Below are 287,266 nucleotides of genomic sequence, written 5' to 3'. Positions count from 1 at the left end.
TTTCACCAAGACATTCTTATCATGGAACGCTGTTACCAAGGCCATTGGAACCCTTCAATGATGGGCGACTACGGCTCAGTCGTCGCGTTTTTTAAAAACTAAAGACGATTAAAGGTGAAAATATCTTCTGAACTAATTTGGACCTTTTATTGGAATCATGCTTATATACACATACAAATTAGTATTGATTTCAGATGTTCTGAATGTGTATTTTTGTTTGACTTAATTGTGTCAATTTTCGCTATTACCATTTTTTATTTTGCTGTGTATCTACGAAATGTGACATCATAGAGAAAAACTGATTTTACCAGTGTATTCAGAACCCCAAAATTAAGTAAATTCACCCATTTACAAACCAGATGCAAAAAAAGTTTAAATTTGCTGACTAGTGTTATTTGATTTTTATAAAGATAGATTAGAGAATCTGTATTTAATTTTGTTATAAGAATGGAATAAAGTGTATCAAATTTTTAGAAACGTTAAATATTACTTTTAGTGAGTCTATTATGAGTAAACCAAGGGCATAAAGTGGTGTAAACATTTCAAAGCAGACCTTAAAGGATAACGGTTTTACAAGCATGGATGAGATTAAAAATGCAGAGTTAAGAGACCTATAAACTGTCCTGAGGAAACAGTTCCTAAAGTGTTTTGGGAATTGGAAAAAGCACTGGAATATGTGTATAATACGTAATTGGGAATATTTTAAAGAGGAAAAAATTGCTGTAGATTAACAAATAAAGTCCTTACCAAAAATTTAATTTGTGAACACACTTCGTACATCAAGCTTCTTATATAGAAGTCCAGAATCGGTGTACATGTTTCGAAGGAAATTTCAGCAATGTTTAGAACAGCTATTGGGCACATGTTTTATGCAAAATGTCTTAGAATTGGGTGAATAGTAATCGAGATAGAGATTTAGTGATAGAATACATTCAAATGTTACTGTTCCATAAGCATCAAAGGTTTTACGTTATTGAATCACATTCTACTAGTGATAAGTTAACTAATTTTACCATGAAGTTCTTAAATTATTATTGATTTTGTACAACTTGTGATAAAGGTATTCATTGCTTTGGACCACATTTGACTGCATTTATCTTGGAAAACTGTTTAACACTTTTACTACCATGTAGTACATTTCTTCCGAAAGAAACTTTATCATGTATGAGCAGAGTCATGGTTGAAAGAACACACAAATTATTTTTAAGAAATTATGCATTGTCTGTTTACATACATCGTATTTTAGGAGTCATCATCAACAGTATTATCGTCGTCGTCGTCATTTTCTAAATTAATAACTATGGTGTCTAGTCTCTATTCAATACTCCCATCCTTAACCCAGTATTATCTTTCAAGTTTCTCCACATGGAGGCAGTATGCTCTCTAGTCATCTTGAGTAATCGTTTCAAAACCTGTAACAATTGGGACAAGTGTTTGTAAATGCTTTTTTTCGGTTACTGCAAAATTTAGTTTGGAATAAAAGATTGAAGCTCAGAAAATGGCTACATACCTTCTTTCACCAACTGCAGTAACTTTGTTGTGCAAATATCTCCAAGAATATTTCTTCCTCTGACGAAATATTTGAGTTTTGCCCACGCCACTTCAATTGGATTTAAGTCACAGTTGTATGGTGGAAGTCGCAACACGGTGTGTCCATGAGCTTCAAATATTTTATTAATTTCAAATACTTTGTCTTCCAGCTTATGTTGTTTAATTAAATCAAATAATTTTGTTTTTCTCATTGACAAATTAGCTTTCACATTAATTTTTAATAACCATTCAATCATTTCCCTTTTACATGAGGACCTAGTTGGAGCTTTGTTATGCTCCTTGTTGTGATATGAAGCGTTCTCCATAACGATAACACAGGATCATTTGCGCATGGTAGTTTCCTGTGGTTGGGTAAGAACCCATCTTTTGATCCAGTATTGACCACTATAATCCTATTGCTTCCGCTAACATTGTCCATAACACCATCAACGCCAGGGCGCTGCCAACATTTTCTGCAGGTAATGTTGTTGTCCACCCATGTTTTATCAATATTAAAGATTTTCTGCCTAACTCCCTTAATTACCTCACTTGGATCAGGTACTTACATCGTCAGTCATTATATCTGTTCTCTCTACCAGAATTTTTCTTTTACTTATACATCTCTTCCAGGTAAATCCCATTTCACGCAGTGTCTTGTTTAAAACATCTTTCTGCCAAGGAAAATGTATTTTTTGTTTCACAAAAATGGTTCAAATGGCTCTGAGCACTATGGGACTTAACTGCTGAGGTCATCAGTCCCCTAGAACTTATAACTACTTAAACCTAACTAACCTAAGGACATCACACACATCCATGTCCGAGGCAGGATTCGAACCTGCGACCGTAGCGGTCGCGCGGTTCCAGACTGTGGCGCCTAGAACCGCTCGGCCACGCCGGCCGGCTTTGTTTCACAGCAGTAAGTAATTTCCGTAATGTCAGCACTATTTTTTGGCTTATGTAAAAGTCCTCCATCGTTCGTCGAATGTTCCATTTTGTAAAACTGTCTGTAACGATGGGTTTCCTCCCAAAATTACTAGTTTTCCTTTGTGGCGATTCTAGTAAACCATGATGCTTATTTTCGCGTTCCTTCCTGATGCATCCTGTTGTGGCACAGCAGAAGTTTGAATAAACTGCAGCTCTTTCATTGGGACTGGAAACATTAGTCAACAGTTCTTTTTTGTGTTGCCTACTAAACACACGCTTAATAACATTAGAGACGATCAAACGCTTGTTACTCCGCAAATACCTCTTGTTCTTCGTATTCTGCTCATTTTCTTGCTGTGCAGGGCGATTATTCATCAGAAGGTACACACATCGAAAACGAAATGATGTTTATGTTGATCTCTATTCTGTACAGGTTCCAGAACTCTCGGAACCTGTACAGGTTCCGAGAGTTCCGGAACCTGTACAGAAAGTTGGAATAGAGATCAACATAAACATCATTTCCGTCCTTTTTATTGATCATGAATATCACACATTGCATGTAGTACAACCATACAGCGAGACCGTCAGATGTGGTGCTCCCGATTGCTGTACACGCCGCTACCTCTAATACCCAGCAGCACGTCTTCTTGCATTGATGCATTCCTGTATTCGTCGTGGCATACTATCCACAAGTTCATCAAGGCACTGTTGGTCCAGATTGTCCTACTCCTCAACGACGATTCGGCGTAGATCCCTCAGAGTGGTTGGTGCGTCACATCATCCATAAACAGCCCTTTTCAATCTATCCCAGGCATGTTCGATAGTGTTCATGTCTGGAGGACGTGCTGGCCACTCTAGTCAAGCAATGTCGTTATCCTGAACGAAGTCAGTCACAAGATGTGCACGATGGAGGCGCGAATTGTCTACAATGAAGACGAATGCATCATCAATATGCTGTCAATATGGTTGCACTATCGGTCGGAGGATGTCATTCACGTATCGTACAGCCGTTCTGGCGCCTTCCATGACCACCAGCGGCGTACATCGGATCCGCATAATGCCACCCCAAAACAGCAGGGAACTTCCACCTTGCTGCACGCGCTGGACAGTGTGTCTAAGGCGTTCAGACTGACCAGGCTGCCTGCAAACACGTCTCTGATGATTGTCTGATTGATGGCATATGTGACACTCATCGGTGAAGAGAACGTGATGCCAATCCTGAGCGGTCCGTTCGACATATTGTTAGGCCCATTGTACCGCACTGCGTGGTATCGTGGTTGCAAAGATGGACCACGCCATGGACGTCGGGAGTGGAGTTGTGCATCATGCAGCCTCTTGCACACAGTTTAAGTCGTAACACGACGTCCTGTGGCTGCACGAAAAGCATTATTCAACAGGGTGGCGTTGCTGTCAGAGGTCCTACGAGCCATAATCCGTAGGTAGCGGTCATCCTTTGCAGTAATAGCCCTTGAGCAGCCTGAGCGAGGCATGTCATCGACAGTTCCTGTCTCTTTGTATCACCCCTCCATGTCCGAACAACATCGCTTTGGTTCACTCCAAGACGCCCGAACACTTCCATTGTTGAAAGCCCTTCCTCACACAAAGTAACAATGCGGACGCAATCGAACATCGGCATAGACCGTCTAGGCATGTTTGAACTACAGACAACATGGGCCGTGTACCTCCTTCCTGGTGGAATGACTGGAACTGATCGGCTCTCGAACCCCCTCCGTCTAATAGGCGCTGCTCATGCACGGTTGTTTACACCTCTGGGCGGGTTTAGTGACATCTCTGAACAGTCAGAGGGACTGTGTCTGTGATATGGTATCCACAGTCAACGTCTATCTTCATGAGTTCTGGGAACTGGGGTGATGCAAAACTTTTTTTGATGTGTACATCAGTGAGCACACAAAATTAACTGACTGACACTGGGTACTAACATCCCACGAACATAAAGGACGTACATCACTGCACGCCGATCTACACTGCTAAACAGGTAACAGGCAACTGATTTTGAGTGCCACTACCACCACCAAAGCGCTGCTCGCTTTTGAGTTTACAGACGGACTATAGCTTGCTTAAAGAATTTCATGAACTGTTTTCAGAAGGAATGGGAAAAGCTAATAACTTAGTAGTGCATGTTACATTGAAAGACAATGCAGAGCCTAAGTTTTTCTGGGCACGCCCCATTCCAATTGCTTTAAGGGGACCACACCCTGCCTATCTAACCCATGTTAATTTAGGCAAGTATTTGACCCATTTCTGAAGAAAACTACTTGATGCAGGACCTTAATATTTTTACTGTATGTTACATGATGCTAATAGAGTCAACTGAACTAAAATCTACTTTATCCATTTTATAGTTTTTAAGAAATACTTTTTTAAATTTATTAACAAAAAATATTAAGGTGTTTCCGCAGAAAATATTTTTTGTGAACTTCCTAACGGAGGAATATTAATGAATGTAGTACCAGAGGTGGCTTTTTATGTTGCGCAGAGTCTCTGAAAATTTCATTCATTTATCTATGATAGTTTCTGATATAATGGGGCATATGTACTGAAAATTTTAGTTTGCGGGAAATTGACTTTAAAGAAAAAACTTCTGAAATTTGTTACTTACAGTTACAGTTTTTCTGCATATGATGGCCCTTCTTTGGCCTCTAGCAGGTCTTCCAGCTTCTTTTTCGCCTTCCTGGATGTTTGTCTTACTTTCTTGGCCATATTATATGCAAACCTGTCTGCATTGGCTATCCTCATTTTACCGCAATGTTGCAGCCCAGTGATCATATTTTCAGCAGGATTCAAATGGTTCAAATGGCTCTGAGCACAATGGAACTTAACATCTGAGGTCATCAGCCCCCTAGAACTTAGAACTACTTGAACCTAACTAACCTAAGGACATCACACACATCCATGCCCAAGGCAGGATTCAAACCTGCGACTGTAGCGGTCGCGCGGTTTCCGACTGATGCGCCTAGAACCACTTGGCCACACCGGCCAGCAGTCACAGGATTAATTACCAGATTTCTCAATATCCAACACTTTCCAATATTACCTCAAATGAATGTAATAACAGCTAGTTTCATTGGAGGCATGCCTACAGATACAGTTTTAGGAAGGCGGTTCGAAATTATGCTGTTGAAACATTCATTTGTGTTCTGTGTCTGCCCATGCAGACATTTCCTTAGAATGTCAGGATGAGCCAAGTCTCTGAAAATAGGTTTAATTGCTGTAATAACAGCAGCAGGTAGAGAATGCTGGTGAGAATAAGATGCCTGAGCCCTATTGTACTTGCACCACGAGTTTTCTCCTGATGGAGACAATCCATGACATGGCTTATCATCAGTAGAGGACTTATGGAAGATTATGGCCAAAACATCTCTCTTCATTTCTTCCAGATTCTCTTTCTGTCTCCTAACTGCCTGCCAATAGTATACCTGCAAGTTTTCTATTTCAGTTTTAGTTAACTGACCCTGTCTGGTCAACAATATTCCATCTTCTAATTTTTTTTCCTCTCATATCAACAGTTAGTTTTCTCAGCCTTGTTCCCAAACGTTTCTGAACATGGCCTACACATTCTATTTTGCTAATAATGGCCTCTCCATGTGGCTTAGAACTCACAACAATGTTGTTTGCCTCCACCACTTGCTCCTCTAAAATTAGCCACACAGTTGTGTTCTTTATGTTCATTGATTTTATAACATTTGCAATATTTAGACATCTCCACACCTAATACTTTACCGGTATCTACACTCGTGGCAGTCACTACTCCATTCAGGGAAGTATGTCCTCTTTTCTGCCAGCTTCCAAGTGTAACTGCAATATCCGAACACCTATCACTTTTTTCCACTGCTTCGCTAGCAGCCAGTTTCATGATTTCCTCACTGACCTCACATACAGCTTTCTCCAATATTGCAGGCAGTTTTTCAAATTTATTTGGTGGTTGATGTAAGTTCGTCACTGAACAAAATGTTCTCCCTGCACCCACGCCCTTGCCAATGGATCGTAAGGCATAAACTAATCTAGTATTGATTTCATAATGGCTACTTGCACCTGGTTTTGAAGAACTCATAAATAAAATCACAGCTGAGCATTTAGTGCAAATCAAATCCAAAGCAATTGCTAGGCCTTTTCTCCCACTGGAACTCTCACAAATTGTCACACTCTGTGACTCACTACACCGTCTACATTGTACAAATTTAGAAATTACATCTGATAATATTCTCAAATTTATAATAATGTTACTGCACCCCTTGTCACTTACAGTAAATTCGTTGTAACTCTCTTGAAATAGTTAGAGCTTCTTTGATGATGCACTTGTTGAAGAACTACAATTAGAAACATCGTTGCCAGGCGACATAACCCCTTGTACAGTAAGCTTTCTAAATTTGTTTCCTCTAAATTGTCGTTTCTTGAAAATGCCTTTACGTTTCGTCATATTCAATAAACACAACAAAACCGTAAACAAGCACTGCAAACATAAGAATAACAACTACTCGCAGTCATACTTAGTCAAAACTAACCGCGTGTTTGAAAGCGTGTTGTTTACAAACAGCAGAAACAAAAGAATACCGACCGTTGCACTCCAAGGATAGCCAACACCTTCGGGAGTAAAATAGTCCCTAACGTGCAATGTAGGGGATATAATGATCTAAAATATATGCAGAAAATTGGGTGACAGAAAAGTGGGCGTGGCGCATAAACACATGTGGTAGGAAAATGCTCTTTAAATGCTCGATAAACTTTTTTCAGCAAAATCTTTTTCAGGGTACTTAAGTAAAACCTTAATCTATCGAAATATGATGAAAAACGAAAATCGATTTTTTTTTGCAGCTGAACTATGGTGTGGTCCTCTTAAGAGACAAAGAAGCCAGTGAATTGAAAGAATTGCAAGATAATGGTGTAATTCCTTCCATTCCACGTAGTCAGTGGGCAAGTCCACTGGTTTTGTTGCATAAGCCTTTTGGTCGCATTCGCATTTATGTTGACTTCAAGTCTACAGTCAACCCACAGACAGTAGTTGACACTTATCCATTACCTCGCCCACAGGAACTCATGGTTAGGCTTACTTTCCTAAGATGGATTAGCCTGATGCCTACTTGCAGGTTCCATTGGATGAAAAATAACAGAAAGTGTCTGTTGTAAATAAACACTTAGGACTGTTGAAGTATTTGCGTCTGCCCTTCGCCAGTGCTTCCTCACCCGCCATTTTTCAACGTTACTTGGAAAAGCTGACTGCACAAGTGCCATTCTCTTCAAACTACCTTGACGATATCGTCGTCCCAGGTCGTACACTGGAAGAAAACATTGCCAATTTCCATACTCTTTTTCGAGTGCTGTCAGAAGCAGGACTCAAGTGTCATCTCGATAAGTGTGACTTTTTTCAAACTGAAGTAAAGTACTTAGGTCATGTGATAAACAGTCATGGTGTACAACCCCTCCAATCTTATTTGCTTGCAATCCGTGACCTGCCTGTTCCTCGCAATGTCAGAACTAGGCGAGATGACATACTACATACATTCGGTTCATACCGAATGCCGCTCAGATCGCTGCTCCATTGCATCGCTTGCGTCGGAAAAATGTGCCTTTTGTGTGGACTTAAGACTGTTAAGACGTATTTCAGAAACTCAGAATGCTTTGGTCAGTGACAGATGTTTAGTGCATTTTGACTCTGCCAAGTTGGTAGTTTTGCAAGTCGACGCTTCTTCCTACAGAATAGACGCTGTGCTTTCACACAGAATTGGTGCACAAGACAGAACTATTGCTCGTGTCTCAAACCCATTTCTCAAATTTAAAAAGAAGCCCCTGCAATTGTGTATGGTGTGACAAAATTCCAGCACTATCTGTTTGGTCGGAAGTTCTTTTTAGTGACAAATCAGAAACATTTGCAATCTTTGTTTCATGCGTTAAAGTCGGTTCCTACACGCACTACTCAAAAATTGCAACACTGGGGTTTTTTGCTTTCGCAGTATGGTTCAAATGGTTCAAATGGCTCTGAGCACTATGGGACTTAACATCTGTGGTCATCAGTCCCCTAGAACTTAGAACTACTTAAACCTAACTAACCTAAGGACATCACACACATCCATGCCCGAGGCAGGATTCGAACCTGCGACCGTAGCAGTCGCGCAGTTCCGGACTGAGCGCCTAGAACCGCTAGACCACCGCGGCCGGCCTTTCGCAGTATCAGACTGAAGTTGTGTTCATATGTACGACAAAGCATGGCAATGCAGACGTCCTATCGCGCCTACCGATTGGCCCAGACTCAGACTATGATGCATCTTCCCCCTCTTGTAGCCAAATTGATGGCCAGGACTCTGAATTTCCGGAATCTTTTCCCTTCCACTACAGAAAAATCGCACGGACCACGGAAGCAGACCCCGATCTCTCGATTTTGTTGCATTACATTCGCAGGTCTTGGCCACGGTCATTGAACAGTATCGAGAATTCCGTTGTGCGCCGATATTTTGAACGTCGGCATAACCTGTCAGTTCAACAGAGCGTGATTCTAGTTCAAAATGGCAGTAGACAATCGCTTGTGCTTATCCCCAAAGTGTTGCAAAAGAAATTGTTGCGATTGATCCGCCAAGAGCATTGAGGAATTGTTCCCACTAAACAGTTAGCGCGCTGGCACTGTACTTGGCAGGGCATGGACGCTCATACTGAACAGATAATATCACAGTGTTGCGCATGCACAGAAAACCAACCCGATCCGCCACAGACATCCTGAGCTTGGCCTAAGACTCAATCGCCATGGCAAAGAGTGCATATAGACGTCGCAGAACCATTCTGGAACACTCATTGCCTCATAATGGTAGAATCTTTTAGCAAGTTCCCATTCGCGGCGCCTATGACCTCTACCAAATCATGTGGCACCATTCAAGAGTTGTCCTCCATATTTTGCATAGAAGGTTTGCCAGAAGTGCCAGAAAGCGGACCACAGATCACTTCAAGTAATTTTGAACAGTTTTGTGAACGAAATGGTATTCATCATCTAAAAAGTGCCCCATTTCACCCACAATCCAATGGAGAAGCACAACACTTTGTACACACTTATAAGCTATAGATGGCCAAGCTTCGCATCAACCACACACGGGAATAGACGCTGCAATTCTTTCTCGCCTCCTATCTCTCCCACCCACGATGCGGACCATCATCGACAGAAGTTCTGCATGGCCACCACCCTCAGATGCTGCTACATTTGCTAAGCCCACCGCAGCAACGAGCGCCCCCAATGGTCTGCAGGTATGGCCTTGTGCCTTGTGATATTGTTCATTTCAGGGTTTATGGCGCCGGCCAGGGTGGCCGAGCAGTTCTAGGCGCTACAGTCTGGGACTGCACGACTGCTACGGTAGCAGGTTCGAATACTGCCTCGGGCATGGATGTGTGTGATGTCCTTAGGTTAGTTAGGTTTAAGTAGTTCTATGGGACTGATGACCTTAGAAGTTAAGTCCCATAGTGCTCAGAGCCATTTGAACCATATTAAGGGTTTATGGCAACTATGGGCGCTGGGTGGCGTGATCCAGGAACGCCCTGACTCTTTTATGTACATGATTGCAGGTCCCGATGGTTTACAGCGTCACCACCAGAACCAAATTCGTGCATGTCGATTGCCCCATGATTCTGCTGCTTTTCTTCCTCCAGATTCACCGCCTGATGGGACCACATGGTCTTCACTGCCGCCCACTGGTGCCACTAAGTCATTGCAGGAGGATGGATGTACGATGCGCCTTCGTCCCCACCGTCCCTGCTCTCTGACTCAGTGCACTTGGTCAAACCAATCGCTGTCGCCGTCATCGCCCCAGGACACGCCCTCAGGCCTGGACGTTTGCCCTGGCAATAGTTTACTGGAGGATTTTCCTGTTGCCTCGCAACCCAGATGGCGTGGTACAGTTGGGAGTATGCCATCTTCCACAGTCACGGCTTCCAGCTCATCTCAATGTCCAGCTTCCTGCCTCCCTCCCTGTTGTCGCTCGCATCCTCGTGTGGAGGAATGCGCTGGTATGAGTTGTCGCCAGCACACCATTCGGCAAAGATATAGCAAGGAGGTCGATAGTAGGAGCTGGATCAAGTGTTCCAATCAGAAGAAAGGCCAAAAACGCTCGCAAGCAATACGCCACCAATGCCCTCTCGACCTCAGGTATCTAGATCGCTGCCAGTGGCTGGAGGGCTCACTCACTCACTTGTCAGTCTCTCAGTCACTACCTCAGTCTCAGTCTGTCATTCAGTCTCTCAGTCACTAGCTCAGTCCCAGACTCAAGCACTAGCGCAGTCGCTCAGTCAGTGATACAACTCCCACGCCAGTTTGGCGCCTGTCATTCATCGCATAGTGGGACTTGTACTTCCCCAGCAGTGAGACTAATATGAACTATTAGGGAAGAGCTTGTACCACAACATATCGACTCTCTTAAAGGTAAGTAGCTTCCTGTTCATGTATGCAACGAACCCTGTTAATCCATGTGTGCAGTTATGTTGTAAAAAGAGGATACAGCCCACCTTGCTCCCTTGGTATAGGACACTCTACTAACCTTCGACATGGATCTTCTTAGGTGACAAACAACTAATTCTTACCCTCCTTGATAACACTGTCCACTATTGGCTGAGTAGGAATGCCGGAATAACAATCCAAATTCCACAGGAGAAGTGAAGTTCAACTTATACACATACATCTTCTACTAGATTTTACCCTACCATTAATGCACAGAAAAAGAGTATTGATAGCGATGATGGCTCGATCAACAAGTCACATTGTAAACGGACTCATACAGGTGGAAGGATACGGGTACAGTTATAGATAAGGTTAACGTCCACTTACTTTTCGTCAACTTTATGATGAAGCTCCCAGTCCTGCAGTGTCAGGCTGTATCCTACGTGTAACAAGCCACATTGGAAACGGACTCATACAGGTGAAAGGATAAGGATACAGTTATAGGTAAGGTTAATGTCCATTTACTTTTCGTCAACTTGAAGATGAAGCTGTCAGTGGTGAAATGTCAGGCTGTAGCCTACATGCTCCTATCTTGTGCCTCAAGCAAAGTTACACAAGAAAATATTCAAGTTCAGTGTTAGGATCATTGAAGGCATCAGTGAGATAAAATTCAGCAGCTCAAGTTACCAATTCTGAACACTATTAATTAACACAATTAATTAACAAAACAGTCTGTACCATTGTGTCACTCTGTTACTGGCTGCTGTTAGTTGATGGCCCAGAAAGTCTCTGAAGTTACTGCCCTTTCCCATTAACAGGAATTTATGCTGCAATAAATAGCTGACAGCTTTATGGACCTTTCTTGTGTATCCTGTATGTCATGAGTCGATTTCTGGCCAGATCCCCTCAACCTGATAGCTGACGTTTTGCCATTGACGGTGTTTGATGATCGCATGTGGAACAAAGTTCCTGGATGCCGAGGTGAATGTTTGTAGCCCTCTGAAGTGTCCTCCACCACCCCAGATTGCTCGCCTTGTAAGAGGCAGTTATGGTGTCAACATTCCACTGGTGTCTCCCCACTGGGTCTGCCCTTAGTGATGAATGAAGTGTCGCTTCCTCGAAGGCTTCCCACGTCGAGGCCGCTCCCAATGGATAGTTTCGTTAATATATTTAGCTTTAGCTTGGATCAGAGTATGAATTAAATTCCATATTTACAATTTTAGATTAGTCTTTACCCCTCTGCTCTTTGTCAGTATCAATTTTGACATTATAAGTTCGCATTAGTTACTTTAGAAACATGCTATTCGAGACTCCCTCGTTACCCTGCCACAAATGATAGGATCCTTGCTCATTGCCAGCGCCACTCCCCTCCATCCCCCCCCCCCCCCTCCCACGCTCATCTCCTTAGTTCACAACGTCATAGCAACTAAGGTGTGCATTTTTGGTCATTTGATGCCTTATTGCACAAAAGAATTAAAATTTTCAAAAAAATCTTTTGGTCACAAAACATAGCTGTTAAAACTATAATGTATGCAACACACTTCCAATATCAGTGAGTTCGCACTCACAGCCGCTGTCAGTGACAGTTGTCACACAACTCTCCCGTCAAGCTGCTGTGGATTCCCTTTCTTTTGGCTTTTGACCAATCAGAGCTAAGGAAAGCAATGCTACGGTATAAGGCCATGTTACAGTCTACCAATGAGACGTTGGGACTCTGTCTTCTTTTGGTTATGCACATCATAGCTTGCGACCACGATGTATGTGTACAGTAGAAGGGCTTAAGATATACTGCACATCATTACAAATTGCACCAGGCCAATGAGCCACATATATTATACTGTTTCTCTGGCAGTATTTGGATTGTTTCTGTCTCCTTAAAACCTAGTCCACCTCTTACATTTCACGTTATTAATTGATGGGTGACCCTTATTCCATTTTGATGTCTTTTCTGTTGCTTGCTCATCCATGTTTTGATCCATCCACTTTTTCCTGCATTTAGTTGTCAATAATATAGGTGACAGGGAAACCATCTCAAACGTTCCAATATAGTTCCTCTTTTCATTGACCCCACTGTGAAAATAGTTGAACGTGCTCGGTAAGCAGCAGGTGTTGGCAGCTGAGCTCACGACGACGAGACTCTGTGGGCGTGCCCATACTGGGGCGCCGGGCGGCGACGAGTTCATCTCAACCACAGGGCAGCGACGACGAGGGAGAATTGTAAAGAAAGTTCAATAAATAATTGTAAAACTCCACGCCGTCTCAGTCTGAGGCGCAGCCACTGTGTCTGCTGCATCCCTGTAGACTTATTGCAGTTTCGTGGTAATTATAGTCACGTTACCATCTAAACGTGTAGTGTGTGGATTAACAGGTCACGTCGCTCCTTGTGATAAATTTGTACCAAGCACTTGTGATGCGTGTGGCTTCTACGGTCATGTAACGGGGCAATGTGGTAAGTCTAGATGGCTTACCATTAAACGTGCTAGGAATTAACTTGCTTCTGGGTAATACCATTTTGTTTTTGTGAGGTGAGGTATACAACATGGAAAATGCCAGAGACACGTGCAACCAGGACAAGTGACGCCGTAGTCGCATTGACAGAGCAAGTTAAGAAACTTATTGAAGAAAATAAGTTGCAAAGCCAGCACATGCAGAGGATGAAGCAACAATTGTTGCAAAATACTCAATCAGGCTCGGGAAGCGATAGTGTAGAATGCAAGGGTACTGTCTTTTCCGGTGTGGCAGATTGTTCAGCGGCTAATTTGATACCCTCCTTCTCGGGTAAAACATCAGAGAATGTGAATGTTTTCATTGGTGACGTACGTAGTACGGCTAGTCTGTGTGGCTGGTCAGATCAAATGTGTTTGCAAATGGCGAGGTTACGGTTAGTAGGTGATGCAAAGACTTATGTGGCATACCACGAAGGGTTAAAGGATGCTACTACGTTCACAGAGTTGGCTGAGGGATTATTGCAAAGGTTTAGGAAACAAAACAGTGCCAGATTTTTTAGAGAGAAATTGAGGAGGATGATGCAAAAACCGGGTGAAATGGTAGAAGAATTTTCAGACAGAATTAGGAGAACGAACGTGCACACGTATGAGTTAACGCAAGATGTGAGTGCAAATGAAGTTCTATTGAAAGAAGCAGAGAATAGAGCTTTACATGCATTTTTGCGAGGGGTCTCGCCGGATTGTTCACTCCGGATACAGATGGAAAATCCAAGTGACCTAGCAGCAGCATTGCCTGTAGCTACACATTTGCAGGAAGTGGATCATTCCATCCGCAAGCAAACGGACGAACGGAGAGAGTGCATCACACGATCACTAAGATGTTGAGTCACTATGTAAATAGTCAACACACCGACTGGGATGTGTACTTGCAATTCGTAACCAGTGCAAATAATAGTAAGGTACATATGTCGACAGGATTGTCGCCATACGAAGTGGTGTATGGGCGGAAGATGCCAACAACTTTTTACATGCTTCGTGCAAGCCTGGGAGCGGAGGGCGAGCATGTAAGACAATTTGCGAAAACCGTTAAGGAAGTATGGCAGAGAGTTAGACGAGCTAACAGGGAAGCGTTGGAACAACAAGAACGGATGGGAGGAACAACGAGGAAGTTGTCACAGTACAGAGTAGGCCAATGGGTGCTACTAGCCAATCCATATGTTCCAAAAGGGAGAACCAAGAAGTTCACAAACAAGTTCCATGGACCGTACCAGTTAGTGGAAATGACGTCACCTGTCAATGTAAAATTACAGTTGCCTACCAAGACAGCGGTGGTTCACGTTAGTAGAGTTAAGACATTCCAGGGGGTAGTAGATCCGTGTAAATGTACTTCTCCTTCTGGCAGAAAGCGAAAAGAAGCGCCAGAAGCAGACAGTAAACCGGGTATTAAGTATAAGTTGCTTTCGAGGGATGTATAGTTAGCAGTAATTATCATGTGTGTATTATTTTTGTGCACGGACTAGGGTTATTTTATTGGTATTAAGTGGTAGTGAGGGGAGTTTTTTCCTTCTGTAGGTGACGCAGGATAGGGTACAAGTGGATAGTATGGGGCATAGTCCTCTGGCAGCTGACACAAGCTGGCTAGGTACAGGATATGCTGTTGCAAAGTGGGGTGTTGTTCAGGAAACAACCGGATGTGGTTCTCAACATCCTGCAGGTAAGGAACGAGATGCGGCAGCTACAGAAGGTGGTATTGAGTGTGGAAACGGTTGCATCTAAGAACAGAATATTACGGGACGTGCAAGAAGAGTACCAGGCTTGAGGGTTTGGTTAAATGGAGGTGGGAAGTTGCTGAAAACAATTTTTGGAACTGCGGGTAGAGACGATATTGAGGGTTTGGACAATTCTTTAACAGTTATTCGCGACAGGGAGGAAAGCATAGGGAAGTTAATGGATATGCACACTACAGAGATACGGGAATTAGGTACAGAGTTGTTGAATGTGACACGCGTGGTGCGTGGGATGGCTACAGGGTTACGAGCATATATGGAACAAACACAGAAATTATTGAATACAGATCTGGAACAGGTACAAACGCGATTGGATATAGTGGAAAGGAAGCTGGAAATGGCTACATTGCTGTGGGAACTGGTTAACAGCATTGGTGATGCACGAGTGAGGATGGATGAATTGCAAGAGGCAGTACCTCAGCCCGCATCTCGTGGTCGTGCGGTAGCGTTCTCGCTTCCCACGCCCAGGTTCCCGGGTTCGATTCCCGGCGGGGTCAGGGATTTTCTCTGCCTCGTGATGGCTGGGTGTTGTGTGCTGTCCTTAGGTTAGTTAGGTTTAAGTAGTTCTAAGTTCTAGGGGACTGATGACCATAGATGTTGAGTCCCATAGTGCTCAGAGCCATTTTTTTTTTTTTTTTTTTTTTGCAGTACCTCACATATTGCACGGGCAGGTGAGTGTGACGTTGATGTCACCAGAAAAATTCAGATGGAGTCTGAAGCAGGCAGAGGGAGAGTTTCCAGAGGGGGTAGAGCACGTAGTGCCGATAATTGAAGCGAGTGTGTCACTTTTTTTTATCATATGTCTAGGATTAAGGTAACAACGGATCTAGTTAAGATGTATATAGAGATTAGATTTCCAGTAACTAGTGTGGGGAGACAGTATCACTGTTACACAGTGCATCCTTATCCAGTCAGATGGGAGCGCATGGGGAAGGGCGTACAGTTCAGGACACAGGAGGTTTTATTAATTTCTAAGGAGGGGGATACTCATGCTACTATGTCGAGTTTAGAGTTGAGCAGGTGTCTAACGGAGTCAATTTCCATTTGTCCATCACGGGTTGTTTTCACAGGCAAGGAGTCCTGTGAGATCCAGTTATTTAGGCCAGAAGCAGAAGCTTTGGAGTGTCGGAGAATAATAGTGAAGCCTTTGCACATTTTCAGCAAGTTGGGAGGCATTGGTTGTATTCAGTATTCGCTACAGAGAGGATATCAGCCAAGTGTTATGACAATGGGAACTGGACAGCAACCACAGAGATGGAATTACGGGACAGTGATTTGCTAATCAATGGGACAAATTGTGGAATAGTAGGGGATCGTTTCAGCTTACCAGTGACAGTCACGGGAGTCACCAAAGTTGCAGATACTCATCTGACGTTGTACTGGCCAGATGAGGCATTCAGCATCGCTCCAGGGGAAAATTTGACGTATATTAACAACACCTTGGATGCTACACTATTGCAAACGATAGATAAACTAGTAGATTCGGAGAAAGGTCAAATTTCAATGCAGCAATTATTAAGGCATGTGGAGGAGTAAGATACCAGGTGGAAACGTAGCATAGTGAGCAATGGTATTTCAACCAGTACTATTATCATGTTGATTGTATTTATCGGTGTGGTATATGTATTATTAAAACGGAGGATTCAGCATATTAATGCAAGACCGCTCCATAAGATTCCTGTAGAATGGATTACCAGTAGGGCATGAGTCAGGGCAACCTGGATGTATATAGGGAAGAAGTAGAATATAGCATAGAACTAGAGTTAACGTATGGGGTAAATTCGGGGACGAATTGCAGCCATATGTAGTAAGCGTTGCTTCATGCAGAGGAGAATGTCAAAACAGAGGCACGCCGGCGACCAAGGCGTTGCAAAGTAGGCAGGCACAGATAGCCTTGCTGACAGCAGCAGTCTACCAACAGGCTGTCGCAAGGACTCACAAAGACTGAGCGCAGAGCAAAGCCAGGAGAGTGCTGAGTAAGGGGAAGTGAGGCCAGCACACTAAGTTACTCTGCAATATATTGTGGGAATAATAACAAAAAGCTACCACTGAGGGTAAAAAACGTCCTCCTGCCGGATATAAATAGTGGAGTGCAGGCAGCAACAGACAGAAGCCATTAGGAAGCAGTTCGGATCTGAGGACGGACGTGGTCCGTGTCCGAATGTTCAATCTTCGTGGGTGATGATCCCGGAAGTCTGTTCCAGCTCTCAGGAGTCATCCCTTCGCCGCCAGATATCAACTTCAGCTCTGGAGGTCGGCCCGAGTTCAATCGGCACCATGGCTGACTAACCACAGCCAGAACTTCCAGCAGGACCGGCCGCAGCGCGGTCTTGGTCGCAGGCGCCGCCGGGTACTGACGCCCGGACATCACGGCAACCCGGCCCCAAGGCGTGTGGTCCATCCATGACGGGACCTCGTGGACATCACGACTGACGGCTTCCCAGACGCCGATGAGCAGGCATCGGCAGCTGACCTCACGGCGACGAGGCTCTGTGGGCGTGCCCGTACTGGGGCGCCGGGCAGCGACGAGTTCATCTCAACTACAGGGCATCCTGGCTTCAACGGAGCACTGGTGGCCTGAGGCTCCTGAGTGCGATCAGCAGCGCGCGTTGCGCGCATTGTTGGAGAATCTACACAGCGGCAGCCAGGCGGAGGGATCCGCAGGGCTGGGCAGCGACGATGAGGGAGAAATTGTAAAGAAAGTTCAATAAATAATTGTAAAACTCCACGCCATCTCAGTCTTTGGCGCAGCCACTGTGTCTGCTGCTAACACAGGGTACTGTCACCCTGGTTAGTTGAAACAAATTATTTTAATGAGGTGTTAATCCTCCCCATACTCCTTTCACAACTGAACTTGAGGCACTATGATGGAGTAGTCTACATAATATTTTTGACTTTAAATATATATATATATATATATATATATATATATATATATATTGTTACATTGTATCAGTTATTGAGTGTGAAAAAATTAAGAACTAGTCCCCTTCATCCTCAGTCAAATGTTAGGATGGAGTGGGCTCTTCAGAATCGGGAAGATGCTTAATTGCTATGTTAACTCCCACCATACAGACTGGGACACAGGTTTATCTATTGTGGTGAGCATGTATAATACGGAAGTGCACAAAACCACAGCATTGTCGCCTTTAGAGGTGGTGTATGGTACAAAGAAGCCATCGCCATTTGATATGGTTCCGCAGATAGGGAGTAGGAGCAATCAGTCTGTTTGAGAGTTCGCCAGAAGTGTCAGAGAAGTTTGGGAGAGGGTCCAACAAATGAACACCAAGGCATTGTAGAGGCAAGAGGAGGCAGTAAAGCAAACAGAAACTTTACCTCAAACACAGGGTGTCCCAGTGGGTTATGTTGTCAAGCCCATATACACTGAAAGGGAAGATAAAGAAGTTTGTAATACAGTACCTGAGCCATGCCAAGTGACAGAAATCATGTCACCTGTGAATGTGAAGCTACAGTTGCCAACAAGATCAAAGGTTACGTGTCACATACTTACGACCATTGAAGTGTGCACCAGAGTCGATCCCATGGGCAATAATGGTAGATGCAAAGAAAAGAGCAAAACCTGAGGAGTGGAGGATTGAGCAACACGAGAAGGAGCACCATGCAGCTTGTATACCATATTCGTTAAGGCCAAGAAGGTCATCAATGTGTCATACGTTTTTTATGATTGTTGTGATTTTGCTTATTTTGTTTTTTGTATGTTGTGTAGATTGTTAACACAATGACAGGTAGGATCACATATGTTAGGGTAGGAATTATCTTTCGTAATTGGGTGAGAGATGCTGATTGGAGACAACTTTCTTTTGGAGGAAGGAGAGATGATAATGGTTCCTATCCTCAGAGTGCTGTTCAGTGAGGGAGAGGAAGGAAGAATACCAATTTTACTGGTGCTATATGTCTCTGCTTAGGGCAGAGTATTGGCGCTGCATAATCATCATCTGGACAGGGGAGTTCTGTTTTGTGGGCAGCAGGACCTGGTATTTTCTAGTCACAAATGGAGGAGGAGGAGGAGATTAGTGTTTAACGTCCCGTCGACAACGAGGTCATTAGAGATGGAGCGCAAGCTCGGGTTAGGGAAGGACGGGGAAGGAAATCAGCAGTGCCCTTTCAAAGGAACCATCCCGGCATTTGCCTGAAAGGATTTAGGGAAATCACGGAAAACCTAAATCAGGATGGCCAGAGACGGGAGTGAACCGTCGTCCTCCCGAATGCGAGTCCAGTGTGCTAACCACTGCGCCACCCCGCTCGGTACAAATGGACTTAACGTCCACTGATGTTTAATGTATGGGGACTTCTGAACGAAGTAAGGACGTTGGAAGGGATATTTTTGGGTTTGCCAGAGTTAGCGAGTAGGAATGGAGCACTCAGGGTGGTGGCAGAGGAGCACAAGAAGTTGCTTGTAGTTCGTGTGTGGTTGAAGGTGCAAATGTAAAAAGTGCTGGGAGTGGTATCAAACTAATTGTGGGAAGAAGTACAACTGGAACTACAGTTAGTAGCAGAGCCTAGCAGTCAGAACCTACCTTTTTACTGCCATGAAACAACTGTGGAACTAAAAACGGACAGTGTACTGTTGCATGTGTCAGTGACAGTACAGTGGAGGACAAGTATGCATCGTGCAGGTGCTACACTGTGCACACCTTGAAACTTCCCCTTTGTATGTAAAGAATGACAGTGCTGGAAAAACTCTTACGTTATTTTATTTTCAAACAGTTGAGCAAAACTGAACGTACTCAGACAGTTCTCTCTTTACTTATTCTGATCATCACTAAACTGACACACAATATTTTTAGCGCAACGCAATCTGTCTTGCAACAATCCCTACAAAAGAATGGCCCTGACTAGCAATAACCTATACCTTTCATGAATCACTTACCTCACAAAAATCTTCGTTACTCAAACTACTGCAATGCAGCGAGCGCCAATACCACCAGCTAAATAAAAGATTCTAACTACTGAAGGCACTAACTACTGATAGGCATAGTTAGCAAATGAAAGAGTTTGATAGAGAACAAACAATGTTTTTACCTTAAAAGCGTTCAAAAGTCATAACATATATATAATTTTGTGACATCCAATTAAACAAATTTCCTTTTTCTGACGGACACACGTCCAGATCGTCTGGTCGTAGTAACCTCTCAAAACAATGGCATCTCTCTTCCCACATTCACAACGCTACGCGCTGTTCACATCCAACTGCCCAACACTACACAAGCGAATATTTCAACTATGAGTCCAACCAGCCACAGACTGAACACAGCGCAGTCAGCGATTTTCATACAGGGCACCACGTGGCGTTACCAACATAAAAATCCTAAACAGCCTACTTACAACCTATCCACTACGACTGGGAACGGTAGGGGAAGTTTGTGAAGATAAAAGAGGATGGTGTGTTACTGGTAGTGGAAGACAAAGATCGGCACGTATTGCTGATCGAGAGAGACCTACAGCAATATTAAAGAAGGGTGGTCACGCTGTTTCCCTCTTGTGAGATCCAGACAAGACGAAGAGAATGCACCATATAGTTGATCAGGAGCAAGGCAGTGGGTCGACCATACCGAGAAGATACAATATTACAGTGCCTGTGTTATTCGAAATACGATGCAAAACTCCTTTGGAGACGCATGCATGTCCAAAGGAAGAGGCACTGCACCGACCACAGCTTTTATGAAATATATTAAATGTATTCACAATTGCAAATATGGACAACCATCAGCTGCAGAATGGAATGACGACAATGAAAATTTTTGTCAGACCAGGTCTCGAACCCAAATTCCCCGCTTATAGCGAGCAGTCGCCTTACCATTTGGCTGTCAGTGCACGATTCATGGCCATACCCAAAATTTCCATATGTTGTCACCTATGTGCCAGCAACCTGTACTTGTACATTCATTAAGTGTATTTCTGTACAGGCGAGACATTTTACTTGAATGGGCCCCATTTCAGCAGATAAATACGAAATTGCAGTGCACATGTTATTCTGAATATGATGTAAAGTTCTTTTAGACATGCATATATGTCTGAAGGAACATTGCCTGGGTAATAGTGCAACAGGCCGCGGGATTAGCCAAGTGGTCTAAGGTACTGCAGTCATGATCTGTGCGGCTGGTCCCGGTGGAGGTTCGAGTCCTCCCTCGGGAATGGGTGTGTGTGTTAGTCCATAGGTTAATTTAGGTTAAGTAGTGTGTAAGCTTAGGGACTGATGACCTTAGCAGTTAAGTCCCATAAGATTACACACACATTTTTTGAATAGTGCAACAAATGCGCCATAGGGCCATATAAATGACTGTATATTTTGAGGCAGATTCATTCAGAGTCCAGGAGCACCACCATGATGCCAGGGCAATGCTTGATAACAAGACGACTAGGCGCTGCCAGCTGCAGCCATGTGTTTGAGTGCAGGTGGGGACAGCTACCTCCTGCACTAAAATCACCCTGCAGGCCTTGGTGCCTCCATACTGCCCACCTACTGCCACCAGACTCCTTATCAGGAAGCAGAGGGCTGTGAACCATGTATGGTCTTCTTTCATCAATGCAGTGGACGTGAGCTGGATCATAGTCGCCTGGACCTGGGTGTTCTGCAGTGGAATTCAGTCACAGCAGAAGAAGGGGAGTGCTGCTGACGTCAGAGCCTCAGCTGACTGATGGGCCACTGGATTGCTGCTGGCCTGATGTCAGCATTGCAGAGTGCTGACGTATGTACCTCTTTGCAAGGACAGAAATCAGCAGTCCACTGGCCATCGTTGGCCTGCTCTGTCACAGAGGGGGGGCATGTCTGACTCACTTTGTCAATAATGAGATGTGTAACTGAAACCCAACAAAATATTTCTCTTAAGCACATGGTCAATGATGGATGTGCAATTGAAGCATAATAAAATATTTCTCTCAGCCGCCAGTCTGCCACTGGATTCCACTGGCCCTTTTCTCCATCTCACCCAACGGTGACCTGAAATCTGTGTCAACCCCACAGTGCTACCTGGCAACAGCGTAGTGGTGCCAACAACCGTGTGCCCTCTACACATTGAAGCTACTAGGTCTGTTAACAAAAATTAGCTGCAAACGGTCCTCCGCCTGCATACGTCAGTTATATTGCCAGAAAATACACTTTTGCTGAACTCAGCATGGAATGCTATAGCCCACATCTCGTAGGACAGCCCTTCTGTGCACAGAGGCAGACCAGTAAGCAAGCGTGGGCGGATGAGAACTGTGCTTGCGCGGCAGCAGAGAGTAGGGAAAGTCCATGTTGTGAACGGCGTTGCTGCAGACAGTAGTCAGGCCCATTTGCCTATGGTACAAGGTATTATATGTCCAGATGTATGAGGGGAATAGTAAATATTAAAACCAATTTTGACCAATCGTCATGAGAGAAATATTAATTCATGCCTTGACGATGTTGAGTCCTCTGCTCCACAGATTTACTCTGCGTGACGTTGGGAGTCTAGAACAGCTGACACAGGTTTGTGAAAACGTAAAGTACAATTTTTCTCAAAATGACAGTTGTCTAAAGACAAGATAATTGAAACTGCTTGCAATAATTATCATTCATTGCGATCTGAGCTATTATTATGAGTAAAAATTTAATACACAACGAAATTAACTTTAAGTATAAACCGAAATCATTTCATTTGCTTGACAACTGCTTCTACTTAATAGAACTCTTAAAAATGTATATAAGGTGTATGCGTGTGGATGTGGATGACTGTAGTTAAGTGTAATCACGGCGCGTAAAAAAGAATTAGTGGTAGAAAAGAATAATGTAAAGAACTGGCGTAAAAATAGTCAGTAAGTCGTCATATTTTTCGCTGTTAATGGGCATCATGAGTGTAAACTAACTCGTTCCACATTACAGTGAGAGACAGCATTTATAATCTATTGAACAAGCAGACAATTAACCATCATCTGCGAATAATTCCAGGGAATGCTGACTGATAACATCGGAAACCGCCGATATGTCGACAAGTAGCAGTTACTGTCATTTTAGGACCTTATCCAGTTCATGCCTTCAAAATGACAGGGGTTTGCAAGTGTAAATATCGGACTTTTGACGAATTTATTCAGCAGAATTCTCGCGTGTTGTTAGAGGATACAACATGGTGAGAGAAGCTTAACTTCTCCTTGGGTAATATGTTAACATTATAGTCTGCATAATTCAAAGGATTCTAAGTCATAATCAAAAAGGCTAGGAAGTTCTCATTTTATGTATGCAACTGATATGTTGACAAACACATTTTTTAAACTATGAATCTTTAAAACTAAGAAATATTATTACTTTGTTCCAAAGTCTACATCCTAGTACCATCGTAACTTCTATTTGAGACTTTTTCTGAACAATCCGATTGTAAATTTACGAAGAGATGTTCAAGGCTTATATCCTTCATCACTTCCCTGTCAAATTCTTCTTTCTGAGGCTTTTCGGCGTGTCACACAGACTGTGTCCACGCTCCAGGTGGGATGTTTTCTATTGCCTCATGCACAAACGATTTAGTGTGTGTTACCTTGAAGGTTTTGTTTTTCCTCCCACATAGCCTTAACCTTTTGCCCGAATTAATTCCATGGGGATACACTGACAGTAACACGTAGCTAAACGCAAAGCTGTGTAAGGAAGTCAAGTTTGTATGTTCTGTCGCGTGACTTGTATGAATTAATGGGAGATCGGCACGAGTCTGGTTTATATTGTGCTTAATAGTTTTATGTTTAAACCAGGGAAAAATATCCGCTCTTCTGGTGTTTGTACTTGGTGTTTCCTATGTAAGAGTTGAATTACAACTGGCAATGACCGACAAGGTGACAAGAATTGTGATTCACGTCACGAAACTGACAGCGTTCATTTCCGAATAGTAAGCACTGCTTTTACTCTCACAAACAAAACCAGAAGAAGAGTCAGCTTGCAGAATAATTATCCAGGAACCTATACCTATGAGAACTTTAAAACCGCCAGTGCCATCACTCATTTTCCAGCAGATTTCCGTGAATAATTCTAATTGACCCATGTTTAATAAAGGTAATACACTGTTGAACTACCTCCTCTTCTATTGTGAAACTTTATATGAGATGGAGTTTGTGCTGCACCTATGTCACATCTTTGAACTAAAAAGTCTCTTCTTAACATATGTGGAACCCACGTCTTTTAAAATTCTGTACATCGACAAAGCACTTACCACTGAAGACAATTGTCTCTTGCATAACTGTAACACGTTTTTGTGATGTCGAGCATTGATCATTCACATGGAGCCCTTTAAAACGTCATTGTTAAAACCATCCATTTGTGTTACAGGTTACTTGCAACTTCGATGCTTTCCAGGCAACACGAAACCAACTTTTTCTACGCTTTCTACAGCTCTGACATTATCGTTTACAATTCTCTTAACACTTCTCTTGTCGACGCCACATTGCTCTGGAGACGGTTCTTGTGTCTTCAAATGTAAACAGTAGAAGCCCTGCTTTCAAATTCACGTTTAAAAAAGTTATAAATGCGGTAAATAATCCCCCTCGTCTGTTTTTTTTAATAGCACTTAAACATTTACAGATACACATTCACAGCTATATTGATACAAGGAAAAAAAGAAAACAAAAAATGACAGTTGAACAAATAATTCGGATGTCACGAAGGACGGCAACAGTGCAGCATGTAAGAGCCCAAGTCTCGTCTAGCTGTAACTCCCTGATAGCCGCTCGGAAAGAGAATGAATATTATTGGCTGTCAGTGGCTAGTGGAGGGGGATACGCAGAACGGCTGAAAACACTACATGATGCATTGTTCATATGTAATAATTTCAACGTAATTCACAATGGTTTCTTGTTGACCTTTGGCCCAGATATAATACCTGCTAATCAACAGGTTTCTCGATCTATCTGACAACCTTTGGTTAACAATTCTGCCACACAAACCACTCAAGGAATCCCTCTCTTGAATAACCTGACCGCTAAGCCTAGCCGACCTATCGCTGGTTAGTGGTAAGTAATCTGAAGAACTTCAAGATCAGGAACCTACAGTGCAGTAGCCTGTTGTTGTAACATGATAAATACAAAAAAATTCTACAATCTCTTCACTAGACTCCATTTGCAACTTACTAATCCCTTGTATAATAGCCATAATAGGTTACGGTAAATGGATAAAATGTCTCTGTATCTCCTCACCCTCACCATTCCATAAACTATTATTAGACTCAGGATTATTCCTTTCCTTACCTGCTCATCAGAATTTAATTCTCACTGCGACAGATTAGCGCAGTTTGGAAGTTACTTAACCCTTAGAAATGAAATTTTCCCTCAGCAGCAGAGTTTGTGCTGAAATGAAACTTCCTGGCAGATTAAAACTGTGTGCTGGACCATGATTCAAACTTGGGACCTTCGCCTCTCATTTGCAAATGCTCTACTAACTGAGCTAGCCAAGCATGAGTCACGCACGACCCATCCTCGTAGCTATATTCCCCCAGTACCTCATCTCCTACCTTCCAAACTTCGCAGGAATTCTCCTGCAAATCTTGAAGGACTAGCACTCCTGGAAGGAAGGATATTGCAGAGACGTGGCTTCACCACAAACTGGAGGATGTTTCTAGAATGAAATTTTCACTCTGTAGTGGCGTGTGGTTGATATGAATATTCATGGCAGATTAAAACTGTGTGCTGGACTGAGACTCAAGTTAGGGAGCTTTACCTTTTGCAAGTTAAGTGATCTACTGACTGAGCTACCCAAGCATGACTCACCAAACATCCACATAGTTTTTATCTGGCAGTAAGTTTCATATCAGCTCATACTCCACTACAGAGTGAAAATTTTGCTCTGGAAACATCCCCCAAACCATGCCTAAGGCATGTCTCTGCAGTATTCTTTCATTTAGGAGTGCTAGTCCTGAAGTTTCACAGGGGAAGTTCTGTGACGTTTGGAAGGTAGGAGATGAGGTGCTGGAGAAGTGCATCCGTGATGGCGGGTTATGACTCATGGATGGGTAATTCAGTCAGTAGAACACTTGCTTGTGAGATGCAAAGGACACAGTCCAGCACACAGTTTTAATCTTCCAGGAAGATTCATATCAACACACACTGCGCTGCAGAGCGACAATTTCACTCTGGAAACATTCCCTAGCTTCTGGCTAGGCCATGTCTCTGCAGTATCCTTTCTTCCAGGGGTGCTAGTCTTGCAAGTGTGCCAGCCGCGGTGGCCGAGTGGTTCTAGGTACTTCAGTCCGGAACCGCGCGACTGCTATGGTCGTAGGTTCGAATCCTGCCTTGGGCATGGATGTGTGATGTCCTTAGGTTAGTCAGGTTTAAGTAGTTCTAAGTTCTAGGGGACTCATGACCTCAGATGTTAAGTCCCATAGTGCTCAGAGCCATTTGAACCATATTGCAAGTTTTTCAGGAGACCTTCTGTGAAGTTTGGAAGGTAGGGGATGCAGTATTGGTGGAAGTAAAGCTTTGAGGGTGGGTCGTGACTTATGCTTATGTAGTTCAGTCAGTAGAGCTTTTGCCCAAAAAAGGCAAAGGTTCTGTCTACAAGCCTCAGTCTACACTCAGTTCAAATCTCCCAGGAAGTTTTTTTTACCTAACTGTTTCTTGCAGCTCTTCTATTTCTGCTGCCTGATTAACAATGAAGTAGATTATACATAACTCCTGTACCCAAGGGATATTGGTAAGGGGAGAGGGACTGGTTACATGAAAAACCACTTAGTAGAACAATAGGTTAAGTCATAAAGCAATTAACTGTCACAATTTAATTAATTTGCATATCAGTTTGATACCAGAAACATCCATGAGAACTCGCATTTCCCAACTACTTGTCTTTTTCCACAACTGTCTGATTCACATAGGAAGCAGGGATCCTCCCACACAACTTAACACACTCAGCATGGAACACATTACTTGTCCTGTTCCCCAACTTTTATGCTAAAGTATTCAAAATAGACATCTTTGGCAAAGTATGAGATTGTCTGCTGCAGCTTTTTCATTACAAGTTCGTGACAAATGTATTAGAAGTCGCCAGGAGAATTAATATAACCTCTTAAACCCATGAAGTTTCCAAACGCAGGCATCATCCAAGTTATCACTCATTGCAGAACTTTGTACATAATGATAAGTAAAACAAACATATGGGATTCAACGATACAACATTGCTGAGCTATACAGGGAGTGTGCTATAGAGTATAAAATTAAATATCTTTTTCTAGCAAGTTACATTGTGAACTTCCACAAATCAACACAGGCATTAATGAGAGGATTAAGTAGCTACACTTTGCATACCTCACAGAAATTACAAAATTGTGTCAAAACTGGATGTGATTGAACATTATAAATACCTGAAATCACCACCCAAAAATATACCAGAATAAACCTCTACCTCTAAGGAAAAACTTTCATTGTCAGTAGTGTTATCTGAGATTAGCGTGCAGTGCGAGTTCCTCCCAAGCATCAACAGAGACACGTCTGCAGTAAAGTCGCACAGAGAACAATTCCCGCAGAAAGCGTGTTGTAAGGTGCATGTCAACCTGACAGACTTTGTGAAGGCCAATTCGCTTTGACCATCACGTCAAGTCCCACAAGCACTTCAAATGGCAGAATCTACACTGGCCGTCAGTGCACGTCCTGACATGGCACAGCACCATCAAGGTTTCTGGGTAAGAAAGTTTTGATGGCTGACATCATCGTCCGTTGCTGATCACGTGACCCTGAAGCCCATTTTCTCCCAACACACAGCCATACGATCATCTCCATACTTCATTACATTGCCTTTTCGTGGTTAATATTTGTTATTTTAAGTCTTAGTTATTCATTATTTTTGTTATTTGTTATTAAGTGTTTCGTCTCATTATTTCTTTTGTTAAAATGTACAATTCTACAATGAATGATGAAAGATTAACTAAAACAGTGAGGCCAACAGTCTGAACTGTACGACGTGAGTGTACTAAAATACTTTCCCTCTATTACATTTATAAAGTGGATTTTTATACATAATATCACCATATTTAATATTTGACAATGAATACACTGCCATGTGGCTGCAGGTTGAAGTGGGAAAAGTACTATGGGTAGAGTCAGATTCATTATTAAGTGCAATTTATTTGTATGTTGTCAGACATTTGTAATATTTGATAAAGAAATGGACTGAAACCTTCAGACACAACACCAGGGGCAAAATACTTTTTATTTGTGATGTATACATCAAATAATGTATTAGAGTTGTTTGTTTAAATATGTGTTTGTGGCAGGCTTGTCTATTGTTAAGTAGCTCTCTAGGTTGTGTTTGCAACAGTTTTGCAAACATCAGTGGTCAGTATTCATGTGGCTTCACTAGCTAACCTCAGTACAAATAAAGTACTTGAACTATTGAAAGCCAAATACAAGATGTAAAGAAAACCTCTAAATCTCGAAGAGATAGGTATTGAGGGAGATATGACAATTGCACAAATATTTACACTGAAGTGGCAAATAAACTTAATCTTAAATAAACAAATTTATCATAGGCTGTGATGGCAGCTCGTGACACTGTATTCATTTTAGTAATTATAGGCGCAATTTGACACAACAAATGATGAAACTGGTAAATTTTTCCTAGGTACCAGTAACATCAAGTGGTTTGAAATCCATGAGCTTTCAGCCGATTACTCCTCGGGCATTGTCGAGTGGTGACTGTCTCATTGTTGCTGCTAATGTCCTTATATTTCCATGTTACTTCTGTGATGATGCTGGTGCTCACTCCAAGCCATCCTTAGTTGCACGCCACCGCCGTTATTGAGGCTGTTGTCACAAATATTTTATCTCAATCGCTTCTTTTATGACGCTGTCCCAGAAATTATTAGTCCATGTAACAACAGATACCTCGTTGAATGTTATACAGTGTTCGTTTTCTAGAGAACGCTCTGCTACCGCTGAGTTCTCAGGGTACCAAAGATTAAAACGTCTCTCATGTTCTACACAGCACTTTTCAATAGTATAGACCGTCTGTCCAACTTCAAATTATCCACACCCATACGGTATTTTACGCCGCTGACGTTTTGAAGCCTATGTCGCCTTTCACAGATCTCACTAGTCGTCGAATTTTTGCCGGAGACCTGAAGACTGAATCGATTTCATGCCTCTTTAGGAGCCAGATATTCTTTCCTGGTACTGAGTCACAGAATAGCAAAACCACAAGCATCTTCGATTCCTCCTTGGGGTCCTTCTTCTTACATGGTTACAGAAATATGGCTTGCGATATATGGCGGTCGTTGTAGCCGTTTTTTTTAATGTTTTCCATAAGTGGTTCAGTTTCTTTGGCAGGTTTTCATTGTCTGAGATGGCTACTACCACTCAGTACACCAAGGTCCTCAGAACAGAAAGATTCTGCTATGTCATCCATTACTACACTCCTGGAAATGGAAAAAAGAACACATTGACACCGGTGTGTCAGACCCACCATACTTGCTCCGGACACTGCGAGAGGGCTGTACAAGCAATGATCACACGCACAGCACAGCGGACATACCAGGAACCGCGGTGTTGGCCGTCGAGTGGCGCTAGCTGTGCAGCATTTGTGCACCGCCGCCGTCAGTGTCAGCCAGTTTGCCGTGGCATACGGAGCTCCATCGCAGTCTTTAACACTGGTAGCATGCCGCGACAGCGTGGACGTGAACCGTATGTGCAGTTGACGGACTTTGAGCGAGGGCGTATAGTGGGCATGCGGGAGGCCGGGTGGACGTACCGCCGAATTGCTCAACACGTGGGGCGTGAGGTCTCCACAGTACATCGATGTTGTCGCCAGTGGTCGGCGGAAGGTGCACGTGCCCATCGACCTGGGACCGGACCGCAGCGACGCACGGATGCACGCCAAGACCGTAGGATCCTACGCAGTGCCGTAGGGGACCGCACCGCCACTTCCCAGCAAATTAGGGACACTGTTGTTCCTGGGGTATCGGCGAGGACCATTCGCAACCGTCTCCATGAAGCTGGGCTACGGTCCCGCACACCGTTAGGCCGTCTTCCGCTCACGCCCCAACATCGTGCAGCCCGCCTCCAGTGGTGTCGCGACAGGCGTGAATGGAGGGACGAATGGAGACGTGTCGTCTTCAGCGATGAGAGTCGCTTCTGCCTTGGTGCCAATGATGGTCGTATGCGTGTTTGGCGCCGTGCAGGTGAGCGCCACAATCAGGACTGCATACGACCGAGGCACACAGGGCCAACACCCGGTATCATGGTGTGGGGAGCGATCTCCTACACTGGCCGTACACCACTGGTGATCGTCGAGGGGACACCGAATAGTGCACGGTACATCCAAACCGTTATCGAACCCATCGTTCTACCATTCCTAGACCGGCAAGGGAACTTGCTGTTCCAACAGGACAATGCACGTCCGCATGTATCCCGTGCCACCCAACGTGCTCTAGAAGGTGTAAGTCAACTACCCTGGCCAGCAAGATCTCCGGATCTGTCCCCCATTGAGCATGTTTGGGACTGGATGAAGCGTCGTCTCACGCGGTCTGCACGTCCAGCACGAACACTGGTCCAACTGAGGCGCCAGGTGGAAATGGCATGGCAAGCCGTTCCACAGGACTACATCCAGCATTTCTACGATCGTCTCCATGGGAGAATAGCAGCCTGCATTGCTGCAAAAGGTGGATATACACTGTACTAGTGCCGACATTGTGCATGCTCTGTTGCCTGTGTCTATGTGCCTGTGGTTCTGTCAGTGTGATCATGTGATGTATCTGACCCCAGGAATGTGTCAATAAAGTTTCCCCTTCCTGGGACAATGAATTCACAGTGTTCTTATTTCAATTTCCAGGAGTGTAGTAGTGGAGCAAAGGGGGTGTCATCCTACTCTACATTGTTGCCAAATTTATTCAAGATGGCGGATCCAAGACGGCAGCCATAGATGTGGTAACATCCACTGACATCATGCCACGAATTTCAAATTTTGGTGGTACAATAGGTCAATGGAGATACCTCCACTAACCTAACTCCATCTTGTCCCCTCCCCTTCCACTTTCCCCCTCCCCTTGCCTCCCCTCCCCTCCCCTCCCCTATCTGGAAAGGGACTCAGTCTGTGCTGGGCTGCTGGATAGGGTGGATGTAAGTATTTTGTATGCATTGTGGTATATTGTTTCTTTCAACAATTTGAGCTGCCATAGATAGCCGCTCCATCCAGTGTGCTCAGCTTGTGGTCCAGAGTCCAAATGATCTAGTTCACAACACCACTACCAGAGGGAGCTGTTGACCCTAACCCTCCCCACCCCCTCCCTCTCCCTCTCCCTCCACTACCCCTCCCATCCCATGACATAATCCAAGATAGCGGTTCAGGGAAAAATCGGCGCGAAATTCGCTCAATCTGTGCTGAGCTTCCCAAGAGGACAGACGTAATTGTTTACTGTGTACTATATGTTCAATGGATGAGATGTCTGTGCTGGAGAAGGAGGAGCTTAATGGGTATATTAGCTGTTATCATACAGCTGTGGACTGTGTCCATAGTCACCTGCACAACGCTTGGAAAGCAATGGTATTTGGTGAATGTATGAAGATAAATACACTTCAACCAATAACGAAGATGCAGCAGGATGAGGCTAAGTTACACTCTGCAAGTAAGGCTGAGAAATGCATGTGCTGTAACTGTAGATCGTTTGATAAAAGTCCAGTTAGTTTTCCGAAGCGCAAGGGACAAGACGTTCACCCACTCCACCGAGCGTGCTACCTGCCCCAGATTCTCCATACCTGCTGGAAGAGACCTCGTGTTGGGCTCACAGTGCTGGCACTCAGTAGCTGCAGTGCGGCTGCACAGAGCACTTCCTGAGAGCTGCAGCCTCTCACCTCACCCTTGGCGAACAGGTACCCTTTGTCATAGAACACGAACTGTTTCAGGCGTTATTTCATCTAGTGTTTAAGCAATGTGCCGAATATTGTTACATACATAAGTTGAAAATGTCACATGAGCTAAGTGTACCACTGCACAAATAGAGAGAGAGAGAGAAAGAGAAAGAGAGAGAGAGAGAGATAAAGAGAGAGAGAGAGAGAGACTTTGCAGATGATTCAAGAATATTTACCTAATTTGTGATGTAACTGCACATTTTATTCTGAGGAATACCACCACCGCACTTGAAGATAGCTTTTGTTGGATACACCAACACCTTATCTTTGAGCTCGAGCTGCTTCAGGAGTTATTAAATTAAATTGAATATGTCTTTACATACAGTTTCCACCTCAATTGAACACAGACTCTAAAAAGATTGTGGCACACTCGTGAAACCCATCAGTCTTCCTCCACTGTTATGGAATATTTAAGTGCACAAACAAATAAGGTAAAGTGTTTAACGCCTCAATACATTTATTTGCAAATGTTGTTTTAAACAATTTGTTTCAAATACACTCGGACACAAAAAAAACCTGCAGTCTTTCCAGGTGTGCATGGAATGGAAATATATTACGACAAATACACTCGAAAATATTTGGCGATGGAATATTGTTTATAAATTGAAACTAAAATAAATGAGTGCAAACACTCTAAGTCGAAACTCTGAAAACAACCCTACATCACGTAAAAAAATTGTTAAATACACTATCATAGTAGTTTGCTACACAAGGCACGGTCGTAACACGGGACCCATGAACCAGGGGCGCATCCGCCAGCGGTCGCAGCTCGCCACAAGTGAAGCGGCGACCGGAAGCAGAGGCACTTCAGCATACATAGAACACATCAGCAGAACAAGTTGGTATTTCCAGAGTCCCACATGCAAAAGTGCGTGTAATCCATGGTAGCACCAGCTTGTCCTGCATGCTCAAACCAGCATTCATCAGTAGGTGGGGTGGAATGCTGCATTCCTATTGGCTCCTGAAAATACTGTTCAGGTTTTACCATCGAAAGCCTTTCCTGATTACTTCCCTTCAAATGAGTGCATCTATATAAACCCTAACCCATCAACTCCCGGTGTGATTGTTCTTTTAGTTGTGTGTGCATCCGTTTGTTGTTGAAAATGAAGCATTAGGCAACACCAAACACCATCATCGTTTGTGTAAAACGACGTGCAATTGTAGGATAGGAAAAATATGAAACGCCATGTAAATAAATAATTCATTTTTGTAAATATGTGGTTATGGAGTTGAAAAAATCTCGTCATTAATTCTGTTCCTTTTCCTTGTTTTTACAATGCAACGCCAGGATTTTATCCTGGATTGCGAGGGTAAACAGGAGGAGGAATGGGGGACGCTGGACCACAGCAAACTTCCTCTGTTAAGGTCCAGCCTCCTACGGAAGGCCTGCAACAGAGCTGCCACGTGAGTATTAAAAAATTCATGGTAGTGATATTGGTTTATTTCTTATTTGATACTCGTTCTTGATGTAACTCACATGGTGACAACACAGCTCGAGTTGGAGGCTGAAAAAATACAGCAGCCAGATGCTGTGAAACAGCCTCCAGCAGAGAATGCACAACGCCAGCAGTCACATAAGCATAGAAAAAAATGTCTATGTAGTAAAAATTATGCTTCATCTTGTTACAACAATTGTAGGGAGACTTGACGTCCTAGGCAGGCAGCTGGAGGCTATTCATCGACTGCATCAGCAGTCTGTGACAACCAGTGAGACAGCAGAGCAGTAGTGTAAGTGGAAAACAAAGAATTCTAATTCTTGTGGTGTGTTTGTGTCTGTAGCGTAGAAGGTTTTTCTTATTCTTTAACAAATCTGTACGTATATCTTTATGTTGTTTTAGACGAGATGGATCCAGGGCACCATATTGGTTCCGATGATGAAGTCATCCCTGAATGAGTGAGGAAAATGGCCATAGATGAAGAGCTGCAAAGGCAGCGTGACTTGGCCCTTTCAGACGATGAGTTTCCTGAAGGAATGGTAGCGATACTTGGCAATGTCAATGAAATATTCATGCTGTGGACCTAGAGTGTGAAAGGTAATTACTAGAGACCAGATTATATGCATCATAAAAACCTTAAAATATGCATCAAAATGCTTAAAATGCATGAGAAGTAAAGAAATAATACAGAAACATGGTAGTTACTGTGTCTATTATATCTCAGAATCGAACCTGTGCACATCAATTACGAGGAAGAGCGGCGGCCACGCGAAAAATCGGTACATTTAGAACGCTGATACCATTTTCTGAACAGTTTCTGGTAGAGGTTAGGAAGGGAGCCTTTCTGGGATTATTTTCTAAAAATTTGCAATATTGGGACGCATATCGTGTTCCAAGAATTGTAACATCTTTACTATTGTTGTCGGTAACAAGCGAATGCAATGCGAGTGAATCGCAGCGAAACAATCGATATGTACAGGACCAACTTCGAGATATATCGCACGCAGAGGGGCACACTCAAAAAATCCCTAATATTTTAATTAACAAACAACACGCATTCATAAATGTTTTTGAACAGCATTAACTTTTTTCTACAGTTGTAAACATAAAATAGTGTTCAAAATGTTTGGTAGTAAGATTATGCCTTCGATCACTCAGAACATTTTTATAAGCAAAAAAGGACCGTGCTACATCAACTGAGGAAACTGGGCAGTATTTGAATTTGCGTGCTATGTTAGCACTTATTGTTTCTGGTAAAAGTTCACCAGCCCCATTAATAAAACTACCAATTTGGCACAAGGGTTCAAGGTGTGTTATTGTTTAAAATGTTTTCAAACTTTTCTTCAAGTTTTCTTGGGAATGCCTCCAGTAATGAGGAGTTCACTAGAATAACTTTATTCATTAAGTCAATAGATTCATTCATCGCCAAACCTTGAGTTTCAAGCTTTTTAATACTTGCAGGTATATGGCAAAAAGAAGTGCTAATCACAGCAATGTATTTTTTAATACCGGAATCATTAAAAGCTTCCTTGCGCTAACAAACTGCCAAAGCCTCTGCACTATCGAAGTCGTTTACCATCCCTGTAATGGCCTTCAAATGTTCATTGTAAAACAACACTGTGACGACCCACATATTCCAAAGAGGTACCCCAGCGAGTAACCAGTGGTTCGAGAGATAAAGGCACATCTGGTAGTTTTTCTTTGTAGGTCTTTATGTGAGCAGGAGCCTTTAGAAACACTTTCTTTGTGGATGAAATCAACTGATTTAATTCACAAACTTGGAACGTACTTCTTTAGCAAGGCGATGTACTCCATGAGCAAAGAACGTCACATGAACCAAATAGGCATAAAATACTCAGAGGACTTTTCCTGCTTTGGACATATAGGGAGCAGTAACTCAAATAAACACAAACATCCTTTAATGTGCAGAATGGCTCTGAGCACTATGGGACTTAACATCTGAGGTCATGAGTCCCCTAGAACTTAGAACTACTTAAACCTAACTAACCTAATGACATCACACACATCCATGCCCAAGGCAGGATTCGAACCTGCGACCGTAGAAGTTGCGCGGTTCCAGACTGAAGCGCCTAAAAACCGCTCGGTCACTGCAGTCGGCTTTCATCTGCAGAAGATTCTGGAAATATTTTCTAATACCCTTATTCGCAAATCTGGCGATCGTAGAAAGATTTACTTTTTCTTTTAAAGCACCAACAATTAAATTTGCAATGTAACAGTCACAACTGTCTGTAGTTTCGTTGACTGAAATCCAGATAATGTTGTCCTTGAGTTCACTGCGTATTTCTTTCAGAACATTTACGTAATTATCGCTATGTAATTTTCACGCAATGTTGATTCATCTGATGTATTTTGATTTAAGCAATATTTGCGCAGGAAGGCTTAGAGTTTGTAAGTTTCTGAAGAGGAATATTGCTTGCAATGGATGCTTTACATAGATTCATGTCAAACAGACTTTTTTGGTTACCTTTGGACGAATTCCTGCTATTGGAACTTGCTGTTGTCAGAAGTTATTGTTGTGGGTCCTTTCGTCTGCATTCCTGCGATATGAAGACTTGTCTTGACATGCTGATCTATTTGATTTTTTTTTTTTTTGCACGAAACGTTTTTCTCGCAATCTCGACAGTATAAAACAATTCTGTCATATGAAAATGTCCCAGGATGGTCAGCTATCCACGAAATGACGTTTCTTTTTCCTGGTGGCATGGCGCACTACACGTCATAAACACGTTCAACTACGTGCGAGTAAATAGAAAGCTAAACTGAAACAAGAGCGAGCGACTAAAAGCTTGCGTAGTTTAATTTCATTGTTGCCGACGTGTACGGTGTGACAGCAGAGGGGATTAACCGGGTGCGTGGGCGCAGGAGCATTGACTCTGTCTGCCTGTTCCTGTTCCTCTTCTGTAGTAATTTCGCTAGACAGTGGTCTCTCGATTAGCGACTGCACGGAGTTCTAGGTCGCGGTCAATCTGTGAGACATCAAAACTAGAACGAACTACACACCACCCGTCTAAATTTTTAAAATTTTGTAAATGCGAAATAGGCGAATATATGCATCGTCACTAGTTTTTAGTTAAAGTATGCTAAAACCAGTGAAAAGGATCCAACTATGCAAATGCATAAGCAACATGCAAATGCATATAATCCGGTCTCTAGTAACTACTCACTCTACTTACAGACAATCAATGTCCTTTCTCTCCTTCCAGCAGCAGCAAGCAGTGCCTAGAACGTTGAACTTAGTAGTGTTCGTTATTTTTTTCCTTTTCTTCACAGCAGCTACATCCTCACAACCACAGGACACTGTGATGTGAGTACCGGTGACGGCGAGGCCTGTAGCATGGAGGCGAGGTCCTGTGTGGCGGCATGCTTCGCCAGCAAGGGCACCGCTAGTCGCCGCACAAGAGGTCGCAGCCGCCACTAAAGCCGCCACAGCCGCCCCAGCATCGCGTCTCTGGACTGAGCAACGAACTACCACCAATCAGGCTAGCGCATCAGGCCTACAGCAGCAGCAAAAGGAGCACTAGGAACCGTCGCCACAGCCTGACTGTTATCACTGGCCTGACCCAGTAGTGCCACTTCATCCTCCCTCTCAGCCTTATCAGAACCATCGCCGGCAACGAAAGCTATGTGTGCCTTGGCACAAACCCAAGGTCTATATCGCCGACTTAGTCATCAACAGGATGGATCTCATCATCCTCTAGCAGTAATATTATTGGTAATAGAGGTGATCCTGCGGTTAGCAGTAGTTTCCTCTCCCATTCTTTTAGTGAAGGACATCAGGTCACAGACACCATACTGCAGTTGGAATACTTGGTGATAGCAGATGCCTTTGAGGAGTGAATCTCATTCACAAGGCTCGAGAATCCGGCAGGAGGGTATCACAACCCTGCTGGGTTTCTAAGAGCGTGCCTTCCTGTCATGAAAAAGGAGTTCCTCAAAGTAGTCAATGACCCGCGGAATCACGCCATTAAATGCAGTATGGTGCTCTGCGTCGAACTATTGCACTCATACAAAATTGCGTGTGGCATTGAAAAGACAAGTCTTCATTATGTTTGGGGGAATATGACGTGACAATGTGGAGCACGTCAGTCACTGAGGGGTTTAGTGACTCCATCTTGAGAGCTATACTGGCCCAGTTTTCTGAGATGGAAGTGAGAGGAACAGCTAAAGCACTCAGCTGGATACTACACCTGAACATCCATACACATGTCTAGGATTCAGTAAGTGGAGGGTCTAGCTACATCAAGCTTCCTAAGGATAGAGATAATAAGCAGCCAAGCTTTAATGTTGAAAACAAAAAGGATCAGGCTAGTTTTACATAGTCAGTACTAGCTTGCGAGAGAAATTACAATTACAGAGATCATTTTGAGTGTCGCAGTACATACCATATAGGTGATAATATTCGTGGGTGTTATAACTTTGATGGTATCGAGTTCCCATCAACATCCAGGAATACTTAAATTTGAGGTGCAGAATACTGGAATATTAGTTCATGTTTATGGTCTGGAGAAAAAAAAAGCAAGTTAGATGAACAGGACAAGCATATAGTCGTCAGCCTTCTCCATTTCTCAAACTTTACCAGTGAGCATTAGACACATGTACACACGTTACTCTTCTCTGAAGATGATAATTAACATTATGTTTGGATAGAAGACAAGTCGTGATTCCTTTCCGCCCATTTGAGTAAACTTGAGTGTAAAAAGCATATTTGCTTAAGATGCCTCAATGTATTTTCCTTACTAAGTTCTTAGCAGTGCATCTAATAGATTTGTTTACCTCAGCAAGCTTGATAACAAGTACCAAGTCCTAGGACCTGGTACTTGTTATGAAGCCTGCTGAGGTAAACAAATTCACAAAGTTTAAAAATGCTCACCACCAGGAGGGATGCCCATTAGGAGTGTATGCCGACCTTGAATGCCTCCATGCTCCCATGATCCATGTGAAGGTGACACCACGACCTCAGTTTACAGAAAAGCACGTATCATATGCGGCAACATACCAAACTGTATCGTCGTATGATTCGAGTCTTAACCACTACAAATCTTATGTTGGGAGTAATCTTGAAGTTTGGCTGCTCACTGAGCTCGAAAACCTTACTTGAAAGGTTGATAAGCTTTACAGTGACAACAATCTCATGAGCAAATCGAAGGAGAATAAAGATTTGTACAATAACGTGGCTGACTGTAACATTTGTCGGCTGCCATCATATAGAAAAGCAGAAACTCCTTGTAGGTAGCACTGTCATCTTACGGGGACGTTCGCTGGAGCAGCTCACAATATGTGCAATTTGAAGTACCAGCTACCAAGGCACATACCTGTTTTCTTCCATAGTCTAAGTGGGTCCGATGCTCACATTCTTGTTGAGGACTTGACTGATTACAGCATGGAGAACGATTTGCGTCCTACATGAAAACTTCGAGAAATACATATCATACTCCAAACGAATGACTCCGAGAATAACGATCTGCTACCTTGAAGCGCTACGTTTTACGCAGGTGTCACTCCAGAAACTCGTTGAAACTCTACCTAAGGGGATATACATATCCCTCAAACTTCATTTCCCGATGAGCAAAAGTTTCAACTTGTGACTAGGAAGAGGATTTTCCCATATGAATATGTGGATAGTATGGAAAAACACAACGAAACCACACTATCTGACATACTGCATTCTCCAGTAACCTTGCAGACGATGCCATAATGGATGCAAGGCCTGAGCACGCTGTGAATGTCTGGCGGGAATTCAACATCTTCCTTTTAGGAGAGTACGCACAACTCTACATGGAAAGAGATGTGTGCTTGCTTGAAGACATTTTCCAGAAATTCTGGAGTCTATGCATGAACTTATATTCTCTGGATCCTGCCTTTCGTTACACAGCGCCTGGCCTCTCTTGGGATGCAATGCTCAGGAAAACGAAGTGCGGCAACGAATTATTGACTGATGCTGACATGTTTATTTTCTTTGAGCAAGGAATCTGTGGCGGACTTCGCAAATGTGTCCATAGGCACGTGAAGGCAAGTAACCCACAGATGGGTGATAGGTTCACGATTCACTTGATTTGAGTTACATAATGTACTTGGATGTAAATAACTTATACGGGTACGCCATGCAAGGATCATTGCTGACTGGTGAGTTTCGATAGATGCCTGAAGACGAATGCACAGGATTAGTTGGAAAAATCATAGGTGATATGGTGGCTGATTCTGATGTAGGGTATGTGGTAAAGGCAAAACGCACATACCCTATTAGTTTGTATGACGTGCACACTGTGTCCAGAGCAACTAGTTCTGTGAGGAAGCTCCATCCCAAAACAGATGAGAATGCTGGCGAATAAGTGGAGATACATTACTCAGTATCATAATCTCCAGCAGTATGTCAGCTTGGAGCTGGAGGTGGTTAGAATGACCCAGGCTATCTTCTCCAAGCAGTCCCCCTGGTTGAAGGAGCATATTGATTTCAATATGAGTTAGAATCACTCAGGTTATCACCTTCAAGCAGTCCTCCTGGCTGAAGGATTGTATTGATTTGAAAACGAAACATAGAGCTTCTGGGACGTTGTACTTTGAAAAATATTTGTGTAAGTTAATGAATACTTTCGTTTTCGGCAAAACAATGGAGAATTTGAGGGAACGACGTGAAATTTTGATTAGAACCGAATGGGATGGACGTTATGGCGTAAGAAATTGCATTGTCAGGCCAAATTTTAAGCTATTTACCATATTCAGTAACAGGTTTGCTGCTGTGGAGATGGCGAAGAGTGAAGTAGAGTTTATGAAACCTATTTGTGTAGCGATGTGCATACTAGAGCATCCCAAACTCCACATCTACCGCTATCAATATGAGTTTGCGAAAACTTATTTCACTCATCCTAAATTACTTTATATGGATGTAGATAGGTTAATCTATTTGGCGGAGGACTGCAATCCATATGAAGTGATGAGGTACCACAGAATGAATTCGTTATGTCCTCATACATAGCCGATAGTCTTTACGGTATTGTTCCACAGAACTGCGATTGTGGAGTTTGTAGATTGGCTATCAAAAATGAATGCATATTGCACATTGGAAGGTGCCACCTACAGGCACACTAAGGGAGAGCATCGTAAGGCATCGAGAGTCCTCTCTATCAAAACTGTTTGAAATTCCTGTACAGAGATGTTCATGTTGCTGCACCACAGCTGCCACATATAGTACAGCAAACTAGTATTCGATCAAGAGGATATGAGGTGTACACTGTGCTGCAATGTAATATTGGACTGTCACGGCATGACCATAAAAGGGTAATTTGTGATGACAGGATTGAAACTCATACTATTCATTTTGTCCAGAGCTCATGGTCTACTGGCTAGCGTTGCTGCCTCTGGATCACAGGGCCCTGGGTTCGATGCTTGGCTGTATTGGGGTTTTTCTCTGCCTGCAGACTGTTTGTGTTGTTCCCACCGTTTCATCATCATCATCATCATCATCATCATCATCATCATTTGTGGCAGTGGGTAGAGTAGACTGCGAAAAGACTGGATTGTGTAACAATTAGGACTTTGTACGGGCGCTGATAGTGGCGCAGTTGAGCGCCACACAAACCAGACATCATCATCATCACTACTCACTCGTAGTGAGAGAATGGGTGGGACACTCTGATTGAGTGAGAGGAGGAGAATGAATGAGAGAGAAATAGACAGACAGACACAGGGACAGAAAGTGTCTACAGAGCAGTTGTATGACCCTTTAATCATAGTGTTAATTAATTTTGTGTGTGTGAGGTGTAAATATGTATTTATTTACGTATTCTAAAACAAAAGCATATGGGTTTTTTAACACAAACTTATGTTTTTTTTAAATCGACCTCCTACATTTTTTCTTCAGCAATCCATAGCATGACAAAGCACATACACAATGGCGTTGATTGCATCGCAATATTCCCATTACATCCCGAGATATTAAGACGCGAAGTTGACGCTTGAAACACCCGACATGCGCTGCTAGCGCACGTCCTGCGGCTCAGGCGTGAACCCCATGCTGCCCGTAATCGCGATGTGATTGACATGTGTAATCACACCTCCATACTTACCGAGAGGTCCGAAACGAATAATATGGTCTGCTGCCATCAGCTCTCATAAGCACATAATGGTTTCCCTCTTGCACGTTTTACGTATCTATGTACACAATATGAACCAGTACCGATCGGTGTACACCTTTCAGGTTGTCTTATTTATCCTGCACACCCAAAATAAGGTTTATCTAAGGCGTTATATGACCCATTGTGCCTGTCGCGCAGGGCCTGGCTCTACCTAGTCAAGTGTCCAACGTAGTTCCCACTACTGCCACAGTTACCACTTCGCCTTGTTTATGATTTGCGACCCATGCAAGCTCCTGTACTCCACCACCCTCCAAGCATCCCATTTGTTGTTGCTTTGGCGTGCAGTACACCGCTTGCCAGTGTAGTCGTGCATCAGAGTAATCTACTGACAGCACAGAGGTAGTACACATTGTGAATAAATGTTGTGTTGTGGAACTTATACTGTACAGTATAAAGTACATACATTAGGATATGGTAGAAATGCTGCTGATCTATGGAGAATGTACGTTGACGGGAAATATGTTACGAGATTGCTTGTTTGTTGATAGTACTGTTAGCGAACATTATCTCCACATAAGTTTTTAGTGCATGTTTTTATATCTGGAAAAGTTGTAAATATTCTCATCCAGAGCTACTGGAAAGAAGTTGTAAGAAAATATTCTCAACCAGTGTTACTGTTCTAGCATGTAAGTTAAAAGCATCTCTGCATTCAAATAGCAGATTCAAATTGTACCTCAAGAATTATGTTGTATCTCAAGAACTGAATTGTATGTTTGTGAAATGAATAAACAAAACAGTTCATTACCATATGACTTTGTTGTTTTTATTTTTATTTACAAATACCTAGCCCCTATCGCATTATGTACGTGTATACGAAGGCAGCGCAGAACACAAATGACATTAGTTTTTCTGAAGATGAGTGGTATTAAGGAGGTGAAGTTTAAGACAGATAATAACAAAATATGTCGAATGGTTGGATGGAATTACGCCTATTGTGCATCAGGTACTGGATTATGGGAGCAGGAGCCACGTGACCATGTACACTTCCAAATACATATAGCAAACATGTCTAAAATCATATCTCGTTTGTTTGAAGAAAAACACAGACGTAGTATCTGGATGATACTGGATACTATCAGAATGGGAACATGGTGAAGAGAAATCATACACATGTTATGAGGTAAAAATTCATTTATTTCTCATCCAAATTGAAAGTAATTTTACATTTTCATAAGCATACACAGGAGGAATATTTTCGCACATCTTCTTCTCGAGTTGACGAAGAGCAGGACAGCTGTAAAATTCCAGGTCTTGAATGGCAGATTCGACGCATCTATAAGATCTTCTCCTTTCCCTTCATGTAGATGATAGTATCTGTGTGGTCGAATAGTCGAAGCAACGTCACCATATCTTTATAGGGTACGCCAGCATCATCTCAGTGAATTCTATGGTAGAAATGTGTTAACCACTTTACACTCTGAAGTATTTTAGCACATTTCACATCCTTGAAACACCTCAGTTATGCGAGGTTTGCTGGGGATGTCTCTATTATTCCAGCATCTTCTGTGTATGCAACATTTTTAAATATGAACTGCCTACACTCATCATCATAGAAACCCAGAGCATCTGCATTGATGTTCACACCCTGAGATACCACAGTGGAATGCCCAGGTATGGTGCAGCACCTGTTCATTTATACAGCTCGTTGCACAACACTGGTGAGCAGGCAGTAGTTAATCACACAGTCATGTAGAACTAGAGCATATGCTGCAGTGCATTTCAGAAAATTTTCTGAAGATTCAAATACAATTTGTACGTCCACAGGTCCAGCCTTAATTATCTCTTTTTGTTTTGAACAGTCTATTACGATGATCAGTGATAGCTCCCTGAATTTCCATGGAGTGAATAAACACCTTCCTCCTTCTTCTTCTTCAGCGCTTTCATTGTAAGAAGCACGAAACCTCGCATACATGTTATATGCTAGACTGTATACATTTTCATCCCATTGCAGATGTAAATTGTATTATGGGCAGAATTCTGAATTCAGGTAGACTATGGCATTAGTTAACTTGCAGTTGTCGAATACAATGGAATAATTTGCCATATCCCTCTTCTATTGGTCTGAAACGCAACTATGATGAATCTAGGTGTCCCTGTCATGAAGATGTTTTAATAGCCCCTATTTGTCTGCTTGCAGTTGGTAGCACTGTGTACTCGAAAGCCTCCCAAGAGTGGAATGTTAGTGATAGACATATACCGGAATTCAGAACTTCTAAAAGCTTCAAACACACCTCATCTGATACATTTGTAACGCCGGAAATGCATATCCTTCTATTTCCATCTATTGTACTACACATTTTTTCCTTATTTTGTTACCTGAAGATATGACATTTCTGTGTCTTTATATATTGTAATTGTTTTACTGTTTGTATGTATATATTTATGCACTTATGTCGATGTATAATTGGTTTGTTTTGTAAATACTAATTGTATTTTTACGCTGGGTCTTGCCTAGGGAAAACTATGCTATCGAACGATTACATCGATAGGTCGTGTGGAGAACCAAAGTGTTTAGGAAGCATAAGCTGGCGCACATCAAGAGCTCATTTCGCCTGGTGACAGTGTCGAGAAGAAGACGCCCCAACATCCAGCTTCTGCAACAACGACAGCCGACAATGAGTGACTGTCACCACCTCCTCGACCAACGACTTCAAACCTTCAATCAACCAACAAGGAAGACTGGAAGCACGTGAAGTTTTAGAACTGTATGGCAGACCTCAGCTTTTAAAATTGTTCCATTTGCCTCACAAAATTACAGCAACTTAGCATTAACCTTAGTTGCTCATTGTCCCAATTGCATTACCAAGCAGGGTCCCTTCCTTTTCCGGAATGAACCCTAGTGTCGTTGAAATTCAAACGCCAGCATTAAAGTTGGTTGGTTTGTGGGATGAAAGGGAGCATACAGCTACGGTCATCGGTCCCAGCATTAAAGTAATATCATTCGATTTCACTGCTTTAATTTCGAAGTTCAGTTAAGGTATTCATAGCTGGCTACAATATTTAGATTACACAAGCACAAATTAAGAGTGCGAGTTTTGTTACCATATTTCAGCTTACCTATGACTGCAGCTGAGCTTGGTAAGTACTGAATTTTACTATTGTTAATTGTTCAGAATCATTTAATTCAAGTTCAAAGTTAAATCTCTTATTTCTAAATTGCGTAGATTCAAGTAGCTTTTGAAATGATTGTTGAGGTAGCCCAAGACTAACCTTATTTTACTGAATTTCGCAGTGCTTCAGAAACAAAGCTCACTATTAATTTCAGTCACTAAATTAACTTTCAGTTTTCCAGTTTTATTAATTTTTTGCTAAATTAAGTCATAGTGTAGCGAAATTTATTACTTCTGACAAACATTCAGTTTTCACACAACACGTGTCAACCTTCAGTTGCCATGCTTTTAGTGCTAATTATATGTGCAATAACCTATCTGTTTCAGTTATTATAGTAATTGTCCATAGGACTGGCGACCATAATTTTCCCCAAATCTCAAATATCTAATTAATGCCAGTTAATTGTTAATGTAATGACCGCACATTTACTTTCTTTATTAACTTTACCCCTTTTCAAAATTAATTTCCACCAATTTCATTTGCATTTTTCCTTTCATTTAGATGTAACCCTTTCCTTCCTCTTTATCGACAGATTAACTTTGGTGATGATTGCTTTTCCTAAATTTCCATTAGGTACACGCGGTTTAATTTTTCACTGTCATTAAGGTTACTAAGTGAGGGGGAGGCTACACATTGATCTGAGGGATTTTCCATGTTATCTTTCTGATTGTGATCATATTCTCCTCTTGAGCTCCTTGAATGTATATTACCCATCGCATTCTTACCAGAATCAATTCCTGATTACCATTTATAGTAATCTGCTTCATGTCCTCAAAGTAGCCCATAAGAATTTTTAGAAGTATATATGCAGTAAATCCTTTGTGCTATGCAACTGTACTATCCACTGATTGTCTAAGAACCATCCCGCATTTTCTTATCCATTCAAATTCGTGGGTGGTGCAGAGACATATGTTTTATGGGTTGATGTTATGCTGACATTGGGTGTATGGCCGATCTCAGGCCCACCGAGTTCATAGTGTACAGGAATGCTAAAGCACTGCATCTAAGCTTGTATCCCACTGTAGTGCTGCCATCGCTTTTCTTGAATGATCCCTCCAAATATATGAAACTCTTGCATGGATGCATCAGTTTTATGCAAGAAGTATTCCTGATGTTTAATTCGCTTTTCATGTTCTACTGGACTGGTTAGATTAAGTGCAGACATCATGGCAAGGTTTCAAGCCAACTGATTTAAGAAACTCACAGGTCACACACGTTGTCACTTTGCTGTTTGACAGTGAAGTGATGTGCTTTAGATTGCGTCCATTGGTGTAGAAGCAACCTGCAATTTCTTCACATTTACAGCCCTTCAAGAAATAAGTTCTAGGGTTCGTTCTTTGCACCTTTGAAACTGTAAATCTCTCTTTTGACCAGTTTGGTTGGTATGATTTCTCAAATCCTGTTTTGTGTTTTGAGATACATATCAAATCACCTACATTAAATTTCAGTTTGCGTGGATCCAGCATTTTAATGCGATAGTACACAGCATTCATAAGTCTATCACCTCATTTTTATTGTGCTATGTTTGGTTCGATTATGCTGAGAAATTATTCCACACTGCTGCATCACAGTCTTGAAACACCTATTGTAAAACTCTGCACCATGATCGGTTTGGAGGTTGTCTGGGCATCGATCCATCCCTGTCTGCAGCAAACGCTGAAACACATCTGCAACACTTCTCCCCATATTTGTTTTAACAGGTAATGCCCAGGCAAATTTTGAGTATGTATCAATAACCATAAAATACATTTGAATCCATTATATCCATTATTCTCATGTGAATATTCCCTCACCTCAATAAGATTAGCCAGCCATAAGTCACCCAAATCTCTAATCATAACATGTATGTGACGGTACGTTTTGCGTGCAGGTTTGTGCAGTTCTCGAACTACTGTCTCCATACTTATTTGATGATACCTCTCTCTTTAAGCTCAGACGTTATTGAAACAGCCTCATTCGAATGAGCTGTATTATCTGCAGCGTCTGATGCCATGAGCAGATGTAGTCGATCTATTAGCTCGTTGGGGTCGTCATAATACACGGAAACGCTAATACACGGAAACGCCAAATAAACTGGTATAGACATGCATATTCAATTACAGAGATATGGCAGAATACAGCACTGCAGTCGTCAACGCCTATATAAGACAACCAGTGTATGGCGCAGTTGTTAGACTGGTTACTGCTGCGACAATGGCAAGTTAACAAGATTTAAGTGAGTTTGAACGTGGTGTTATATTCGGCGCACGAGCGATGAGACACAGCATCTCCGACGTAGTGATAAAGTGCGAATTTTTCCATATGACCATTTCACGAGTGAATATCAGGAATCTGGTAAAACATCAAATCTCTGTCAGAGCTGAGGTGGAAAAAGATCCTGCAGGATCGGGACCATTGACGACCGAAGAGACTCGTTCAACTTGACAGGGATGCAGCCCATCCGCAAATTACTGTAGATTTCAACAAGTGTCAGCGTGCGACCTACTCAATGAAACATCATTGATATCTACTTTCAGAGCCAAAGACCCACTCGTGTAGCCTTGATAATTGCATGATACAAAGTTTTTCACCTCTACTGGGCCCATCAGCATCGACGTTGGACTGTTGACGACTGGAAACATGTTGCGTGGTTGGACGAGTCTCGTTTCAAATTTTATCGAGCAGATGGACGTATACGGGTATGGAGACAATCTCATGAATCCATGGACAGTGTTGGGTGTGTGCAGTTGGAGGATATGGGACCTCTGATACTTTTATATACGACTCTGACAGGTGACATGTATGTAAGCATCCTGTCTGATCAGTTGCATCCATTCATGTCCATTGAGCATTCCGATGGACTTGGAAAATTCCAGCACGACAATGCGACACCCCACACGTCCAGGATTCCTACAGAGTGGCTCAAGGAACACTCTTTTGAGTTTAAACACTTCCGTTGGCGACCAAACTCCTCAGACATGAATACTATTGAGCATATCTGGGGTGCCTTGGATCGCACTGTTCAGAAGAGATCTCCACCTGCTCGTACTCTTACGGGTTTATGGACAGCCTTGCAGGATCCATGGAGTGAGTTCCTTCCAGCACTAATGCAGACATTAGTTGAGCCAATGACATGTCGTGCTGTGGCACTTCTGCGTGCTCGTGGGGGCCCTACACAATATTAGACCATGTACCAGTTTCTTTAGCTCCTTGATTATATACTGTGGGATCCGATGGTTCATTGTTTTAGGATCAATGTCAATACCATCACCGCTGTTGCTGTTGTTGTTGTTTTCGCCATCAAGTTTGGGTTTTATGTGGATTTATTTTTCTTGCTGTTCTGGCTTTTGGTGGTATTATGTACATCAGTCAAATGGAGTATTTCACAACACATTTCACTCTCATTAACTGAATAATTTATGTTTTTTCGTGAGTTTTAGGAAAATAAGATTCATTAAGCCAGGTGTTCCCTCAAACAGCCTATCATCAATCTGTATTGTGCATCAGTTACATTTATAGGCTGCATACCCAGCGTTTACAGTCTTCCCCTGCTGACACTGAATGTTCTTTCTGGCCAGGGGCGTGAAGGATGATGCATTCATCAGTTTCAAAACCATCGTTATCGTGTGGTTTTGCTTTTGCTGGGAGCTGACTGAGAGATTCAGTAACCAGCTTAAAGGTCTCTCTTAGTGTTGCTGTCGTTCCGTATGCCCTAACTGTAGCAGCCCTAATTTCTCTCAATCGGCTTTCTGTGACTGAATGACTTTCTGCTTCGTTGACAATTCGATGTATACTAATCAGACGTCTCTGCAGTGTGAGGCTTCATATAGCTGCTCTTTGTCCTTTTATTATGTACCTGCTCCTCCTTCTCTACAACAAGGGCATCTACATCCATTTTCCTCCCAATAGCCTCAGTCTTTTCAGTTAAATCGGTTACTTACCGGTTTCATTAACTAACTCATTTAATGTGTTGATCATTGTCAGAAGAGTCCAGTAATATGTCTCCATATGCATACCTCCAACTTTATGCACGATAGTCTGAAGTTTCTCATCTGTGTTCAAGCGGATGTTCTGTCTATGTAAACTCTTTCTCTCGGATTGAGAGCCAAACATGTGCATGAATATGTCCATGATGCAGCGTAAATTGATGTACTTACCTCTCTTACTGGACTATACGTACAGAAACTCTTGGAAGTTTCGCCTTTAACTACCATCATTCAGTTCTCTTGTTTTATCAATAGCGAGAAACTCATACTGTGAATGATTCCAGCAATAGGCACCCACATTTACAAAGTCATTGAACGACATGTGATTTCCTACATGTGCTTGGTAAATGTGTTTTAAATTCAGATTGTCCTGTTTGACGGCTATAATGAGGTTTGCATTATCCCTAACCAACTGTTTCAGGATTCTGGAATATGTTTGACTGAGGTAAAATACATCAGCACCCATATGACGACCGAAACAGAAATATTTTCGAATTTGGTTTTGGTTTTCCACCGCAACATCGTCAAATATGAACACAGTGTTTGGCTTTACTTTTTCAGTTGGGGGGATATCACCACTTTCACTGAATGTCGTGTACGTGACCCCTTTTATGGTGTGCAGTATCTCCTGTAATATGTGTGTTAGCAGCGTCATGAGGACATATGTCTTGCCACAACTGGAAGGACCTACAGTAACTGCTCATGTATTATCAGAAGGAGTATTTCATTTTTCTTCTTCTTCTTCAGTTCTTCTTTGGTATCTTCATAGGACCTGTCACCAACAAAAAACCCTTATGATGAGGGTATTTCACCCACACTGCTACAATACCAACTACATCAGGTACCAACAAGTAGTGCGCATATATAGAAAGACGCCCTTCTAAGGATGGCAATAGTATGTGTATCCACTATAGCCCTGTCTATATGGTATTATATGAATGTGTGGTGTCTGTTCTTTCGGACATGTCCATTGAGCACCACCTATCTGCAGCCATTGTCCATTTCCTCCATATTTTTTGTTCCGAGATTCCCACAGGAGGTCAGACATATTTGTGCATTCCCACTGAAGAAGGTGGACTCATTGCCCAGCTAGGCAATGCCCCCATGCAGCTGACAGCTGTGACCCCTCCCATTCCCTTTCCTTTCCTCCTCTCTCCACCTTCAATTTACTTACAATGAGCTATACAGGCTACACAGAGAATTCAGCTATACAGGGTGTTCCATTGGTCGTGACTGGGCCAGTTATCTCACGAAATAAGCATCAAACGAAAAAACTGCAAAGAACAAAACTTGTCTAGCTTGAAGGGAGAAACCAGATGGCGCTGTGGTTGGCCTGCTACATGGCGCTGGCATAGATTAGACGGATATCAACCGCGTTTTTTAAATAGGAACCCCCATTTTTATTACATATTCCTGTAGTACGTAAAGAAATATGAATATTTTAGTTGGACCACTTGTTTCGCTTTGTGATAGATGGCGCTGTAATAGTCACAAACATATGGCTCATAATTTTAGACTAACAGTTGGTAACAGGTAGGTTTTTTAAATTAAAATACAGAACATAGGTATACATGTACCTTTGTGAACTTATCATTTCTGAGAACGCATGTTGTTACAGCATGATTACCTGGAAATACCATATTATTGCAATAAATGTTCAAAATGATGTCCGTCAACCTCAATGCATTTGCCAATAAGTGTAACGACATTCCTCTTAACAGCGAGTAGTTCGCCTCCCTCAATGTTTGCACATGCACTGACAATGCCCTGACGCATGTTGTCAGGCATTGTCGGTGGATCACAATAGCAAATATCCTTCAACTTCCACCACAGAAAGAAATCCGGGGACGTCAGATACAGTGAACGTGCTTCGATGACCAATCCACTTGACATGAAATATGCTATTCAATACCGCTTCAACTGCACGTGAGCTATGTGCCAGAGATCCATTATGCTGGAAGTACATCGCCATTCTGTCATGCAGTGAAACATCTTGTAGTAACATTGGTAGAACATTATGTAGGAAATCAACATACATTGCACCATTTAGATTGCCATCGATAAAATGGGGGCCAATTATTCTTCCTCCCATAATGCCACACCATACATTAACCCACTAAGGTCGCTGATGTTCCACTTGTCGCAGCCATCGTCGATTTTTCGTTGCCCAGTAATGCATATTATGCCGGTTTACGTTACTGCTGTTAGTGAATGACGCTTCGTCGCTACATAGAACGCGTGCAAAAAATCTGTCATCGTCCCGTAATTTCTCTTGTGCCCAGTGGCAGAACTGTACACGACGTTCAAAGTCGTCGCCATGCAATTCCTGGTGCATAGAAATATGGTACGGGTGCAATCGATGTTAATGTAGCATTCTCAACACCGACGTTTTTGAGATTCCTGATTCTCGCGCAATTTGACTGCTACCGATGTGCGGATTAGCAGCGACAGTAGCTAAAACACATACTTGAGCATAATCATTTTTGCAGGTCGTGGTTGACGTTTCACACATGGCTGAACACTTCCTGTTTCCTTAAATAACGTAACTATCCGGCGAACGGTCTGGGCACTTGGATGATGTCGTCCAGGATACCGAGCAGCATACATAGCACACGCCTGTGGGGCATTTAGATCACAATAGCCATACATCAACACGATATCGACCTTTTCCGCAATTGGTAAATGGTCCATTTTAACACAGGCAATGTATCACGAAGCAAATCTCTTCCGCACTGGCATAATGTTGCGTGATACCACATACTTATACGTTTGCAACTATTACAGCGCCATCTGTCACCAAGCGAAAAAAGTGGTCCAACTGAAACATTCGCATTTCTCTACGTAATACACGAATAAGTAATAAAAAACGAGGGATCCTATTTTTCAAAAACGCAGTTGATATCTGTTTGACCTATGGCAGCGCCATCTAGCGGGCCAATTATAGCGCCATCTGGTTTCTCCCTTCAAGCTAGACGAGTTTCGTTCTTCATAGTTATTTCGTTTGATGCTTATTTCATGAGAAATTTGGCCCGGACACTATCAGTGGACCACCTTATTATATATTTCAATTTTCAATACTGCACCTATAATCATGCAGCAGTAGATAATTTCCTCGAACACCTCCTCACCAATTGTTGCTGAAGTTAATGAAGAAGTTACTTTTCATACAACTTTTCATATACAACTTCATAATTTATTTTGACAATGACTGGTGAGGAGGAGTTTGCGGCAGTTGTTTAATACTGCATGATTATAGGTGCAGCATTGAAAATAGTGATATTAGTAAGCATAATACTTGAACTACAATGAGAGACTTATGGAATAAAGCACAAACACAGTCTGAGATTATACATACATATTATTTATTTAAATATCATGCATTGGATGCAGATAGGCCTAGTAGTAACAGTTGTGAAGTAATCAGAATTTTGGACCCATGCACTTGGCCTAATACGTTAACATTCTCCATGATAAATGAATTTGTACAGAAAGGCCCTACTAAAATTGTAAATTTTGAGTATCTCTTAAATAAGAACAGAAGAAAATTTTCAACTCATTCTTACATGAGAACTTTAGCACATGGAGAAAAAAGAGTTCGCAAATGGCTTGTATATTCGAAATCTACCAACAAAATTTTTTGTTTTTGTTGTAAACTTTTTGAATCTCATTCAAACAAGCTATCAAGTGATGGACTCTGTGATTGGCTTCATTGAGGAAATCGGCTTCAAGAGCATGAATCATCATTTAACCTCATAGACTGTGCAAAAAAAATAATATAAATAAATAAATAAAATAATGGATAGTATGTGAGATACATTTGAAGGAAAAAAGTATTATTGACTAAATTGACTTTGAACTACTGGAAAAAGAGATGGAACATTGGTGTCAGGTTCTAAAAAGAATTATACTCACCATCAGGTACACATCTCAACACATTATGGCTTTAGGGAGAACTATTGGGACGTAGCTAGCAGAAGAAATCTCTTTTCTGTCCTCCATTTATTTACTGTGTTTGAATTGGCATCCTTTTTCTTGCCTGGATTGACACTCAGCATAAAAAGTTCATGGTTTCAATATTAGTGACAAGTCCTTCAACATATAAAAAGCTGTGTGGAAACTAGTAAATGGAATTGCCAAAAACTCAAGAAACAACATCAAAAATTCAGTGTTTTTTATTATGTCGATGGATGAATTACGCAGTATTATCATCAGGCCAGCAAACAGTTATTCCCAAAATCGTTGTTGTGTATCAACTAATATGATTATGTTTATTTTCTCTGAGGTTTAATTCAGTTTTGTTCCAGAGTTAGAAAAGAACTTAAATCATAAGATATGGTACACCTTGCAACCGACTTAAAAGTTCAATAGAGTGTTTTATTTACCCTTAATATATACCACAAATAAGAGTATATGTGAGGGATACTTTCCAAGAGAATTTAACTTTCTGGGGTGGTTCTGTTTTATATAAAATGAGATAAACATTCTCTTTTGAGGTTCACACAAGATTCTGTTGTTCCAGTTTTCTCTAAAATGTTGTAAGGCCTCGTCTACAGTCAATTATGTGTTTCTTTGTAAAATCTGGGAATAACTAATAAAGCACAATATGGTTTTTGGAAAAAGTTATCAATGTGTGATGCTGTAATTACATTTGTCCCTCAAGTGTTCAAGGACAAGGTCTTTGGGCAGGTTACATTTTATGATCTAAAGACAGCATTTGATTGCGTAGAACACGTATCCCTCCTATACAAACTGGAATTTTGTGATGCTAGAAACAAAAGCCCTAAAACTTTTAAAATCGTGTTTAGATAAATGTAAGCAAGTTGTCTGTGTAGATAATGAACGATCTAAAGCAGAACAGTAAGTGTCTGACAGGGATCTGTGTTATGAGCCTAGGTTATGAGATCCAATACAATATTAAATGCAGCTGACACAACCTTCTTTCGCAGTAAATTATGTTAACAGTCTTTAAAAATATGTGGATAATACAAGCAAAACGTAGTTTTGGGTTGAAGCAAATATGTTTTTGCCGAGTAATATACAAACGCAACAGATGGTGTTTTGTTTGAAAATCAATCTTTTCGCTGATGATCCTAGGTCTGTTTAGTACTTAGGAATAGCTGATGAACTGGTAAGTTACTGTGGCGACAATGTACAGAATGTATTAATGGGAGATTGCCTACAGTGATTTATTTGTAAAGGTGCTTCATGAATTGTGCATTCGATATCTATATTATGTCATCGCGTTTTTCGCTATTTCAGAGCATAGTACTGAGGTGAGAAAAGTCATTGGGTAGTGATATGCATATATACAGATGGCGATAGTATTGCGTACACAAGGTAAGTACATTGGCATTGGCAGAGCTGTGATTTGTACTGAGAAGATTCACATGAACAGTTTTCCATCCTGATTATGTCTAGCCAACGGGAATTAACAGACCATGAGCGCAGAATGGTAGTTGGAGCTAGAAGCAAGGGACACTCCATTTTGGAAATCTTTAGGAAATTCAATATTCTGAGATCTGCAGTGTCAAATGTATGCTGAGAATACCAAATTTTAAGCATTACCTCTCACCACGGACAAAGCAGTCACCAATGGCCATCACATAACGACCAAGAACAGTGGCGTTTGCATGGAGTTGTTAGTGCTAACAGACAAGTAACGTTGCGTAAAATAACCACAGAAATCAATGTGGGACATTGTGGAGAAATTGGGATGTGGCAACAGACGACCTACTCGATTGCCTTTGCTGATAGCAAGCCATCACCTGCAGTGTCTCTCCTGGGCTTGTAGCCAAATCAGTTGGACCCTAGACAACTGGAAAACCGTGGCCTGGTGAGATGAATCCCAGTTTAAGTTGGTAAGAGCTGATGTTCGGGTTCAAGTGTGATGGAGACCCCAAGAAGCCACAGATCCAAGTTGTCAACAAGACACAGTGCACTCTCGTGGTTGCTCCATAATCAGACCCAAAAAAGTCATGGACCCAAGTTTTCAACAAGGCACTGGGCAAGCTGGAGGTTGCTCCTTAACATTGTGAGCTGTGTTTACATGGAATGTACTGCGTCCTCTGGTCCACCTGAACTTATTATTGACTACTATGAGATCGTGTCCAACTGTTCATGGTGATGTTCCCAAACAACGATGGAATTTTTATGGATGACAATGCGCCATATCACCAGACCTCAGTTGTTCGCGATTGATCTGATGTACATTCTTGACAATTGAATGAATGGTTTGGCCATCCAGATCGCCCGGCATGAATCCCATCGAACATTGATGGGACATAATCTTTAGATCAGTTCGTGCACAATATCCTGCACCAGCAACAATTTCGCAATTAAGGATGGCTATAGAGGCATCGTGGTTCAATATATCTGCAGGGGAGTTCCAACGACTTGTTGAGCCCATACCATGTCGAATTGCTGCACGGCGCCAGATTAAAGGCGGTGTGACACGATATTAGGAGGTGTGCCATGACTTTTGTCACCTCAGTGTATATCATGTGAAAAGTTATGTTGTAGGACAACTCTAATTCCTTTCGTTACCATTATGATAATTACTGAAATACGCTGCCTACCTGTGTTCACTGAGCAAAGGATCAAGCCTGTAATGAGCTTCAATTCAAACAAAGACTGATTGGTTAGTTGCCCAACCATTCTGCGAGAGGATATAATACATTAATTTTAATATAATAATGTAATTTATCTGCCTAATATGTTGCATTTTGTATATATTGATTTAACTGATGTACTACCTATTTGGATTATCTACTGATGTAATGACCTACAATAATTAAAATCTTATTATTATTACATGCCCGTCTGCTTGGCTGGGAGGTAACGTTCTTGCCTACCATGTAGCAGGCCCGGGTTCGATTCCTGACCAGGTTGGAGATTTTCTCAGCTCGTGGACAGGGTGTTGTGTTGTCCTCATAATCATTTCATTCTCATCACTGGCACGCAAGTCACCCAGTGAGGCGTTGATTGAAATAAGACTTCCAATCGGCGGTCGAACTTCCCTGGATGGGGCCTCCCGGCCAACAATGCCATACACTCATTTTTTTTGTCAGTTTGCCTGATCGCTACTTCTGTTTTCAGTACAGTGAATGGCAGTAAGAAGGAAGAAACAATTTGAGACATAGCTCACGTACTGTTCGATCAAGAGTGTAAATGTCGTAGTAATAAGCGATTTATGACACTCGTCTCTGAGCGTCCAGTATTTTCGGTGCAATTATTGGCGTTCACCTTCTTACAAGAATAAAAAAGGAAGAAGGAGTAACATTCTTCAGGCTTCAGCAGATAATCTTAGCTTATAATAGATAATGATTATTCCATATGCAACAAGACTATTTCATTAGGTTATCACAGCTTGGCAACTGCAAAATAGAATTTGCGTCCCTCATTTATGTTACCTCTCACAAAAGCATGCAAAACCCTGTTCTTGTTTTTACCTTTCCCCGAAATTTCACTTTCTTTGTTTCACGTTGATAACAATAAAAATAGTTGCTAACATGTTTTCTTGTGTGAAGTGATAACAGCCAAATGCTAAGTAAATAACTATATCATGAAGATGTACAGATTCGTAACAGGTTCGAAAAATTGTCGCTGCACTTATTTGTGAATAGGCTAAAGTCATTGGCGCGTTTGTGAAGAGAGTAATTGTTAAATAAATGTTCCCTGACCCGAATTGATTCACATACACTGTCGACGAATACTTAAACGGATACGGTAGCGTTATCTGTATGACGTAGTCGATCTGTCCATAGTTAAGCTACGCGTAAGTAATATTTGTGTTTCAAATTTCCTAGATGCTCATTAGTATCTGTGGGGAATTCTATGTTGTAATGTTGGCCAACAAGAATTTGACAGTGCTGTTGAATTTCAAACAATTTAGTACTTACGTTTATGGAAGAGTGTATATTACGAATTGTCAAGGGATAGTTGGTTGTCAGTTTGCGTCTAACAGAACTCTCGCATCCAAAATAAAGATACTTATCAATTCAGCATTAAATGTAAGATTTTTTTTCGCATGGAGTCGTAAAACATCACATCTCCCATGTTTTCCAGAGTGTAGAAAAACTGCATATGAACTCAAGGAGAAATAAAGATTGGCATATACCTTATAGAACGATTCCTGTCATGCTAAGTTAATGTTTGTGCTAAAGTTCAGATCTTGTCCTGTTCGAAGTAATTCACATGTATTCTTTGAAAATTTAATCTTTTTTTGTAGTTTATCATTAAAAATTTGGAAGCTGCACCTCAGAATGGCAGGCTTTGCTGCTCAGGCAGCATTGAGGTCAAAGTGGAGTAATTTGGTTGAGTCTTCCTCATTTGATGTACCTGGAGAGGTTTCGTCGGGTGTGAGAAGTGTTGTTGGATGGCTGAAACAGGTTAACGTGTTTTCATAGAAAAATCAGAATTTCTAATTTGCATGACGATTGTTGTCAGATACCAGGCATGAGAGTAAAATTCGTCTGCACCACATCATTTTGTACAGTTTTCTCTTGCCACTGTTTCCAACACCTGCTTTAAGAGCGCCAACAATTAAGAACTTAGTTGCACTTAAGTTATGCGCACACACATCACAGCTATTGCCTTATTCGCTTAATATTTGTTGATATAAGTAGAAAATATGTTACGACAGTTGCACCACTATTTAATGCATTACATTTTAAATTGCTGGCCATCACTGCAGTTTTCGTGCGCAGTTTCGCACAAAATAGCTGTAAACGTACATTACACATTTAATTTGGTTAGCAATTATGGTTACTGAAAGTATTTTGAAATCTTGTTGTTCCACATTTCATATTGTATGTAGACACACGTTATGTTAGAAAGTGTAGCAACATCACTTCACAATCGTAACTAATAACTAATTATATTTCTCCAATGTAGGCGTCTCTAGAGGTACGCCAGGCAGGTCGGAGAACACTCACTACCTTGTCAGGTGGAGCTATGGCTACTTCTCCCATTACGATTCTGCATTATAATGATGTATATAACATCGAGTCCAGAGCAACGGAACCAGTGGGAGGAGCAGCAAGATTCTGTACTGCAATTAAATCTTTCAGCCATCTTAATCCATTAGTGCTGTTCAGTGGTGATATATTTTCTCCAAGCATGCGTAAGTCTTCTGTGTGTTAATTTTAAAACAAAACTTTCATAAATGTGAAACATATAGGCCTACAGGAATATTAAAAAATGTAAATTACATTAAATAGATTGATAAGTCACCAAATCATACTATAGTTAAGATTTCCTAGGTACATGGAAAGTTTCCAAGTTTCATAGACAGTTGTACCACATTTTGAAGTCAAGTGTGGAAAATAGGACAGGAGATGTTCCCTAGAAGAATTATTGGCAGCTGCCTTGGGTAGTGTAATCTTATCTGCACCATGTTTGTACTTTTTGTGTGTGTGTTCTCAATGACATCCTCCTCTCTTTCACATCTGTATCTCCATGCCCACCTCCCCCCCCCCCCCCCCCCCAAATTAGTTAATTTTTTTTCCTTTAGTAGGGGCTAATGCCTCATTCATCCCATCCACACAGCTAACCCTAGAGAGAGAGAGGGAGGGGGGAGGGGATGGTAGGAGAGTTAATGTTGATGTGGGAGCAGATAGAGAACCTCCATGCTGATGTGCCTAGAAGCAAACCTCACTCTGTTTTGCAGCAGCTGTAGGGGTGGTGGTGATGGTGGTGCTGTGAATATTAAGCAATAGAATTTGCATAGCCCTTAGCTCAACTTTTCACGTCATTGTCGCCTTTCAGTTTCACTCACTAAGCGTATGTGTAGATAATCTATAATTTGCACATCTGTAATGTCACTGATTAATGGAAGTAAATTTGACATTAGATGCCACTGTGCTGACAAAAGTAAGTCAATAATTAACACTGGGATACGTTTCTATTATCAAAGCACTGACTGCATACAATGTATTATTTGCAGTCGTATTAAGTCCCTGACCCAAATTGTTCCTTAGACTGATTTTCTCGTTCGAGATTTTATAAAATTGTGTACTATTTATTTTGCATAACTTAATTTTTAAAATATCCAAGTCACAAAACATGCCATTGCCACTGTCATAAAATATAGGGCAGCCTTGAACAAGTTGTAAAATTTTCTGCCATTTCATCATCATCATTTAAGTAACTATTTCCCATACTGTTTTATGAGTAACTTTGTCTCTGAAAAGACCAGAAACAGTTATTTTGGTTTGGAGTAGATGATACTCTATATTTTATTTATTACTGGGACTGATATTATGTAATATTTAGTCTGCCAGAAAATATCTTCAAAAATGATGTTAATTACATTCAGTAAGCCTTTAACTCTCCTCCAATTATCATATTTACTAGTTAAGTCAGTAATTGCTTCCAACTTATAAGTTTTTTATTGACACCAAACCATAGGGTTTTAAAATGTAAGCATCATGATATGAAATTATTTGAGTGTTTTTCACTGTGTTATTGTTAAGTAACAAAGTACATACCCCCTTCCTCTTGATTTTTTCATAGTTGCTGTGTGGTACATGTATGTAATATGCTCCAAATTACTTGAGAGAGATTTGTCTATTGTGTAATAAAGGTTTTATGAGTTATACTCACTGTTTTAGCTAATTACAATGAAATATGCAGGAAATATAGTTAACACAGAACGCAAAACTAAACTACAAATCAATCTGTGAAGACAATTTTAATTTCTTATTTACATTTGTCGGCTTTCCCTACTCCCTATAAAACTGTCACCTGTGAACCAAACCTTGGTGTCAGGCTAAACTACAGATCAGTCTGTTGACATAAAAGTTTTCTGGGTTTGGTACTGTGTCATAATGTAAAAACTACTGCTGCTGGAGAAAAACCAACATTTCGGCCACAATTGCAGTGGCCTTCTTTTGGGTCTAATGCAGAAGGCCACTGCAATCGTGGCCGAAACATTGGTTTTTCTCCAGCAGCAGTAGTTTTTACATTATGATGCGGTACCAAACCAAGGAAACTTTTATGTCGACTGACTGGCTGCGGAAGCCTACGCTATTATACAGATCAGTCTGTCACCACAACCAAGATTGTGAGTGGCTTGCAGTTTAATATCCGCATTTCTGTTCCTGTACTCAAGGCACTTCTTTATATATCACCTTTTCTGTTTTGTTTGAATATTTTGCGTATCTCATTAGATCATTTTTTAGCACTTTTTCAGTAATTTTTGTTTCTGTCTACCCTTTTGTCACGTATTCCCTGTAAGATCCTGTTTGCTTAGAAGTGTACTCCAAATGGGTTATTTGGTATGTTCCCTTCGTAGTCTTGAGTGATGTAACTACTTTCATTCATAAAAGCCTTATTTTTGTTAAAATAATAGCTGTTTACCATCAGCCATATATCTTGTGACATTCAGATCAAGTTTTCAAATTAAAAAAAGAAAAAAAGTGCTTTGCATCAAATAATGAGGGTTCTGTTAGAGTTTGCCTAGTTTTGTTATGCTTGTGAATATGATATCGTAAGTTTTAATACATATTTGGAGTTCTGCTTCTTATAGCTCCCAGGATTTAATGTCCAAGATATTGTTCATGCCTTAGTGGTGACTTACTGTCTTTTCTAGTATCCAAAGTGCCACCTAAAAGGTTTCATTATTGGTATTATAAAATAAAGAAAGCAGAAAGTACAAGCAAAATAACATTTTCTTTCAAAGTAAGCTTTGGTTGCCACAATCTGTGTTATCAGCATTTTTAGAAATTGATGATTTCATTTTTATTCGATTGGAACACGGCCTTGTAATCATCTGACATACATTTGATGTAGAGAGCTGTGTGCTGTGGACATGATGGTTACCTTCTCTGTTTTAGATCTAAATGGTGCATCTGATGTCATTCCTTTAGATTATTTGATGATAAGATTGATTTTTGGCTGAACATGTCAATGGCATCATCATCAGTTTCCATGTTTGCCTTCTGTCTGCCAGTGAGTCTATGTAGTACAAATCAGGAACAGCTCTACCACTTGCCCATATCCCTGTGAGTGATGGCATTAATACTGTTCTTGCTAATCCCCTATTCCTCCTGTATCATTAGCAGATAAAGTCATTTGATTTTGAGCCAGCATGTGTTGCACTTGTTTGACTTATTCTTGTTGGAAATAGATCCAGTTGTGCCCCAATGTCAAGAGTTTAATTTTACTCTCACAAGTATGTGAATGTGTGAGTATGCGGGAGTGCGGGGCAGTATGTAACTGTTGAGGCACCTTGGCAACTTTTGGCATGGACAAAACTTGATATACATCTTCCATCCTCTCCCCTCAGATACGAAACAAATTCAAAAACTTATTAAAAATCCATTACTCTCGTGTTACATGAGTTATCCAAATAACACAGAATAGCTGGTTTATTACCTGGCATATACAGGAATGAAAAAAAAAAAATGCCACAGTTGATGGTATTGATAAATTCACTTCACCAATAGAGCTAAAATGAACTCTAGGACATCGGTATCCAAAACATAACAAGATATTTATAACATATGGGTGTTAGTGTTATTTGCACATTACCTGTGTAGCTAATATGAACTCTCTGATACTTGCAAATGATAAATAAACAATATTCATGAAGAAGGAGAACAAGAAGGAGGAGGAGGAAGAGGAGGTTAATATGAACATACATCTGGTACCATTAATTTCAATTTACCCATACAGCCAAAACGAATTTTGTGACACCCACTAAACACATATCATTACATTCATAATTAAAACCGAATATTGAGAAACACATTTTAACAATAAACTTACAAAACAATTCAAACTAAAAAGAAAAAGACTAGTGAGATAAGACACCATTCAGCATACAAATCAAACAACACTGAATAAGATAGGACTATATAAAATACTTATTCCATATACTCCCCCAAGATCCCACTCCCACAAACATCCCCCTCTTGTCCCAACCAATGCACATTTCCATACAATAAGCAAACCAATATTAAGTTAGAAAAGTTAAAACATTCGTTTTGAAATGAAACATGACAATCATAAAATGCTGCCCACCCCCTTTCCCTCCACAAGCAACCCACCCCACTTTAGCCAACAGCAATTCTGCAAGATAGAAGAGCACCTTTTACCCCTGCCCAAAATAGATTCAATGCCATTCCAATACATCTTTGTTGTATTAATACAGGCCCCTATCTCAATACTTTTAAATTCAAATTTTTGACTTGCAGTCAAATAGTGAAAATCTCATTCTGGAAACATCCCCAAGGCTGTGGCTAAGCCATGTGTCGGCAATATCCTTTCTTCCAGGAGTGCTAGTTCTGCAAGATTTGCAGGAGAACTTCTGTGTAGTTTGGAAAGTAGGAGACATGGTACTGGTGGAAGTAAAGCTGTGAGGACGGGGCGTGGTTGTGCTTGGGTAGCTCGGATGGTAGAGCACTTGCCCGCGAAAGGCAAAGTTCCTGACTTCGAGTCTCAGTCCGACACACAGTTTTAATCTGCCAGGAAGTTTCATATCAGTGCACACTCCGCTGCAGAGTGAAAATCTCATTAAGGGATTAATTGCCCATCTCTCCAAATCCCCATATGGTAAAATAATCTGAAATGGTCCAAATACTCCTTAATGTACCTTTCTATTAACATCACAAGCACCCTCTTTGTTCTTCCCCCCAGTTACCCTAAAAACAACCTCAAAAATATCACCCACCCCCTTCCTCCAGAAACAAAAGATCCACACACATAGTTACCCACAATTTTGTGCCCTTCTCATATTTACTTTTCCATTTTTCACTACCATTCCAGTTTCATCTATGTGCCCCTACACTTGATAAATTCTGTACATGTTTCATACAAAATGAAAACCAATCAATAGCTGAACGTTCACTTTGTCTCATAAGCAAAAAAGCAGACGGAGGAGCTATAACAATAGTAGGGAGTGAGGTAGCCATATTACAGATTATTAGTCTATATTTTTCAAACTAGTTTCCCCACTGAATGGATTGCCATGAGTTGTCATCTGGACAGTGCTACATAAAACCATTGCTAGTTCAGGAAGGAACCACTCTGAGAATTTTTCATAAGCTCTCCACAATTTTGTCAGTTGACATACTTCACCACTGCACCATACTTTACAAAGGAAGAAAGAAAGAAAGACACACGGTGCTCGGCTTTTCAGGCTTTTCCTCTGTTAGCATAAGGATGTTAAACTTGACATTCAGATCCATAATGTACCAGCCCAGGCAACAACATATTACAAACCACACACATAACAGCTTTCCTGACATCAAAACTTAAACTAGAGAGTACCACCTTCTGTAATGCAAATGGTAAAAAGTGCCATTTTTTCTCACCTTGCCTGGAGACCTGCCCACTATCCTTGTTCATAATAGCAACTATATAACACACGTTTAAAAGTTTGTGAAATTCCAGGCTTTCTAGTGTTAGGGAAGAGGAAGTCGATGAACTCTGAGTGGACCAACAAGACACTCAAGTGAGCTATAACATTATGAGACAGAGTTTCTGGCCAGTATTTTCAGGAGAAATTTAAATACTGTTGGTAGAAATATAAAAGTATATACATTATCCTTGCTTTCTGAATTAATAATTCCTTCTTCAGGATGGAGATAAAGATGGATTCGGGTAGGTTAAAAAGATGGGTCCCTCTAATTGTGAGGTTGGATCACTTGGCATTCTGTTTTAACCTTCACCAGTCTATCCCTCTCTCCTTTCCGAAGAAGGAACTATTAGTCCTAAAAGCTTGTGTAGTGCATATATCTTTATAGGTTTTAGTGACAGTACCGACATTTTGCCTGAAAACAGATGTGTGTTTTCATATGTAGTAAGGGAAGTCTTGACCATGCTATTGAAAATACCTTAAATTCAGCATCTTCTACATCTGCTTCTGTACTCTGTGAACCACTGTGAGGGTGTATGGAAGAGGGTACATCCCATTGTACCAGCTTTTAGGGTTTTTTCCTGTTCCATTCATCTATGAAGCACAAGAAGAATGATTGTTTGAATGCCTCTGTGTGTGCAGTAGTTATTCTAATGTTATCTTCACAGTCTCTATGTGAGTGATGCATAAGGGGTTGTAGTATAATCCTAGGGTAATCATTTAAAGCCATTTCTTGAACTTTGTTTATAGAATTTCTCGAGATAGTTCACGTCTGTCCTTAAAGAGTCTTCCGGTTCAGTTCCTGCTATATATCTGCAAAAGTCATCTTCTTCTTCCTCTTCCATGCTGAATTTCAAATACAACAACAACTTACAACTTTACTGTTAAGGTTACGATAAATTGATTGTTGAAAGTAAAGAGACAATTAAAATAAGCCATGAATGATAGTGAAGAACCATTCTTTTGAGGTGTAACTTCAAGACTACATTTTTTTTATGAAGGTCATGGATGACACTGGGATGTCTCTTACAGAAACCTAGTTCTCAGTATTGGGGAAATGGGATATACATTGCATCTGAATGGCTATAGAAATTAGTTCTTTCTTTATAAAAGAGAAAAGCACTAAAATGTTTTTTTTTATTATGTGTATTGTAGTGTTGTTCCAACCACAAATGAAAATCTCTGTTTATCTCTGTTTATTTCACAAAGTTGGAACTCACATTGTCTCGAAATCCCAGCACCATCAAGATTAACACTGTTAGCAGTGCAAGTCATAAAATATGTGGGTGAGTAGGGTTTGTGTTCACATTATTCAATATTTCAGCCTTTATTTGGACTGTATATTTGCTGCAGACTGGCACCCAACTTCCTTTTACTAAAAAGAGCCTCTGGTTTCAAAAGTTAGCAAGTCTCTGACTTCCCACATACTTGCATCTGCTGCCACTTGGTGTGTAGATCTTCATCTGTCACTGTTTAAATACATAAAGCTCATTGATTCATTTTATTTCCTACATTCATTAAGAGGAAGATCTGGTTACTGAACAGAAGAAGTGTTTATCAAAATCTGTACAAGGATCCATTTTAAATTTGCGTTGAACTGTGTTGGTGAGTAATATACATTACTTTAGAGCTACGGGTTTGTGTGTAGGCTCTAGATAGGTTCTGAAATATGCACACATTTTTGTCCACAGTTGATCTGTACTCCACTTTCTGATAAACATATACATTATTTCTTTGATATTATCTTAAAGGCTGTTGTTAAGCTGCTTCTTTTTCGTGTTCTTGTGTCCTTCACAGTGCAGGGTTGGCATTGGTATTAACAGATTTTGTGTGGTTAGTTTAGGGTTTTGCCAGATGCCCTTCCTGTCGCACCCTGTTACACTCCCCTCCACCCCTGAGGATAATTGTTTGTGTGTAATTGTGATTCAAATGAAAGCGAGTGAAAATGTTTGCGAATCATGTAACTGAGGTAGGAATTGGGTCCCACCCGATAGTCACCTAACGGGAGGTGGGAAACCAGCTATCAAGTTACCTGGCACACCATCCGCCATCGTTAATCTGCCAGGCAGATTCAGTCTAGTGCCAGAGCTTCGACATTTCCTGGAGGCAGTGCTTTTAACATGCACAGCTGTCCAGACATGTTGTTGCTAATAATCATGGTGTCAATACATTTTGTAGCTCTGTTATGATAATGTTTCTGTTGACTTTGAGTTTCATGTAATGTTTCTACCTATGGTATTGGGAGACGTCAAGAAATAATGCTGCTGTCATCCACATACTTGTCATGTAATAACAATAAGGGTAAAAACCATATAAACTGTTGCCCTACCTGGACACACACACACACACACACACACACACACACACACACACACACACAGGAGCCGAGTCTCTGGCCCCTGCGGTCTGACTGCAAACTCAAACAGACCCTGATGGGAGAAGCAATTTGGTGTGGGTGGATGGGGTCAATAGGAGGCAATGGTGGGCAGGAGGCATGGATAGGAAGATAGGGGTAAGGGTAGAGCAAGGTGTAGTGTTGCATGTGAAAATGTGCAGTGATGTGGTGGGGACAGGGTAGGGTTACTTGGTGCAATCGGGAGGTTTGTGTGTGTGTGTGTGTGTGTGTGTGTGTGTGTGTGTGTGAGTGACTTTTTTTTTTTTTTTTTTTTTGGTGGGGGGGGGGGGGGGGCAGAAAAGGAGAGAAGTAGAGAAGAGGAAAAAGACTGGTGGGCACATTGGCAGAATAGAAGGCTATGCAATCCTGGAGTGGGAGCAGGGAGGGAATAGATAGGGGGAGGGCAGAGACTAGTGAAGGTTTAGGCCGGGGGCATAGGGAGGGATTATGGGAACGTGCATGTGTTGCAGAGAGAGTTCCTATCTGCCTTATTCAGAAAAAAATGGTGTTGATATGTGTTATAACGTCAAGTTGAGCACATATATTTCAAAACGACGCAACACATATAAGTCACAGAGCAAGTTGACAAGCGATACATGTGAACACGGTAACATTCGAATGAGCACTGAGTCCAAGTCTAGTGGCCGCTGCCTGGCTGGCCGCTTAGGTGGTGCAGCTGCTGCATGGCATGGCTGGCAGACAGCGCCGCACGTAGAGGACGCGCGTAATTGCGCGGCAGCACTTTGAATGATCAGCGAGTCACAACACTTTTCCTCCCTTTGAAATTGTTGCACTGGTCTTGATGGAGGTGGCCTGGAGATGGCTAACATCCATAGGCGTTGTTTGGCTGGCCGTCTTGAGGAGGAGGCTTCCTGTACGGACGGAAGTGTCCCCGATGATAACGGGTCGAGATGGCAGGAGACGTTGGGCTCGAACCTGCTGGGGACCTGTGCACCAATCTGCCCGTTGCAGCAAGTCCAGTAGGAGGAAGTCTGTAGGAGGAAGAGGCCAGTAGATTGGCTCCGACAGAGGATGGTCATCTGGTTCCTGCATGGGCACGTCTCCTGGTGGCGTCCGTTCTTGTGCTGGCACCGCGATGACGGTAAGAGGGCTGCGTTGTGAGTATTGAGAGATGCCAAGATCCCGAGCGTCAGGTAGAGCCGAAGGTGGTGTAGCGGCATTCGGAACAGGCATTGCCGGCACACGAGGCCGAAGCTGGTCCGAATGATGCACTGCAACACCCGTGTCCATCTGGATTTCATACAGTCATCGGCCACGGTGTCGTAAGATGCGGCCCGGACTCCATTTTGGCCACCTGCCATGTCCCCGGACCCAGACGAGGTCATCGGCGGTGAACCGGCCAAGTGAAGGCACCCGCGGCCGTGTGGTGGAAGGCCGCAGAAGATGAAGTAGCGTGCAGGGCTGTCGGCCATGTAAGAGCTCAGCCGGGCTGTGGTCGCCCATGGCGGTGAAACGGTAAGATGCCAGAAACTGGAGAAGCGCATCATCAGCAGCAGAAGAAGTCAGAAGTTTCCGCATCTGAGCCTTAAATGTGCGGACCAGTCGTTCAGTCTCACCGTTTGATTGTGGATGGAACGACGTGGCCGTGACATGCATAACACCGTGACGAGCACAAAACTCCACAAATTCGGAAGAGGCAAATTGCGGACCATTATCAGTAACAAGAGTAGAGGGGAGGCCTTTCCAAAGAAAAAATGTGGGCGAGAGCACTTGTGGTTGCTGCGGTGGTAGGCAACGTGCAACGGACAATGAAAGGAAAATTAGAGTAGGCGTCAATGACGAGGAGCCAATAAGTAGCTAAAAAGGGTCCCACAAAGTCAGCATGAATGTGCTCCCAGGGCTTCTCAGGCGAAGGCCACGGTGACAAAGATGACTTCGGGGCATCGGCCTGTGACGCACAAGGGCTGCAGGCAGCGACCATGTGTGCTATTTCAGAATCAATGCCAGGCCAGTACACATGACGGCGCGCCAGAGATTTTGTGCGAGAGACACCCCAGTGCCCTTCGTGAAGGAGGCGCAAGACGAAAGCACGCAAAGACGCAGGTACCACAACATCCGGCGAAGCATTGTTGGTGGAAAGGAGGATAACACCATCCCTAGCCGTGAGGTGGTAGCGCAAAGCATAGTAGTTCCGCAATGGATCAGAAGTCTTAGCGGATGGGCGATCTGGCCAACCCTTCTGAATACAGCGTAAAACCCGGGAGAGGGTAGGGTCAGAACCCGTAGCAGCCACCAGCCGGTCCCCGGTGATGGGGAACCCGTCCACAATGCGCTGCTCGGCAACATCCAGGTGGAAACACAAAAGTTCGTCCCTATTGAATGCCAGATCAGGACCCATGGGAAGGCGAGACAGAGCATCAGCATTTGCATGTTGAGCCATTGGCTGGAAATGAATCTCATAATTGAAACGAGACAAGTAAAGAGCCCAATGCTGGAAGCGGTGTGCAGCCTTGTCGGGAAGTGACGTTGATGGATGAAATAAGGTAACAAGTGGTTTTTGATCCGTAACAAGATGAAATTTGGAGCCATAGAGAAAAACACCAAATTTAGGAGGAGCATAAATAATGGCCAAAGCTTCTTTTTCAATTTGAGAATACTTTTGTTGTGCATCCGTGAGCGTTTTGGAGGCATAAGCAATGGGTTGTTCTGAACCGTCAGAAAAACGGTGCGCAAGGACTGCACCGACCCCGTATTGAGAGGCGTCCGTGGCAAGAACAAGATGTTAGCCAGGTCGATAAGTAGCCAGGCACGGGGCCTGTTTCAGCATAGTCTTCAATTTCTGGAAAGCCGCATCGCATGACGCGGACCAGTGAAAAGGCACGTTTTTATGCAACAGGTGATGCAACGGCTGAGCCACCGAAGCCGCAGACGGTAAAAACTTGTGATAGTATGCTATTTTCCCCCAGAAGGCCTGCAGATCCTTAACAGATGTAGGGCGAGGAAGGGCATCGATCGCAGCGACTGTTTGCTGAAGCGGACGAATACCATCCCGAGAGAGTAGAAACCCCAAGTACGTGATAGATGCCTGAAAAAAAATTGTGATTTCTGAAGATTACACTTAAGACCGGCAGTCTGTAAGACATGAAAAAGTGTGCGGAGATTTTGAAGATGTTCTTCAGTGGTGGAGCCAGTGACAACAATGTCGTCCATGTAATTTATACACCCAGGGTCAGGGAGCAATAATTGTTCCGAGAATCACTGAAAGAGAACAGGGGCACTAGCAACCCCGAATGGCAAGTGTTGCTATTGATAGAGGCCGAAAGGCGTGGTAGAGACCAGAAACTGCTGGGAAGCAGTGTCGAGAGGAAGTTGATGATAAGCTTCTGACAGGTCAATTTTAGAAAAATACTGGCCTCCAGCAAGTTCAGTGAACAGTTCTTCAGGTCAGGGCATAGGGTAAGTGTCGATGAGGCATTGAACATTGACAGTGGCTTTGAAATCGCCACAGAGACGAATATCACCATTTGACTTAGCAACAACAATGACAGGAGAGGACACTCACTGGAAGTGACAGGAAGCAAGACCGCTGAAGTAGTGAGACGATGCAGCTCCCGTTTTACTCGATCACGAAGAGCCACAGGAATGGGCCGAGCCCAAAAAATCTTTTTGAGCGTGATATGAGGTTCAAAGTTGTTTGCATGGCCTAACCCAAGAGAAAAAAGGGACAAAAATGTCGTCGACAAGGAATCCAATTGAGCATAAGGAATAGCATCAGAGATGATATTGACAGAGTCATCTATGGAGAACCCAAAAACGCGAAGGCATCAAAACCAAAAAGATTATCTGCGTTACTCTGGTCGACCACAAATATGGGACCAGTGCGAATGACGGATTTATAAGATACCTCAGCATTAAATTGTCACAAGAGAGAAATCTTCTGTTTATTGTACGTCCGTAATTGCGGAGTGACAGATGACAGCAGTGGAGAACCCAACTGAAGATACGTCTGAGAATTAATTATAGTGGCAGCAGAACCGGTATCCACCTGCATGCGAACATCTCGACCAAGAATTTGGACAGTGAGGAATAACTTCCCTGAAAGGGAAGAATTGCAATTGACAGAAAACACAGAATCAGAATCAGCGTCATGTTCATGAACATCATGTATGCGGTCGGATTTGCAAACGGAAGACACATGACCTTTCTTTTTGCAATTGTGACACACAGCCCAACGTTGGGGACAATCCTCACCTGAATGTTTCGTAAAACATCGCGGACATGAAGAAAGTTGCCGGGGGTTTTGCTGCAGTTTCTTTGCGGGTTGTTTACGGCTAGGCCAAGGCTGCACGTGGGAGCGCACTGCGGCCACGTCGGCCGGCGGGGATGCGCCACACGCGTCGTCAACAGCGCATAGAGGTTGTATTTCCCCGACATCACCCCACACCTCTATTTGCGCCCCAGCGGCGCGAGAAATTTCAAAAGACTGCGCAATGGAGAGAACTTCATCTAGAGTCGGATTCGCCAACTGAAGGGCACATTGCCGAACTTCTTTGTCGGGCGCTGACCAGATAATAGCATCCCGTTCCATGGAATCGCCATAGGATTCTTTGTGAACGTCAGTAACAAATTGACACTTTCGACTGAGGCCGTGAAGTTCAGCAGCCCAAGTGCGATAGGATTGATGCGGCTGTTTTTGACAACGATAAAAGGCAACACGAGAGGCTACCACATGTGTTTGCTTTTGAAAATAGACAGACAGAAGTGAGCACATTTCAGCAAAGGACAAAGACGCAGGATCCTTCAAAGGAGCCAATTGCGACAACAACCGATACATTTGAGGTGAAATCCAGGAAAGGAACAGAGACTTACATGGTTGTTCGTCCGTGACATGAAATGCCAAGAAGTGTTGTCGAAGACGTTTTTCATAATAAGACCAGTCTTCCGTTGTCTCGTCGTAAGGAGGAAAAGGAGGTATAGCCAACGGCGAGAAACGCCCCGCATTTGGCGCCGCTACGAAATCGCGAATCGCCAATGTTAGAATCGTTTGCTGTTCAATGAGACCTTGCAATAGTTGTGCGACAGTAGCCATGGGTCAACGGTGAAAAGGAAAAATCCCATCCTGCTCGCCAATTGTTATAACGTCAAGTTGAGCACATATATTTCAAAACGACACAACACATATAAGTCACAGAGCAAGTTGACAAGCAACACATGTGAACACGGTAACATTCGAATGAGCACTGAGTCCAAGTCTAGCGGCCGCTGCCTGGCTGGCCGCTTAGGTGGCGCAGCTGCTGCATGTCTGGGAGACAGTGCCACACATAGAGGACGCGCGTAATTGCGCGGCAGCACTTTGATTGATCGGCGAGTCACAACAATATGAAGGATCCAGATGGTGCAGCCTGTGAAGAAGTCATTGAAGTGAAGCACATTGTGTTGGACAGCATGTTTAGCAACTAAGTGATGCAGCTGTCTCTTGGCCACTCATGCTAACAGACAGCTTAGCAGTTGTCATGCCCACGTAGAAAGCAGCACAGAGGTTGCAGCTGAGTTTGTAGATCATGTGTCTACTATCACAGATAGCCCTGCGCTTGATGGGATAATAAATGACAGTGTCCTTACTGGTGTAGGTGATAGTAGGAGAATTCATGGAACAGGTCTTGCATCTAGGTCTGTTGAAGGGATATGAGCCAAGAGAGAAGATTTTGGTAGCAGGGATGGATTAGGGATGGACAAGGATGTTACGTACGTACAGAGGACGGCGGAATGGGAAGGATAGTAGATACGAGATTTCTCATTTCAGAGCATGACAATAGGTATTCGAAACCCTGGCATAGAATCTAATTCATTTGCTTCAGTCCTGGGTCATACTAAGTCATGAAGGGAGTGCTCCTTTGTGGCTAGATGGTGGGTATGTGGGAGGTGGTAGGTGACTGAAGAGGCAAGATTTGGGAGATCTGTTTCTGTACAAGGTTGAGGGGGTAATTTTCGTCTGTGGAGGTCTCAGTGTGACTCTTGGTATATTTTCAGAGGGTCTGCTCATTATTATAGATGCAATGAGCATCGTTGGGTTTTTAGGAAATAGTTATCTTTGTGTTAAGGTATTGCCCTGTAGGAAATTTCTTTTTATGTAATGTGACCAATGAAAAATACAAGTATTGTGTTTGAAACTGATATGAATCTCCTAATGATGAACCCCTGCTCTCAAAATGTATTTTGACTGCTCAGTAGATTTAAAATTCCTGACTTTAGGCAGGCTTTTATTCAGCATTTTCTTACCTCATTCAGCAGAAAATCACTTTGTTTGAATAGTGTTTTTTTTCCAGACATCATTATTATGATGTTTTATTTGACACATTTCAATACAGCTGATTTTATGTCTTCGTGAATCACCTTTCAGTGTGGCTGCTTTCATGTACAAATGGTGCTCAGAATACTGTACAAATAGTTTTTCTGAATCAACTTATACATTCTTCCTAAATTATCTGTAGTTTATGTATGTATTTCAGCTTTGTATGGTGTGTTAACATGTTTTGGTTGGAACTTGAAAATGTCAAAGGGGTAGAAGGTTAGCAGTTAGTCAGGCTGGTGGCACCAGACTCTTGTTTGCACTGTGTGTAAAAATTCTGTCCTGCCCTTGCACTTTATGCCTTCTGTTAGGATTGTTGATAACCCAAGAAAAGACCTCTGCACTACCATCTAGTACTATCTGTAGTTCACAGCAACAATGTAACAGTGTGTTGTAACCCATGATATTTTCACTTGCTATGTGTACATATCTCTGCTGGCCTATTGTCAGCACACTAAAACACTTTGAAATAATAATTTTCAGTAATAGAAATCATAGTGAAATATAAGAGAGGGTAAATCACATCAAATAAGTGTTTATTGTCTTTGCAAGAGAATAATTTAAATGATAGAAAATTTGTTATTTTCTCTTTATGATTAGACATTACTAATGTATTGGCACATTGTGAAGAGACAACAAATTTGTAATAAGGCAAAAGTTTGTCCCCTCTATTTCTTGTAGAGTTAGGAAATTCTTTTGCAGCACAAGGCAACAACTGTCAAGAAACTGTTGCTTATCTGAGTCTTACCCTGTAGAGACTACCTACTCAGGAAAAATTTACATCACATGTCTGTAAAGTGCATCCAACATCGACAGATCCACAAGGAAATCTTTATAGCGATGTGTGAGAGCTTCAATGTAGGTAGTAATCATTTGTACAATTTTATTTTTATTTTTGAAAACAACAAAAACATTAAGTAATAAAAAGTCTAATATTTAAAACTATGATCGAAACATAAATAGATAAACTAAGTTTCAGCATTTCAAGTGACATCTCACTGAAATTTATTTTGTTAATTGTTTTCTGAATGTGTTAAAAATCTGCCATGAAACTGCTCCTGGCAGGATGTTTTGAGGTCAATCTTAAATATGTTAAATGGAGGGCAGTAGTTGGCATTAAACAGTTATTCAACTTGCCATATTCTGAAGCTGATTTGGTAGTTCAGGCTCATCCTTTCTTCTTGTATACCATTTTTGTTGCATCCTCAGTGCTTTCCTTTATACGTCCATTCCCCCTCCTGCTACCTTGCCAAAGAGACATTGCTGGCTAGGCACGGTCCAAACCACAGCAAAAGTAAATGGAGTGTTGCCAACATCATGCCCATGTAGACTACAGAAGGAGAAGTTTGCAAAAAAGTAAAAACTGAGAAAAACCAGTCCCAAGCAATCAGATTGAGCAACACTGGTTTTCTCTCATGGTTCTGATGATGACCATATAGAATTTGAGTATTATTCTCAGTCCCTCAACAAAAATCCCCTCTACCATAGGCACAACAGTTTGATGGAAAGAAACATTTCTAAAAACTAGTTATCATACTGTAGTGGTATTTAAACATTTTTGTTTGTCTACAGGAAACACACTGATGCTCCTGTGCTAAAGGACTGTGGTATCTGCAAAAAGGATGACTCAGTGGCATGAGGGCTAAAGCTGGTGTGGCTATATTTCTCAACAATACACACCACTTTGCACTTCAGACCCTCAACTTTTTAACCAGGTTACAAGCAGTTGCTGAAGAAGTGCAAGCATTGCAATAGGTGACCATATGTTCCCTTTACTGATGTCTAATGAAGGTGTAGGCAGTGAGGTTATGAACAGTACACAGCTCTTTCAGTCACTGCTGCTTTATGGAAACTACGTTGCACAGGATATGCTATTCAGCTCCACCACAACTTGCCCCAAGGTAGAGCTGTTGAGAGCATAACTTAAGAGAGTCTTCTGACATGGGGCAGATTACATCTTGCAACACTAAAAGTAAGTCATTATTTTTCATCTGTTTCCTGATACACTCTACAGTCCACATTGATGCTGCTTAGTGACAACTTGCCCTTAAATGATTGCGTCTTGATCTGGACATAACTAACAGATAAACAAATCCCTAAAGGAAGCTGCCAAAATGGATGCTCAGCAAGGCTGAATGGGCACAGCCAACTGGCTGTGACAGTAAAGATGCAGTGCTGGAAGGGGTGGCTTACACATTGATTGTAATCCACAGAGCAGCCGGTACATCTGTTTCAAAGGATTCATGCCATGTATGAAGACCTGTGCTCTGGTGGAGTGGGATCTACCATCTTGCAATCGTAGGCAGACAAAGAGCTCTGTGCACGTTCCAGTGCTAATGGGCTTATGAAAATCTTGCAGTCTCTCAGGTAGTGAGAGATAAAGTACAGCTGGATTATAAAGCAGAACAAGAAAGATCATGGTTAGGTCTTTTAAAACCACTTATGATTGCTCTCAGTCCAAATCTAAGGAGGTGACATAGCCCTGACTAGTCTGAACATTTGCAGAATCAACTGCGAGCTGTGACCCAGCTGTGACATCATCAAAGAGACATCACTTACAGTGAAAGTTAAGAACTTTGGTTCAGACAGTAAAAAATTTTGTGGCTACCCTGTTAACACATGGGATCTGAATTCAGCATTATTTACAGTTCATAATAGCATCTGTTCACTGTGAGGTCCATTTCACCATGCAGAGTGCATTCACAGGGTTCACAGAAGAACCCCCCCCCCCCCCCCTCCTCTGTTCAGTTGAAAGTGAAAAAATAGGACACTACACCAAATACCTCTTCTGAAACAAGGTGAGGATTGTAGTGAGGTGGTGCAGCAGTGAAGACAGTGGATTTGCATTTGGAAAGACTGGAGTTTAAGTCCTCATATGGTCATATAGATATAGGTTTTCCATTGTTTTCCCTAAAATACATCAGGCAATCTGGAATCCCCCCCCCCCTCCTCTCCCCAGTCCAAGCTTGAGCCATATTTAATGACTGACAACAACAGGACATTAAGTCTTAACAAACCTTTTTCTCTAGCAATGTAAAGTCCAGGATGGAATGTAACAATACCAGAGAAGGAAAGTTGCTACTCACCATATAGCGGAGATCCTGAGTCATGATAGGCACAATAAAAAGATTCACACAATTAAAGCTTTCGGCCATTAAGGCCTTTGTCAGCAGTAGACACACACACACACACACACACACACACACAGGCACACACAGATAAATGCAACTTGCATACATGTCTGCAGTCTCAGAGAGCTGAGACCACACTCCAGGCACTAATAAATTAGCCTGGCCAGCTTTTCTGTACTTTCATCTCCAGAAAAGAATATTTGCTTTGTTTCAAAGCAATTATGGTGGCTTCTTTCAGATTTTTTGATGCCTCATCAATTCTTCTCTTCACAGTTGTTTTTGATAATGGAGTTTTTTTGTATTTTGTGTGCATTTTTCTTCAAACAAAGTGTTGCTTATTACTTTTGCTGTGAGTATAATAAATTCTTCTCCTGCAGTGTGAGCTAACTCCTTTTCAGTTAACAAAGAAAACTCATAAGAAACTCTTCTATTTAGTATGTTCTGTTTTGAAGCCTGTTCCATGGTGGATTTAGTCATAGAAAAAATATTTTCTTGATTTGAAATAAATTGAGAGACTTTTGTATGCATTCAGGACCTTTAGATGAGGGATGCATTTTGAGTTATAATAGTTTCATACATTTGTTGTTGCTCATACAGTGTTTTGAAACAAATCACACATTGCGGCATTTGCTCTCCCACTCAGCACCAGAATACACAATCTAGAGTTTTTAAAAAAATGGTGACTGTATGTATGAAAATATGTTTGTCTTCTTCACTATTTTGATATTACTTGGACTCAACATTCCCACAACTTACAAAATCTGATGTGGAAGTTCCTTCATCACTTGACTGCTTTGTCTTACGGCAAGTCCCATCCCAAACCAAGCGTCCATATTGATGCAAATTAGCAGTAACTAATAACAGCAGGCACAACTCTTGTGATATGAGACACAATCCTTGACTGAAAGTGGATTTACACACATATAGGATGCCACAGTGCCATGACTGTCCCATGATTCCACCAATGTAGTTGGAAATATTGTTCTAGGAATTTAAAAGGTTGTGTTCGTACTCATCTGTGGTGTGACAGTGCACACAGTGCTCTTGCCATCATTGCCATTCGGGACGCAGTGTGATTGCGACTGCATAGACTGTCTCGGCATGCCTCACGAATGACTCACATTTCCACTGAGCGCAACCTATCCCCAGCCCTTGTTCACTTCACATCTCTGAGATTCCTGCAGGTCAGACATACTTGTACATATGCACTGAAGAAGGTGTACTCCTTGTCCAATTAGGTGAATCAGTTATATGAATGTGTGGTCCAAAATAGCAGACACCACACATTCATATAATTGATTAGCCTAGATGAGCACTGGATCCTTCTTCTTCAGTGCCGATGCACAGGTACATCTGATCTCCGGTGGGAATCTCAGAGTAGCGTACATGGAGGAAATGAACAGGGACTGTGGATAGCTGGCACTTGGTAGGAATGTGGGTCGGCCGTGAGGCGTGCCGAATTAGTCTGTACAGTTGTAGTTATACTGTGTACCTGAAGGTGCAGTGTTTAACACACCTGCCTATTAAGCAGGAGATCCTGGGTTTGAATCCCGGTGCAGTACACATTTGTGCTCGCCACCACTGATCCCACGTAATGTCCCGATGCAGCTGATATTCCCTTCCCTTCCCTTCCCTTCCCTTCCCTTCCCTTCCCTTCCCTTCCCTTTCCACCCCCTCTGCCTTCAGTTTACATATAATGTATCACAGTTGTGGATTCCGCAAGGTGTCTGTTCTTTCAAACATGTCCGAAAGAATGGACACTATGCATTCATATAATCCGTACAATTTCCATTATGTCTCTGCAATTACCAAATCTCTTTAAAACTGTGCCTGCACACAGAAAATGCTGATGTTAATGCTCCCTCTCTTGCAGTTTTGTATAAAACTATTGGAGACAGCGAGTGACACCAGAGGTGTTGGATGTCAGCTATAAGAATGCGTGTGTTATGTAGATTGACTTCTCAATGTACTCTGAAAATTGTGAAATACTAATTCCTTCCTTCCTTCCTGTTGTGTGTGGATATTAAAAGATCAAATTGACGGGAGACATCCTTGTGAACGAGAAACTCCCAATTCAGCAAATTATAATCAGATTATGATATTTTAAGCATCTATGTCATAAGCAGCTATCCAAGGTCACACGCCAGCCCTGTTACACACCATATAAGGGTACGTGCTTCAAGCTGCCTGGTGGCACATGATATTGGTAATTTTCAACATTTAAAAAGAGTGAGAGAGAGAGAGAGAGAGAGAGAGAGAGAGAGAGAGAGAGAGAGAGAGAGAGAGAGAGAGAGACTGGCAGTCTGTCTTACTGGCTTATATTGACATTTTTTTTCTGTGTGAGAAAAAACAGGACAGGTTTCAACATAACAAAATGGATCATTTCCTTGTGAGTGTTATTGTATAGTGACTGGGCATTTCAATTTTTATTTCATTCTATACTTGCAGATCCTGATGGCTGACGAGTGAAACCCCAGAAGCTCCTTACAATTTTTATTTTGTCTTCAGCTCTCGATCAGTGTTCACGGCCCAGTGTCACACTGTCGGTGGCCCAGTGCCCCACTGCCTGTAGCCCCCTTTGGGTTAGGAACCACTGAGTTATGCATTCTGTTAATCAGTGTCAGATGGATTCATGGGCTGCACCTTTTAACATTCCTGCACATGTGCTTCATTCTCACATTGTCCTTTCATATCATCATAATTGGATAGTTGTGTTTACCAGAACACTAATGTTTTTGACAACATTACTGCATGTGGCAGTAAACAAGTAATGAAACGCCAACGTGCTGCTTGTGTGTGGCAAAGTTCATGATAATTGCAAAGTTACATTTCCCCAACATGAATATTTTCCATCATTCAAAGCTTGCAGCTAGTGAGAGAAGATAATGGAGACTGTAAAACTGCAAGTTCATACTATTTTTTTCTTTCCCAGAATTTTGTCAAAATTGTAACTTGTACATACAGCAAAGTTCATTTTATATACTTGCTACATTTACCTGTATAGACAGTATTGCTGTGTGGTAATGAGAAATTTTCTGTCCATACAGTAGGCCTTCTGAATGCATTGCACAGTCAGTGCATTCACGTCAGCTGTGCATATGCTATCAACCCTGATTATTCACTGTCTCATGATAAGCCAATTGAAGCACCTTCATTCCCAGGTCCAATGAATTGTGGTTGATTAATACCATGTGTAGGAACTGCAGGGGATAGTTGTTGAGGACCACTGATGATGAGTACAGTTTTTGCAATGTTATTTCCAGCCACTATTCTGGACTTGGGTGCTGTTTACTGATGAATGCACATTCACGCAATATGGCATTGTGAATTGAATGACACTCGTCTTTAGCAACCAAAAATTCGTGTGTCCGTTATCATATTATTGGGTCATATCTAATGCCAACAAGACTTACAGAACCAATTTACCATTTATCTCAGAGATGGTTTTCCTTTCCTATTGGACAAGGTACAATTAAAGCTCATCACATAACAAGAAGCAGCCAGTTCTGATGCAGATATACTGCACCATTTGGATTCCACATAGACACACACACACACACACACACACACACACACACACACACACACACACTCTGTAGTGTTACTAATGAAAATGGCCCTAAAGTATAGTTACTAAACACAGTTTCCCAAAATTCCTTCACCAAAGAAGAAGTAGTAAATGTTCCAAAATTCGAATTGAGAGCTGCTGCCAACATGGGTTACTTAGCAGTGGATATCCTCTGTGTTGTGAAGCAGCTTGACTCACTCAATAAGGGCAAGTCCTCCGGCATCACATATGGCAGCTCGCTCAACAAAACATCCGTACCTAAAGACTCGATAGTTGCACATATCTCACCAATACTCAAGAAAGGAAATATGATAAGCCACTGAATTCAAACCTATATCACTATCGCTAGTTTGCTGTAGGGTTTTGGAACATAAACTGTAGTTGATCATTTTGAATTATGTTGAAGGAAACATTTTATTGATAAATAGATGGCATGGATTCAGAAAATATCTTTTCATATTTTTGGGCCACAATCATGTAAAAATGTTTGAATGATATTTCTGCCATTTGACTGTAAAGCTTCTTTATTTTATATCACTCTCATGATTTTGGCCTTAAGCCATTATAAAGTACAACAATGTTGGGTATAAGTAGACTCTGTTAAGTGAAATCACCATCAAGATCTATTGACCTAGATGAGTAAGACAGGTAGCAAACAAGTTTTCCAAGTATAAAACAACTGAGCCACAGAATGAACACCAGTACAATAATTATATGTGCAGTGAAAATAGCGCAAATTATATACTATGGAAGTTCAATAGAGCTTAACGATGACTTCACTCTTCACCCAACATTGTTATATTTGATAATGGCTTAAGGCCAAGATCATGATAGTAATATAAAATAAAGAAGTTGTTCAGTCAAATGGTGGAAATATTCAACATTAGAGAATATAATTATTGTAAAATACAACTAGCTCTCTATTCAACCTACATAATAGTGCTATAAACAGGGGATCTCAAATTGACTCCAGAAGATTTCCAGAAGGCTTTTGTCACTGTTCCTTGGAAGCAACTTCTAATCAAATTGCGAATCGTCTCAGCTGGATTCGTGATTTCCTGTCGAAAAGGTCACAGTTCATAGTAACTGATGGAAAGTCATCCAGTAAAACAGAAATTAAATGTGATGTTCCCCAAGCTAGTGTTATAGGCTTTCTACTGTCTCTAATCTGTATAAATGATATGGTCTGAGCGGAGCTTGCATGCGCTGTGTTACTTTGAACTTCTAGTTTGGAATGCAGTTGTGAGACCATATATGGTAGTCCTTCTGTATACGAAGCCACATGAAACCATGTGTTACTAGTGCCCTCATAGTAGAGTCCTGGTAGCGTCGGTACGTACAGCCTCTCTCGATCCACTGCAGTATATCAGCTCTTCGTTGTCTTCCACTGGCAAGCCACACAAATGCTGGGATATTTTGTGTCTGAGCAGCTCCTCATCTTCATTTTGTACTGTCACCAGCTTGGCGAAATCCACTGGTGTGGAAAAGCCTTCCACTCTAGATAAAGCATTAGTGGTGACTTTTCTTTGAACTGCTTATGTGCCAAATGTCCATTGTAAACTGTGAATTAAAATTTTGTTGCCTGATTCGCATTGGGGGATAGTTACTTCACAGCTGCAAAAATGCAAAAGTTAGTGGCCAGTGGTCTGTATATATAGTGATTACATGTCTAACCATCATGAACCAGAAGTATTTAACTGCTTCATAAGGTGCTAAAAGTTCATTGTAGATTGGCAGCCACGAGCATTGCTACTGTGATCTTTGTGGAGACCAAGCAGTTCTAGGCACTTCAGTCCAGAACCACACTGCTGCTGCAGTCGCAGGTTTGAATCCTGCCTCGGGCATGGATGTGTGTGATGTCCTTAGGTTAGTTAGGTTTAAGTAGTTCTAAGTCTAGAGGACTGATGCCCTCAGAAGTTAAGTCCCATAGTGCTCAGAGCCATTTGAACCATCTTTGTGCAGAAGTAACCATAAGACTGCCAGTACCCATTAATATTCTGTTGTAGCATGACACTGACCGTGCGGATTGTGGCATCTGAGAAAATCATTAGCAGGACATCAGCAATTGCGTGCACACGTCCAAGAGGGTGGCTGGCTTGGAATTTGTCTGGCAGGCTTCAGATGCTGCCTGTAGTTCATCAGTCCAAGTGACAGGTATGGAACCACACACTGCAGGGTTGGAGAGGATTGCATGGAGTGGCACCTGTGTCTCAGCAGCTCAGGGTAAAAAACATGGTAAAAGTTTATCATCCCAAGGTACCAACACACTTCGCACACCATTTTTAGGGCAGTTTAAGTTGTAATTGTGGTGATGCACTCAGCATATGTACTGATCACTACATTAACACTGACAACGCATTTAGCCAGGTTTATAAGGATTCTACGGTCACCAAGTGTTTGGAATACTAAGTGTAGATATCTTTTGTGTTCTTCTGAGTATGACAATGCTGTGTACGTGAAACAGAAGTCCATTACCACAAAACTTCATTGATGAAGTGCTAAAAAGTGTGTGCAGCATTCCTTAGGCCATATGACATCTATAGAAATTCAAATAGTCTACAGGGCGCAGTTATTGACACAAGTATTTGATTATAGGCTTTTGCTAGATCCAGCATTGAAAAAGCAGTGCAGCCCACCATTTATCATGCAAAATCTCCAAAAGTGCACAGGATACTGGTTGGCAATTGTCAGAGTGTTGAGTCCATTATAGTCACCACAAGGGTGCCAGCGAAATGATTGCTTAGGTGCAGGTGGAGGAAAGAAGTTCATTTGCTTTCTGATGGTCATGCCATACCTGCTTGGATCATTGTGATGAATTTTGGTTTTGCAATGTGAAGTTTGTTGGGCACCCACTGTCTGGGCACCTAGAAAACAAGAGAACCTGGTGTAGTCCTGATGTGATGCACTATTGTGTGGCAGGGCTATGATGGCACTCCGGCAGATCATGTGGCTGATAGGGACAGGTGTAGCAGGCACACAAGTGGCAGTGATGCAGTGAGGAAGCCTACCGAAAGACTTCTGCACTGTGGCATCCAACCTACAGTGATTTAACCCAATCCAAAACAGAAGCATTCCACACATCCAGGATGGGGTCATAAGAGAACAGGAAATCCAGTTTAACCGATGTTCAAATTTAAAGTCATGAGCCCACATGTAGCTATGAGCTAACCATTTGCAGCTGATAAATCATGATTTACACATAGTCACAGTTGCCAAAGCAGGCACCTGGGGAACACACATACATACAACCTGCCATCAGAAACTGCATCTCAGTTACCACTAAATGACACAATAATTGCACAGGCTGCTGCTACTGGCTGGTGGCTGCTGGCACTGGTGGGTGTGGGAGGCTGCGGTTTGCATTCCCATCCAGGAATACGGCAGTGTAGATGAAGATCTGCACCTACATGTGCTGTTGCCAAGTGGTGGAGGTAAAAGCATTTGTTCCATTTTGGTGAGTGCGAAGAGCCCACCCTATGTTAGCCATGTGATGGCATGCAAACTCGTTGTTTGTATGTGCCGAGTTCTGTGACCCATCATTTCATCTCACCGAACTGCAAGGTGATGTCATGCAGTCTCTCTCTGGAGGGTGTTGTAGTTAATAGCTGTGGATCTATGCCAGCTTAGTCAGGTTCACCTCTTGCATTGCTGAGAGCATGGTATGATGCATCTCCAGCAAATGTGAGATCCATATGAATCAAAGGAGTGGATCCAGAACCGCTGATCTGGCCAAGGTGCGAAGATGTTATAGAAACTGTGACAGTTTCTTGTCACCAATTTCCTCCCTGTGCAACAATTATTCTAAGTATTGCGAGTTAGTGAGGGAAACCTACCAAATGAGCTCGCCTAAACCTTGTACTTTCCAGTCACTATTTCACTAACCTTGTGGTGGACTGGCTATCCAGTAGTGCCGCCACATATGCATATTTATCACAGTGGTGATGAAATCATTCTATGTGTGTGAACCACGGTGACAGACAATTGTCAAGAGGGTTGGTGCTTTAAGTGCCATGCAGTTCACTTATATTACTGGGACAGTCCCAGAGGGTGGCAGCAGATGATAAGACTGTGAACTTGCAGCTGCAGGCTGTAGAACAGGTGTTGGCTGCTGGTGGGATGCCAGCAGACAATGCCAGGGTGCCTGGACACCAACTTTCCTGGATGTACAACTGTGGCAACACCTGTAGTTGCACCGTAGGTTGTCCCTCTGCTTCCAGCCTTGTTTGTAGCTGCTCCTAATGTCGCTGTTGCAGTGTGTGGATCTCTTCCATGTGCTGCTGTGGTTTTGTCAGTTATTGCTGGTGTTATCATTGTTGCTATAATTGTTCCATTTGTTGTTGTTGTTGTAACTGCTCCTTAATACTTCTGTTGGAGTCATCAGTATGGAAGTACTTAATAAACAATACACTTTGCCTAGAGATAAGACTCTTTACTGTCTTGTAGAACAAGATGATGAATAACTACTATCACATATATTATTACCATCCCACTGGTTATTTAATGTAACACATGTTGACAATGGCACAAAATCCAATCCTTTGACCATGACAGATAGTGATCTGCTGACTGCTGTATATTCATGGTGTTGCCAGGAGATAGGTGTAGAGTAACCTGTGAGATCACTACAGAAGCTTGGAAGTCATTATTCTCAACCTTCAATGCCCCACAGTGCAAAAGGTATCCACTTCTGGACAGGGGTTCTGTCTTGAAAAATGCCAAAACTACTGTCCTACATATCTTACTAATCATTGTTCATGTTTTTTTATGCACACTGTATATTTGCTTAATTGTCTCCAAAGCAATAATGAGGTGTTAGGTTTTCATTTAGTATAGTTATCACCATAATCACATTCGTAGTATCTCACAGTGATGTCAAAGGACTCATTTGCTGTGCAGATGTGATACATCTTCACAGTGAAAGTATGGTTATAAGCTGACTGTTTGTGTGATAGGCTTTTACATACACCTTAATATATATTTAAATAAATACTAACAAAGAGATAGAGGGGCTGGCCAGTACTTACCTCAGCTCAGTACAGCCGATAGATACACAAAAAACAGAACCGAAAATTTCGTTCCTAGCTTTCGGAACAAATGTTCCTTCATCAGGGAGGAGAGAGGGGAAAGAAAGGGAAGAAGGGAAAGTAGATTCAGTTACTCACAACCCAGGTTATGAAGCAACAGGGAAAGGAAAACAGGGAGGGTAGCAAGGATGGAGGCATGGTTGTCAGAGGTTCCTTTCCCTGTTGCTTCATAACCTGGGTTGTGAGTAACTGAATCTACTTTCCCTTCTTCCCTTTCTTTCCCCTCTCTCCTCCTGATGAAGGAACATTTGTTCCGAAAGCTAGGAATGTAAATTTTCGGTTCTGTTTTTTGTTTATCTATCGGCTGTACTGAGCTGAGGTAAGTACTGGCCAGCCCCTCTATCTCTTTGTTAGTATTTGTTTCACATCTTTATATGAGATTTTCCATTAATCATTTAGATCATCTATATTTAAATACCACTACTACTTTGTATTAAATAGTTGTACAGAAGTGAAGGGCACAAAACTTACAGACCAACTGTGTGGAATTTTGTGGCTAAATTGTGGAACAACATCCATCTGTGCTTGTTTCTTGAATAAGAATGTATTGCCAATCTCTTCTTCTACAGCACTCTTAACCATTCTGCCAACTTCATTTGTTTATTTTTTCATAATCCACAGTTCATGATTTAGTCATCTGTGTTGCTGCCTCTGGATTGTGGGGTCCTGGGTTTGATTCCAGGGTGGGTCTCATATTTTCTTTGTTTGGGCATCTGCATGTTTATGTTGTCCTAATTATTTCTTCTTGTTTATGTTGTCCTAATTATTTCTTCTCATCTTCATTGACATCCAAGCCACTAGTGTCAAATAGAAAGACTTGCACCAGGCAGCCGAACAACCCCAGATGGGATCCCCTGGCCAATAATGCCACACGATCATTTCATTTTCATTGTTTCATATCAATCTACAGTCTTCCCGTTACGTAATATTTTTTGTTTTTATTGTTATTCATAAATCTGACAAAATTTTGTACTTATGGAGTGTGGTAATGTTTACAAATTGTATAATGACTTTTCTTTCAGTGAGTTCCTTCACAAAAGGAGAGCAGATGGTTCCAGTCCTGAACGAGTGTGGCACACATTGTGCTGTATTTGGAAACCATGATTTTGGTAATTTAAATTAATGCATGCTGAGATGCTAAATTTTACAGTACTAGTAGAACTTAGTGTAAAGCTACTTACCACAGGAGTAATTGTGAAGAAGATAATTTATTTAATCGATATTAACAGGAATGATAATTTACTGGTCTACAAACTTTTACAGTTATGGGAAGTTCATTGATTAAACACAAACCCAAAGTTTGTGTTGTTCAAGCAATGTAAGTTTTTACACAAAACAAGTCACATGAACACCGTAATCATTAAAAATTATTCAGTGAATGAATGGCTATTTTGAGCAGCAATGTCTCCAGCTTTTCACCTTGACAGTTCCTTGATAAATAAAATGTTATTTATATAGTAGCCACATTAACTGTTGTTTTAGCTTTCCAGAATTATTTTCCACCATATTCATATTTGTAAAATGAAATTTCATTGCCCCAACTTGTCTCTTGGCCCTGGTATTACATGCAGAGCCTTTACTTTTATCTCTTTGGGGAAAATATTATTACCAAAAGTTACCATGAGGGAAAGTTCTAAGTGTCTGAAAGCAGCTTGGAATTAATAATCATTATGTTGAAACTGGAACATGTTCACTGTCATCTTTATGTTGATGTGTGTAATTCCCTTTGACTACTCTCTTTATCTACTTGTACTATATTTAGAAAGTTCATCTGAAGATAAAGAGATTGGGAGCAAATAAAACTGAATAAATGAATTTAAAAAAATTATTAAAAAAACAGTGGGGTGTTAATGTGAGCCGGTCAAAGGTACATTGCAAAGAAGCAACAGTTTTCTGAAAACAAAAACTGGAATTAATCTTGTTTAACATGTTGACCAACATGCGGCCATTGGTGGTCACAACAGAATCACATGCCTGACACCATAAGGCTGGTGTCCGCCGCTCGTGGCCTCGCGGTAGCGTTCTCGCTTCCCGAGCACGGGGTCCCGGGTTCGATTCCCGGCGGGGTCAGGGATTTTCACCTGCCTCGAGATGACTGGGTGTTTGTGTTGTCCTCATCATTTCATCATCATCCAGGAAAGTGGCGAAATTGGACTGAGCAAAGATTGGGAAATTGTACGGGCGCTGATAACCACGCAGTTGAGCGCCCCACAAACCAAACATCATCATCATCATAAGGCTGGTGGCAGCCACAGCAGAGCTTTATGCCTAACGCTATGCGCCTGGCCTGGCAGTGAAACATCCATAACTAAGCGTGCAGCAGTCAACATGTTTGTATAAAAATACCAACTGTAGATTTTTTTTCTGTTATTTTGATGGATGAAATGTGAGCAGAAACGAAATGAAACCACATCTCTGTCACATAAGCAGCAAACGATAACACTGCAGTGGTGTTACCTCTCAGAAAGTTGTACTTTGTGTAACAAGATAGGAAAAGTCTTCTGTTTGTTGGGAGCCTCCATGCTGACACCATGGAATTTTCATTTGCAGATAATATCTTTTCCATAATTTATAGCAAATTTAAATATTAATAAGCTATATTCAATAAAATTAAGTTATATACAAATAAATCCAGAATACATGTGATGAAATTTGAGAATAGAACTTACTCTAAAATGATTGTGATGGGGATATGGCAGTACATGTGAAGAAGTAATGGGTCATGGGGATTCACTCCCATTATGGGCACAAGGCCATAGGCAAACAGTTCATTATCAACAAAAGTGTCCAGTGTTTTACTTAACATTCTTGTCAGTCAGTGGCCAAAGAGAACAAAGTGGTTGAAACTGAAACTTTGCTGATTCCTCTGCCAAGAGGCAAATACAAAATAAGTGAGAATGACAAGCTTAAACATTTATGTTCAAACTACCAAATGGTATTGTTTTGGGTACCTGAGGTATCAGAGATGGCTGTTCCATGTAGCTTATGATAGTTAAAATCTTCTCTTAGGGAGCAGTCAAGTCCTTCAACTAGAGCACCAACTTCCCACAGGTAGAACAGGATGCTATGCCTTCCATTAGAAAGATGATCTTAGTTGCATGGCTGAATGTGAAATGGAAGAGTTTCTAAATGATGCACACAGTCCTTACACATTCTCTACCCACTGATATACAGCTATCTGTGGTATCGATACATGTATCTTTCAGTCACAATGTGAGTGATTTGTGTGTCTGTTTGAGGCCTGTGACTAAAACTATAATAATGTTAAGAATGGAGTGTACTTAACAAGACAAAAATGACAAGGTGGAGTTGTTCTGCAGCTATTGGAATGTAATGGAAATAGGCTGAGAGTTCACTGTTAGATCATTTTTATGCATTAGCAGCCATTCCAGAAGTATTGCAAAGTGGAATGTTAGGCTCAGCCATTCAGCAGTGTCAGGACAAAATAGAAGTAGGCAGGATAAAGTTATATACAGTAGTAAAGCAAGCAGAGTTCACAAGATTAATCCAAAGTGTATATACCAAGATGGTACACAGTTCTTTGATTACCACACAGTTTGAAGAAGCAAGAAATATTGATGCTGCTGGATGAGAACATGAACCAGGCCATTTTAGACTGACCTTGCCTTTTTAAAAGCTTAATCTTGTCATGAGGCTAATGCCATTGGCCAGCTTCAGCTGGTGGTTGTGCCATTGTTTGTACTTTGGTGAATGTGTCTTGTAGTGGGCATGTCCCCAAGATGCGGACCTGCACTCATAATACCATGGTGGTGATAATGCAGTAGATGTGCCACAACAAATACTTATTAAGCTGAATCTTCCTGGAAGATTAAAACTGTGTGCCAGACCAAGACTTGGATTTGGGACATTTGCCTTTTGTGGAAAAGTCCTCTACAGACTGAGCTACCCAAGCACATTTCATGACCTGTTCTCACAACTTAACTTCTGCCGATATATCAGCACACACTGCACTGCAGAGAGAAAATTCATTCTAAATATTAAGCTATCTGAATACTTGATTTTCTTTTCCTCCTCCTCCTCCTCCTCCTCCTCCTCCTCCTCCTCCTCCATTTTGTTCGCTTCCCCCCTACCTTGTCATTTTCCCTCATGGAGCCTTAGCTTTTCAGGCTTGTACCATAATCTGCCTTAAGACTAGTAACTGACATTGTCCTTACTTCAGATCTACACATTCAACAAAAGTTTGGGGTATTATAGAGTTTACTACAATGCATTCTTATAGTATGGGATCTGTTTAAAAAATTCCAGAATTTTGTCCACAAAATTTTTCTATGCTTATCTTTTACTTGTTGTCCATGGCCACCTTCAAAATACTCTCCTGCGCAACTGACACACTGCTCCCAATGCCATTTCCACTTCTGGAAGCAGTCTTGGTATGCCTCTTGCTGGATTGCACAAAGCACTATCTGTGAGTTTTGTTTTATGTCCTCCACCATTGTAAATCTTCATCCTTTTCAGTGGGATTTCCAACTTTGGAAATAAAAAAAGAGTCCACAAGAGCCAGGTCTGGAAAGTACAGAGGATGAGGCAGCATAGTGATTTTGTTTTTTTGTGCAGTAGTCATGCACCAGTAGGGATGTATCTGCAGGTGTGTTATCATGATGCAAGAGTCATGAATTGTCTCACTGCATTTCAGGCTGTTTCCTTCTCACGTTTTCTTGCAGGCATCGCAACATGTCTTGATAATACCATTGATTAGCTGTTTGTTCCTGTGGCACAGATCCATGATGAACTAATCCTTCAAAGTCAAAGAATACTATCAGCATGGCTTTGACATTTTATCTGACCTGATGAGCTTTTTTTGGAACCTTTCCTGACCAGTTGTGAAGATTGAAACTTGGTCTCAGCATAACAATAGACCAACGTCTCATCACCAGTCATGATTCTCTTAAGGAACATCTCATTCCATTTTGCGTGATACAAAAGCTCTTCACAGGTTGGGAGGCAAAGCTCTTTCTGGTCTTGACTCATGAGCCATGGGACAAACTTTGCAGCAACATGATGCATTTCAAGATGCTGTTTTAGGATTTTTATAACATGATCCAGCTGAAATGTTACATTCTTCTGCAATCTCTTGGACAGTCATTCTTTGATTGGTATGCACAATTTTATTGATATTTCGGGTGTGAGCATCGTCAGAAGATGTCGAAGGGTGTCCTGAACAAGGCTCATCTTTAACTTCCTTCCGTCCGTTTTTAAACCATGTGAACCATTCACCACACTGAGTACAGCTTAAGCACTCATCACCATAGCTTTCTGCATCATTTGGTATGTCTCTGTAAAAACTTTCTTGACTTTCATGCAAAATTTAATGGAGATTCGTTTCTCCTCTAACTCTGCCATCTCAAAATTTGCAAACTGTGTGACCCAGCATTCTACTCATTACAGCACTTAACAATAACTAACACACACACACACAGCAATGAAACTTCTGCCAGTTACGCATTAAGCATAGGCGTGTGCAGGAATGAAAACCGCATTTTGCTCCAATGCATCATTGGTGCGAAATTACAAATGATCCGAAATTTTTTGAACAGACCTCATACACCCATTCAGATTTTGTACAATACCATATTAACAAAATAAACATAATACGTTCTGAAAATAAGAACAATTTTGGTCAGCTACAAAAAATCATTACAAAACAAAGCAGGCTGTCTCCTAAGTGTACATCTTGAAAACAAAAATGGTGGAAATTTTTGTCTCATGGTGATGATTGTCAGTCTTTAGTAGCGAATATGTTCTCCCCACACACAGATGAGTTGCTGCACTCTGCAAGGCATGTTCTGGATGAGACGACAAGTTTACCTTCTGGTATGAGGTCCCACTACTCAATGGCAGCTTCAGTGAAGTCCTGAGAATCGTCAGGTAGATTTGGGTGTTGTGCAATAGTGTCCTTCAGCAGGTCTCATACATGCTCAATTGCATTCATGTTTGGGGACTGTGCTGGCCAATGCATTCAGTTGATGTTGCATCGTTCAAGATACTGAGACACTGCTAGAACATGGTGCAGTCTTGCATTGTCATCGATGAGGATGAAACTGTCACCTACTTGATGTCTATTGGGCCTTTCAATCATTTGTAGTACCTCTTGGAGGTGTCGGAGATCAGTCAAATTGTTGTAGATGGGAATTAGAATGGTCTGCTGTCTCATCATTATTGCGGCCCAGAACATTGCATTTCCACCTGCAAATGAATGGACTTTCTGTGCGTATCGGAATTCCTGATGTCGTCCAGCACTTCTCCAAACTTTTAACACATCTAGTGTCCAGTTGCAGTCCTGATCTCATCAGCATACTTGACATTACTCCATTCAATGTTGATGTGCTAGAGCCCAGGCCCTTCAATTGCATCAGTTCCGTTGGTTCACTGCAAAACTTCTCATTGGTCTTCTGGAATGAAGGCCACCCTGATGCTGTCTTCTACACACTGTTTGGTCTGAGATACGAATCCCTGTTGCCTGGGAAAAGTCATTTCCAATATTTCTGGAAGTTGGTCTTGGCCACCTGCAAGCCAACAGTTGGAGGAAACATTGGTGTTGTCATAAGAGGGTAACCACTGCAAGTGCTGTCATTCACATTTCCCATCTCTCTACTTTATCGACACCTTAAACACACCACTTTGAGTGACGTGTAACTGATCAGTAATATTTTGCTGTGTATGACCTGTTGAAAGTAAAGCCACGATCCTGATTCTATCAAAATGTTACTGCAGTGCTAAACACAAACTGAATGGAGCTGTTGATACTTGACTGGTTGCAGTGTGCCGCTGCGGCACTGGTATCTTTATGTGACTAGGAAATGGCAACAAAGCATGCCAGTAGTAAACACCGTCCAGTATATGGGCTGTAATTTGGTATTGCATGAAGTGCCTGTGTCAGTGAGATCTCTAGTATCGTAGACTACATTTTAAGATAGTATTCCAAACTTTTTTTGAGCAGTGTATCTGTCTCAAACACTAGAGGTGTTACCCACTTCAGCACTGTTACAGTCATTCTTTCTCACTGAAAACCCTTTATCATGCTGTTCATGGTAGCACATTTCAAGTGGCAGGTCTATACTATAAGAAGACCACTTCTCAGTCTGGATCCACTTTTCATATACCAAGTGGTTGTAATTAAATTGTTGGTGTTCTGAGTGCTGCAGTGCAGGTTGTATACACTGCAGGACACTGGAACATTGTAGGTATGTCCATTAATTGGTGCACTCATGGAGTACGCGAAAAAAAAAAGTTCCACTTTTTGCTAAAAGGTGGAAATATGATGCTGTAAACAGTCAGAATATGATGTGCGCGTGAAAAGGGGACGAATGATGAAACACATGATAATTATGGTTCTGGCATGTTTATTAGGATATCGTCACTTTCAACATGTGTTCAGTATGGTCTCCTTACTCAACAACTTGTTGCATGCATAACGTGGCATTGTCGACAGTTGCTTTCAGCATATCTGGTTAATCAGAATCTTTCAGATAATGAAGAATCTGGATACATCTCTGATAGACACAATCCTTCAGATGTCCAGGGAGTCTGGAAGGCCACATGTCTTCAAATTGCCTAGATATGATGCAGTCATTACCAAAGGTTTCTTGAAACAAATCTGACTTGTGGTGTTGCCCCATCTTATATGTTAATAGTGTGCAGATACTGTTGTGCTCTTGGAAAGTTGGAGTCACATGGAGTCACAAGGAGATTGTTACAATGTGTAGATGTCACTGTACACATGACAGGCCTGTGAGATGTCATCTCCTTGAAGAGAGATGGACCGAGATTGAAGGAGCTTGTGAGACCTCACCACTCAGTCACATAAGCTGAATGCAATGGATGTTACTGCACATGTAGCAGAGTAGATCCCCTTATGTGACAGTTCTGGGCATTCGTGGCACTATGCAGAGTAAAATTCCACTGTCTGTCCAATGAACATTCCCTGAGCACGTCATCCATTTCCATACTTGCCAGAAAAGAGAAGGGCAAAGTCGCAGTGTTGTAGCCTATCTTGGGGCTTCATTTGGTGCACTTTCTGAATCTTGTAGGGACACTAGTGTAAAATGTGCTGCAAAATCTTTTTAAGTATTGACCACGGGAGAGACAGTTCCCATGATGCAGCTTGAACACTAGCTGCAGAGTTTGCAGCATGTGCTGCACAGTCAGCTACAACTACAGCAGATTCATCAACAACTACTATGGGAATGAGCCACTTCCCTCTACACTACCTAATTCAACTATTGCTTCAAGTTTCTTGATTTTCTTCTTAATCCATTAATTGACATGGGGCCTCTTCACAGCTGTTTGTGTTGGAAATATTCTTGCTATGCAGTGCTGCTATTGTTGCCATTCTGATAAAACAACCAGATTAACCATTTGTACCAGCAAACACTGCACAGAGGAAATCAGCATGCATCACCAAGCAACAAACAGCATACTGATGTCAAAATAGGAAACATTTTACATTTTGACTGCGTATGGAACCATATCTCCACCTGGTGGCAGAAAGTGGAATTATTGTTTTTTTCTGCATAATCTGCAGAAGCACTGATTAATGAACATACTTTAATTATTTCAACACCCTGATATGTATAAAGTCTGCACTCACAACACTGTCAGTGTAATTACGACCACCCAATACAACTGTCACGCGAAAGAACTCTGCCAAGTTGGATTTGCTACAATGCTGCCAAAACACTCCATTGAGGTAGTTAAGAATGAATGCAAAGATGCCAGCCATGCTAAGGAGTTACATGCTACCTTGATTCTCAGAGACAGAGAAAGGTCTACTCCGTAAAATGTATCATTGCTAATTGCCACAATACCAAAGCAGTATACAGAAATGTTGCTCACTCAGATGATTATTTTTCTGCATTATGGTTATCATGAGCAAGGATATACTTTTCTATTATAGAGGAGGATCAGACATGACTTTGGTTTTATCTATACCCAACATCTTTTTCATATGGAAACTGAATTTGGAATTGTCTTTGTTGTAAGATGCATTTTCTGCTCTACTTTATTTGTTTACCATGGACACTGGTAGTCCCAATTCTGTAGCAGTCATTAATCCACGCTGGTTCCAAATTCTGGAAGGCTCACCGTCAGTTATGTGACATGCTCTTACTGAATGAAACAGAAAAACAAATGGAAAAATTAAATCAGATGTACATTGTCAAACAATAAAGAAATTTTATTGGCTGCAATGGCCTTAAAGTACTTCAGTATCTTAAGTGACGTTAGATGCCTAGAGAAAAAATATTTATGAAGATGTAAAGAAACAGATTCATGAGGCTTGAAATCAGAAATTGTAGATTATGACAATTTATTTAAGAAGAGTACTATTGCAAGAACAAACACAATTTATGGAATATAGTATTTTATAGAGCAGCACATAGGGCACCATGAAGTACAGGTTGTGCAGAGCACTGAACACCTTCACTGGATGGCAGTAATACAGGTTACAGAATAGGCCAATCACTCATTTGAGATCGCTGAAATAATACTGTTTCTTTGGTGGCTAACCAGAGCACAACAGGGTCCGAGCCAAGAAGCCTCTATAACCGGCCTCTGACTGTATGGACGTGCTGTCTTGAAATAGTGTGTGTCATGAGTGAAGATACATCACTCCTCCTTTCTAGGGGGCGGGAAAACCACATACATATATAAAAACATTAGGCACAGAAATATATATGGTACAGAAAAAATGCAAGGTACAGAAAAGACACATTGGTATCAAAAAAGCAATGATACCATAAAAAAAAAAAACATTTATCTCACAAGGCACTGAGATTACAAGTCATGGGAAACACTTATGACGACACTGACATCTGTGTCATTCACCAATGACAGCGGCTGCTTCAGCATGTGGTGGGCAGTCTCTGGCAAGTAGGGGCGGAAGTGATGAGGGAGTGGGCTGGCATGCCGTCTCCCCACTCGTAAGAGGCCATAGGCCAGGACGAGGGTTGTCATCTCCATAGTGACGTCCTCATTGAGACCAGCGCTTGATGTTGGCGGTGTCAACAGGGACGTCAGAGACGATGGTCGCACAGGACCCAGCAACGGGGCCGGCTGTTGCTGTGGCATCAGGTGCAGCGGGGCTGCACCAGCGACAGCAGTCAAGGGGTCGGGCAGACAGTGATCTTCCAGGCAGCGACCCCCACTGCAGTGTGAATCGGACCATCTGCAACACAGGAACAGGCATTGACGACAAGGGCACGGGTGGGGGAGGCAGTGGGCCCATTGGAACAGACCTTACCATGTATGGCCACAGCTGGTCAGAGTGACAGGACATCTGCCTGTCAGGAGTGCAAATGACACACAGGCACCAGCCCCTATGATGCTCGATGATGGCAGAACCCAGTTCGGCCGGCAGCCGAAACCATGAGCCCAGGCAGACACATAAAGCCGGAAGCATCACAGAGCTGGCAACATTGATGGATGCAGTGTTGGATGCAGCAGGTGAAGGAGGGTCTGTGGTTAGTATCAATACAACAGCTCCACTGGGCTCTTGTGCCTCTTTGGAGTGTAACTCCAAAAATGCCCTAAAGCAGCTTCAGGGGATCTGTCCGATACATATTTCTGCATCCGAGTCTTAAAAGTTTTGAACCATGCGTTTGGCCTCACCATTAGATTGAGGATGAAATGAGGGAGCTGTGAGATGACAAACATCACTAGCCTAACAAAAAGATGCAAATTCTCGAGAAACAAAGTGGTGGTCATTATTGGTAACCATGGTATATTGAAATCCCTTTTTTTAAATTGCAATGGCCGAAATATTGGCCGCTGCAGATGTGGATGGATGACGTGCCACGTAGAGAAACTTGGAACAGGCATCCACTACAATTAGACAATACTGATTTAGGAAGGGCCCAGGTAAATTAACATGTAGATGCTCCAATGGGCACTGCAGCATCAGCCAAGGGGAAAAAAAAAAAAAAAAAAAAAAAAAAAAAAAACACCCACGGGGATGCTGGCTGCTGAGCACAGTGACCGCAAGAGGCAATAAGCTGTGGAATGTCCCCGTCTGCGTCTGGCCAATACAAATACCAGTGGGCCACAGCCTTGGTGCGAGAGGTTCCCCCTTGAACAACATGCAGAAGTCACAGTACATTGTGGCATAAGGAATCACAACCCAGGGAGCAGTATCCTATGTAGCTAACAAAAGAACCCCGTCAAACAAAGAAAGGCAATGCTGGAGGGAGAAGTAATTATGCAAGGGATCTGAGGCACGGCCCGGGGGTCTTTCCAGCCAACCGTGCTGCAGAAAGAGAGGACCCGACTAATTACAGCTTCCGTGTTGACAGCTGATACTATCGTGGCACTAATGATGAGAAAACCATTGACCACATTCAGGTTCTCAGTATATAAATACAAACAAAACAACTTGTCCTGATCGAATGCCAGGTCTGGCCCAATCAGAAGGCGAGAAAGGGCATCGGTGTTGGCATGTTGCGCCGTCAGCCTGTAGCAGATCTGATAATGATAAAGGGAGAGGAAGAGAGCCCACCCCTGCAAATGATGCCCTGCCTTGTCCTGCACAGGTGTTGAAGGGATGAAAAGAACAATCAATAGCTTGTGATCTGTGATTAAATGGAATGCAGAACCATACAACAAGATGTGAAATTTCTTGAGGGTGGATACAATTGCTAATGCCTCCTTTTCAGCCTGAGAATACCAATGCTGAATGGGAGTTAAGCAGTGGGTCATTCAGACCTGTCTGAGTATTTATGTGCCAACACCACACCAACACCATGTTGGGACACATCTGTAGCCAACACCAGATGCTGACTAGGCTGAAAAGTGGGCAGACACAGGGCAGATTCAAGCTAGAATTAAACAAAGAGAATGCTCAGTCGCAAGCTGGGGACTAGAAAAAAAGCACACTTTTACACAAAAGCACATGCAGGGGCTGAGCAACAGTGGATGCATCACGTAAAAACTTATGGTAGTACGCAACTTTACCTAGAAACATCTACAGTTCCTTAAAGGTGGTTAGCTGTGCCAGTGCTGCAGTTGGGTCTTCATGGTGATGCAACGGCTTGACCCCCTCCCTTGTGTGAGAAACCTCAAAACCTAGATACTCAATTTGCAGCTGCAAAAATTGAGATTTGGCACGATAGCACTTGAGGCCTGCAGATTGGAAAACAGAAAAAAATGATCAGATGTTTCTAAGATAGTCTTCTATGTAAGTACCCAAAACAACGATATTGTCAAGGTAATTGATGCAGCCGTGCATAGAGACTATCAGCAGTTCTAAAAAATGCTGAAAAGTTGCGGGTGTGCTAGCGACACAAAAGGTGAGTGTTGGTATTGGTGTAGGCCGAAAGGTATATTGACAAGGAGAAGGCATGTAGTGACGTTATCCAAGGGGAACTGGAGGTATGCTTTTGACAAGTCAGTCTTGGAAAAGTAGTTGCCACCAGACAATTTTGCAAGCAGCTTGTCAGGGCAGGGCAAACGGTATGTATCTATCATGGACTGTGCATTAATTTGTGACACAGAAGTCACTGCTGAGACAAAGCTTACCCATCGGGTTCTTAATGATGAGCAGTGGTGTAACCCATGCACTGGAAGAAATAGGCTGAATGACATTAAACAGTCTAATTTGGACTTGACGCAGTCGCGCAACACGACAGGCATCGGCTGCACCTGGTGGAGAGGGGGGGGGGGGGGGGGGGGGGCGAGAACAGGCGGACTCTTCTGTGATACTGTGGAAACTGGTACCACTACCAACCTCAGGGGAAAACAGACAAAACAGAGAGCAAAGGGACACCACTTGTTGCTATGGAACTTGATCTGGCACTAATGTACATCATCGGCAATGGAGGAACCGAAAGCATTAAACGTATCTAACCAGAACAGGTCTGCAGTATGGGAATGATCCACAACAAGGAAGGTGAGAAAGCAAACAACATATTTGTAGGAGATGGAAGCGGAGAACTGGTCTAGGATTGGAATCTGCTGTTTTTGTAGCTAACCAGCTTCCATAAAACCTGTGTGAGGGGAGGGTAGTTGAAGTCCGTGTGCATTTGTGCATTTACTAAACTCACTGCAGCTTTGTGTCCACTTGCATTTTTAGCGATTTATTAAACACATGCAAGTCAATAAACAATTTGTTCAGGGAGACAGTCATTGTAGAGATACAGTTTATGTCCATTGGTAATACTGTGTCCACCACGTTTGAAGAGGGGTTACACACCGATGCAATGTGGTGTTTCTTTTGAAAGCATGCAACATGCTCATGTTGGATGAAGCGGTATGGGCAAGACAGAAGGGGGGCATGTGGCTGCTGTTGTGACACAGCCCGTTGCTCCTGTGGCCGTAACCAACACTGTCCCATGCAACATTGAATCGAAGATTGTACTGCTGCAATGGCTTCCATGTCATCTTGATCACCTGCAGTGTGGCTAACAGGAGTTGACTGAGCAACTTCCAATACTTCCCCCATGCAGCAATCTGGTTGATTGCAGCCTGTGAGACTTCAAAGATATTGCTGCATTGAGCATGTCCGTAAGTGTCGGATTCTCACATTGAAGTGCTTTTTCACAGACTTCCCTATCCGGGGTCAGACGAATAATATCACACACTACGCGATCAGTGTAGGATTCATGATGGGTACTAGTGGCAAATTTATGACAGTGGCTCAACCCGTATAATTCTGCATCCCAGGCTTTGTAAGATTGGTTTGGGCATTTCTGAAAACGGTAAAATTCTAATCGCTTTGCAATGACATGCATTCTGTCATGGTAAATAGTATGATACAAGCTTGCAAATTTCACCAAATGATAACCTGGCCAGGCCTTTCAAAGGTGCAAGTTGGCACAACAGCTTATAAATGCACAGCGAGAGCCAGGAAAGAAAGAAAGCCCTACACAGATTTGCATTGCCCACACAAAAACCTTGAAATAATGGTGTAACCATGTCTCACAGGAGTTCCAACCTTCAGACAATTCATCATATGCCAGAAAGAGCGATTGTTGTGCTGACGGGAGAGTAACCTGCCGCGAACACTCAGATGCCACATGATTGATAGCGGTGGTGAAAGCCTGCTGCTGTTCCGCAAAAGCTTGCTGCTGGGCAGTGATACATTGGAGTACTTCTTCCATCGAGATATTTGTCTGGTGACTTAGCACTGACAGTACCATACATCAGGAGTGAAGCTACATCACATAGGGAAGTATACTGGTTCAAAAGCAACAAGTTCATCATCTTGGAAAATGATGAATATACATACGAGATTTATTCAAAAAATTCCAGAACAGTTGTAATTTCCCACCAATGGTGTGTTGGTGTGAAATGCGGTTGGCATTCCTGCACAAGCCTGTGTTTAATGTGTAACTGTCAGAAGCTTCATTGTTGTATGTCGGTTAGTTTCTGTTCAGTGCTATATTGAGTAGAATGTTGTGTAGCACAATTTTGAAATGGCAGAATTAGGGATACAACACATCCACATTAAATTCTATGTGAAACTCAAGAAAACCTTTGTAGAGGAACACCAAATGATGCAGGAAACCTACAGTGATGAGTGCTTAAGCTGTACTTTCTTAATTGAAAATAATGGTAATATACTGTCCATTTGTCTTAAGCTATGAATTTTTTCCATGCTGTGATTTATACTTAACCATGTTCAATCTCCCTCTCAACTTTTGTAGTTATTAATGTTACTGGTCTTTTTAAACTGTGATTGTTGGCAACAAACTTTGTAAGGGACTAAATGCAGTGAAAGGCTGTTGTTAGGTTGTCCAACTGTTTAAAGAACTGTATACAACTGGTAATAGAAGGTATGTAAAAGTCTAGAGGAGGCCTTTATGCAGCAATGGATGTCAGATGTTTGATGATGGTATATATAATGTCTAAACTCTCTCCATCCTTTTCTAACACAAGCTTATAGTCACTCTAATTACCTTTTCATCATGGGACAGTAAATCACAGTCACCTTTCCCTTACACACACACACACACACACACACACACACACACACACACCTGTGATGGAGAGTACATCAATGTCATACGTAGATATTTATGATCTGTAGCAGTGATTTATAGAGACATAAAAATCATTCCAAAACGTTGTGTCATTATTCCCAAACAGCTTATTTATAATGCAGTTCTAACTAGTTTCATGATTTTATTTAAGTCTTGTAAAAGTATCTCAAATTTAACTGCATCATATGCATAAATTAAAATGTTTCACGTTTATGGGTCTCTTTTCCGTTTATACAGGGTGGTCCTTTGATAGTGACTGGGCCAAATATCTCACGAAATAAGCATCAAAGGAAAAAACTGCAAAGAACGAAACTCGTCTAGCTTGAAAGGGGAAACCAGATGGCGCTATGGTTGGCCCGCTATATGGCGCTGCCATAGGTCAAACGGATATCAACTGCGTTTTTTTAAAACAGGAACCACCATTTTTTATTACATATTCGTGTAGTACATAAAGAAATATGAATGTTTTAGTTGGACCACTTTTTTCGCTTTGTTATAGATGGCACTGCAATAGTCACATACGTATAAGTATGTGGTATCACATAACATTCCGCCAGTGCAGACGGTATTTGCTTCATGATACATTACCCATGTTAAAATGGACTGTTTAGCAATTGTGGAAAAGGTCGATATCGTGTTGATGTATGGCTATTGTGATCAAAATGCCCAATGGGCGTGTGCTATGTATACTGCTCGGTATCCTGGATGACATCATCCAAGTGTCCGGACCGTTCGCTGGATAGTTACATTATTTAAGGAAACAGGAAGTGTTCAGCCACATGTGAAACGTCAGCCACGAGCTGCAACAAATGATGATGCCCAAGTAGGTGTTTTAGCTGCTGTTGCAGCTAATCTGCGTGAGAATTGAGAATCTCAAAAACGTCGGTGTTGAGAATGCTACATTAACATCGAATGCACCCATACCATATTTCTATGCGCCAGGAATTGCGTGGCGATGACTTTGAACGTCGTGTACAGTTTTGCCGCTGGGCACAAGAGAAATTACGGGACGATGACAGATTTTTTGCACGCGTTCTATTTAGCGACGAAGTGTCATTCACCAACAGGTAACGTAAACCAGCATAATATGCACTATTGGGCAATGGAAAATCCGCGATGGCTGCGACAAGTGAAACATCAGTGACCTTAGCGGGTAATGTATGGTGCAATGTATGCTGATTTCCTACGTAATTTTCTACCGATGTTGCTACAAGATGCATGACAGAATGGCGATGTACTTCCAACATGATGGGTTTCCGGCACGTAGCTCGCATGCAGTTAAAGCGATATTGAATAGCATGTTTCATGATAGGTGGATTGGTCATCGAAGCACCATACCGTGGCCCACACGTTCATCGGATCTGATGTCCCCAGATTTCTTTCTGTGGGGAAAGTTGAAGGATATTTGTTAATGTGATCCACCAACAACGCCCGACAACATGCGTCAGCACGTTGTCAATGCATGTGTGAACATTACGGAAGGCGAACTACTCGCTGTCGAGAGAAATGTCATTACACTTATTGGCAAATGCAGTGAGGTTGACGGACATCATTTTGAGAATTTATTGCACTAATGTGGTATTTACAGGTAATCATGCTGTAACAACATGCGTTCTCAGAAATGATAAGTTCAAAAAGGTACATGTATACCTACGTTCTGTATTTTAATTTAAAAAACCTAACTGTTACCAACTATTCGTCTAAAATTGTGAGCCACATGTTTGTGACTATTACAGCGCCATCTACCACAAAGCGAAAAAAGTGGTCCAACTAAAACATTCATATTTCTTTACGTACCATGCGAATATGTAATAAAAATGGGTGTTCCTATTTTTAAAAAAACGCAGTTGATATCCGTTTGACCTATGGCGGCGCTATCTACCGGGCCAACCATTGCGCCATCTGGTTTCCACCTTCAAGTTAGACAAGTTTTGGTTTTTTTAGTTTTTTTCGTTTGACGCTTATTTTGTGAGATATTTGGCCCGGTCACGATCAGTGGACCACTCTGTATATATAACAAAAAGAATCAAATTATAAAAAGTTCCAGATGCTCCATAGACTTGTAACTTTTGCAGTGTATACTACTATTTATTTTACACTGAGGTGACAAATGCCATGGGATAGTTATACACACGTATACAGATGAAAGTATAAAAGGGCAGTGCAATGGCAGAGCTATCACTCAAGTGATTCGTGTGAAAAGATTTCTGACGTGATTATGGCTGCACGATGGGAATTAATGGACTTTGAATGTGGAATGGTAGTTGGAGCCAGATGCTGGGGCATTCCATTTCAGAAGTCCTTAGGAAATTAAATATTCCAAGACACCCACTGTCAAGAGTGTGTGAAGAGATTTCAGGCATTACCTCTCACCATGGGCAATGCATTGGCTGGCAGCCTTTGCTTAACGACCGAGTGCAGTGGCATTTGCCTAGAATTGTTAGCGCTAACTGATAAGCAGCTCTGTGTGAAATAACCGTAGACATCAATTCGGGATGCGCGATGAATGCATCTGTTAGGACAGTGCAGTGAAATCTAGCATTAATGGGCTATGGCAGCAGACGACAATGCGAGTGCCTTTGCTGTTGGCACATCGTCACCTGCAGCACCTCTCCTGGGCTCGTGACCCTATTGGTTGGACCCTAGATAACTGAAAAACCCTGGCCAAGTCAGGTGAGTCTCAATTTCAGTTGATAAGAGCTGATGGTAGGGTTCAAGTGTGGCACAGAGCCCACGAAGCCAAGGACCCCAAGTTGTCAACAAGGTACTGTGCAAGCTGGTGATGGTTCCATAATACTGTGGGCTGTGTTGACATGGCATGGACTGGATCCTCTGATCTAACTGAACCAATCATTGACTGAAAATGGTTAAACTTGGCTACTGGGACATCATTTGCTGCAGTTCATGGACTTCACGTTCCCAAACAATGATGGAATTTTGTGGATGACAGTGTGCCATGTCAGTTGTTTGCGATTGATTTAAAGAACATTCTGGACAGTTTGATTGAATGATTTGGCCACCCAGCTTGCGCGACATTAACCGTCGAACATTTATGGGACGTAATCAGGAGGTTAGTTCGTGCAGAAAATCTTTCACTGGCAAAACTTTTGCTGTTATGGACGGTTATAGAGGCAGCATGACTCAATATTTCTGCAGGGGACTTCTAACGGCTTGTTGAGTCCGAGCAGTGTAAGTTGCTGCACTGTGCCAGGCGAAAAGAGGTCTGATACAATATTAGGAGGAATACCGTGACTTCTGTCACCTCAGCGCATGTGTTTAGTATGAAGGACCAGCTTGAAAGTTCCTCAATACGTTAGATAATATTTGGATGACTGTGCAAAGTTTAAAGTTCATTTTCATTTTTCTTCAGGTCTCTACCGTGAACTATCTCCGTAGCCTGCCAACTCTTATTGGGTGTTGTTTTTGCAATATTGTGCACACTGAGTTAATACCGCTCACCTCCCTGTATGAAATAAATTGCTGTTGTGTGGGCAGGGAGTTGAGATAATTGCTTATCTCTCTGTGGTCACATGAAGGATACAAACTTGTATGACAAGTCCTATTGATTTCAAGCTTGGCAACATGCAGAGTAAGAAATTACTCTTGATGTTAAATCTTTGTCAAAGTGCCATCTCTTGGACACCTTTGTACCTCACTTGTTTCAAACTTATGAAGACTTTGTGCAACCAGATTGTGTACTTCTGTCTACTCTATCAATTGAGATGATTTCCGTGATAAAAAATAACAAATTTATCAGTTTTAGGCTGTACCTATGATTTACTACCTAATTGTTGTGTTTGCCATGGTTGTTGTTTATACCTTAACACGCTAAAGTTTGCCATTTCTCTTACTTATCTCTCCTTAGAAATAAGTTCCCATTGCTGCTATCTTGAATTTTCTTTTCTGGATCCATCTTTCCACTTTCTCAAATCTCCATCTGATTGAGTACCATCTTTTCAAGCAGTTTGTCAAGCACTGATATTGATGTGAACTACTTTCTTGTTATGTCATCTTGGTCACTTTTAAAATGTTCTTGACAAAGTGAACTGTTTATTAATTATGTGAAACAGATTTTTGTTCCCTAAATGATTTATGTCAGATGCAGATTTGTCTTGAATTAATTACTGATGTTTCATTTGCGGTTATGCTAATGCTGTTGGGTTAGGCACAGTGAGTACATTATAGAATAACAGCTCAGTGACCGGGAAGAGAACGCTATGTGGTGACTGATTAAAATGGAGGAAACAGAGTACATTAGAAAAGGAATGGCTAGCTTTGAGATATGAAAGAGTGAAGGCATAAGAGGTAATATTAGACAAAAAGCCAAGATCCAGAAGAAATGTGCAGATAACAATGATGTTGTCAAATTTGATTAATGAAAGGAAAAAATATAAAAATCCACCAAATGTAACTAGTGAAATGATATATAGACAGCTAAAAACGTTAGAATGGCTAGGGGAAAAGTGCAAGGGTGAAGAAGCATGCATGACTGTAGGATAGGTATATGCTGCCTGTAGGAAAACTAAAGAAATCTTAAGAGAAGCAGCTGCATGAACATTAGGTGGCCAGATGGCAAGCCAGTACTAAGCAAAGTAGAGAATGCTGAAAGAAAGAAGAAATAAACAGAAGGGCTATATAACCAAAAGAATTTCAATGTCATTACTACGAGAACAATTTGACAATAAGAAAGCAAAACAAAGCACTTGGAATAGATGACATTCCTTGGGAATTATTGTGATCCTTTGGAGATCCAACCATAAAAGACTTCCATTTGGTATGTAGAATTATGAGATAGGTGAAATGCTCACAGACTTCGAGAAGAATGTAATAATTGAAGAGAGCAGTTACTGAATGGTTTTAGTACAACTGAACCATCAGTTTAATAAGTTGTTATAAAATACTAACACAAATTATCTACAGACAGGGAGAACAACAGTATCTGGGAAAAACAGGAGTATGTGAAGCAATACTAGCCCTACAACCTATCTTCTAAGATAAGTTGAAGAAAGGCAAACCTACAATTTTAGTTTTTGTAGCTTTTGACAGTATTGTCTTGTAATCTTCCCCCTCCTTTCTTTTTCCATGTATTGTCCACATTAAACAATACCTAGTCCAAGTAATTAATAAGCAAAGTAAGGAGATTACAGAAAACTTTCAAGTTTACTTAGCTTGTCATGTTTAGATGGCTCCAGTTCTTCTTGTCTAGGGGGCTGATTCTTGAAGCTGAAAATGTATCAGGTCCACACGGTTGGTGTGAAATAAATAAATTGGAGGATTGTGGTTGCAGAATTTTTTACGTAAATATATTTCCACTGATTTTATCACATTTTAGTATATCATACTGTATTTTGATTTCTCACATTAACAAAGCCAAAATTACATTGTTTGCACAAAGATACATCTGATCACATCAGAAACAAGCTTACGACTCTTAGACTCTGCGAAAATAACAATATTCCAAAAGGCTTACAATTTTACTTAACAAATGAATTCCTACCAGTTTTTGTTTCATTATTAATTTCAATTATTATTTCATAAATGAATCCAGAAATAAACATAGTAAACAGTACAGGATTGCATAATTAATAACAGAAATTTTAAGTGTGCAAGTAATTCGCAATTTCAGATGTTTCTAAAAAAAGATAATTTTAACTGTACATTCAGAACTATTAGGTATCGATTGTAACATCGAAACTGAAATGTTTTATAAAGTAATTCCTTTTCATAAATTTTAGCTCAAAATGTAACATACTGTGTATAAAATTATGTGAAAGTTTTCAGAAAAGCAACTGAGATAATATTGACCTGTCCAAAATTTAAAATAATAATAATAATAATAATAATAATAGTATCAACAACTACTGTTGAGGAAAGGTAATGCTGGAGGATGATGTCCCATTACAACCTGAATACTTTCTTCAAAATTCTGGATTTATCTGTGATAAAACACTGGGAGTGAAAGATTATCTACCACTTTCACAGAAACCAGATTACAGTTCTAAGACTTGCAGGACACGAAAAGGAGGCAGTTGTTGAGAGGGAAATGAGACATAGCTGTACCCACCTCCCCCACCTGCACCCCACATTGAACAAGAAATTTAGGAAAGGAATTCAGGTTCAAGGAGAAGAAATAAAAACTGTTAAGTTTGCCATTGACAGTGTACAAGTGATATCAGAGATGGCAAAGGACATGGGAGACCAGTTGAATGGAATGGATAGTGTCTTGGAATGCGATTATATGACAAACATAAATAAAAGTAAAACAAGGGTAATGGAGTACAGTTGAATTAAATCTGAGGGAATTAGTTAAGGAAATGAGATGCTGAAAGTGATAAACAAAGTTTTCTATTTGGGCAGCAAAATAGCAGATAATGGCAAAACTAAAGGCAATATTGTTATGCCCTTGAGTACGTGAATATCACCACATGCTTCAGAACCCAAGAGAGATACAGGTGAAGCCGCATGGCAGGAGGACCACCTGTGGAAGACAACACAGTACCAAGTGGTGGTTGAGCGAAAGACAGCTGACTGATGGTGGATGAGACATGGACTAGGACAAGCCGAAAGCAACCTGTGCAACAATGTGATGCAAAGCGAAAACCTTCATCACAGCGATATCAGCAGGTCAAGAACAAAGAGAGAGGCAATCCAAAACACAACCAGAGAGAAGAAGCAACTTTCAAGCGAGGTTGTCATCATGTAGTCTGTAATACATCATTGACAGTAATTGACAATATCAGATGAAGTATAGAACTGACTGATGGTTTGCTGGGCAGCCATATTTATACCAGCCGTGAGGAGCACTGTTGGCCAGCATATTCATGGGGCGAGATGGACGGCACGCTCACTAAGCAAGTGCAGCTTTGTGGCAATACTATGTCTCTATCAATCCTCCATTTCTTCTGGGGGACATCCAACTTCCACAGAGCCTGATACCAGAGATATAAAATGTAGGCTAGCAGTTACAAGAATAGCTTCCTGAAAACATGAAATATATTACCTTCAAGTATAAATTTGTTAGGAAATATTTTTTGCAGGAATGTATTTAGAGGGTTGAAACGTGGATGATAAACTATACAAACAAGAAGGGAACAGAAGTTTTGAAATGTATCACAGAAGAGTATTCTAGTGTAGATGGTTATATTAACTATTGAAGAGGTACTGAATCAAGTTGAGCAGAATAGAACATAATGGCACAACTAGATTAAAGGAAGGGATTCTTTGATAGAACACACCCAGAGGCCTCAAGGAACACTTATGTAGCAATGGAGGGAAGTGTGAGTTGGAGGAGGAGGGAGGGGGCGGGGTGGAGGAGGTGGGCTGCTTTACACCAGGTTTTGGACTGATGACTACAACTATCACAACATGATGTTCTCAAGCTAAATGTGCACTACATGCACTATTTAGTCTTCCTAGTGTGATATGCCCCTCGCACAGCTTTATTTAATGTTATTTGTTATTGCTATCGATGGTAAAGCATTTAAGTCAACATCATCTGGCATACATGATGACCATTGACATATCGTGCAACTGCAAAACACATTTTTTCCTAACTGATGGTGACTAATAAACAACAATACATACAACTGGATATAATAAGAAAGAGAATAAATAGCTCATTATTATCCACAGCAAATGTATATCAGTTGATCTCCTCAATCTCTTCCAACGAGATACAGGTGTAAGATACTGTAATGGCTGTGTGCATACTCTGCATAATGGTATACCGACATTTCAGTGCAACTGACTCTGCAGCAAAGACACTGACAGGTGACAGAGATGTTACAAGTCTCAGCAAGTCACTCAAGCTAGCCTGCCACAAGCCAGTTTGTGGAGGACAGGCATCTCATGGAGAAAAAGAGTAAAAAGCTGCCATTATTGTAATCTCCAGTGTACATAAGATCTACAAAGCACCACTCACTGATCCTTATGGCTTCCTGAGTTTCGAGGGAGAGTTACTGAAAAGTTACCACAGGATAACTGTCTTGAAGCAACCATAATATTCATTGTCATAGCATTTTTTAATTCTTTGACACTATTTCTTCCTGCCATCATTAAACTGTATTCCCAATGTGTTGGATTGTTCTCCCACAGATAGGGAATGCCAAATAAAGAATTACCTCTGAGAGACAACTTACATTCATACTCCTGATGACCGCGCCACAGTGATATAAACTGGCAATGATTGTTCATATAAAACCTAAAGTACTGTTGTAGAAAGAATGAACATTTTTTGTACTGCTGTAAAATTATTTTTCATGGCAGCTTCATCTTTAGAAAACAATTCTGGTTGGTATTTCCAAAGAGAAATAATATTTTATTACTGGAGAATAATTTTAAAACTCTTACATAAACAAATGGTGTCAAAAGACCTGGGACTACACGGATGCTGTAATGTATGAATTTGTCTATCATGAATTTTCATTCTGCAATGGAGAGTGGGCTGATGTGAAACTTCCTGATAGATTGAAACTGTGCTGCACAAGGATTTGAATGAAGAACTTTCGCCTTTTATGGTATGGTGCCCTGCCAAGTGAGCTACCCAGATACGACTCACAAGCTGCTCTCACAGCTTTTCGTCTGCCATTACATCTCTCTCCCATTTTCCAAACTTTACAGGATCAGCACACATTCCATCACAAAATGAAAATTCCTTCTGGAAGCAATCCCCTATGCACTGGCTAAGCTATTACCCCACAAGAACATTTCCTTCACAAGGTAAACTAGAGAATTTCTGCAAAATTTAGAAAGTAGGAGTCATACTGGCAGAAGTAAAGCTGTGAGGGTAGATCAAGAGTCATCCATGGATCAACTGATGGAGTTTTTGTATGAATTCTGTTGTAAAAAAAAATAAAAAAAAAAAAAAAAAAAAGGCAGTAAAATACAGCTTTTGCTGCTTATACATTTTGCTACAGTCAATGTGTTTCCATTTTTTGTGGTTTATTGTTATTCTGAAGTGAAAATAAATGACAATACTGTACTACTTTCAGACTTTGGACTAGAAGTTCTTGGTGAATTGGTGAATCAGACTACTTTTCCATGGCTGATGTCAAATGTTATTGATCAAGAGACTGGGAGGCCTTTGGGAGATGGCCGAATAACATATGTTGTTGACTGGAATGGGAAGAGAATAGGACTTGTGAGTATGACCTCATACATCAAACTTTTGTTTTTTCAACTATCTGTCACTCCACAATGCAAATGATTTTCAATAACAAACAGTTTCTATGCTACTATTGTTTTGTTTGATTACTGGTGCAGGTACTGTAGTATATACAATGTTCAGATGCTTGCTTCAAAAATAGATCTTGGGTTTTCTGCTGCTGCAACCTCAAGTTTTTGTACAGAGCAAGTTGGTTGAGTGATTAAGGCCCTGAACTCACAATTGGGAGGATGGCACTTCACATTTTTCCCTAGATTTGTGTTTTCTATAGTTTCCTTGTATCGCTTCAGGCAAATACCTGAATGGTTCCTTTGAAAAAGATGTGACCACTATCTTTTCCCATCCTTCCTCGAGCTGAGCTTGTGGTTTGTCTGTAGTGACCTTGGTATCAATGAGTCATTAAATCCTAATGTTCCCTTCCTTCAAATTCCTTTGCTGACATCATCTAGGCATGCCAAATGCAAAATTTCAGTTAATTACACAACCCAGTTATTCTTTTGTGGTTGTTAAGAGTAGCAAAAATGCTTGTAATTTTCTTTCTTTTAAATTTTGAGCAAACAATTTTGAGGTGCTGTTGGTGCATATCAAATAATTTATTTTGCAGATTTACCATAAATTTGATATTTTTTGTTAGTTTTTAGATTAAATAATTTACTGTTTTAAGATTGACACCATACAATTCATTGGTATAAATTACTTCAGTGCAGAGAAAAATGAAGGTGTGTGTGTGTGTGTGTGTGTGTGTGTGTGTGTGTGTGTTTCCGCATCTCATAAACTACAAGATCAATTTCAACCAAATTTGGTATATGTGCTACTTACTGTCTCGGGTGAGTGTGAAAAGGATTGGTAATCCATGACATCTACACTGCTTTGCATAACAGGCGTATCGCGGGTAATACTGGAATGCATCCCAGGAGCTATATGAGCAGAAGGGTGTGGCTGAGCAGAAATAGGGTGGAGAAGGAGTTGCACTCAGAGAGGGGGTGAGGAGGGGATGAACCCAGAGGGAGAGAAGGAGGGGAAGAATAGGGAGAGGGGAAGGAGTAGAAGATAGATAGAGGAAACGGAAGGAAAAGAAGATGGAACATCATCTCATCAAAATAGTGTAATAGTAACTGATAATATGGTACTCATCTTCATTGACATCCACATGCTGTAAACCACTGTGAAGTACATCATAGAAGATACTTCCCATTTATTTATTTATTTATTTGCATGTCAAGTTCTGTAGGACCAAATTGAGGAGCAAATCTTCAAGGTCATGGAACGTGACAGTACATGAACTTACAACATAAAAGTAATAACAGATAAAAATAAATGTTCATGAACCTGAAAGAAAATCAGTCCATAAGTTTAAGCAAACGCTATCAGCAATACAAGGAGAATCAGCTTAATTTTTCAAGGAACTCCTCGACAGAATAGAAGGAGTGACCCATGAGGAAACTCTTAAGTTTCGATTTGAAAGCGCGTGGATTACTGCTAAGATTTTTGAATTCGAGTGGCAGCTTATTGAAAATGGATGCAGCAGTATACTGCACACCTTTTTGCACAAGAGTTAAGGAAGTCTGATCCAAATGGAGGTTTGATTTCTGCCGAGTATTAACCAAGTGAAAGCTGCTTATTGTTGGAAATAAACTAATATTGGTAACAAGAAACGACAATAAGGAATATACATGTTGAGAGGCCAACGTCAAAATATCCAGAGTCGTGAACAGAGGTCGACAAGAGGTTCGTGAATTCACACCACTTATTGCCCGAACCGCCCGTTTCTGAGCCAAAAATATCCTTCTACAATGGGAAGAGTTACCCCAAAACATAATACCATACGACATAAGTGAATGAAAATAAGCAAAGTAGACAAATTTACGTGTCAAAGTATCACTCACTTTCGATACTGTTCGAATAGTGAAAATGGCAGTATTAAGTCTTTGAACAAGATCCTGAATGTGGGCTTTCCATGACAGCTTACTATCTATCTGAACACCTAGGAATTTGAACTGTTCAGTTTCACTAATCATATGCCTGTTCTATGAGATTAAAATGTCAGGTTTTGTTGAATTGTGTGTTAGAAACTGTAAAAACTGAGTCTTACTGTGATTTAACCTTAGTTTATTTTCTACAAGCCATGAACTGAGGTCATGTACTGCACTACTTGAAACTGAGTCAGTGTTGTACACAACATCCTTTACTACCAAGCTAGTGTCATCAGCAAACAGAAATATTTTAGAGTTACCCATAATACTAGAGGGCATATCATTTATATAAATAAGGAACAGGAGCGGCGCAACACTGATCCCTGGGGCACCCCCCAACTTGACAGTACCCCACTCAGATCCCACATCACAGCCAATATCAACATTGTGAATAATGACCTTTTGCTGCCTGTTGCTAAAGTAAGAGGTGAACCAATTGTGAGTTACTCCCCTTATTCCGTAATGGTCCAACTTCTGGAGCAATATTGTGAGATGAACACAGTCAAATGCCTTTGTTAAATCAAAAAATACGCCAAGCGTTCGAAACTTTTTGTTTAGCCCATCCAGTACCTCACAAAGAAAAGAGAATATAGTATTTTCAGTTGTCAAACGACTTCTAAAGCCGAACTGTACATTTGATAGCAAATCATGTGATATAAAATGATCAATTAACCTTACATACACAGCCTTATCGATAACTTTTGCAAACACTGATGGCATAGAAATAGGTCTAAAATTATCTACATTATCCCTTTCTCCCTTTTTATAAAGCAGCTTTACTACTGAGTACTTCAATCGCTCAGGAAACTGACCATTCCTAAAGGAAAAATTACAAATATGGCTAAATACAGGGCTAACATATGCAGCACAATACTTTAATGTTCTACTAGACACTCCATCATAACCATGAGAGTCCTTAGTCTTCAGTGATTTAATTATTGACTCAATCTCCATCTTGTCTGTATCACAGAGGAGTATTTCAGACGTCAATCTCGGAAAGGTATTTGCTAAGAAATTCATATTATTTCCTGTAGAAACTAAATTTTTATTTAATTCACCAGCAGTGCTCAGAAAATGGTTGTTAAATACTGTACATATATCTGATTTATCAGTAACAGAAATATTATTACTGCGAACTGACTTTATATCATCAACCTTGTGCTGCTGACCAGACACTTCCTTCACAACTGACCATATGGCTTTAATTTTATCCTGTGAATTAGCTATTCTATTTGCATACCACATACTTTTTGCCTTGCTAATAACATTTTTAAGCACCTTACAATACTGTTTGTAATGGGCTACTGTAACTTGATTGTGACTACTTCTAACATTTTGATATAATTCCCGCTTTGTTCTACATGATATCCTTATCCCACTAGTCAGCCAACCAGGCTGTACATTACTGCTAGTACCCTGTTTAGAATGTTCTAATGGAAAGCAACTCTCAAAGAGCATGAGAAATGTGTTATGGAAAGCATTGTATTTATCATCTATATTATCGGCACTATAAACATCTTGCCACTCTTGTTCCTTGACAAGTTTTGAAAAACTCTCTATTGCTGTTGGATTAACTTTCCTACGTAGTTTGTAATTAAATACGACATTGGTTTGAATACAAAAACCCTTTAGTGTTAAAATTTGTGCATCATGGTCTGAAAGGCCATTCACCCTTTTACTAACAGAATGCCCATCTGGTAATGAAGAATGAATAAAAATATTGTCTATAACTGTGCTACTGTTCCCCTGCACCCTAGTTGGAAAAAACACAGTTTGCATCAGATCATATGAATTTAGGAGATCTACCAACATCTTTTTTCTTGCACAGTCATGTACAAAATTAATATTGAAGTCACCTCATATAACTACTTTCTGGTACTTCCTACAAAGTGAATCAAGAACCTTCTCTAGCTTAAGCAAAAATGCTCTGAAGTCGGAGTTAGGGGACCTATAAACAACAGCAATTAGAAGTTTAGTTTCACTAAATTCAACTAATGCTGCACAACTTTCAAATATCTGTTCAGTACAGTGTCGTGATACGTCTATGGACTCAAATGAAATACTGCTTTTTACGTACAGAGCCACTCCCCCCACCTCGCAAGGAAGTCCTTGAGAAACAGCCAGCTAATCTGTAGCCTGGTAAAGGCTACAGTATATTAGGATTTCTTCCCATCGCATCTGCATATGGATGCAAGAAGAATGACAGCTTAAATATCCTTGTGTGTGTTGTAATTTGTCTCATCTTGTTTCTGTGATCAAATGGTTCAAATGGCTCTAAGCACTATGGGACTTATGGTCCCCTAGACTTAGAGCTATTTAAACCTAACTAACCTAAGGACGTCACGCACATCCATGCCCTAGGCAGGATTCAAACATGCGATCGTAGCAGCAGTGCGGTTCCGGATTGAAGTGCCTAGAACCGCTCAGCTACAGCGGCCGGCAATTTTCTGTGATCCCTGCAGCAGTGACAAGTAGGGAGCTATACTATATTCCTAGATTACTTGCTTCATACCAGTTCTCGAAACATTGTAAATGGGCTTTCAGCAGATAGATGATCTGGGTTTTTACATCTGCCAGTTTTCATCCCCTCAATAGGTGGGTATCTCTCTCATTCTACGGTGTCCTGCCCCACTTTTTTTTTTATCTTCCTCATCTGATTCCCCTCCCCCTTGATGAAGGAAACAATGATTCCGAAAGCTAGAAAAGATTTTTTTAAATTTTGTGGGAACATTACTGGAATTTAATTACTGTAGTTAAGTACTGGCCAGCCATTCTGTCTCCATATCATTTTATAATTTCCAACTTTTATCATTTCTAAAGAGACACTTGCATGAATTGGGCGACCTGTACCCATTTATGCTGTCCTTTTTTGTATATGTTTAATACCTGCTGTCAGTCCACTTTGCTTGGGTTGCATGCATTTCGGGAATATTCTAGGATAGGCTTCATGTGTATTTTGTAATCTGTTTCCTTTCTAGAGCCTATAAGTTGAGCCTATGTGGTAATTCTATTTCATATTCCCACAAATTGTTACACATAGGTATTTTATGAACTGGCTTATTTCAAATGAGGCTCATTGATATTTTAGTCATGTATGTTGTATGAAGTGCATATTTTTCAACAGTCAGAGCAAGTTGCCAATATGCATAACACTTTGAAATCTACATCAGGTTGCCTTCCATTCAGAAAGCTGTTGCACTCAGCGACTGTTATATTGACTTGTAAATCATAGATTGCCGTGATTAGTCATACTTTTTAAATTTTATTGTGCAGATCTAGATTTGGGCTAGAAGCTAGCCATTCTCACTGCCCTATTATTTTTGCTCAATGCATGTAATTCCCTGTTGGTCGGGCTTCCTCCATAGTTCTTGGAATATTGAGTAGTATTAAATGAACTGTGGATGGAGCCCAACCAACAGGGAATTACATGCATTGAGCAAAAATAATAGGGCATTGAGAATGACTAGCTTCTAGCCGAAATCTAGATCTGCACAATAAAATTTAAAAAGGGCAACTGATTGCTGCAATCTATAATTTACAAAACTTTGAAATCTTATCAAGATCTGATAGGATATTTGAACAACTTTTTCTCAGACAGTAATTCATTATAAAAAAGAAGAAAATGTCCTGTTAATATTATTTGCCACATTATTAATATACAACATGAACAATAAATGGCCCAACATGCTTCTCCTAGCTAAGTCTTTTCTGTTGTCGTTATGCCATGCTGCAATTTCTTCACCAAGAAATTCTCAAACCAGTTGCCAATTTTGTTTGATGTCCCAATGTTACCATACATTTTGGTGTCAAATTGAGCCAAATCCTGTCCAGAATTCAGAAAAATAATGCATCCATCCGGTTGCTTTGGTCTATGGCTTTCAGGACCTCAGGTGAAAAAAGTGCAAATTGGGTTTTTCATGGGTGACAATAATATCTATATAAAAATAACATTGCGGTTTTGTAATAATTAAATTGGGACAGCCCTGGACCCTCCATGTAAAGGAACGTTTTGAAACTTGAGTTTAGCATTTCTGCTTGAACTTTTGTTTTGCATTGTTTGAAAATAGATAATTAATTCCTGGTTAATCCAGACTCATCCTGACCTTTCCTTTCATTCTGATTTAAGTTCCAAATCCCTGCATTTGTGTCACAATTTGTGCATGTCTGTATATATTGATGCTTTATACATATAAGTTTCACTACCTTTGTTAGCTAATGTTTTTGGAATGTCATCCGAGGGTGGCCCAGAAAAAACACCCAGGTATAAAAATGAATATGAAGTTAATTGTAATGCATATAACCAATTACTCCTAACTGGAGTTAGTTTGGAACACAGTAACTGAACACAAGTAACTTCTTGAATATTGAAAGAACAGTAATAATTCCTGTAGTCTAAAGACCTGAAAACGGTACAGTACACTAGAAGTTCCAAAATCCAATGTCCATTCACTAAGTGTGCAACAATTGAAGTCTGAAAGGGGCATGTAAACGTTGAAGTCCCCTAACGATGAGCAAAAGTTTAAGTCCAGAGTATTGTTGATGAAGAACAAAGACAAACATTACAATTTCCAATTGCTGGTGTCAGAGGCCATTTCTCTTTAGTGTAGTGGCTCCAAACGGTGTAGGTCCGTATCTAGCCACGTCTGGAGATGACGGTTGACGTGGATGACATTTTTAGCACCTTATGGGTGACACGCGAGTGAGATCCTGACTGTGGAAAAGCTTTTGCAGTCAGTGCATGGCCCAAGAAAATCACTCGGAGCGAACTCTCAAGTGTAGCCTAGGCACTGACCTAAATACTGCCTTGGCATCAGGACATTGGAGGTACGACTTTCAGTTATGTGGCACATGGAGGAGAAAAGGTCTGTGGGGCCATTGACATCTGGCCTTGTTGCCAGATGGAGCACATCCATACCTGTAAAGGTTTTCAAATGTTGCTACCAGTCACTGGTAGCTCAAGAATGTGACTCATAATCATATTTGATAACCTTTTTGTATTTTTGAAACAGTCACAGTTGATTACTATTCAGTATGGATGGAAATTACAACCTTGTTTGTTTGAAGAACTGCTCCCTGCGCCATGCGGGGTTGCCGCGCAGTGTGAGATATCTTGTCACGGTCCGCGCGGCTCCCCCATCGGAGGTTCGAGTCCTCCCTTGGGCATGGGTGTGTGTGTTGTCTTTCGCTTAAGTTAGATTAAGTAGTGTGTAAGCTTAGGGACCGATGACCGCAGCAGTTTGGTCTCATAAGACCTTACCATAAATTTCCAATTTGTTGCCTGTGAGGTCCATATCCGCATAACCCATTTGAGTAGTTGGTTGCTAGCTGGGTAAGCATAAGGCCTTGACACTCCACATTGCATCATGGAGGGGTCTGTTTTCTTTAAAATAGCAAAATGGCTCTGAGCACTATGGGACTTAACATCTATGGTCATCAGTCCCCTAGAACTTAGAACTACTTAAACCTAACTAACCTAAGGACAGCACACAACACCCAGCCATCACGAGACAGAGAAAATCCCTGACCCCGCCGGGAATCGAACCCGGGAACCCGGGCGTGGGAAGCGAGAACGCTATTGCACGACCATGAGATGCGGGCTTTAAAATAGCATTAGTGAACTAATGTCTGTTGGGGAAAAATGTGTGAGATATATTAGAGGTCTTTTATGTCACAAAACTTAACTTTAAATTAATGACATGAATAGAATAGAGGGAAACATTCCACATGGGAAAAATATATCTAAAAGCAAAGATGATGAGACTTACCAAACAAAAGCGCTGGCAGGTCGATAGACACACAAACAAACACAAACATACACACAAAATTCAAGCTTTCGCAACAAACGGTTGCTTCATCAGGAAAGAGGGAAGGAGAGGGAAAGACAAAAGGATGTGGGTTTTAAGGGAGAGGGTAAGGAGTCATTCCAATCCCGGGAGTGGAAAGACTTACCTTAGGGGGAAAAAAGGACAGGTATACACTCGCGCACACACACACACACACACACACACACACACACACACACACACACACACACACACACACACACATATCCATCCGCACATACACAGACACAAGCAGACATTTGTAAAGGCAAAGAGCTTGGGCAGAGATGTGACATCTTCATAATGCCAACATCTGTTGATAATGGCCTAATTTTGTGAGACACTCTTGTGCACTGTTCTTTTGTCACTTCTTGCTGCACCTCTTTCAACATAAGATTATATTAATCTCAATAAAATTGATAAATGTATCCAAATTTTCCCTTATTTCCACAATTTCAAACATTTCTCTAATACCTGTTCATTCATCAATATCGTTGACTTCAGTCACAAACGTTCTTCGTGGTTGTAGCTGCAAATACATTCTGGAAATGTGAATCTTCTATTTTTTCAAAACCGATAACTTTATTCCATTTGCTGATCGAGTTGAAAATGGCACTCTTGATATGAAGGACAGTCAGTAAGTAATGCAGCAATTTTTTTCTGAAAGCAGATTGGTTTTATTAAGGATTTCAATACACCATATTATTCCCTGCTGTTTTGGCTACTAAAACCTATTTTTCAACATAATCTCCACTAAGTGTGACGGCCCTATACCACATTACTGGGAGGGCCTGTGTGCCCACATGGTACCACTTTACTGGATGATGTCAGAGAGCCAATGTCTTGCTGCATCAATGACCTCCCTATCATCCCCTATCATCCATGTATTGCTTCCTGCAGAGTGCACCTTTCATTGGGCCAAATGGATGGAAGCTGGAAGGTGTGAGATCTCGGCTGTAGTGTGTATGAAGTTGTGTGAGCTCCTCTTGAGTGTACAGATTGGTGTGGGGCCTTGTGTTGTCACGGAGAAGGAGAAGCTGATTTGCATTTTGGTGGTGTCGAACATGCTTAAGTCATTTCATGAGGGTAGCACAGCAAACTTAAGAGTAGACCATTGTACCACGATGGAGGACATCAAACAGAATAACCCCTTCAGAATCCCAGAAGAATGTCGCCATGGCTTTAACAGCTGAGGATGGGCTTTGAAGCTTTTCTTCAGAGGACTTATGATGTGATGCCACTCCATGGATTACTGCTTTGGTTGCAGTTGAAAGTGATGAACCTATGTTTCATTGCCTTTGTCAATGTATGATGAAAACTGTAATGATCAGCCTAGCTACATGCAAGCAATTATGTAGAGATGGTCTTCTGTTGGGCGGCAAGGGACCCAGTTGGTACACACCTTTGAGGACCCCAACTGGTGGATGAGTGTGTCAGCACTACCAAAAGAGACATCCAGTTGAGCAGTGAAGTGTTTAATTGTGATCCATCAATGACTAAATGAGTGTGTCCACATATTCTAACATTGCAGGTGTCACAGCTGTGTGTGGCTGGCCAGAATGCGAGAGACCAGACAGGTTTGTGCAATCTTATTGCGATGATGACAGATGCCTTGCCTAACAGCTCACCGTGGTTTTGTTCACTGCCAGGTCTACATAGATATTCTGCAAGCACCCATGAATTGGGTGGGAAAAAATGAAATGTTTTGGATTACTTATTGATTGCACCTCATAATAAGCCTTCATTTTCATGAAGACCTGTTCACCAATATTGTCTCTGCCATTGTCTTTGGCATTGAAGAAAACCATTCATTACTCATTATTGGCCACAAGTGAAGCAAGTGGGAAGAAAGAGGATGTATTCAACATTTTTCATAAATGAAATTGACGTGTGTGATATCCAGTATAGTAATGAGGCATTTCACTTCACCATCAGTATTATTGTTAGTTCTGAATTAGCAAGGGTTTACTGTAATTGAATTCTTTAAGGTATTAAATGATCTCTCTGTGAATTTGCAACAGGCTGTGTATATCATATGGATAGATTCTTTCATCACTGCTCTGGAAAATAATTTAATATTCAAAATGGAAACCAAGACTGTGTTAGTTCTAAAAGAATGTTATGTTCTAGAAAATCCAAAGGTTGGTTTTTTTTTTTTGTGTTTTTTTTTTCATTGACAGAGATGGTGTGTGTGTGTGTGTGTGTGTGTGTGTGTGTGTGTGTGTGTGTGTGTGTGTGTCATATGTGCAAGAGCAATATGTAAGCCACACTAATCTCTTACAATACAGGTACAAATCAGAAAAAAACTAATATGTGACATGTCAGGCACCAGATTGCTACATTGATAGCTGCCACATTGGTGAATAAATATGACTTGATTTGGTATTTATTTTGCAGGTTGGTCTTGTAGAAAAGGAGTGGCTGGACACACTTGCAACTATAAACCCAGAAGAAGTAACATTCCTTGATTTTGTGGAAGCAGGCAAGAAATTAGGAGCTCAGCTGAAGCAGGAGGTATTTATTTCTGTACTAGTAATACATACAGGGTGTGTGAAAAAGAACTCCCTTGTTTTAAGTATAAATTTAACTGGAAAATTAATGAAAAATTACATCAATGAGTACATATCTTGAAAGAGAATTCCTTCAAGTTTTGTTTAGTTTTAGTAGACTTCAGCGTGGGATCCATTTGTTGCCCTGCGCACGTCAAGACGATATTCCACTTCTCGCCACGTATTCACCGACATTTGAGATGTAACTGTCCAAACTGCCATGATGATTCTTTCTATTAAATGATTGTTGTCTCTGATCTTTCCACTGTACAAAACATTTTCTATGTGGCCCCAAAAGAAAAAGTGCAGTGGGATCATGTCTGGGCTTTACGGTGGCGAATTTGTAGGTACGCAACTTAAGTCTTTTATGCACATCATCATACACAGTACCTTTAGGCACTCCTAATTGTAGGCTATGTCTGGCCAATAATTACTTTGATCTCTGAACACACGAAACACGGATCTGTTTAACAACACCTTCAGAAGTTCGTGGTCTACCTGATGATTTTGTTTTTAAAATACTACCGGTTTCCTCGAAAGACTTTAGCCAATGGCGGATAGTTTTTTGCTATAGGTGGTTCACCACCGTACTGTCATCTAAAATTATATTGCACTGTTATAACTGACTCAGTTTTCACAAGCCAAAAAAACAGCACTCGCACCGTCCCTAGGTCGAGCAGACCTATCAACTCTAGCGGATACAAACTTGGAGAGTTGATTAATCAAATACCACAAACTAGAGTGGCGTATGTCATTTTGTACAGATTCTAGGACACATTAAAACTAGGGAGTCCTTTTTCAAACACCCTGTATATGTGCACAATATATGCAGTTAGAACATATCCTTACTGTGAGAAGGTCTGAGTTCAAATGTTACTGATTACAATAACAAATCTAATTAATAGTAAGTCTTGGTGATTAGCCTTGGTGATTATATACAATCTAGTAGCCAATCCATTGACGAACCCCATAGTGAAAAGCTTGACTTACAGCTGTCATGTCAAATTACAGCCTTTTAAGTTTAAAAATGGCATACTTTTAGCACCATTTTCATTGTTGGATGTGCCAGATATCACAAGGAGAAGCGCGCATTGTAATTTTACAATATATCTGACATGTCTGAGTGAAATGTCATCATAAAAAAAGATCTATTTCTGGTCCCAATCCATTTGTCCCATTACTGGATATGAATACATATTGAAGATACATAATGTGACTAACTTGTGTACAATTAATAACCAGTAACACACAATGTGGTGTATTAAGCAGCCAGTACATTGCTGTTGCCTGCATACATGGCATTGATGGTGTTTCGAAGTCTGCTTTTTCCATTCTTATGACAGTAAGCTTTTTGCAAGACTTAGCAACAGCCTGCTGCCAATGTTCTGGGACATAAACTTCATGCTGATTGTGAAATTTAGTTTTGTTGATGAAACCAAAATCTTGATCGCATTAATCAGAAGAATGTCCACTGAAGAAGTACTTATAGCTAACTATTCCAATCCCTGTTCTGTACATGACCCACAGCCAGAGCTTATCACAAGTTGGCTTTTTTTTTTGCCTACCATTGTTGTCATTAAAGGCTGCAATGTGCTTCAAACCAATAGGTAATGTTTTCAGGAACTTCTCCAGTAAGCAAGAAACTTTCTTGTCAGCACTGTGTCCCACAGATACATAGTAGTTGTTCCTTCATCTAGAATGCACACACAAAGATGTTAAGTCTACATTTGCTGTGCCTTATAGATCTTCATGCAGGTGAGTGCTGTTGCAGGGAAAATTTTCTGAAAATAAAATACAGTCGAAACAACTGACTGATGGTTTTTTTTGCCTTCTCAAGTGAATCATTCTCATCTTTCACTGCCACTTTCTCTGAAGCTGATGGGTTTTCACGGAATATTATCATCATTTATGTCAGCCTTTGCATTAAGAGTTAAAAAATGTAAATGTGAAAATGCAAAGTATGGCAGTTTAACTCCAGAGAAGTAAAAGTGAGTTCCTGTATGATTGAACATAAATTCAGATAACTGCAACCAGTCATTTATGAAATACCTGTTTATTACCATTAACGAGTCTTTGAGGCTTTTCAGAGTCATTTTCAGATGGCACGCAGAAGTTATGTAGTTATATTTGTGGTGTGGTGCTACGTCTGGAGGTTATTTCTTGCAGTGGTATGGGCAGTATTTGTGTTAATATTGACATGGCAGCATCCATTTTTGTTACTTATCGGCCACAGAATTAAGCACTATTCACCATAAATGCTGAGTGCCACCATATGCCAGCATACATCCTTTCTGCTGTTTGAAAAAAATAATTATTCACTTTCATAAAATATTCTGTACAGACTTTTGTTGATGTTAAATAGGAGTGACAAAAGTGAATTGCTGTGTGCAGTGCACAATGCCAAAACATTTCCTTTGCGTGTATGTTCAACATAACTGTAGGAAAATTAATGACAAAATGTATACCATGTAATTACAATGTTAGGAGAGCAATTAACCTTGAAGCTTATTGCCAGAAAAGATCATTCATGTTCTAATCCTCATTATCAGACCTTGTTTGTGATTTTCCCCCAGAATTATGGGTGAAAATCTTATCTAAAATGTTTTCAAGTTCAGAAGTTGCATCAACATAAATTTTTATCTCTTCTGAATCACAGTGTACAACAATTGGTGAGCAATTGGGCTATTCTGTTGCCTCAGTTGACCATGGAACAATATTGTTAAAATCAGATGATGTACTTATTTCTGCCTGTAGATATCAAAACCTGCTGGACTGAAGCTTACCTTTCTTGTTCATGCAACAGTGGACACTCGTGCCCATTCAGTACTCAATTAAACTTTATGCACTGGGAAAATGCACTTGCCTCCATTGACTTGTTAAGTACCTCAAATGTCAACGGAATTTTCTCTGCACTGTGATGACGGAACAACAATTGTTAAATTCTAACATGCAGAATGTCTTCAGGAAGGATCCACCATTTATACTTATGACACAGAACTTTTTACTTATGCATCACCACACCTGCACTGGCCTTAAATTCACTGCTCTTCCGCAACAATAAAAATTTTGAACTTTCTTGTACGTGCCCTGTAATTCTTGGTGATGTATCGTTATGCCTTAAATAGTTAGTCATTTGTAATCAATATATTCATCTGGAATTGCTCCGTATATGCATGAGACAGTAATTTGTGTCATGCCATTTTCTGTGGGTGCTTGTGAAATTTTTTTTCATAATGCTTCTCATGACACACATCATCTTCACTTTCAACATATCTCACATGAGTTGGTTGAACACTTTCTTGTGTGTGTAAGTTCACCAACCTGATTTCCGTTCTCTCTTCTCCATTGCCTCTCTGCTGGAATGTCAGTCTGGAGCCATGAAGCTGAAATTTTAATCATTACTGGACAGCTAAAAAATGTACGCAGCACCACAGTTTTGGTTTAACTTTTTATACATTTGTTATCCTTGAGGATTATTATTTAAGTGATGGCCATTATTTCAACTTCATACAATTATTTAGCACATAAATTGGGTCAGTGCCCACAAATGTACTAGAGTCCAGTGACAGACTTACTCAAATAAATTGTAAAGTTATTGTAGCACAGATTAATGACGTACCACCTGATAATCATTGGTAGTTCTATCAAGTCACTAAACAAAATATTTAAATAAGCCACAAAACACTGTACATATTTACACTATACATAACAATACACATACTGTCTTATAGTAATCCACTGGGCAAAAGTACATTGCAGTAATCCACTTAATCTGGTCTAAGTGAAAGTCATCTTGTTCAATACTAAATCACCCAAAATGGTACTGCTGGTCTGAATGTCCTACAAACTATCATACAGTTCAGTTAAAACACAATCAGACTTTAATTAATAAAACACTTGTAGGCTTTTAAACTTCAAAATTACTGCATTTTCATGCATACTGATACACACATTTGCACGGACAAACTGCACATAACAATTATATGAGCGAACATTGGTAGCAGTCTCGACATATGTGTTACATGTTCATTAGCCTCAGTACGACTGGGCACAGACTGCAGATCTCAAATGAGACTGACTATTTAAAGATCAGCATGGAAATTTGGAAACTACACTGTCATTTCAAAAATGGCTATGTTAGATTTTGTTATTCAGGAGGGACTGTAAGTATTGATAAAAATTTGGTTTGTGAAAAATGTTCTGGTTTAGGAGTTTAGAAAGGTTTATGGAATCATTTTATGCACCTACATTAGGAATACCTGACTTCTAAGAGTACAAATGCCAATTTGAAAATCATGGTAAATTATATAAAAATCTTAGTGAATAGACACTTAATGAAGTATGTCATCTTGTGCATAAAATTCAAGTTAGTAAAAGTATAATGGAATGTAGCTGCTGTTGAAATACATTATTTGAAAGTGGAACTGCCAATCTTTATAACTAGTGGTGTCATCGTACCCTGAAATACAAGGGTATGTTAAAAAGTAATGCTTTTGAATCTTTTATGTGAAAACTGTTAAAATATGTTTTACTTAAAATATTTTAACATACTTTATCAACATTCTACATCTTTATTCTTTGTTTCTGCATATTTATTTCTCAACATAGTCGTCCTGGTGGCAGACACATTTTTCTCAACGAGAGACCAGTTTGTCAATCCTGTCTCTGTTAAATGTTTGACATTGTTATTGGAGCAACAACATCACCTCTGCTTGCATCGCTTTATCACTACCAAAGTGAAGTTCTTGAAGATGTTCTTTGAAGTTTTGGAAACAGATGAAAATTGGATGGAACCAAATTGTGACTGTATAGAGGATGACTGGTAACAGTGAGCACAAGGCATCAGATTGCTGTTGCATGCTGTTTCATATACACTGACATATTTATGTTGCACACTGGCATGTTATATTCTACAATTCAGAGGCCATTAGTGACATAGGGCTGCAGATGTGTAAACATCGAGAATAAAGGTGTAGAATGTTATGTTTGTTTTATTTACAAAGCTTTAAGCATTTTCACATAAAAAAGTGGAGGCATTGCTTTTCAGCATGCCCTCATACATATTAGTCCTCAAGGTTTTTCTTAATATGTAATGAGATGGAATTTTCAAGTAGGTATCAGATACACACATAAAAGGTACAGACTAAAGCTAGCTTTCAGAATGGAATTCCTTTCTCAAACTATAACACACGCGCGCGCGCGCGCGTGCGCGCGCGCACACACACACACACACACACACACACACACACACACACACACACACACACGCCTGTCTCCCTACATTGTGCTCATTTGACTGCCAACTCTTTCCTGGCCGATGGTGAGTGTACTGGGGTAAGGTGGGAGTGCAGTGTTTGATGTGGTGTGGGATGGAGAGAGGTGAGAGGCAGGGAGGGAGTTGGGAGGAAGCTGCTTGTGGGAGAGTGGGGAGCTGTCCATGGGCTAGCTAGGGATGCAGGTAGAGGGGGCATGTGGCAGAGGGCTGAGCCCTCAGTTTCACAGACTAGGGTGTGAGATGGCAGCACACAATTAGTTGACATGTATTGGGTGGGGGTACACACACACACACACACACACACACACACACACACACACACACACACACACTCTATTTGGTTGGGTGGGGGACAACGAGTTACCTTAGGTTTAGGTCAGGGAGGTTACAGGAGAGAAGGATATGCTGTAAGGATAGCTGCCATCTGTGCAGCTCAGAAAAGCTGGTAGCGGTGGGGCGGATCCATATAGCACAGGTTGTGAAGCAGCTATTGAAATCTTGCATGTTGTGCTCTGCTGCATGTTGTGCCTCTGGGTGGTTCACCTTGTTTTAGGCAACAGTTTGACGCTGGCTGTTCATTCTGGTTGACGGCTGGTTGCTTGTCATATCAATGTGGAACACTTTGCAGTGGTTGCAGCAGAGCTTGTATACAACATGGCTGCTTTTTCAGGTGGCCCGGCCTCTGAATGTGTAGGATAAGCCTGTGAGGGGACTCGAGTAGGTGGTGCTGGGTGGGTGGATGGGGCAGGTCTTGCAGCCGGGTCTTCCACAAGGGTATGATCCCTCTGGCAGGGGATTGGGGGTGGGAGTTTGGTGGGTGGTGGAACACCAGTTTGGGAGGGGATGGAAGTATTTCGGGTAGGAGGTACCTCATTTCTGGGCATGATGATAGATAATCAGAGTCCTGACGAAGGACATGGTTCAGTCATTCCAGTCACAGGTGATATTGGGTGACAAGAGGGGCACTTCTTTGTGGTTGGTTCTTGGGATGGATGTGAGGAGATGGAACGGGAGATCTGTTTGTGTATTAGGTCTTGGGGGTATTGCCTGTCTGCGAAGGCCTTTGTGAGGCCTCCAGCGTATTGGGGGAGGGAGTTTTCATCACTGCAGACGTGTGTGCCACCAGTGGCTACACTGTATGGGAGGGAGTTTTTGGTGTAGAAGGAGTGGCAGCTGTAAAAGTGCAGGTACTGATGATGGTTGGTGGGTTTGATGTGGAGTGAGGTGTGGATGGAGCCTACTGAGAGGAGGAAATTGACATCTAGGAAGGTGGTGCAATGGGTGGAGGAGGGCCAACTGAAGTGGATGGGGGAGAAGGTGTTGAGATTGTGGAGGAATGAGGATAAGCTTTTCTGACCTGTGCAGATGGGAGCTATCCTTATAGTACATCCTTCGCTCCTGTAACTTCCCTCACCTAAACTTAGGGTAACTCGCTGTCCCCCAACCCCTCACAAAATTGTGTGAAAGAAAATTAGTTATTAACAGGAGTTGAAGCTGTAATAAATGGAATAATTCCAACTTTGTGGGTCACACGTGTCACCCATTCTGCTTAGATGAACCCATGACATATTGTGCCATTCGTCTATAGAATTTCTCTATTTGCTGCATTCATTTTGTTTCCTAAGGAACCAAGAAAGAGTACCAATATTCCAGGATAGGTTGGGCAAATGGTCCCTTAACAATTTCCGACATAGGTGAGTTACTCATTAGATGAAATCTTGAATGAATCGTAGCTTGGCACCTGTTTCTTGACAACTGTATGAAGATTGTCCCATCATAAGTCTGTGAAATCATTGTTTTTTTAAATAGTTGTTACTGATTCTTGTGGCGTAGCTCAAGTATTTTACTCTGTCAATATGGAATCAAATCTCTTTTATGTTATTGCGCATGTTACCTTGAACTTTAACTTATGGACAGTCATCTTGTTCTCGTTTCCATAAATTTTATTTCATTGACAGTCAGCATTCAATATTTGTACAAACCAAACATCATCTGCAAGTCTTCCTGCATTTGACAACAATATTTTAACCATTCTCCAGCACCTTACCTGCTCAAGTATTTTCAGTTGAGTTTCTTAATTTGTCACATTTGCTGAATATTTTCCTATGGGTCTAACTTGTCTCCCCACTGTAGTAAATTGAGAAATTCACACCTATCTCTTGCCACTGTATCAAAGATACTGCCCAAATGAGTGGATTTCGCTGTGCAAAATTGTTTCTGGAAGAAATACTGAGTGTGTTTCAGAACGAATAGTTCGTCTCCTCTCTCCTGCCCTCTATTTCACATGACAAAAAAATTCAGTATTTCATCCAGTTGAGCTGTATTAATGAATGTCAGATGAAAAGAATGAGTGTGCTATATTTGAGTACTACCTATGAACAGTTACATTGGAAAGAATGAAAACTATGACACTATTAAAAGCCCTTAGTTAAATTTTAGTGAGGATTAAGGTAATCAACTGAGGTAGATTCCAGTGACCAATCCAGACATTCACACTGTCTTGGTGGATTACTTTTTGAGGAACAAACCTGTACCTGAGAGGTAAAGCAGCATAAGTTCAATTTCCATAGTTTTGAAATATTATATCCAATTCCTTTACCCTTTGCTCCGGTACTTGTGGCTTTCTGGTATGTACATTTCAGTGTGTTGTCTGTGGCTAGTGTGCGCACACATACTTGCACTTTTCTCTCGCTCTGCACCCACACTGTCTGACACTGGCATGCATAAATTGTTGCATTACAGTAAGTGTTTCTCTCTAAAACTAACGATATTTACTCTCAAATACAGGGTGTGACTGAAAGAACTTCCCAATATTGGAAGCTAATAAATTCAATGAAGAAAGGCATTATCTGGGCCACTTGTTATGTTTTATGAGGATAATTATTTTGAACTTCGTTGTAGATCCTCCTCATCTCCCTGTGTCTAACTACTGTGAAGCACAGCTCATTAGCAAAGTGAAGATTTATTTAAAACAATGGAAATTTTACAAATGAACCACCATTTGCTTTGAAAAATCTGAACTGTGGGTCAGAGCTGGTGAACATGGGAGTGCTTAATACTAGCAGACAAGTGGGCACTATGTATGGTAAAAATGTGTCTCAGAAGGGAAAGGCATCAGTGTTGTACCATCTGGTGAACCACATATTACCAGCATAATAATCATGGAGAATTTCACCCAATTGAGGCTGGAAAAAATTCTGTAACACCTCAATCATTATCTCACTTACCAATAACAGTGACACCATCCTCCTCAAAAAAAAAAAAAAAAAAAAAAAGGGGTGGGGGGCTCCTGGTGTGAATAGGATTTGCACATTGAGGGTTCTGTACATACTTAATTAAATATGTAGACAGTTCATCCAGTCCGGGAATTGAGCATCTCAATTGTTGCCTGTTATCGACATTGATACTGGCAAGATATTGGTTATAGGGATTCCAAGACTTTCAAGAATGTTTTAATTTCAGACTTGAAGTCAGGTAACAAATGATGAACAAAATATTTTTTTTCATATGATACAATTACAAATTAACTGTTTTCTAATTTTTTCCTTTACTTCCATTGTGAAATCTTTCTTCTCGCCAAGTTCATGATCCTATATGAAGGGAAAGTACTGTATATGTTTCAAGAGTATAATGGCTGTATCTTTTGATTGCATTCTCTTAGAAGCTTATGTTTGTTATACCATCAAGGGATGTGACATAAATTTCAACTTAAGTATGCCTATCTGTTCCTGAGAGCAAGGGGTCTTAATAGACGGCCAGACAGATAGTGTGATAACAAATGACAGACTGTTTTTATTTGTGTGATTTAAATACAGATTAACAAATTTCAGACTTTTTCCTTTGGTCATAGTGTCAAATCTTGCTTCTTGATAAATTTCATGATTCTAGGTCAATGGAAAGTATCCTGTAGGTTTTGATGAGTGAGTTTGTGACTATCAAAATATGAGACATAAATAACTGTACCTCCTGATTATATTGACTTAAAGCTTCACGTTTTTACATTGCCAAGAGACTGTAGATCTTAATATATAATGTAAGTTTCAAGTTGATATGTCTACCTATTCCTAAGAAATAGGGTTTAGAACCATTGGACAGACAGACAGACGGAGTGAGACAACAAAGTAATCCTATAAGAGTTCTGTTTTTACTGATGAAGGTAAGAAATCCTAGAAAAAGGGGCAGAGGTGGGAGGGGGGGAGCAGAGGTGAGAGGGTCATGAATCCAACACACAAGAGTAAAAAATGGCACACCACTCTGTCATTTTGGTATCATGTGTTACTCATTAGTGAAATTCACAAGGGTTACTGCCAGACCAGTATCAGTTTACTGTGTCAGAAAGGTGGAAATGTACGTCATCAAGGAGGGGGGGGGAAAAAAAAAACTTCTGTATGCAAGCATTCAGAAGGTGTCAGCATATCTTTTTACAGCTTTGACACTCACTTGCCTTCACTTTTTATCTAGTTGCTATTTTGTGGGGATGCATTTGCAGATCTCAGTGCGGAATTATCCTTGCAGTTCTGTTGGGCAGCAGTTGTGTAGCAATGTGTTTCTGTGAATAACTCCAAGGCCCTGACAGCTGCCCTTTTTCTAAGTCTGTTACGGTGCGAGGATGGCTAGGAAATTTTGTGTCAATGCAGAACCTTTTTTTGTAAAGTTTTCAACCAACAGTGAATTGTTTTCTTATCCCTCCTAACACACTCCCAACCACTCACCGAGTACAAAGCGGGCAGGAGATGCTCACTATGTTACTATCAGCAGCCACCATGTTTTGATAGTTTCTTCAGAAATAAATGCTCAACATTTTTCCAGACGTCCCATTGTGTCCACTGGAAACAGCCCATACACTGCTCTTTGATGAGATACTCCTCACCACTGTATGAACCCCCACCCAAACTTATGTCCCTTCCAAATCGTGTTCCATCTGATGTTTATGTATGTAATCTCTATATGTCTATTTCCGATGTGCCACACACTGTATATGGATTTTGTATAATATATCTCAGTTTCATGGTGTTACAGTAATGCTTGTAATTTTTTATGTAAGTCTTCTGAACATTCTTACTAGCAATAGGGGCTGTCACCCATCTGTCCTGAGGAAGCGATGCAGTTTTTAAATTTCAACATAGAAGAAAGTTTTTGCATAAAGAAAGATCACTGCTTATCAAAAGTTTCATAACAGTTTGTCTGTTGTTGATGTAGAGTGTGAAGAAGATGGTAAAGGAATATGTGCTTATAATTTTATCAGTGTTGTAGAAACAGTTACCAGAGATAAGTATAATATGGCACTCATAGCATAGCTGTTATTAATATAAAGATGATAACATTTTTTGTGCCATTTGCATCTAAAAGGTAATTGTTTCTTCGACTACTTCAGTTCAAAAGTTAAATTCAGAATTTTGATGTACTTCATCAGAAATAATTCTGATGGGATCCTGCTGTTACTGCATGTGACTTCTTCTGTGTTTAATCATCTTGTTATTTGGCTGGTGATGTCAGGATGATGTAATGGAGTGACTGAAATGGTTTTCCAGAAACTGCCATGATTCTAGCTGTTACACTATTTTGTGATTGTTAAATTCTATTTGCTTGGAACTCTCAGGAGCACTTTTCCATAAAATGCACAGTAATTACTTTATTACTAAAAGATGACAATCTATACTAATTACCACAACTTATCTGTTAGTAATAGTACAACCATAGCAATGAAATGGAATTCAAATGACCACATCAAGAATTCAGTATATTAGAACCTTATGCATCCTGACATTTGTCTCATCAGGCTTATTGTAATCACCCAGTCTACAACAGTACCATTCAAAAGAGACTAATATTGTGTGTCAACTTTGTAAATAATTATAAATGAGGTAACAAGTTAATGAATATTAGAGGCATTGAGTTGTTGAAAGGCACACAAATAGTACTTAAAAACTTTGCTAGATTCCAGGCATCTTCTCTCTCTCTCTCTCTCTCTCTCTCTCTCTCTCTCTCTCACACACACACACACACACACACACACACACACACACACACACACACACACACACATTCCTACCCTTCGTGAACCACACCCCACCTTCTCTGCCTCTTTTCTCCCTTCATCCACTCCACCCAACACAACCCCTCAGCCAGTATGCCTACAGAACTGCAGTCCCAGTATTGAGTATTCAGCTGGCACAGTGTGGCTGTACATGTGTGCATGTGTGTGCACGCTAGCTTGGAAAAAGATTCATCTGAAAACTATTAAAAGTTGCTCTTAAGCTATTTACATTCTGCCAGAACTTTCTGTGCTCTATTTATATAGCACCTAGTGTCAAGTCTGTTTTATGTAATAAAAATATTTAGTTGAACTGAAATTTTTTAAAACCATATTCAGAAAAATAGCCAAAGTCCCAGCAGATGGATGTCAGATTGTCCAAGTAAGAGCACATGTTGTTTCAGAGTGAATGTCCAGGTTTTAACACTTTGTACCATTTATTATATTCAACTCACAATTATAAATAATACATCAACTGAAAGAATAAATCAAACAGTTTTCCTTTCAACTGTTCAATGCGACCACCATTCATCACACTGCACACATCGAGGTGAGAGGCAAGTTCTTCCCAAACCGTGATCAGTATGTGTGTGTGTGTGTGTGTGTGTGTGTGTGTGTGTGTGTGTGTGTGTGTAGTAATTGTTGCAACAGCTACTTCAGTTCTGATTCTAAATTCAAGCAGAGGAGCTGGTAATGGAGGAACATACATCTGATCCTATATGAAAACCCAAAGATGAAAATCACATTGTTGTCAGGTCTGGTGAACTTAGAGAGTATGTGAAATGAGCTCTGTGACCAGGCCCCTTACGGTGAATCCAGCAGTTGGGTACAACATAGTTTAACCAATCGTGTACTGAGTTATGCCTATTATCTTGCTGCCAAGTAAAGTTCTGTGATTCAGCTTCTTCCAGTTGAGGAAATAGTCACAGTTCTAGCGCATCAAGATAAGAAACACCAGTTACAGTTGCTTCACCAAAAAGGAAAGACCCATAAACTTTCCACCAGGATATGACACAAGGAACATTCAATTTAGGAGGGCCTCATTGGTACTGTACCATGTCGAGGGGATTTGCTGACCCCCAGATGCGCACATTATGTGTGTTCACATTTCCACTTATGTGAAATGTCAATTCATCATTGGAAATGAGACTATCCACAAAATCTGAATCGCCATGCAGCAACATTTCATTCTCAAAGTTGACAAGTAAATCATACTGTGTAGCCTTTAAAGATTGTAACAACTGCAAATGATAAGGATGTATTTGTAAGTGACTCCTTAAGCCTCCATACAGATTTCACTGTAGGTGCTTCTTCAGAACAAGTTTTCCAAACTGATTTCTCAGGGCTGTGTGTGAAACTATTTCTCACTCGTTCATTTTGCTACTAGTAAAGTAGCAGCAGGTGACACAGAAAAATATATGTTGACAAGCTGCAACATGGTCGCGAATAAAAATGTGTGTTGAGTGTTTTTAGTGCAGAAAATTTAATACATCAATATTTTGTAGAAGTTATTGCACTGGTGGCAATTGTCCTTTATGCATTTTACTGTGGTTCAGATAGTGTGATGGAAATGTGCTGAGCTTACTCATTGTTGTGTGCATGTGCAAATCTCATCCTCCCTGTTGCAACATATAAGGGGTGTTCAAAAAGAAATGAGCCAGAGGCATAATTACAGAAACCAGTACCTATTTGTTAAAAGTATTGACGCTAGCTGTTGAGACACTTACCCCACTGTGACACAAGGTGGTGAATGGCTGTCTCATAAAATTCCCAGGGCTGCGATGTTAACCAGTTCCTCACGTACAGCTGGATGTTGTCGTCCACATGAGTGCAGGAAAGGTTATGCTGGCTTTCTTCTTTGACCAAGATGGCCCCCTTCTGATTCACTTCCTGCTGCACGGGACAACAGTGAATGCCCAGCATTACTTGGAAACCTTGACCACCATTCGCCAAGCTATCAAATCAAAACAACCAGGCAATCTCACCCGTGGGGTCATTTTGCTCCACAACAGTGCAAAGCCTCATACAGCCAACAAAGTCGCGGCACTCCTACAGAAATTAAAATAGGAGGTTCTCAGCCACCCTCCTTACAGTCCGGACCTCTCTCCCTGCGATTACGCCATTTTTGGTCTCCTTAAAAAGGTTCTGAGGGGCAAACAATTCACCTCAGATGACGTTGTCCAGCTGTATGTGTGGAACTGGTTAACATCGCAGTTCCGGGAATTTCATGAGACAGCCATTCACATCCTTGTGTCACAGTGGGACAAGTTTCTCAACAGCCAGGGTCGATGCTTCTAACACACAGGTACTGGTTTCTGTAATTATGTCTCTGGCTCGTTTCTTTTTGAACGCCTCTTATGCAACAGAGAATGCAAAGCAGCATCAGCCATCATGGCAGAGTCTTACAAAGAATACAGAGTGGCACATGATAAGTCACCAATTGAATTTTGATCCTACAACTATACTATTGGGCAATAACTTTCAAATTGTGCGCTCAACTCGGTGCAGTTCATGGAAATTATGTGAGATGTCGTTGCGAGTTCATCACTTCTGTTGTGGGTCCACCATTTCAGTTGGATGGTTGGACAGAGGACGGTTGACCATTGCACAAAAGGTGTTACTGTGTTACTGTTCGTGGCGACGGACAGTGTTAGATTGACACAGAGAAGGTTTCATGCTCATTTCGGCACATGGTGGGCTCCCACCCCATAGACAATACGCAGATTACATAAAAAATTTGAGGGTACTGGATCTGTTCTGGAGTGTCAGCGGCCACATGCACGTACCGTACAGTCGCCACAAAATATTGAAGCAGTTTGAGTGGCTTTGACTCTCAGTCTGAGTAAATCAACAGGAAGAGCCAGTGCAGAGTTGGAAATTTCAAGCCGATCTGTACAAATAATTATTCAATCCGACCTTCGCTGGTATCCATACAAGATGATTGTGGCACATAAGCTTACTGCAGGAGATAAGGAGTGGAGACTGCAGTTTGCAAAGTGGGCAATCGAGCAAGACCAAGAGGCAGTGCTACACAACACATGGTTTTCTGACAAAGTTTATTTTTACGTGATCCGTGATGTGAACAAACAGAATGTTCGATTCTGGGCACATGAACCGTAGCGAATAATCCACACGAAAGACACCTACGAGGAGAAAGTGCGCGAGTGGGTCGGGATGTCAGGCCATGGAATCATTGGTCCATTCTTCTTCGATGCTACAGTAACTGGTGAACACTATCGACACATGCTGCGAAACCGGTTCTTTCCTCAACTCATGGTCTCACATCTTCCACTGCAGACACAGTTATTCATGCAGGATGGAGTGTGCCCCCATAGTGCCAACGTTGTGCTTGATTTCCTACACAAAAGACGTGGCCTAAGGGTATTGTCAAACAGATTTCCAGAACATTATGTGGGAGGAGGAATGTGACCGCCCCGCAGCCCAGACATTAGCCCACATGACTTCTTCCTTTGGTGGTTGCTTAAAGAGAACCCAAAAATGCAGTGCAACTTAAAGCCATCATTGTGGAGTTATGCCACACCATTCCAGAATATTTGTCGGAGAGTTGTCACAAATGCACGTGTGTGACTTGAAGAAGTTGTAAACCAAAATGGCAGTCATATTGAACATGTGATTCATTAGGTTGTATTTCCAAACTGTATTCTTTACTTCTACATCAATAGATTACAAAAGCTTGTCAACAACTTATTGTGTGCCTCCCTGTATGAAGTTAATAGGGTTAAATTACTGAAAAAATTTAAAATTTGCGTTTGTAATATGAAATAATTCTGATTTACCTACAACATAATTGCATACATTTAAATAAGAACTATGTGCACATATATTGGATATCATAGCAAGATTATAAACTGATATTATAATTTTTGACAGATATTCAAACTGACTATTAGTACCCAAAGAAGGATAGTCTTGTAACTTGGTGGTGACGTGTTTATAGAAGTGGCCAAGAATCTGTCATGCTTCAGTATGAGATTACATGAAATTCTGAAGTCATCTGCCTTCTATTGTAGACATAATGGAAGGCATTTCCTAGACTGCAGTGTGAGGAAATGTAAGCAAAACTCAAAAGAGCCTCCTCATAATCCTCCTCCAGCAACATCTGCTATCATTCCAGTTCTAAGAATCCACATCATGTAGGGTGCTTCAGGGCGTAACAACTGCTGCATTCATGAACTAAAAGTTCTGATGGTACTTGTTACAGCCATTCTGGATTGATTAGGTTGGTAAAACACTAAGGATATTGCGTAGAGGAAGACTGTGACATTGTCTTCTATGTACAATTTGTTGTTACATTACTAATTTGTTGTTACTTTACTATCAGAATTGCCAGAGAATAAGATACGTGGAACTCAGTAATAAACCTTCAATACACCAACGTGTGTCGTTTGTTCCAAGCCAGATGCATAAAACACAGAAATAACTTAGAATAATCATTAACCAAACAAATATAGGAAATATATCTACTTGTGAGATATCAGCAAAGTGGCAGACTTACAAAAATGTAGGTAATCACTTGCTTCAGAACCTGGCAGTCATTTCTTCAGCAAAAGAGAGATGGAAAGGCTTTGAGGGAAGATAGTGTACAATGATAAATTGCTAGATAGAATGGGTAAGGTGGCACAACAGGACAAGATGAAAGGGACATCAGCAACATTGTTCTATAATGGTTCCCTCTACCCGAGCTACTGGGTGTCTTTGGTGTCTAATTCTTCTAGTATCCTGTTTCTGTCAACTTTTTCCATTCTCTTTTCTTGAATGACGAACTCTAGTTTCTATAAGTTATGAGTCTCTAAGCCTTTGTTGGTCTGTTAGTTTGCTGCCATGTGGTAAGTAGATATTACTTTGAGGTGTATTATAGCTTTCCATTGCTGATATAGCAGTAGGTAACACAGCCATATCAATAATTAAGAGAAAAAACTTTACCCCCATCTAAAATTAAATAGTCTTCATTTTATTTTAGCATTATTGACGAAGTCACTCCCTCAGTGGCTGTTTGCTTCATGAGTCATGCTAAATGTCCCTGTTTGACAGAACACAGTTTTGTGAGTCAGTTATGTCAACAATACATAGTTATATTATGTGCATATCACATATGTATAAGTGTCAGATACACATCTTGAAATTGATAATGTCTAAATAAAATGAAGACCTTTTAATTGCAGTCAGAGGCAAAGTGTCTTTTCTAAAATTATTTTGAGATTCAGTTATACTACTTTTTTCATGGTATATGCTGTGATAACTACATTTGATAAGTCAAAACTGTGTGCTGGAATTGATTATGGATACACAGTCATCATTTGCTCTTTCAGAGCACACCTCATGTACCAAGTAGAAAACTACAACTTGCCTCAGGTCTCTCCTCATTTTTTCACTTGTCTGTGGCAAGTTGAAGCTATGCACTCATCCATAAGGTGTGCTCAGGAAATGCAATTGGTAATACATTACCTTCAGGTGTGATCCCCAGTCTGGCACCCAGTTGTGACTTGTCATATATAATCAACATGGATATTATTTGCTTTATCTGTTATTACATTATGGATCATTTATTTACATATAGTGTAGCACACAGAAATTGTAACAGCAGAAAATGAGAGTGCATTGAATTCAAGTAAAGGCAGTAGCAGCATTTTCATGTATATTCTGTCAGACAAGTGTAGAATTTAGATAATAATTGAGGTGGTTATGGTGCAGTTAATATGTTAATTCAAGTACTGTTAAGACACTTTCATCATAAACATTCTTAATGCCTCAGGTTGGATAAAATGCTTTATGGTATAGTTACTTTTTGATTGAAAACTTTTCTCTTGGTATAGCTAATTTTCCATCATGGAAGTAAATATTCTTTGTAGCTCTTCTTTCTTGACAAGTGAATGAACATAGTTCTCTTTTTCACCAATCCCCCTTCTGTGTTCATTTCTGGTATTCGACCTTAGTTCTTCTTTTTCTTTTCTTCTCCCCCTCTCTCTCTGAAGCTGATTCCTGCTGTTGAAAGATGTGCTTCAAAAGTGAATTCCTGGTGGAACTTAAATGTTAATTTACTAATTGAATTCTATTGGCATCTAGTCAGCATTCTTACCCTCTCATTCTACAAATCTATGATATAATATCCTGATTGATCCAAACATGCTGGATCCCTGTTTAAAAACCATGCACTATCAGAGAAGCTGAAATTGAGGATATCGCTTCAGAAGTGCAGACATTGAGCGTTAGAGCCAGAGTACTTCATACTGAACTGGTTTTCTTTTTGTGTGTTGAGTTGGTATAATACTGCTGAAAATTTCTGAGATGGTAAGTCTTAAACAGGAATCATCTTAATTCTGTGCTTCTTTTCATTTCCACAGTCTCTATAGTACTGATTGTGTTAACTTTATGAACAGACAACATACTATTGTTTGGAGAAATGGGGCCGTCTGAGTAAACCTACAGTCACAAACCACTTTGGGTGTTGCATGTGCTTCAGTCTGAAGTATTGTTGACAGTTGGAGAGGGAGTGACGTGAAATAGCAAATTGTTGAATTTATACACTTTATATGCAGTGTAGACTCCTTGATTATTTGTGTGAACTTCAAACAAATGAGTGTTATATAGATGTTCTTTTCAGATTATTATTATGTAATGTAACTAACATATGTTGTGTTCAGTAATTTGTATTTTCACACAACAGGTCTTGTAACATAAATAATTGCACTTCTGTTGCATTTGTCAACTATGCTCAGTCAAATTTATTTACTATTTCAGGGTTGTGACTATGTTATAGCACTCACTCATATGAGAATGCCAAATGATATTAAACTTGCTGAAGCTGTTGAAGAAATTGATTTGATTCTGGGAGGACATGATCACATTTATGACATTAGACAGGTAAATTAGTTGCATTTTCTTTTGCAAAATAGCTAATACATGTGTGTGGTTTTATAACAGTGTGTTCAGAGGTAACTGAAAAACTTGAAGAACAGCAGAGCAATATTAAGAAACGTCACTAAATTTAAAGAATGTGCAAGATTTTGGAAGTATTACAAATTTTTCTTACTTGTCTCAATTGGTGTGGCCAGTCTACGTTCTTGTATGATGAACTTACGTACAGTTTTAAGGATGATTGTGTAAAACTATTATCTTAAGATATCACAACCAAATAATTCAATAAATTGAGTAAGGTTTGTCAGACATTTCAAGTGGATTTGAAACTTCTAGATGAAGTGGTCCACCTCATGACAATGGCTTCAGCAGAGTTATTTAGGCAATTATTTAAATGAAATTGTGCAACTGTTTTCCTTTAAAAGGAGAATGCTGTTATCATAGGCAGTAATTACAAGTATTTGTAAAGGATAAAGAAGTATTGCAACAGTGATCAACTTGACTGTTTTCATGTCCCTGAACCCTCTACACCTGGGTACAAAATAGGCCCAGAAATGAGTAACTTATATCATCGGTCTGTCATTCAAGTGATGGGTAATGTACAAGATGATTCTAAATCCCATATACTGAAATGTGCCTTTAACACATTTACTTACTTTGAAGTACTGGTACTTTGATGGCAGGTGTCTAGCTGCTTGCAACTAAATATACAGGGTGAGTCACCTAACGTTACCGCTGGATATATTTCGTAAACCACATCAAATACCGACGAACCAATTCCACAGACCGAATGTGAGGAGAGGGGCTAGTGTAATTGTTTAATACAACCATACAAAAAAGCACGGAAGTATGTTTTTTAACACAAATCTACGTTTTTTTAAATGGAACCACATTAGTTTTGTTAGCACATCTGAACATATGAACAAATACATAATCAGTGCCGTTTGTTGCATTGTAAAATGTTAATTACATCCGGAGATATTGTAACCTAAAGTTGACGCTTGAAACCTCCGACGTTCAGTTGCGTGTTGTAACAAACACGGGCCACAGTCGGCGAGCAGCATCTGCAGGGACATGTTTACGATGACAACCGTGTTTACGAGTGTGGCTGTAGTGCACTGTTGTGGTTTGGTGTAGCTGTTGCAGTGTCCGCATTCGTCTCCGCACGCAGACCAACTGTAGTACATCGAGTTACCAGACGTCTGTGATAGTGTAGTGTTGTAGGAATTGTGACCATGGTGTATTCGAACTCTGAAAAGGTGGAGATGATACTCATCTGTGGCGAGTGTTGACGAAATGCAGCTGAAGCCTGCAGGGTGTATGCAGAACGGTACCCGGACAGAGAGCATCCAACATGCCGCACATTGCAAAACATCTACCACCAACTGTATGCAACAGGTATGGTCGTAGCACACAAACGGGTCCGTAACAGGCCCGTCACAGGAGAAGCGGGTGCAGTTGGTGTGTTAGCTGCTGTTGCCATGAACCCACACATGAGTACACGGGACATTGCGAGAGCCGGTGGACTGAGTCAAAGTAGTGTCATGCGCATACTGCATCGTCACAGCTTTCACCCGTTTCATGTGTCGCTACATCAGCAATTACATGGTGATGACTTTAATCATCGAGTGCAATTCTGTCAATGGGCATTAACAGAGAATGCGTTGCAGTTCTACCTGTTTACCGATGAAGCGGGTTTCACAAACCACGGGGCAGTGAATCTACGGAACATGCATTACTGGTCCGTGGACAATCCTCGCTGGCTCAGACAGGTAGAGCGACAGTGACCGTGGACTGTAAATGTATGGTGCGGAATCATTGGCGACCACCTCATTGGTCCTCACTTCATTGCAGGGGCCCAAACAGCTGCAACATACATCGCGTTTCTACAGAATGATCTGCCAACATTGCTCGAAAATGTCCCACTGGAAACGCGTCGACGTATGTGGTATCAGCATGATGGTGCACCTGCACATTCCACAATTAACACTAAGCTGACCCTTGACAGGATGTTCGACAGGCGTTTCATAGGACGTGGAGGACGCATAAATTGGCCAGCCCGTTCTCCTGATCTTACACCTCTGGACTCCTTTCTGTGGGGTACGTTAAAGGAGAATGTGTACCGTGATGTGCCTACAACCCCAGAGGATATGAAACAACGTATTGTGGCAGCCTGCGGCGACATTACACCAGATGTACTGCGGCGTGTACGACATTCATTACGCCAGAGATTGCATTGTGTGCAGCAAATGATGGCCACCACATTGAACATCTATTGGCCTGACATGTCGGGACACACTCTATTCCACTCCGTAATTGAAAATGGAAACCACGTGTGTATGTGTACCTCACCCCCTCATGGTAGTGTACATGTGTGTCAGTGAAAAAGACCAATAAAAAAGTGTTAGCATGTGGACGTAATGTGCTGTTCCAGTCTCTTCTGTACCTAAGGTCCATCACCGTTCCCTTTGGATCCCTACGTAATTCGGTGCTCTCCGATACACACGATCAAACAGCGGAGGAGTGGTACTCAAGCGTCAACTTTAGGTTACAATATCTCCGGATGTAATTAACATTTTACAATGCAACAAACGGCACTGATTACGTATTTGTTTATATGCTCAGATGTGCTAACAAAACTAACGGGGTTCGATTCAAAAAAACATAGGTTTGTGTTAAAAAACATACTTCCGTGCATTTCTTTATGGTTTGTATTAACCAATTACACTAGCTTCTCTCCTCACGTTCGGTCTGTGGAATCGATTCGTCAGTATTTGATGTGGTTTACGAAATATATCCAGCGGTAATGTTAGGCGACTCACCCTGTATATTTGAAATATTACTGCCTGAAATCCTAAAGACATACAAATTGAAGCATATATAACACACTATATATAGAATTCCAACAATATGGAAAGGATAGATTGCTACTCACCACATAGAGGAGGCATTGAGCCAAAGACAGAAACAATGGAAAAGAAAGCTAGAAATATTTGAGCTTTTGGACAAAGTCCTTCCTCAGAAGTAGACCTCTCACACTTTCACACAACTCACTCAACACACAGCTACTATTTATGGGTGTTAAGGTCTGACTGACTGTCTGATGGGTGCAGGTGGAAGGTGTTGGTAAGGAGGAGGTATGTGGCGAGGGAGAGGGGATATACTAGGATAGAGAGAGGATATACTAGGGTAAATGTGGGGGAAGATGCTGCTGCTGCCTGTGGGAGTGTGCAGGGATGTGGTGTGGACAGGACAGGGCTGCTATAATCCATTCATCATAAGAATGAACCTGATGTAAACATTGCACTATGTATTCTTCTGTGTTTGCCGGAACCTCATTGAATGTCCGTTTCACGTGGGATTGCAGCCAAGCTGTCTCGAGTACTGTCAAGTACGATAATAAGTGTATGTTTTGTGCTGTGCGTTACGCGCACATTGACTTAGCAGTAATGTGGGACAGCAGCTTTACCGGCACATTTAACTTGGATAGCACTGGCCGGTCAGCTGGTACAGCTAGCCTGCATTGACGTGACCAGCTACAGTTCACACATAAAAAGAGACAAGAAGAGGAGCAATACAGCTTCGAATGCATTTAATTTTTGAGCAGAATGAAATAATACACTGCAAATCTCCCACAATATGCTCCTTAGACGACTAGACAAAAACCGCAACACGTTGATCATTTTTAGCTATGTTCTATTGTAATTAAAGACAAGAATGATGAAAATTCCTGACTTAACCACAGGGTAATTTTTCTGCATAAGCTGAGTGTAAAGTAAGAGAGTATTGAGGGATTTCACCAAACAGTTATATACTGAACCCACTGAAGGTATTACTTACAGTCAGTCGTCTGTTAATCTCTTAGCTCCTTCCTTATCCGAACCCAAGAAATACATTTCAGTTCTGGAAGTGTCACCTGCTACGTTGATAATGAGCCTGTCAACAACAGAATCCATGAAGCCAACCAGGTGCAGCATTTTCTCTTCTTCTTTTATGATGAGCCATTCTATATCCCGTCAGCGTTTGGCAGAGACGTGTGAATAAGCTGCGTGCATTAGTTCCAATTCGTCTGACAGCTTAACAGTCTTGTTACTTCTCGGACCAAATCTTGCAGCTTGGTTCCAGATCAGTTCTGTTGGGTTCATATTGTAATGGTACAGTGGCAAATGTAAAGATGCAGAATTTGTATGATGTGCTTGATGCTGTGAAAATGATTGTTTTTCATATTTCTACGATACTTATCTACCTCTGTGGTATTAAACGATGGACACAGTCCAAATAAAGAGGATTTGGTTTTTCATTTTCATCTTAAAAAATTAAATTGTTATGTTTTCTTAATTTAAACAACTTTTATGAACAGTCTTTCATAAAACATTGATCATTAAGAATTTGTATTTGAAATGAAAACAGGAACTTCATGTCCAATATCTAATTAGAAACAAGAAGTAGTGCATTATTCATAAAAAAAAAATATGATGGAGTTTTATAATTACGAGATGTAGGTATTTCAATTTAAGCGATAAATATCGGGGAGATACTAACCAACGCACAAGTAACCACGTTTAGTTCACATTCCCTTATGCTACTGACTGCACCACACATTTAATGTGGGTTTTATTATCAACTGCAGTATAACGGTTGGGAAAACTGTGAAGCTGATTATCTCCATAAATTTATGAAAAACATTAAGAGCAGCCTATTTCTTGGCACTTTTTAACAGTGTTCCACGTGCGTGTTTCACTACGGAACAGTGTCAGTTAGACCGTCAGCGAGAGCAGTACTGCCAGTTCCTGCTACTAATAAGACGAGTACACCATTCGTTTGTTACATATTATTATGAGCTTCAAACAGGAGTGACTTATTCTCAGTTATCTGGGTAGTTACTAGTTTATTTTTGTAATTTCTTGGGAGTTTGAGTGCTTACTAGGCACAACCTTTTATTTGAATAGCTGTGTAGTGTACAGTACTGCCATTGCTATCGACCCTCGCATTGTACAGGCTTTTGTTTGTTTGGTTAGAACAGCTCAGTGTCAGTTAGACCATCAGCGAGAGCAGCACTGCTAGTTCCTGCTACTAATAAGACGAGTACATCATTTGCTTGTTACATATTTTTACGAGCTTCAAACAGGAGCCAGTGCAGTAATGGATAGGAACTGTGATTGTTGTGTACAGTTGCGAGCTGAGTTGGCGACCCTTCGTTCACAGCTCCAGGCTGCTTTGGATTCCGTCACACAGCTTGAGGCTGCTGCCAGGGGCGTCACTGTGGGGGATCAAACTCGGGGATACGAGGGATGTCGAGCACGTCCCACGTGTCCTCCGATCAGTCCACTGCTGTGGCCGCCCCGGGTACTGCCTGCACTGAGGTTGACCCCTCACCTGTGGTCGAGTGGGAGATCATTTCAAAGTCTGCCAGGCAGCGAAAAACTTTCCGAGGGGCCAATTGTAGGGCCTCCCCTGTTCGTTTGACGAACAGGTTTCAGGCATTATCTGTGGCTGACAATGTCTCTGAGCCGGGTGCAGTCGTCCACCCTGTTCCGGAGGAAGTGTCTCGACCCGCAAAGTCTGGGCATTCACAGAGGACGGGTTTGCTGGTAGTTGGGAGCTCCAACGTTAGGCACGTAATGGGTCCGCTTAGGAACATGGCTGCCATGGAGGGAAAGGAAGCCAGTGTGCACTCCATGTGCGTTCTGGGGGGAGTCATTCCGGATGTGGAAAGGGTGCTTCTTGATGCCATGAAGAGTACAGGGTGCAGCCAACTGCAGGTGGTGGCTCATGTCGGTACCAATGACGTGTGTCGCTTTGGTTGGAGCAGATTCTGTCTGGTTTCGGGCGGCTAGCGGAAATGGTAAAGACTGCCAGTCTTGCTTCCGAGATTAAGGCGGAGCTCGGCAGTCTTGCTTCCGAGATTAAGGCGGAGCTCACCATCTGCAGCATCGTTGATAGAACTGACTGTGGTCCTTTGGTGCAGAGCCAAATGGAGGGTCTGAATCAGAGGCTCAGGCGGTTCTGTGACCATGTAGGCCGCAAATTCCTTGACTTGTGCCATCAGGTGGTGGGTTTCCTGGTTCTGATTAATAGGTCAGGAGTCCACTACAAACAGGAGGTGGCTACACCGGTAGTAGGGGCTGTGTGGAAGGGACTGGACAGTATTTTAGGTTAGAGGGTCTCAGGGAACCACAGAAGGGATGTCCATCTAAAAGTGGCAGGTAAAACACAGTAAGGTGGATGAAGAAATGACTGGTATTGTAGTTGTGAATTGTCGTAGCTGTGTTGGGAAAGAACCAGAGCTCCAAGCCCTAATAGAAAGCACTGAAGCTCAAATAGTTGTAGGTACAGAGAGCTGGCTAAGCTGGAAATAGGTTCAGCTAAAATTTTTTCAAACGATCTAACAGCTTTCAGAAAGGGTAGATTAAATACAGTTGGTGGTGGAGTATTTATTGCTGTCCAAGGTAGTTTGCCTTGTAGCGAAACTGAAGTAGATAGTTCATGTGAAATGGTGTGGGTAGGGGTTATACGTGACAATTGGACTAAACTATTAATTGGATCATTTTACCGACCCCCCCCCCCCCCCCCCCCCCTCCGACTCAGAAGATATAGTTGCTCAACAGTTCAAAGATAACTTGAGTCTCATTTCAAATAAGTACCTTGCTCATACAATTATAGTCAGTGGTGACTTCAATCTACCCTCGATATGCTGGAAAAATTATATGTTTAAAGCCGGCGGCAGGCATAAAATGTCATCCGAAATTGTACTGAATGCTTTCTTAGAGAATTATTTTGAGCAATTAGTTCATGAGCTCACTCAAAGCGTAAATGGTTGCGAAAACATACTTGACCTTTTAGCAACAAATAATCCTGGACAAATAGTGAGTATTGTGATGAATACAGGGATTAGCGACCACAAGGCAGTTGCTGCTAGGCTGCATACCATAACACCTACAACCATCAAAAAGAAATGCAAAGTATATCTGTTTAAAAAAGCTGATAAAAATGCTCTTAACATCTTTTTAAGAGACAGTCTTCACTCCTCCCAATCTGATCATGTAAGTGTAGAAAAGTTGTGGAATGTTTTCAAAGAGAGAGTATTGACAGAAATTGAGAGATATATACTACATAAATTAATAAGTGATGGTACTGATCCCCCATGGTACACAAAACGGGTCAGATCATTGTTGCAGAAGCAAAGAAAAAAGGATGTCAAATTTAAAAGAATGCAAAATCCCCAAGATTGGCAAAGTTTTACAGAAGTTTACGTACTTCAATGTGAGATGCTTTTAATAATTTCCACAATGAAATTCTGTCTCGAAATCTGTCAGAAAACCCAAAGAGATTATGGTCATCCATAAAGCACACCAGTGGCAAGATGCAATTAATACCTTCACTGCGCGATAACACCGGTGAAGTCACTGGTGACAGTGCCACTAAAGCAGATTTATTGAACATGGTTTTCCGAAACTCCTTCACCAAAGAAGACAAAGTAAATATTCCTGAATTCCAATCAAGAACAACTGCCAAGATGAGAAACTTAGAAGTAGATATCCTCGGAGTAATGAAGCAGCTTAAATCAATTAATAAAGGCAAGGCCCTCGGTCCAGATTGTATACCAGTCAGGTTCCTCTCAGAGTATGCTGATAAAATAGCTTCATATTTAGCAATTACATACAACCACTCGCTCACAGAAGGATCTGTACCTAAAGACTGGAAAATTGCTCAAGTCAAACCAATACCCAAAAAGGGAAGTAGGAGTAATCCACTGAATTACAGGCCTATATCACTAACATCAATTTGCAGTAGGGTTTTGGAACATATACTGTATTATGAAGTACCTCGAAGAAAACGATTTATTGACAGGTAGTCAGCACGGTTTCCGAAAATATCGTTCTTGTGAAACACAACTAGCTCTTTGTACTCATGGAGTAATAAGTGCTATCGACAGGGGATGTGAAATTAATTCCATATTTTTGGATTTCCAGAAGGCTTTTGACACCGTTCCTCACAAGCGTCTTCTAACCAAACTGCATGCCTACGGAGTATTGCCTCAGTTGTACAACTGGATTTGTGATTTCCTGTCAGAAAGGTTAAAGTTCGTAGTAATAGACAGAAAGTCATTGAGTAAAACAGAAGTAATATCCGGCGTTCGCCAAGGAAGTGATATAGGCCCTCTATTGTTCCTGATCCATATTAACGACATAGGAGACAATCTGAGTAGCTGTCTTATATTGTTTGCAGATGATGCTGTCATTTACCATCTTGTAAAGTCATCAGATGATCAAAACGACTTGCAAAATGATTTAGATAAGATATCTGTATGGTGCGAAAAGTGGCAGTTGACCCTGAATAAGGAAAAGTGTAAAGTTATTCACATGAGTACTAAAAGAAATGAGCTAAATTTCGATTATGTGATAAGTCACACAAATCTGAAGGCTGTAAATTCAACTAAATACTTAGGGATTACAATTACAAATAACCTAAATTGGAACGATCACATAGATAATATTGTGGGTAGAGCAAACCAAGGACTGTGATTCATTGGCAGAACACTTTGAAGGTGCAACAGGTCTACTAAAGAGACTGCTCACACCACACTTGTCTGCCCTATTGTGGAGTATTGCTGTGCGGTGTGGGATCCGCATCAGGTGGGACTGACGGATGAAATTGAGAAAGTACAAAGAAGGGCAGCTCGTTTTGTATTATTGCGAAGTAGGGGAGATAGTGTCACAGACATGATATGTGAATTGGAGTAGCAATCATTAAAACAAAGTTGTTTTTCGTTGCGTTAGGATCTTCTCATGAAATTTCAATCATCAGTTTTCTCCTCCAATTGCAAAAACATTCTGTTGGCACCCACCTACATAGGGAGAAATGATCATCACGATAAAATAAGAGAAATCAGGGTTCGCACAGAAAAATTTAAGTGCTCGTTTTTTCTGTTTGCCGTTTGAGATTGGAACGGTAGAGAGACAGCTTGAAGGTGGTTCATTGAACCCTCTGCCAGGCACTTTATTGTGAATCACAGAGTAATCATGTAGATGTAGAAAGCTGCCTCAGCCGATTAAGAAAAACATTGATGGCTATTAATACTTTTGAATATCTTAAAGTTTCATTTAATGCAACTTAGGAATAATATATCTAATACATAAGTAGGACCTACTTTCAAGAGCATAACAACACCAGTGTACGTGTGCTATGGCTTCTGACCAATCATTACATTTGTGTTTGTTTACATCATGTTCATTCTTATCGTGAACGGATTATAGGTGCAGCATGGAGTTGCTGTGTTGGGGTGGAGGAAGAGGGGGAAAAGGGGGGGGGGGGAGAGAAGTAGAGAAGAGAAAAGAACTTGTAGGTGGATTGGTGGGATGGGAGGGTGTTTGTAGACTGTAATGGGAGCAGGGAAGGGGATAGACTGGTAAAAGACAGGGATTAACAAAGGTTGAGGCCAGGGGGATATGGGAGCAATGGATATGTTGTAGGAAGAGTTTCCACCTGTGGAATTCAGGAAAGCTGGTGTTGGTGGGAAGAATCTAGATGGCACTGGCTATAAAGGGATCATTAACATCATAAAAGTGAAGCACATTGTGTTGGGCTGCATGTTCAGCAAGTGGGTGGTCCAGCTCTTCGCCACAGTTTGGTGGTGCCCATTTATGCAGACAGAGGGCTTTTAATAGTCATGTACACATAGAATACGGCACAGAGGTTGCAGCTAAGTTGGTAGATTGCATGGATGCTGTCACAGTTGGTCCTATCTTGTATGGAGTAGAAGATACCATATTCACCTGATTATAAGACAAGGTATTTTTCCAAATTCATTATTTGAAAAATATGGGGTTGCCTTGTATTCACAGATTAAACTATTGCTGCTGAGGTCAATGGTTTTTACATTGCTTAATGGATTAATTTGGGGGCCTTCTTACATTTACAGTTCAAGCTTTGGGTGTTACACAAATTTCTTGTGGTCAATCCCAAGGGGAACAACTTAGCAAACAATGCCTGTGGTCAAATAGACTGGAGATTTCTCAGTACGCTGAAGCACTCGGTACAGTATTGATCTTGCTCAAACAATCGTGCATCATTTGACTCGCAACACCAGCAGAAGGGATATGCGAGATACTAAAAAGTAGAGACTACAGTAACTAATACTCTGTTTAAAAATTGACAATTTTGTGAAACACCAGAGCAAATAGCTTCAAATTCTGTCAGCTTACAAACTTTAATTGTATCTGAACAGGTTTGCAATAAAAGTTCTCACACACGTACACATACATTTATGCTGCTTTTTAAGTAAAGGTGAAATTCAAAGGTGAACATCTTGTCCTTGAAAACCCATTGCTGGATTCTGAACCCAAGTCAATATTTTATTTGTAATGATTTACCAAGTGAGATGCAAATGGGAAGTTCAGGTGCTGTTCATGTGTTATACCAGGGAAAAATGTACCAGCTTTTAATCAGCTTCAGAACGAGATGATTACATTCAGATGAAATGAGAAAGAAAATTAATCCAGAATTATATCTCTAAAATATGAAATAAATCACATTAAACTGCCTGCAGTTGTAAAATAAATTACTTCATGCAGCAGAACCAACAGACATCACTGCATCGCGGGATGAGCGAAAGTTTGAGAATCGAATTGAATCATGACTACAATCTTCTATTGACGTACTACTTGCTGTTGGTACATAATGAGCTGCACCCTCACAGTTGATCAAACATGGCGTTATGGAATGTTGGAGGGGACACGGTGACACCAGTTTGGCTGTGAACTTGGATAAGTGTGAGGAGGGGAGTAATGAATGGGCAGAAATTATGTCAAGTTGCTGACTGTGGGAATGTATACTGTGTACTTTGGCTTTTTATGAACAACCAGCATGTTTAAACTGCAGTTTATCAGAATCCAGTTGCACTCAGAATCGAATTGCTTTAAAATTGGACAAATACTCAACAGTAGCATAAATATCTGCAGGAGATGCTAAAAGTCTAGGTTGGGGCGAGTGCTGTACTTATATGTTTTGTGCAGCATTGTTGTCAATGAACACTGTGAGGTATGATGGGTACAATAGGGGGAATATTATCAGCTGCTTGTTCTACACAGCCAATGAGAGATTGGCAAACAGATGATATGTTTGGAAGCAAAAGACTATAACATTCTCATGTCAGTGTAAAAGTGAAATCTGCTATGAGTTCAGAAAAAACAGCTGTGTACTCTGGTCCCACCATATCCACAACCTTAGAAATCGCAACATATTCAAAAGAAGCAAACAAATATTTGGGCCAAGATGGGCAAAGATGTAAGTTCCACAGCTATCTTGTTAGAATGATGATGATGATTATTATTATTATTATTATTATTATTATTAAAAATATTGATACCACATGTGACAGGCTAAGTAAAGGAAAAAGGCACTGAAGATAAAATTTAAGTTAAACAATTTCTTTTACTTTTAAATTTTATTTCTCCTTGTATTATGAAAATGTAGACAGTCAATAAATGGAATTTTAGAATATGTGTATGTTGTGACTCGTCGATCATTCAAAGCGCCGCCGCGCAATTACGTGTGTCCTTTACATGCGGCGCTGTCTGCCAGCCATGCAGCAGCTGCGCCACCTAAGCGGCCAGCTGAGCAGCGGCCGCTAGACTGGGACTCAGTGCTCATTCGAATGCTAACGTGTACACATGTCTTGCTTGTCAACTTACTCTGTGACTTATATGTGTTGTGTCGTTCTGAAATATATGTGTTAAACTTGACTTTATAACAAGTGGCGATGAGGTAGTGGATTTTTCCTTTTCACCGTTGACCCATAGGGTTCCATGGCTACTGTCAAGCAACTATTGCAAAATCTCCTTGAACAGCAAATGCTTCTAACAGCGGCGATTTGCGATTTCGTCGTGGCGTCAAATGCGGGGCGTTTCTCATCGTTGGCTATCCTCCTTTTCCTCCTTATGACGAGACAGCGGAAGACTGGTCTGATTATGGAAAACATCTTCGACAGCACTTCTTGGCATTTCATGTCACGGACGAACAACCATGTAAGTCTCTGTTCCTTTCCTGGATTTCACCTCAAATGTATCGGTTGTTGTCGCAATTGGCTCCTTTGAAGGATCCTGCGTCTTTGTCCTTTGCTGAAATGTGCTCACTTCTGTCTGTCTATTTTCAAAAGCAAACACATGTGGTAGCCTCTCGTGTTGCCTTTTATCGTTGTCAAAAACAGCCACAACAATCCTATCGCACTTGGGCTGCTGAACTTCACGGCCTCAGTCGAAAGTGTCAATTTGTTACTGACGTTCACAAAGAATCCTATGGCGATTCCATGGAACGGGATGCTATTATCTGGTCAGCGCCCGACAAAGAAGTTCGGCAATGTGCCCTTCAGTTGGCGAATCCGACTCTAGATGAAGTTCTCTCCATTGCGCAGTCTTTTGAAATTTCTCGCGCCGCTGGGGCGCAAATAGAGGTGTGGGGTGATGTCGGGGAAATACAACCTCTATGCGCTGTTGACGACGCGTGTGGCGCATCCCCGCCGGCCGACGTGGCCGCAGTGCGCTCCCACGTGCAGCCTTGGCCTAGCCGTAAACAACCCGCAAAGAAACTGCAGCAAAACCCCCGGCAACTTTCTTCATGTCCGCGATGTTTTACGAAACATTCAGGTGAGGATTGTCCCCAACATTGGGCTGTGTGTCACAATTGCAAAAAGAAAGGTCATCTGTCTTCCGTATGCAAATCCAACCGCATACAAGATGTTCATGAACATGACGCTGGTTCTGATTCTGTGTTGTCTGTCAATTGCACTTCTTCCCTTTCAGGGAAGTTATTCCTCACTGTCCAAATTCTTGGTCGAGATGTTTGCATGCAAGTGGATACCGGTTCTGCTGCCACTATAATTAATTCTCAGACGTATCTTCAGTTGGGTTCTCCACTCCTGTCACCTGTCACTCGGCAATTACAGACGTACAATAAACAGAAGATTTTGCTCTTGGGACAGTTTAATACTGAGGTATCTTACAAATCCGTCGTTCGCACTGTTCCCCTATTTGTGGTCGACCAGAGCAACGCAGAAAATCTTTTTGGTTTCGATGCCTTTCGTGTTTTTGGGTTCTCCATAGATGACTCTGTCAATATTGTCTCTGATGCTATTCCTTATGCTCAATTGGATTCCTTGTCAACGACATTTTCGTCCCTTTTTTCTCCTGGGTTAGGCCATGCAAACGGCTTTGAAGCTCATATCACGCTCAAACCCACTACTCGGCCTAAGTTTTTTCGGGCTTGGGCCATTCCTGTGGCCCTTCGTGATCGGGTAAAACGGGAGTTGGATTGTCTCACTACTTCAGGGGTCTTGCTTCCTGTCACTTCCAGTGAGTGGTCCTCTCCTGTCGCTGTCGTTGCTAAGCCAAATGGCGATATTCGTCTCTGTGGCGATTTAAAAGCCACTGTAAATGCTCAATGCCTCATCGAAACTTACCCTATGCCCCGTCCTGAAGAACTGTTCACTTAACTTGCTGGAGGCCAGTATTTTTCTAAAATTGACCTGTCAGAAGCTTATCATCAACTTCCTCTCGACGCTGCTTCCCAGCAGTTTCTGGTCCTTAACATGCCTTTCAGCCTCTATCAATACCAACGCTTGCCATTCGGGGTTGCTAGCGCCCCTGCTCTCTTTCAGCGATTCTTGGAACAATTATTGCTCCCTGTCCCCGGGTGTATCAATTACATGGACGACATTGTTGTCACTGGCTCCACCACTGAAGAACATCTTCAAAATCTCCGCACACTTTTTCATGTCTTACAGACTGCCAGTCTTAAGTGTAATCTTCAAAAATCACAATTTTTTCAGGCATCTATCACGTACTTGGGGTTTCAACTCTCTCGGGATGGTATTCGTCCGCTTCAGCAAACTGTCGCTGCAATCGATGCCCTTCCTCGCCCTACATCTGTTAAGGAACTGCAGGCCTTCTTGGGGAAAATAGCATACTATCACAAGTTTTTACCGTCTGCGGCTTCGGTGGCTTAGCCGTTGCATCGCCTGTTGCATAAAAATGTGCCTTTTCACTGGTCCGTGTCATGCGATGCGGCTTTCCAGAAATTGAAGACTATGCTGAAACAGGCCCCGTGCCTGGCTACGTATCGACCTGGCCAACATCTTGTTCTTGCCACAGACGCCTCTCAATACGGGGTCGGTGCAGTCCTTGCGCACCATTTTTCTGCCGGTTCGGAACAACCCATTGCTTATGCCTCCAAAACGCTCACTGATTCCCAACAAAATTATTCTCAAATTGAGAAAGAAGCTTTGGCCATTATTTATGCTCTTCCTAAGTTTGGTGTTTTTCTCTATGGCTCCAAATTTCATCTTGTTGTGTTGTTGTTGTGTTGTGGTCTGAGACTGGTTTGATGCAGCTCTCCATGCTACTATATCCTGTGCAAGCTTCTTCATCTCCCAGTATCTACTGCAACCTACATCCTTCTGAATCTGCTTAGTGTATTCATCTCTTGGTCTCCCTCTACGATTTTTACCCTCCACACTGCCCTCCAATGCTAGATTTGTGATCCCTTGATGCCTCAAAACATGTCCTACCAACCGATCCCTTCTTCTAGTCAAGTTGTGCCACAAACTTCTCTTCTCCCCAATCCTATTCAATACCTCCTCATTAGTTATGTGATCTACCCACCTTATCTTCAGCATTCTTCTGTAGCACCACATTTCGAAAGCTTCTATTCTCTTCTTGTCCAAACTATTTATCATCCATGTTTCACTTCCATACATGGCTACAGTCCATACAAATACTTTCAGAAACGACTTCCTGACACTTAAATCTATACTCGATGTTAACAAATTCCTCTTCTTGAGAAACGCCTTTCTTGCCATTGCCAGTCTACATTTTATATCCTCTCTACTTCGACCAGAATTGGTTATTTTACTCCCTAAATAGCAAAACTCCTTTACTACTTTAAGTGTCTCATTTCCTAATCTAATTCCCTCAGCATCACCCGACTTAATTTGACTACATTCCATTATCCTCGTTTTGCATTTGTTGATATTCATCTGATATCCTCCTTTCAAGACACTGTCCATTCCGTTCAACTGCTCTTCCAAGTCCTTTGCTGTCTCTGACAGAATTACAATGTCATCGGCGAACCTCAAAGTTTTTATTTCTTCTCCCTCGATTTTAACACCTACTCCAAATTTTTCTTTTGTTTCCTTTACTGCTTGCTCAATATACAGATTGAATAACATCGGGGAGAGGCTACAACCCTGTCTTACTCCTTTCCCAACCACTGCTTCCCTTTCATGCCCCTCGACTCTTATAACTGCCATCTGGTTTCTGTACAAACTGTAAATAGCCTTTCGCTCCCTGTATTTTACCCCTGCCACCTTCAGAATTTGAAAGAGAGTATTCCAGTTAACATTGTCAAAAGCTTTCTCTAAGTCTACAAATGCAAGAAACGTAGGTTTGCCTTTTCTTAATCTTTCTACTAAGATAAGTTGTAAGGTCAGTATTGCCTCACGTGTTCCAACATTTCTACGGAATCCAAACTGATCTTCCCCGAGGTCGGCTTCTACCAGTTTTTCCATTCGTCTGTAAAGAATTCGCGTTAGTATTTTGCAGCTGTGACTTATTAAACTGATAAGTTGGTAATTTTCACATCTGTCAACACCTGCTTTCTTTGGGATTGGAATTATTATATTCTTCTTGAAGTCTGAGGGTATTTCGCCTGTCTCATACATCGTGCTCACCAGATGGTAGAGTTTTGTCATGACTGGCTCTCCCGAGGCCATCAGTAGTTCATCTTGTTACGGATCACAAACCACTTGTTTCCTTGTTTCATCCATCAACGTCACTTCCCGACAAGGCTGCACGCAGCCTCCAGCATTGGGCTCTTTACTTGTCTCGTTTCAATTATGAGATTCATTTCCGGCCAACGGCTCAACATGCAAATGCTGATGCTCTGTCTCGCCTTCCCATGGGTCCTGATCAGGCATTCACCCTCTACCCTCTCCCGGGTTTTACGCTGTATTCAGAAGGGTTGGCCAGATTGCCCGTCTGCTAAGACTTCTGACCCGTTGCGGAACTACTACGCTTTGCGCTACCGCCTCACGGCTAGGGATGGTGTTATCCTCCTCTCCACTGACAATGCTTCGCCGATTGTTGTGGTACCTGCGTCTTTGCGTGCTTCGGTCTTGCGCCTCCTTCACCAAGGGCACTGGGGTGTGTCTTGCACAAAATCTGTGGCGTGCCGTCATGTGTACTGGCCTGGCATCGACTCTGAAATAGTGGCCCTTGTGCGTCACAGGCCGCTGCCCCAAAGTCATCTTTGTCACCATGGCCTTTGACTGAGAAGCCCTGGGAGCGCATTCATGCTGACTTTGCGGGACCCTTTTTAGGTACTTATTGGCTCCTCGTAATTGATTCCTACTCTAACTTTCCTTTCATTGTGCGTTGCACATCGCCTACCACCGCAGCAACCACCAGTGCTCTCACCCGCATTTTTTCTTTGGAAGGCCTCCCCTCTACTCTTGTTACTGATAATGGTCCGCAATTTGCCTCTTCCGAATTTGCGGATTTTTGTGCTCGTCACGGCATTATTCATGTCACGGCCCCGCCGTTCCATCCACAATCCAACGGTGAGGCTGAACGACTTGTCTGCCCATTTAAGGCTCAGATGCGGAAACTTATGACTTCTTCTGCTGCTGATGATGCGCTTCTCCAGTTTCTGGCGTCTTACCGTTTCAACCCCATGGGCGACCACAGCCCGGCTGAGCTCTTACATGGCCGACAGCCCCGCACGCTACTTCATCTTCTGCGGCCATCCACCTCACGGCCGCGGGTGCCTTCACTTCGCCGGTTCACCGCCGACGACCTCATCTGGTTACGGGGATACGGCAGGCGGCCAAAATGGAGCCCGGGCCGCATCTTAAGACACTGTGGCAGATGCCTGTATGAAATCCAGATGGACACGGGTGTTGCAGTACGTCATTCGGACCAGCTTTGGCCTCGTGTGCCAGCAACGCCTGTTCCGAATGTCGCTACACCACCTTTGGCTCTACCTGACGCTCGGGATCTTGGCATCTCTCAATACTCACAATGCAGCCCTCTCACCGTCATTGCGCTGCTAGCACAAGAACGGACGCCACCAGGAGACGTGCCCATGCAGGAACCGGATGACCATCCTCTGTCAGAGCAAATCTACTCGCCTCCTCCTCCAACGGACGCCGACACATCGCCCATGTCTCCTGTCATATCAACTGGACTTGCCGCAACGGGCAGATTGGTGCATGGGGCCCCAGCAGATTCGACCCCTACGTCTCCTGTCATCTTGACCCGTTATCATTGGGGACACTTCTGTCCGTACGGGATGCCTGCTCCTCGAGACTTTACGGTGAGTTAAAACAACGCCTATGGACGTTAGCCATCTCCAGGACACCTCCATCAAGACCAGTGCAACAATTTCAAAGGGGGAAAAAGTGTTGTGACTCGCCGATCGTTCAAAGTGCCGCCGCGCAATTACGCGCGTCCTCTACGTGCGGCGCTGTCCGCCAGCCGTGCAGCAGCTGCACCACCTAAGCAGCCAGCCGAGCAGTGGCCGCTAGACTGGGACTCAGTGCTCATTTGAATGCTAACGTGTACACATGTCTTGCTTGTCAACTTACTCTGTGACTTATATGTGTTGTGTTGTTTTGAAATATATGAGTTAAACTTGACATTATAACAGTGTAATGTTAACTGTTTAGGCAGATAACCTTACATCGGTAAAAGTTGTACATTTGATTTGTCAGAATATGTTAATAAATAATTTTTTGTCAAGGAGCCTCTTAAAATGAAGTGGTGTTTTATATTCAGAGTTGTGTTATACTCTGGTAAATACAGTACCAGTGACAGGAGTGGAATAGGTTGTAGTGAGAGGATGTATGAGGCAGGTCTTGCATGTGGATCTGTTGCAGGAATATGAACCATAATGCAAGGGGTTGGGAGCGGGAGTAGAGTAGGAGTGAAGATTGCATAGGTTGGGTGGGCAGCAGAACATCACTGTGGGAGGAGCGGGAAAGATATTTCTTATTTCAGAGTGGGATGAGAGGTACTCAAATTCCTGGCAAAGAATTTGATTCGGTTGCCCCAATCTTGGATGCTCCTAAGTCACAAGAACATTGCTGCTCTGTGGCCAGGCTATGGGTATGTGGGAGATTGTAGGTGACTAGTGAGACAAGCACAGGAGATACGTTTCTGGACAAGGTTGGGAGCGTAATTTCGGTCTGTGAAGGCCTCAGTGCAGCCCTTGTCATTTCTGGGGAGGAACTGGTCACCACTTCAAATGTGATAGCCATTGGTGGCTAGATTTTATGGAAGAAGATTATTAGTGTGTAGTGGGTGGCAGCTGTTGAAGTGAAGGCATTGTCTGTGGCTGGTAGGTAAGATGTGGATGATGGTACTGATGTAGTCTTATTTCAGGTGGAGTTCAATATCATAGAAGGTGGCTTGTTGGGTTGAGGAGTATCAGATGAAGCAAATGCAGGAGGTGTTGAGGCTCTGGAGGAATGTGGATAGGGTGCCCTTACTCTCAGCTCAGCTCATAATAATGTCATCAATGAATCTGAACTATGTGAGGGGTTTTGGATTGTGGGTGGCTAGGGAGGATTCCTCTATATGGCCCAATGAATAAGTTAGCATAGGATGTACCATGTGATTGCCCATTGCTGTGCCACAGGTTTGTTTGTAGGTGATGCTTTCAAAGGAGAATAATTATGGATGAGGATATAGTTGGTCATAAATTAATAACCACTACAAGATCATCCATCAAATCTCCTTTGGATCCTCTAATAGCTGCAAAACTGAGCCTTCGTGACCTACCACATTTACCACACCCTGAGAAACTCTCTCCTGCCACCCTAGAGATCCCAGAGCCTAAACAGACCTACAACTCAGTTATGAAAGTGTCCTCCAAAAGCCTCAGTGTCACAGAAGCATCAGTTCTTCCAAGGGCCTTACTTTTTGCCTCATTCTCAACCATGTTGGACTTGTTAAAGACATGCTCTCCTTCTTCTGGTCCGTACAGTGGAAACTCTCTTTCACCACTAATCCTAGCAACCAGATTTACTCTACAACCAATACTGAACCCTGCTTCACTCAGTATAATCCTCCATCCAACTTTGATCCACCCCCCACTGCTCCCAACTCACCCCCTGTTAATTTTCCAGAATTTCCTAATATTGAAACTTTCCTCACCTTCATATCCAAATCCCTCAGCATGGAAAATACACTCTCAATTTCCTCCACTGGCACTCCACAGTTCCTGTTCCTTTATCTCCCTGCTTATCACTGTTGATGTCACCTCCCTCTACATTAACATCCCCAATGCCCATCACCTTCCTGCTATTGAACAGTAGCTTTTGCTCCTCACAGGTTTGGGGCTAGAATAGACCTGAGGTATTCCTGCTTGTCATAAGAGGCAACTGAAAGGAGTCTCCTGCTTTTCAACTTAATAAGTTTTAGTCCCCTTTTAGGGTTTGAATTCCATCTTTCAAAATTCTATAGAAGTGCGGGCCATTTGGGGAAAGACGCCTTGCATGGTGCATCATCTATCCATTGTGTGCTGATACTGTCTGTACCTGTTATTGTAATGGAAATATAATTGTACCCGTAACCCAGGCTTTTGGGCAAGGACGCCTTACAGAGTGCATAATTTACATCAATTGTGCACTGTCATCTACTGCATCCACAACAATAATGGATCCTTCAATTGCATCCAGCATGGTAGCCAGTCCGTCATGTACCCTTGTGGTACCCTGACAACACAGGGATCGTGCTGCTGATGCCTGCACTGCAAACTCTCCAAGTATGCCAAGGAGTAGATGCCCGTATACCTGGGGCATCGGGATTCCTGGCAATGGCCATGCTGCCAGGTGGCCTTTGCTGTGGCTGGGTGGCACCTGTGGGGAGAGTGCCGGGTCAGAGTGGGTGGCATCAGGGCAGATGACCTGCAGTGAAGCAGATGAAGTTGTTCGACGCTGGTGTCAAATGGCCCCAGCAGTCTCTAAGAGATATAAGGTGCAATATAATGCTGAGAGATACGATCCCGATTCGTTCCCTTCGCTGACTACACCATGGGAGGAACGTAGGGTTAAAGGTCAAGGAGAGATACACTCTCCCCACACTTAGTTTCTGCAAGATCTGATTGGGAATCCTTTATGACAATGGAGCCTCTGTTTTCATTAAGAACTTAGATGACAAATCTGGAGAAGTCTCGGGAATGTTCAAAAGGCAGAATGGGTCAGTATCAATGAAAGCAGCTACCCTTGCCCAGTTGCATGCATTGATCACCTGTGCCAAGTTGCCGATGACAAGTTGCGTGCCAAAATACAGCGATGAGGTGTACACTTCATCAGGCATGTGTATAGAGGGCCTAAGGACAACCACGTTGCTACCAGTGCCTTCAGCTTGGCAATTGAAGATGATACATTGCCTGAAAAGGTCTAGGTGATGCTATACCTGTGTGACATTAAACCCTGTGTTCCTCCTCCTATGCAGTGCTTCAAATTAGGGCTGTTGATAAAATTTAGATATATTGATATTTTTTCCAAGAAAACATCTTTATATATTGGCAATGTTTTCCCCCAATATATTGATATCAAAATGGCAATATCAAGTGGTGATATTTTTATTTTAAATTATATTTTTTTCACAATGTTCAGAAAATATATGAAGTTGTTCTTTGGAAATTGTAGTAGGACATAATTTTATATTCACTACGTGAATGAGTCTTACTACTTTTTGAACTTTCATCACATCCAATCTGTCCCTTTGACTGTGTGAAGCAATTATATGTGGCACATAAGATGATGTCCGATCACTCTGGGGGTGGTGATATGAATGGAATACAAGATTTCCGATGTGAAGAAACAGCACTAGTGTGCCATTTCTTCACATCAATATTCTTTACAAACAGTTGCTGAAAATGATGAACAAAAATCTAAATGACAGGATTGGTCATCGCAGTGGGAGAAGATGTGTGAGGGGAAGTGCTGATGTAATCAATGCTTGGCACTAACAATGGAAACTGCAACATTTAGCATCACAGCACAATTTTGACACAAAAAGTACTAGGTCATGGTGTTCACAGAAATGAAAAAATGGGGAAGCCAACATGAAGTCTTCAGGACACATCTGATATGTAACAAAACCAAATGATGGACCCATTAGACACCTTTCATTGTGACACTTACATGCAGTTACCATTGTTCGCAATGTAGTTGTGACCAAGCAGGAGTATGCATTGTTTTCCTTTCAAATCTTGCTCTGAGGGGGATAGGCAGGCTGCTAGCTTGTTGATTTAAAGAATATCTAATAATAATCAATACTTACACAGCTGTAAACCGTGCAGTTACAATGTGCAACTGATATTTTTATAGGTAGGAACATCGATACTTTCTCCACAGATACAGCAATACTTTTTTTCGATGTATCAAGAGCTGATAATGATATTTTTGAAAATATCAATGTATTGGATTCCCAAAATTTTTAAAAATATCAACAGTCCTACTTCACATATCCTCTTGATGTAATGCCAGCCTCACAAGTTGGGAATGCGGAAATCATCACACAACTATTCCTTGTGCCTGTCCTTTCATTTGTGTCAAATGCAGAGGACACGATCCCCCCTGTTTTCCGGACTGCATCATTTATCAGAAAAAGAGGAAGCTAATGGAATATAAGACCCTGGACAGGCCAACATACACAAAAACAAAAAAGAAATACGACCATGTTAATCCTGTATGCATGATGTCATCATATGCTATGCCTACGCTGACGTCATCCTTTGTGAAGTTGGCATCCCCATCAGCTTTGCCTCTTAAAGTGGGCCACCAGGACTGCCGGACTACACCTGCTCCCTTGATGGTTGGGGGCTCTCCTCCTCCTGTTGCTTCCTTACCACCTACTTTGGGAGCAATGTCCTCTCATCCATTGGGAACATCAGTTCCCATCCCTCAGCTGGAAAAGCACCAACCTTCTCTGGCTTCTCTCACCACGGAGGGGTCCCTTGGGACATTACCTTCTGTGATTTCCGCTGCTGTGAAGCCGGACACCAGCCAGTGGCTGAAGGAGCCTGAAACTGCTGGTTGTAGGACTTCATGATCATCATCAGTTCCTGAAACCAATTCAGAGAAGCCCTCCCAGCCAGTGAAACCTACAGAGAAGTGAGAGGAGAAAAAGAAGAAACCTATTAGGTAGAAAGAGGTCCCAGATGCCCCCACACCACCAGGTTCCAATTCTGAGGATGAGGTGGAGACCCTCAGGTCCCCCGAGGACCTAGAGCTCCCCAGAGCCTCAGAACCAATGAACACAGCCACCCCAAGCACTCAGGTGGTAGCAGCAGGTGACCCTGGGGCATAAGCTGCCTCCTCGGTCCCTTCATGCTCTGCCAGTACACTGAAAACGTAATACTCCAGTGGAATTTGTGGCAGTTTTCTCCACCACCTGGCTGAGTTACAACAAGTCTTAGGCACTTCATTTGCTTTCTGCATTTCCTTTCAGGAAACTTGGGTTGCAGCAATGCGGACCACCACCCTTTGCAGCCATTGGCCATATTACAAGAACCATACTGACTATGATAGGGTGTTGTCAGGTGGAGTATGTATGTATGACCTTGACTCTGTTTATAGTGAATCTGTGTCTCTCCAAATAACCTTAGAAGCTGAGGCTATTAGGTTAAGGACAATACAGAATATTACCATATGTAATGTCTATCTCCCCCAAGATGGTGAAGTACTTCAAAATGTATTGGCTGCACTGGTTTCTCAACTCCCTCCTCCTTTCCTAACTCTGGGCAATTTAAATGCCGATAACCTCCTGTGGGGTGGAACCAAAAGCACTGGCCATGACAAAGACGTCAAAAATCTACTGGCACAACTCGATCTTTGCTTTAAGTAGTGATGCTCCCACATATTTCAGCATGGCAAATGGCACCTAATTGGCCATTGATCTTTCAATGCAGCCCTGACCTTCTACCATCTATTAACTGAAGAGTTCATGACGACATGTGTGGTACTGATCACTTTCCGATTTTCCTGTCCCTACTCCAGCATCACTTCTTGGCCGTCTGCCCAGATGGGCTCTTGACAAAGTTGACTGGTATGCTTTCACCTCTGCTGTCACTGTTGGACCTCCACCACATGTCACTATCAATGTTATGGTCCAAAATAAAACTGCTACCATTGTTTCTGCTGCCGACTTGACGATCTCCTGTTCCTCAGGATCCCCCCTGGCAGAAAACAGTGCCTTGATGATCACCAGAAATTTTTGAGGCCATTAGAGATCATAGGCAGATTCTCCAACATCATAAGGGGCACCCATCGATAGGGCACCACATTGCCTGTAAATGGCTCCGTGCCTACTATGCCGGACCCACCATCTAGTCAAAAGATAGAAACAGGAGTGCTGGGAATGGCATATTTCAACCATTGGATCACACACATCTGCTTCTCGGGCTAGGACAAATACCAGATTCCTTCATGGATTTCAGATCTTTGCAGGTGTACCTGGGATTTCCACAAATGGAGCTATCTATTCAGAGCCAGATGCAATCGTCAAACATTTTGCTGCACATTATGCTTGCACTTCGACATCTGAGAATTATCAACCTGCGTCTCGTATCCTAAAACTGATGGTGGAATAAAAGTGCTTATCTTTTACTGCACACCACCTTGAGCCATACAATACACCATTCAGTGAGTGGGAATTCCTCAGTGTCTTTGCCCAATGCCGTAATATAGTTCCAGGGCCAGATTCACCATCAAATGCTTAAACATCTTTCAGTGTATTACCAGTGTCACATCCTTTCCATCTTCAACCGCATCTGGAGTGAGGGTGAGTTTCCATCGCAAGAGCAGGAAAGCATCATTGCCTCAGTGCTGAAACCCGGCAAGAACCCCCTAGAAATGGACAGCTACTTCCCCATTAGTATCTGCAGTGTTCTGTATAAGTTGCTCGAACACATGGTGAGCTGGCTGCTGTGTTGGCTCCTTGAGTCGAGGGGCCTTTTGGCTCTGTCCCAGAGTTGTTTTCGCCAAGGCCTCTTCACCAATGAAATTTGGTATACCTAGAGTCTGCTATTTGTACAGCCTTTGCCTGATGTCAACACCTTATTGCCAACTTTCTTAATTTGAAAAAGGCTTATGATACAACATGGAGACATCACATCCTCTGCACATTACACAAGTGGAGTCTCCAGGACCCGCTCCCAATTTTTATATAAAATTCTTTCCGAATTCAAGTCAGTGTGTTTCACAGTTCAGCCCGTATCTATGAAAATTTGGTCTCACAAGGTTCTTTCTTGAGTGTTCCTCTCTTTTTAGTGTCCATTAATGATCTAGGAATGGCCGTGGGGTCCGCAGCATCACCTTCCTGGTTTGCATTCACTTTTGCCCTAGTATTGGTGTTACCGAATGCCGACTGTTGGGATCCATCCGAAAGGCACAGTGGTGAGCCCTCACCCACAACTTTCAGTTTGCAACCACCAAGATTTGTGTCATGCATCCCTGTCATCATTGTACTGTCCACCCACATCCAGAACTTTACCTTGATGACTGACTACTTAACATATTGGTGGCTTATTGCTTTTTAGGACTGGTCTGTGATGCCATGCTCACTTGACTTCCCCATCTTCGTCAGCTTAAGCAAAAGTGCTGCCAGCATCTTAACCCTCTTTGCTGCCTGAGTCACACTGCCTGGGGTGCAGATCGCTCTATTCTTCTGCATCACTATGAAGTTCTTATGAAGTCCTGCCTTGATTATGGGAGTCTGGCATGTGGTTCAGCATCACCCTTAGCATTGCAGATACTGGACCCAATACACCACTGTGGGGTTCGACTTGCAACAGGAGCTTTCTGAACTAGCCCTGTGAACAGACTACTCCTGGAGGCTGGGGTCCCTACATTGCGGATCAGGTGCAAACAACTGCTTGTTAATTATGACTCACATGTTTGTAGTTCACCTGAGCATCTGAATTACACCTCCTCTTTCCAAACAGGGTTATCCAACTCCCAGAATGGTGGCCCAGGTCAGGGATCATGATAGCAGTCCACGTTGGGTCCTTTCTTTGTGGACTCTAGTTTTTCCCTCTACCACCATTCCTCCAGGTCTACTCATGTACATCTCCAGGGTCCATTCCTCGGCCACAGCTTTGTCTGGACCTATCACAAGGCCCAAAAGACTCAGTTCATTGTGAGGCCCTCCACCACCAATTTTTCTCAATTCTTGGTGCAATCCACAGCTCAGAGGTAGTCTACACTGATGGGTCACTGGTAGACGGTTACATTGGCTTCGCTCATGCTCACACTAGACATACTGAACAGCACTCCTTGCCAGATTGCTGCAGAGTTTTAACTGCAGAGTTGGTAGCCATCTCTCACTGTCTTCAACATTCCTTCCTCATCTGCAGTGACTCCTTAAGCATCCTATAAGCTCTCGACCAGTGCTACCCCTGCCATCCTTTGGTAATTACTATCCAGGAGTCTGTTTATGCCCTTGAACAATGTGAACATTTAGTGGCCTTCATCTGGACCCCAGCACCTGTCGGAATCTTGGGAAATGAACTTGTTGACAGGCTGGCCAAACAGGCTACCAGTAAACCATTTCTGGAGATTGGCACACCAGAAACTGATCTCCAGTCAGTATTACACTGTAAAGTTTTCATGATCTGGAATACCGAATGGCAGACGCTAACGTGCCAAATAAATTACATGCTATAAAGAACACCCAATGTGTGGAGGTCATCCATGCAAGCCACTTGCAGAGACTCCGTTGTCCTCTGCTGGCTCCACATCGGCCGTACTTGGCTGATTGACAGTTGTGTCCTTTGCCTTGAGAACTCACCACAGTGTCACTGCGGTTCTCAATTGACAGTGGTCCACATCTTGTTGGACTGTCCCAATCTAACTGCCCTGAGACGACTTTTAACCTGTGGTGTTAGATGACAATGCCTCAATGGCTGATCTAGTTTTAAGTTTTTTTCATGACTAGGGGTTTCTATCACTCAGTCTAAGGGTGGGCATCTGTCCTTATCTCCCAGGCTCTCACCCTACATGCATTTTTTATTCTTCCTCCCCCTGTTGTCTCTCTGACTGTGTTTTGTGCTGTGTCTGGACTTCAGCTTAAGCTTTTAGGCTGATGGTTTTAGTGCATTGTTGAGTGGCTGGCAAATAGAGACAGGTGCACATCGAAAAAGGGTCTGATGAGCTTAGTAGTTTAGTCCCTTTAAACAACAAACCAAACAAACCAACCAACCAACCACCTGATGGACTCCAGACCTTCGGACTGCTTGGTCACCCTCAACAACCATATACTCACACATAATTGCTTGTCCTGTAAAGGCATCACGTACAAACATATATGTCATACAGCAATGGGCACCCACCTGGCACCCTCCTATGCTAACCTATTCATAGGTCATCTACTGGAATTCTTTCTAATCCCCACCCCCACCCCCTCCCAGAATCCCAAACCCCTCATGTGGTTGAAATTTACTGATGCCATTTTCATGACTGGACTGAGGGTGAGGATGCCCTATACACATTCCTCTGGAAACTCATCTTCTCCTGCATTCACTTCACCTGGTCCTCCTCAGCCAAACAAGCCGCCTTTTTTGATGATGGCCTGCCTCCCAAGGATAGCTGCATCAATACCTCCTTCCACACCAAACCTACCACGATCAACAATACCTGCACCTTGACAGCTGCCAACCATTCCACACCAAGAAGCCCCTTCCATTCAGCCTAGACACCTGTGGTCATCACATCAGAAGTGACTAGCAGTCCCCCTCCAAATATGCCAAGGGGTGCACTGAGGCCTTCACAGACCAAAATTACCCTCCCAGCCTTGCCCAGAACAGATTGCCAGTGCCTTGTCTCAGCAGTCACCTACTATTCCCCACATACCCATAGTCCAGCAACAAAAGGGTTCTCTTCTTGTTACTCAGTATCATTCAGGACCAGAGCAATAAATCCTATTCTCTGCCAGTGTTTTGACTACTTCTCATGCTGCCCTGAAGTGACAAGGATCCTTCCCACTATCCTCCCCACCTATAGTTTTATTCTGACACCCAGCCAACCTGTGCCACATTTTTTCCCCATCCCTTCTCTATCCCTGCTGTGAATCCATTCCCTCGCGGCTGATGTTCTTGCAATAGACCGCAATGCATGTCCACAACATCCTCCCACAAACATCTATTCCAGTTTTTACAGGGATTTCCTACCCCATCAAAGTCAGCTCCATCCATGAAAGCATTCATTTGATCTACAAATTAGCTGCTACCACTATGCTGCATTCCATATGGGAGTGACAACTAACAAGCTGTCTGTCCACATGGATGACCAGTGCTTAACTGTGCCTGAGATACAGCTGGACCACCCAGTTGCTGAACATGTTGCCCAACATGATGTGTCTCATGTTAATGACTCCTTCACAGCTGCTGCCATTTGTATTCTTAAAACTAACAGCAACTTTCCTGAATTTTGCAGGTGGGGACACTTTGCACAACATACTCTGTGCTCTCACATATCCCTGGCATCAACCTTTACTAGTCCCTGTCTGCTATCTGTCTGTCCCCTTCCTTGCTCCCCCTACAATAAATGCATACCTTCCATCCCATCAACCCATCTACAAGTCCTTTCCTCTTCTCTACTGCTCTGTTGTCCCAACCCCCAGCACAGCATCGTGAGAGAGAGAGAGAGAGAGAGAGAGAGAGAGAGAGAGAGAGAGAGAGAGTTGTGGTCTTGATGTGTAAGAGTTCCACTTCTGAGGAATGATTTTGCATGAAATCTTAAATATTTCTTGTATTCTTTTCTGTTGTGCTTGTCTGCAGCTGAACGTCTCCTCTGTGTGGTGAACAGCAATCTATCTGTTCCATATCCATTCCACCCTGGTCTTTCCATAGTCTGATTTTATCTGTTGAATAAAATAGATGACAAACTGGTTTTGGTGCAACTTTTGCAAATATTCGAATACTTTACATAATATTTCATTATTACAAAAACGTTTTTCATAAATGCAGGAAAATTTATGTATTTGTTATAATTATTTTTGTGATAAATCACAGTATTACATAAGTATCTTCTTCTGCTAATAATCTTATTATTGTACAAATGGATTATGTGAAATTGTATGAAGTTATATCAGGCATTAATAATTTTAACTAAATTTCAAATTACTGCTAATTTACAGCATGTAATATGAATTTGCAGTATTCATACAAGATATATTTTAGATAATAACTGACTTTTATTGTAATAACATTTTAAAATTAATGAATTAACTATCTGCATAGATGAATTAGAGTCTTCAACTATCTGCATAGATGAATTAGAGTCTTCACCTATCTGCATAGATGAATTAAGAGTCTTCAAACCCAGCTGACATAATCTGCCTCTCTGAACATCATGTGACCACTGGTATAGAACTTTTAGGTGTTACAGGGTTTAGGTTAGCATCTCACTTTTCTAGATCAGAAATGGAGAAAGGAGGAGTTGCCACATTCATCAGGAACTGTCATAAATTTAAGAACCTAGACATTCATAAATTTTGCCTAGAACAGCATATGGAAGCATGTGCAACAGGATTAGAATTTCACAAAAAATCCTTCATAATATAAAGTGTATATCGAGCACCTGCAGGTAACTTTAATCTGTTTGTAAACTACCTTGAAGCTGTACTGGCCCATTTAACAACCAAAAACAAAGAAATAGTGGTTGCTGGTGATTTCAATGTAGATTTCCTTAAAGACTCTTCCAATAAGAACTTATTTGAGTTAGTAACACTATCATTCAACTTAATTCCCACTGTAAAGTTCCCCACTAGGGTAGCCACTTGCTCACAAACAGCCATTGATAATATCTTTATAGAAAAGTCCAATGAACAAAATTATATTACAAAACCAATAGTCAATGGCCTCTCAGACCATGACATGCAGTTCCTTCTGTTAAATGTTAATACTGAACAGGATATAAAATCTGTTAAATCTGAGCTCAAGAGGGTAATCAATAAGCCAAAAATTGATTATTTTAGGACACTCCTCAGAAACATTCACTGGACTGATGTTTACAGAGCTCATGGCATGAATGAAAAATATAACACTTTTGCTAATAAAGTGCTTACCTTATTTGAACACTGCTTTCCCCCAAAACTTACCAAGGTTAGAGCAAAGTCTACAAAAAAAAGCCATGGATTACTCAAGGAATAGGGGTATCTTGTAAAACAAAAGAAAACTGTATCTGTCAATCCGAAACAGTTCCAATGTTGATGCTATAGCACATTACAAGAAATACTGCAAAATATTAAAGACTGTAATACGGACGTCAAAGCAAATATATTACAAGGGAAAGATAGTCATATCAGATAACTAAACAAATACAGTATGGGCTATAGTGAAGGTGGAGACCTGTAGAACCAGACATGAAGAGGAACAAATAGCATTAAGAGTAAATGATACATTGGTGACAGATGTGTATAGTGTTGCAGAACTTTTTAACAAACATTTTATAGCTGTTACTGAAAAGATGGGGTTGTCAGGTTCGGTAGATGCTGCTATGGAATGCCTCAGAGCAGACATTTCAAGTAACTTACATAATATGAATTTGACACTCACTACCCCAACAGAAATTTTGTCCATCATAAAATCTTTAAAATCAAAAACATCTAGTAGGTATGATGAAATATCAACAAAGTTAATTAAAGAATGTGATTCTGAGCTAAGTAACATATTAAGCTATCTGTGTAACCAGTCGTTTATCAGTGGAATATTTCCTGAATGGTTGAAATATGCTGAAGTTAAGCCACTGTTTAAGAAGGGAGATAAAGAAATAGCATCAAATTTCTGTCCTATTTCACTGTTGCCAGCATTCTCAAAAATTTTAGAAAAAGTAATGTACAGTCGCCTTTATAACCATCTTATCTCAAATAACATACTGTCAAAGTCACAGTTTGGATTTGTAAAAGGTTCTGATATTGAGAAGGCTATCTACACTTACAGTGAAAATGTGCTTAATTCATTAGACAAAAAATTGCAGGCAACTGGTATATTTTGTGATCTGTCAAAGGCATTTGACTGTGAAAATCACAATATCCTTTTAAGTAAATTAGAATATTTTAGTGTAACAGGAAATGCTGCAAAATGGTTCAAATATTATATACCTGGCGGGAAACAAAGGGTGTTATTAGGAAAGAGACATGTATCAAGCTATGAGGCATCATCCAACTGGGAACTAATTACATGTGGGGTCCCACAAGGTTCCATTTTGGGGCCCTTACTTTTTCTTGTGTATATCAATGACCTTTCGTCAGTAACATTGCCAGATGCCAAGTTCGTTTTGTTTGCCGATGATACAAACATTGCAATAAATAGCAAATCAAGTGTAGTCTTAGAAAGATCAGCTAATAAAATATTTGTGGACATTAATCACTGGTTCCTAGCCAATTCTTTGTCACTAAACTTTGAAAAAACACACTACATGCAGTTCAGAACTTGTAAGGGGTGTCCCACGAGTATATGTCTAACATATGATGACAAGAAGATAGAAGAAGTGGACAGTGTTAAAATCTTGGGATTACAGCTTGATAATAAATTCAACTGGGAGGAGCACACCACAGAACTGCTGAAGCGTCTTAACAAATCTCTGTTTGCAATGCAAATTTTGTCTGACATAGGGGATATAAAAATGAAAAAGCTGGCATACTATGCTTACTTTCATTCCATAATGTCATATGGGATTATTTTTTGGGGGAATTCATCAAGCCAAGCTAAAGTTTTCCGGGCACAAAAATGTGCAGTAAGAGTTATATGTGGCATGAACTCAAGAACATCCTGCAGAAACCTGTTTAGGGAACTAGGGATTCTAACTACTGCTTCCCAATATATTTATTCCTTAATGAAATTTGTCATTAAAAATATATCACTTTTTCAAACCAACAGCTCAATTCATGGAATCAATACTAGAAATAAGAATAATCTTCACAAGGATTTAAAGTCACTTAGTCTTGTACAAAAAGGTGTGCATTATTCAGGAACACACATTTTCAATAACTTGCCAGCAGCCATAAAAAGCTTAACAACCAATGAAATTCAGTTTAAGAGAAGCCTAAAGGATTTATTGGTGGCCAACTCCATCTACTCCATTGATGAGTAAATATGTGTGTGTGTGTGTGTGTGTGTGTGTGTGTGTGTGTGTACACAATCTAACTTCTGCACCATTTCAGTGCAGTAATGTGTTCATTGTAAATAAGTATTATAGTAGTTGCATTACATGTTTATTACCTTGTAAATAAATAAAAAACTTTTTTATTTTAAATTCAGTGCATTAGTATTTGAAAAATGACTCTTTCACATAGTGTTCATTAAAAAATGACGATCATTCCACTTGGGACCTGTGGAATGGTACATTAGCTCACTTGTTTTAGTTGTAAATATTTGTCATGTATTGTTGTTTTTCCGACATGTTCCACATCCTGGAGGACCTCCTCACTACGGATCAATTGGAATGAAAGTAAATCTAATCTAATCTAAAATCAGATCTCAGTAATATTTACATTGATGGAAATATTTTTATGATCAATTAATTGCATAATGATACTATCAGCAAGAAAACTATCTTAAGTATGAAATAAGCAGTATCTCAGGCACAGTTCAGCTTTGAATGTTAACAAATGCACTCATGAATAATGAAATTAACTGCTATACACAATTAGTAATTGATGTTCATGACTGTCGTAACCAAGTAATACACAAACTCAATCCTTGTCACACAAATAGGGTGTTTTTCATAACCTCTGAAGAAATACGAAAATAGCTTCTTGGGACTCTGCAAGATACAGAACAATGAATGGCACCAAATTGAAAGAAATCCGAGCGTGTCAGGTTGAGATGTACATTGAATTGACATGTAATGACCCACTATTGTAGTACAATAGTGGGTCATTACATGTCAATTCAATGTACATCTCAACCTGACACGCTCAGATTTCTTTCAATTTGGTGCATTCAATGATCCAGATAAGTGATGGAAAAATACCAATTTGCAGATATGTGTTACAACTCTGAAGAAAGTTACAGGTCTGGAAAGTTTGAAATTTGTGCTAAATTTACATGCACATGTCACAACATAAATGACTTCAATTCTGGTTCTAATTCAGTTACAGCAATGAAAATAGTACCATTGGAAAGCTAACGAATAGACCTTTACATTGATATGCCATATGACAGGTTTCTGAGAATTTTCATACTAAAGGACATTGGCCTTGACCTTTGACCTTGAATATCTCAAAACAGCCCATCTTCAATTAAAAAAAAAAAAAGATATTTAATTGCTCCAGTATGTTACTATAAATATGGTAAATACCAAGATGGCACACCAAAGGCATCATGCACAAAAAATTATTTTGTCAACGTAAGTACACCACAACCTTCAATGAGCAGCTATGTATCCAGTTTTTTCTATAACACCAGCCAATTGCAGTTACTTTTATTCAGACTAATTCTTTAATATTTCTAGCTGTGAACATCCAATGAGAGACTTTTTATTTCAACCAGTCGACATTAGCCTGTTTCAGTGAACAGCCAATCAGAGAGAATTTTATTTCAAACAGTCAACATTAGCCTGTCATAGTGAACAGCCAATCAGAGAGACTCTTATTTCAACTAGTCACCATTAGTCCACTGATCTCTGTAAATTATGCAAATTTTGTTTTGTATGTTTTATGGCTGTGGCTTGCTTATCAAAAAGAGTGTAAATGTGTCGTAAAGTAATATTTAGTAAAAAATGGATTTCAAGTCAAAATTGTATTATTGCAATCTGTTTAGGGAAGAAGGTCATGCAAGAGTGCAGAAGAATTTAAGGAATATTCAGGAGTGGATGATAAACAAGTAACCTAATGTATTGTTAGGTGAAAAATTAACCCAACAATCACTGCAGATCTTGCCTCAGTTGTGCCAGGTACTTCCAGAGAAGATTTAAGTGAAGATGAAGTAGCATCATATCTGGCACTCGATCCTTTAAATAGTAGCCTTCAGTATTTAGGTGAATCTTGTGTGAAGAAAAAGAGGCTTCAGAGCAACGAAAAGTACACAAAGCGGGGGAAGGGGAGGGGGGGGGGGGGGGGGGGAAGCCTGTGTGTTGGAGCATACTTATGTGGCACAATCAGAAAAAGAAGAGAGTGAAAATGGAGAAAGTGAAATTATCACCCAGCTGATAGATGAGTTTCACAATTTAGACCACAGACCAAATGTGTGACAAAACACAAATTCTAACTGTACTCCCAAAGAGCTGGAGTATAAGGAAAACTATGAAAGAATTCTCTGCTTCAGATTACATGGCATGGAGAGCAAAACAGTTAGTAGCAAACATGGTATATTAATGACACCAAATCCAAAGCCAGGTAAGACATTACGTGAGAAAACTGTTCAGTGTGTGCATGATTTTTACTGTGATCATGACATGAGCCGTATGGTGCCAGGAAGAAAAGACTTTGTGTCTGTGAAAGAAAATAGAATTAACAGTACATAAACAAAAGCAGCTAGTGTTGCACAACCTTAAGGAGATGTATGCGTATTTCAAAGATAAATACCTAGATATAAATATTGGAGTCTCCAAAATTTGTGAGTTGCGGCTAAAGCACTGTGTTCTTGCCAATGCCAGTGGAACCCATGCTGTGTGTGTGTGTGTGTGTGTGTGTGTGTGTGTGTGTGTTGCACCAGAAATTCAAGTTAATGATTGAAGATTGTAAACTTAAAGCACTAACAAAGAGTGAAAAATACACATTACTGCCATACAAGCACTGTTTAGCATTTGTTACATGTAATCCTGCACTACCAGCATGTTTCTTAGGTTCATGTCCCTATTGTCCAGGCATGACAAGACTAACTTATTATCTGTATGGTCTGTTTGGTAAGAACAGCATTGAAGAAATTGCATATAAGTGTTGGTTAACTACAGGCAGGGTAGTTCTAGAGGCTATAACAAAGTCTACAGATGATTTCATTGAGGTGTTTGAATCGAGGTTACAACAGCTCCTATTGAACTCATTTATCTCCCAGCAGCAGTCACATTTCTGTAAAATCACTAAAGAAGATCTCAAAGTAAACGAGTTTCTTGTTCTTTGTGACTTTGCAGAATATTACTCCTTCACCATTCAGAATGAGGTACAAGGATTCCACTGGAATAATTCACAGGCTACAATTCACCAATTTGTTGCTTACTACATAGACCCAAGAACTAATGAAATACGACATGTATAATACGTGGAAATATCCGACTGCCGTCAGCATTGTACAGTGTAGGTTTGTTCTTTTCAGACAAATTTCATCAATTTCTTGAAACGTCAGTTTTCAAATCCAAAGCACATTTATTACTTTTTGGATGGATGTGCTACCCAATACAAAAACAGAAAGAACTTTATGAATCTGTCCTACCATCAAAAAGATTTTGATGTTACAGCAGAATTGCATTTTTTTGCTACAGCGCATGGTAAAGGACCTTGTGATGGGTTACAGGGACTGTAAAGAGATTAGCAAGACTTGCCAGCATCAAGCGACCTTACAAGAATCACATTTTGACATCACGACTGTTGTTTGAGTGGTGCAAGGGAAATATTCCTTCATGTGTCTTCCGTTATAATTGGTTTCCCATCAAGATGAAGATTCAGCCAAGCTGAAACAACATTTTAAAATTCAAGGATGATTCCAGGTGCCCATAAGCTTCATTGTGTAATACCTGTTAACAAAGGTTTAGTAAAGACAAAGATATATTCTGCTTCTTTAGTTAGTAGAGAAGACTCAGTGATTGCTATGGTGAATGAAATGCTGTTAACAAATATACATGGATTTGTTGCCTGTATGTATGACAGTCATTGGTGGGTCTTACAAACGTGTGAAGAAACAGCTGAAGTAAAGGTCAGCTTCTTGCATCCATATGGACCATCTCTGCCATGTGTGTTTCCTGCCAAACCAGACACTTGTTTCGTCAGAAAATGTGACATTATCACAAGAGTGGATCCAGTGACACCAACTGGAAGGACATTCAATCTCCCTCCATCAGATCTAATGAACATGAACAATTTAGTTGGAGAACTGTGAGAAGAGATCTCATTACTTTTCATTGCCTTTTCATTACAACTGTAATGTAAATAATGAATGTAATCTAAATAATTCATAATACCACTATAATAACACAAACCATGTTTTTGTACAATATTACTTATGGACTTTACTTTATCATAATTTGTGTTTCATATGTGTGTGTAACCTTCTTCATTTCGGTAGTGTATTGATGCTGACAAAATAATTTTTTGTGCATGATGACTTTGGTGAACCATCTTGTTATTTACCATATTTATAGTAACATACTGGAGCAATTAATTTTTTTTTCAGCAGAATTGAAGAGGGGCTGTTTTGAGATGTTCAAGGTCAAAGGTCAAGGACAAGGTCAATGACCTTAAGTATGAAAATTCTCATAAACTTGGCATGTAGCATATCGATGTAAAGGTCTATTCGTTAGCTTTCCAGTGGCACCATTTGTCATTGCTGTAACTGAATTAGAACCAGAATTACAGTTATTTATGTTGTGACAGATGCATGTAAATTTCGTACTAATTCCAGACTGTACAGACCTATAACTTTCTTCACAGTTGTAGCACACACACCTGCAGACTGGCATATTTCCATCTCTTATCTGGGTCATTGATTGCACCAAATTTGAAAGAAATCTGAGATGCCCAGGTTGAAAATGTTACTTTACTGCATTGAATTGACATGGAATGACTCTAGCATAGAGAGTCAGTCAGGGCTGCTCCACTCATACATGTGCATGAGTAGTTGGAAAACGGTGCGGCAGAGACTGCACTGCACCCATGCATCTCACAGGCAGCCTCCAGCAGTCAGCCTGTGATTCAAATGCACACACACAGCTACCCACACTCGGAGTCCTCACACACATATGAACTAGTAGCACACCTCTCCCTCATGTGAAGTGTGTGCCCAGTTGATGGAGGAGACACTGGCGGCCCAACAAGAGTCACATCCATCAGATCTCGAATGGCAGCAGCCAGTGCCGATGGAGGGGGTAGGACGATGTGCTGTGCAGGCACCAGAGCATGGGGCTAGAATGTGTGGAGAATTGGGTATTCTCAAAGGTGGTGAACCCACATGGCACACAACAGAACTGGGAAGGAGGGTGCAATCACCATCTCTGTTGTCACCAGTGTGGTTGAGATGGGACTGGACCCATCAGCAACAATGGCCAAGGCAGTGGTGATGAGGGTGTCGGTGGAGGTGGCCCAGTCAGAACAGCAGGCTGCGACAATAGACCTGAGACTGGAGACAGACCGATGTCTGGCTCTGGGAAGGTGGAACGTAGAGCACCACATCTGGAGGAGGCAGGCAGTGGAACAGGGCCCTCCACAGTAGGAGATGAAGGGCTCAAGGCTGAGGGAGGTGGGGTAGCCTGCGGCGATGGGGGCCGCACTCACTAACCATTAGCTTCCGGTGGCGAGTGGGGGCACAACTGATCAATGTGATGTGTCACCAGTCCGTTGGCCTTCGAGATATCACAAAAATGGTGGCAGGTAACAGTGGCCAGTATCTACTTGGGATGGCGACCAAACCCCCGTGCTCACACCAGTGGCCCTGGCATGAAGTGGCTGCAAGAACTCGACTGCAGCAGGTGCAGCACAGGCTGCAGAGGGTGGAATAGCATTCCAGCCGGGAAGTAACTCAGCTAGGCTCTGCTCCTCCTAGGCTTTAAGTGATAGATGCTCAGAAAACAGAGGAGGGGTCATCCAGCAAAGAATCCACAACAAACTTTTTCATTTGGGACTTGAAAGTGCACACTACTCGTTCTGCCATGCCATTTGACTGAGGATGGAATGGCAGAGCTGTAACATGAAGAATGCTGTGATGGGGACAAAACAATTTAAAGGTGTGAGAAATGACTTGGGGCCCGTTGTCGGAAACTAAGTCAAAAGGCAACCCTTCAATAGGTAATACCCTCTTTAAGTGTACAAATTGTCACCTCAGCTGACACTGACGCACATTGTAGAATATAAGGAAACCAGGAAAATGCATCAACAACCAAGAGCCAATAGGAATTCAAGAAGGGGCCCACAAAGTCTACAGGAATGTGTTCCCATGGCTGGTGGGGAGCAGGCCAGGGGTACAAGGATGCCCTGGAAGCTGCCTGTTGTCGGGCGCACTGCTCAGAAGTTGTGACAAAATGGACAATTACGCCATCAATCCCTGGCCAAAAGACCTGTATCCTAGCTAACAGTATAGTATGCAAAACTCCCCTGTGGCCCTGGTGGAGAAGGCGTAGAATCTTCCACTGTAATGTGGTGGGAATGACTACTCTGGGAGAGAGGTCTTCTGTGGACAACAGCAAAACACCATCACAAAGAGTCGATACCGTAAGGAAAAATGGTTGCACATGGCATCGGAAGCATGACCCAGTAATTGATCTGGCCAGCCCTGTTGAAGAAACCGAACCACCTGACAGAGAACTGGGTCGGGGCAGTGGCAGGTGCTATGAGTGAGCTCGTAATAGGGAAATCTTCAACTGCAGCCTGTGTTCCAGCATCAAAATGGAAGCAAAGCAATTCTTCACAATGAAAGTTGGGATCAGGATCCACAGGAAGACTGGACAAGGCTCTCACATTGGCATGTTTAGAGAGAGGTAAAAAATGGTTTTCTTAGTTGTAGCATGACAAGAACAGTGCCCAGCACTGTAGGTGGTATGCTGCCTTGTCAGGCAAGGAAGTGTGATGGTTAAACAATAAGACCAAGGGTTTATGGTCAGTAATAAGGTGAAACTTGGAGCCATACCAAAAAAGTGATATTTCTGTAGAGCATAGACAGTGGCAAAAGCCTCTTTTTTCCACCTACGAGTAACGCTGCTGAGCTGGAGTGAGAGATTCAGAAGCAAAAGCCACTGGTCGTTCAGAGCCATCGGCATATCAGTGTACTAGTACCACACTGAGGCCATATTGTGAGGCATCAATTACCAAAACTATGTGCTGGTATGAGAGAACGTAGCTGCATATGGGCCAAGAACAGTTTGGATTTCAATATTTGAAAAGTACATTTGCAGTCTGGGCTGATGCAGAAAGGTAATTTCTTGTGTAACAAAGCTTGCTATTGGTGGGCCAATATGGCCATCCCTGGCAGGTATTTATAGCTGTAGGCTGTCTTCCCTAGGAAGGCTTGAAGCTCCTTCATAGATGAGGGGGCAAGGCATAGACTTAACAGCAGAGATGAGACCTGGCAGAGAACAAATCCCATCCCATAAGACATTGAACCTGAAATAAACAATAGAAGGTTGAAAAAACGGACATTTCGTGAGGTTTCACTGTAAGCCTACGGATTGTAAGACAGAAAACAAAGTCTGCAAATTTTTTAAGTGATCGGCTGTGGAGGAGCGTGTGCCAACAGTATCATCCAGATAATTAATGCAACCCTGGACAGGCATAATCAGTTGCTCTAAAAATCGTTGGAAAATATTGATAGAGTGCAAAAGGAGCATTCAAAACCAGAACTCACTGAGACCCTTCATCCACAGGAACCTGCAGACACGCTTCAGACAAATCAGTTTTAGAAAAGTACTGGTCACTCAGTATTTTTGCCTACAGTTTCTCTTGGCGGGGGTGTGTGTGTCCACAGTCAACTGGATGTTGACAGTAGTACTGAAGACGCTTTGACAGTAGTACTGAAGTCGCTACAGAGACGAAGTTTCCCCGATGGCTTCTGAACTACAACCAGCGGGGACAACCATTCGCTAGCCATAACACGTTTCACCACATTTAGGAATAGAAGTCTGCGTCCATCCCGAACAAGTTCCCAACACCAGCAACCACCAAACATGTCATGGAACAAACCACTGATTTCCAAGAGGCAGATGCTGTAAATTGTCCCAGCAGTGTAATGTTCTGTTTGTTATAACTGACCATCTTCCGTGTGACCAGTGTCAGTGGTGGCAAGCCTAAACTGACACTAGTTTTAGAGTTCAGTAATGTCACAGCAGCACGTATGTTGACCTTTAGCTGGATCACTTTGCGAAAACACTTAACTTGATAAACAACTTGGAAGAAGTCACGAGTATTGGACTCACATAGTTTACATCCATATCTGTATTCTGAGCAAACCTCGGCAAACAACACACAGAGGCAATGTGGCCTTTCTTGTGGCAAGCATTACAAATAGCCCTGTGTTTTGGGCACACTGAATGTTCGTGCTTGAGAAGATGGAAACATTCGTGCTTGAGAAGATGGAAACAGAGAATGCTGATGCTGGCACTGTGGTTTTCACAGCTGCTTGAGCTGGCCTTAGTCTGCTTGGCACTGGGCCCACATGTTTATGGCTGCTACTGCTGCTTACTCGTACAAGCTATCTGTCGTCCTAGTGAGCACATCTTGTGACACTACTGTCTCATCACCCCACACTTCAGTTTGGTCACCTGCTGCATGTGAATCTTCAAAAGATTGTGCTATTTGCAAAGCTTCTGCCAATGGGGGTTAAGTCTTCTTGAACACTTCCATGCCTGGAGCTAAACAGATAACTGCATCGTGCAACTTACAGTCTGCATAAGAGTCAGTTTGGGCATCAATAATGAATTGACTCTTACGGCTAAGGCTATGGACTTCGGCTGCCCAGGCCATGTATGACTGGTTTGCTTTCTTGCAGCACCGGTAGAATTCAACTTTCACCACTATGACATGCACTTGTGTGTCATAGTAGTTGGACAATAAACTGCACATGTGATGAAAAATAAGAGCTGTTGGTACTTGTAAAGGGGCAAGCTGACACATTAATTGATATACCTTGGGTGGAATCCATGAGAGGAAGAAGGTGTTGCACAAATTCGAGTCCGTCATACCAAAAGCCAAAAAATGCTGTCCGAATCTTTTTTCATATGCTTCCCAATCCTTGGCTGGATCGTCATATGGAGCAAAAGTGCATGGATTGACCAGTGGACTGGTACCCTGTCTGTTATGGAAGCCAACAAAGTGTTCACACCTGAAGTTAAGCTGTTCAATCATGGCTGGTAGCATGGCATCCATAATGAATAAACATGATGAAACAGCACTTAAAGATTGCACATGCAGAAACCATCCCATTCTCATTGCAAATTTTGTAGTAACCAAGGAATACACAAACCCAATCCAAGTCATACAAATAGGTCTTTATTCATAACCTCTGAATAAATACGGAAATAGCCTATCAGGGCTCTGCTAGACACAGAACAATGGATGTGCACTATACAAAACTAGAGTAGAATAGAGAGTAGTCAGGGCTGCTCTGCACATATATATGTGTGAGTCACCAGCAGATGGCCCAACGGAGATGCCTCCCACATGTGGCCTCCAGCAGCCAGCCCACACTGATATAGTTGGCAGCCAATACAAATGCACATACGTGGCGACCCACGCTTGGTGCACTCACATCACATGCACTAGTAGCAGGATGCAGCAATGTCTTTAGTATCATACCCTACCATTAGATTCTGTTTGTGTCATTCCATTCTGCCATGATACAGTCTCAGATAGTTGTGGTTTTTACAGACTAGCTTACAGCCAAGTAGAAGCTACACCCTTGAGGATGATACATCTAAATGTCATCACCAATGTCACCATCACCCATCATCATCATCATCATCATCAATAATCTGCTGTGTTAGCAGGTCCTTTGAGTGTCCACTTCCTGCAAACCGTTGCTTTCTTCTTAAGGGGACTGGTCCATAAATACCTGGGGAAACCTTGAAAAAATTGCCAGTGTAACTCAAAGAATTTGTAAGCCCTTATAATGCTTTTTTAAAGAAATATTTTGGGAGCATTTTTATCTATGAACCACAGCTTTAGCTCTCACACTTTTTTTAATCTTTTTGTTGTTGCAAGTGAAATAAACTACACTAATTATTTATGTACATCATAGGTATACATTACTCAAAATACAAACAAAGTAGAAGGTGTATTTTTTTCCTGTAAGTTCTTTACACTATTATCTTTAAAGCAGACTATTGAAAAGATGGTGCTGTCATAAAATGTGGTACAAAAAAATTTTAAGTATGATTACCAAAAATGTTTACACTATTATCTTTAAAGCAGACTATTGAAAAGATGGTGCTGTCATAAAATGTGGTACAAAAAATTTTTAAGTATGATTACCAAAAATGTTGGAAATGAACTCAGATTTTTTCTTCAAAAAAGGATTTTATTTTTAACGTTAAGACAAAAGAGTGGTCTACCTTTTAGTTAAGCATGTTTTAAGACAGTATACTCTATCTGTAATAGTTTTTAGCCAAAGTGTACCAAAGCATGAAATACTTTAACTTGCATGGCACTAATGCATACCAAGTCCATATTTATCTTGTTTCCTGTGTTGTTGTTCTTCCCTTCTCTTCCTCACTCTTCTTCTTTGTATTCTTCCTTCTTTGGTGGCGTCCAACACCGATTTTACTGCTGCAAAGAGTCTCCTTCGGTCAATGGCTCTTTGCATATGAGGTGCGGGTAGAAAAAAACCGGACTGATGCTGGAAAAAACATTTATTTACAATTATTTACAATTTCATGTTATCTCCTTCAATGTACTTTCCTCCTCGGTCTCTACACCGCTCCATACGAATTTTCCAGTGTTCATAGCAATGCTGCAGATCATTTTCGGTAAGTCCATACATTACTTCCGTCGCTTTTTCTTTTACTGCTTCAACAGTCTCAAATCTAGTTCCTTTCAAAGCTGACTTGACTTTAGGGAAAAGAAAAAAGTCACAGGGGGCCAAATCAGGTGAGTAGGGTGGATGATCTAAGATGGGAATGTTGTGTTTTGCCAAAAACGTCTTCACTGACAACGCACTGTGAGCTGGGGCATTGTCTTGGTGAAGGATCCATGACTTTTTTCTCCACAAATCGTTCCGTTTTCTTCGTACTCGCTCACGTAGGGTAGCCAGGACGCTAATGTAGTAATGCTGATTCACTGTTTGTCCCTCTGGTACCCAATCAATGTGCACAATCCCTTTGACGTCAAAAAAAACAATCATCATTGCCTTGAATTTCGATTTTGACATTCGTGCTTTTTTTTGTCGTGGAGAACCAGGAGTTTTCCAATGCATCGATTGGCGTTTAGTTTCGGGATCGTAAGTAAAAAACCACGATTCATCGCAAGTAATAACATTTTGTAAGAAGGTGGGATCACTTTCAATGTTTTCCAGGATGTCAGAACAAATCATTCTTCGGCGTTCCTTCTGTTCAATTGTGAGACACTTTGGAACCATTTTTGAACACACTTTGTTCATGTTGAAACTTTCATGAAGAATCTCCCTAACACTTTCCTTGTCAACTCCTGTTAACTCAGACACTGCTCTGATTGTTAAACGGCGATCTTGTCGAACAAGTTTACCGATTTTTTCAATGTTTGCATCAGTTTTTGCTGACAATGGTCTGCCAGTGCGAGTGTCATCACTGGTGTCTTCGCGGCCATCTTTAAATCGTTTAAACCACTCAAACACTTGTGTTCGCGATAAACAATCATCGCCGTACACTTGTTGTAACATTACAAACGTTTCACTTGCAGATTTTCCTAGTTTGAAACAAAATTTGATGTTAACACGCTGTTCTTTCTGTACACTCAACATTTTCCGACGCACAGACAAAACGTCAACTACTTAAAACAGACGCCACGGGCAGACTGAGTGCAGGAGGCAGATGAAACTCGAGCAGTAGGCGGAGCGAGAGTCACGTGACAGGCCACGCGACTTTCAGACTTATTGCATTCGTTTTATTGTTTCACCAGTACTAGTCCAGTTTTTTTCTAGCCACACCTCGTATTTAGTCCACCAGGCAATCCCATCAGTTCCATAACATTAAACCTTGACATTGCACCGTCATTGAAACATAGAACAGCATCTAGAACACTTATTTTCAAAGTATCTAACCCTACTAGAACAGTTTTTGGTATCTATTCCCATACACAGTTGTTGAAACTTCCATTTCGATTTTGAGACCTACCATGTAAACATTTCTCTAATAATCTTGTGTCACGAAGGTCCTTATGTATAGGTTTTATACCTTCCATTATAGCAAATGGCAAAAATGTTTATGATTGTAGGTCTCACCTTTAGCAACAGCCCTCTGGCATCTGGGCAGAGTGCATGACATAGGTTGCCTGTCATCTGTGGAGGATTTATGAAAGAAGGTAGCCCATACTGCCTTCTTCATTCCTTGAATGTCATTTTTATTTTTTCTTATGGCTTGTCCATAATAATACTGTAACCTGTGTATTTCTTTGTCTGAAAGCCGACCATGTCCACTAATGCACTTACCATCAGCTGATTTCTTTCCCTTCAAATTCCTCTTCACGGTCCTCAATGTTGTACCTAGCTTTTCCTGGACATGTCCAACAAATTCCATTTTTTCAAATTTTCTGTCAGCATAAGGTTGGAATTCACAAACTTTTGGTATCCTTTTGACTCTCCATTTCCTAGGTAATATGTACACATCAGACATTTCTCCACGGATCTTCGAAATATCTTCACACCACCTTCAGATTCCATCCCTCCACTATAACCACTAAAATTAATCAAACATTTATAATTTTCAGTTCCACAAGTACAGCCATGACAATACTTGGTAATGCAGTCCACGTCAGTGACTTTACCATTATCCAAGGAGTTAGCTGTCACTACACCATTTTGAGAACTATGGCCTCTTCATTGCCAGGATGCATCCAGGGCTGCAGACACACATGTATTGCTGTCATTCATGTCTACACTGTGCTGAACAGCATTTTTTATACTATCATTTGCTACTTCTTCTAAAGTCTGTAGAATAATTTTATTGTACCTGTTGAACATTGCAGGGGGAGATCAAGTCCATAAGAGCATAGAAAATTTGTGCATTTCTGTACTCTTTGCTTATATACCTCATAGCATAAGCAAGTTTAATATTTGTGTTATACACTCTCTGTTTAGTTACTCCACAAGTATAACCACATTTGCTTTATTTACAAACAATTATTAATTTTGATGCACAAACTCTCTTAGCACGTATCTTCTCAACTACCTTCACACTGCTATTCCCACATTCCTTACACTGCAAAGCTTTATTTATTAGTTCAGATAGAACAGAGAGTTCAACAATAGTATAACCTGAATCAACAGTTGGTGTGTGTATATTATCAGCATTAATACTGTCAAGCCCATTGCACAAATATTTCAGTTTTAGCTTCGAAGCACTTGCAGTTGAAGCTGGTTCAAGTATTGTATCACATTGTATTTCAGTTTTAGCAGAGTTAATCCGTTTGGTGAAATGATTTACATAAAATTTATGTTGTTTAACACTGAACTTCTTAATTCTTCTCATTGCTTTCAAGTGGGATAAGAAACTCATGCACACAATAAGAAACACACACACACACACACACACACACACACACACACACACACACACAATTACTTCACTGTAAACAAAATATTCATGCCAAAACAACAGCAAACAATGACTAAACACTCTGTATAAACAAAATATAAGCATCTATAAAGTTTTTGCAGGTTAGCCAACTTAAGGGACTAAAAAGTCATAAAAAGGAAACAAATGAGATTAAAACTTTATTTTTAAGACAGCTGACTGTGTCCCATGAGAATGTCATGGTACGTGCAGTCACTTTTAAATTCCTTTAATTTTGGTACTTTCTGTGGCCCATTTTCTGGAAATAAATTTTTTCTTGTTCCGAAAACTACAGAGAATTTTTTAAGACAAAAATTAAAAATCAATTTTTAACAGTTATTCACATACAAGTCCCCTTAATGTTTCTGTATGTGATGCCATCCAGCCCATCATCCAGGAGCTACAACTTCTTCCTATTTTGTCTCCTCTTCCCTTCTACCTCTCTACTTCCATTTTTATGAGCCTCTCCTTCTTTGTTAATAAATGTCCACTCCAGTTATTTTTGTTTATTTCTATTACATTTGGTAATTGTCTTTACTCTCCCACTCTTCTCAGTATCTCCTCATTTTTTTGCTCTGTCTATCCAACTTACTCTTATTATCCTCTGCCATATCCATATTTCAAAATTCTCCAGGTTTGCTTTATCTATCTTCCGCATTGTCCACATTTCAGTACCATGTAGAATGACACTCCATACAAAACACTTTACTAGTCGTTTCCTTAAATCTTGTCCAGATTGCTGCAAAAACCTCACATTTTCTTACAAAAAGTGTCTTTTTCCAATACTATTCTGGTTTTAATTTTTGTGCTGTTTTTCCAGTTGCTTTTTATCCTACTTTTTAGGTATTTAAAGTTTGGCTCATGCTCTAATATTTCTCCATTCAGTGTTATCTTCACCCCTTTTATTTCCTTCTAGGGCCATTATTTTTGTTTTCTTTACATTGATTTTCATTCCATAACTCTTCCCTTTAGCTTCAACGGTATCCAGTATATCCTGTAATTTTGTTTCATCTATTGCTAGAAGGACCGTGTTATCTGCAAACCTCAAATACAATGTTCTTCTTCCTCTAGTTTTTACCCCTTTGTCATCTAGTGGGCAGTGGGCAGTCATATTTGCTAGGTACAGACAGAAAAGTATAAGAAACAGGAAGCAGCCTTGTGTTACTCCTTTTTTTACTTCTGTATAGTTGGCAGTCTTTCTTCCCACTTTTGCAGATGCTTTTAATTTTAAATATAATGGGTTTATAAGTCATCTCGTTTTCCACCCTACTGTTTTTCTCTCATAGTTGCGAGCTTATCCTAAGTTACATTATAAGACACCTTTCAGGTTTATAAAGCACATATAAAGGTCTTTTCCCTTTCCAGTAAATCTCTCTCTCAAAATTCGCAAGAGTCTTACTGCATCTCATGTGCCTTGTTGTCTGTCTTTAGTCTAAAACCAGATTGCACCTCTAAATGTACAGTATTTCATAAATGAGCTAGACTTTTTGCAGGTATTTGTGGATGAGCAGTCCAAATTATGTATTATATATTACAAGACTAATATCAAATAGGAAATATTTATTTAGCCAGAACTGGCTTTCGGCTTCTTAAACCATCATCAGATGGAAGAAAAGGGATACAAAAATGATGATGTGTGGAGTGTTTGCACAGAAATGTATTAGAGTTGTATGTCACACAGAAACAGTTACATTTAAATTAAAAAAAAATAGTTTTATTTGGAGTTATATTTAACAATATATGAAAATTAAAGTTGAATTGCAATCTAATATTTGTATAACAAAATCTTAAATTAACAGAGGGGAAAAAGGAAACTTGAATTTGGTCATTTAATACTAAGCTTGCGATATGGGTCATATGCTTATTGATTTCAGTATTTCCCATGGGGTCATCTTTATACTTTTCTTAACAGAATGTGAAACTTACATGCTTCATTGTATGTTTGGTTTTCTGTTAAGATATGTTTGGCTAATGTGGAATCTGCATTTCCTTACCTCCAGCCTCTGTCATATTCAGATAGCCTATTTACTGTAACACTGCATGACTGGTCACCATGTACTTTACCACAGTGTTTGCATGTAATTTTGTATACACTACTCTGTGCAAAAGGTTGCAATTTGTCCTTAATGTTCAATAAAAAATTTTATGTGCTGTTGATAATATACAATGCAGGCCTTTATTTCTGAGACTTTAATGTTTAGTAAGATAATCTGAAAGTTTTGCCAACATATGGAATGGTGCAACAGTTTTCGTAACTATTGGCTGGTTCCTGTTGGCCAGAATACTGAAGTGGTGTAACTGTGATTTACTTCTTTCGTAGTATGTTATCAACCATGGCAGAGCTGTAGCTGTTACTGGAATATAAGTTTAATGGTGTGTAGTTCTCAGAATGAGATTTCACTCTGCAGCGGAGTGTGTGTTGATATGAAACTTCCTGGCAGATTACAACTGTGTGCCGGACCGAGACTGAAACTCGGGACCTTTGCCTTTCGCGGGTAAGTGCTCTACCAACTGAGCTACTAACGACACGTCCTCACAATTTCAAGTTTGGAAAGTAGGACACAAGGTACTGGCAGAATTGAAGCTGTGAGGACAGGTCATGAGTCATGCTTGGGTAGCTCAGTTGGTACAGCACTTGCCCACAAAAGGCAAATGTCTCAAGTTCGAGTCTCAGTCCAGCACATAGTTTTAATCTGCCACGAAGTTTCGTATGTAGTTTTGTTTGAAAGGCAGATTCAGATAATGGAAGTTAGATGGGGTGGTGTCTCTATGAACCTTGGTAGCCCACAATTTAAGAAGTGCTGCTGGTAGTGATGCACTCTTGTGCAGTGAAATTATTGCATTTAGACAGTTTAAGAAGAAAATATTTGCTGACAGTGTCATCATTGTCAACAATATCTTCAGTGTCTAGCAGCTCATGTGTTAGAACAACATATTGTGCATATGTCGATTTCATAACAAAGTGCAGTCCACTGAACTGCCTGATTTTAAACTTTAGGTATCTTTATAGATCCCTGTGAACATATTTATCAAACAGTTATCTCTATAAAGAAAAAACTTTCACCAGTACTAAGCCAACGAGTCAATACTTGAACATGGGACCAGATATGGCCATCATTTGCATTTCAACAGGAAAATCGAAACTGAAATTCAAAAACTCGCTTGTACAATGGAATAAAATTATATAATTGATTTCCACAAGAGATCAAAGAGCATGCTGTCAGTAAAACAGTAAAAACCAATTTACTAAATAAAAGTTTCTGGACTGTTGAGGATTATTTAAACTGACAAGCAGGTTATTTAGGCAGGTTTCCATCTGGGCAATTAACTGTTATGATCAAAAGCCATCGTGCAATATAATAGTGACATAAACTGTACAAAAATATAACATAACAAACTGATATTGTGAGGATGTATAATTACAAATATTGTTTGAATGATTACTGTGTGTTTGAACTATTTGTCTATGTTGTATTTGTGTATTTTGAACTATGTAGACTTTTGACAACACACAAACAATGCAAATGGTCCATAAACGAATGAATAAATAAATAAATAATTTCTGAGTATGACTTTCTTGAAAAGAAGTAATGATGTAGCAAATGAAGTGGTAAGTGACAGCGTCGAACTGCAAATTTCATAAATTTTTTTAAATTATTTGTATTTATGTGGTTTCTAAAAATGATTCAAAACAGAATTTTTTTCTAGCAATGGAAATTAAGAAATTAATTTTTGTCATTATTGTCAGCAACATGTTATATCCCAAGTGGCAAATCCATGTGTTTTAATAAGTTGCCTCTATACCATCTGGACTTAACCCTGTGACTACTATTGGAACACATATATTCCATGATAGATTACAATAGAATCAGAGAGAATTTGTATATATTTTGCTTTGTATCACTGGCCCACAAGTAAAGGGGTCCCTGCTCGTGGTTCACAGAATACTTGCGTTACAGACTGCACCTGTAGGTTGTGCCATCTTCAAGTTTCGTTGTAAGCCCTCTGCTCTGCATTGTCACATTGAATTAGTTCCTGCCTGCAGATAGGCAACCCAATGAACAGATTTGCAAAATGGGCCAGTCGTGCCTTCCTGGAAAATTCGTGTCAATGAATAGCACACATGTATTGGCATTTGCCACATCTGAGTGTCCAAGATGAGCACCAGCACCTGTAATGTGAGCTACAACCGTCTAAAAATGCTCTATCTGCTGATGTATGACCATTTCCTGTATCTCTTGTAGATTTTGTGCAGTCATCTTCTGAAGCCCCAGAGGTACTTACAAATGACACTGTGTGCCCCATGCCTTCTTAAACTGGAAAACAAAATGTCAGGAAATATTTTCTCATATTGTTACTTTTCACTAAGACACTAATTAAAATAACCACACATTAACATCTTACTCATTAAAAATTAGTAGTGAGAATATTCAAGTGTGCCCAAATACGTGTATAAATTTCTCAATCAGTCACACAAAGTCTGTATACAAGCTAGCGATCAGATTTGGCACTTTATTAATAACTGCCCATCTTGATCACTGTTTATCATGTAATTCACAATATGATTGGTTTTGTCTTTCTGCTGACATTAGATCATTAGGAATATTCTGATAATAGAAACAATGTAAACTGTTGTGTATACAGAGATACATTAACTAGTGCTAGTTATGGGCTGAGTGCAGTCAACAGTTATTAATAAACTTGTATAAGTAGTTCGTGATACTGTCTGCATGACATATCATTTTAGTCAGCAATGTGGGTCAAATACTCTGATTCACAAGAAACGGTTACTTATAGTTTCACTTGTCTGATTATGCTATTTCTTTGCAGACTTTATTCAATGATAATATTTATTTGTGATTACTTACTGGAAATTAGAACAGCAGCCAGTCACTGTTGATTACACCATTTAGTGGTTCCCAAATTGGCTGTTTGCCCTCAGGAGGCTGTTCATGTTTACTTTTGTCTTTTGTGCTGTATTTTTGGTGAAATGGCAGCAGTTTCATGGTCACCAACCAAGACAGATATGGAAAAAATATTGGTTTCTTAATAGGCATAATTATGAAAATAACAATGTCATGATCTTCTAGTGGTTTGTGTACATATGTGTATTATGTGTTGATCATTTCCTGTAAAGCTGTATGAACACTGACAGAGAAGTTTTGTCAAATGATCATGGATTCAGTGTTTGTCATTTGAATGAACAAAGCAGTACGTTTAGTTTGGAATATACACATATCACAAGAAAGATGTCCACAATCCATAAATGTAATGTCAGTTTGGGAAACAGCATTAATGACTCTTTTGAAACTGCTTACAGGCTTACCAGTTTAGCAGCTATCTTTTGTACATAATTAAACATCTGCCTGTGGATAGTTGCTGAAAATTGATTGAGATGGATGGAACTTTGGGACAGATCAGTCTATCATTTTGCTTGCAACATATGTGAGTGAAGTTAAATGAAGTCTTTTATTTTAATGTTGCAAATTTTAGATTGCTGCACTTACATAATAATTATGTCTCAACGATTTTGAAGTCTCAGTGGTTTTCTCCTTTGACTTCCAGTAATACTCATCCATCATTATGTCGATATCATTAATCATACAATACAAGAGATTTTTTAAACAAATGTCAGCTTACAAATCTGTACAACAAAGATCATCAGCTATGCTCACACTTGCATATATGACAGTATTTGCTGTATATATCTGCTCAATTTCTCTTGACGTATAAGATTCATACTTTCCCATTGTCTTCTCTGGTAATTGTCTCTCTGTTGATATTGAAATGTTGACATTGCGATTGTGTGTTACTGTGTTGTATGGCTGCATTATAGCTGTAATATCTTTCTCAACGTACTAATGTTCTTTTGGTTGAAAATGTGTTACTGAATTGAGTCTGATTCCAGTTCTAGACAAAACACATTTGGATAATTTTAATGAAAAATACTGCTACATCATCTCTTCATTACCATGGCACTCATATAGTCAACTAAGTGTAATAGTAAATGTGAACAAATGATTCATTTTTCTTAACCATTGATTCTTATTCCACTTCTCAGAAATCTCCCATGCAAAACATCACACTGAGTGAGTTGCTGCAGTGGTTAAACATTGGACTCACATTTGGGAGGATGACAGTACAAACTCATGTCCAGCCATCCTGATTTAGGTTTCCCCTGGTTTCCCTAAATCACTTCAGATAAGTCCCGGGATGGTTCCTGTGAAAGGGCACGGCTGATTTCTTTCCCCAACCTTCCCTAATCTGATGGGACCAATGACCCCACTGTTTGGTCCCCTCCCCCAAATCAACCAACCAACCAACGAACCTAAAACATCACCATCTCAGTTACTCTCAAATTTATGGAACTGTGTGACTAACATTTTGTATTACTCATGACAGTAATCTCCAGTGGAGAACTGCAGAATTTTCCGGAAATAGAACAATTCACAAAGTCTATTGAGCAAATAAATTGGAAACTTCGTGTCTTATCTGTTCCTGTGAATTGTCTGACCATGTGGCATCTGGTACTACAAATAGCTCTCATTGATACAGGGAATAATGTTCCGGGTAAAATAAGTCTTCCATGTGTAATCTACTGGGCATTCCCGTCTTTTAAAGTCAAAGAGTTGCAGATGTTAGAGGATCTTCAACAGATGTTTTAAAATAAGAAAAGAATGATCACAAATGAATATTCAGCCAGCACAAGGTCTTGAATCATCAATGTATATTATTCATGTGTTTGTAAATTAGCGTTTTCATAAAAAAAAAGACTGCCTATTGTATCAATATTGATAGTCCTGCCTTGAAAAACAGACAAAATTGTCTGTGTTTGTGCACAGTAGACTTTACCACTGTTTGCAGTTCATGGGTGATTTTTGGAGGCGAATCATTACTCATAACAGGAACTTATATTGATACGCATTTAATGTGTGGTGTAACAGAACACAATGCCCAGAAAGCTGAACGAATTAACAGTGAAAAGTTTTGCAACAGGCAATGTTATAAGTGAAAGAAATTTGTTGGAGAAACTGAATTATTCAAGCCACAGGGAGCTGATGAAGATAGTGGACATAGAATTGTTTCCATAATTTAATTTGGGAAGATAGTGTTTGCTCATGTTGGAGGAAATTCTGAGCAATACCTGTTAACTTGTTTGTGAAACACTCACCTTGGAGGCCTACAATCTGGGGAGTAAGAGTGGAGCAGCAATTATACCCCTATTGTAAACTATATGTGAAATTAATTGGGCCAAATGATTTTGGTTCTAGAAGTCAGTTTTGTTAATGGGATATCCAGTCAATACCGCACTGCTGAACTCCTCTTTCAGTTGTGATGGTGTTTTCAGCTGCCACTGTAGCAGTGACTGATGTTCATTTGCAATACGTTTCCACAGTTGCTGGAGATTGTATGTCTTGTTGTTCACTAGAAGATGTGGTTTCAACATGACGGTGCACCATCACACTTTGACATTAATGTCTGTGAGCACCCGAACAACACACACACACACACACACACACACACACACACACATTATATTGGAAGACAGGTACTGTTCCATGACTTGCATGATCATCAGCTGTAATTCCTATGAAGTTTTCAAAGTTATTTATGTGTGAGACCCCAAAAGAAATTTTAGAGAAACTAGTTGGTAGTCTTCGAAAGGGAGGTAAGAAGGAAATGACAAGTATTTTGGACAGGTCAGGAAAACTGCTGGTGAATCCTGTGGATGCCTTGGGCAGATGGAGGGAATATTTTGAAGAGTTGCTCAATGTAGGTGAAAATGCGATCAGTAATGTTTCAGATTTCGAGGTAGAATGGGATAGGAATGATGATGGAAATAGGATCACATTTGAGGAGGTGGAAAAAATGGCCAATAGATTGCAGTGCAATAAAGCGGCTGGGGTGGATGAAATTAAGTCGGAACTCATCAAATACAGTGGAATGTCAGGTCTTAAATAGCTACACAGGATAATTGAAATGGCCTGGGAGTCGGGACAGGTTCCATCAGACTGGACAAAAGCAGTAATCACACCAATCTTTAAACATGGAAACAGAAAAGATTGTAACAACTACAAAGGTATCTCTTTAATCAGCGTTGTGGGTAAAATCTTCTCAGGTATTGTTGAAAGGAAAGTGCGAGTATTAGTTGAGGACCAATTGGATGAAAATCAGTGTGGGTTTAGGCCTCTTAGAGGTTGTCAGGACCAGATCTTTAGCTTACGGCTAATAATGGAGAAGTGTTATGAGTGGAACAGGGAATTGTATCTATGCTTTATAGATATAGAAAAGGCATATGACCGGGTTCCTAGGAGGAAGTTACTGTCTGTTCTACAAGATTATGGAATAGGAGGCAAACTTTTGCAACAGTTAAAGGTCTTTACGTGGATAGTCAGGCAGCAGTTAGAGTTGACGGTAAATTGAGTTCATGGTTCAGAGTAGTTTCAGGGGTAAGACAAGGCTGCAACCTGTCTCCACTGTTGTTCATATTATTTATGGATCATATGTTGAAAACAATAGACTGGCTAGGTGAGATTAAGATATGTGAACACAAAATAAGCAGTCTTGCATATGCGGATGACTTAGTTGTGATGGCAGATTCGATTGAAAGTTTGCAAAGTAATATTTCAGAGCTAGGTCAGAAATGTAAGGACTATGGTATGAAGATTAGCATCTCCAAAACGAAAGTAATGTCAGTGGGAAAGAAATATAAACGGATTGAGTGCCAAATAGGAGGAACAAAGTTAGAACAGGTGGACGGTTTCAAGTACTTAGGATGCATATTCTCACAGGATGGCAACATAGTGAAAGAACTGGAAGCGAGGTGTAGCAAAGCTAATGCAGTGAGCGCTCAGCTACGATCTACTCTCTTCTGCAAGAAGGAAGTCAGTACCAAGACTAAGTTATCTGTGCACCGTTCAATCTTTCGACCAACTTTGTTGTATGGGAGCGAAAGCTGGGTGGATTCAGGTTACCTTATCAACAAGGTTGAGGTTACGGATATGAAAGTAGCTAGGATGATTGCAGGTACTAGTAGATGGGAACAATGGCAGGAGGGTGTCCACAATGAGGAAATCAAAGAAAAACTGGGAATGAACTCTACAGATGTAGCAGTCAGGGCGAACAGGCTTAGATGGTGGGGTCATGTTACACGCATGGGAGAAGCAAGGTTACCCAAGAGACTCATGGATTCAGCAGTAGAGGGTAGGAGGAGTCGGGGCAGACCGAGGAGAAGGTACCTGGATTCGGTTAAGAATGATTTTGAAGTAATAGGTTTAACATCAGAAGAGGCACCAATGTTAGCACTAAATAGGGGGTCATGGAGGAACTGTATAAGGGGGGCTATGCTCCAGACTGAACGCTGAAAGGCATAATCAGTCTTAAATGATGATGATGATGATGATGATGATGATGAGATGGTAGGGTTCCAGCTGCCTGACCCATCATAAAACAGAAGGCTGTTTGAGAGAGCATGTAAAATTTTGCATTGCTGTTGTGTGATTGTGACTGGAGGTTGCTACGTAAGTTACTATGAGCTGAAGATGTTGATATAAGGTGTGAGTTGGTCATCAATGGAAAACTGTGAAATTGTTTCCAGCCAGTAATTCCTGACCTCAAAGAATAAAAACATAGCTCATGAGCCACTCTGCCTACAAATTATCTGAATATCTACATTGAGATCAAACATTTCTGTTAGCTACATGACATGTTGCAGTGTTGGTTAGAAAGCTGTACGACAAATAACTATATAATATAAAAAGGACTCAGTATTTATAGATGTAAAAATATTTTGTCTGAAAAGTACCTTTCTAATCAAGTAAATATTAAGTTACACGTAGCAGGTAAACAGCATCTATACGATAAAATTGAGGAGACATGTACTTTTTCAAAGTAGCAGCTTTCTTATTTTGTGTGGCTTAAGCACAGATAGTGTTAAACAGCATAGTGATACTTCATTCTATACAGATTAAGTTTCTGTGATGTCTTTGTCTCATGTTAATGTATATCTTGACTCATTCCACATCGCAGAAGGATCTCCTACTTGATGATATCTACAGAAAACAATTAATGATTGCTTGAATGTATTCAATTTATGATCCTGAACCTTATGTATAATTTTGAGCCTAAAAGTTTGGGGCACCATGTATTTCCTTTGGCAACTAGTTACTAATATGTAAGTGAAAAGCACATGTTACAAAATAAACTGCAGCTAAGTAGTATAACCTTACTAAAGACTAAGTAAAACTGTAAATAATAATCGTCAGTAAAACAGTTGTGCTCTTTTGATGCCAAATAATGAGACTATTAGTAATTGTTATTAGTATAGAATTCAGAAGCAGTTTGTGATAGCTTTGATCCTCTGGCAGCATATTCCTTCAATATGTTCTTGTCAATGAAAGTTCTCTTCTTTGCAAGAAGTCATGCTGTAAAATCCGATGATGACTGAGTGAGATCTAAATGTGACTCTGTGTTTCTGAACTTCCTGCCTTTCACTACTTTTAATTAGTTCATTATTGTTATTTGGTAATTTCATTTGTGTGGAATTACAGGTGAATGGTAAATATGTTGTGAAAAGTGGGACAGATTTTCGGCAATTTTCAAAAATCACTGTTACATTTGATAAAAACAATATTGATGTTAACATAGAAGAGATTAATGTTTCCTCTGAATATTGTGAGGATGCTATACTGTCCAAAGCTTTGGAGAAATATTCAAGTAAGTGAATCTTTAATTCTAAAACATTATGTATTGTGTGAATTGTAGTTCAGCATGGGAAGTCATTTCTTTTGATTTCATTCTTAGGTATCATGGAAGGTAAAATGGATGAAGTTTTAGGATCATTTGCTGTTCCACTGGATGGCAGATTTGAAAGTGTACGAACTTGCGAGACCAATTTGGGCAACTGGGTATGTGATGTTGTGTTAGCTGCAACTGGTGCTGATCTGGTTTTATTGAATTCAGGAACATTCAGGTCAGATATGATCCACCCAGCAGGACCATTTACTATGAGAGAACTTGTTGCTGTAATACCTATGATGGATCCGTTACTAGTTCTTTCTGTCACAGGTGAGATTCAGCAAAATAGCTTTAAAGTTAAGTACTTTGTCAGACGTAATTTGCAATTGAGATGAAGTACACTTTATGACTAAATAATAGCACTAGGCACTTGAGTCTGTTCATGCTACCAGGGTTGCCACAAGTTCTAGAAATCATGGAATTTCAAATGTGTCTGGGAAATTCTAAAAAAAATGCTGGAAAATTTCATTTTTGACTCAACAGATGAAATGGTTTTTTTATGGAGACACTATGCATTATTGCTGGCCAGGAGCAGCTGAGTAGCTGCTGGTTGTCAGGTGCTGCCTCCCTACACCACCTTCCCTACCACTTTTCACCTTCCCACCACTCCCCTCAGCTTGAAGCCAGCGCCACCACCAGTGCTAACCACTAGCTGAACAACTGCCAACGAGAGCAGCAGGGAGGCATGAGAAGTGGTATGTTTGGATCTCAGAGTATTCACACAAGTTATCCGTTGCACAGATTGATCACTGTGGTCTCAGTTTATCAACATGCTGTTGGTGACTCATGACTGTGGGTGTGAATTGCTGGCCACACACGAGTTGATTTCCACGACAGGCCAGAACTGTGGGCCAGTTCTGTGGGTATCTGATGGATCAGCCCCATTTATCTGAGGCCTGTCATTTCCCACTAAAGTGCAGGTTCTGCCCATTGTATCTAGTCTCTCTGATCTGCCAGCTGGCTGGATCCATTCGTGTGTGGTGTAAATCAGTGGATTTCCATGATTTATCCAGGGACTCAGGACTGTGGTGCGTACTTAATGGGTCAAAAAGTCACAGATACTAGCCAAAGGCCATTGAGCTGAGTGGAAATGATGAAGAGATCACTTCTGTCACAGAGAGATTTTCACAGGTTTCGTTGATTGATCTTTAATTGTGTGTTTGACTTTCTATTGTTTGACAAACACTAAGTATTATTTGGCAGAGAAAATGTTACTGTAAAAGTACATACCTCAGTGCTATCATTCTTATTTTTGAAACTGTTATGTTATACAAAACATTCCTTTTATTTTTCTTGTCTGATCTGATGGATTATCTTGCATGGAAAGTTCATAGATCCTGTATGGATGCTCTTCATTCGAAGTTTAACTCATTAATAAACACAAAAATCCTTTTACTAAAACTGGCTTTTATTTACACAACTCACCTGTTTACTTACCCTTAAGATCATAAATCCTGTAAAGGTGACAATAACTTGCTCTTCATTCAGAATTAAGAGTTAAAAATACATTCAGAAATGCAGAATTCCTTACTTTTTCTGTGAACTTACCTGTTTACTTACTCTTCAGGTGTCAAATTTTGTCAGGGAAAAATACTAAAACTGTGTCTGGAAATCAGAGAGTTTCACTTCAGGAAATGTGTGGCAACTGTGGCTACACTCATATAATTTTCAATATGTATGAAAAATATTATGAGCCTCTCTCTCCTTTCTGATAAAACATTCAAGATGTGTACGACACAGGGGAAAAAAAAAAAAAAAAAAAGTGTGAGTCCTTCAGAGATCATCATGTAGTTTTGAAGTTATGTCAGTTGGAAGTTTAATAGTCAGAGAAAAAGTGAAAACACTGTTGGGTCTATTAACACAGTGGTCCACAAATCAGCAGGGCATTCTTAGTGAAGTGCCTTTTGTTTCACAGATCATTGCTGTGAATCATGTTATGTGTAAAAACCAATATTAATGCCAACCTGATGGCCAAAATAGCAGAAGGAAGAGAATGCTGTTACTGCTAGTAATATATGCCTAAATCAGTACTGATGAGCAAAACCAGAACATATTCAACAATGCAGTATCTCATAGTGTTCCAAGTCAAAGTCAAAATCCAAGTGAAAAGAAGCATAGAACAGTTGCATTTGGGAACTGGACTTTAGAGGCTTCAGTAACAAGATGCGAACTGCTGATCCACTTGCTGGACCGTATTTTTATTTTTTGCCGATGGCCGATGGCCAATGGCCATTTCAGTGTGACACGTGTGCTGCAATCTCTGGAGTCACATCAACTAAAAGCAGAATGATGTACTGCACAAATAAGGTCACGGCCACTTTTAGAGTATTGTATGTCTCCATATATCACTGAGAATCAGAATATTGGAGTGCCTAATCTCTTTGACAGGTACCAGAGATAAGTTTTATGCACTATGTGTTTCCTCCTAATTTATCCTCAAATTTCTCTCGTATGCCTACAAAGGTGTTTGTATTTCCTTTTGCCACTTAGTAGCATATAAGTATTGAAAATTCATAATTATTAAAAAGAATTGGTTCCTATGGGTGCTGCTATTGTTATGAACATACATATTGCACCAGTAGTAGAGCCAATACTGTGGTATGTTCAAAATGAACATATAATACTATCAAGCAGAAGACAAATTTCAATAATGCTTCTGCATCAATGGAGAAAAAGAAATGAGTGGAATGTAATCAAATTGAAGCTTATGCATAAAACCGTTATCTGTTATCATATATTTAGAATGCAGCAGTTTTTCTCTCCAACAGATTCCCCCTCTTCCACACTCTGATTTGCCTCATAAAGGTTGAATTCCAAGAAAAAATTTACAGATAAATGAAAAATTACGAAGTGTACAACTTTGCTTCTGCCATTTGCCAGTAGGTGGCGACAACAGTAAGTAGCGGTCGAAAGAGAGAGATGGCAGATGTCAGGCAGTTAGCTTGGACCTTGGTCAACATAACCTCATTCAAACATTAGTCGATTTGTGTCTGCATCGTAAAGTTGTTCTTGATTGAAAATGTCAGTTTACGAGCCTAATTCTCATCATTTACAGGAGGTGTTACTGTTTTGTTTCAATATGAAAACAGCGGCTGAGTCGTACCGAATGCTCTCAAGTACATATGGTAAGGACGCTGTTAGTGAAAGAACAGCGATTTTAACGTCGTAGACCAGCATAGTGGTGGAAGAGAGAATGTTTTTGAAGATGCAGAATTGGAGACATTTCTGACTGAAGACTCGCATCAAACTCAAGAAGAATTGGCAAGATTAGTGGGAGTGACACAGCAAACCATTTCAAAATGTGTGAACAGTTGCTTAAGAAGCAAAAATGGAAGGGATTTCTGCATCACATTGTGACTGGGAACAAAAAGTGGGTTCATTACAATAACCCTAAACGCAAGAAATCACGGGGATATCCCAGTCATGCTTCCATGTCTACATCTACATCTACATTTATACTCCGCAAGCCACCCAACGGTGTGTGGCGGAGGGCACTTTACGTGCCACTGTCATTATCTCCCTTTCCTGTTCCAGTCGCGTATGGTTCGCGGGAAGAACGACTGTCTGAAAGCCTCTGTGCGCGCTCTAATCTCTCTAATTTTACATTCGTGATCTCCTCGGGAGAAACTGAATATTCACAGCTCCAAGATCATTTGGTGAGACCAGCTCAGTATTGTGTACTATGAGGTGTTAAAACCAAGTGAAACAATCATAGATACTCGTTATCGAACACAGCTAATGCATTTGAGCAGAGCATTAAAAGACAAACGGCTGCAATACAGCGAGAGGCACGATAAAGCAATTTTGCAGCATGACAATGCTTGACCCCACATTGCAAAAGAGGTCAATACGTACTTGGAAACATTAAAATAGGAACTCTTACCCTACCCACCAAATTATCAATTTTTCGACGTCTCCCTCATACCAACTTTTTTATTCCATTGGAATAAAAGATTTTCAGTTTTCCCCACAACCAAGAGTGCTCCGCATCCTTAACCTCATCATCACCTTCAAATCATTCTTCAGGGGTCCAAACATATGGTAATCCAAACGAGCAAGATCAGGGCTTTATGGGGGATACAGTATGACCTGAAATCTCAATCTGTGAATGATGACAGGAGTTGGCATGGCAGTGTGGAGGCATGTGTTGTCATGAAGGATAAGATTGCCTCTAGATAGAAGTCCTCTCCGACAGCTCCATATTGCTGGCTTTAGTTCATTCTTCAACATGGCACTGTACTGAGCCCTGTTCACTGTTTCACTCCCTTGCTAACGGTTTTTGGATGACAGGAGACAGTGTGGTACTGGGGTGCAAGACTCACACGTCTCTCGCAGTTGACTTACGTATTGTGTGCAGCTGATCTTCTTCTCGGGTCAGACAGCTGCGTTGATCTTTACAAACTCTTCTTCTCTGAAGACTCTGGTTAAGGGAATTTCAAAATAGACTTCTTTTCTACTTGTGAAACGATTCTGTACTCTCAGGATATTTTTGTTTAACTCTGTTATATTTTCATCTCCACAATAAAACAACTTCACAAACACAAGTGTTCAACTCTCGTGAGTCAACCCCATCTTGGACCATTAGATACTAACAGATACAATTACAATATGTTTGGTTTTATAATCCCTATAAAACCAGTTCTTGCCTCTTGCAAGTCCAACACCAGAAAGTCAAATGTAAATGTCTTTAGTTCAATACATAATTCATTTGTTCACAACAATACAGTTGTTACACCATCAAAGAATAGAGCATGCTTGCTCCTTGTACTGGAAATACAGCTTCTATGGCGCGCGCTGCAAACGCTTGTCCACACCGATCGACTGTCACTATTGTAGTATTTTCCCAATAAAAATCCATCCTGCACACTCAAAAACTGGCGGCGAGGTAGTCACCTCTCCTCTCTCTCACCCTCTTACTTAAAATATCGGGTGTTTGAGACAGTGGAAAACCAAGTGTCTATAGAACGTACACTGAAATTCTCGAGGCACTAGATATCCCTTCCCTTAGCTCGAACACGCGATATTTTATACATATTCATTATTTACAATTACACAAAATAATTCTTTATGTTTTAACAGTGCCTCTCTTTCTACTAATAACTGTGAATATTTTAGCACAATTATAATACATGACCCTTGCAATCCATGTTGGAGTTATCTCTTTTCAATCTCCAAAAATTTGTGAGTACCAAATCTTCATTTTCTATTCCTCTTCCAATCATAAATTACAGGTGTGCATAACTCATGAATACATTTGTAACCTGAAACTTAATAAGGCTATTAATGTATAGAATCCAAACTTACCAGACTCTTTCCTTTAAACATGTGACTTCTGTCATGATACTGCCCTTTTTCCCTTTAGGAACAGTACCTATATCTTACATGGGTTGATCCTAGGAGTACCCTTTTTCCTTCTGTTTTGGTAGGTACGCCCCTTTCTTATTCCTATCCTCCTATGGTACAGGTAAACCCCTTTCTTGGTGCCCCCGCCCGCGCAGTATAGGTGAGCTTTTCCTACGTCTGCCTATCCACCCTTTTTCTCATCCAGTGAATGTCGATTGTGCCCTCCATATCCTTCTTGAGTGGGCCTCCTGATTCATTGGCCTAGCATACATCTTTATGTATACTATTCTTAAATAACCTCTGGTAAAATTACAAATCTACTTTTCACCTTAACTCCACTTTCCAATACTACCTCTAATACCCTAGAGGCCTCTTTCACTCCTCACTCCTACTATATAGACAGATATCATGCCCACACATCATAGATGCTATGTCTACCTGTATTTACTAACTCCCTATAGATACGATGCCTTTTCTCAAAGGACTAGCATGGCACATGTAAATATATTTTTGAGAGCAACAAAAATTAACGATGCAGAACCATCACATATCAACAATGCAATATGTGCATCTACTCAGATATATGTACATCTTTATTCCCCTACATCCCTTGGCAGTTCTGACGTCCTTCAGGTTCCTAATTCGTAATTGTTCTGTCTGTGCCTAAGTATGTCTTTGCGTGTATGTATATGTGTGTTCGTGTATCCTGATTCTTCAGCCTACTTATATGAAATAAGTTGAAGGTTATTGAAACCACAGAAAATAAGAAGGACTTCAGCGATAGAAGTATATGCACGTGGAAAGAGGGAAAGCTAGACTGGTACTCAAATAAGAAGTAAGAAAGGAAAAAGTAGAACTGGTTGCTAAGATCGAAGAAGAGAAAGAAGATAGCCCCAAAGACAGGAAAACCTTTCCCTCCCCCGTTCCCCAGGATCCCTACTTCGCTGGTACTTGAGTGAGAAGTCGGAGGAGGTATGATGTTAAACGTCTCCTACAGAATGGACATTTTCACTTTCAGCTTTGAAGCCACCAAAGAAAAATCTTAGCAATACCTATGGAATGGCAAATGGTGAAGAATCAGTTACACTTGTCTGCGAGGGTTGTCCGAAAGGTGTGATGTGTGTGTAGTGTTAGTCGTGCTTTTACCTACACTACCCTCCCCTTTACATTACATCTCACAAAAGGTATAAAATATTCTTAAAAAATAGAAAATTATACACTACGATAACATAGCTCTTTAGTCATTCACTTTACACTATATTTCATACACACATAAAGTACTCTGTTCAGTTTATCACGATTAGATATCACTTTATATTTAAAAAGAAAGATGATGAGACTTACCAAACAAAAGCGCTGGCAGGTCGATAGACACACAAACAAACACAAACATACACACAAAAATCTAGCTTTCGCAACCAACGGTTGCCTCGTCAGGAAAGAGGGAAGGAGAAGGAAAGACAAAAGGATATGGGTTTTAAGGGAGAGGGTAAGGAGTCATTCCAATCCCGGAGCGGAAAGACTTACCTTAGGGGGAAAAAAGGACAGGTATACACTCGCACACACACACATATCCATCCATCTGTGTATATGCGGATGGATATGTGTGTGTGTGTGCGAGTGTATACCTGTCCTTTTTTCCCCCTAAGGTAAGTCTTTCCGCTCCCGGGATTGGAATGACTCCTTACCCTCTCCCTTAAAACCCATATCCTTTTGTCTTTCCTTCTCCTTCCCTCTTTCCTGACGAGGCAACCGTTGGTTGCGAAAGCTAGATTTTTGTGTGTATGTTTGTGTTTGTTTGTGTGTCTATCGACCTGCCAGCGCTTTTGTTTAGTAAGTCTCATCATCTTTCTTTTTAAATATATTTTTCCCACGTGGAATGTTTCCCTCTATTATATTCATATCATTAATTAGATATCACTTTGTTTGAATAGTACTATGATATTATACTTTTGACTCAAATAATATTTTATTCATTTCATTTCAGGTCTAGAGATCACTGTTCATCTGTGATTCTCTTAAATTGGTCCTAATCCTGTAGTCATATCCAGTTTCCTATGAAATAAAATTATAGGGTAGTTTAAGAATTCAAGAATAGATTACAGAACAGTTTAAGAATTGAAGGGAATTTGATGCAAGAAAACTAAGTTTGAAGAAACGCCGAAAACAACTAGGGATTGATGGTCGTCACTCTGTCCGTTAACACAGAATGTTCACGTCCCTGGGGGACAGATGTGACTCTGCCCAGATCCCATGGATCTGATATTAAACTTACTGGAGCAAATGTAAACCAGTACTTTTCGTTAAATTTTGTGTGAAAGTCTACCCACAACAAAACAATCACCACTTTACTACATAACACAACATCAGGTAAAGTATTAGTTTGTTTTATGCCTTGTCACGGACAAGTTTGAATTCTTTCCATAAACTATCCATGTCTTTCTTCGTATCATTAAGTTCCAAAGCTAAATCTGAAGAAACATTGTTAGGGGTTACCCTCTTGGCCACTTTTCTGTCTATTAACTCTTCTACTTGTTCCTCCAGATTGCTTATATTTAAGGTATCTGATGTCGCTAGCTTCTCTTTAAAACCCCTTTCCACAGTATCAGCTGGATTGTTGACACCTGCAATTTGCGATTGGACAAAAGGAATTCACTTATCTTGTTTCTCAGTATTCTCCTTCAGGGTTTGCAACCTCTGATTTATGACATTGAAGGTAACATTGCATATGTTTTGAAATGATCCTAATTTTTCGACAAGTCCCATTTTTACATTATTACATTTATCTTCAATGTGAAATTCTAATTTTTTTAGTTAAATCTTGAAGTTGCTCATCCTGTTTCTGGTTAAATTCAGTAAATAGTCGATTAACATGGGTATTCAAAGAACTAGTGATTTTACTCTTTAAATCTAACTTCAGATATTCTACCTCTTATGTAAAGAGTCAAATTCAGACTTTAATAAAACTATATTTGCTGCGTGACTATTCAAGGTTTCACTTGGATTACTTAAAATTTTCTCTCTGAGCATCTAATTTACTATTTAATTGGGTATTCACTGAATCTAATTTAAGGCTTAAATTTGCACTCAGTTCATCTCTCACTGAAGCATTTTGAGCATTCATATCATCTCTCAACAAAGCACTTTGAGAAATTGACTCTGTTCTCTGGTCATCTAACTTAGCATCTAATCTAGAATGTACTAAACCTATTTCTCTCCTTAGAGTTTCATTCTGGGCTTTAATTAAATTCACTAATTCAGACAAGTCTGGCATTTCCCTGGTCACTCTAATCACTGTGACTGGTTCTGCTAGTTGTTCCTGATCCATATTTTTATTGATCTTAGACCCAGTAATCATCTAAAGAAAATTCACCACTGAGTACAATAACTATAATAATAATTTATCATTCCTCCATCCCCTCAACTTCTACTAAATAATTATTGGTTTTCGATCACCCGGCGTAGAGTTCTAGCTGCGTTGGTGAGCAGATGTGTAATCAGTACCGGTGGATCAGTACTGGCGCCGGCGGCGTCAGATGTTGGTTTCAGCATCGTCGTCAACGAGCGGATGCGGAGTCAGCACCGGTAAGCAGCAGCTGGTGCAGTCGGCATCTGTGGCTGGTTACTGTGTTGGCGTGATGTACATGTGTGAAGACTGCTTACTCTCCACACCCAATCTTCTTAGTCTAAAAGTTGAGGTCTTCTCTCCAGTTGTCTCCGCTATTACTTTCTCATGTCTTTTACGGCATTGCACTCACAGCTATCTTTGATTTGTTTATTGGACTCAATACGATTACTGGAAACTGTTCTTGTATGTTGTTAGGCTTGGTGCTATGGAAACACCTAATATCTTCTTACCGCTTCTGTCTTTAAATTACTGCTTTCTTTGGGTCCTGTCACTTAGGGGATTACAGGAGACAGTGTGGTACTGGGTGCAAGACTCACATGTCTCTCACAGTTGACTCACATATTGTGTGCAGCTGATCTTCTTCTCCGGTCAGATGGCTGTGTCGATCTTCACAACTTCTTCTTCTCTGAAGACTATAGCTGGTTAAAGGAATTTCAAAATAGACTTCTTTTCTACTCTTGAAATGATTCTGTACTCTCAGGATACTTTTGTTCAACTCTGTTATATTTTCATCTCCACAATAAAACAACTTCACAAGTTTCACACAAGTGTTCAACACTCCTGAGTCGACCCCATCTTGGACCATTAGATACTAACAGATACAATTACAATATGTTTGGTTTAATAACCCCTATAAAACCAGTTCTTGCTTCTCGCAAGTCCAACACCAGAAAGTCAAATGTAAATGTCTTTAGTTTAATACACAATTCATTTGTTCACAACAATACAGTCGTTACACCATCAAAGAATAGTGCGTGCTTGCTCCTTGTACTGGACATAAAGCTTCTATGGCACACGCAGCAAATGCTTGTCCACACTGATCGACCGTCACTATTGTAGTATTTTCCTGATACACGTCCATCCTGCACACACAAAAACCGGTGGCAAAGTATACACGTCTCCACTCTCTCACCCTCTTACTTAAAATATCGGGTGTTCGGGACAGTGGAAAGCTGAGTGTCTCTGAAACTTACACTGAAATTCTCGAGGCACTACAAGTGATGCACCCAGGTTTCGTTTCCTGTGATGATACATGGCAGAAAGTTGTATCCTTTAGTGTTACATCGTGCCAGAAATTATGTGGCAGCCTGAGCACACATAATCTTGTGTTAACCAGTGAGTGCCTTAGGCACACATCGTGCACACAGAAAATGGTACATGAGAACCTCACTAATAATATGTGACACATACTTAGTTCCCTGGGTAATGTTTGTACAGAAATACATTGGTTCTTACAAATCATGGTGTCAGCAAGTCCCACATTCATGTCAGTAACAGCCGTGCTGGGATGACCAGAGCATTGCTCATCTGTGCCTGAAATACATCCACTTTTAAAGGTGTCTATCCACACATACACTCTTCTCTCACTAATGCAGCTATCTCCATACCTTTCTTTCCATCATCCTATGGATTTGTTGAGGTTTTACGTCCTCTGATTACCAAAATCATATCACTGCTTGCTGTTCTTCTAGGGTGCACACAGCTAGGGATGCAGCCATTTTGTTTCAACGCCTTTCCTATTCAGCATGTTGTGCCATATTTTCGGATATGCCAGAACTTCCTCAGAGCATGCATCTTCACTTCCTGGGAGTTTCAAATGCCTGATGTGTTAATTACATTTAATACTGATAGCTTGCTGTTACTTTTTGAATTGCCCTGTAGTTAAAGTGTCTAACCCCTTAAACAGTTGTCTGTTGTTAAAAAGGTAAACTGACAAGCATGAGCACTCATGTTCATTTACCATGTTAGAAATGACTGTTGGTGATAACTTAGTGTGGGCAGTGGGCAGATGGCTGTGTTGTCCAAACCTTATTCTCTCTCTTCCCTGTCGACATTATCACATGCTAATTGTGAGCTGACTATTTTGTTTTCGGCATCAGTCATATGTTTTCATTACTACACACATCCAAAATGTGTGAAATGAGTTGATCGTAAGATATTAGCAATTCTCCATAAGGCTAGAGGATCTTCATATGATTTTCATATGAATTTGAGTCACACATGCACCTTCATTACATACGAGATAATCACTGTAATCCATTAAAGTAACCAGTAAATTTTGAGCAATCTACAGTTAGGCAGAAGGTTTGAATGTGGCATAAAAAAATTTAGAATGATTATCAATCCAGTTCGTCAAATGATGGGTTGAGAAGACCATTAAAATGCAGGTGCAAAGTCTTTTTCCCTCCTAAGCTGCCATTCAACTGGTGTGATACTGTCCTCCATCTTTTCCTGTCGTGGCTAATGTTTTCATCTCCAGGTAAATATTAAATCCTCTGAAACCTTGGTTTTCATATCGATTGCCATAAAAGCTGAAATTACTCTTATGCGTGGTAATAGTAGCATAAGGTAGTTCTCTTCAAACTGTTATTATTTAGCTTAAAAGAACACTGTGATAACAGATACACACACAAATTACACAGAAAACTGCAGCCGTAATGTTTTCTGTGTTAAATGAAATGGGAAATATATATGAAAGGTATAAAAATGCGCAGCTCAAATTTAAAAAGTGTTTATCACACACTGACCTACAGTTGGATTCTCGGTGTGATGCCTTGTTCAGATAAAGTGTTCATATTATTACTTTCAACAAAAGTTAGATTGCACTTCTTGTTCATGTTGGGAAGGTAGTTGTGAAAGAGGACAACAATGCAGATTCACAATGTCATTTATGACAATGGAGTATTGGTTAGCCACGATCAGAAAAATTGCGTAGCTACGGGGAAAAGGGAGGGGGGGGGGGGGGTATGTTTTAAAATTGTGCCAGATTTAGTTCACAATTAGTGCTTTTTCTGATGAAACAATTACTACCACATGCATGAACTAAAAAGCTGAAATGCAAAGCTTTATTGATCATAATTTTATAGTTTTTCTTTAATGTTATTACACTTATATTATATTTGACTGTTTATTCTAGTGCAAGCCACATTTGTTTGTTGACAGGACCATGCTTCAATACAATTGCATAACATTATTTTCACTTAATCAGTTATTAAACTAATATTCAAAGTTGCAGAAAGAGGGTAATTTAAAAATTACTTGCCACTTCTCTGTGTACTGCAAAAGTCTTCTTAATAAAGCATTGTCACGAATTAAGCAAATAAGGTTTAGCGTTCTTTTAATTTACACTTCTTTCACTGACATACTCATTAAAGTTTTTATGACATCATTATTTCACTCAATACTAGACTTCTCTACTCACTTGGAGCTGATGTGAAGGGCATTGTGTTGAGACTAGCCAACCCAAATGACTTGGTAACAGCTCCTTGACAGGTTGTACATGAAATGAGAAACTGCTCCACACACAGATGAAATTGTTGCATGTGTTGTCAGGTGTAAATCACGGAGTGTTGTTATTGTTATTATGGATGTCTGTGGCTACACCCATGAATATCAAAATCTGTCTGAACCTCTACCATAGTTCATTTCATAGTAAGACTAATGATCACTGACAAACTGTATACTTTGGTAACAAGAGTCTGTTCCCTGATGCAGTAGGTATCTGGGCATATCTTTCAGATATGCCTATTTGTAATACCAGTTCAAAACTCCACACACTCTTGCATTGTAACACATGATTATTGTTATCATCACATGTATGGAGGGAACTTTTTGTAACTATTTTCCTTTGTTTTTCATTTCTAATGTTGATACAATAAAATTACATTAAATGAATACTCTACTCTAAAAATGTCTATTCTCTGAATACCAGCTGTGCTTAAGGATATGAAGAGGTAACAGTTGGTGCAAACTGCATCTTTCACATAATTTGATATTGTACTCTGTTTAATATATCTGGAGGCAGTCTTATGATGCAGGCAACTTTTTCCAACTAAACAGTGAAATCAGCAACTTGTGTGATGAAACATCTGTCTTGCTGAATGCTCATACTGCTTGTAAGCCATGAAGATAGTGGTGTTATTCATTTTCATTCGTGTTTGGCAGCTGCTTCTACAGATTCACTAGTCAGTCCTGCTTCACAAATGGAACCTATGTTTATGCTATTCTTAGAGTGGTCAGTGGTGATAAGTTGAGAACATAGTCAGTATATGATTTTATCAAGGTGTCACATTTTAATAGTTACCTCATGATATTTGGAAGTTAGACACAAAATTTATTTTATTTTTAGGAAATGATATACTCAGAGCACTGGAGAATGGTGTTTCAAACTATCCAAAGCTAGAGGGAAGATTTCCTCAAGTAGCTGGTCTAAGCTTCGCTTTTGACCCATCCAAAGCAGCGGGGCAGAGAGTAGATCCTCAGCTGGTGCGCATTGGGGATGAGTACCTGATTCCAGATCAGCATTATCGCCTTGCAACAAAGTCTTACCTTTATTCTGGCTGCGATGGATACACCATGTTTAAAGATGCCAAAATAGTGGTGAGTTATACACTCAGTTTGAAAGATAAAATAGAGGCAAGAATGTTTTGTAAGTTTGTGTGTGTGTGTGTGTGTGTGTGTGTGTGTGTGAGAGAGAGAGAGAGAGAGAGAGAGAGAGAGAGAGCATGCACGTGTGTGTTTGCGCGGGTGTGTGCACACAGAAGTCCTACAGATAGTTCTTAAAATGTGTATATGTTACATTAATGTCATCTAAAATGTTGGTAAATTTTCATTCCACTGGTTACAATTTCAAGCTCTCAGAGTTGGGTTGATTTGGGGTTATTTTCTTCCTCCCCTATTCCAAAAACATCATTTTTTGAGCATCTCCCTCCCTTTACCAAGTTTTAATGTGACTGTAAAGTATATTTTCGGCAGCAGTGAGAAATAACTCTTCCATTTGTGTACAGAATCACTAGATATACCTAAATGTATCTCACTGACTTTCACCATAACTGAGATTACGCTTGCTTCATGTAGGTGACTGCGATACCAAATATTTCACATACAGGTTTAACAATGTATTAGAGGAATGGAAACCGTATTTACAGTGTTTTGAAAATTATCTTAAAATCAGTTAATACTCTGTTATCAAAAGAAACTTCGAGGTTTGAAGATAAATCAGGGACTGAAGCATAAGAAAAGATATAATATATGACCTGATGAGTGGAATTCCAAATCAGAAATTTATATCAATTCACAGAGCATTCATGGAGGTAATGGATTGTGTACAGTGGAATGTAATAATGGAAGCAGTGAAAGTAGCAACTCACTGTAAAGGCATTGAGTGGCCAGTATGTACATAAACAAGACCAAAAATGTTGCCAAGCCTTCACAAAATGTTCTTCAGTGTGTTTTCAGCCTGGTTTTGTACCTCTTGATGACTGAGCTCCTCAACAGTGTGGGTACGTGTAACCTTTATTGCTTCCATAATTTACAGAAAGATTGTGTGGTGGTTTGCCACATAATACAGTTTTCTCCCAAGCCCTGTCATGTTGTTGGGCAGAAGTGGAGAATAAATTTGTCTCATCTATTATTTTGTAGTTTTTTAATTATTTTTTTTTTAATGAAGTATTGATTCTACCTGCTGGTATGTTACTCCAAAGTTAGTGGATACAGTGAAATATAAATGTATTACTCACACTAAATTAACTGTGACTGCTTAATTTTAGGTAGATGAAGATGAATGTCCTGAATTGGGTTTAGCAATTCAGAATCACTTCCATGCCATAAATATGCGCCTGGGCAAAACTAAACGACATTCAAAACACCGACAAAGCCTTGTAACTTTGTCTCGCAGGTAAGGTAACTGATTTTTTGTTTCACTAGGTGAGCTATATCTCCCTTCCTTTAGTTCTTCTGTACTGGCTAAATGTATCCTGCAAATCATTCAGAAGAAAACATATTTTTGTAGTAATAAATGTATTACTGTTTGCAGCACGGATTAAGGAATCTGAAAGTTAACATCACAAACTTTGTAAGATTCAATCAGTGTAGGCTTGTTAACATAAATAGGAGTTACAATAGAGAGTCAATCTGAGACAGTTATCTAGTAAGTATAATGAAAATAAAACGTTGTTCTCATACTCTTTTCACTCATAAAGTTTATTTTTACCAATGACCATCGACCAGTATGTTACAATGGATCACCACACAACTTTTGAAGTCACCCAGCTTTCAAAGTATGGCACTATAGAAGAATGCCAAAGATCATGTGTGTTTATGGAGTAACTGATGAAGAGGTGTAGAATTGAATGAAGGGTAAATGAGCTTTATAGCGCAACTACAGAAAAGAAAGGATATGTTGATATGCCACATCCTGATGGAATGTTTAATTTGGTAATGGGAGGAAGTGCATGTGATAAAAATTGTAGATGCAGACCAAGGCTTGACTACAGTAAGCGGGTTCAGGGTTATCTATGTTGCAATAGTTATGCACAAATGAAAAGACTTTCCAAAAGATAGACTAATGTGGAGAGCTGCATCAAAGTAGTCTTCAGACTGAAGACCACAACAATAATATTCAACTCTTTATATATTATATACCTAGAAATTGTATATAAATGTCTCAAAACAGGCAAGTTATATCATTCATTTAATACATAACTAGTATTAAGAAAAATGCAGTAAATGAAGCAGGCAAAAAGGATTACAAATGTCTCAAAAATGAGATCGTCAGGAAGTGCAAAATGGCTAAGCAGGGATGGCTAGAGGACAAATGTAAGGATGTAGAAGCTTATCTCGCTACGGGTAAGATAGATACTGCCTACAGGAAAATTAAAGAGACCTTTGGAGAAAAGAGAACCACTTGTATGAATATCAAGAGCTCAGATGGAAACCCAGTCCTAAGCAAAGAAGGAAAAGCAGAATGGTGGAAGGAGTATATAGAGGGTCTATACAATGGCAATGTTCTTGAGGACAATATTATGGAAATGGAAGAGAAGGTAGAAAAAGATGAAATGGGAGCTATGATACTGCGTAAAGAGTTTGTCAGAGCACTGAAAGACCTAAGTCGAAACAAGGCCCCGGGAGTAGACAACATTCCATTAGAACTACTGACGGCCTTGGGAGAACCTGTCCTGACAAGACTCTACCATCTGGTGAGTAAGATGTATGAGACACGTGAAATACCCTCAGACTTCAAGAAGAATATAAAAATTCCAATCCCAAAGAAAGCAGGTGTTGACAGACGTGAAAATTACCGAACTATCAGTTTAATAAGTCACTGCTGCAAAATACTAACACGAATTCTTTACAGATGAATGGAAAGACTAGTAGAAGCCGACCTCGGGGAAGATCAGTTTGGATTCCGTAGAAATGTTGGAACACGTGAGGCAATACTGACCGTATGACTTATCTTAAGAGAAAGATTAAGGAAAGGCAAACCTACGTTTCTAGCATTTGTACACTTAGGGAAAGCTTTTGACAATGTTGACTGGAATACTCTCTTTCAAATTCTAAAGGTGGCAGGGGTAAAATACAGGGAGCGAAAGGCTATTTACAATTTGTACAGAAACCAGATGGCAGTTATAAGAGTCGAGGGGCATGAAAGGGAAGCAGTGGTTGGGAAGGGAGTAAGACAGGGTTGTAGCCTCTCCCCGATGTTATTCAATCTGTATATTGAGCAAGCAGTAAAGGAAACAAAAGAAAAATTCGGAGTAAGTATTAAAATCCATGGAGAAGAAATAAAAACTTTGAGGTTCGCCGGTGACATTGTAATTCTGTCAGACAGCAAAGGACTTGGAAGAGCAGTTGAACGGAATGGACAGTGTCTTGAAAGGAGGATACTAGATGAACATCAACAAAAGCAAAATGAGGATAATGGAATGTAGTCGAATTAGTTGGGTGATGCTGAAGGAATTAGATTAGGAAATGAGACACTTAAAGTAATAAAGGAGTTTTGCTATTTGTTGTTGTTGTTGTTATCTTCAGTCCTGAGACTGGTTTGATGCAGCTCTCCAAGCTACTCTATCCTGTGCAAGCTTCTTCATCTCCCAGTACCTACTGCAACCTACATCCTTCTGAATCTGCTTAGTATATTCATCTCTTGGTCTCCCCCTGCGATTTTTACCCTCCACGCTGCCTTCCAATACTAAATTGGTGATCCCTTGATGCCTCAGAACATGTCCTACCAACCGATCCCTTCTTCTGGTCAAGTTGTGCCACAAACTTCTCTTCTCCCCAATCCTATTCAATACTTCCTCATTAGTTATGTGATCTACCCATCTAATCTTCAGCATTCTTCTATAGCACCACATTTCGAAAGCTTCTATTCTCTTCTTGTCCAAACTATTTACCATCCATGTTTCACTTCCATACATGGCTACACTCCATACAAATACTTTCAGAAATGACTTCCTGACACTTAAATCTATACTCGATGTTAACAAATTTCTCTTCTTCAGAAACGCTTTCCTTGCCATTGCCAGTCTACATTTTATATCTTCTCTACTTCGACCATCATCAGTTATTTTGCTCCCCAAATAGCAAAACTCCTTTACTACTTTAAGTGTCTCATTTCCTAATCTAATACCCTCAACGTCACCCGACTTAATTCGACTACATTCCATTATCCTCGTTTTGCTTTTGTTGATGTTCATCTTATATCCTCCCTTCAAGACACCATCCATTCCGTTCAACTGCTCTTCCAAGTCCTTTGCTGTCTCTGACAGAATTACAATGTCATCGGCGAACCTCAAAGTTTTTATTTCTTCTCCATGGATTTTAATACCTACTCCAAATTTTTCTTTTGTTTCCTTTACTGCTTGCTCAATATACAGATTGAATAACATTGGGGAGAGGCTACAACCCTGTCTCACTCCCTTCCCAACCGCTGCTTCCCTCTCATGCCCCTCGACTCTTATAACTGCCATCTGGTTTCTGTACAAATTGTAAATAGCCTTTCGCTCCCTGTATTTTACCCCTGCCACCTTCAGAATTTGAAAGAGAGTATTCCAGTCAACATTGTCAAAAGCTTTCTCTAAGTCTACAAATGCTAGAAACGTAGGTTTGCCTTTCCTTAATCTTTCTTCTAAGATAAGTCGTAAGGTCAGTATTGCCTCACGTGTTCCAGTATTTCTACGGAATCCAAACTGATCTTCCCCGAGGTCGGCTTCTACTAGTCTTTCCATTCGTCTGTAAAGAATTCGTGTTAGTATTTTGCAGCTGTGGCTTATTAAACTGATTGTTCGGTAATTTTCACATCTGTCAACACCTGCTTTCTTTGGGATTGGAATTATTATATTCTTCTTGAAGTCTGAGGGTATTTCGCCTGTTTCATACATCTTGCTCACCAGATGGTAGAGTTTTGTCAGGACTGGCTCTCCCAAGGCCGTCAGTAGTTCCAATGGAATGTTCTCTACTCCGGGGGCCTTGTTTCGACTCAGGTCTTTCAGTGCTCTGTCAAACTCTTCACGCAGTATCGTATCTCCCATTTCATCTTCATCTACATCCTCTTCCATTTCCATAATATTGTCCTCAAGTACATTGCCCTTGTATAGACCCTCTATATACTCCTTCCACCTTTCTGCTTTCCCTTCTTTGCTTAGAACTGGGTTTCCATCTGAGCTCTTGATGTTCATACAAGTGGTTCTCTTATCTCCAAAGGTCTCTTTAATTTTCCTGTAGGCAGTATCTATCTTACCCCTAGTGAGATAAGCCTCTACATCCTTACATTTGTCCTCTAGCCATCCCTGCTTAGCCATTCTGCACTTCCTGTCAATCTCATTTTTGAGACGTTTGTATTCCTTTTTGCCTGCTTCATTTACTGCATTTTTATATTTTCTCCTTTCATCAATTAAATTCAATATTTCTTCTGTTACCCAAGGATTTCTACTAGCCCTCGTCTTTTTACCTACTTGATCCTCTGCTGCCTTCACTATTTCATCCCTCAAAGCTACCCATTCTTCTTCTACTGTATTTCTTTCCCCCATTCCTGTCAATTGTTCCCTTATGCTCTCCCTGAAACTCTGTACAACCTCTGGTTCTTTCAGTTTATCCAGGTCCCATCTCCTTAAATTCCCACCTTTTTGCAGTTTCTTCAGTTTTAATCTACAGGTCATAACCAGTAGATTGTGGTCAGAGTCCACATCTGCCCCTGGAAATGTCTTACAATTTAAAACGTGGTTCCTAAATCTCTGTCTTACCATTATATAATCTATCTGATACCTTTTAGTATCTCCAGGGTTCTTTCATGTATACAACCTTCTATCATGATTCTTAAACCAAGTGTTAGCTATGATTAAGTTGTGCTCTGTGCAAAATTCTACCAGGCGGCTTCCTCTCTCATTTCTTAGCCCCAATCCATATTCACCTACTACGTTTCCTTCTCTCCCTTTTCCTACACTCGAATTCCAGTCACCCATGACTATTAAATTTTCGTCTCCCTTCACTATCTGAATAATTTCTTTTATTTCATCATACATTTCTTCAATTTCTTCGTCATCTGCAGAGCTAGTTGGCATATAAACTTGTACTACTGTAGTAGGTGTGGGCTTCGTATCTATCTTGGCCATAATAATGCGTTCACTATGCTGTTCGTAGTAGCTTACCTGCATTCCTATTTTCCTATTCATTATTAAACCTACTCCTGCATTACCCCTATTTGACTTTGTGTTTATAACCCTGTAGTCACCTGACCAGAAGTCTTGTTCCTCCTGCCACCGAACTTCACTAATTCCCACTATATCTAACTTTAACATATCCATTTCCCTTTTTAAATTTTCTAACCTACCTGCCCGATTAAGGGATCTGACATTCCACGCTCCGATCCGTAGAACGCCAGTTTTCTTTCTCCTGATAACGACATCCTCTTGAGTAGTCCCCGCCCGGAGATCCGAAAGGGGGACTATTTTACCTCCGGAATATTTTACCCAAGAAGACGCCATCATCATTTAATCATACAGTAAAGCTGCATGCCCTCGGGAAAAATTACGGCCGTAGTTTCCCCTTGCTTTCAGCCGTTCGCAGTACCAGCACAGCAAGGCCGTTTTGGTTATTGTTACAAGGCCAGATCAGTCAATCATCCAGACTGTTGCCCCTGCAACTACTGAAAAGGCTGCTGCCCCTCTTCAGAAACCAGTTTGTCTGGCCTCTCAACAGATACCCCTCCGTTGTGGTTGTACCTACGGTACGGCTATCTGTATCGCTGAGGCACGCAAGCCTCCCCACCAACGGCAAGGTCCATGGTTCATGGGGAGCATGGGGAGCAAAATAACTTATGATGGTCGAAGTAGAGAGGATATAAAATGTAGACTGGCAATGGCAAGGAAAGTGTTTCTGAAGAAGAGAAATTTGTTAACATTGAGTATAGATTTAAGTGTCAGGAAGTCGTTTCTGAAAGTATTTATATGGAGTGTAACCATGTATGGAAGTGAAACATGGACGATAAATAGTTTGGACAAGAAGAGAATAGAAGGTTTCAAAATGTGGTGCTACAGAAGAATGCTGAAGATTAGATGGGTAGATCACATAACTAATGAGGAGGTATTGAATAGAATTGGGGAAAAGAGGAGCTTGTAGCACAACTTGACTAGAAGAAGGGTTTGGTTGGTAGGGCATGTTCTGAGACATCGAGGGATCACCAATTTAGTATTGGAGGGCAGCATGGAGGGTAAAAAACATAGAGGGAGACCAAGAGGTGAATACACTAAGCAGATTCAGAAGTAGGTTGCAGTACGTACTGGGGATGAAGAAGCTTGCACAGGATAGAGTAGCATGGAGAGCTGCATCAAACCAGTCTCAGGACTGAAGACCACAAGAGCAACAGTATTAAGAATTTACCTCTCTGTCTCAAAAGTCACTTGTATAGCAAACAACAAGACCCTGAATCCAACGGTAACCAGCATCTACAAGTGCATATGTCATCAACATGTAGAACTTACAAATATCAGTCATTGTGAAACTATTAAGGAAAAACATTAAACATATATAACCACTTCAGTAAAGACTGGTTTTCATAGGAATTTTTAAAAGTATGAGTTTTCAATAAATGTGTGAGTTCCGCCTTGTCAGACACCTTTATCCAGGAAAACAGTGTGCCTTAGGGTTCCATCTTGAGTGTTGTCCTCTTTGCTATTGCCACTAACCCTATTATGACCTGTCTCCTGCTGTGTGTTTCCGGCTTCCTTTTCGTAGATGAAGATGTGTTCTAGTGCAGTTCTCTATGAGCTTGTCTCCTTCAGTAGCATCTTCAGTGATGTCTTGATCGTCTTTACTCATGGAGTATCGACAATGCCTTTCACTTTTCCACTGACAAAACCATTTGCATGAATTTCTGGTGGCGCAATTTTCATCCACCGTCTTTACATCTTGGGCCCGTTGCTCTTCTATTCGTTGAAACTACAAAATTCCTGGGATTCATTCTGAATAGAAAACTTTCGTAGTCCTCCTACGTGTCTTACATGGCGGCCAACTGTACACAGTCGCTCAGTGTCCTACATCTCCTCAGATGTACTGAGGTTGCGTCCGTCTCCTCTTTTACCTCCAGGAGTTCGCTTTTGGTTCTTGCTCTGGTAGCTTAACTTCAAGCTACCTCCCACTTTCCCGATGAGTGTGAATCCTTCACCACCTTGGTTTCATGTTGCAGCCCATGTTCACCTTGTTCTTCATTCGCTTCCTAAGGCCACTACTCCAGGCTCGCTCTAATGCCATAAGTTTTATGACCTTCACACAGCACTTTGCGGTAGTACCTTTGTGTACACTGATGGCTGTCAGGCTGACTGTGGTGTTGCGTGTGCCTTCATCATTGGCACCAACGATTTTTGCTATCAGATTCCGGAACACTGCTCAGTATTTACTGTTGTGACTTGGCAAGACAGCCAAGCCACTATGACCGGTAGCCGAAAGGCACGCATTTAAGCTCACGCAGGCTGGCGTGAGGTCTGGAACAGTTAAAGTAGTTGAGTCTAGTAAAAATAATATGTAGCTGCTGGAATACTTAACTTTAATCCATAATGGGTGAACATCGGTCTGACGGTACATGCATCACAAGATAAATAGCAAATGATAATGGCGCCTTGCTAGGTCGTAGCAAATGACGTAGCTGAATGTTATGCTAACTATCATCTCGGCAAATGAGAGCGTAATTTGTCAGTGAACTATCTCTAGCAAAGTCAGCTGTACAACTGGGGCGAGTGCTAGGAAGTCTCTCTAGACCTGCCGTGTGGCGGCGCTCGGTCTGCAATCACTGATAGTGGCGACACGCGGGTCCGACGTATACTAACGGACCGCGGCCGATTTAAAGGCTACCACCTAGCAAGTGTGGTGTCTGGCGGTGACACCACATTTACAGCAAAGCTTTTCGCCCTGTATCAGGCCATGCAATACATCCGGAGACACAGGCTTTTCAATGGCGTCATCTGCTCCTCCTCTCTCAGCGCCTTTAGAGCATGTGTGTGCTGTACACCATCCATCCCCTGGTGCAATGGGTCCAGGGAAGGTGTGACACCTTCCACTCTTGATGAAGCCAATGTGATGTTTATGTGAGTTCCTGGTCATGTCGGTCTGATGGGAAACGAGACCGCTGACACTGCTGTCAAGGATGCAGTCCTGATACCTTGGCCTGCTAGTTGTTCCATTCCCTCTGATGTCCTGTGTGTTGTCGTCTGTCAGCAGGTGGTATCACTTTTGCATCTCTCAGTGGCTTGAATGACTTCCTCTTGGCCCTCTCACCATGAGTAGTTCATGTCAGTTAGGTTGCATATTGGGCACTGTCTTTTTAGCCTCAATTTTGTGCTCATTGCCCTCAACCTTTGACAGTTCGCCATTTCCTGATTGAATGTCCTTTTTTTTAAACAACTTACATTCTTATTTATGTTTGCATTCTGTGTTATCAGCTGTTTTAGAGAACTTCATGCATGCTATCAACCACATTTTACTTTTTATCCATTGTCATCATGTCCTCCTCGCCATGTCTGGCGACAGCGACTCCGACAGTCATTTAGTGTGTATTGTGACGGGCTCGGATGTGGCTTGCAAAATCGAGCTTTACTTTGAAGATCCAGTCGCACGAAGTGCAATACAGTTGCCCAGTGAAGTTATACAGACAGATGTAATTAGACTTATCCATTGTAACAATATAACGAAGGACATTTAATCTTTCATTTAGGACCTCCATTTCTCTTTGGTGTATTTTTTGGATCTGTCTCCAAGTTCCTGTTTTTAGCTGTCTTTCCATCCATTGATTTGGACATGTAGTCGTTTTTAACTCCTTTTTTTTTTCTTTGTGTTCTACTGTTCTGACATGGTGCATGTGACCTAGTTGTTTTTCATGCGCTAAAACAAAACAAAACAAACAGATCTCAATAGAGGCTAAACTTGGGCATTATAACACAGTGATCAAAACCAAATATCTGTAAACAAGTGAATGTCACAGGTTGACAGGAAAGGTTTGATTGATTGAAGTTGAGAAGTTTGAGTGCAAGATTTTTTGGAAAATAATGGGTCTTGAAATGATACCTGGACACAGAGACCACAAGGAAGAGAAGATTTGTGTGGGGAATAATGAAAGGCTAGTGGAGTCAATAAGGCTACTATGACCAGTGTTCTACATACATCTGTTCAAGATGAATGTGACCTGAGTAACAAAGCAGACTCTTAATGCACTGAAGAATGGACCCAAAGTTTCTGGTAAATGGTTCAGGAAGGTATGAAATGATCTAAAGAGCATTTGAGTACAGATTACGTGATCAACAATTTAAAGGGCTTCCATAATAAGCAAAACCAGAACACGGGCTGGATGTATGTGAGAAGGCAAGCAGCCAGAGAAAGAATGCGATGGTTTTGGGCTGCAAAATGTTGCAACAATCAGAGAAGTACATGAGTGACAATAACTTCTTAAAGGATCACACTGAAACAAAAAACACCTGTTCATTATCACCAGCTGAACTCACTGTGAGGCTTCCTTCCCTATTTTGTGATAATATAAAATGAGCTGTTCTTCTTTTGATGTCTTCCATTAATCCTATCAGGTAAGGATCCTGTACCCTGTAGTAGTACTCCAGAAGAGGAAACACAAGTGTAGTAAATGCATTGTCTTTTTACACAGTCTTTGTAACACCTTCTGCACAGTATTTTCTGTGTGAGGGTTCCACTTTAAGTTGGTCATAATTGTAATCCCTAAGAATACACAGTGTCCCAGGTGGAATGGTCAGTATTCAGGATATTATAGGAATGATCATTCGAAGCAATAAAGTGTAGTAACTTTGGGCTCTAAAATGCATGCCTTAAGAGCTATGAGTACTTGTTCATCTTTGATACTAAGAAACATCTCTTCAACTGAACAAGTGCTCATAGCTCTTGAGGTACATATTTTAGAGCTCATGTTTGCTAGACATTTTTGCTTTGAATGATCGTTCCTGTCATATCACAGAATATTGGCCTTTCCTTCTGGGGTACCCTATGTAGTTGAACTGACAGCCTTTAAGTTCATGTGATTGATAGTGTAACTGAAACTTAACAGAATTTTTCATTGTTTATCTGTAGTACTTAACACTTTTTATTGTTCAAGTTCCAACCCCACTCTTTGTACCATGCAGATAGCTTGGCTAAATCATTTTGTAATTTGTTTTGATCTTCTAATGACTTAAGTAGATGACAAAAAACACAACATTATCAGCGAACGATCGTGGGGGACTCTTCATATAGAGGATGTCGTACTGGATGAAAGTAGACTTGTCAGTACAATAGCGGGTTCTTTAATTTGCTCTTGGAGGAGATGGAATGTAAACTATAACATATAAAATATTAGTAAGAAGAATTATTGCATTGTATTATAAGAAGAATTACTTAACTTTGTGCAATCCATTTCCACAGGATTGTCATGGTATTCACAATTGTCTCTGAGTGCATTTAACAATAACTCTCACATAGAATTCTGCCTAATACATTGATCACACAGCTGCCCTACTAGAAGACAATGCTGTCATCTGAGTCGATTATTACAGCCTGAGCTAAGTGGTACTGTGCTTGGTCTTAAGTAGAAGACTGGTTGCAGTGGTGTAGCAAAATGTTTTTGGGTGTGGCTATGTGGGTGTAGCTCATTTGGTGATGTGACTTGCAGTGACTATCTTCTCTTGTGGTCACATTGCGAGGTACCAACCTTGCTTCGGCACCTTGCTCTTCAGACGACACCACAGAAGAGATGTTGAGTGGCATACAGGCACAACAGAAAACTGCTAAACACACACACACACACACACACACACACACACACACACATGGGCGAGCACTGTGCCTGATGGCAGAAGCAATCTGTTGGTGATGGAGGTAAGGGGGAGGCTGGGGTGGGGAATAGAGAGGAATATCAGGGTAGGGGTGGGAGAGACATCTGTGCTTGTGGGAGCATGCAGGAGAATGGTGAGGATAAGGTATGGCTGCTAGGTGCATTCATGAGGTTTGAGGTGTGGTGGTGGGGGTGGGGGGAGAGAGGCAGAAAAGAAGTAGAGGGAGGGAAAAAGACTAATGGGTGCTTGATGGAATAGAAGACTGTGTAGTGCTGAAGTGGGGGTGGGGAAGTGGATAGGTGGGCGAAGGTTATGGACTAGCAAAGGTTGAGGCCAGGGGGATTATCGAAACATAAGATATAATGGAGGGGGAGGTTCCACATGCACAGTTCAGAAAAGTTGGTGTTGGTAGGAAGGATCCAGATGGGAAAGGTTGTGATGCAGCCATTGAAGTGAAGTGCTTGGTGTTGGGTAGCATGTTCAGCAAATGGGTGGTTTGGCTATAGTTTGGTCACAATTCGTCAGTGGCCATTCATGTGTACAGACAGCTTAGGAAGCAGCAAAGTGGTTGCAGCTTAGTTTGTAGATCATAGGACTGCTTTAAAACAGCTAGCACTGCATTTGATGGGATGTGTGATGCCTATGACCAGACAGGAGGAGGAGGTTGTGGTGGGAGGATGTATGGGACAGGTCTTGAATGTAGGTCTATTGCAGGGATATGAGCCATGGAGGTTGACCTCCACCTCAAAGATGGCTACATCCATACATATCAAATTACCGACTGCCTGCAATACCTCCACTTCAACAGTCAGCACTCATTCCATACCTAGAAATCCCTGTGTCCATCGCATCTTTAGTGATGAGGGGTCCCTCTCTAAATATGTTAAGGGTCTCATTGAGGCATTCACAACCTTGTACAGAAACAGATATCCTGTTCCTTGTCTCTCCAGTCGCCTGCCACCTCCCAGATTCCCACCATCCAGTCACAAAGGAGCACTCCCCTTGTGACCCAGACAGGGAAAACTGAATCATGTTCTCTGCCAGGTTTTGACTACCTCTCATTGTGCCCTGAAATGGGGAATATCCTACCCACTATGCTTCTCACCCCTCCCACAGTGGTATTCTGCCACACATTGAACTTATGCAATGTCCTTGTCCATCCCGACTCCAGCCCTGCTCCTATCCCCTCCCTTATGGCTCATATCCTTGCAGTAGGCATAGGTGCAAGACCTGTCCCTTACATCCTCTCACCACCTCCTACTCCAGTCGACCACAAGCGTCACCTATCCCATCAAAGGCAAGACTCCCTGTGAAAGAGGTCACATGATCTACAAACTAAGCTGCAACCAGTGTGCTGTTTTCTATGTGGACATGACAACCAACGAACTTGATTTGATTTGATTTGATTTACTTTCATTCCAATTGATCCGTAGTGAGGAGGTCCTCCAGGATGTGGAACATGTCAGAAAAACAACAATACATGACAGATATTTACAACTAAAACAAATAAGCTAATGTACCATTCCACAGGTCCCAAGTGGAATGATCGTCATTTTTTAATGAACACTAAGAGTCATTTTACAAATACTAATGCACTGAATTTAAAATAAAAAAGTTTTTTATTTATTTATAAGGTAATAAACATGTAATACAACTACTGTAATACTTATTTACAATGAACACATTACTGCACTGAAATGGTGCAGAAGTTAGATTATACTTACTTACTTACACACACACACACACACACACACACACACACACACACACATTTTCAGTGAACACATTACTGCACTGAAATTGTGCAGAAGTTATGTTGTACTTATATACAAATCAGTTGGTTTTACTAAGAAATTCATCAATGGAGTAGAAGGAGTTGGCCACCAATAAATCCTTTAGGCTTCTCTTAAACTGAATTTCATTGGTTTTTAAGCTTTTTATGGCTGCTGGCAAGTTATTGAAAATGTGTGTTCCTGAATAATGCACACCTTTTTGTACAAGACTAAGTGACTTTAAATCCTTGTGAAGATTATTCTTATTTCTAGTATTGATTCCATGAATTGAGCTGTTGGTTTGAAAAAGTGATATATTTTTAATGACAAATTTCATTAAGGAATAAATATATTGGGAAGCTGTAGTTAGTATCCCTAGTTCCCTAAACAGGCTTCTGCAGGATGTTCTTGAGTTCACACCACATATAATTCTTACTGCACATTTTTGTGCCGGAAAACTTTAGCTTGGCTTGATGAATTACCCCAAAAAATAATCCCATATGACATTATGGAATGAAAGTAAGCATAGTATGCCAGCTTTTTCATTTTTATATCCCCTATGTCTGACAAAATTCGCATTGCAAACAGAGATTTGTTAAGACGCTTCAGCAGTTCTGTGGTGTGCTCCTCCCAGTTGAATTTATTATCAAGCTGTAATCCCAAGAATTTAACACTGTCCACTTCTTCTATCTTCTTGTCATCGTATGTTAGACATATCTTCTTGGGACACCCCTTACAAGTTCTGAACTGCATGTAGTGTGTTTTTTCAAAGTTTAGTGACAAAGAATTGGCTAGGAACCAGTGATTAATGTCCACAAATATTTTATTGGCTGATCTTTCTAAGACTACACTTGATTTGCTATTTATTGCAATGTTTGTATCATCGGCAAACAAAACAAACTTGGCATCTGCCTGTTCTCATGAATGTTGACAGACAAACTGTGCCCAAGAGACACCTGGCCCAACGCCCTTTTTTGAATTGTGCAGGGAGAACTCTCGCTGCAATATATGCTACTTTCTCATAACCCTCCTGGCCTCAACCTTCCCAATTCCCTGTCTTGCCCTCTCACTCCCACCCCCATCTATCCCCTTCCCTGCTCGCTCTCTAGCACTATATAGCCATCTATCCTACCAACCCACCCAGCTGTCTTTCTCCCCTGCTCTGCGACCCGCCCCCCCCCCCCCCCCCTCCTGTAAAACTCCTGACTGCACCTAGCTGTCCAACCCTATCCTCACAATGTCCTTGCATGCTCTTACAAGCAGCACTTTACTGTCCTCCACCCATACCCTGCTATTTCACAGGTTGCTTCTCCCAACATCTCCTCAATAGGATGAGTAGCAATCTTTTTCTTAATATTGTCATTGTTTCATCCTGGATTTTCCTGCAACATTTTCATGGAAAATCCCAAAGTAGATGACTTCCTGTCAGTTACTACAGACTGACCTTTCTGCAGGAAATCATGAATCTAATTGCAGAGCTGAGACAGTGCTCCAGAGGCACTCACAATAGAAGCTGCTGGCGAGGACTGGCACCAAAAGCCATCTGAAAAACTAGAAATATGGAATCAACTTGATACCCTGTCAATAGCATTCGTTACTTCATATAAATAGAGAGTCAGTTGTGTTTCAGAAGTGCAATATATTCTGAAACCAAGCTGGTTGTAGTCAATAGAGTGTTTTCTTCAAAGTGTTTCATAATGTTGGAACACAGTATATGCCCCAAAATGCTTATCGTCCTCATACCACCAACCTGAATTTGAAGGGGCAGGAGGGTGAGAGGAAAGGAACCAATTATTAATTTATTCCAGTTTTTGAATATAACTTCTCGCCATACTAACTTACAGGGACTATCTACTCTAGCTCCAGTTTTTCTACAAGTAAAACTACTATTACCTGCAACAATCACACTGCTGTGAACTGAATTTAGTCCATTGTTTCAGCACACCATTAGTTCTTTGGTAAAAACTTTAGCTGAACTTATCTCTGGCTTCAGAAAGCCTTCAGTACATATAACTAATTTTGCTTCAGTGATTTCTATGAGTTCTTGGAGTTCTGGTTCTTTTCCAACACAGGTACAACAGTTTACAATCATAATACAAATGTTTTATGAGCTCACCCTTATCTCGTGTTCGACTTGCTCCCTTTGAGACTGTACCCCTGCTTTTCTGAAGTCCTTAAACCTGAAAAACTGCCCAGTCTGTTTCACACAGCCATTGCTACCTATGTAGTAACCTCCTATGTATAGTGGACACTTAAACTATTAAGGAAATCCAGACCCCTCTCCATCCTGTAATGCAAATCAAGGAATCTGTAGCCTAGACACTCATGGAACTGCCTAAACCTCCCATTTAACCACTCTATTCAGCGCTCTACTGAATATTGGCAGTCGCTCCTGTAAATGATGCTGCAGATGATGAGATTTAATTTCATCTTGTAAGCAAGACTAGCTGTCTTTATCACTTCAGACAGCTGCAGGAAACCTGAGAAAACCTCTTCTGGTCTAAAGCAACACACATCCTTAGTACTGACATGTGCCACCACCTGCAGTTGTACCTTGTATGACATCCAGAAAGATCAGTTCCACATCTGGAATAACTCTCCCCAATATGCACACAGGGTACAAATTGGACATTTTCTCCTCATTATCAACCATATCCCTAAGTGGCTTCATCATGAGCATAACATTGGAGCTCCCAAACACCAATAATCCAACCCTCTTTGAAGTCTCAGACCTTGCAGGCCAAGGAGGAGCTCTTAAAACTTTCAGCTATGGGCATGAGCATGTATAAGAAATGTAGCAGAACTTTAGTGGAATAAGTGACCAGGCTGTTGATAGATGTGTACTTAGTAAAACAGTTTGTGATGTGAGAGACCATCGATGTTACAAAGTCTCTGTAAATAAACTTTTAAAGCAACAGGACCTACTACACAGCAGATCTGAAACAAAGCATAGGGCTAGTTATAAATACCAAATGGAACAAGACTGGCTGTCAAAAGCTTCTGTGATATCCTGATCATTGAAAGTTATTTTCATTTTACTCCACTCTAATGATTTAGTTTCATATTGCAGAATTTTGGTTTTAGTTAGGTTTAGTTTTAATCCATTTTGATAGAACCAAGCGTCAAGATTTTCTGAATTATTTTTGACACTTTTTAGAATCCTTTCAGTTGGCTCATTTTCAATGAGAATTGATGTATCATCAGCAAATAAAACAGAAAGGACATCAATAGCAAGTGGTAGGTCATTTATGTGAAAAAGGAAGATAAAGGGACATAAAATCATACCATGTGGGACTTCTTGGGAAATTTTTTTCCTGTTTGAGAAGTAATTGCTTGAAGTTCAGATTACAATTAGTCTTTGTTTCCTATCTGTGAAGTAAGAGTTGAACCTCTGTAAAGCTTGTCCCTGATTTTTTTTGTTTATTTATTTATTTCTTGTTCCGTAGATCCTGGAAGCGAGTGAATCGCAAGGATGTGGAACGTGTCAAATCGTACAGAGTTCAAGCATAACTTGTATAAATACATACAATAAAGATACAATGTAAATAAAATCGATAGACAACAGCACAATCTATAAACAGAAAATTGTTTTTCACATATTAAGGATAAGTAATATATATATTTAAAAACAAAGATGATGTGACTTACCAAATGAAAGTGCTGGCAGGTCGACAGACACACAAAAATAACACAAACATACACACAAAATCCTAGCTTTCGCAACCAATGGTTGCCTCGTCAGGAAAGAGGGAAGGAGAGGGAAAGACAAAAGGATTTGGGTTTTAAGGGAGAGGGTAAGGAGTCATTCCAATCCCGGGAGCGGAAAGACTCACCTTAGGGGGAAAGGAGGGAAAAAAGGACAGGTATACACTCGCACACACACACATATCCATCCTCATATACACAGACACAAGCAGATACACCCTTCCTTTTTTCCCTCCTTTTTCCCCCCAAGGCGAGTCCCCCCGCCCCCGGGACCGGAACGACTCCCCACCCTCTCCCCCAAAACCCAAATCCCCCCGTCCCTCCCCCCCCCCCCCTCCCCCCCGACGAGGCAACCATTGGTCGCGAAAGCCAGACCTTGCGTGTATGTTTGTGTTTGTCTGTGTGTCTATCGACCCGCCAGCGCTCCCGTTCGGCAAGTCTCATCATCTTTCTTTTTAAATATATTTTTCCCACGTGGAACGCTTCCCTCTATTATATTCATATATATATATATATATGGTTATAATAGAAGGAAACATTCCACGAAGGAAAAATATATTTAAAAACAAAGATGATGTGACCCACCAAACGAAAGCGCTGGCAGGTCGACAGACACACAAAAAAAAAAACAAAAAAAAAAAAACAAAAAAAAAAAAACAAAAAAACAAAAAAAAAAACAAAAAACAAAAAAAAAACAAAAAAAAAACAAAAAAAAACAAAAAAAAACAAAAAAAAAAACACAAACATACACACAAAATCCAAGCCCTCGCAACCAACGGCCGCCCCGCCAGGAAAGAGGGAAGGAGAAGGAAAGACAAAAGGATATGGGTTCCAAGGGAGAGGGCAAGGAGTCACCCCAATCCCGGGAGCGGAAAGACCCACCTTAGGGTCCCTTGCCCTCTCCCTTGGAACCCATATCCTTTTGTCTTTCCTTCTCCTTCCCTCTTTCCTGGCGGGGCGGCCGTTGGTTGCGAGGGCTTGGATTTTGTGTGTATGTTTGTGTTTTTTTTTTTTTTTGTGTGTCTGTCGACCTGCCAGCGCTTTCGTTTGGTGGGTCACATCATCTTTGTTTTTAAATATATTTTTCCTTCGTGGAATGTTTCCTTCTATTATAACCATATATATATATATATATATATTTAAAAAGAAAGATGATGAGACTTACCAAACAAAAGCGCTGGCAGGTCGATAGACACAGAGACAAACACAAACATACACACAAAATCTAGCTTTCGCAACCAATGGTTGCCTCGTCAGGAAAGGGGGAAGGAGAGGGAAAGACAAAAGGATTTGGGTTTTAAGGGAGAGGGTAAGGAGTCATTCCAATCCCGGGAGCGGAAAGACTTACCTTAGGGGGAAAAAAGGAGGGAAAAAAGGACAGGTATACACTCGCACACACACACATATCCATCCTCATATACACAGACACAAGCAGACATTTGTAAAGGCAAAGAGTTTGGGCAGAGATGTCAGTCGGGGCGGATGTACAAAGGCAAAGATGATGTTGAAAGACAGGTGAGGTACGAGCGGCGGCAAATTGAAATTAGAAATTAGCGGAGATTGAGGCCTGGCGGATAGCGAGAAGAGAGGATATGCTGAAGGGCAAGTTCCCATCTCCGGAGTTCTGACAGGTTGGTGTTAGTGGGAAGTATCCAGATAACCCGGACGGTGTAACACTGTGCCAAGATGTGCTGGCCGTGCACCAAGGCATGTTTAGCCACAGGGTGATCCTCATTACCAACAAACACTGTCTGCCTGTGTCCATTCATGCGAATGGACAGTTTGTTGCTGGTCATTCCCACATAGAACGCTTCACAGTGTAGGCAGGTCAGTTGGTAAATCACGTGGGTGCTTTCACACGTGGCTCTGCCTTTGATCGTGTACACCTTCCGGGTTACAGGACTGGAATAGGTGGTGGTGGGAGGGTGCATGGGACAGGTTTTACACCGGGGGCGGTTACAGGGGTAGGAGCCAGAGGGTAGGGAAGGTGGTGATCCTAATCCTACTCCTAATGATCCAACTCCCCAAGACACTATCCAAATTGAACCATGCCTGGAACAGTTCCGTCCTCCGTCACAGCGGGACCCACCTCCTCTTCCTCAAAATCACCCTCTCCTAACCTTCCAGGAATTTCTGACTTCCAGCCTTGCCTCTCAATCCTTCTTAAAAAACCTTAATCCTACTCCCAACATCACCACTGCTGAAGCCCAGGCTATCCGTGATCTGAAGGCTGACCGATCCATCGTCATTCTTCCGGCTGACAAGGGTTCCACAACTGTGGTACTTGATCGTCGGGAGTATGTGACTGAGGGACTGCGTCAGCTTTCAGACAACACTACTTACAAAGTTTGCCAAGGCAATCCCATTCCTGATGTCCAGGCGGAGCTTCAAGGAATCCTCAGAACCTTAGGCCCCCTACAAAACCTTTCACCCGACTCCATCAACCTCCTGACCCCACCAACACCCCGCACCCCTACCTTCTACCTTCTTCCCAAAATTCACAAACCCAATCATCCCGGCCGTCCCATTGTAGCTGGTTACCAAGCCCCCACCGAACGCATCTCTGCCTACGTAGATCAACACCTTCAACCCATTACATGCAGTCTCCCATCCTTCATCAAAGACACCAACCACTTTCTCGAACGCCTGGAATCCCTACCCAGTCTGTTACCCCCGGAAACCATCCTTGTAACCATTGATGCCACTTCCTTATACACAAATATTCCGCATGTCCAGGGCCTCGCTGCGATGGAGCACTTCCTTTCACGCCGATCACCTGCCGCCCTACCTAAAACCTCTTTCCTCATTACCTTAGCCAGCTTCATCCTGACCCACAACTTCTTCACTTTTGAAGGCCAGACATACCAACAATTAAAGGGAACAGCCATGGGTACCAGGATGGCCCCCTCGTATGCCAACCTATTCATGGGTCGCTTAGAGGAAGCCTTCTTGGTTACCCAGGCCTGCCAACCCAAAGTTTGGTACAGATTTATTGATGACATTTTCATGATCTGGACTCACAGTGAAGAAGAACTCCAGAATTTCGTCTCCAACCTCAACTCCTTTGGTTCCATCAGATTCACCTGGTCCTACTCCAAATCCCATGCCACTTTCCTTGACGTTGACCTCCACCTGTCCAATGGCCAGCTTCACACGTCCGTCCACATCAAACCCACCAACAAGCAACAGTACCTCCATTATGACAGCTGCCACCCATTCCACATCAAACGGTCCCTTCCCTACAGCCTAGGTCTTCGTGGCAAACGAATCTGCTCCAGTCCGGAATCCTTGAACCACTACACCAACAACCTGAAAACAGCTTTTGCATCCCGTAACTACCCTCCCGACCTGGTACACAAGCAAATAACCAGAGCCACTTCCTCATCTCCTCAAACCCGGAACCGTCCACAGAAGAACCCCAAAAGTGCCCCTCTTGTGACAGGATACTTTCCGGGACTGGATCAGATTCTGAATGTGGCTCTCCAGCAGGGATACGACTTCCTCAAATCCTGCCCTGAAATGAGATCCATCCTTCATGAAATCCTCCCCACTCCACCAAGAGTGTCTTTCCGCCGTCCACCTAACCTTCGCAACCTTTTAGTTCATCCCTATGAAATCCCCAGACCACCTTCCCTACCCTCTGGCTCCTACCCCTGTAACCGCCCCCGGTGTAAAACCTGTCCCATGCACCCTCCCACCACCACCTATTCCAGTCCTGTAACCCGGAAGGTGTACACGATCAAAGGCAGAGCCACGTGTGAAAGCACCCACGTGATTTACCAACTGACCTGCCTACACTGTGAAGCGTTCTATGTGGGAATGACCAGCAACAAACTGTCCATTCGCATGAATGGACACAGGCAGACAGTGTTTGTTGGTAATGAGGATCACCCTGTGGCTAAACATGCCTTGGTGCACGGCCAGCACATCTTGGCACAGTGTTACACCGTCCGGGTTATCTGGATACTTCCCACTAACACCAACCTGTCAGAACTCCGGAGATGGGAACTTGCCCTTCAGCATATCCTCTCTTCTCGCTATCCGCCAGGCCTCAATCTCCGCTAATTTCTAATTTCAATTTGCCGCCGCTCGTACCTCACCTGTCTTTCAACATCATCTTTGCCTTTGTACATCCGCCCCGACTGACATCTCTGCCCAAACTCTTTGCCTTTACAAATGTCTGCTTGTGTCTGTGTATATGAGGATGGATATGTGTGTGTGTGCGAGTGTATACCTGTCCTTTTTTCCCTCCTTTTTTCCCCCTAAGGTAAGTCTTTCCGCTCCCGGGATTGGAATGACTCCTTACCCTCTCCCTTAAAACCCAAATCCTTTTGTCTTTCCCTCTCCTTCCCTCTTTCCTGACGAGGCAACCATTGGTTGCGAAAGCTAGATTTTGTGTGTATGTTTGTGTTTGTCTCTGTGTCTATCGACCTGCCAGCGCTTTTGTTTGGTAAGTCTCATCATCTTTCTTTTTAAATATATTTTTCCCACGTGGAACGTTTCCCTCTATTATATATATATATATATATGAATATAATAGAGGGAAGCGTTCCACGTGGGAAAAATATATTTAAAAGGAAAGATGATGAGACTTGCCGAACGGGAGCGCTGGCGGGTCGATAGACACACAGACAAACACAAACATACACGCAAGGTCTGGCTTTCGCGACCAATGGTTGCCTCGTCGGGGGGGAGGGGGGGGGGGGAGGGACGGGGGGATTTGGGTTTTGGGGGAGAGGGTGGGGAGTCGTTCCGGTCCCGGGGGCGGGGGGACTCGCCTTGGGGGGAAAAAGGAGGGAAAAAAGGACAGGTGTGTCTGCTTGTGTCTGTGTATATGAGGATGGATATGTGTGTGTGTGCGAGTGTATACCTGTCCTTTTTTCCCTCCTTTCCCCCTAAGGTGAGTCTTTCCGCTCCCGGGATTGGAATGACTCCTTACCCTCTCCCTTAAAACCCAAATCCTTTTGTCTTTCCCTCTCCTTCCCTCTTTCCTGACGAGGCAACCATTGGTTGCGAAAGCTAGGATTTTGTGTGTATGTTTGTGTTATTTTTGTGTGTCTGTCGACCTGCCAGCACTTTCATTTGGTAAGTCACATCATCTTTGTTTTTAAATATATTTTTCCTTCGTGGAATGTTTCCTTCTATTATAACCATAAGTAATATATATATATATACACGATATGGATTGTGTCTGATTGTACACACGTGAAATATATCTTACATAAATGCAACAAAAAGATACACTATAAATAAGATACCAACTAAACAACAGCACATTCAATTAACAGAAAGTTTTTGTTTCACATGTTAAGGATGAGTAATATATACAGGAATCAAGATAAGTTCACTATTCCAAGGGAAATACAGAAATACCAATAAACAATTTTCATATGCCTATTCAAAACAAAATTAATTACAATTTTAATAATTATTTTTGGAACAGCAATCAAAAGATTTTTAAAAATTTTTCTTTTTAAAATTCAGTCTTGATCACACCATGTATGCTACAAAAACATAGGTGACCAGTTTCGGTCATATCATATGACCACCATCAGACCCATGGCATCCTTCGAAGATGGTAGGTGGAGCACCCTTCTCAGCTGCTGTGATGTCAAGTGGTCAACAGTTGACATGTTCTTGTAGCATATGTGGTGTGATCAAGACTGAATTTTAAAAAGAAAAATTCTTTAAAAATTAATTACACTATTTATACAACACTTGCAAGTTTAGTGATTATATACATTTTCTTTCACATATTCATTAATTGTATAAAAAGATTTCTCTATCAGGTACACCTTGAGAGTTTGTTTGAATGGTGGCAATCTATTGTTAAGGCATTTGATGTGTGGTGGGAGAGCATTAAACAGCTTAGTACTGGAGTAGTAAGCTCCTTTTTGAACCATCGTGAGACTTTTCAATTCAATGTGCAGACTGTTTTTGGTCCTTGTGTTATAGTCATGAAATTGGCTGTTAACTTTGTAGACAGAAGGGTTATTACAGACAAATGTCAACAAAAAAAGATAGTACTGTGAGGCGGTGATAAGGTTCCCCATCTTACGAAACAAGCATCTACAAGAGTGATGGACACCACTCATTCCATGTATCTGTAATTTGTGGAAAAGTGATAATAATAGTCATGATAAAAATAATATTTATTGTCCTTAAAAAAATCAACTCGCCAAGCGGCAGCAGGAGAACAAACATATAAAAGGTATCAAAGTTTGCAAATTTCAGAGCCTGTGGCTCCTTCTTGTGGCAAAAGGTTGAAGGGGAAGGAAGAGGGGTGAAGGAAAAGGAGGCAGAGTTTGGTTTCATCCAGTAAGTCTCCCCTGACTTGGGGTTCTGGGCAACTGTTTCCAACTCTAACTCCTTTTCCTAAACCTCACCAGTCCTTTTCCTTCACCTCTCGTCCTTCCCCTTCAAACCTTCTGCCAAAAGAAGGAGTCACTGGCTTTGAAAGCTTGGAAATTTTAATACATTTTATATGTGTGTTCTCCTATCACTGCCTATTTTTTATCTATCCTATTACATTATATTTTCAAAAATTGATTATTTTCATTTATTTGTCTTTAGTAACTTTATAGTGTTGAGCATCACCATTTTTTTGTGTATTTACGAGGTATGTCCATCAAGTAAGTTCCATTTTGTTATATAAAACAAACGTGTACAGATACAGAAAAAATATTTATTGTACAAAAATCTACAACTGTTAAACTGCTTTTCTACATAGCTTCCGAAATTTTGTAGGCACTTGTCACAGTGTGGCACAAGTTTTTGTATGCCTTCTTCATAGGAGGTTGCTGTCTGTGTATTCAACCATGTGGTAACATTTTATTTCAGCTCATCATCATAATTGAAGTGTTGACCACCAAGGACAGATTTTAGGTGTAAGAAGAGATGAAAGTCACTAGGAGCGAGGTCCAGGCTGTACAGAGGATGATCAAATGCGTCCCAGTGAAATTCGCGTGAATTGTTTGGTCACATTCGCCGTGTGAGGTCAGGCATTATTGTGGCAAAAAACACCACCACCTTTTGACAGTAATCCTCGGCACTCCTGTATTGTGGAGCGCAATTTCTTAATTTGTTTGGCCTTGTTCATCAGTAACCACAGTTGAACATCCACTTCTTTCTTCATCGTGCACTTGACCACATCCTTCATTGAACAGTCTGACCCATCTTCTAACCATTGAATCACTAATAGCATTTAGTCTGTAAACCTTGCTGATGAATTTCCTTTGGTTTAACTTTCTTTGCATTTAGAAAACTAATCACAGATCTGATTTCACATGCGGTGGCATTTTCAAATATGGCTGACATTATAAAGAAGCACTACACAACACACGTCAGCAGCAGTGATCTGAAAATGGCATACATGTCTTCTCCTGCCACGCATGCTCGGAACTGCAAACATAGCGCTGCTGCAGATAGAAATAGGAACGGAACTTACTTTGTGGATGACCCTCGCACATCGATATCAAGCAGTAAATATAATGAACGTATACAACACATAGCACATTAGTTACTATTATATAAACACTTACCACCGCTAATATATTGCAACGTACAACAATTGTGCTATTGATAATGGGGTTCAGAAATCTTTGAGTTAGTTTAAAAATCTTTTACTTAATTGTTTCATTTTGCCCCTAAAAAGATTTCCACAGAGTTGCTTTATATTATTTGACAACCTATTACAGAATTGTCTTCCAGATGCTCTTTTATTACTGAAGTAATCAATTTTTTGAAAATATTATATAAGGCATGTCCAGAAAGTAAGTCATTCTACTGCCACTGAAGCTTTGTTGTTGCAGTTCCACACGTTTGCACTCGTCTCTCTGGTTCATTGTTATTTCCACTGATGCCATTGCAACTGGATTGTGTTGTGTTTACATTTGCTAGTGACTGTTCAAAATACTTAATAAATGAAAAGCACCAGTTTGTTGTTGTTCCACAGTATTACTTTTATTGTTAACAGGTTTTCAGCTTACAAGGCCATCTTCAGACATTTACTGAGTATTATCACCAAAGTAGTTCCAATTTTTGCAAACAACATTGGAAGAGACGTAACATGTCTAGACTGAAGTAGAAACATACAGTAAATAACGTCTTTGAAAGTGTGGTGGTAATGCAATGAAAAACTAAAAATTGAACAGTACATAAATAACAATGGAGTAGACAGGAAAACCTTTAACACAAAATAGGAATAGCATGCCTACATAACATTTTCTATTAATAAACAAAACTAATAAAATATAATAAAATTAGTACTGGACAAGGCTACATCAGGAAGTATGAAACACGAAGAGTGATACACAAACCAATTAAAAGAAGAGACAATTATCAATGTAACTACAGAATACATAAGGAACTTACACAATATCAGTAAGATAAACAGAAATAAATAAATAAATGCAGGAAAATGGAGGCGTTTGAGGGAACCTACAGTAATGCAATCTTTGAGAGTGTGGTGGTACTGCATTTTAACATTAACATTATAATCAAAACAGTGGCTGTGTAATAGTTTGCATTAAATAAATGAACAAAGTAAAATGTGAACAAAAGACAACTTCAACAAAACAAAAGAACTTAATGAATACAGGAAAATGGGAATATGTAGGAAGAGACAGTGTGGGAAGTAATGAACAACAGAGATGATTATGTGAAGTTTAGGAGAGGGGAAGTGTTGAGCTGTGTCTGGTCATTTAGGATTAGATCTGGACTGTGAGCAAGATGTTTGTTAATTTCCTGGGCTTCCAGCAGGTTGAGTTTATGGCCTTTGTTTGCTAGGTGAAGTATACGGGACACTGGCTGGTAGTTGTGACCCTCACTCAGTATGTGCTCAGAAAATGCAGAGTCTGAATTCTGCAGAGTCTGAATTCTGCAACCTCCAGGTGTGTTCATGTTCAGCCACCCTAGTTGCTATGTCGCTGACTGACCATTGTAAAATTTGTCACAATCAGAACAAGTGATTTTGTATACCCTACTGTTGGCTAATAACTGGATCTTGTCTTTGCTATTAAAAACACACTGGGCTGTCATGTTCCTGACATAGTAGGAAAGCCTATACTTGCAGGATTTCAGTGCTTTGGCCACAATCTGTGATAGTACTCCGTAAATGTCTGAAGATGGCCTTGTAAGCCGAAAACCGGTTAACAATAAAAGTAATATTGTGGATCAAAAGCAAACTGATGCTTTTCATTTATTATAATGTTGTTCTACCAAGAACTAATGGAAGATTCTGTTAACAAATTATTTAAGACGATTTTTGAGCCCATCAGCTGTGAAGTGTGTTCTGAAATATGGTTTATGAATGCAAAGAAAACTAAGCCAACTGAAATTCATTGCCAACTTGTGGAGATTTATGATGCAATGTAATGATTGAAAGAATGGTTAGAAAGTGGTTGAGATAGTTCAGTGATGGACAAACCAATGTCCATGATGAAGCATGGATGGTTGGCTTTCTGTTCTCAGTGATGGTATAGTTGAGAAAGTGAATGAGAAAATTCATTAAAAGATGGTTCACAATAAGAACACTTTGTGATGAATTTACACAAATTTCAAAAACTGCTTTGCATGTGGCTGTCACAAATCTCTTAAAATTTCACACATTGTGTTCCTGTTGTGTTCCGAAAATGCTTATGGATGTCCACAAAATGAAGCAACTTGGCACTGATTTGACATTTCTTACATGATAGAGTGATGAAGGATACAGAATTGTGACTGGTCATGAATCTTGGGTTTGTCATATCACTCCTGAATAGAACCAACAGTCTATGGAGTCAAGGGCTCGTGATCCTCCAACAGAAATTCAAAACAATGTTGTGAGTACAAAAAATCATGTGCACTCTGTTCTGGGACAGACAGGGCATTCTGCTTGTCAATGTGATACAATACCATGAAACATTGAGAAAATTTCAGCACTCAGTTCAAAACAAAAGGCATGGAATCCTTAGTCAGGGCATTGTGTTGCCGCATGACAACACACATCCCCATTCTGCTGGTGTCATTCAAAACATTACTCAGCAGTTTGGTTGAGAGCAGCCTGATAACCCATCATACAGCCCCAATCTCACATCTTCTAACTACCACTTGTTCTTGAATTTGAGGTGTGATTTTGAAGGGAGGCGCTTTGACAGGGATGATGCAAAAAGTGGTGATCAGAAGTGGCTATCTTCACTGGCAGCATCTTCCTATGAAAAATGCATGGAAAAGTTGGTTTTGCAAATATCTGAGCAATGGTGACAACTATGTAGAAAACTATTTTAAGAAATGCTCTTTCTTGTAAAAATAAATTTTGGTTTGAAAAAAATATCTTTTTATGGATTTTTTTCTAAATTACTTTCCAGACATGCCTTGTCTGGCATACATAGATAAAAAAATCTACTCACTAAGCATCAGCAGGAGAAAACACATGTAAAGGTTAAAGAAACTTGCAAGCTTTTGCGACCAGTGGCTCCTCCTTTTGCAGAAAGCTTGAAGGGGAAGGAAAAGTGATGAAAGAAATGTACAGGCAATGCTTAGGAAATAGAGAGCTTTCGGAAAAGTTGTTCAGAATCTTGGGTCAGCAGACATTTCAATACAAGATTAGAGAGGAAGAGTCTTTCCTTTCTGTCTGATAAGTGTCCCTTGGTATGGAGTTCTGGGAAACTTATCCAAACTCTCCCCATTTCTTAAACCTGACTGGTTCTTTTCCTTCATCACTCTTCCTACCCCTTCAACCCTTCTACCAGGAGGAGGAGCCAGTGGCTCCAAAAGCTTGCACATTTCTTTACCCTTTGTATGTGTTTTTTGCTCCTGTCATTGCTTGATGAGTAGATGTTTTTATCAGTCCAGTTATATTATCTTCTCTGACTGAGTATTTATCATAACTGGTGAATGTCTCTATTCATTATTCTTATTTTTTCATTCTCTTTTACTAATATAATTGTTTTAAGGACATGCAGTGATCACACAGTCAGGAAATTATACTTGATGAAGTAGTCCCTACAGGACTGGTTCACTGAAGCGAACACTTTTGGTGGGCCACAGAATATTCCTGTATCCTTTTTTACCTTTACATGTTGTGGAGCATATCACCTGAGAAAACTCATTGATGGCATTCAGAGTGCTTTTTCCTTGTTGGAATCCAATTTTTATGTCACTTTTATTACAAATTTTTGAATTTGTTTTGCTGTCATATTTCATTTGATTTATTCATCCAGGGATCATCCTACAGTTATATAGGGTTTGTTATTATAACACAATGAAGATAAATAACTCAAAATGTATATAAACATAGAATGTATAAGTATGTTTATATGAGGATAGGACAGCTGGTTGGTTATGACCATGTTGAAGCAGCCATCCCAGCATTTGCCTGAAATACTTTAGGGAAACATAAAATCAGAGCGGCAAAACAGAGTGTTGCTTGTGCTCCCTCTAGTCTGCCCAGAAAACTGTCTCCACGCCCATAAACATGCAGCATGCGTGTCTTCATGTCCTCCCCCCAGTCCACTTGAGAAACAGTATCAATACCTGCCCACGACGAACAAGATATTGAGCTTAGAGGTTGACAAGACACTACTATCTTGCACCATAGATATTGGCACTTAATTTTCATGTAAAAGCACTTTAGACAAGACTGACAGAAGAGAGAGAATTCCCATATCTTCTGTCATCCCTTTTTGAATAATAGTTTTATCTCAGCATATTTCAATACATTTGGAAAACATCCCTGCTCAAAGGATTGTTTACAAAGCACTCCAAGAATATGGTCCAAGTGAATGGGTAAAGTACCAAATAGGACTAATAGGGATGTTGAACCTGTTCAAAGAGGCACAAATGATGACAGGTTTGCTCGACATACAGGAGGGAATCGTGAAAATGCATAACAACCTAATCTATTAGGCACTTGAATAAAAAAGATACGTATCCCATGAAAGCCTATTTACAAATGTTGAAGAACTAGTATTAAGTAAAGAATCTAGGGATATACTGCATGCCCATATGTAAAACTCTTGTAGGTACTATGTAGACAAGATTAGACTAATTACAAGATGCATTGAGGCACTTAGCAGCTGTTCTACACATGCTCTGTATACAATTGGAATGTGAAGAAACCATAATTTGTTATACAATGGGAAATACCCCAACCACAGTAAATTGGAGAGTATGAATTTAGACATAGGGCCATACACTGTTATAAGATGGCATTACACTTCAGGTAGCTCATTATCTGCCTTTACTGCCATCAATGAGTTTTCTCAGACAATATGCTCCACAACATGTAAAGGTAAAAAAGGATACAGGAATATTCTGTGACCTACCAAAAGTGTTCGCTTCAGTGAATTGATTAACAATGAGTTCCTACATTTAGGGCCATGGCATTATCCAGATACCTTCTCCTCGGTCTGCCCCGACTCCTCCTACCCTCTACTGCTGAATCCATGAGTCTCTTGGGTAACCTTGCTTCTCCCATGCGTGTAACATGACCCCACCATCTAAGCCTGTTCGCCCTGACTGCTACATCTATAGAGTTCATTCCCAGTTTTTCTTTGATTTCCTCATTGTGGACACCCTCCTGCCATTGTTCCCATCTACTAGTACCTGCAATCATCCTAGCTACTTTCATATCCGTAACCTCAACCTTGTGGATAAGGTAACCCGAATCCACCCAGCTTTCGCTCCCATACAACAAAGTTGGTCGAAAGATTGAACGGTGCACAGATAACTTAGTCTTGGTACTGACTTCCTTCTTGCAGAAGAGAGTAGATCGTAGCTGAGCGCTCACTGCATTAGCTTTGCTACACCTCGCTTCCAGTTCTTTCACTATGTTGCCATCCTGTGAGAATATGCATCCTAAGTACTTGAAACCGTCCACCTGTTCTAACTTTGTTCCTCCTATTTGGCACTCAATCCGTTTATATTTCTTTCCCACTGACATTACTTTCGTTTTGGAGATGCTAATCTTCATACCATAGTCCTTACATTTCTGACCTAGCTCTGAAATATTACTTTGCAAACTTTCAATCGAATCTGCCATCACAACTAAGTCATCCGCATATGCAAGACTGCTTATTTTGTGTTCACATATCTTAATCTCACCTAGCCAGTCTATTGTTTTCAACATATGATCCATAAATAATATGAACAACAGTGGAGACAGGTTGCAGCCTTGTCTTACCCCTGAAACTACTCTGAACCATGAACTCAATTTACCGTCAACTCTAACTGCTGCCTGACTATCCATGTAAAGACCTTTAATTGCTTGCAAAAGTTTGCCTCCTATTCCATAATCTTGTAGAACAGATAATAACTTCCTCCTAGGAACCCGGTCATATGCCTTTTCTAGATCTATAAAGCATAGATACAATTCCCTGTTCCACTCATAACACTTCTCCATTATTTGCCGTAGAAGTGTTCAGAGTAGTTTCAGGGGTAAGACAAGGCTGCAACCTGTCTCCACTGTTGTTCATATTATTTATGGGTCATATGTTGAAAACAATGGACTGGCTGGGTGAGATTAAGATATGTGAACACAAAATAAGCAGTCTTGCATATGCGGATGACTTAGTTGTGATGGCAGAGTCGATTGAAAGTTTGCAAAGTAATATTTCAGAGCTAGATCAGAAATGTAAGGACTATGGTATGAAGATTAGCATCTCCAAAACGAAAGTAATGTCAGTGGGAAAGAAATATAAACGGATTGAGTGCCAAATAGGAGGAACAAAGTTAGAACAGGTGGACGGTTTCAAGTACTTAGGATGCATATTCTCACAGGATGGCAACATAGTGAAAGAACTGGAAGCGAGGTGTAGCAAAGCTAATGCAGTGAGCGCTCAGGTACGATCTACTCTCTTCTGCAAGAAGGAAGTCAGTACCAAGACTAAGTTATCTGTGCACCGTTCAATCTTTCGACCAACTTTGTTGTATGGGAGCGAAAGCTGGGTGGATTCGGGTTACCTTATCAACAAGGTTGAGGTTACGGATATGAAAGTAGCTAGGATGATTGCAGGTACTAGTAGATGGGAACAATGGCAGGAGGGTGTCCACAATGAGGAAATCAAAGAAAAACTGGGAATGAACTCTATAGATGTAGCAGTCAGGGCGAACAGGCTTAGATGGTGGGGTCATGTTACACGCATGGGAGAAGCAAGGTTACCCAAGAGACTCATGGATTCAGCAGTAGAGGGTAGGAGGAGTCGGGGCAGACCGAGGAGAAGGTACCTGGATTCGGTTAAGAATGATTTTGAAGTAATAGGTTTAACATCAGAAGAGGCACCAATGTTAGCACTGAATAGGGGATCATGGAGGAACTGTATAAGAGGGGCTATGCTCCAGACTGAACGCTGAAAGGCATAATCGGTCTTAAATGATGATGATGATGATGATGATGATTATCAGTGTTTGCAGATGCATGCATATGATAAGTGAGAATTTCATTCAGAAAGTGGGTCAACCAGTGTGACCATAGATTCACAAAAATTGGGAAACACAGTTGTGCAGCAAGTACAAAATGGAACAAATAAGTAGATGTCAGAAGCATACTCTTACAACTGACATAAGGCTGCCATGAAGCCGAAACCTACCCTGACAACAATAGTTAAATAAAACTATTAACCCTGTGAAAGAACAAGCAGAACATTGCATGTTGTTGTTGTGGTCTTCAGTCCTGAGACTGGTTTGATGCAGCTCTCCATGCTACTCTATCCTGTGCAAGCTTCTTCATCTTCCAGTACTTACTGCAACCTACATCCTTCTGAATCTGCTTAGTGTATTCATCTCTTGGTCTCCCTCTACGATTTTTACCCTCCATGCTGCCCTCCAATACTAAATTGGTGATCCCTTGATGCCTCAACACATTTCCTACCAACCAGTCCCTTCTTCTTGTCAAGTTGTGCCACAAACTTCTCTTTTCCCCAATTCTATTCAATACCTCCTCATTAGTTATGTGATCTACCCATCTAATCTTAAGCATTCTTCTGTAGCACCACATTTTGAAACCTTCTATTCTCTTCTTGTCCAAACTATTTATCGTCCATGTTTCACTTCCATACATGGTTACACTCCATACAAATACTTTCAGAAACGACTTCCTGACACTTAAATCTATACTCAATGTTAACAAATTTCTCTTCTTCAGAAACACTTTCCTTGCCATTGCCAGTCTACATTTCATATCCTCTCTACTTCGACCATCATAAGTTATTTTGCTCCCCAAATAGCAAAACTCCTTTACTACTTTAAGTGTCTCATTTCCTAATCTAATTCCCTCAGCATCACCCGACTTAATTTGACTACATTCCATTATCCTCATTTTGCATTTGTTGATATTCATCTGATATCCTCCTTTCAAGACACTGTCCATTCCGTTCAACTGCTCTTCCAAGTCCTTTGCTGTCTCTGACAGAATTACAATGTCATCGGCAAACCTCAAAGTTTTTATTTCTTCTCCATGGATTTTAATACTTACTCCGAATTTTTCTTTTGTTTCCTTTACTGCTTGCTCAATATACAGATTGAATAACATCGGGGAGAGGCTACAACCCTGTCTTACTCCCTTCCCAACCACTGCTTCCCTTTCATGCCCCTCAACTCTTATAACTGCCATCTGGTTTCTGTACAAATTGTAAATAGCCTTTCGCTCCCAGTATTTTACCCCTGCCACCTTTAGAATTTGAAAGAGAGTATTCCAGTCAACATTGTCAAAAGCTTTCCCTAAGTGTACAAATGCTAGAAACGTAGGTTTCCCTTTCCTTAATCTTTCTCCTAAGATAAGTCATACGGTCAGTATTGCCTCACGTGTTCCAACATTTCTACGGAATCCAAACTGATCTTCCCCGAGGTCGGCTTCTACTAGTCTTTCCATTCGTCTGTAAAGAATTCGTGTTAGTATTTTGCAGCAGTGACTTATTAAACTGATAGTTCGGTAATTTTCACATTTGTCAACACCTGCTTTCTCTGGGATTGAGATTATTATATTCTTCTTGAAGTCTGAGGGTATTTCGCCTGTTTCGTACATCTTGCTTACCAGACGGTAGAGTTTCGTCAGGACTGGCTCTCCCAAGGCCGTCAGTAGTTCTAATGGAATGTTGTCTACTCCCGGGGCCTTGTTTCGACTCAGGTCTTTCAGTGCTCTGTCAAACTCTTCACGCAGTATTATATCTCCCATTTCATCTTCATCTACATCCTCTGCCATTTCCATAATATTGTCCTCAAGTACATCGCCCTTGTATAGACCCTCTATATATTCCTTCCACCTTTCTGCTTTCCCTTCTTTGCTTAGAACTGGGTTTCCATCTGAACTTTTGATATTCATACAAGTGGTTCTCTGTTCTCTGAAGGTCTCTTTAATTTTCCTGTAGGCTGTATCTATCTTACCCCTAGTGAGATAAGCCTCTACATCCTTACATTTGTCCTCTAGCCATGCCTGCTTAGCCATTTTGCACTTCCTGTTGATCTCATTTTTTAGACGTTTGTATTCCTTTTTGCCTGCTTCATTTACTGCATTTTTATATTTTCTCCTTTCATCAATTAAATTCAGTATTTCTTTTGTCACCCAAGGATTTCTACTTGCCCTCGTCTTTTTACCTACTTGATCCTCTGCTGCCTTCACTCCTTTATCCCTCAAAGCTACCCATTCTTCTTCTACTGTATTTCTTTCCCCCATTCCTGCTAATTGTTTCCTTATGCTGTCCCTGAAACTCTGTACAACATCTGGTTTAGTCAGTTTATCCAGGTCCCATCTCCTTAAATTCCCACCTTTTTGAAGTTTCTTCAGTTTTAATCTACAGGTCATAACCAATAGATTGTGGTCAGAATCCACATCTGCCCCTGGAAATGTCTTACAATTTAAAACCTGGTACCTAAATCTCTGTCTTACCATTATATAATCTATCTAAAACTTGTCAGTATCTCCAGGCTTCTTCCATGTATACAATGTTCTTTCATGATTCTTGAACCAAGTGTTAGCTATGATTAAGTTGTGCTCTGTGCAAAATTCTACCAGGCGGCTTCTTCTTTCATTTCTTACCCCCAATCCATATTCACCTACTACGTTTCCTTCTCTCCCTTTTCCTACTGCCGAATTCCAGTCACCCGTGACTATTAAATTTTCGTCTCCCTTCACAATCTGAATAATTTCTTTTATTTCATCATACATTTCTTCAATTTCTTCATCATCTGCAGAGCTATCTGCATATAGGATGATTTTGCTGAAAGGGCTTCTTTACAGTAATGGGTAACCATTAAGGTGGGTGTGCCTGGGACATACACAAGCCTTGGTGGAGCAGGTGTTGCACCCTGTACAAGAAGACTTCAGTATCAGCACCAGGCAAGTGACCTGCCAGCACGTTACAAGCCAGGTGACTATGTAGAACTTTCCCCACAACAGCTGCCACTATCCATATCACTCACAACTTGTGGAGGTCTTATTACCTATGGATTCACTTCCATGGCAATGGATTTGTTCTCTCCACAATTCTCAACCTTCATAATGCTCACCTGCGGGCTGTGGAGACTCCCCACGGTACAGTAGCAGTAAACCATCAGCAGTGGTGCATCCTTATCGGAGCAGTTTCAACTCTCTAGGTTTCTACCTGTGGGGGGAATCAGAAAAACGTGTCGTATGTGGAGCCTATAATGGACAAGCAGACACTGGAACAACACATTCACACTGCCTGTGATGCCATTCAATTACAGGGTGGCACATTTGAATGTGTGCGTCATTCACTGTGTGTCATGTTCGTGAATGCTTGGAGGCCCTTGGGAGCCACTTCAAATGTCTTGTCTAATGGTGGTCTCACACAAAATGTTGGGCACTGCATTGTACTGTACAGGCATGATGAATTAATAATCACCTTGGTAGCATAAACATCAGTCCATTTCCAGTCATACTCCATATGATCTTTTTTGCTCCTTACCCTCTCATGTATTGTTTCCTGCAGTTTGTCTTGATTTAGCAAAATCCCCATGTGTACAGTACAATGAAGACAACTCTATACATGCAAATAAACTCAAGTGATTAGACCCATATGGAATATATAGTCTGAAAGTTTTGGGCAGATTTGTTGACAAATTTCATGTAGCAAGATTCAGTGATATCACATTCAAATTTTTAATCTGCTGCCTAATGTCATCAAATGTAAGAGGCTAACTGAGGCAAAAAAATTAGTTTGCAGTCAGTTTTGCCATGGCAACATTTCAAAACCAAACAATGCATTGATCTGATCAGAAATTCATAATCATTAAGGATGAATAAGAGCATGTATTATTTGCCATTAAATTGAGAAGAGGAAACATGGACAGAGAATGAGAATTAAAAACTAACATCGAGCAACAGTGATGGAATGAAGCTGTTAAAATGTTTTGCTGTATGCCTACTAAAGCTTATTATGAGATTAGTTATATTCTGGTACATGGCTCATTTTTTACACAATCTATGCAATGACATGTTGACATACAAATATTGATCTCTTTGGCTGCAATGGCTCTGCAAACTAGTGGGCTCAAAGAGGCCGTGCCAGTGCTTTCTGATAGCTGGTGCCTTGTTTGCAGCATCAGATGTTACCAAGTAAAATCATTCTGAACATAGTGTGGCCAGTTATTAGTTGGTGTGGTAAACTTCAAATGTATGCATCCACACCAGATGGAAGACAACAAACTATTTTCACCACTGGTAGACTCTACCTTATAACAATCTGCTGTTATTTATGTTAAAAAGGACCCTATGTACCGTATCCGTGATGCCACATCGTAGAGGATGGCATGGTAGCCTGTCGACATCAAGTGGTATTCAGAGCCTGTTCGCAGAGTTTAAGATTCAGTTTTTAAGTTTTTGACATCAGTTACATATGTATTGTATTTATGAAAGAAATCAAAGTACACATATCAAAGCACAATTATGTCTCGACCTGTCTTAAATTGTATGCATTATTGCACTGGAAACCAAAACAAAATTTGTCCAAATGCGTGGAAAAAAGAAAAAAAAATAGCTAATATTTGTGCTTACACTACAAATATGTTCCTACTGTACAGATTCCAGACTAATTAATGACTGCTTTGTTGTGTGCACCTAAACCTAAAGATTTTGTAGTGATATGCCATGCTGTGTAAATTTAATTTATCAGTAGCTTTTGCAGCATTCGTATTCTTTATTGCCTATTATCAAAACAGCTATTAGAATTTCATTTGCACAGTATTATACAGAGGCAAATAATTAATAAAGATTAGGTGACTTTCATCACTAACTAATTAAGATTTATTTTTATTATCCAAAAACAAATCAACAGGCAAATACCACTCTTTCTGTGCAGATTGTGTGCCTTTCATTTGTTTTTGACCTGCAATAAGTTAAATGTATTAGTCTCACGATTGCCCCCCATTGTGCAGTCAACATATAAAGATTCTCAGTTTTCAATCTGCATCAGTTGTGACAGTGCCTCGAGGGGTAGTTCTGTCTTATTTGTTAGTAGTAAGACATTGTTACTGAGATGGTCCTGTTGTTGAAAAATTTCTCAGTTAGTATATTCTGTTCCTGCAATTAGACGAATATTAATGTGCCGTCATGGAGAGCATAAGATTGTTATGCAGTATTCAACATGTAGCAATGAAGTAGACCATTACTTACTCAGCAAGGTGTATCTGCTGCAGTTCAGAGGAATGACATGTTAGCTTTAGTGAAGGGCTGCAGCTCATCATGACATTATGTCTTAAAGAGGTAACTTGTGTTTAGCAATGTTATGTAAAATTGTATCAAATAACAGTCATTAATAGGATCCAATATGCTTTCAGACACAGCCTAGTAAAAATGTTGGATGGTGGTGAACTGGATGGACCTACGCCACTCCGCCGCTCAACTACTGTAGATGTAGGCTCTGGTGAAGGGCCTCGACACTCCCCGAGTCCACCTCCTCAACCACGTAACCGTCTAACTCGGCGTGCCAGTCTCGATGATCTAGAGCATGAGTCCTGTCAATTGATGCCACGTGTTGAGGGTCGAATAGTGATCCTTACTGATCAGGTCAGTAACTTTCAACAGACATAGTTACTGCTTTGGTACTAAATTATTTTTTGTTTTGTTAATTTGTTTTGTACATAAGTATTACTGGAATGAGTATTCATAAATATAACAGTGTGTTCTTTATTGTAATAATGCTTCAGTGGATGTGGGTTCTCTCTGCACTCTGGTACCCAAAGTTCATATCACTGATCGGCCTGAGTGTTATTAAAACCAACCTACTATCAATATAAGCTTGTCCAGGTGATAGCAGTGTCACCCGGTGAGGAAGGACTGCTGGTGGGACACATGCATGGAGCACGTAATATCAGTGAGCAAGCTGTCAGTGTGTAGAATGCGGAAGGCACATGATCTATCTGAGTTTGACAAAGGCCAGATTGTGATGGCCCAGAGACTTGGCATGAACATTTAGGAAACTGCACAACTTTTCGGGTGTTTGTGGAATGCTGTGGTGAGTGTCATCAACACTTGGCAAAACCAAGGTGAAACCATGTCCAGACATTGTGGTTTTGTGTGGCCACTCCTCATTACAGATGTTTGGTGTCGCAGGTTGGACAGATTGGTAAAAGAGGACGGGCAGTGAACTGTGGCAGAACTAACATCACACTTTAATGATGGACAGAGTACAAGTGTGTGTGAACACACAGTGCACCAAACAGTCCTAACACTGGGCCTGTGCAGCTGACGACCCACGTGTTAACAACATGACATTGGTAGGTATGACTGAAATGGGCTCCTCGCCACCGGCACTATACATTGGCACAGTGGCAGAGCATTGAATGGTCTGATGAATCACAATATCTTCTTCATCATGTCAATAGAAGAGCACAAATCCATCATCTTCAAGGGAACCAGCTCCTTGACACCTCTACTGTGGGATAGAGATATGCTGGCAGCAGCCCCATTATGATCTGGGGAACATTCATGTGGGCACCCATGGTTCCAGTGGAGATTGTGCATGACTCCGTGGTGGCCAAGGAGTTTCACATACTGGTTACAGACCACATGTACCCCTTCATGATGATCATGTTTCCCATTTGCAGTGGTATTTTTTGACAAGATAATGTGCCATGTCACAAGGCCAAGAGTGTGATGGGGTGGTCCAAGAAAGATGTGCAAGTTTCAATTGACGTACAGGCCTGCCATTCACCAGATCTGAATCCGATCAAACACAGCTGGGATGTGATTGAATGTGGCATCAGAGCTAATCACCCCTCCCCCCCCTGCTCATAATTTACGGGAATTGGGTGACTTGTGTGCAGATGTGGTGCTGTCTCCCTCCAGCGACCTACCAAGGTCCCATTGCTACTGTGCCATGACATGTCACCATTGTTATCCATGCCAAAGGTGGACATGCCAGCTATTAGTTGGGTGATCATAATGTTCTGGCTGTAAGCACTATGGGACTTCTGAGTTCATCTGAGTTCATCAGTCCCCTAGACTTAGAACTGCTTAAACATAACTAAAGGACATCACACACATCCATGCCCGAGGCAGGATTCGAACCTGTGACCATAGCAGCAGAGCGGTTCTGGACTGAAGCGCCTAGAACCGCTGTGCCACAGAGGCTGGCTGTTCTGGCTGATCCGTGTTAAGGGGTAATCACAAAGTTCCCATTTGAGGGTGTTGCTGCAGTGTATATGCAATATAGCACAACTCCGATGTGGGTATGTAAGCACTAACACGAAGGCAAGGGATTAGTGTGGCATACGTGTCTTTCTGATGTGATAGCAGTAAATATGAAAACATGAACTACGGCAATGTTGTTATCAAATGCATCCAAACAGGACCAATGTTATCCATGTCATTATATTCATGGCTGCCAAAGGACAAACACCCGTTGACATTCATCAGAGAACAAAGAATGTGCAATTAAGGTAAAATGTCTGGGGAAAACTGTGACAAGGGTGCTGTTGCTTCATGATAACACACATCCCAATACTGCAAAACTCGTAATGCTAAAAATTTGCCAACTCTGTTGGGAGATGATTGAGCACTTGCCCTATTTTCCTGATCTCTCCCCATGCTATTATCATGCCTTCAGTCCCTTGAAAAAGGTCTTGAAGGGTCAACAATTCCTGTCAGATAAGGAATATGCAGCAGACAATTACAGATTTCTTCACATGGTAGGACGCCGTGTTTTACCTAATGGTTATCTTCAACATAGTGTGTCAGTGGGATGTTTGCCTCAATGCTCATCGTGATTTTCTTAATTGACATAACAGTTCTGTACTGTACGGCATTCAAATGGAAGCTTTTTGATCACCTCTTGTATATAAAATCTTGTTATGCAAAACAAGAATTTTTCCCAACATTGCATTTTTGAACAGGGGTATGTTTGTTGACATTTACAGGATAAATGTAAGTGTGATAGTTTTTAGGCTAGTTTTTATTGATACCAAGCTTTGCAGTTATGAAAAGTATTCAGTTTCATAACAAAATAATGTTGTATCACTTTTTTCTGTAGTAGGCTCGCATTTTCTTCACAAAAGAAACATTTCAATTTAAAATTAGGAGCTATATTTTTATGAATGCCCTTATTGTCCAGACAGAAGTTTGGTGGCAATACATATAAATTGCAGACTCTAAATTCATGACTTTGAGGCTCATTGTTACTTGGCAGTTAATGCAATGTTCACTTTTGACAATGCTGCAGTATGGTGCAAACCCTTAATGCTTTTTTTATCTTTTTAATATTCTAAAATGTTTTTGCAGTAAAACTTTTTTTTACTGAAGACAAATTCAGTGTCCTTCATACAACGTGGAAAATGCAAGGTTTCATGTGTCTTTCAAAGTTCTTATCACATGGATAGTGAAGAGTAATTGTGAAATGAGGCAGGAAATTGTAAATTATAGCCAGATTATTAAATATAATTTGTCCCATTCCTCCATCAACATTTACTAAATTTTGCCAATATGTTTTTACATTTTTAATCCCTGGTCAAAAATTTCTTGCCGAAATGTAAAATTGTGAACTCCACAAATGCCTACAGTAACAATGAGTTACAATTGGAATCAGTCAATTCATACAAATACCTCTGCATAAGAATTTGTGGGAATAGGAAACTGAATTATCGTGTAGCCTCAGTCATGGTTGAAGCAGGTGGCAGACTTTGGTTCATTGGTGGGATACAGGAAAAATGTAGTTGGTCTACAAAAGAGATTAATCTCAAAACTCTCATGTGATTACCCATCCTAGGATATTGCTCAAGTGTGTGGAACCCTTACCAAATGGGACTACCAGGGGATGCTGAATGTATGCAAAGAATGATTGGAGGTTAATCTGACACATGGGGGAGCATAATGGAAACGTTGAAAAACCTGAAGTGGAAAACGCTTGAAGATAAACATCACCTATACCATGAAAGTCATTGTATGAAGTTTCAAGAACTAGAATTAACTGTGTATGTATGAATATACTACAGCCTCCTATGTATCACCAAAGAAGCAATATCAGACTAATTTCAATACAGAGGGATTTAAGCAATAAGTTTTCCCACACTGATGTATACTACTTTAGAACTAATCTCTGCCATGTAATTCACAGTAGTTTGCAGAGTGTAGAAGTAGGTGAGCTGAAAATTTATTTACACAAGAAATGTCTCCTGTGTTATGCACATTCAAAAATAACCCTTCAAAGGTATTTTCTGGGTGTTACAGACGTCAAATTGAATTGTTTGTTTGGTTTTTTTAATTGTAGTTGCATCAAGTTCAGATTTTACTCAATTAGAGTCAAGAAGAGCTTTTTAGAGGTACTTCTCTGGTGTGTAGCCTTGGGTGAAATATAGATGGTCAGGGGGTGGAACCCGGGACTCCAGATGGCAGAGCTGAAGCCAGGACCCACGCGCCATATTTTGTCAGGAGGCCGAGCAAGTTGAAGAGCGTCGAGGGGCAGTGCAGAGTGATACAGTGGTATTCGGTACCCTTTATTTATTCAGCTAATTTAAAGTACTCGATGGGTGAAGCGATATGTCGGCATGCCACCCGTGCTGTCGCGCGATTCCAGCTGGCTCAGCAAACTCCTGGTATGCCGACGCTGCTTCTGTCATCATCAAGGTCACCCGCCAATGGAAGTTGGCCGAGCTCTCCCAGTCACCGCCCGCTGGGACATTGCAACTGGCACCACTCCTTTGCTCATGATTCCAGAGACTGCTTCAGTCCCTGGACCTCAACTGAGCAAGGTGGCGCAGTGGTTAGCACACTGGACTCGCATTCAGGAGGACGACGGTTCAATCCCACATCCGGCCATCCTGATATAGGTTTTCTGTGATTTCCCTAAATCTCTTGAGGCAAATGTCGGGATGGTTCCTTTGAAAAGGGCACGGTCAACTTCCTTACCCATCCTTCCCTAATCTGATGAGACCGATGACGTCGCAGTTTGGTCTCCTCCCCCAAAAAACCCAACCCAACCCCCTGGACCTCGCTGCGTACCGCCCCATTTGGCCTGTTCTATCCGACAATGGGATTAAGGTGGGTGTACTGGTCACCCGTGGCCCTCGGGCCGCTGCTGCTCCCAGGACAGGGCCGGACTCAAACCCACACCCTCCTGGACGTTGTGCTGCAACTTCCCGCTAGTGGTGCTTGCCGGATGGCAACACCCGCCGCTGTCTCTGGCACTGTTGCAGCGCTGCTGCACCTCCCGCAGCAAACACATCGCCCGGACCCCGGTACGCCAAGTGGGAAATGTTGGGAAACGAACATGGCCCGCAGACTCAAGTGGAACCGGGCCTCTCCTGGACCCGCTGCAGACCGCTGTCACTGTCCTCTTTCAGGCTGCCGTTCCGTCCCATCCCGGTGTAGTGTCCCCGGAAGCAGAATACAGCCCAAACAAGTACATAGAAAACAAAATACAAGTTTATGCATAATACTTATAACATTGCTGCCAGACTGTCCCCTATAAGCGAAGACCAGCATAGGTCCGTCCCGACTCCCAACTGGCCTGTCACACTCTGACCCAAGCTAAAATTGCCCGTCTAGTTGTGCTGGTTTTTCCCTCACTTCTGACGTAGTGTCAGAGAGAGACAGAAACCACGGCAGGGATAAATTCTCACATGTCAGCCACTTACAAATCGCCACTCTTGGCTCTGGCCTAGTGCCCCGCCTCGTACATTGCAGTAACTTAATGCAACTGCAGTTTCCTGCCTCATTGTTTCTCCACTCAAAACAAATCATGCATGCAATACCACTGTTGCAGCTCCGTGCCCGCGAGTGCCATTTTTACCTTGCCTGGCCCACTGGCTTTCGACTGTTACCACACTATGCCAGCAGCTCCAGATTTCATTGCCCAACTGTGCCTTCATTGAATTTTGATAAAATTTCCCTTTCCCTCGACTAGGACTGACACTAGCACATCACACCTCCCTGATAAAACAGATGTGGCCTGTGGCTGCCTATAGACATACCTTGTTCACAAAACTTACATTCTACAGACCAAAACTATCGAGAATGTCAAAACATTTACTCTACACCTATGCACTGATTACTCATGCTGTAGGCAACTGATGTCTTGGCACCTCCTCCACTGGTGCACGTTTCCACATTCTCCACAAAGCTATACTAAAGAAAAATAGAAAAACAGCACACCCTGTGGCTGAAATGCTCACTGTCATTATTCTGTCGCTCCGATGCTGTTGCAACGTTCGAATGTGTTGCAATACTTTAATAACCATGATAGATCCTTCGTGTGCATTAATAAAGGAATGCAATGTTTCAAAAAACTCTGGGTTTTGCGTGGAGTTCGAATATGTCAGATGCTGCACTGGTAATATCTCCAGCACCCCTTCCGGATAAAACAACGTTCCCTGTGACAAAATTAAAGTTGTTTCACCTGTACGTGATGCTGGAAGATGGAAATCCTCCCCAAAATCTCACAAACCATACCATTTATAATTATTCCACTCTCCCGCAGTTGCAACCTCCTTATTTTATCTGCTCTCTGATTGGTATAACAAGTGACCATCACCCATATCGTTGTAAATACCGAATATAACCAATGCCTCCCTACCTTCTGGAAGTAGGAATGTGTCGATAACACCTCTGTCTCACAATCTGAGCCGTTCATAATCCCCAGGAACAATCCAACTTCGCATGTACTACTGTCTGAAAAAACTGGTCAATTAGGGCAAATCGTCACTCGTCCTTGTGTACAATGCTCCAACTCTGACAATGGTAGTACTCTGTGAGCTTCTGTGTTTGCCAAAATAAAAAGTACGTCTCGCGTCCTAATCTGCATCCATTTACTGATCTCCTTTCATTTCACTAGGTATGGATGAATAGTGTAACACTCATAATGTGAGTCAATTCCGACTACTGGAAAATTGACATTGATGTAAACTTGTCCCCATCTGTCCTCACCTGTACCAACGATACACAGAAGAATATTGGTATAGCGGTCTATGATACCTCCACTACATGCTCTATATCTGGTGGGAATTGTCTCTTTGCTAATTGTAATCCTCTTTAAAGATCGTCTGGCGAGATTGACACTGGACTAAGATGCCTGTTTACTGCATGATAAACTGATCCCTGTAACATCGTAACCTCTGTACGTGCATCACTTAATTAGTCTGCTAATGTCCTGAGCAATCAGGCAACAGACAACTTACCATCCAATATGTTCAATCATTTCTGCAGTATCTCTAAATCACTATTTATAATTTCCTGTGTCTCTCCCACATATCGAGTCAACTCCTCCACTAAGAAACTTCCTGGAAGATTAAAACTGTGTGCCCGACCGAGACTCGAACACAGTTTTAATCTTCCAGGAAGTTTCATATCAGCGCACACTCCGCTGCAGAGTGAAAATCTCATTCTGGAAAAATCCTCCACTAAGGTTCGTATGAGCTTGGTGTTATTCAAGACCCTCGTTTCTAGGCTTGACAAGCATGTTGCATGCCACTCTATGGTTCCTCTAACCTCACTGACCGCTTGCTACACCTGCATTACTGATTGATTCAATGCTCGGACATCATTGTCATCTGCTGTACCGAATACTATTTTCAGTATCTATCCCCCTGCATTTATCCATCCCCTCTTGTTCCTAATTACCGCCTGTGGCACACTCTCCACTATACGAGACAACTGCACCCTGAGTTTACTATAAGGCAACTGTAATTCTTGATACTCCCCTTGTACATTTTTAAATATGTGATTCCTTCCCCCTCCCCCCCCCCTTCCCCTCCCTTCGGTATACAATTCTGAGAATGATTTGTGTAATTTTTGTACTTCATTCCTGATCTTCCATAGCTCTATTGCTGTTCGTGGTGACCACTTTTGACTTGTTACTAATATATCTGGCTGCCGTGAATACAGTACCCTTGACTGCAAGGTCTGGATCATTATCTGTTGATGTCCATCTCCACTGTTGTGACCATAGATCAGCATCCCCATAGCTATCACCCAGCATATCCACATATGTTCTGACCCTGCGAAGAAAAGGAACGAAACATGCCTGTACCACCCGTTTTCCACTACAAGATATTACAACATCGTACGACATCCTCAAAAATTCCCGGCAGTTCACTCTGCCCCTATCGAATTCTCTGGAAAAGAAAAAGTAATTGTCTCCCCCATAAAACTAAAACAACAAACAAGAAAAATGCAGTTATTATTGGACCCACGAAAACGTGAGAAAAAGAGAGAGAAAACGAAAACCCACACACAAAAAACAAAATGCAAATTATCCCTTGATACTAAAACACAAAATGTAAACATGCCATAAAATATTACACATACAATAATTTACTCCCTCCATGACCATAACGTATATGGAATGTTATGCATCTGCTGTTGTCCTTCCCCTGAGACCTCCTTCTTCCATTTGCTTTGCCTAGCCTCTGCAATCGAGCCACTTCCTTGTAATTGAGGTAATCCAGCCACCATTCCTTTAAAAGGCTTTACTCTACTCACGTGGATAATGGATGTTTTTGTTGGCAGCTGCACTTTAACATTCACAGGCGAACTCATCTCCACGACCTGATATGGTCCGTGGTACTTTGTCAAGAACTTTTTCGTCTTTCCCTTAGGTGTATATGGATTCATGATTAATACCCATTGACCTACCCTATACTGTGCTAAAGGTCCCAACCACTTATTCGGTTCTTCCTGCCTCTCTAACACTTTCATATTGGCCTTCTGTACCCTCTTCCAGACTTCCCATATTGTTCATGCAAATTCCCTCACTGCTTCCCCTTTAGCTCCTGATTTCGGACATAGAACGTCAAATGGTGATGGCATCTTTCTTCCATAGGCCATCTCGAATGGTGATATTCTGATCCCCAAATGTATTTTAGTGTTATAACTCGATACCTTGTATGGAAGATAAACGTCCCAATTAGCATTTTCGAAATTGTCCTATGTACTTGCTCTGTTCTCCCATTCGCCTGCGGATGAAATGGATTGGTCTGTAGTTTTTTAATTCTCAATAGATGACACAACTGTGACATTAATTTAGACATGAAGTTCGTTCCTTGATCATGGTATCAGGCACCCCAAACTTCAATAACCAGTTATTGACTAAAGCTCATGCTATCGTACTTGCCTGTTGGTCTGGTATTACAACCATGGCTAGAAACCATGAAAAATGATCAATTATAGTTAAAACATAACAATTCCCTACCAGTGTTTTGTTGTTTGGCCCGCAAATGTCTAGCCCGATAAACTTGAATGGTTTCAAAGCCTCTGGTAACCGCTGCAATGGAATTCTTGCATGCGTCACATCTGCACACTGTGCACACAGCACATAATTTGCTACATATTGTTCCGCATCCCTTCTCCGAGTGCACCACCAAAATAATTCAGCTACTCGTCTTCCTGTTGCTTGATGACCACCATGCCCTGAAAGCACATGATCAGGGGCCTGCTTTAAGACTTCCTCTCTCTAACTCTGGTACCACTACCCGTGGTCTGCACCTGGTAACTCTAAACAACAAATTTCCCTCCACAATGAAATGTGGTTGAGTTCTAAAACCCTGGCAGTCCTCATCTTCTGCTTGTGCCCTTTGCCATTCCGCGACACTCTTACCCATTACTTCTAATACGTCTAATTTGCGACATAACACACCTGCCTTCCCGTGTTTCTTCCCTGGCTTATGAATTACTTCAAAGTCAAATTCAGTTAATTCTAGAGCCCACCGTGTTAACCGACTAGAAGGATCCTTGAGTCCCAGTAACCATCTTAATGCTGCATGATCCATCATGACCTTAAACTTGCTACCATAAAGGTAACAACGAAAATAAGTTACTCCTATATTACAGCCAACATCTCCTTTTCCATTGTGGAATAATTCCGCTCTGCCTATTTAACTGTCTAGAAGCATACGCCACCGGATGCTCCTGTCCATTCACCATTTGCCCCAAAATACATCCTACTGCGCCATTTGAAGCATCACATGAAAAGATGAAGTCGTCTTCTAAATTCGGAAACACCAATACCGGTCCAGAAACTAATCTCATCTTTAATCCATTAAAAGCTTCCTGACATTCCTCCGTCCCTGACATTCCTCCGTTCATTGAAATTTAACCCCTTTTTTTAAAATCTTTGTTGGCTCGGCTATTTTAGCAAAATCCTATACAAATTTACGATAATATGAACATAATCCAATATACGATTGTAATTGCTTCATTGTACGTGGTGTCAGAAAATTTTGAACTGCCTCTGGTAACCGAGGATCAGTTTGAACTCCTTGTTCACTATTACAAGACCTAAATATTTGACATGCATGTACGCAAAATTACATTTTCCTAAATTTAATGTTAACCGTGCCGACTGCACTCTTTTAAAGACTTCTCTTAAACATGATACATGTTCTAGTATATCCTTTGAAAATACTATAATGTCATTTAGGTAAACCATATACGTCTTTGGTTTCAGTCCCCTTAAAATTCCATCTAATAATTGCTGAAAAGTTGCTGGTGCATTCTTCAACCCGAATGGCATACGTATATATTGATAGTGTCCCCCAGGAACAGTAAAAGCTGCCTTTGCCCTATCCTCTGGCACTACTTCCAACTGATGGTATCCACTCCATAAATCCATTGTATAAAATACTTACATTGCTGCCCCAGATTGTCCCATGTGTCCGTGCTATTCGGAATCAGATACGCATCCGAAATGATTTTCGCATTCAGAAACCTATAATCACACCAAAACCGATATTTCCTTGCACCATACACCAACTTCTTAGGTACGAGAACTACATTGCTTGAATATGGACTATCGTTATGCTCTATGATTCCATCTCGTAGTTGTTGTTCTACAAACTCCTCTAGTAGCGGTTGCATATGACGTGCTATCCTATATGGTTTCCTAAATGCTGGTGTATTATCCTCCATTGGTATGTGATGCTTTGTAATTGGTGTTGCTGGTAACCTACCCTCTGTTGCGAATAAATCGCTAAATGTCAATAAAATTTCCTCCAACGCGACCCTGTCGTCTCCCTGCAAATGCTATAATTTTCCCCTTAATTGTGCTGCATCAACGTTTTGCTTACAGCTCACCTCTAAATCCTCCCTATTAGGTCGTCTTCATCGAAAACCCCCAACGTGGCCAATAACAACCCTTTCGACAAGCTAAAATCCACTCTGCTGCAGTTATCTGTACTCACTGGAACTCTATAATCTCCTTCCACATAACTTGCATGAGCTAAACTCCTCTGCACAAAATAGTGTGCATTATCCAACTCCTCATCACTCGAGAGTGGCTCCATCATGTACAACGTATGCTTTGGTAAGTTTGTATTTATCGAAACCCAAACTACCTTCCCTGTACCTGCCAGTATTTTATCCTGCTGATCGATCTTTAATGAATCCGTTCGCAGTTTAGCTGGCTTCACCTTCATGTTAAGTGCGCCTTGTGACATTTGTCCATTTGCAACCGAATCCCCCATGCAAAACATTGTTCCACTGTTTGTTGCCAAAGATCTATCCTTGCACGATGTTTGTCAAGGAAGTCCAGTCTGAGAATCACCGAATATCCCTCACCCACACATGGTAACACCTCTACCTGTTCACTAAACTTGGTTCCTGTGATCACGAATTGAAGTACCATCATACCAATGACTCCACTTTATTATCTTTCACCCCATGTAACCTATAACATAGTGGCTGAAGCCTTCTCCTGCTAACCAGGTCCAGACTAATAACAGACACTTGTGCCCCTGTGTCAACCAGAAACCTTTGTTCCCTCCTGTTCACCAAGCCTAATAAGCAGCATTCCGTCTGTGCACCTACAAGCTCATTACCTAATTTGACCGGTACTGCCCTCCGATGGTTGAAACAATCCCGTTCTCATTTAACGGCTGCTGCTGTCGAGGTTCCCCCCCCACTTTTACTCCTGCAGTTCACTGCCGGTGATCCATTTTCCCTCATGAGTAACACCGCAACTAACGCTGACATTGCCTCCTAATGTGCCCTACCTGGCCACAACCAAAACTCTTAATTTCCGCTGCCAGAACTCTATGCTTCACCCTTTGCTTCGTTGCATAATCTACCTCCTCTAAGTATGCGGCAATCCTTAGAGCCGTCACAAGATCACTGGGATTCTCCATTCTCACCTGACGTGACATCTCTGGCTGTACCCCCGCAAAAACACATCTGATGCCCTGTTCTCGGCCTCTTGTAACAGCACTCTATTAGTCTCCCCATTCTGTGACAGTTCGAACGTTTGTGCTTTCAGTTTTCGAATCCTGTCTGAGAAAACCTCCACAGTCTCATTGCTCCTCATAACTAATGCACTTAATTTTTCACGAAAAAACCTGGTACTATTCTGTTTTTGGTACCTCTGGCGTAACCCAACCTCAAGCTCCAAGAATGTCCCCACATTGTTCAACGTTTCATGATACAATATGTACGACTTAGCATCCCCTATCAAGCGTAACTTTGCCACTCTCAACATTACAACATCTGACCACCCACTGGCCTCAGCCATTGTGATAATGTCATTAAGGAATACCGACACATCCTCCGTTGCTTTGCCCGAAAAGGGATTAATCAATGCCGCGATTGCTGGGTCAAATGGTCTGTGACACTCCACAACCCGTAATTTACTTTCACCTGACGTCCCTTCCCCTACTCGCAGTGCCTCAAATCTCCCTGCTAATTCTTCATATTTTTCTAGTTCTTGTGGCGAATCATCACCTATCTACATTCTGAACAATTGCGCGCAAAATGACCAAATCTCGTACAAATAAAACAATTCTTTGGAACCCACATTGTACACGGTAAACCGTGGCCTGACAGGTTACAACAATTAAATCGCTTAGGCGCTATGTCTCTCATTTCCCCTGAATCCAGATAAATCTACAGTCCCCTCCGGTCCTACAAAAGACACCTTTAAAAATTCCATCCTAATTATCAGAAGAATGACACATAAACCATAAATCAAATGTCACTCACCCCTCCACATCGTGCTCATGTGCAGGTGAACAGTCCTGCTTTCATCCCTATACTGGTAAGGACGAACACATCCCGAACAACAAGACGTAACAAGAAGTGCAAGACCAACAGTCACGAATGCAACCAAACACCTCAATTACCCCTCCACACAGGCACACCTCAATGCTACTTGCTTGACATAAGATGTGGGAGTGGAAATCTGGTACCAGCGTTCTAACCGGCATCACTTCCGACACCACTGTTGTGGGGTCGGTGTGTCAAATCCGGGACTCCAGATGGCAGAGCTGAAGCCGGGACCCACCGTGCCATATTTTGTCAGGAGGCCGAGCAACTTCAAGAGCGTTGAGTCGCAGTGCAGAGTGATACAGCAGTATTCTGTAACATTCATTTATTCAGCTAATTGACAGTACTCGATGGGTGAAGCGTAATGTCAGCATGCCGGCCACGCTGTCCCGCGTTTCCAGCCGGCTCAGCAAACTCCTGGTATGCTGACGCCACTTCTGCCATCATCAAGGCCGCCCACTGATGGAAGTAGCCCATGCTCCCTTGGTCGCCACCCGCCAGGGTGTTGGGTCTGGTGCTGCTCCACTGTCCACAATTCCGGAGACTGCTTCAGTCCTTGGACCTTGACTGAGTGAGGTGGTGCAGTGGTTAGCACACTGAACTAACATTCGGAAGGACGACGATTCAAATCCACGTCCGGCCATCCTGATTTAGGTTTTCCATGATTTCCCTAAATCTCTTCAGGCAAATGTTGGGACGGTTCCTTTGAAAAGGGCATGGCCGACTTCCTTAGCTATCCTTCCTTATTCCGATGAGACCGATGACCTCGCAGTTTGGTCTCCTCCCCCAAAACAACCCAACCCAACCCCCTGGACCTCACCGCCCTCCGCCCCGTTTGGCCAGCTCTGTCTGACCACGGGATGAAGGTGGGTGTACTAGTCACATGTGGCCCCTGGGCCGCTGCTGCTCCCAGGGTAGGACTGGACTTGAACCCACGCCCTCCTGGATACTGTGCTGCAACTTGCCGCTAGTGGTGCTTGCCGGATGGCAACACGCGCCACCGTCTCTGGCCTGTTGCAGTACTGCTGTGCCTCCCGCAGCATATGCCTCGCCTGGACCCCGGTGTGCCGGGTGGGAAACGAACGTGGCCTGCAGACCCGAGTGAAACTGAGCCGCTCTGGACCCACTGCAGACCACTGTCACTGCCCTCTTTCAGGCAGGCCATGCAATCTCCAAGTTCCAGGCTGCCGTTCCGTCCCACCCCAGTGTTGCGGCCCCGGAGGCAGAATACAGCCTGAACAAGTACATAGAAAACAGAATACAAGTTTATGCAGAATACTTATAACATTGCTGCCAGACTGGCTCCTGTAAGCGAAGACCAGCACAGGTCTGTCCTGATGCTCGACTGACCAGACACACTTTGACCCAAGCTAAAATTGCTCACCTACTTATACTAGCTTTTCCCTCGCTTCTGCCGTAGTGTCAGAAACTTCAGCAAGGATAAATTCCCACACATCTGCCACTTACTAATCACCACTCTTGGCTCTGGCGTAGTGCCTCGCCTCATACATCGCAATAACTCAAAGCAACGCTGCAGTTACCTGCCTCGTTGTTGCTCCAGTTAAAACAAATCATGCGTGCAATACCGCTGTTGCAGCTCCGCACCCGCGAGTGCCATGTTTACCTTGCCTGACCTGCTGGCTGTTGACTGTTACCATACTCTGCCAGCGGCTCTAGATTTCATCGCCCAACTGCACCCTCATTGAATTTTGATAAAATTTCCCTTTCCCTTGACTAGGACTGACACTAGTGCAGCAGGATGATAAACAATTGAGATAAAAAAAGAACAGAAGTTGAAGTTTGGTGCTACAGAAGAATGTTGAAGATTTTATGCATAGGTCAAGTAACTGATGTTGAGTTACTAAGTAAGTTTGGGGATGAATGAAATTTATGGCACAACTTGACAGAAGAAGGTGGTCAGTTGACAGGCCACATCCTGAGAGATCAAGGAATAGTTAAATCGGTAATAGGAGAACTGTGGGGGCTAAAAATTGTAGATGGAGATCAAAGTTTGACTATAGTAATCAGGTTCAAATGTATGTTGGATGTATTAGTTATGCACAGGTGTAAAAGGCATGCAAAAGAGAGACTAGGATGCAGAGCTACTTCAAACCAGAACAACATTCAGTTGTTCACTGAATAGTGTTCTAGTTATACCTTTAAAGCTTTAGGTTGGAATTAAATCTTGAATGTCTACAATGGCAAATGATTGTACTACATTCTAAATGATTGATTGGCTTATCCTAAAAACTGAAGAGGTAGATAGAAGAAAGTGCTAGTCCAACAAGCGTCAGTTTGAGTTATTGGATATTATTTGTTTGTTTAAATTCAGAGGCAAGAACATGAATATAATACAGTATTTGGCAAAATTGAAAATATATAACACGTAATAGTGTACTCATGCTCATGCTTACAAAATTGAGAGTTAGCAATTTCGTCTGCCCATCTCTTCAGATGTTTATTTTTACTGAAAATTTTTAAATTCTAATAGACTAACAATAGCTCTGGTGAGAAAAAAAAGACAATGAATTTCAAGATTCATAGGGCCTGGAAAATCATGAATTGCCAATGGATGAAAGAAACAACATGGAAAAGTCAAGCATCTTTAAACTTTATCTTTTCACATAAACATGTGATTGCCTATTGTTGCTGGGAGTTGGAGGTGCTGTTGGTAACTATTAGCTTATTAAATTGTGCAGCTTCTGTTACTGTATAGAATTTTTACTGAGATTTTAAATAAATTGCGATTTTTGTCTTATGCTTTTGTAGAAGCGCCAGGAACTATTATTGGAGCGGAAGAGGCTCGAGGAAGACTCTGTAATCCCAGAAGTAGAAGATGAATGTTCACCTCAGGGAAGCATTGATCAGTCGTAGTTTATATACAAATACTTAAAGACATGTTAGTTCAGTATGTGATTTACTATAAATTTTAATACAGAGGAGAATTAAATAAATGACAATGGCTGTGGACGTATTGCACATTTACTGTTGGACTCGGTATCTTTTTCCTTCTTTTGTACACAGTATATGTGGTACCACTGGTAATACTCAATGTATAGGATGTACAATATTTTATATAATTTTAATTTTATTATCTATTTGACTACCTCCTTAAACTAGATGGATTTTGTTTCAAACTTCAGTTTTTGAAACATTTTCTAGGTAACTGATGGTGCTGTGTGTTATAATCGTACATTAAATTGTCAAATTATGCTAATGTTTACCAATATTCTTGTACAAAAATCTTGCACTTGAAATCCTAAGTGCCAGAAATTGCCATAATTATATTATTATCACTGATTCTTTTATTTTATCACTTTTAATTTATTAAATGTAAATAATGTGTACAAACAAGAAATATTTTATATTTATTTAATAGTACTTAGAGAGTCTAAAATGTGAGAAAAAAACAAAATTGTGACCCATTTGCTTGTGCATAGACCTATATTGAATTTTAATTTCAATTTGCTTTTGCAATTTGGAACATACATGTAAAGCACAGTGGTAACAGTACAAAATATATTTATACCTTCCAAAGACAATTCTTGGGATTTAGATTTCTGATGTCAAATATTACTCTTAAATAATTGTTTGTTTTCCTTGTAACAAAATATGGTATATAAAAAAATTATAATTATATTTGATTTTTTCTCATTATATTTTAGTGATAGTAGCTGAGAATTTTTCTCAAAAAATTTAATTTCATGTTTCATTTCAATTAAAGTGCAGAGTATGCCATGTGAAACAATACAGGACTCAGTGAAAAAAAAACTTTTTCTGTATAGATAAAAATTATCATGATATTTGTTGGTAGCAAACATTATATTTTGTACTTGAATTCTTGTGATTTTAGTAATATCCCATACTTCATTTTTTGTGTCATCTTTTCACTGCATATCTTCTTTAAAGCTTATCATGACACATACACACACCCTGTGCCCTCAGTACATACTTTACGTTGATTGCAGTTTTTGCACAGTGTTAGAATTTTAAATGCAAGAGCCATGTTACAGGCTTATTAAAGAATATAAAATGATGGTCTGCAGTCTTGTAATGTGTCTCCGTCCATTTTTTGTAACTTTCTGTTAATAATATCAAAACATATGTACTGTTGTAGTAATACAGTGCAGTAATGAATACATTAAAAAGTAGTGACAATTATACTTGCTGTTTATTGCAGCTTTTAATGTAGTCCAGACATGCACAGTCATCATTGTGTCTTGTCCTGTTTGAGGAATTCTTGCTCATTATTAACAATGTAAGAAATTTCTTATCTTTGAAGTGATCACTTATAGGACGCTATTCTGGAAGCATCTCACTTGGAGAAAACAATTTCATTTGCTGGTGGTCACAAGTTTTCCTCTCACTTATTGAAACTGAAATATATTTCAAAACAGCTTTTTGGGTGTCCTAAATTTGCATTGTTTACATGTTACTCGTTTTTAAAACCTCACAAAAATACATGGAACATTAATTGTTGTATAAGCTGGTAGCTTACTCTTATTATTTTATTGTAGGAGAAGCTATTATAAAAAGAATTCTCTTTCTATATAATAGCAGAAGCCTAAGCACATAAATCTGTGTTTCGTGCGTCCAAACATGCTTAAGAGAGCCCTCTGTATAATGAGAAAAATAGTAATTTTACTCTATTTATTAGTTCACGTGCCTCCCCCCCCCCCCCCCCCCCCCCCACCCAATTAGCAGTCGTAACAACTTTATTTTCTTCGCATCATTAAGTTTGTTTATTTATTGTAATTTTTTTTCTCTCTCCTTTTCAAAATTAAATCCGAGAACATGCAGTTTGCATTTGCCTTGTATGTACTGCATAGTGCTCGAGTAAATGTCATTCTAAAAATGACGATTGGAAATATAGCTTTGGCCTTTCATGAATATAAATTAATAGACAAGAATGAATCCAGGAACATTGTTTTACTATTATTATTATTATTATTATTTTATCTGTCTCTGTTACTAGTATTAATTTTTATTATTATTATTTTTTTCTTTTATTTTTATTTTTTTTTTCCGAAGTTACTTTTAATTTTTGTCACTGTTTCACTTTTCAGTGTAAATTCTCATAAGTAACTTAAAACAAACACATTAAAAGCATGCTATGTTCTCAAATTTTCCATTCTTTGATGTGTTATTTCTTTGTTTTGCAGATCTCCATTTCTTTCTACAGGCTTCCATTATAACTATTTCCAGCATATACTGTATACATATTAATTTCTTGTATTACGGGTATCATTAAGCCATAATTTAATATGAGAGCTTAACATTATGTCTAGAGGAGATGATATGTGACAACCCAATAAAAATATTCTTCTAATACGATTTTAACATCTTAATTCAGAGTATGAAAGAGAAATGCGAGCTAATGTAATATTATTCAATATAAGAAGAATGCCTTGCTAGTGACCAAAAATAATAACTAGAGTAGAGTAACACCAGAAGACAAACAAACAAACATAAAGTAAAGTACATATTTCAGATTCATTTCGGTCTGTGTTTTTCCTTACTTCAGCATATCCCACTCTTAACACAATACCAAATTCTGAACTTCCTAATTGTCTCTTTCTCCAAACAAACAGCAGTGTATAGTGACGTATCTTAATTTCCTCTACTTATCTCTTTTATATAGTGTATGATAAATATCCCCAATAAACACTATTACATATTCAGACTTTGCAGCTTTCTTGCCCTATGAGCAATTTAATTAATCCTGAAACACTGTAGGATATGTCCCAGCAACGTCATTCTTCTTCCAGTAAGATTTTTCTTCTGGTGTATTTCCAACTGTTCTCCAACCACTTTTCCAACATTATTGTTTGTAGGTCAGGTGATAAACAAATAATCCCCATTGTAATCATTATTTAGCAACAGATCCATCAGTAACTTTGATTTGTTACACATCATTACTGTTACAGTATGTTTTTACACACATGGGCTCCATTATGTTACATTAGATGTCGGTATCTGCAGAGTGTATTGTAAGTTCTGCATTCCCGTATTGTTAACATGGCCATTAGAAACGGGGGTGACAGATGACCAAACTTCACTCGCTTGTGTGAGAGAACAGTCATAGTTTCATGTCCTCCTTGACAGACAAAAAAGACATTCTGAGAGTTCTTCTGTACTCCACCAAACAAGAAGCAGTCTGTGTAATGTGCAGATGTTTGAGAAAATGCCCATTGTTAAATCTGAGTCTAGCTGTTAAAGAAGCCAAGTAGATGAATTGCATGACTCTTGCCATTGTGCCTTGTTGTCTGCTTCCATTCATGTTGTCAGTCTTCTAGTTAGCACTCATTTGCAGTCTGAACTTTAGATTTTAGTCCAAGTAATCCATATTTGGAATTTTAATCTGAGTAATGTCTGCTTCCATAGCATCTATAGCTAAGTGGTCAACAATTTCACTACCGTTAATCATACTAAGCAACATCACCCAAAGGAAGGCAACAGCTTTATCTTCTTCTTTCATTGATACCAACACTTCAGTTATTCTGTACTTACCACTTTAAATGCCACAAGGCCACCACCAGCTGTAATACAGAATTACTCCTGACACTGTGTGCTTGCCGGCAGCCACAGCAGAGCCTCATGCCTGATGCTATGTTCTGTCCTGGCCTGGCAGTGAAATGTCTGGCACTGTGTGTGTAGCAGTCAACGTGTTAAAAAAGAGTTTTCCATCATGGTGACACAAAATTTTTCAGCATTGTTCGAGCAGACAATTAATTGCTGATTACAATGGCGAATCTTTTGTCATCTGCCAGTATAAATTTAGAGCTTCTATATCTCCTATTTGACAGATTGTAAACAAAAAGATGAAAATCTATTCCATCCTCCAATGATTTCATCCACTTATTCGTTATTTTATCACATCTACCTTGGTACTGTATAATTTTTGTTCTTTTGAATGTAGCTGTTGTTATGCTGATTCTTACTCGTTATTGTTAACTTTCCCAGCAGCATTTATTTTGGCCAAAGTATTTCTACAGCCTTTGAAATATTGATAAATAACCTTCATTGCTTTATAATAATTGTGTGTTGCTTAGAGGAATGGAAGTAAAGCTGCTACAGAAATTAAATTGGTTTAGACCATTAGAACAGTCTGAAGGGGAAAAAGGAAACCACTAAAAGTTAGATAATTCACTCATCTGCCTAAGTCTCTATATCAACTTTTGGAAGGTTGCAGGTACCCAGCTGTAGGGGAAAGGTTTAGCATACTCATTGGTTATGTTATTCAAATAGCAGGTTTATCACTTGCAAATGAGTGTCAGAGGAGGGAGGTGGTGGGAGGCTGGGCAAGCATGCAGATTTTTAAAGTTTCTGTTCATATTTACAGACATGTTTTATTTGCATTGTGTTCATAAATCATCTTTAGATGAGCACTGTCTATAACATACTAGATCCAAAGAAAGTATAACTTGTATGAATTTATAATACAGTACAGTTGCTGTTTCTGGCAATGGCCTTGCCACAGTGGATATACCGGTTCCCGTGAGATCACCGAAGTTAAGCGCTGTTGGGCATGGCCGGCACTTGGAGGGGTGACCATCCAGCCACCATGCGCTGTTGCCATTTTTTGAATTGCACTCAGCCTTGTGATACCAATTGAGGAGCTACTCGACCGAATAGTAGTGGCCCCGGTCAAAGAAAACTATCATAACGACCGGGAGAGTGGTGTGCTGACCACACGCCCCTCCTATCCGAATCCTCAACTGAGGATGACACGGCGGTCGGATGGTCCCGATGGGCCACTTGTGGCCTGAAGATGGAGTGCTTACAGTTGCTGTTTCTGCATTAAAGCAATTTTCTTCCTTTCTCACTTTTCTTTTTACATTCTACATTATCATATTCTCTTAGTTGCTTGTCTCCCCCCTCCCCCCCCCCCCCCCCTCCTGTCCTTTTCATCTCATTTAAGTGTTTGTTTAATTTTGATCTCGCATCCATGTCCATGTTTTGGAGCACTTTCTACTTCTTTGCAATGCTTGTGCCTTTTATCTGTTGCATATCCCAATGAAATTTTTAAAAATTCTGCTCAATATTTAATCATATTTTAAAACTGTGTCTGTGACTTATGCCAGTTTAGTAAGTGGATTTTCCGCTTGTATCATGAGTATGTTTGATATTACTATTTTTAAAATTTAAATTGGGTTATGCTTTGATTGTCAGATTCTGATTTCAGATAACAATGTAATATCAATCACCACCTAGCACTATAAAGAGCCACAGTCTCTCAGCAGATGTCCTTATGTTTCCAGGCACAAGATTACAAAATACACAGTGTAATAACGTTTGTGTCTGCCTTTGATCTTTATCTCTTCATTCCATACTTCTGAAGTACAGTCAGAAACTGTCATCTTCATCACACAAAATTAGTTTGATCAAAGAAACTGTATTTACATCTGGATGTACTGGAAGACACAAAATCAAGTTGTAAAATATTGAATTAAAGCACACATTTGTCATTTAGTTTGTATGGTATGTTTACATAATCTGAATTTTGAAACTGTAATGTGTTAGTGACTATTTTCTCAATATGGCACTTCAAGAGTAGAAACCTAGGTCCCACGCTGTGACACATTTCAGCAAGTCAGGTGGCAGGGGCCCTGTGCCGTATGCAAACTGTGTTGTCTTTTTTTGTAGTTATATGTGGTGCCTTGCGAAGCACACTGGCAACACTGCCCCCACCACAACAGTCTGTCAATCACAAAGTAATTTTTATTGGAGTATAGTACTATTGTTTTTTAACCATCTGTTACCAAAAATTGTTATAATAATTTTGTTTATGGATATTCTACTTCCCATTATGACCTTCAAAGAGAACAAGTTTGGGATAATACAGAAATGTTATCAGTGTTCAGTGATAGTCTTTCTAGCCCATATCTCCATTTTCAGACAGTGAGAAATGTGTGGGAGAGAGTTTTTGAGATGAAGAGAACTGTTGCTGAAGGTAGATAGCAATTGTGGCCTTTATATGGAGAAAACTCAAAATCTGTTGCTCTTATTAATGAACCAAATTAGCATATAAAATGGAACCACTGGTTTTAAGTGCATTTTTCTTCTTGGGGAAAAATTTATGCATCTTTTTATGTAGATATAGTTATGTGCTGCTATCACATACAACCTTCCAATGACATGAAAGAACGCATTAACCCCTATTGTGCCCTTGACTTCTAGCAGTGAGTTCCAGGACATTCGACTTTTACTGTTAAGCTTTCAGGAATCTGTTCACAGGAATGCTAAGGAGTTTTTTCGATGTATCATTACTGTTTTTTCTTCTAAGGAATTTCTCTTGACTGCAAATAAGTGTCAATATAACAGTTTTACATTTCTTGTAGGCATCTTTTAGAAAGTAGCACACACAATTCATAAGTAGTCAAAACAATTGTCTTTCTGTGTGAAAAAGCACTTTTTAGTGTAAGAATGTCTTATTAATATTGTCCACACTGAAAATATGATAAATTATTTATTAAATTACTTTACTTTACTTTATCTACTTTTTCTCTCTGGAATGTATGATGATATATTTCAGTAATTTCACTATTTCAAGATGAAGATATTTAATTTAAATAAATCATAACCAAAGAAAACACTAAAAATTACGTGAAAGATTACACACAATTGCAGTTGATAGATATTTTTTGTGTTATAAATTGTGGGTATTTGTAACAAATGTGCTGTCTTAGGTTCCAAAATATTGGAATGAAATGAGTATGTGATAAAGAGATTATTATAGTTAATGGCCTAATTTTGACAAAGATATGTCATTGACTGGTAGATTTGACTTGTGTCAAATAGCGTTGTCATTTTAAATATTTGCACGTTTTTATATGTATGCACTATTTGCTTACATAATTTTATTGCTTTATTGGGTAGTGTGCGTGAATCACATTTTGCTTTTATTGTTATGTAATGCTACCCTATAAACTAGAATGCTATGTTACCAATAAAGGGCTTTTCTTGTACACTTGTATATTTTCTTGGTCTCCTTGCAAAGGTATTTGGTTCAAGATGTAATATGCAGCACAAATCACTAAAGTTTAGTAGCGGTATTACAGAGAGAAATAAAACAGTGGAAAGCCCAGGATGGAATTAGAATAATATAGAAAGGATAGATTGCCACTCACCACATAGAGAAGGCATTGATTCGCAGATGGACACAATGGGGGAAAAATGCCAGAAATGTTTCAGCTTTCGGACAAAGACCTTCACTCGAAGAAAATATACACAGGGCCACTGTCAATAGGCACTAAGGTGCAATTGCATCTGGCATGAAGAGCAATATGGATGGGGTGTGTAGTGGGGGTAACAAAGAGTTGTGTGGGATGGCAAATGGGAGGGATAGAAGTGTAGGGGTGGGGGAAGATGCTAGTGCTCCCTGTGGGAGCATCCAGGTGAGTATGCATTGTATGCAAGTGGGAGCAGTGAAGAGGATAGGGCATTGTATGCGAGTGAGAGCAGTGAAGGGGATAGGCAGGTGGAGGGTAGCAGGTATGAAGGTTGAGGCCAGGGAGCTCTTACGAATGAACATTACACAAAAGCTGGGGTCCATGGGAAGAATCCAGATGGCATAGGCTGTTTATTGGGTGACAAGCTCAGCAACAGGGTAGGGCAGCTCTCTCTTGGCACAGTTTGGCAGCGTCCATTCATGTAGACACATAGCTTGTTAGTTGTCATGCCACATACAATACAGCACAGTAGTTGCAGCTAAGTTGGTAGATTGCATGACTGCTTTCACAGGTGGTCCTGCCTTTGACAGTTAAAGTAGTGCCAGTGACAGGACTGGAGTAGGTGGTAGTGGGAGGATGTATAGGACAGGTCTTGCAGGGATATAAACTGTCAGGCAAGGGGTTTTTGAACAGGGGTAGAGTAGGGACGGATAATGATATTTCATAGGTTGGCTGGGTGGCAGAATATCACTGTGGGAGGGGAGGGGAGGATATGTCAGGGCACGATGAGAAACATGTGGAAGTTAACGTCTAGGATGTTGGGTTGACAAGGATCAGGTGAAGCAAATGCAGGAGAAGATTTTGAGGTTCTGGAGGAATGTGGATAGTCCAGATCATGAAGATGTCATCAATGAATATGAATTGTTAAGAAAGATTCCTCTAGATGGCCCATGACTAGGTTAGTATGTGCTGTGTGGGTGTCCATTGCTAAACCACAGATTTGTATCCAGGTGATGCCTTCAAAGGAGAAGTATGGGTGATGATATAGTTGGTAATGGTGACCAAGAAGGAGGTTGTAGATTTGGAGTCAGTCAGTCGCATGTTGGGTAAGGAACTGTCCTATAACAGCAAAGCCATGGATGTTGGGGATGTTAATGTAGGGAGAGGTGGCACTAACAGTGATAAGCAGGTTTTCTATTTCTGAAGGAGTTTTTCTGAAAGCTGAAACATTTCTAGCATTTTATATTTACCTTGTCTTAGAAGAAAGATTCAAGAAAGCCAAACTTATGTTTATAACATTTGTAAACTTGAAGAAAGTTTTTGACACTGCTGACTGGAATACACTATTTGAAATTCTGAAGGTAACAGGGATGAAACAGAGGCTTGTACAGAAAACAGACTGCAGTCTTAAGAATCAACAGACAGTAAAGGGAAGCAGTTGTTGGAAAGGGAAGCAGTTGTTGAAAAGGGAGTAAGATAAGGTTGTCTATCCCTGATGTTATTCAAATTGTAAAGTGACCAAGCAGTACAGGATACCAAAGAAAAATTTGGAGAAGAAATTAAGTTAAGTTCAGGGAGAAAAAATAAAAATTATAAGGTTTGCTAATTACATTGTTATTCTGCCAAAGACAGCAAAGGACTTGGAAGAACTGTTGAACACAATGGATAGTGTCTTGAAATGAAGTAATGGAATGCAGCTGTTCCTGAGGGAAATAGATCAGGAAATGAAACACTGAAAGTAGTAGATGAGTTTTGCTATTTGGGCAGCAAAGTAACTGATGGATGAAGTAGATACGATATAAAATGCATATTGACTGTAGCAAGGCAAGCATTTCTGTAGAAGAGGAATTTGTTAAAATCCAATATAAATGTGTCTTTTTTGAAGGTATTTGTTCAGAGTGTGCAGACCTGTATGGAACTGAAACATGGTTCAGACAAGGAGAGAATAGAAGCTTTTGAAATGTGGTTCTAAAGAAGAATGCTGAAGATTAGGTGGGTAGATTAAATAACTGTTGAAGAGGTACTGAAGAAAAAGAAATGAGGAGAAAAGAAACTGTGGCACAACTTGCGGAAAAGAAGGGTCTGGTTAACCCAGATGCCAAGTCATCAAGGGATATTCAGTATGGTAGTGGATGGAAGTACAAGTGATAAAAATTGTAGAGGGAGTCCTAGGCTTGAATACAGTAAGCATCATCAAATAGATGTAGGTTGCAGTAGTTATTCAGGGCTGAAGAGGCTTGCACAAGCTAGTCTCGTGTGGAGAGCTGCATGAAATCAGTCTTTGGATTGAAGACCATGACAGTAACAATGCATACATTAACCCCTGACAGACAGACTGGTTTCCTTGTTCATGCAAACATGTTAATTTTCAAGAGTACCCAGCACACAGTTTTAACGATCTATGGGGCTATTCATTTTCAATAGTGTTTATCTGAAATGATTAACATTTGCTGCAAACTCATACTCATATAAGCCATGCCTTAGAACTACACACAGTACCTGAGGCTTTATACTTTGCAGCCTGCACAGTGTGCTGTACATTTAATTGTGTTACCCCTAATTCACAGATTTTTTGGTAAAATGTTACAACAACATAGCACCATAGCTTCCATTGTTAGTATCAAAGAAACCAAACGCTTCTTACTCAACTCGTGAACAGTACCATAGCTCTTAAATGTATCCTGATATGGGTAAGTGTTAGATATATCAGTGGCTGAATTCAAAATTGAAGAAGACATTACTTGTATCATAAGTAATGTTTTTACACTTCTACTAACAACAAAATAAAGTATGAACTTGTGTTGCTCAAAGGAAAGCCTCGTCTTAACCCTTCTTGCTGCATTCTGCTCACAGTGTGCGTGCACCTCATGTGACCTTATCCATTAGTTGAGAGAACATTATACTATAATGCAATGTAAGAATGGCAATGACAATTTTTTTCCCTGGGGATACTGACTGTCAAAGAGCTAGGGTTTTTACTCCAATTAACATTAGTAGTAAATGTGATAATTGGAAATGATTATTTGTTTTGAAATGAAATATATGCATAAATTACTAAAAAGCCCAACATAAAACCACTTCAATGTGTGAAAATGTACATCATATTTAAGTGATATGAAATATGATTATCTGCATATTTACAAATAAAATACACATATGATATTTGATGAAATTGTAGTAAAACCTACACAACATCCTAATCCATCTCTATGCAACTCCCATTCCCAGCCCCTTGCCACAGGATCATATCCCTGTGGAATGCAGCCATGGCATATACAAACTCTGCTGCAATCACTGCACAGCAATTTATGACGGCATAAACAACCAGCTGTCCACCTGAATGTGAATGGCCACCACCAAACTGTGGCCAAGAACAAACTAGACCACCTGGTGGTACAACGTGCAGCTGAGCCCAACATGCTCAATTTAAATGGCTGCTTCACAACCCAGGCAATTTGGATCCTTCCCTCCACCACCAACTTTTCTGAACTGTGCAGATGGAAGTTATTCTTGCAACATTTCCTTCATTCCTGGAACCATCCTGGCCTAAATCTCAGTTAACTGACTGTCCCCACACCCACCACCCAACCGCTTCCCCTTCCTATGTCCTATCACCCCCTCTCAATTCATCTCTCCACATCATCTTCAACATGCACTGCTCTCCATTAGCTCGGACACCCATTGGTTACATGCAGAGCCCATCCACCTGTCATTCCTCCCTCCTGCATTTCTAGCCAGGAAACTGGCTGGCTCCTTCTGTTCTAAGCCTCTAGTTACCCACCCTACCTGACTCAACCCCACTGCAATCTAGCCCATCTGCCAAACTGCACTCCTGGCATTGTGCATCCAACCAGCACTAGGAAGGGGCAAAGGCGTTTGTGTGTAAGTGCATGTTTTTCTGTATGCATGTATAGTCTTAGGTCGAGAAAGGAGCCGATTTGAAAGTTAGCAAGTTTTCTGTCTTTTTGTGTGTTCGTATTGGTGACTCAATGCTTCTGGTTATCAGTGACTCATCTCCTTTACTCCTAAAGTAATTACATTTTTAATATAATTTTTCCTGTAATATGTCACTCCTGTGCAGGGCCTATATGAGACTGTTTGATAAATCTGCAGTAATACTAAACACAGTTGTAGCTTACCCATTTTCTTTGCACAGATGGCCTCAGTAGCATTGCCTCTATCGAAACTGTCTGAAAAGTTGGTGGTGGGAATACTCTGGTGCCAATAATGTAGTAGACGCCAACATTGCAGTTCATACATTTTAATTATACTTGGATGCTGTACAAACTGCTGTTTATGGCCAATTCAAGCCTCATCTGCTTTAACCCTTCTAGAACCACTAGGGTCAATATTACCCCATAAGCACATTTGGGTATGTATTGGACATGTATGTCTCCTTTGTTTTCAAAACTATTGTTTTGTTTTCAGAATACATGATGTTCTCCCTGTGAGTCAGTTGAATCCAATGATATTTCATTCTTTTTTATATGTAGAACATACTAAAATTTATTATTGGTTTGTGCACTGAGTCAGTTGGTGTCAGTATGACTCCAATTTGAACTGTTTGTTCTTGAATATAACATTTATGAAAGTAGAATGATGACTGTGACACTAAACAGCTGTTATACGAGACACCTGCAACAATTAGTCTATTTTTGTTTCTTGCCCCAGTTTCCTCAACTGTTGTACCCTTCCTAGTACTACTGGGGGAAAAAAAGTGTATGTATAAATATATAAAATCCATGGATTTCACATGTTTATTTATATGTAAAAGCCAATTTCGGGATCCTCCTTCGTGAGAGACCGCATGTGCAAGATTTGTGTGTTGATTTGAAATTCTGATTCACGTATTGTACTGTTTGTGTCACTTCTGCATCTTTCATTGACTATATCAATATCTGTTTGTATTGTGATATACTGTGAAATTTTGAACATTCGTGAGTGCCTCGATAAACACCTTCTGTTATCATCATCAATTGTAGGCTTAAACTTATTTGCACTCTTTAAATTTTTTTAAAAAACAGTAGGCCTATCCTCATTCAAAACAATCTTTCTGTGATTTCATTGTGTAATAACATGACAAGTAGGTTATTTATAAAAGTATATTTTCATAAATTATCAGTACAAGTGTTTTGAATAAGTACCTGATTTCATAACAAATCAGTATTTGAGGTTCACAGTTACTGCCAAAGAATAGATCACTCCTGAATTTTGTTGTATATCAAAGCAAGTAAATATGCATTTTCGAGAATTTTCGGAAGTTACCATTGGGCTGTGCATAATTTAATTTGTAGTTAATTGGTGTTAGTGATTTAGTAACTGTAGTACATATTCAAACAAACATGTTACATCTGGTTTTTCCTTAAAGAGGAGCATATTTTATCTACGTACATTATTAATTAATTGTATTCAGTTTGCTGATAACTGTAATTAACCTCAGTTAGTTTTAGGAAATTGGTAATTATTATCACAGGTTTTTCTGTTGCCTTAACAGAAACCTCATTTTGTGTATTTGCTTCAGTTCTTATAGGGAATTAGTAATTTTCTAGATCAACAGATATAAAAGATAATCAGCAGGCTTAGTTTCGAGTTATTTGTTCACCACCCTGTAGTACATTGCACCAGCCAAAATGTAGTCCCACTGTGAATGCTATTCTTGAACACAGGATGAGTTGACTTGTTCATAAGCAGCTGGAAATCGCCCTGACTACTGTCAAACGATTGGCAGCTGCTGCAAATCGGTGGGTGGTACCAATACCAAAGGTACCTCAGTTACTATCCTTCTCTGTGGCTATGTCTCCTCTGTAAAATGTACGGGTTCTGTCATTACTTGTCCACTGGACTGTGAGTGGCATTTCAACGCTAGATCTAGGTGTCCTGTACAGCATGGACAGGGCACAGGGAGGACTCAAGGTGTTATACTGTCCCCTTAACCAACAAGTTTGAGGTGCTGCCTTTCGCTGAAACTGAGCCCATGAGACTCACTCCAACTGTTTTGGGGAAACATGTTTTGTCTGGTATCAAGAGGTGGCAAATGCAAATGGGTAGGAGTCCATTAATTGTCACCAGTTCAAATATACAGAGGAAGATTGTACCCCTTGGGGAAATGGCAGCAAGGGACAAAAAAGGTCACTGGGTGCACTCAGTTTGTATGCCTGGGGGCCTCATTCAACATGTCGAAGAGGCTACTCCGGCAGCCATAGAGGGAACAGTGTGCAAGGAACTGCAAATCGTGTCACACATGTTGGAACAAATGATGACTGCCAATATTGCAATGCCTGTGTTGAATGTGCATGTGTGGCCAAAGGAACAGGCACTGCAGTGACTATAGCCATTATGAAATACATTACATGAATTCAATTGCAAATAAGGAGAACCATCAGCTGCAGAATGGAATGACAACAATGAAAATTTGTGCCGGACTGGAACCCGAACCCAGATTTCCCGCTTATCATGAGTGGCTGCCTTAACATTTGGCTATCTCCATGACTCATGGCCAGAAACTTCCATATGTCGTCAACCATGTAGCATCGTAATCAGAATAACACAGGCACTGCAATATCATATTTATCTGCCTTACTCAGCCAGCGACTTTCAAGTATGTCTGACCTGTATGGGAATATACATAATGGATGTAGGAGTACAGGTCATAGATGCACGGTTGACGACATATTGAAGTTTGGGTCTGGCTGTGAGTCATGCACGGATAGCCAAATGGTGAGGCAACTGCAAGCAATTAGCGGGCAATCCGGGTTCAGGTACCAGTCCGGTACAAATTTTCATTGTCATCATTCCATTCTACAACTGATGATTGTCCTTATTTGCAATTGTGAATTAATTTAATTTAATGATGACTGTTGTCTGGGCTTAGAGGTCATACTTGTATCATTCCAGCATCTGCCAGAGAAGACTGAGAACACCAGCCTTATGCACAGTTCCAACAAAGCTCATAATTTGCACCGTTGTCCCCACAACTGATCATGGCCCCTTGGTTCTGAGTTGAGTGGAAGGAGTGAACCAGTGCCTTCAGAAGTTCTGTGACAAGCTAGCTGCAGCTTCCTGGACTGACGGCACAGGGTTGAGAACTGTACAATACCCTTAAATGGGTCAAGTGTGCACTACATATCGGAAATGCCTCCCAAACGAGAGTATTAAAATCCTAGTAGTTAGCTGCCAATGCACTCACACTGAATTGATAGCCGTGAGACTTTTAGGGAAAATTTGTGTTTATATCGAAAGGATAGGCTAATTGGAAATGGAGGTTGTGTATTTGTTGCAGTAGACAAGAAACTCACAACCACTGAGGCAGACATTGAAGCTGCATGTGAGATTATTTGTGCAAAAGACTCAGTATGAGGAGGTGGGAATAAAATGGAAACTGGGTCCTTTTATCACTCACCAGATTCATATCTTGATGTAACTGAAAACTTTAGAGAAAACCTCAGTTCTCTTGTATGTAAGTTCTCCAATCAACTGTAATCATGAGTGAATTTTTCTTAATTGTGGGCATGATAAGACATCCTGTGAAACATTACTAAATGACTTCTAAGAAAACCACCTAGAACATATAATTAATCCCACCCATGATGGAAATACATTCGATCTAATGGCAAACAGACTTGACCTCTTCAAGATGTCCACATCAAAACTGGTGTCAGTGATCATGATGCAGTTGTGACAACAATGATTATTAAAGTACAAAGGACAATTCAAACGCGCAGAAATATATATACGACTAGTCATCATCATCATCATCATCATCATCATCATCAATTAAGACTGATTATGCCTTTCAGCGTTCAGTCTGGAGCATAGTCCCCCTTATAAAATTCCTCCATGATCCCCTATTCAGTGCTAACATTGGTGCATCTTCTGATGTTAAGCCTATTACTTCAAAATCATTCTTAACTGAATCCAGGTACCTTCTCCTTGGTCTACCCCGACACCTACCCTCTACTGCTGAACCCATGAGTCTCTTGAGTAACCTTGCTTCTCCCATGCGTGTAACATGACCCCACCATCTAAGCCTGTTCGCCCTGACTGCTACATCTATAGAGTTCATTCCCAGTTTTTCTTTGATTTCCTCATTGTGTTCCCATCTACTAGTACCTGCAATCATCCTAGCTACTTTCATATCCGTAACCTCGACCTTATTGATAAGGTAACCTGAATCCACCCAGCTTTCGCTCCCATACAACAAAGTTTGTCAAAAGATTGAATGGTACACAGATAACTTAGTCTCGGTACTGACTTCAGTATAGTATACGACCAGCAAACTAGATAAAAAAAAATCAGCAGTGTCAGATCTCAATAAGGGAAATGAAACTTTCAGCACAGGGAAGGGGCATGTAGTGAAACTACGGCCCAAGCTTAAAAGAATAGTTCACAATGCACTGGACAGATATGTAGCCAGTATAAAAGTTCATAATGGGAGGGACCCTACATGGTTTACAGTAATTTCCAAAGAAACGGGGACTGCTGCATAATGTGTGTAAAACAAAGCATAGAACTATAGATAGAGAGATGCTGAATCGAATGTGTTTGGCTGTCAAAAGGGCAATGCATGAGGCATTCAGTGACTACCATAGCAGATGACTGTCAAAACCCAAAAAAATTCTGCTTGCATGTAAAGGATGTTAATGGCACCAAAGTTAGTGTCCAGTCCTTAGCGAATGATGCAAGGACTGAAATTGAGGACAGCAAAACAAAAGCTGAAATGCCAAAAGTATGATCATATGTGGTATCAAGTGAAATTTGTGCCTGGTTTGAGGACTTTTTGTAGGGAGGACACACAGTGTGCTATCTTGGGTGGAGAGTCATTTTCAGATTTAGAAGTAACTTCAGGTGTGACAGAGGGAAATGAGTTGGAACCCTTACTGTTCATGTTGTATATTTATGACCCAACAGACAATAGTAATAGGTTTGTTTATAAATAAATAAATCTTCTGCTACCAGTCACGATTTATTTATTTATAAACAAACCTATTGTATCTACAGTCGCAGGCTTTCAAAAAACCATTTATAATGGATCAAATCAGACAATAGTAACATCAATCTTTTTGCGGATGATGCAAAGCTGCATAGATGTTCAATCAAATCTTGATAAGATTTCAAAGTGGTGTAAAGATTGGCAACTTGCTTTAAATGTTAAAAAACTTAAAATTGTGCACTTTGCAAAATGAAGAAACATAGCAGCCTATGACTATAATACTAATGAGTCACTGTTGGAATTGGCCAACTCATACAAATATCTGGGTGCAACACTTTGTAGGGATATGAAATGGAATGATCACATAGGCTCAGTTGTGGGCAAAGCATGTGGTAAACTTTGTTTTATTGGCAAAATACTGGGGAGGTGCAATAAGTCAAAAAGAGTTTGATTACAAATCAATGTGACTGGTTCTAGAATACCCTGTATGTGGGAACCATATCAAATAGGACCTACAGGGGGTATTGAATGTATAAAGAGAGAGACAGCAGGAAATGTCATAGGTTTGTTTGGTCCATGGGAGAGTGTCATGGAGATACTAAAGAAACTGAAGTGGCAGACTCTTGAGGATAGATGTTAACTACCCCAAGAATGACTGTTAACAAAGGTTCAAGAACAGATTTTAAGGAATGACTCTAAAATATATTACAACCCCTACGTATTGCTCACATAGGGATCATGAGGACAAGATTAGAATAATTACAGCACACACAGAGGTGTTCAAACAATCAATCTTCCCATCCTCAATATGTGAATGGAATGGGGAAGAATATCTCCCTTGTTTTCAAAGCTATTATTTTCAAAAGATACGGTTTTCTCCCACTGAGTCAGTTATATCTAATAACATTATGTTCAGTCTTATATTTACAACACATTAAAATTTATTAATAGTTTTTAGCACTTAGCACCACTGGGGTCAATATGATCCCAGTCTAAATTTCTTTTTGTTTCTTGAATGTAACATTTATGGAAATAGAATGATGACTTTTGCACTGACAGATGTAATGCATATTTTTATGTTAGTTCATTCTGCAAATACACAACCCCAGTGGTACTCAGTGAACAAACAAATCCTGGTAGTACAAGGGTCAATTATGCACAGATAAATGAGTAATTATGTACTACATTCAGTTGATATCCCATTATATTGTTCAAGTGCAGTAACCCAACTAAAACATAATTAAGTACGATTCTTTGCATGGGACAAATAAACACACAATACAGTTCGTAAATAAATCACTCTTTACACTGGCCTTCGAAGCAGATCATAATATCAGAATGAATAAAATATGCACTGTATCAGTTTTGAAAGCAGCACTGTTCATTGCCCAGTTCTCTTGTCACAATCAGTGATAATCTTACATTTTGTGTGTCCCATGAGAGTAGAGTAATTACACTTTCACAGTTCAATCAATCATTTAAAAAAGTCATTAAATTATTGAATAAACTTCTGGAATAAAAATTTGGAAAAAATGCACAACATTTTCTGACTTTTAATCTGTACTACATAAACTGAGATACATTCCACCATATTCATGGACAGAGATGCTGCTCCATTCAAAACTCACAATAGGCTGGCTTAACATGGCTTCCAACATGCTTCTTTCATAAGTTTGCAATAATTAGAACTGATTTTATCTATTACTGTTTGACAGATTTTCACAAATTATGCTTACAGATTTACATTTCTGATAACAATAATGGACGGATATTTCAATAATTTACTTATTTCTAGAGTTCTTTCATCTATCAGGAAGTCAGTAATCATATATTTCTTACACACAAATAATTATAATGAAACTTGAACAACCCATGGGTGTACTGCCGGTCCATAGTGTCCAATGGGCACAATATTTCGATGATCAGACATGTCGCCATCGTCAGGTGCTCTGACAAACTGAGCTCCTGAGGGCAGGCAGCCGTCCTGAATCCCCTCCCCTCACGAGGCGTTCTCTCCACGGTCCGCGCCCGTGCGTCAGCGGTAGGTGAGATGCTGGCGTCAGCGTCTGTGGTGGCGTCGGTGTAATTGCCTCGTCCGCCCAAGGCGCCCGTTCGTTTCCTTTGCTGAGTATCTTTTTAATTAGACTCAGTGCTGGGTCCCATGTCCTGCTGAGGCTGTAGCCACAATCTTGGTTGACGAATCTGTCCCTGGTACAAATTTCGATAGCCTCTCTAATGACGCTGTCCCAGTATTTAGATTTAGATGTCTGTGCCAAGACCCTGGTATGTTGGTAGTCCATGTCGTGATTTTCGGACAAACAGTGCTCTGCAACCACTGACTTGTTGGGGTACCCGAGTCAAGTGTGCCTCTGATGTTCTCAGCAACGATCTTCGATGGTGTGCAATGTCTATCCAATATAAGTCTTCCCACATTGACATGGAATCTGGTATATGCTAGCCTTCCGCAAACTGAGATCGTCTTTGACAGCTCCCAATGATGCTTGCATTTTATTTGGTGGGCAAAAGACGGTTCCTACTCGGAGTTTCCTCAATATTCATCCTATTTTCCCTGATAGTGCGCCAGTATACAGTATATAGGCAGTGGCTATCTTTATAGACTCCCTAAAGCCCACAAAGAAGGGGTGCCGTTACGCCCAATTGTCAGCAACATTAGGGTACCTACATATTTGCTGGCCAAATACCTGGCAGAATTACTAAGCCCTTATGTCGGTAAATTCCATCATCACTTTCATAATTCTGTGGATTTCGTAAAACGTCTCGACAGCTTCCAGCTGAAAGACTCAGAGATCCTGGTGAGTTTTGACGTTTTATTATTCACCAGGGTGTCTCTTCGAGAGTCAGTTGAGCTTATTGCACAGAAATTTGACGAGAAGATGACCGACCTTTTCAAGCACATTTTGACCTCCACGTATTTTCTCTTTAATGGAGAATACTATGAACAAACAGAAGGAGTTGCAATGGGGAGCCCACTCTCACTTGTGGTCACGAATTTCTATATGGAATACTTCGAGGAGGAAGCTTTGGCATCATCCAAATGGAAACAGACTTGTTTTCTATGTTATGTGGATGACACGTTCATGAACTGGCCCCATGGCAAGCTCGTAGACTTACCTGAACTCCATACACCCGAACATCAAATTCACTATGGAGACCAAAGCAGAAGGAAAATACCATTCCTGGATGTCATGGTCAAAAGAAGAGTGGATGGTACCCTGGGCCACAGGGTATACAGGAAAAAAACACACACCAACCTGTATTTGCAAGCAGATAGCTGCCACAACCCTGTGCAGAGGAATGGGGTGCTAAAAACACTGGTGCACAGGGCGTGCACTATCTCTGATACAGAGAGTCTGCCCAAGAGCTGGAACACCTCAAAACTGTATTCCAGAAAAACGGGTACTGGGAATGGCAAATAAGACGCACTCTCCGCCCCACCTCTACAGTACAGTGTGTGGAGACGGAAGAAGTCACGGAGAACGAGAGAGCCACTGCCTATATACTGTATACTGGCACACTATAGGGGAAAATAGGATGAATATTGACGGAACACCGAGTAGGAACTGTGTTTTGCCCACCAAATAAAACACGAGCATTATTGGGAAGTGTCAAAGACGATCTCGGTTTGCAGAAGGCCGGCACATACCAGATTTCTTGTCAATGAGGGAAGACAGTGCATACCATTGAAGATCATTGCTGAGAACATCAGAGGCATACTCGACTTGGGTACACCAACAAGTTGGTGGTTGCAGAGCACTGTTTGTCCGAAAATCACGAAATGACCAACATACCAGAATCTTGGCACAGACATCTAAATACTGGGGCAGTGTCATTAGAGACGCTATCAAAATTCGTACCAGGGACAGACTAATAAACCGAGATTGCGGCTACAACCGCAGCAGGGCATGGGAACCAGCACTGAATCTAATTAAGAGGACACTCTGCAAAGGAATGAAATGGCAACTAGGGCGGATGAGGCAGTTACACCGACGCCACCACAGATGCAGACACCAACGTCTCACTGGCCGCTGACACGCGGGTGTGGACTGCGGAGAGAACGCCTCGTGAGGGGAGGGAATTTAAAACGGCCGCCTGCCCTCAGGAGCTTAGTTCGTCAGCACACCTGACGATGGCGACATGTCTGATCACTGAAATATGCCCATTGGACTCTATGGACTGGCAGTAAACCCGTGGACTGTTTGGGTAAGAAATATGTCAGGAGAATCTGAAGAATCACAATTATAATGAAACTTTAAATTTCTGATATTTCATAATCAGTACTTTTTTTACCACACTAACTGCATTAATGGCCTCAGAAGAGCCAAAAGAAGGTAACTGATAAAAAAATTTAGTTGAATTAGCCCTGGGTCACTTTTTGAGATTCTAAGATACAGCACTGTGCTCATGCTATTTAATCATATTATTGAAGATATCACAAAATTTGCAAAAAGGAAATTATATATATATATATCCCCCCATAAACCACGGACCTTGCCGTTGGCGGGGAGGCTTGCGTGCCTCAGCGATACAGATAGCTGTACCGTAGGTACAACCACAACGGAGGGGTATCTGTTGAGAGGCCAGACAAACGTGTGGTTCCTGAAGAGGGGCAGCAGCCTTTTCAGTAGTTGCAAGGGCAACAGTCTGGATGATTGACTGATCTGGCCTTGTAACAATAACCAAAACGGCCTTGCTGTGCTGGTACTGCGAACGGCTGAAAGCAAGGGGAAACTACGGCCGTAATTTTTCCCGAGGGCATGCAGCTTTACTGTATGATTAAATGATGATGGCGTCCTCTTGGGTAAAATATTCCGGAGGTAAAATAGTCCCCCTTTCGGATCTCCGGGCGGGGACTACTCAAGAGGATGTCGTTATCAGGAGAAAGAAAACTGGCGTTCTACGGATCGGAGCGTGGAATGTCAGATCACTTAATCGGGCAGGCAGGTTAGAAAATTTGAAAAGAGAAATGGATAGGTTAAGGTTAGATATAGTGGGAATTAGTGAAGTTCGGTGGCAGGAGGAACAAGACTTCTGGTCAGGTGACTACAGGGTTATAAACACAAAGTCAAATAGGGGTAATGCAGGAGTAGGTTTAATAATGAATAGGAAAATAGGAATGCGGGTAAGCTACTACAAACAGCATAGTGAACACATTATTGTGGCCAAGATAGATACGAAGCCCACACTTACTACAGTAGTACAAGTTTATATGCCAACTAGCTCTGCAGATGACGAAGAAATTGAAGAAATGTATGATGAAATAAAAAAAATTATTCAGATAGTTAAGGGAGACGAAAATTTAATAGTCATGGGTGACTGGAATTCAAGTGTAGGAAAAGGGAGAGAAGGAAATGTAGTAGGTGAATATGGATTGGGGCTAAGAAATGAAAGAGGAAGCCGCCTGGTAGAATTTTGCACAGAGCACAACTTAATCATAGCTAACACTTGGTTTAAGAATCGTGATAGAAGGTTGTATACATGGAAGACCCCTGGAGATACTAAAACGTATCAGATAGATTATATAATGGTAAGACAGAGATTTAGGAACCAAGTTTTAAATTGTAAGACATTTCCAGGGGCAGATGTGGACTCTGACCACAATCTATTGGTTATGACCTGTAGATTAAAACTGAAGAAACTGCAAAAAGGTGGGAATTTAAGGAGATGGGACCTGGATAAACTGAAAGAACCAGAGGTTGTACAGAGTTTCAGGAAGAGCATAAGGGAACAATTGACAGGAATGGGAGGAAGAAATACAGTAGAAGAAGAATGGGTAGCTTTGAGGGATGAAGTAGTGAAAGCAGCAGAGGATCAAGTAGGTAAAAAGACGAGGGCTAGTAGAAATCCTTGGGTAACAGAAGAAATATTGAATTTAATTGATGAAAGGAGAAAATATAAAAATGCAGTAAATGAAGCAGGCAAAAAGGAATATAAACGTCTCAAAAATGAGATCGACAGGAAGTGCAAAATGGCTAAGCAGGGATGGTTAGAGGACAAATGTAAGGATGTAGAGGGTTATCTCAATAGGGGTAAGATAGATACTGCCTACAGTAAAATTAAAGAGACCTTTGGAGATAAGGGAAACACTTGTATGAACATCAAGAGCTCAGATGGAAACCCAGTTCTAAGCAAAGAAGGGAAGGCAGAAAGGTGGAAGGAGTATATAGAGGGTCTATACAAGGGCGATGTACTTGAGGACAATATTATGGAAATGGAAGAGGATGTAGATGAAGATGAAATGGGAGATACGATACTGCGTGAAGAGTTTGACAGAGCACTGAAAGACCTGAGTCGAAACAAGGCCCCCAGAGTAGACAACATTCCAGTAGAACTACTGACGGCCTTGGGAGAGCCAGTCCTGACAAAACTCTACCATCTGGTGAGCAAGATGTATGAAACAGGCGAAATACCCTCAGACTTCAAGAAGAATATAATAATTCCAATCCCAAAGAAAGCAGGTGTTGACAGATGTGAAAATTACCGAACAATCAGTTTAATAAGCCACAGCTGCAAAATACTAACACGAATTCTTTACAGACGAATGGAAAAACTAGTAGAAGCCGACCTCGGGGAAGATCAGTTTGGATTCCGTAGAAATACTGGAACACATGAGGCAATACTGACCTTACGACTTATCTTAGAAGAAAGATTAAGGAAAGGCAAACCTACATTTCTAGCATTTGTAGACTTAGAGAAAGCTTTTGACAATGTTGACTGGAATATTCTCTTTCAAATTCTAAAGGTGGCAGGGGTAAAATACAGGGAGCGAATGGCTATTTACAATTTGTACAGAAACCAGATGGCAGTTATAAGAGCCGAGGGACATGAAAGGGAAGCAGTGGTTGGGAAGGGAGTAAGACAGGGTTGTAGCCTCTCCCCGATGTTATTCAATCTGTATATTGAGCAAGCAGCAAAGGAAACAAAAGAAAAATTTGGAGTAGGTATTAGAATCCATGGAGAAGAAATAAAAACTTTGAGGTTCGCCGATGACATTGTAATTCTGTCAGAGACAGCAAAGGACTTGGAAGAGCAGTTGAACGGAATGGACAGTGTCTTGAAAGGAGGATATAAGATGAACATCAACAAAAGCAAAATGAGGATAATGGAATGTAGTCGAATTAAGTCGGGTGATGTTGAGGGTATTAGATTAGGAAATGAGACACTTAAAGTAGTAAAGGAGTTTTGCTATTTGGGGAGCAAAATAACTGATGATGGTCGAAGTAGAGAGGATATAAAATGTAGGCTGGCAATGGCAAGGAAAGCGTTTCTGAAGAAGAGAAATTTGTTAACATCGAGTATAAATTTAAGTGTCAGGAAGTCATTTCTGAAAGTATTTGTATGGAGTGTAGCCATGTATGGATGCGAAACATGGACGGTAAATAGTTTGGACAAGAAGAGAATAGAAGCTTTCGAAATGTGGTGCTACAGAAGAATGCTGAAGATTAGATGGGTAGATCACGTAACTAATGAGGAAGTATTGAATAGGATTGGGGAGAAGAGAAGTTTGTGGCACAACTTGACCAAAAGAAGGGATCAGTTGGTAGGACATGTTCTGAGGCATCAAGGGATCACCAATTTAGTATTGGAGGGCAGCGTGGAGGGTAAAAATCATAGGGGGAGACCAAGAGATGAATACACTAAGCAGATTCAGAAGGATGTAGGTTGCAGTAGGTACTGGGAGATGAAGAAGCTTGCACAGGATAGAGTAGCATGGAGAGCTGCATCAAACCAGTCTCAGGACTGAAGACCACAACAACAACAACAACAATATATATATATATATATATATATATATATATATAATAGAGGGAAACATTCCACGTGGGAAAAATATATTTAAAAAGAAAGATGATGAGACTTACCAAACAAAAGTGCTGGCAGGTCGATAGACACACAAACAAACACAAACATACACACAAAATTCTAGCTTTCGCAACGAACGGTTGCCTCGTTAGGAAAGAGGGAAGGAGAAGGAAAGACAATAGGATATGGGTTTTAAGGGAGAGAGTAAGGAGTTATTCCAATCCCGGGAGCGGAAAGACTTACCTTAGGGGGAAAAAAGGACAGGTATACACTCGCACACACACACATATCCATCCGCATATACACAGACACAAGCAGAAGAAGAACTCCAGAATACACAGACACAAGCAGAAGAAGAACTCCAGAATTTCCTCTCCAACCTCAACTACTTTGGTTCCATCAGATTCACCTGGTCCTACTCTAAATCCCATGCCACTTTCCTTGACGTTGACCTCCACCTGTCCAATGGCCAGCTTCACACGTCCGTCTACATCAAACCCACCAACAAGCAACAGTACCTCCATTATGACAGCTGCCACCCATTCCACATCATACGGTCCCTTCCCTACAGCCTAGGTCTTCGTGGCAAACGAATCTGCTCCAGTCCGGAATCCTTGAACCATTACACCAACAACCTGAAAACAGCTTTTGCATTCCGTAACTACCCTCCCGACCTGGTACAGAAGCAAATAACCAGAGCCACTTCCTCATCTCCTCAAACCCGGAACCTTCCACAGAAGAACTCCAAAAGTGCCCCACTTGTGACAGGATACTTTCCGGGACTGGATCAGATTCTGAATGTGGCTCTCCAGCAGGGATACGACTTTCTCAAATCCTGCCCTGAAATGAGATCCATCCTTCATGAAATCCTCCCCACTCCACCAAGAGTGTCTTTCCGCCATCCACCTAACCTTCGTAACCTCTTAGTTCATCCCTATGAAATCCCAAAACCACCTTCCCTACCCTCTGGCTCCTACCCCTGTAACCGCCCCCGGTGTAAAACCTGTCCCATGCACCCTCCCACCACCACCTATTCCAGTCCTGTAACCCGGAAGGTGTACACGATCAAAGGCAGAGCCACGTGTGAAAGCACCCACGTGATTTACCAACTGACCTGCCTACACTGTGAAGCATTCTATGTGGGAATGACCAGCAACAAACTGTCCATTCGCATGAATGGACACAGGCAGACAGTGTTTGTTGGTAATGAGGATCACCCTGTGGCTAAACATGCCTTGGTGCACGGCCAGCACATCTTGGCACAGTGTTACACCGTCCGGGTTATCTGGATACTTCCCACTAACACCAACCTGTCAGAACTCCGGAAATGGGAACTTGCCCTTCAGCATATCCTCTCTTCTCGCTATCCGCCAGGCCTCAATCTCCGCTAATTTCTAATTTCAATCTGCCGCCGCTCATATCTCACCTGTCTTTCAACATCATCTTTGCCTCTGTACTTCCGTCCCGACTGACATCTCTGCCCAAACTCTTTGCCTTTACAAATGTCTGCTTGTGTCTGTGTATATGCGGATGGATATGTGTGTGTGTGCGAGTGTATACCTGTCCTTTTTTCCCCCTAAGGTAAGTCTTTCCGCTCCCAGGATTGGAATGACTCCTTACCCTCTCCCTTAAAACCCATATCCTTTTGTCTTTCCTTCTCCTTCCCTCTTTCCTGACGAGGCAACCGTTGGTTGCGAAAGCTAAAATTTTGTGTGTATGTTTGTGTTTGTTTGTGTGTCTATCGACCTACCAGCGCTTTTGTTTGGTAAGTCTCATCATCTTTCTTTTTAAATATATATATATATATATATATATATATATATATATATATATATATATATATATATATAGTTATAATAGAAGGAAACATTCCACGAAGGAAAAATATACCTAAAAACAAAGATGATGTGACTTACCAAATGAAAGTGCTGGCAGGTCGACAGACACACAAACGAACACAAACATACACACAAAATTCAAGCTTTCGCAACAAACTGTTGCCTCATCAGGAAAGAGGGAAGGAGAGGGAAAGACGAAAGGATGTGGGTTTTAAGGGAGAGGGTAAGGAGTCATTCCAGTCCCGGGAGCGGAAAGACTTACCTTAGGGGGAAAAAAGGACGGGTATACACTCGCACACACACACATATCCATCCACACATATACAGACACAAGCAGACATATTTAAAGACAAGAGTTTGGGCAGAGATCATCATATATATATATATATATATATATATATATATACAAGTTACACACTTTGTTGATATGGTCACATTGCGAGGCTGTATAAAGAGAGTAGGTAGGTCATGGTACGATGTAAAGTCTAGTTTGCGATGAATAAGAGTATCACAGTGGCAGAGTCAGAGACGCAAAGAGTATCAGAGCCAGAAGCAATATGGGTACTGTTAGAAAAGGTAGTGCATCTACATGGGCATTTAACAACTTGAGCCTTAGGATTGCTTCAGGTACAACATGAGGTGGATCCAGCTGCCACAGGATTGTTTCCTTTCCTGGAAAATCATCTTAGGATGTGCAGTTGTTCTTAGCAGTCCTTAAGACACTGGTGGAGATAGATAGTTGGACCAATAGTCAAATGTTGCTGCTAGTGCAGTAATGGCTAGTGGGAAAAGGCAAAACATATGTGAGATGTATGGAGGTATTGTAGAATGCAGCAAGCTTGAGCAGTTGGTGAAGGGGCTTTTGCAAATATACAAAAAACCAGAATAGTGCAAAGTGTTTTTGGGAGCAGTTGAGCACTACTGTGAAGGATCATGGGGAAGCTGTGGAAGATTTCACAGTCAAGATAAGGAAATGTAATGAGCAAGTGCAGTTTTGCTGCAGAAGCTGAACAGAGGGCTCTCGACGCTTTTCTGGGGTGTTTCTGTCAGACATGTCAAGTATGGTGTGTACAGTGGAAGGAGTACAGCTGTCTTTGATGGCAATAATGAGAACAGGAGCTTTATGTCTAGTGGCTGAGATGATGACTAGTGATCTGAAAGCAAAAATTAGATTTAATTGTGAAGACTAGAGCTAAAAGTCTATGTGCAGAGAAAGTAATATAAGTGCATCATTGCCAACAAAGTGTGTAAAATGGAAGTCTACAGCATTTTGGATTCCCACACTTCGAGATGACGATCTCAAAAATACGAAGGGCGCAGTTTGCAGCATCACAATATGTCACAGCAACCAACACAACAGTCACTGGAAAAAAAAGTTGCAATAATGCAATTGTTGCTGTAAGCGAAACTTTAAAATTGTATGGTGTGTGGAGAATCTTGCAAGGAAGAAATAAGTTAGGCTTGTGTTTTGTACTTTTGATTTCATGGGTTTGCTGTTTTTCCTAGTGGCCGAGTGGACTTCACACCACAAGCATTCAAGATGATGTTGACCAAGTATGGCTTACTGCAGTTATTGTTCACATCAATTCTGCCCTACATTCATCAGCGAGTAGTTTGGAGAATATCCCACAGTGAGATGTTACTGCCTACAGAACATTTATGATCAATCAACCATGGGCTGCGACGAGAATGACACGTCTGTAAATTTTTATGTTGTACCAATAGATAGTGTTGCTATGGTAGCTCAGACTAGAGAACAGAAAATATGCTGTAAGAGCAAGTCAAGAGAATTTTTTTATGAAAGAATATAGAAAATAATTCAAAGAACTTCAGGAAGGCCAAAAAGAAATTTCACAGGTAGCTGCAAAAGAAATCATGAAGGGACTAAAAGAATTAAAAGGAAATCAAGAAAACAAAAACACAAAGTAAATACATGAAATTGTGAGGGAAATTAGAGACAGTTAAAAAAATTAATAGCCAATTTCTTAAAGCAGCAAAAAAAGATAATTGAGGAGCTCAAACAGGCACATGATAAAAGAATGGCGAAGATATTCGAAGAGAGACAAGAAGAGAAATGCAAAAACATATATGAAGATATGCAAAATTTTAGTATTGTTACAGACTGTACACTACATGCGGAGTCACAATTAAAAGCAACTTCAGACACTGACTTGTTAAATGAAACACCCAGGCCTGAACTTAGCAGAATGCCAGCTAATACGATCTTAGGTGACCAAATGTCTAGCACATGCCACTGAAGATGACATGACTCAGTGGGATGCACACATTCTTGGTATGGATGCAGATGTATTTTCAGTAGATAAGGAACATACTTCAAGAGCAGAGTATTCAGGTAGAGGATGTGAAGACTGTTGGTGCAAAGAGGGTGGAGCAAAACAATATGAGACAGAAACAAGATGTAGAAGAGAAATGTCAGATTCATTAATATCTTGAGAAGAAAATTGTTTGGGAAGAAAATGTGTCATTTGAAGAGGTTGAGATGGTGTTTTTGGATGAATACTGATCTAAAAGTGCGAAAGTTGAGAGTTTACATTTTATTTGCAATAACCTGGATGACCAGAGATATGACCAAATGCACATGTAATTTTTGCAAAAAGAATTTAAAAAATCATATTCCGAACTGCAGAATATGGAGAATAATATGGTACACAGGGTGACGCAACGGCTGACACTGAAAGATTATGGTCTTCTGCCTACCTTAATAATGAAAACTGTACAGGTGCTACAACAAAGAATCGCACAAAGCAGAACAGAAAAGAAGTGACAGGAATCAAGAGGAAAATCAGGCGAAAGAAACAAGAGAGGACGTGATTACCATTGTGAAGAAGTGTGACATTATTATGGCTTCCCAACTTACGATATGAAACATAGAAAGAAGTGGAATGAGAGCGGAGCAATTGGCCAAGGTCAAACGAGTGTGCACAAAACATGAAAGTCAGATCTGAAGTGATATACTGTCATTTGATCTCTTAAATGGATGTAAACATTATGCAGTGGAAGAGCAGAAGAAAGAAGAGATGGGGAAATACATGTTATACGGCTCCAAATAAAGGAACTGCCAAGTATTTATGAACGGTGACTTATTTGGCTGATTATGTATTGTTTATGTTAAAGTATTGTGCATGTACAAGTGCATTTGGTTAGAACCAATGTCGACTCATTATAATGCACAATGAAACTGAAATTTAATTTTTTTACCATTCCGCATGTAAACACATACAAAAGTAAGAGTGTTATATGGGCTATGCAGTTTTTTCATTTCTTGACAAGGGTACATATGCTGAGCCATGTTATTGTTTCCATGTTAACTGCATTACGTCACAGAGTGGGTGCCAGTGACGCAGCATCACTACTATCATGTCCTGCCTTATCTGCAGCCTAGAAGGTGGGGTTGTACCAGTCCAGGTGCATGCTCGCTCTGGTACTCCTCATCCCCTACTGTCTCAACAGAGCCATCTGAGAACACTGACCTCCGTTCACACAGGCAATGCCAACATACTACCTGGCCTCAAGCCACAGATCACCGACCAGGCCCTAGTGCTGCCAGCAACCCAAACACCTGCTGCCTCCTGCAGTGGTCAAGAGCCATGCTGTTGGCCACTACGCAACAATCGACATTCAGCCATCACAATCAGCTCCTATGCCCACCTGCCAGTGAGTGCATGAATTGCTAAAAGCGCTGTGCAGCAAAGAAAGTGCCAAATACGAGTGTGTTTGGTAAGTGCCCTGTTTTAATAAAATGTTCTCCAATAATTATTAATTGCATTTCTTGATGTCTTTCAACCGCAAATACCACATTTTCTACCTGTTTTACATTACTTACACACAAACAAGCCTTTATCTACTACTTTATGTAATGCGAACTAATATTCTTGAAGCTATTATTTGTACTATACATGATGACATGTTGTTTACTATTAAGACATAAATATTATGTTTTTTGCTTCTGTGCATACAGATATGGCAATATACAGGAAAACTTACTGACTGGAAGTATTGAAGTAGGTAGTAATTTGAGCAGGAGTAATATGGGGTTGGTGCATAAGTTCGTAGTGTTTTTCTAGAAGTGTAATAAACATGATAGATACAT

General features: G+C 40.9%; 1 protein-coding gene across 4 annotated transcripts; it reads left to right on the top strand.

Annotated features, from left to right (window-relative positions):
* The first annotated feature begins 56,325 nt into the window (after positions 1–56,325).
* LOC126092021 (mannosylglucosyl-3-phosphoglycerate phosphatase) lies at positions 56,326–259,018 on the top strand. 4 transcript variants are annotated; one of them, XM_049907409.1, is made up of 13 exons: positions 56,456–56,635; positions 56,854–57,013; positions 57,519–57,747; positions 84,496–84,582; positions 107,454–107,602; positions 117,819–117,935; positions 136,039–136,161; positions 191,149–191,314; positions 191,402–191,665; positions 204,496–204,746; positions 205,916–206,043; positions 241,714–241,942; positions 257,165–259,018. In XM_049907409.1, the coding sequence occupies exons 2-13, from the start codon at positions 56,888–56,890 to the stop codon at positions 257,267–257,269; spliced, it is 1,974 nt and encodes a 657-aa protein (XP_049763366.1). In that variant the 5' UTR covers positions 56,456–56,635; positions 56,854–56,887; the 3' UTR covers positions 257,270–259,018. The 4 variants fall into 4 exon arrangements, with proteins under 4 accessions (XP_049763367.1, XP_049763366.1, XP_049763365.1 ...); XM_049907410.1 differs by lacking the exons at positions 56,456–56,635; positions 56,854–57,013 and adding an exon at positions 56,326–56,400; XM_049907408.1 differs by lacking the exon at positions 56,854–57,013.
* Positions 259,019–287,266: the final 28,248 nt, after the last annotated feature.

The sequence above is a fragment of the Schistocerca cancellata genome, chromosome 7 (genome assembly GCF_023864275.1).
Source record: "Schistocerca cancellata isolate TAMUIC-IGC-003103 chromosome 7, iqSchCanc2.1, whole genome shotgun sequence".
Classification (NCBI taxonomy): Eukaryota; Metazoa; Arthropoda; class Insecta; order Orthoptera; family Acrididae; genus Schistocerca; species Schistocerca cancellata.
Note: the sequence above shows the minus strand (reverse complement) of the source record. Positions and strands in the feature narration are given on the sequence as shown.

Coding starts and splice junctions, on each gene's coding strand:
- LOC126092021 (XM_049907408.1), top strand. CDS start 56,468: ATGTTGGCCAACAAGAATTTGACAGTGCTGTTGAATTTCAAACAATTT. Junction 136,162..191,148: donor ACATTTATGACATTAGACAG/GTAAATTAGTTG, acceptor GTGGAATTACAG/GTGAATGGTAAATATGTTGT. Junction 204,747..205,915: donor TTAAAGATGCCAAAATAGTG/GTGAGTTATACA, acceptor GCTTAATTTTAG/GTAGATGAAGATGAATGTCC.